Genomic DNA, 288,358 nt, shown 5'->3' on the forward strand with positions numbered 1-288,358 from the left:
GTTTCAAGCTACTGTTGTCTGAAGCTGGATATGAGATAAATGACCTTATACTTCCCTTCTCAGGTTTTTCTGGCATTTGCTTCTTGTTTACTTACTCAATACAGCAAATACTTTACAAATGTTCACGGTGTACCAGCCTCTGCTCTACAGACCGGGGAAACAAACCAAGATTAATTCCCTGTTCTCATAGACCCCAAATTTTAGGAGGTTGATGGGTAAGGGGAGAAGTAGAGACTAACATATAAATGAACAAAGGTCAGTTTGCACAGTGGTAAGTTCTATTAAAAAATAAAACAAGATGTTGAGGAGGAGGAATTCTACTCTGCCCTTCAAGATTTTTCTAGCTATACTAAGAATTAAATTGACATGAGAAAATCAAACAAAAGTTTAGTAACATGTATACCTCCAAGTACACATGAGAAAGACTCAGGAAAACTAAGTAACTCACCAGAATGACCAAAGCCATCATGTTAAATACCATCTCCAGTTAAAGACAGAAGGGGTAGAGTGGAGGAGCATTTTTGGAAGGTTACCAGGAAAAGCCCAGTAAAGAAGGATTAGGTTTAAAGCCATTGCTTCTCCATTCAAAACAGTTTCTAGAGATTTAGGGTCATCTCTCTTTTATGAATGGAGATTTCCCTTCTACATATAAATATCTCTTACAAAAGGGTAATTTCTACTCAGTTTTCAGAACTTCTCCTGAGTCTGCAGTTTCTTAAAAATAATCAGTTTAGAATAATTGAATATGCCAAAGAGGCATACCTTGGAGTTTAATTCATTTAAGCTAGACATCGACACCATTTTACACATAAGGAAACTGATGTACAGGGAGGTTATGACAGAGTGAAAAGCTAGCTGGATACAATCAGGGAATGGGACTTTCCATCCATTAAAAAGATAATAATCTGAGAAACTGCCAATCACCCCCAGACCACAAAGAGCCAGAAAAGACCCCAGGGGATGAACATGCGTTCTTCCCTATAACCTGCTGCCCTACAGTAGCCTATAGCTTCATTATAATACATTTACATTGCAGTTTTCACCTCTCCTGTGGAGGATGGCTGCCCTGATGGTTCTGACTAGGGCCCCGTAGGGCCCAAACTCCCCCTCTCAACAGGAAGGCAGAGTCCCCTGGATGATGGGAAGCACCCTTGGTTGGAGGCACTATGACCCATAAGCCATGCGAGGATAAAAAGAAAAGACCCCCATACTCCCAGTACAGTTGCCATCTTGAGGATGTACTTTCAGTTTTGGATTTTATAATAAACTCTTGCTTACTTAAAGGTTTCACTCTGAATTCCTTCTTGGCTGAACTCAAGAAATAAGGTCAGCACGGAGGCAAGGAAGGGACCTGCTGCTAACAGTTAAATTGAACAAAGTCACAAAGCTGGCAATGTCATGAAGAAGTTTGCCTACAGATTTCATATTTTTAACCACTGTACCATACTGTCATCCTAATGTGATAGAGAGCAACAAGTAAGGGAGAAGACAGGAGAGGAAAGGGAGTTACTTTAGATGGACCTCACATGACAGCATGCCCCAAAGGTGATCGACCTGTGACTCTCATATTTGCCTCATTCTACCTTTTCAAAAAATTGTATTTTAATGCCTTCTTTCTCTACTATAAGTTCCACAAGGAAAATAATCTCTGCTTTGTTCACTGATGGATCCTAGGTGCCTAGAACAATGCCTGGCACAGGAGCTCAACAAGTATTGATAAATGAATTGTTAAAAAAGAAAACCACAGGCCCAAAATGGTGTTGCTTAGGCCCAAACCGGGGCTTTACTTAATCTAGCTGTAGTTTCAGCCTTCCCCCAGAAGGTCTTAAGGAGTCAGAAATTCCCCAGTGGGCACCAATGAATCTGCCGCAAGGGCCCTCCAACCTCACAGGAAGATGAGATCTTATGCATGATAAGACCACCCTACCATTCCCCCTAAAGGAAAGTGACTTTGTCTGGAACAATCCTTTCTTTTCGTTTTTATTTTTAATAATAACTTTCTTGCCCCACCCTCCTTCCTATGAAAACCTTCCACTTTGTACAGCTGTTCAGATCTCCTCTCTACTTGCTAGCTGGGATGCTTGCCCAATTCTTGAATTGTTTCACAAAATCAGTTAGGTCTCCAAATTTACTTGAATTTTGTTTTTTGACGGAATGAATGGAAGTATCAAAAGATACACACTACTGTTAACAGTCCCTATCTGGGATAGGGAGAGGGGATTACTTCTTTTGCATTATGTATCTGCATATAGTTTTATGTGTTACAGTTAGCATATGTTACTTCTGTAATTTTGAAGTCAATTTAATAAAGGAATAAGGAGCTGAAATGTAAACTTAGATTGGAAGCTCTTGCATTCTTAACTGAGTCACCCAGATGCCCCTAGAAGCTCTTGCATTCTTGTATCTATAACATTGCTCATGATTCTTATGTGGTAACGATGTTGCAGGGCAGGCATATCATAGTGACTATGAAGAACTTGTTCACATTTCCTGATAAGGTTAGATGGCAATTGAGCTAATGTCACACACTTAAGCCAAGAAATAGTAACACGTGATTTCTCTCCTATTTTCTCAGTTACCTGTCAAAACTGCACTTTTAGCTCAGGAGAAGTTAAACATTATTTGCCCTGTTTCCTTAAAAAATGGAAGTCCCTGTTTCTTGCCACTCCCATGAGTTGTCCTAAGTGATTCACAGGCTACCTCATCTGCTGAGGGTGGAAGGGTGTGGAGTTTCTTTTTGGGGTGCTGAAAATATTCTGGAATTAAATAGTTGTGATGGTTGCACCACCTTGTGTGCATTTTTATTTATTTTTATTTATTTATTTTTATTTATTTTATTTGTGTGTGTGTGTGTGCATTTTTAAATGGTGACTTTTACAGTACATGCATTACTTCTCAAAAAACAAAAACAACAACAACAACAAAAAAACAACCCTAATGTGTGTGAGCAGGCACCCTTGTGTATGGATATCATTGTCATCTTCATTGTGCAACAGTTGTAACAAAAGCGAACTCTACATCAATAGCAAGTGCTTTATGTCATATTCTGTTACTGTAACCAAAGTAACATGAGTTCACACCTTGGTAGGATAGAAACTACATTAGGTGGAGTTGTTACAGTAAATTTGCAGCAAATAGAACATGGGAATGGCTTCCAAAGCTGTGACCCCCAGAGCAAGGGTGGATGGGCTTCTTTTTTTAGGGTTAGAATGAATATTGAGATAGGAAACCCTTGTCAGGGATGTAGAGGTGGGCATAAGGCACATGCACCTAAAGGAAACATGCCTATACACACATTGTATGTTACGTGAATGAAGCTTGTGATCCTCCCTGGATGGCGATTTTAGTATTATATTGAGGTAAAGGTAGTTTTGTCAGTCATTGTAGAAGTCACTCCATGGTCCATCTGCATAGATGTGAGTCAAAGCTTACACTCACACTGGTCTGGGAGTCTGGACAAGCTGGAGTCCTCATCAGGGCAATCATTATCATTGGAGGGGCAGTTTTGGTTTCCATTTGCTTAAGAGGTAAGCTGTAAAGAAGAGCTTAAGGAAAAATGTGGGACCAAAGGTTGGTGAGTATAAACAGGTGGAGTCTACTGGTGACATTATTAAAAGTCAAATGTCAGAAAAATGGAAAACTGTGAATAGTCTTAAAGATAGCATTAGAAATATTTAAAAACAAAACAAGCAGCTATACTAATTTCAATGAGAAATGATTGGTAAGTTCGGCTTCTCTTTCCAAAGTATTCCATTGCATTTCTGGAGTTTGTAGATGCTTGGAGCTCCCCAAATTTGTGTGGGTCTCCTTTTCAAAATCACTGAATTAAAACTGATTCCTTCATACCCAGCTTTGGAAATAAATGAGCTCTGAAAGTTAGGCTAGTTGAAAAGCAATGCTTCCTTAACTTGCCCTTCTGGGTCTAAGCTTTGATGGGCAGCTCCACATCCCACCTGGTGCAAGCTGTAATATTTATGCTCTGTGGGGTTCAACTTCTAGCTGAGTGCTCATTACACAGCAGACTTGAGACATTGGTAAATTGTAGGCATGGAGGAAGAAAAGCTGACTCGTAAGAGATATTTATTCTGCCTTTAAATAGCGGTTACCATCATCCAGATTCCAGAATGACTTCAGTTCCTCAAACTGCCAACCTAGCAAGATTAGAAGGCTTGGAAGAGAAAAGGAGTAGAGGAGGTGATGTGCATGTTAAACAATTCTTCTCATGGTTACTTAACTGCAGGGTTTCTGTATTAAGTGGTCATGTGGATCAAATAAAAGTATTTTTTTTGACACTTCAAAATCCTGTATGCTGGACCTCTGGTAATCAAAATACTTCAAATGCCTTGAGATCATGATTTGTAGTAACTGATAATTTTGCTAAGAGATGAACCTAAATTAATTCACACTCTAGAGTGGGATGTTGTTCTCCATTGCTCTTATTTTAGGTTATAACTCTCATGAATTCATAATCTTTGTGCCTATGGAAAACACCTGTGGTGGTGATAGATGTGAAGAAAAAGCGAGGAGGCTAAGGAAGTCATACTACTTGTGATTTGGAGGACTTGTATAGGCCTTTTGATATATCCCTCTCTGATATAATTTATATCAGTTATCGATTGCTGTATCACAAACCATCACAAACTTAGTAGCTTAAAACAGTATGACATATTTTTGCTCACGAATTTGCAGGGGTTTGGGCAGGGTGTGGCAAGGCAGCTTGTCTTGGCTCATGGGCCTCAGCTGGGGTAGTTTGAGAGCTGGGGGCTGGAGTCTTCTGAAGGCTCATTCACCTCTAGCAGTTGACTGCTTGTCTGCTGGGACCTCAGCTGTGATCACCTACTGCAGCCCCTACACGTGGCCTCTCCATGTTGCTTGGCCCTCTCACATCATGGAGGCTGGTTTCAAGAATGAGCAACCCAAGAGAACAAGGCAGAATTGAAAGTACTGTCTTTGACTTAGCCTTAGTCTTTATAACTTCTACTTAACTCTATTGGTTGAAACAGTTAAAAAAAAAAAAAGTTCTAGGGGAAGGGACATAGATGCCATTAATGGCTGGAGGAGTATCCATATCATTTTGTAAGATGAGCATGTGAAATGGAATAGGTGGGGGTGGCCATCTTTTGAAAATACAATCTGGCACTCGGCCTAGAACTCAGAAACTTTAAACAGCACTTTATCATTTTCCACAAAAGGTCAACTCTCTAAGGTTGACCAGGTGGTCCTACTTCTGGTCTTTCTTGAACTCACTGACAAGACTGTATTTTGGTGATATGTCAGCTGAAGGAGGGGGTGTGCCCCAATGAGACAGCTGAGATGGCTGGGCTTCTCTTCCCAGTTCTCCACAGCATATCAGTCTCAGGGAGCAATCCACACGGCCAAATGCAGAAGCTGCAAGTCTTCTTGAGGTGCAGGCCCTAGACTCATACATTGTTTCTGCCACATTCTGTTGGTCGAAGCAAAGTACAATGTGAGCCCACATTTAAGACACGATAAAACAGAGTATCTCATGATGCGAAGACTGAAGAATACTATGGCCACCTTTTTCAATCAATATATTTTGCTTCCTGGCCACAATTATTGACATTCTGTTCACATCAAAATATACTCACCTCCTCTCTCAAAAGTCTCATATCATTATGGCATTAGGCTCTAGCTTGAATGGGCTTTCTTGGGTGTGGTTTTCATGGTTCCTCTTGATTCAGAGAGTTATGAACTGCGAGAAGTTATTTGCCACCTACCCTGCCCACTCCCACCCAACATACAATGATTGAAGCAGGGACAGGATAATCACAAAGGATACTTGCATTCCAAAAGGAGAGTGGTGGGAGATATGCAGAAGTTATTGGTTCATCACAAATCTCAAATCCTGTCAGGCGCACTTACAACCTGTTAAGTTCCCTTTACTCTGGGGTCAGGGAATGTTCTTTAGTTAGGGCCACTTAATGTCAGAATCCTGCGGACAGTCTGTTTCTTGGAAGGCATTTTATATTTCTTTTCAATATTCTTATGGAGATTTTAATTCATTTTTCTCAAGAATTTTTCTAACTGGAGGGTATTATGCTGAGTGAAGTAAGTCAATCGGAGAAGGACAGTGTATGTTCTCATTCATTTGGGGAATATAAATAATAGTGAAAGGGAATATAAGGGAAGGGAGAAGAAATGTGTGGGAAATATCAGGAAGGGAGACAGAACATGAGAGACTCCTAACTCTGGGAAACGAACTAGGGGTGGTGGAAGGGGAGGAGGGCGGGGGGTGGGGGGGAATGGGTGACAGGCACTGAGGGGGACACTTGACGGGATGAGCACTGGGTGTTTTTCTGTATGTTGGTAAATTGAACACCAATAAAAATTAATTTATTAAAAAAAAGAATTTTTCTAGACAAGTCAAGATAGATGTCACACCAATTTTTAAAAATGATTCCTGTATCGTAGGGAGAAATCCTTTTTAGCTCAGAGATGTTTTCTTCTATCTTGGCTATTGTTCCTGTACCTTTAAAAATTTATTTATTTATTATCTATCATCTATCTATCTATCTATCTATCTATCTATCTCTATAATCTATTTAGAGAGGTAGGGCTAAAGGAGAGAGAATCTTTTTTTTTTTTTTTAACTGGAGTTCAATTTGCCAACTTAGAGCAGACCCAATGCTCATCCCGCCAAGTGCCCCCATTCCATGCCCGTCACCCAGTCACCCCAGCCCCCCGCCCACCTCCCTTTCCACTACCCCTTGTTCATTTCCCAGAGTTGGGTGTCTCTCATGTTTTGTCACCCTCACTGATATTTTCACTCACTTTCTCTCCTTTCCCTTTATTCCCTTTCATTAATTTTTATATTCCCTAAATGAATGAGACCATATAATGTTTGTCCTTCTCCGACTAACTTACTTCACTCAGCATAATACCCTCATGTTCCATCCACGTTGAAGCAAATGGTGGGTATTCATCATTTCTAATGGCTGAGTAATATTCCATTGTATACATAAACCACTTCTTCTTTATCCATTCATCTTTCGATGGACACTGAGGCTCCCTCCACAGTTTGGCTATCGTGGACATTGCTGCTATAAACATCGAGGTGCAGGTGTCCCGGCATTTCACTGCATCTGTATCTTTGGGGTAAATCCCCAGCAGTGCAATTGCTGGGTCGTAGGGCAGGTCTATTTTTAACTCTTTGAGGAAACTCCACACAGTTTTCCAGAGTGGCTGTACCAGTTCCCATTCCCACCAACAGTGCAAGAGTGTTCCCCTTTCTCCATATCCTCTCCAACATTTGTTATTTCCTGTCTTAATTTTCCCCATTCTCACTGGTGTGAGGTGGTATCTCATTGTGGTTTTGATTTGTATTTCAAGGGGAGAGAATCTTAAGCAGGTTCCACACCCAGTGCAGAGCCAATGCTTGATGCAGGGCTCCGTCTCATAAGCCTGACATCATGATCTGAACCAATGACCTTTCACCTCATTGAAAACCTCAGTGTATCCCCAATGATAGAATTTGGGAAGACTTGCCAATAATCAAGACAATTGGATGGATTTAGAAAAAAACACTCCAGTTAACAGTTGGAAAAAGGTAGAAAGATCACTTTATATTTCTCCCTATTCTGTTTCATGACTGAAGACCAGACAGCTGGTAAAAACTAATCTTGTTATAAGAAATAAAGACTCTAAAAGCAGGCCTTCAACTGGGTTGAAGAAAAACCATTCTTTTCTGTGGGACCTTCTGACAATCTGGCTGAAGCTTGTCCTAAAGATTCTTAGCATACTTCTGGTGGCATGGAGCCAGCACTACCATGCAAGGCCAAATGAGAGCCTTCTGACTGCCAGCTCTGATCACAGCTACAACTAGTAATAATAGCAAGTTATTTTGTGTGATATACCTCATGTGTCATTTCTGGAGCTTCTGGAGTCGTGGTAAAATGTATAGCTTCGGTTCTCCTGTGCTGTGCAGAATAGGTACTGCTCTTACATATGGAAGGGGATCAGAAAGGGTAGAGTGTCTTCTTCCCCAAGTCCTGACTGGACACAGCAGTGGCTCTGCCATGTCGGGATGGGGGGGCAGCGCTAACCTTATGAAGATGACCAACAGAGATGCAGCAGTGTGAAGACAAGGGGAGGAAACAGAACATGAGGAAGCTATTCCCAGCCCTGTGTGAGAAAGCACCTTAGGGAACTCTCTCGGAAAGAGCAGAAACCTCATGAGGAGAAATAATTTCCAGCTATATATCATGGCCTACGGCCATGGCAATTTAGTTATTGAAGTAAATGTGACTTTAATTTGCAGTCAAAATCTAGTGAGGCCAAGATATCTGACTTACATATCAATTGTATTTCTAAAAGTGCCCAAGGCCAAAACTTTCTGTTCTCTGAAGTATGTAAGAATTTTAGATATTCTTCCTTATTCCTTTAGTAAAATTTTCCTTCATAAATAATGTAAAAAGATAAGCCAGCTCATGACTGAGTGGAAAGTTCACAATTTCTAAATTTGTGAAGTCCTAAAATAATGAGAAAATTATACAGGGAGACGGAGTGTGTGCGTTGAACTTCAGTGAGCACAGCCCCAGAAACGTTCTGAATTTGGGTGGTGTTCTTCCCAAATCAGCTCACAATGTTTTACAATGTTGGCTTTGTCTTCCTATTAATTGATGAGGGAAACAAACGCAGAAGAAAAATTATGAAATTTCCTTACTGCCTGAAAAGTCCTTGAAACAGGCAGAGTGACCTTCCTCTAGGGACTCAACTGCCTTGATGTTACTATGTTGCTAAGGGCAAAAGGCAGTCTTAGCCTGACCTCTAGGATCCTGTAAGTCTACTTTAACACATAAAAATTCCTTTAGAGGGATCCCTGGGTGGCTCAGTGGTTGAGTGTCTGCCTTCGGCTCAGGGCGTGATTCCGGAGTCCCGGGATCTAGTCCCACATCGGGCTCCCTGTATGGAGCCTGCTTCTCCCTCTTTGTCTCTGCCTCTCTGCCTCTCTCTGTCTCTCATGAATAAATAAATTATTAAAAAATAAAATAAAATAAAAAAATTCCTTTAGAAATTTCCTTTATCTCTAAGCCCCGCGAGATTCATGTTGGCAATCAGCCCCCAAGCATATGACCGACCAATGTACATTTGAAGGGTCTCGTGACTCAGGTTGTATTAGATGGTAGTAAATGACCCTTTCCCAACAATAGCTAGCACCCTCAAGATCCTGTGAACCTTGCTTCCAAAATTCCTCAGAGACGCTATCCCAAACTCCCTCCCAACTTGAAGGTACATAATGGGCCACTCCTCATGACCCTGGTGCAGCTTTCTGCCCTCGGGTCCTGTCCTCGTGCTCTAATAAAATCATCTTTTTGTACCAAAGATGCCTCAAGAATTCTTTCCTGGCCATCGGCTTCGAAACCTAAAGTCTTTTCCTACATCATTAATGTCACTTATTACATGTATTTTACTTGGTATGTATTATAAATAATAAGGCAAGATATTTAGTATTGAGGTTACTGCATTGGAAACATGGAGATAGGTCAGAGTCAGACCAAATCTATAAGCTTGGGCAAGTCTTTTCATCTCTTCTAGCCAACAGCTTTTTCAACCAAAAGAAAGAGTGTGTGACAGGGTTTGGCATCAAAGGCCCTTTCTAGCTTTAATATTCTGTAGTTAAAATGGAAACGAAGATAAAATAAATGTATACTTTCATAAAGATCAATTACGTTGTGAGTTCAGACACAAATCATATCTTAGATTCACATATTCCCTAGGAGCATATATACTTCCTGATACGTAGCAGGTAGTTAAGAAAATCTGTTTATGATATTTCAAATTTTTATGTTTGGTTTCTCAAATACATAGAGTTATTTAAAAGGCCCTTTCTAGCTCTACTATTCTATGCTTAAAATATAAATTAAGCCAAATAAATAGTGTAGTAGATCACAGAGGTTTTAAAATTTAAGGACAGAAGTCTTATTTTTGATTTATATATTTCCTTCAAAGCGTCATATAATTCTCTCTCTAAATAGCAGGTGCTCAAGGAAATATCTCTAGATTATAGTTATTTATTTTGCTTTGTATGTCAAGTAAATTCTAACATTGTAACATTAATGAGTTGCTTTCAAAACTCATTATTAATTATAAAGTCTATTTCTTAGCACCTAAATCTTATAAACACAAGTAAATGAATGGGAAACAGTTAAGAAAAAGTGCTGTTCCTTAGTTTTCCTCACTTAGACAGCTTTCCACACTTTAGGTTTCATGAATGATAAAATTTAAGAGCTCAATATGAATCTAGTTTCATGTGCACTAACAGATGTCAGGTTTTCTACCTTAAAATCAGAAAGAAAAGACTTCAAATTGCTGAAGAGAGTCTACCTATATGTAACAATCTATGGCATATATTCCATTGTTAATTGAAAACACATAGTTAACTTGGGGAAGCAACCCTGAAAATGCAGATGGCATAGCGGAAAAAGGTGACATTCTTTTTATAAATTTTAAAGTAGCACACATTACATGAAAAACTCAAGAGTTTACAGGGGGGAAAATGGGCAGGGAAAAAGAAAATTCATATGCACTGTATAGAAGCATGAAACTCTTAATGAAACATATTAAACAGAAACACATGACTTTTGCTAATTCATTTGTACTTTATCCTTCTTTTTAATAGAAATTAAATTAGTCACTTAATGTACATAATGTAGTGTTTGTTTTCCAGTCTGATTGCCTTTCAGCATTTAATTCTGCATCTCTCTTTATAACATGGGAAATGTTATTCAGCATTAATATGTAGTTTCATGAGTGAACAGTGTCAAACATCAACTGTACCTAACAGAGGACAAAGGTATCAGAATTAATTTGTAGCTAACAACATGGAAAAAAAAAAAAACCCCACAGACCCGCAATAATATCAACATGCATTATTAGCCAAGATTCAAAGTTAACCCAACCCATACAGATTTCTTCTAAGCTGAGAGTACACAAGGATGACTTTATCGAGATCCATAGCCATAGTAGTAAGGTTCATCAGGGCGGAATCCATAAGCTGTGGCAGGACGTCCAAGAATGCCAACTGACTGGCCAAAGCCATCCATTCCAAGGCTGAAAAGAGAAAAAGGAATGATAAGTTGTACTGTTCCTCACACAATGTAGGCCAAGAGAAGGCCAGGAATTTTACACCTCCAAGATTCTCTTCCTAGCAGCAAAAGTGTGGCTGTCATTAGGCCTTTTTCTTGTTCTGTGTGTGAGTATGTATGTGTGTATATACACACACACATATATATATACACACACACACATATGAAATATACACAAATATATATGTTGTATATAATATATATTAAATATAGTCATAAAACTGTGTATAATATTTACTTCTAATAATGTCTTAAAAATGTTGGAAACCTCTGTCATCAGGTACTATTCAAGACAAAGAGGAGGACAGATCAGAAAATTCTTAATAAATTAAATTACATTCACATATGGCTTTTATGCCAGAATATGAAAAGATTTTATGTGCTAGCAAGTATCAGTGGTAGGGAATGATAAAACTAAAACTGTAGTAAAATGATTTTTGTTTTTATAATAAGACCATTTTTTTCATATGAAGATATAGTATTGTTAAAAAGGACATGCATTTTGAATTTTAGCTGTAAATTCTCACTCAGGGCCAAATTATACTATAAACCTACAACTGAAAGAATAAGAAGGAATTTTACAACATTTGAGTTAGCAAGATTTGATCTGCAAATTCTTCTGACTCCTCAATTAGAAAAAAACAAATAAATCGTACATGTTTCTTTTGATTGACAGCAAGATAATTATAAATTTTGTTTCAGTTTATTCCTTGGAAATAACAGAAGCCTAAAGATAACTTTCAGAGTTATAAAGATATTTGAAGCATGGGTAAACTTTATTACTTTGAAAATTATTCTTTCATCTACTACTAATTTAAAAGAAAATCTGTTCTCCAAAACACTAAGGATCAGAGAATTATTCAACACTTAGCAAAATGACAAGATATTTATTTTGCCAGGCAAAGATGGCAGCTATAACATGCTCATGCATAGCTCATGCAGTGAATGCTAGTGAGCTTATTTCCAATCAAAGGAAACAATTGATAATGTAGAAACATAGACTTTGAGAAAATACATATATTTAAGTGTTTTAAGATTTGAGAGTATACTAGATGGAAAAATATTTTTTCTGGGCATCCTGGGTGGCTCAGCGGTTTAGTGCTGCCTTCAGCCCAGGGCATGATCCTGGAGACCAGGGATCGAGTCCCACGTTGGGCTCTCTGTATGGAGCCTGCTTCTTCCTCTGCCTGTGTGTCTCTGCCTCTACCTCTCTCTCTCTCTGTGTCGCTCATGAATAAATAAATAAAATCTTTAAGAAAAAAAAAACAAAAATATTTTTTCTGTATCAGAAAAATCACAATATGATTAAAAATTGTATTTACATAGGCACTAACTCTTAACTCAAAATGAGATTAAGTTAAAGCACAAAAGAAGTAATGATTAAAATGTTAAGGTTTTAAATAATTTGTGTATGTATGTGCATGCATGCGTGTGCATGTGTATATTGAGACAGGACTAATTACTAAATGTAAGGAAATATAATGCCTATGGAGTATATTATTCACAGGAATCCACTGCTCAGGAAATGGATCTTCTGAGATATAAGTTTTACGTTAACATTTGGTAGTGAGTCATCCTGAAGAAAAGAAAGTTTTTGGGCTCCTTCTAAAAAAGAAAACAAAAACAAAACCTGCCTATAATTCCTAAAAGTTGGTTGAAATTTTTAAGTCTGAATTTATTTTGAAATGGCAAAATATAAATATTTCCTTTCTACCTTGGTCTCATGGGAAGAAATTTTAATTTTATGATGAAGGGAAACATTGTTCTAGAGGTAGCTTTAAAGAGGTTTTAGAAAGTAATGCAGTCCACAAACTCAGTTTAAAATTAGAGGGAGAGTTGGCAGGTGACATTTTTCTCCTAAAGCACTAAGGTTAACAAATACCCACATATCCAAACTACTTTCAATTATGTAAAGGTTGATTGTACAGTTTATAGGTTTCAACTCCTTTCCTTTTCATCTACTTACTGCCTGCCTTCGGATACTGCTTATACTTTTTAGCATCTCTTCTGAGATGCAGGAGACTTAGGTTAAACTCATGTTAATTTTATCTTCTTTTTCTCAATCTAGAGGCTTTCAGGAACTTGGAAACAAGCAGCACAGAGTAGAAACAAGAAGCGCAAACAAATATGCAAAGGCACCTTAAAAACAGAACATCTCACAAAGGGACCTCACAGCAACAGTACCATAGTTCTAAAAGAAGAAGAGAATCCTCAGAAGGGAAACTGTTAGCCATGTTGGCACAGAACAAGATGTTCCTCAGAGGCAAAGCTAGCAACTAACCCAAGCAATTCCTTGGGGTGATTATCAGGATACTATCAGGAACATCTGACCTTTTTGGCAGGCTTGTCCTCATTGAGGAACAGGCCTTAAAAAAGGTTCTGAGAGTCTGAGGTCATTATACATTCTAACTGCAAAGCTGTATTTTATTTCTATGACCAAAAAGCAAACTTCCGATTATTGTATTCCCATGTGATTTGACAAAAGGTTACGTAAAGGATAAACTTAGACATTATTCAATCTGCCTGATGTACACTGACAGATAGATACTCAGATGTTTTAAAAAAGATTTGTCAGTCACATTGTTGGTAAGAATTTGCACTCCCAAGTCAGTTAAAGTAAGATCGAACCTTGAACTCAAACTGATGAGTTTGAGTTTCTGAGCCTGCAAGTTTACTGTAATGAAGTTCTATTTACTCAGTCGACAGTTCACCCAGAGACATCTGTGTGTTTAGGCCAAATTTTTTGAACTTCCATAGATATCCCTTGGGAAAAAATTTTAAGGGGAAAAATTAGAAACTATTAAAAATCAGTTTTTCTGTAATTATCCATCATGTATCACAGATGAACTTGCTGTTTAAAGAAAAGAATGTCTGAAACATTATAACCAGTTTGCATGGTACTCTGATGTAAGTTGTAGGTCCTTTTGTTTTATGAAAAATCAGCTATATTCACACAGTTAATATCTTTTAAATAAAGTTCACTCTGAAACACAAAAGCTTGATTCTTTAAACTCTCATTTGATTCTAATATAGAGGAGAACTTGGACTTTTCAGGATGCTGAAAGCTGAAGATAGATATTCTTTTGGGATATGTGGACACTTTGGACACTTGCTGTACTTTCACCCTTGGAATCAAGATATAGCCTTATTAATGTTGAATCTAGTTCAAAATGAGGAGAGCCTAACAGTAAGTTTTCCTTTAAACACAAGCAGATAGATTCTTTACATAAGTTCTACAAGAAGGGGATCAAAACTGTGAATATAAAAGGGAATTGTGACAGCAAAAATTGTGCTTTCCTGATCCACTAAGGACTTTGAGGACACAGTAACAAAGGCACTGGCATGCCCTCACTAGGAAACACAAGTACTCAAACAGCTGTGATACACTACTCCTGTCCTTTCCCTGTGTGACCATTCTCCTTCAGATGAAAGTTTGTATATCTGGCTATTTTTATTGGAATTTAACACTGCATGTGTGTCTCCATATGTACATATTTTCTTCCTGGTATTCCTAACCTACATAAAAAGTGGTGTGTACCTCTAGATCAGAATATGCTACTACTAAACCACTTTTTAAAAGAGGACTATGTAGTGTCATTTAACCATCATCCTCAATGTCTAGATATCATTTTTTAGATCTTTAAGTTAGAAAAGCAACAAAATGCAATCTCTTCTTAAAAATGTATATTTCTAGTTAAAAGAAAATGGTTCGGGTTTGTGATGAAAAGACAACCAGGTAAGGCCCCCAAATCTGTCTGCTACTAAATTTTATGTCCCAAGAACAGTGATTTGGGGTACCTAGAAAGGAAAATGACAAATTCTTCATAAGAAAAATAATATATTTAAAATTTAACAACAAACGTAAAACCACATCTAGATTTTATCTTTACCCAAACATTTAGAAATCTAATTAGCATTCAGCAAGCAAGAGACAGGATTTTCTGTAATACTAACAAGGTGTCAAACAAATATTTAATAGCATTCATTGTATTTCTAAACTTGCAATAATTCAGAGGGGGAAAATGAGAAATCCAGGCATGACAAGTGATACTTCACATGCAGCACGTTACAAGGGGAATAGCAGCCAGTAAAGAATCCTCGGCACTCTGAGGCTCCTACTGGCCTTCTATGCCAGGGTTGACATTCCTGTAGAGAGGGAAGAAAATCACCTACCTCTAGCTGTTTGTGAGCCTTAATTAGTGCATATTTGTAAAGCACTTTGAAATCCTTGGATGAAAAGTGCTGCATAAGTGAAAAGTATTATCATTATTTTATTAAAATTTGGTAAAAAGCAACACAAGTCTTTATCTTCTTTGAAATTCCCAAGTCAGCAAAAGGTATGCAGAGTAAATAATGTATATATTAGAGAATGTTACAAAAAAATAAATTATAAATAAATAAATTCAAGCCAAGTTCTCTTATCATAGGTTCACAGAATCTTTGACTTAGAAACATTTTTAGAAATACTCGAGACTACACTTCCATTCATAACATCCTTGACCAGGTCTATTGAATTCTTTACAGAACATCTCCAGAAGTGGGAATTCTCACAAGGCAGTTTGTTCCATTTAAAGGCCTGTTAAACTATTAGAAAGTTCTTTATCTTGATCTGAAATCTATTGGTTCTAGAATTACCCTCTGGAACCACAAAATAAATCAAATCTTCCCTAATATGGCTATTTCACAACTCTCATTTAATCAATCCTCATGATTGATATACTACTCATATATTAGTCTCTAGAATGTTTACCATCTCTTTTGCTCTCTAAAATAACTGATATTTTTCATTGTTTACCTTAAAATGAAGAAGTGAAAATAATGTGTATCTGTACTTATTATGTAGTCTGAAACCAGCATAGAATATAATGAAATCCTGTTTCTGACTCTAATAATGAAGGCTAAAAATGCATTGATCTTAAATTTTTTTAAGGAGTCCTTACCACAAAATGGCTCACATTGAATGTGTATGTGTGTGTGTAGTTGTGTCCAGGTGTATACACAGAGACATACACGAAATTTTCACATTGAATTTCACCTTTTTGGTTTGAGTCTTTCTTTAGGAATTCTATTCACCCTAAGATAACATACTTTATGACAATATATTTATAGAGGGTAGTGATTCTTATTACTACTTATTACCTATCTTTGTGATCCATGGAATAATTCTTTTGGACTTAACATAGGCTAATTTTCTTCAGAGGAAGATTTCCAGAGTGTTATAGAGATGTATGAAATGATCTGATAATAGCTTCCTAGAACAGTTTGTTCTTTTTATCCATTATTCCAATATATTGATCATAGAATCAAAATGAGTTTTATCTTCCTTTCTGAGATTATAAATTGATCAGAGTAATTTCAGCCTAACTATAATTTGTCATGAGAAATTTAGTAATATGAAATTGTAGTAGTGCAATGTAATAGTGATCCTTTTTATCCATCCACCCATCCATTAATCCAAATGGTATATGAGTTCCTACAATGTGTTAAGTAGTTTTGACAGTCAATGTTAAAAAAATGTGGTACTGAGAAGGCAATAAGATATTGTCCTTGACCAGGACTGGAGGCAACTAAACATGGGAAAAAATTCCAATAATAATATGGTGTTGTATTACCCTGGTACATTTATAAATTAATCCAGAAGACTAGAAGAGGGACAGATATTTATTTTTTTTAAATTTTTTTGTTTTTTTTTGGGGGGGGAAAGATATTTAATATAAGGTGAGAGTATATTAGAGGTATACATAAATTGTTACAAAAGAATCTAGGGGGCTAGAAAGTCTTCAAATAAAATATGTTGTGTGTGGTTTTTTTTTTTTTTAAAGATTTATTTATTTATTTATTTGAGAGTGAGTGAGTGAGTGGCACGGAGGGGCAAAGGGAGAGGGAGAGAGAGCCCCAAGCAGACTCTGCGCTGAGCACAGAGCCCGATGTGGGGTTCCATCGCAAGATCCTGCGATCATGATCCCAGTCAAAACCAAGAGTTGGATGCTTAACTGACTATGCCACTCAGGCACATTTAAAAGTAAAAATACTTTTAATGCATCTGTCACTTCCTAACTATACCTACATTTATCTGTATATCCTTTTGCTTTATTTCATAAAGGAGTAAAGACTGTCACTGTCTTATTAATTGCTATATCACTAGCAGCATTGTATCTGACACAGAGTGGGCATTCAAAAAATATTTTATTTTATGAATGGATGAATCTAGAAAGACAAGTAGGACTTCACAAGTGAAGAGAGAGAATTCCTAATGTGGCAGCTTCAGCAAGAGAGAGAGAAGTCGCTGAAGAATAGCAACTGGTTTGTTATGCTTAAATTCTTAGGTTTACGATGAAAGCAAATGGCAAGAGATAAGGCTAGAAGGGGAGGTTAAGATTGGATTTTGAAAGCTCTTCATGTGCTATGCTAACTATATACTTCTGGAGAGTTCTCTGTGGTTTTTAGAAAGGGGACAACTTACTTCTGTGTTTTAGAAAGATAACTATGGTAACTATGGGTGTAAAGAGACAAAAGCATGGAGAACATTTAAGAGAATATCACAGCTGTCCATGTGTGAAGTATTGAGAGCCTGTAGAGGCAATGGAAGAAATAACAATCAAACATGCTATATTTCCTGACAAAAATGGTATTTCTTCTCTTTTGAAATGGTTCTTGTAGTTATACTTTTACCACTTGGGAAATGAGAATGAAGGGAAAGTGTTTCAAAACTGGCTGAAATTTTAGAGGTTAGAATTAATAGGAATGAAACAATTTTGTCCCTTTACTGTGGGAATATGCTTCATCAAATAACTAAGTGGCTGTGGTATTCCATGCAGATGAAATCAGACTGTAGAAGTAGTTTGTCTTTGAATTCAATAGGTAGGGCTGGACTATTCTGGCAGAAGAGAACATTTTTTTTCTTGAAATACTTTTACACAGTAATAAAAGAAGTATAGATAGAATGAGACAATACCGATGAGATAATACCTACCAATACATGTATTATTTTATTTTATTTTATTATTTTTTTAAAATTTACAATACATGTATTATTAGAGATCTAAATGCTTGTAATTTATAAACCAACCACTAGATGGAGAGCTTGTCTTATCACTGAGTGTCATTTACTTTTATAAAGTTTTAAAGCAAGTCTTATCATTTAAACTCTCAGCATATTTAAGTGATAGAATGTGGTTTTCAATGGTTTCTCATTTGGTCAATCTAATCATTTTATAAATTGTGAAATAATTTAGTGAGAGTTAAATAGGAGTATTCACATGCAAAAAAAAATTTTGATTGTGGGGGCCCATGAAAATGACAGAAGATGCTGATCGGCTTGGACACAGAAATATGTAATGCATGTGCATGTTAAGGTACTACTACTACTATATGACAGCTTCTGAAGTTTTCATTGAACTTGTCAGAAGCACCTTTTCTATAAACTTATATGTAATAAATATTTATTTTAGGTTGCTCAAGGTGTTACTTATTGAACTTGAGCCTTTGTATTACTGAGATGAGCACAATTAAGCAGTCTTTTGATAAGCTTTACCAATATATATCAAGTTTAGCTGTTTTTATTCTTAACCTTTTAGTTTAAGTTTTTATTCTTAACCTTTTATATGCATGAGTATCAATTTCCCTTTTATTATGATAAAACTTAATGGCTAATCAATCTTAAAGAATCACATTTTAGTGAAATAAAACCAAGTAATATTTTTCCAAAAATCAAGGGCAAATGATATGAGTAGTAGGAAGTTTTACTTAAAGTATTCATCTAGAATTTATTTAAAAAATATTTTTAAAGACATCTTATTAGTTTTAAGAAGAAATATACCAACTTGGGGATAGAGCCTGTCAATTTAGTTACTATACTAAGATGCTTCAGATAAAAACTAACTTGTAGTAATTATGGAAGAAGCATGCGTAAAATAGTCACTGATTTATTCCAAATGGTAAAGAAATTCCATTTCACTGATGCTCCTCTAATTTCACTTAATTCACACTTCTCTTATAATGCATCTTAATCTGTTTAACCGATCTCCAGGGGCTATTTTAATTATATTTTTTATGTGGAGATGTTATAGTTGGCCCTTTTCATATTATACCATTGCATTAATTTTCTAAATTCCTTTTTATTTTTAAAAATTTTATAGTGTAATTGAGATTCTTCTATTAATTCCAGTTCTTGGGCATCCTAACTCTTAAATGTTTTAACTGACAGTTCAACTTCATGAGTCCTTTCTCTTCATGAGCTTTACAATTTTTATTATGTTCAACTTCTAGTTTCTTTTATTTATTTTTGCCTGTCTTTTGGCCCTTGAACTTGGAAATATTTCTACAGAGAGGTTCTGTATATGCTTATATCAAGGCCCTGGGGATTCCACTATCCTGAAACAATTTTAATAATTTCTTGATTTGGGGTTCCCTGAGTTAGACGAATAACATAAATTCTGAACCTACTCATGCACATGGGAAAGCTTGTGATTTCTCCTTCCCTTGGATGGCTATCCTCCTAACCTAGGACCTTGGGGCAGAAGATAAATTTTAGTCACTTATCTAGTCTGGTGAATTGAGATCATTTAGTCCTTTTTTCAAATATGAAAAAGGCAGCCCACTGAAATTCTAGGCTTTATAGAGGGAACTCAGTTTCATTTTCCTATGCTATATAACCTATACCTAGTTGAATATATTCTTGTGGGTGGTTATTTTGTGTGTGTATGTGTATCACCTGGGGTGTTTATTTTCTTTGTGAATTTGGCCATGAATTATAAATTTTTGTTACATTTTATCAACCTTTTCCATATGTGTATATGGGGAGGGGGGCTTCTAAGTCAACTCAATCTAGCCGGAAGTCCCTTTCATTTTGCTTCTATTATTCTGCTCTGCGAATTCAAGAAAAGGATCTATCAACCTTGTATTCCTGTGACTCAGAACTGGCTTGCTTGAAGAGAACAATGACTTGAGGGAAAAAACTGGACCCATGAGAACATATTTTCTTTTTCCTTATTTGTAGCAAGTAACAGGATAAATACTCTCAAAGGTGCCTAATGAAAGCTGTCAGATGCGATTATCAGGCTAAAGTGAATATTTACTCAAACCTATAATGGTCTCAAACTTTTTATAATAATCTTTTAATGAAAGTATACCATCTAGTCATCCTTAACTTATATTTCTTCAATTAAGTGCAAGGACTTCTTGAAATTGGCAGTTCTATAATATCAAGCAATGCCTCATTTCATACCACCAAATGTTAAGAGAACTTACTGAGCTGCTTAAGTAACCCCTAGGTCAATAAACTGAGTCATTAGCACCTCCTTTGAATAATTGTTTGTCTGTTACTGGTTCAACATTTATATAATCTGTCATAATACCTTGGTTTTTTAAGGTACGAAAATTACTGCTGTAGGCTTAAAGTAGAGAATATAACATAAGTAGCAATGTTTTCACAGTGATAGTTTAACCATACTGTCTGGTACTGAGTGAGTTAAAGCCTGAACACCACAGCTAATTACTATGTAATGCTAACCTTAGTTGCTGGTTCATTTTGAGACTCTTTAAAATATGAACTGTGTATTTTACCCCTATGCACTCTCTTAATGATTTGTTTTTTTAGACTGAAATCACTTCCAGCCATCAGTTATACTCTTGGTCTCTACATATGCACTTCTCCAAGCACAAATATTTCTTTTTCCTATTGGTCTGCCAGCCCTGTCAGAGCAAATTTCACTTTAAACTAAATGCTATGATACTTAAAACCTCTTGGATTACTCAGGCTGCTAGTGTGATCTATGACCTTCCAAGAATGACAGCTGAACTTTCCAATTTGCTTATACTGCTTGGGGAACTAGAAAGCACATGCCAAATAGGAAAATGTTTCTGATGTTGAACAGAGAGAAGTTCTTGTTGGAGGTGGGAGCAGGAGACTATTAAGTACTGAAAAATACTAATAAGAAATGAAAAGAAACTAAACATGCTGCAAAGTCTAAGACCTTGAGCATAATTCAAAAGTTAATATTAGTACTAAAAACTTTTCAGTTCAGTAAAAAATATATATAATGACCCTCAGTTACTGTAATTTAAGCACCATCCAGAATCTTAAAGTGACAATGTATTATCAAAGTGAACAAGATCAAAAGATGGAAGAGAATCTAAAATTATCATGAGTGCTATGCTAAATGGGCTATATCAATTCATCTTTCTTTATGAGACAAAAATCTGACATGCAAACACAATCAGAGTAAATATGGCTACCTAACATGCATGCTACATACCACTCTTTCATAAATGAAAAATTAACATTAAGCTTCTGTTAAAATCTTGTCTTCAAGGTCTTTAAATAAATAGTACAGTTTGGGGATATTTTGATATATTTAAAAAATTTTCACTTTTGTTTAGTACCTAAGAGGTAGATAAGTGTTATTAAAAAAAACAATCTCAAAAAATTCTATTAAATATAAGAAGCTTAATGTAAAGTTTCCATTTATGTCATAGTCTACTTACTCATTTGTCTCAATAATTTTTAGGCTAAAAAATACCAAATGATGGTTGATAATAAGTAAAGACTTATTTTGGTACCTAAAATCAAACCAAGTGATATTTTTCTAAAATTGAGGGCACAAGTAAAGATAATAGAAACTATATTGAAATAAATTAAAATGCATATTTTTAAATGGCTAAGCATGACAGTGTGAAAATTTGATCCAAAATAATATTTATAATATTAAATATAAAACTAAAAGGCACTGCCTTACATTATTATGATATTTTAAACATCTATTTTGGGTAGTGTTATATAAAATACTTCCAGCTGCTAATTCAGCAATTTCAATAATCACTACAGGTCAGATAAATGTTTTGTAGTATATTTGGTGTCCTCTAGAGCATTTGAAATCTCAGTATATTGTAGAATATGATAGCAATTGCATTTGTCACTAGATGAACAGGTACTAAGAAAATTTCTACTCTTAAATTTCATAAGCTCTCTTGTCCTTGAGAATATATTTATTATATTATAGGGCTGCAAAACAAAAACAAAAATAGTTCAATTTCTACTTATGTCTAAGGCTAATTTTATTTATTTTTATTATTTTTATTATTTTTTATAAATTCCCATCAAGTGCCCCCCTCAATGCCTGTCACCCAGTCACCCCCACCCCCACCCACCTTCCTTTCCACCACCCCTCATTGGTTTCCCAGAATTAGGAGTCTCTCACGTTCTGTCTCCCTTTCTGATATTTTCCACTCATTGTTTTCTCCTTTCCCCTTTATTCCCTTTCACTATTTTTTATATTCCCCAAAGGAATGAGACCATATAATGTTTGTCCTTTTCCGAATGACTTATTTAAGGCTAATTTTAGATTGTCAAGATATGGACTGATTGAAGTCATTCTGTTCAACCAAATTGTAGTCTTATGATGAAACAAGGTATTTCTAGATCATCTCCACAGAATAAGGCCAAGCACCCTTTGGAAACACGCTGCATTGATACCAAGCAAATTCAATGTAGATTGGAATGTATATGATACTAACAATTACCTTTCTGACTTTATACCCTATTACCATATTTTTTTTTCCTATTACCATATTTTAAAGTTATTTTCAAAGCAACATAAGAAAACAGGATACTTTTTTTTCCCTTTATCACTGACATGCATGGATATTTCTTCTCCCTTAAGAACTGGAAATTATACTTATTAGCAAAACTAACTTAAGTATGAATTATCAAGAACTCCTGAATTTTATTAAAGTTAGTGGGGTGCAATGACCTGAAAACCAGAATATCTGGATATGATTTCTGTTTCTAATGATATAACTTGTTATAGTCTATATCTGTAACTGTCATAATTTTTTTTGTAAGAATAAAAATAATCACTATCCCTTTTAACAAATGCCTTGAGATTATTATACTTCCAAGTCTCTTACAAGAACAGCACAGACTCATATATTTGGCGTTGTTATTGTTATGACATATGAAAATGATAGACCCTTCCCTAAAAATACTTATGAAATTCTGGCTCCTGTTGTAAAATCTAGACAGTTAAGACATACTCTATCATATTTGGCATGCTTCTTACACATGCTTTCTGTTTGCTTTTATAGGGCTATTACATAATTCATAGAGATTTATGCTTACACATAGGCAACTAATTGTTATTGCACTAAAATAACGCCATGGCCAATCATATCTTCCTTTTACCATACTGAGAGTAGACTGCTTGTACAAATAAGGTTATTCAATCAAAACCCTTCAGATTCTATATCATGATTGATGCAAATGATGCGACACATGTTGGGATGAAAAATACTGGGAATGTCTTTTTACATGCTTCTTTACCTTATTTTATATTCAGTCAGTTTATTTTGAGAGTAGTAAATCAAGGGTAAGGTTTTTGGTTATTCCACACAAATCATCACTTCCCAAACTGCACACATTTCTGTACTCAGGTTTACTGCTGTTTGAAAAGGGCACAGGTCATGCATGTGTGTAGGATAGAGTATTTCATTCTGTGATGTTCATTATCTTGGGGTTGTGCCAACCTGACAACCTGGGACTTATAAGCAAAGCTGGGCAACTATGAGGAGAAATCTTCGGGGAGATGGGAATCCACCAACCATACATTTTTGAGATTATAGACAGTATAGGATTTTAGGCAATATTTCAAACTATCATATAGGTGTATCTGTATTAGTTTTTTTCAAGTATGCAGGACAAGGAAAGATTACAAATTGATTTATTTAAAATGACTACAGTGCCCATTTGAGATGCCAAATAGTACCCTCACCTCAAGACTTCAGGGGAAAAAGTCAAGATGCAACTGTAAGGAATTGTAATAGTTTTCTTTTTCCCCTTAGTGTATACAGAGAACAAATTAAATTACAATAGTCCAATATTTATAAAGTCCTTAAAACCCAGAAAACTTTTTATAAAAACTTTTTGAGACTTTTAAGAATTTCTGGATTTTTACCACCTCAAAAAAGATCTTAGTATGATGTTTGAATGGGGTTTCTTGTATCAATTTGAAAAGATGTAATTTTTATGTTACAGTTGCAATTTAAAGATTAACTTGCCTAACTATGTTCATAGAAGCCTCCTCTCATCCTTTCACATTTGAGGGGCTCTTAATTAGCCACATGATACTGTTCACACAAAGGTGTGGATTCCTTTTTAAGATTATATTGCCTTTTAATTTCTGATAGGCCAATATGAAGGTACTTTGTTTTTGTCTGGAAAAACCTGAAATGGAAAGAGTTTCTGAAAAACTGGGAAGTATTAACTTTTGATCAAGCTAAACAAAGAAAATAGGCTTAATTTATATGATATTACCTGAGATACAATGCAGACTTATGACCACATAAGAGAAGATATTCAGGAAATCATTAATTGTGGTCCTGTTTGAGTCTTTTCAAAAGACTATTTTATAATCTTTAACTCAATCAAAAGGCATAAGAAAGCATTTGTTGATTGTGCCTCTCTAGTCTGAAATGAGACTAGAAATATGTATCTTTTACATAAAAACCAACACTGACATATATAGATTTTACATTCACCAATAATTGACTGTTAACAATTAAATAGAAGTATACAGTTTAGAAAATTACTAATCACTCTCTTGAGATATAAAAACAAAGTAATATTTGAAAATTGATTCTACTACAGACTGTCCCACTTGTCTCTCTGAAGTAGGTCTGAGTTCTATTTAATTGGTAGAGGCACTAAGCAGTTATGAGATTACCAAGTGGTTTGGGTCACTACTGAAAGACAGCATACTGGCCTAAAATTCTTAAAGGATTATAATCTACAGGATTATAGTTCATAATTAATTCCCTTAACTCCAAACATCTCCATTTCCAAATAACCACCAATGGAGGTTTACCGCCATTTTTTTTGTTGTTGTTGTTCATTTTTTTTTTAAATGAGAACCTGATACAAATCCTTTGCAATCGAAACCTCTTTCAATTAAAAGTTTTGAGAATTCATCAATAATTATGTCAGTGTTAAAAGAAGTTCAAAGACTAAAATGTAGTGTCATGTGTTCCCTTGGTAATATCTATCAGCCTATCCACATACCTACCATGTAAAATAAAGTTTCTACTCAGTAAACCTTTGCTCATGAGATCGGAGGCATCAGAAATCAACATTCACATCAAAATCTTTGATATAACGGCTCTCCTCAAATATTACAATTATTCAAATCATGCTTTGTAGGACACTGATGTGTCTATAAAGAGCATTGGCTCTATCACAAAGCCATAACAAGTTTCTGTCTAGACTAATCCTCCCAAAGTGCTTATCATTCTAATGAATTAACTAAATTTTAGGAATTACCAGACTATCAAAGCATGATGTTTTATTAAACAGCCTATATAATTCAAGAGGTTATATATTTCAATAATAATGTGATTTGTCAAGTATTGCACTGCTTAGCTTAAAATGCAAAAAAATCTGAATCTTTCACTCTATTTTCTTTGTTATCTAAGAAATTCATCACAATCTTTAAATTTTTTTAATTTTTTTTCCAGCTTTGAGATACAACTGACATGTAATATTATCAGATTATCTGATTTTTAAAAAAATATTGAAGGTATAATATACTGTAATGGAAGTTAAGAAATAGCAATATTTCAAATAGCATACTCTTAAGATACTGTTTATTAAGATAAAGTGGCATTCTTTTCTAAAGACTAATTCTGTGTCTGCTAAAGATTACAGACAATTCAGAAATGTGTAATACAGGGACGTCTGGGTGGCTCAGCAGTTGAGTGTCTGCCTTTGACTCAGGGTGTGATCCCGGAGTCTCAGGATGGAGTCCCGCATTGGGTGGGCTTTCTGCGTAGAGCCTGCTTATCCCTCTGCCTAAGTCTCTGCCTCTCTCTCTCTCTTTGTGTCTCTCACAAATGAATAAATAAAATCTTAAAAAAAAAAAAAAAAAAGAGAAATGTATAATACACTTATTTATTCATTTATTTAATCAAGGTTTGGAAATAACATAAAAATGGGCCAGAACATGTATTAGACCATTCATGTCCAAATACTGGCAATGTACTTAGTATTAATTCCTTAATTCCCTTCCTAAGCCTGCTAATATATTACCCTGAAATGTTTTCAAAGAAAGTTGATACAAAGAATAATAAATAGGATACTGTAAATCATCTCAAAAAATTATATTTTAACCTGAACTATAAGCTTCTCAAAGGGAAAATGATTATTTCTTATTGATCTGTATATCCCTAGAGCCCATCCAAGTGCTTGTCAATTAAAAAGGTTACTTAGTAAAGGAAAATTTAAGTGTTAAAACATTTAATGCACATCCTTACCTTGACAATATCTTTATTTTACACTCTATAAAGGTAATTTCATTTGTCATTTCTCTATACTTTCATTAAATTTCTTTAAGTAAAAGTTTAGGGTATCTTTTGGAGATAACAAAATAACCTCCAACAGCATATGTGCTAAACTTCTGATGTACTGATTACCAACAGGTGATTATTTAAGACCCATTATTAGGAAATAAACAATATCAGAAACCCCTTATTCACTTTAAGTATGATATAGAATTTTTTTCTAACAGAACTAAGCTATTTGGTAATGAAAACTAATGTAAAGCTTGTAATATTGGGACATTACAAGTTTCTCTTGGCAATACATTTTTTTACGGTAGAGAATGCTTACATTCAATACAGATGAGTACTTCTTAGTAGATTCAAATAGATATGTAGTAATATAATACATGGGTACTAAGAATTTAATTCAATCCTAACTACAAAGGCAAGTATCTTTATCTGTATAAAGTATTGCAATACAAAAGACAGTTTTTTTTAAATCTTATATAGGTTATTCAAAATTTTCCCATATAGCATAAGTTCCTATCCTAAATTTTAAAATACAAGCATATTATATATATCAATTACATATTAATAAATACTATGCATTGTACCTTTGAAAGAATATTGAAATAGTAAAGATTAAATCTAAAATTAAGACATTATAACAAAAAAGTTAACATTGAAAACAAAATACAGCATGGGAAATGAAGTAAGACATACGATATATTTGAGTAACAGCTCTGACCCTTATAACTCATTTATAAAATGAACATGTACCCAGAGGCTAGTGTATGCCAGGCACTGTAGATATAACTTTGAATAAGAAAGTCTAAGTTCCTGGTCTTCTGGAGACTACATTCTTGTGGAAGGAGGTAAATAAACAAGTGAGCCACAAAACAGATGATTAGGGTGCTAAAGCAGTAACTACAGGATGGGGGAAAAAGAGCTGCTTTGATGGTTTTGTCAGAAAAAGATTCTCTGAAGTAGTAGTATTTGAAGAAAAGGAACAAACCAATAGATACTCCAAAGTCTATGGCTTGACTTACGGAATGATGATGACATTCACTGAGATGGGAGATTAGGGGAAGGACTTATTTGCATGTAGGAAATCAAAGTTACACTTGATGATTTTATGAAACATGCAATTGGATCTGCTAAATAGTGACAGGAATGGTTGGTGCTCAGAGAAGAGGTCTCAGATAAAAACGTAAGCTTATAGTTAGTATTTAAGGCCATGGAATCTAGATGAAATCCTTTAAGTAGTGGGTGTTGTAGAGAACAGAGCTGAAACCCTAAAGCAAGCAGTGTAAAGGTGAAAAGGAAGTGGAATATCCAGTACAGAACATTGGAAAGGAATGGAGAAGAGCTTAGAGGAAAATCAGAGAAGTGGGGTATCTTGAGGGATGAGAGATTCAAAAAGCAGGGCTTTGACATCTGTGTCAAACACTGCTGAGTTAAAGATGAGAAAGGTGGATTTGGCAGTATGAAAATGGTGATTTCAGACTAGAGAACCTGAAGGGTAGATGGGAGTCTTTTGAGGAGTATTACATGAAGGGAAGTGAGAAACAAAAAGTGGGTAAAATGTGATGTGGGGGATTCCAGACTATGATTATATGTTGGCAAGAATGACCCAAGAGGGGAAAAGAAGGGTGGCATGAGAGAAGTCTTTGGGAAAGCAAGAAGGACTGACTGAACAAAATGAATGGATTGGACTTTGAAAAAAAGGACACTTTCTTCATCATAACAGAAGGGAGAAAGAAAGATGGGTAAAAATAAGATATTAAGTGGTAGAATGATAACTGTGAGCAAGGTGCTTTACTTCATAAACTTTGGTTTTCTTAATGTCTTCTTCCCTTAGCTGTTGTTAAAATTAAATTAGATAAAGAATGTGATAAGCAACAATCAGCATACTGCCTGGCACTCATTAAATGTATTTCTATAAATACCATCATTATTAATCAACATATCTGATTGTAGTCACATGCAACCACTTTAGAGAGTAACTTTTCAAATAATACAATTCAAATAAAGATTAAATTTGTATGGTATTTGAAGCCTGTGTTGTTTCTATTCCTTTCCAGTAATTTCATTTAAAACTGGACTGGACTGTGCATGTTTCAGAAACAAACTTTTTCGAGGAGATTCACTTATTTAAGATTTTTCTTTAAAGAACAACAAAAATTTAAAAAAATTAATGTTTATTTTGTGCAGAAATTTCTATGGGCTTTCAAATACAGAATTCTGGGTGGGTTATGGACTAAAGGTCTGACACAGAAAAACAAAGAAACAGACTATAGAACAACCTTCCATACTAGATACAGAGGCTAAAATTTTATTTCAGCCTCAATAATTTTTTTAACCTGAAACTACGATGTTGCAGTTTAAGTACACGTAGACAGGCTTATTGAAAAACACAATAATTCTAAGAGAACAAACTAAAATTTTAAAGCTCAACATTTCTACATTATATGTTAACACCTGCTGGAAAGGCCTAGGGCCTTTTAAAATTTTCAAGCCACTCCTTTCCTACCCTCTTTTCTTCTTGTGGTAATTAGCAACTGACACTTTTCCCAAAGAAGGTCCTCCCTCTGTTTTATTAGGAGATGTGACTTTACTGCCTCCCATTTAGAAATATTCTCTTCAATACATTTTTAGTCACTGTTTTTATGACAGTGCTCTAAATCAATGAATGGGTATTATGCAGTGTTGATTTATATACCAACAGTTTGATTCTTATGAGAGTAGAAATGCCTTACTCTGAAAGCAGATGGCTGTAACAGAACTGTGAATTTAATAGTGAGAAACTAAAAGCAGATTTCTTTCTTTTATATCTAATTTATTTTATAATATATCATATTTATATGTGTACACATGATCTATATAAACATATAATATCAGTTAAGTATATTTATCAATGGCTATCATCTAAAATGGCCTCTAAGTGTGAATTTCTTGAGAGGGAAGTTACGTTCCAGTTGCCAACTACAAAACAAGACAGAAGAAAAGATTAAAGGTGTAAGTGAAATAAAGTTAACAATATACACTAACTGAATCAAATAATGCCTCAACTGAGAGATTTCACTGTAGCCACAAAAGAAAAAAATATAAAATTTTATTGTACTTCAGTATGAAGATGTATACATTTGATAATGTACAAAATCAGCTTGCTCAATGTTGATTCTGAATTTCCATCAGTTTATTCAATGGATATTTATAATATTACCAAGTATGACCCATTTGTTTAAGATGGTTCAGTAGATACTTATAAAAAATGTTATTTTTACTAAAAAAAGTTATTTTTACTTTAAGAACAGCTCTTAAAATGTAGAGATCAACTTTTTTGAAATCCTTTAAATTCCATTAAAAACTACAGAATCTTCCTTATAATCAAAAGTGAAAAGTAATGTTCTGACTTATTAAATAAACTCATTAAATATTTATGTTGAAATGGAACATAAAACATAATCAAAATAATCAAAATAATAACAAATCAGCTTATTTTATTTGAAGAGAAAGGAAGGCTTCATCTTTCAAAAGTATTAAATAGGACCCAATCTGAAACTCAATGATGGTATATACACATGAGCACCCACTTCTTCACCCCTCCTCCCCAACACATGCACACCTTTCTCCTCTCAGTTTATTAACATTCTAAATCTTTCTCCCAGCTTTGGCTTTGCAACCACTTACTTGATAAAGTAGGTCACTTAAAAAGGAAGAAAGCCCAATAAAATGAATTACAAAGACAACAAGATTAAATTGATTGCACTGTTTTCATACACTGTAGCTAAAATTTTGCAAATATGCAGTTGGCTGTGGTTTGGCATTTAACAGCATGCGATCAGTAAGGAGGAGGAAATTTTATTCTCATTAACTGTTGCAGATTTACTGCAGTGAAAAAGGGCTATGTAACCCGAGATGTGACAGTACAGAAAGATCAAAGCCATGGACTGGAAACTAAATAAACCCTCTGGCTACTTCCTGCAAGGAAAATTCACTTTGGCAATGTAAAACAGAGCCCAGTTAAAAACTACTCTCAGTTTTATGAGCTGTCATAGCAGCTCAAGTGGTTTGGATCGGCTGAGTTTAGAACATTATATTTCCTTGTTTTTGTCTTAGATACTTCTGTAAGCAGTTTTATAGACCCCCTCCCCCTTTTTAAAACACAATAACCAAAAAACTTAAAAAAAAGGCAACTCTTTTCTTTTGGTTGAAACTGAGAAGGTAACCACTAAACTTATTAAAGCATGCAGGTCTTCATTTGCACATTCTTTTCTCATTTACTACAGTTTAATATTTTGCTCTTAGATTTATTTGGCAATTATACATATACTTTAATAATTCATCTGCAATCTATACAATTCCTATTCAAAATAAGTGCAAATCAGTTTACAGAACCCATATGGCTCATATCTGAAGGGTGAGCTATTTGTAATAGCACATCTGGAAGGACTATGGGCAATATGGGAAATATGGGAATTAATTAATATTATATTTAAAAAACTATTTGCTCTAGGCTTCATGTTTTTTTAAAAAAAACAAAAATATCTGGTTGAACATTTCTAATATAAGGAATTTTTAACAATTGTTCTTGAATACTTAAATCACGTTAAATCAAGACACAGATGAGCTACAATAAATCAACCTTAAATGAGAAAATATCTCTGAGTTTAGGAGTAAGCTCAATATCAACAAGTCCCGATTTACAGGAAATAAGAGATGACATGCTGTGTTTTCCTCTGCCTTATTTTTCTGGAGGGGATGGTGGTGTTTATCAAATAAATAACTTATAATTTTGTTATTTTCATTAGAATGTCAGTAAGCAAGTCTTTATAATAGTGATTTATATTCCATTTCCTTAAAAAAAAAAACCCAAATCCTTTTTTTTAAAACTAAGAGCATGTCATAAAAGCAGTCATCTTTGCTGACAGACTTTCTACTTTCTTTCCATTTAAATTTACAACTAATTTTTATATATTGGTAGAGTCAACAAAAATGTGATTAATAGATATAAAAAATGTATAAACTTTAACACTAGACAATCACTCTTAAAAGGTGGTGATATAATTAACTTCCCAGTCATGACTGGATTAACTCCCATGTCATTTCTTCTAGTACAAAGCTACACCATAATTGATGTGTTAACATTTTTATAGGATCTAGTCATAGATTACTTTTTTTTTATTTATAGACTCAGTTATGCTGACTTCCATCTAAATAAAAGTTCTAATAAAGTGACAATAAATTTGGTTTTCTTTGGGAGCATCTTTGGACTTTATATACAGCTAACATGTATGCCTCCCAAAACTCTGCTCAGATCGCCACACTGAAAATTACCACAAACTTAATGAGGATAGTTTTGTTGCCAATTTCTTCTCTTGCTTCTAAATTTCCAAAGGAAAGTTAATCACTTAAAATATTTTTCCAAGTCAGGAGTGTAACTTCTCTAGGATAAAACATCTTCCCAAGTTTCCAGGATTCTAAGCCTTGAATTTTGGCGTGTATTTCTAGATTTCAGTAAAGTTTACAATTTGCTAATGCTGATGTGTGATAATCTAATAAAATCTGGCCTTAAAAGTTATGGGCCCAATTTACTAATAAAACCTAATTCAATTCTCCTTGGGAAATGCAAATCATTAGTGTCCAAGCAGCAGAACCAAATTTCCTTGCCTTTGTTCAAGGCCAGAAAGAAGCTGTCTATAAAATGTCTAAACAAATAAGATAATTAAGACCAATATATGAGGATTCGTCTACAGGCTTAAAACAACAGCATCATATATATAAACATTTATATCAGTTAATTAGTTAAATAAATGATTTGCATGAGACATTGACCCTTATAGACTGAGATTATTTTACTCATTTCATCCTCATTTTTTATGACTAGATTATTCTGTGGAGAACTTAATGAACTAGTAAATACCTAAAAGAATTTAACAGAAGTGAACTAATTAATGTGTTACTATATTTTTAGCAACTTGTCTCCAAGAATCTGAAGCACCAATCTGCAATAGACAATGTCAAATGTATTAAAGCAAAGTAGGTAAACAATATTGTGCTGCATAACAAAAGCTACATATCTTACTCTGAATTTTAATAACATTTACTCCAAGACACTCTAACATACAGTTCAGTGTTAGAGTAATAAATTTGCTTGCCTTTTGGAGGCCATAATGGTATAATAGTAAAGGCTTCACTTTTTATTAACTATCTGGTTTTGGACTAGTCCCTTAAAAATCTATAAGCCTTCATTTCTACATTCATTAAAATAGGGACAATACTATTCTTTCCCTTATGTACTTCACACACTATTGATGATCAACTGAAATGCATGATGATATAAATGCTAACTAAATACACATTATTGGTTTTTGTATACTTTTAGACCAAAAAAAAACGTAAACATTTTATTCCTTAAAACTTTTAGAAGGCTCCTAAGACATTTCATCTTCTGAAATAAACAAACAAAAAACCTGACAGAATTGCCCTTGGGAGTATTTAGAAAGAAAAATGCAATTTAATGTATGAATTACAGCAAGGGTCTCAGAGTGTAAAAACCATTTATTTTCATTGGTTTAATTTTCAGAACTGTGTTACATAAATATTGCCACTCTTGTTATCCTGTTTTCACCATCCCACAAGTTTAAAAGTAAAATTTCATCAACTTAGATATAATTTCACTTGTCACAGTATTATTTCTTATAAATGGTTTTATTCATTTTAAGAAATTTCACCATACATTTGATTGGTTACTATTGATGAAAGGAGGAAGAACTTAAAATTATTATTATATAGCACTAATTACTAAGCTTGAAATACATGTCTACATATATTAAGAACAATACTATTTGGATAATCAAATACAATTGTAATAAATATTTGCACAGATCTAGTTATTTTTAGACTAAATCATATAACCTGAAACAGAGCAACTTTTAAGTAAATAGAATACAGTCTGTTACCCAACCCTATCAGTTTCTTCTATACAGAGATTCTACTCTAAGTGCCTTAATCATGATTTAACACAATTGCATTTAAACTAAGAAGTAACTCTTGCAAATACCCTAAATTAGATACAGCTAAGAACAAATATTAGAGACCTATGCAAATGTGTATGCCAAGAAGAGAGTCAATAAAATATATACTAATGCCTTGTGTATCAAACCATTCAGTAAGTTTTTATTTTTTAATACTATACATTCTTTAGTAATAGGCTTATCTTAAAATGAAAATGTTTATATATTAAGATTAGATCAATGAATCTCATCATAATGTTTCAATACATGTAAGTGAATATAAATGGAATGACCAAATACTCCAAGCATACTGTGAACTTTCATTACTAGAAATCAAAGATGTGGCAGTGGTATGTATACTCACTTTTACGCTATCAAAACATTATAGGTGAATAACATTTTTTTAAAAAGAATTTTCAACAAGAAAAAAAATCAAATTAAAAGATCTCTGTAGGCAATTCTTTAAAAAAGTGGAGAATTTAATGTTAAATGATTACCTGCTAAATATACCTATTTTTACCTATTTCGATCTTCATATTTATGTTCTTAAATCAGAACACTGGTGTAACATAATTTGTGAATAAAATCATGTGGCACAAAAGCAGGTGCTAAAAACAACATATACTCCACAATTAGATAGGTGTACACTACACTCCCTACATTCAGTGACATACACTTTGACACAGGATCACTTATTTTTTTAACAACTTATTTATATGATGCTTATTCCTGATTATTTCATAAGGATAAATCATTAGGAATGAAATTACAGGGCTATAGGAAGTGAACAATGTAAGGATCTTGTTTTCTATTACCAAATACATTTCACAAAGGTTTTATCCATTTAAATTCCCACAGGGGTGTATCAGAGTACTTCTTTGCTCCTATGTGTGGGTATTAGTATTAAAAAAATTTTTGGCAATTGATAGGTGAAAATGGAATCTGGTTGCTTTATTTTGTAACCACCATGTCTGGAAAAAATTACTAAAGTAAGCCAGAGTTTTTTTTTAAAAGGCTTCTAATGAATGTTCTCTGAGAAAAATCAATAGGAAATTAGTAAATAATAAGCTATAATAATTTTTGATAAAAATTTAATAACACTAAATAAAGCAGCATTTTAGTTAATTATTATCTTTTAAAAGATTTCATAAATGTATACCAATTCATTTAGATCTTAAAATGCTGCTGAACAAATGGCTGGTCTCAATGTCTATCAAAAGAATTATTTTTAGGAGGTTCTTTTGCTTTTCTTTTGATCCTTCTATATAATTTCTATACTACTTACTCATTAATGAAGGTCATTAAACTTTTTTAGAATAGAAGAGTTTGGGTTATCAATTAAAATTGATATAGGACTTATCAAAAAGAAGGTATTTTATGGCATATTTACGTTCCTCTCAATATAAAAGAACTTCTTGACTAGCCAAATAAAGACAGTAATTTGATTTCTTTTGAATAACTGCTTTGAAGTAATCTCATATAGTTCTAAAAATAACATGTAGTTCTATAAATACTACACAATGGCATTTAGACTAAGAATATGTAATGTTGAGGTTACTTTTTTTCAAGTGAAAAAACTAAGTAGCTGAGTATAATTAAAGTGGCCTGAAAGCTAAAGAAATAAGTCTAATATTGACATGTAGAGTCTTAGGAAAAATTGTACATTTAAAGATTTGGGTAAAAGATTATTTTTTATGTATTAAGAAAATAATTTGTTCTATTTGGGATGATTTTTAAAAGCGCAACTACCACTTCAACTGTGATTTAATGTTTGAAAAAAATAAATTAGAATGGAATAAAAAGTGTGTATGTATGTAATACATATAATGGACAGAACAATTAATGCCCAAGTATTCTCAGAAGGGAAAAAAAGAGGCAGGCTATCTAAAACATACAGAAAATGAAAGTGTAAGAATCAGATGGCTCAGATAATGCACACATCTAATTCATCTTTGACTGCAGTGAAATGGTCAGTCAATGACATCACTGTGCCAACCACAAAAAACTCCAGGCCCTCCGAAAAATAGTTTTCAAAGCCCCAAGGAAACCTAAGCAGTCTCTGCAATTTTTTTTCCAGTTTATGAAAATTGGATTCCTATAAAAGAAAAATGGACCATTTTTACTGCAACAAAAACTGATTTGTAAAAGCTGGAAGCAGTTTAAAAATACTCAACATGAGGTTCTTGTTAGTCTTGAAAAGTAAGAGTTATAATAAAAAAACGGTCCAAAAATATGGTACGGATATATTGTATATAAGGGGAAAAAAAGCTAGTCCTACTCCTATTATTTTTAATTAGCTTCAATAGCAAGTTCCACTTTACTTTCTAACACCAGTTCAAATTTTTTTGGGTGGGGGAAGATTTACATCTAACCCTCTGGGACTGGCAACTCTATAGCTAATGCCTTGGAGCCCTAATGTATTTTGCATCACCTCTAAATGTTGGGAAATTCTGGCGCCAAGAGGCTCAAACTGATAGTGACACATGTCTAAAACCCAGGATTTGCTGTCCAACTGCCAGTATCTATTTTATCAAACATTCAGTCTCTCCTGCAGAATAGGATAGAGGAGTTTAACAATTTTCGCTGTTTCCAATTAAACTGCCTTGCTATATTACAAAAATGTAGGCATTCAGATTAAGAAGGATCCCCTGACCTGGATTTTAAGAAAAATACCAATTTAAATGGTTTAAACAATTCTTTAAATCTGGCTTAGTGTCCTCATTTTAACAGATTTGTCCTATTTCTAAACTTTGTCATTTTAGGAATACAGTGAAGATTTTTTTCTTTGAACAATTAAGAAAAAACCCTCTTATCATACAAATGAGAAATTTATTCCTTACCTTTCAGGAACTTGGGATCATCTACTTTACCTGAACCCACTAAAACTAATATGTTAAAAACAAAAACAAAAACACAAGGACTGAGAAGTTGTGAGTACTGCCTGAAGTGTATGCCATTTGGCACTGTCATACCATTTCATGTTCTCGAATCATTAAAAACAATGGCAAAGATAAAAGTTCACATTTTATACATTAATTTTTAAAAAATTCTTCTTCCAGATAACTTGATGGTGCTTATTTATCAAAAACATATGATAAAGAACAGGGAAAAAATTGTAAGTCATCTGGACAATTTCCCTGATTTAAAGAAAAAAAAACCCCTCAAAATAGGTGACATTTCCTCTTTTTACAAGTATTTAAAGAACAACTTTTTCCATATTCAGAATTCAATCAAGACATTATACTTTCATATTTCAGAGTTAACTCAAATTCTTCATGTTGCCCATTGAAGCTGCATATTCTCATCTTTCCAGTGGAGATAAAGAATAAGAGTCCAATACCCTCTGTTCACATTTCTCAAAAAATATTCCTATTTTGTTAAAGTAAAAAGTTTCAAAAGCAGTATTTTAAGTTAATGTTATTTGATCTAATAGCTTTAAATTTACCTACTGGATATCAGAAGCCAAAAGGTAGCCATTAGTTTAAAATTTCACATCTGGGACATTATGCAGCAAAATAATCATGATAAATATGTGAATAATCATATAGCAATTTAAAATGCTTAAATCTTTGCAGAATTAAGAAGTAAGCCAGAGTTAAGGTCCATGGTTTGTTACTATCAAAGAAGAGCACAGAAATCCTACTAAAAAAGAATCCTAATCAACCAAAAATGACTGAATAAAAGAGTAAATGATGCCAGAGTAGGTTAATAAAACAAAATGTAGCAAAAAGCAAAGATGAGGATTTGGCTATGCTGTATACCTTCTCTGTATCTTTGCTGATACAATTTTGAGTCCTTTTTTATTTGATCTATTACCTACAAAAATGCTGAGGAAGTTCATTGTAAATTATTTCTTCTGGAAATAAAAAGAGAAAATGATATAGTTATGTGATTTAAGGCCTGAAAAATTACAAAAGACAAGAGATGAAAGACTTAGCTTTCTCAGGGGAAGTTCTTTTTACAGGTCAAACAATTCTCAAATCAAAGTGATTATAATAAGTATTTCACTCCTTTGATTTGAAAAAATAGTCTAGTACGTTTTATTAGCTAATCTTTTAAGCTACCATTACTGTGATGTGTCTTTTATGATGTAGAAGAAGCTACTGAAATATTTTTACCCTTAAGAAGGAACTGACGGTACAAAGGTAAGATTTCCCAAAGTCATTTTATAAAAAATAACTTTTTTAAAAAAGTTATTAATAGAGCTGAGGAATAAAATCCTGAAATCTTTGGACACAGTATATAATTTATTCATTGGGCACCACCATCTCTTACAACATTTCTATTGTTTATAAAATGACCACTTTTGAAAACCAGAATTGAGAGATTTTGCTGACTTAAGTTCGTATGTTCACTGTTTTGAATCATCAATTTTAATGAAAGTGTTCAGGTTCTTAATTATAAAATTATATAAAAAATGAAAGCAACTCTTTATGAAAAAAATAATGCATTATTATATAATCAGTAATAAGTATTATAATCAGATATAAGACTGATATTAGTATCAGTCTACTTTTAGATCAGTAAATATCTGCAGGAGATACCAAAATAATGTTGTTGTTCATAGTGAAACATAAATGGCACAATAATTAATCTTATAATGATATCAGCAAAAATCTTCATATAAATAATCAGGATTATACATCCAAATCACTTCTTCCTTTACCAATTTTATTTCAGAAAACACTTTTACAGTGAATTGTCATATGATGGAATATAGTAGTTACAATGATTAAACAGATCCTATATTTACATAATTACAGCTAATATAGACAAAAACATCAGAAGCAATCAAAAGCCATATGCTTTCTGATATTTAACCATGTTTAACTTTTATGTCCTAAGGCAAGGAGCTTCTTACCATGACAATCCAGTATACCAATGAAACTATTTCTGAAGTGTTATTATTTATTTAAAGTCTGCTTACAGAATACTGAACTATATATAAGGTTATACTGCATGTCATATAATACTCCTAAGTTTTCAGCATGTTTTTAAACTTTGGGTCACAAATATCAATGAATTGTGAAATCACATAGAAGGTTGCAATCTGTACTTCAAAAATGAAGTGGAATAGGTTAAAACAATATATAATTGTGCATTGCAAGGGGTAAGATTAATTACCATGTACATTTTTTTTGTTTTACTTCTATGTATAGGTATATATGTATTAACAAATATATAATCATATCTGGGTGTGTGCACTAGGTTGCAATATGAAATGTATTTCTTAATGTGAGTTGTGGTAAAAAAAAAAAAAGACAAAAAAACCACTAAAACTCATGATGGTATACCATGTCTCCTTCCAAATTAGGTATCATGTTATACTAGAAAGAACCTGTGCTTTGGAGTTCAAATTTTTTTCTCTACCACCCTATTTATGTGAGTTGGCTATTTAAACTTAAATTATTAGAGCCTTTATTTCTTCATTTGTAAAATGGCCATAATAATACTTGCTTTAAAACATTGCTGTGCAGGTTAAAATAAATGATGAATGTTCATAAAATAGATTATATACGATAGGTGATTCATATTGGTTGCAATAATTATTAGATTAAAATGGCTTATTAGAAGTGACCATTTAAGAATTACAACATATTGGTCACAACTGCATTCTTTCATGCAAAAAATACATTAATACACCCTTCAAAGAGAAAATAATTTATATTAATGAAAAGTAGAAGAAATTTTAGAAGGGGATATTAAATGAGTAATTAAAAAAAAAGTCTTAAGGGCAGATAAGACTCCACCTATATATTAAATAAGTGTAATGCAAAATTTCAACAGTCAGACTAAATTAAAATATTGACCTCTAAGAATGATATGAACGGGGAAATATTGTGCATACTTTCTGATAAAATTTTAAAAATCTATGCTACCAGTAATGAAGCGGGAAATCTGTTGGGAGAAACTTTATTATAATTGTAGAACAATGCTGGCATGCCATATTTTTTTTCTTTAAACATTTTATTTGAATGCCATACAGGGAAGGATAAATAGTCTTTAATTTAACCAAAGTATCAACTTTTTTTTTTTTTGTATACAGATTTTTTAATTGATATTTTTAGTTGTTTTCCAAAAAAGATAGTAACCATTTATATTTCCACCACATCCATGGCATCAATAGACATTATCACTTATTTTCTATTTTTATAGGCACATAAGAGCTATTGAGAACTGTCATAAGACTTTTTAAAATAGTGATGCTGAATACTTATTAAAATACATGTACTGTGTTCTTATATTTTACTAGCTTTAGAAAGCACTCAGGAAACAATCTGAGTTAATTAATTTGGCAAAAGTACTGTCTACTTCAATGGACAGCCTGTATTTTTCAAACGATGAAGCATTTCTTTTTCAGATCTGCGATCTCCATTTTTTAAATATAGAAAAATGTGACTTCATAGGTTAATTTAAAATCAAACTTGCATGTTCTTGAAAATATTGAGGGTTTTTTTTCCCTCTTTAATGAAAATAGAGAAATGGGGAGTTAAAATAATTCTAGTTTTTCGAAAACAAGGGAAACATCAATATATTAGATTTTTCTTGAAAGACTATTATTTACCTGCCAGGAAATGAATGCTGCCCAACTATATCTCCATTTTGAAGGTGATAATCATTGAAGAAATCTGGACTTATAGCTCCTTCAGAGGCAATTAATCCATCTAGAAAGAAGGAAAATTGGTAACTAGTGAAACATACTGGTAGGGAATAAAAAGGAAACTATTCTATCAAGCAACACAATAGAAAATTATATATTTAATCTGGAAAGAGAAATGTTAGCATGACATGCTACTCTCTCTGGTAATATAGAAGACCATACATAAGTATTCACAATGATGAAGCAAAAGAACTGAACATTTATTGAACAGCTACTATGTGGTGGTAATACACTAACACAGAGACAAGACAATCTCTGCCTTCAAGGGATGTATAGCCTTGTGTAAAAAACAAAAAAAGGGGTGAGGTGAGGTAATGTGGGATAGTCAGGATGGTCCAGGCTAAGGAAACAGAATGAGTAAGGAAACATTAAACAGCATGGAATCAGTAAAGAGCAACATTTTATACCCAGACAGCTTCATTTGTGTAGTATAATTAAGAAATTAGAGATTTCAAGTAAGTAAATTTCTAAATAAGCAATGCCTGACACTTGCAGTGCCAACCTTAAAAAACACACACAAACGTGGGTTAGAAATATTTGTAAATATATTTTACATTCTCTGTGTTTTTAGAAAATACATTGAACTTATTTTATATTACTTCTTGATAATTTAATCTTTAATATCCATTACTGTATAATTGTGCTCCAGGCTATTAGCTACATTTGACTGCCTATGCTAATTGGTACTACACCACTATGCTTTCAAGTTCTTTTTCTTTGTTTATAGAGTGCTCCTTTTCCATTATCTAAGTCTTTATTATTAATTCCTGCTGATTTTAGAATGATACTACTTTCTTATTTATGCTAAGAAACCAGATAGCCTATTATTGCTAGAATTATGAATAAGTTATGAATAAGGAAAGAATTCTAGGGAAAAAGCTCTAAGTGATGGCTTCAGGGCTAACCTATGCATTGGAAGAAATGTATTTCAGTCTATGGCTTTTGTAGTAATTATTTAGAAAGCTCTCAGGCCTAAGTTTCCTTTTCTGAAAAGTGTTCTGGGTTGTTAAGTGATCTATAGATAAATGTTGGCTAGGTCATACTCACAACATTGTTTATAAAGTTGGCACAAGGTAAGCAGATTATTTAGTCACCAGATAACCATTTTAGACCTACTGTTTGCATAATAATACTTTGCTAGGTTCTGTGGGAAATACAAAAAGTTGTTACATATAATTTCTGTTTTCAAGAATTTTTAGATTAAGTGAAATATAAGACAAACACTTAGGATGCAATTAAATAATACACTTCATTAATAAACGTTCTACAACAGGAATGAATGCATGTACTGAATGAGTGTTGGAGGCAGAGGAGGGTATAAAGTGATACTGTGTTTTGTAGGGGTTAGAAAAATCTAACTGGGGAGGAATGAGGCAGAGGTGTAACTGATTTGAGTCTTGAAAGACAGGCAGCAATTAAATGACAAAATCTATTTGAGGAGTACAGTTATTACAAATCAAGTGGTAATGTTAAGTAATAAGTGTTGGTAAGTGAGTAAGTAGGTGATTTGTCTTTCCATATGACTCCTGTACCACTTATTTGTTACACGTCATCTACTAAATATTTGCATTATTATATAATTGTTGAATTGCTAACGAATGTCTTTGTTACTTTAGCGAATTTTAAATATTTAAGAGTAAAAGTCCATTATCCATGTCCTTGAAAAGTTAATAAATCAAAAGACCAGTTAAATCCAAAAAAGTTACAAAAAATGAAATTATGGAAAAAACCAAGACCCAATAGATTGAGAGCTAAGCATTTAGAATATATTTTACATATATTAGGAGTTTGGCTAAAATTAACAAGGTTAAGAACACAGAAATTAATTAAGTTCCTCTGTTAAATGAAAACCAAATAATTGAAGATCAAGGTTTAAGAAATCTGCCAATATCAGAGGCACACAACTAAGTAGAATGCCAAAATAAAATATTTATCACACTTTGAAAATGAATACGAAGATATTCAGCATGCCAGTAGAACAAAGATTCTAACACTCAGAAAATAAATATAACCAAATAAAAAGATACCTGAATTATATTTTAAAAGTTTATACATGAAACATGACCTAATGAAGTAAGCCAGATTAAGAAGAAATTAAACGAAAAATTGTCAATTTTTCAAGACCTTCATTTTGATCTGGAGCTCCCACTGTCTTCAAAGGGAATACAAGGAACTACAAACTAGGAGCTCATTAAATAGATATCAAATTAAAAATGTCTGAGTTTAAAGATTCAGTCAGCAATTTTATAAATCTAGAATACAATTAGAATAATATAATAAATCGGACATTATGTAAGTAGGACATTTATACTTCTGAAATTTTTAATAATTGGAGAGCACAGCCATTCATTCAGTAAGCTATGGCCTCTACTGTGTCCTTTAAAATGTCTTGACAAAATTTAGGCAGCTCTGCTATATGGGCAATCTTTCTTTACTAGAATGAGGAATAAAAATTAAATTATACATTAACCAAAATCCTCAACTCAAACACCTCAACTTCTTTGGAATTATTTGTTTTTTAGCATTCTGCATCCAAAATTAATTCTTTTATAGAAGTAATAAAAAGGAATTGTATATTCTTGACAATCAAGTCCAGATAAATCTAAGAGTGTCCTAAAGCTCCTACTCTAACCTTGATTCAAAGATAGCAACAAGGAACCAAAAAATTTATGGAACTTTTAAACTACCAGAGAACAAACAGAAGACAGAGATGATATATACCAGAGCACTTTTTAAACTGTGGAGCATTATAAACATTTAGGTTATTAAATTATATGAAACCTTTTAAACCACAGTTATACAATACACCTTTTTGAGGTGCTCCCAGTAATGAAGATAAATATGGCTATAAGTAAAATGGGGTATGTTCTGAAACAAGGATGAAATCAAAGCAAATTTATTGTTAGCACAGGTAATTTATCAACCTTCTGATTTTTGCAAGTCAGTTGTCAAAAACTGGTTTATAGATATCATGAATAAATGTAAAAAATAAAAGAACTCAGTATCTTCTTATGTATTGTTACTGAAATAAACTTTATTTTTTAAAGTCAAACGAAAACATAATATTGGGCTCTTTAGTGAACTAGCCAAAAGTAAGGTTGTGACTGTATGGGAGAAAAAAGATATTAGTAATAAAGAAAATGAGAAAAACAAATTACTAAAATAGAAAAATTATAATTCATTGTGTTATAGCTAGTAAGAGATATCACAGAAACATATAAGTAAATGAAACTATGATTTTATAATAATTGAGACAGAAACAAAGCATTGTAAGCTTTATATATGCCAGAAATATATTCACATATTAAATGCTAAGAATAAGATTCAGCAAGTTGGTGAACAAACAACAGAAAAGTAAAAAGTCATTTAATTATATAATTATACTTCCTTTATGGATAACGTGCTTAAAGCAAATAGGATCATTTTTATGATGGAAGAGTAAATTACTCAGTGACTACAATCACAATAACTGTAGACTCTAAGGAAAAAGGATGCTAGCTTCCTATTTTCAGATGACAATACTAAGATCCTTTTTTAAAAATAAAAGCAAGAGGGAAACATACATTCTGACATATTTAACAGTTTGAAAATATAGAGGGCAATATTAATGACTAGGAAGCAGCAAATGCTATTTCCTTTTTTTACTCTTTTATTTTTTTATTTTATTTTTTATTTTTTTTAAGATTTTATTTATTTATTCATGAGACACACACACACACACACACACACACACACACAGAGACAGAGAGAGAGAGAGAAAGAGGCAAAGACACAGGCAGAAGGAGAAGCAGGCTCCATGCAGGGAGCCTGACGTGGGACTCGATCCTGGGTCTTCAGGATCACGCCCTGGGCTGAAGGCAGCGCTAAACCGCTGAGCCACCCAGGCTGCTCTATTTTTTATTTTAAATTCAATGAACATATAATGCATTATTTGTTTCAGAGGTAGAGGTCAGTGATTCATTAGTCTTATATAACACCCAGTGCTCATTACATCACGTGTTCTCCTTAATGTCCATCACTCAGTTACCACATCCCCCTACCTTTTCCCCTCTAGTGACTCTCAGTTTGTTTCCTATGATTCAGAGTCTCTTATGGTTTGTCTCCCTCTCTGATTTTGTCTTATTTTATTTTAAAGTAAAAGATAAGACCCAGGAAATCACAGACCCTTTAGCTTAACCTCTATGGCTGAAAAGCTACTAAGGTTGTTTTTATCAGAAGCAGCCTAAAGGGGAACCAGGGATTTAAATAAGATGGCTCAAGTGTTCAAACATATCTGCAGTTTTACAAATCTATCTGGTGTTTCTGAAGATACAACTGCACACAATGAAAGACATATTATCTGATTTCCATGACACATATTAAGAGATCCCACAATACCACAAGCTGAACAATTCATGCAAAACAAACTAGGTAAAATAATTAATCAACTAAAATTATACAGATGGCTTGATATGAGGCCTTTATCTTTATTAAACTCATAGCAGCAATGTAACCTCCACTGTCAAATGTCTACTGTAACATCAGTCTACAGGGATTAAACAAAACAACTATGAGGATACCTAATATTCCACTTCCCAAATACTTAAAATTATTTATTTATTTGTTCATCAGCTGTGGCTGCTTCTAAATTTTGATATATAAAATATATATATAATTCCGATATCTCAAAAAAGCATAAGTTGTACATTTTAATTATAAGATATCTCAGAAAAATGTTTATGATTTTCATTTTAAGAGGTTAATTTAAGTGGATTAATTTTGGGAATGTGGTATCATTTTTTAGAAATTTATTCTGAAGTTCTAATCATATTAAAACAACAAAGTTGAACACTGAGGTGGTTAAAAGTTTTATTCAGTTTTGGAAACTAGTGATTGATTCACACTGAAAAGTAGCTATCAATCTTCAAAGCAAGAAACCTGATTCCACAGAATTCTGATTCCGGTTAACAAAAAAAATCGTATCATATATATTTTACATCACTTTACTACATGAATATCTGAATATGTAAGGAACAGCTGCTTGCCATTACTGAACTAAGACATTCTGGTTGGCTGAAATTAATGATACTCCATCTGGTTTGAAACACAAGGCAGTATTTCATAACTACCGTAAAGTTCAGTTAGGAAGAAATCCATTTAATTTTTAAAGTATCAATTTTCCAAGATTCTAGTATCTGTACCAAAAATAAAAATAAGACAGTTGATGGGCAATGTGCACAAAACGAAATGATAAAAACAAAGTGTGAATGAATACATAGTAGGGGGAAAAAGTAAGCCATTAATTCAGACATAATATCTTAATACTTTTTATATCCAACTTGCTACAGACCTTAATTAGAAATTCTTTTCTTTTTCTACTCACCTAAATGAGTTCAATGAAGTAATATTATTATTGGCAACAGTACAACACTTTAAAAGCCAGAATATGCAGGAACTTACCAATCTTTGTGCCAAACTCATCCTTGGAAAAAGGAAGTATGGCAGAATCAACAAAGTTATAATATATGTATGATTAATGTAAAAATTAAACTTTACACTGAAAACACTAGCAGAGTTGGAAGGAAAAAACTATTGCTGTAAAGTGTCTAAATCTTCCCAACCAAGTACAGTTTACTGGTTCAAAATTAGAGCAAAACCATGGCAAAATGAAATAGATTGGAAAACAAAAGTTATTTATACATTTATATAAATCTAGAATGATGAAAAATGAGTATTATATTTTCAAAGAGAAGTCTAGAAACCTTGAGGATTTTTTTTAAGTTACACATTCTAGAAAGTAATAAACTAAGAGTAATTAATTTTCCTGGGTACAACCTTTTTTATGGAGATCACATCAAAGACTAACTTGGAAAAAAATGGTGAGTTAATAGGTTTGCATGGTGTGTATGGATAGTACTTCTGAAATCACTTGCAGAAGTCCATTTATATACTACAAGAAAGTAGTATATAAATATATATATTATAAATATGATAAATATATATATATATATATATATATAGGAATATAAATTCCAAAGCTTGGGAATGAGCAAGGTTGGTCAACCCAAATCTCTATAGCACACAAACTGTTTAATTTTGCTTTGGTTATCATCTTACCTGAGTTATAGAAAAGGTCAGGTCTTTCAAGAATATCTCCTTCATGGATGTATGGCTCAATTCGATCATCGCCATACAAGAACTGCTCGCTCTCATCCATCTGACGGCTCTCTACCATCTCTAGCCACTGAGAGTTATGCCAGCGAAATTTTTCACTCTGAATTTTCTTAGCCCATTCTTCATCATATTCCTGTTGAAAACAAATAGTTAAGTATTATTATGTAAGCTTATAAAGGAACTCCTTTGGACCTCAGATAATAGTACTAATTTGGAGGTTCTTTGGGTCAGTGGAAACATTAAAAATATCTGTTCAGAATTATTTTATATAATAATCAATACAGCCAATTAAATACATATATTAAAGACACCTGTTTGAATTACTAATTAATTGCTAATGGCAAAGACTGGAAAAGTCTGAACTTCATAAGAATCTCTATTATTAGAATTTAGGTAAGCAATCAGACTTCAGCTCTCAAATGTGTGGCTATAATTGTTTGTGACACTAATGATGGGTGGTTAAGCATTAATATGACATCTTTCACTACATCTTTTTTTAAGATTAACACTTTTCATTTTTTTAAAAAAGATTTTATTTTTTATTTATTCATGAGAGACACAGAGAGAGAGAGAGAGAGAGGCAGAGACACAGGCAGAGGGAGAAGCAGGCCCAAATACAGGGAGCCTGACGTGGGACTCGATCCCCAGTCTCCAGGTTTACGCCCTGGGCTGCAGGCGGCGCTAAACCGCTGCGCCACCAGGGCTGCCCAACACTTTTCAATAGGAAAAAAAGGTATGTCTCGTAAGTACTGAAATAGTTTACCATGGAAAACAAATAGAATTTAATTTTACATTAAATTAAATTAATTCTATTTGTTATTAATATTATTAAATAGAACAATTACTTCTATTTGTTTAGAATTTAATTTCATATTAAAACCTAAAAGAACAAAGTAACATTATCTTATTTAGTCATAATTACTTCTTTAAATATCTATTTCTTCCTCTAATCCTGAACTCCTGAGGAGCAAGACTGACTTCTTGGCTGCTTATCTATAATATCTGTTCACAGAGAATGCCCTTGGTGAACATTTGTGAAGGACTTATCAGCAAATTACTCTTAGCTACAGCTGAACATATCTAGCTCTCAACTTCTGCCACAAATTGTGGTTACTTCTGACTGGTGTATTCACTTAACAATTAATGGACAGTACCACTGATAACATAGATTAAAAAAAGATTCAAGATTTCAAGATCTTTCTTGTCATTCTAACTCTAGGATCTTAGTTTTTTTTTTTTTTTTTTTTTTTTTTTTAGGGTCTTAGTTTTAAGACTAATGATCAATTTTCATCCAAAGCTGAGGCTCAAAGTAAAAAACTATCATCACAGCAGAAATTTCTGGGATGTAAGAATAAATCTAAAATTTTATAAGAATGTAACTATTATTATTTTGTTAAAATTTTACCTGTTAAATTTTAAAAGTTTTACATCATCAATAAATCTCTCAACAGCAGCAGCTGTCAGATTGTGTGTTCTATATGGACATCTTTGAAATAATAGATGCCCCTTCTTGACTGAGGAGGTAAGTAGAAAGTATTTTGGCAATGATACTGCTAATGGCAGTTTTGCAACCAAATTAAGTTTTCTTTTTTCAAATAGTTAAATTTTAACCTTCTGATTAGTTCTATGATTTAAAATTTAATTGCATAAAAGATCAGTTACAAACATTGCATTTTACTTTAAAAATAACAAACATTTACTAATCCAACTATTACAATTTCAATATTTAAATCACTGAAGTAGTTTTTAAAGAGATTTATTTATTTTAGAAAGAGAGAGAGTACACACCAGTGAGAGTGGAGGGAGAGAATTTTCAAGCAGGCTACCCCACCCCCACACCGCCAGGCACTCTGAGCCCAAGGCCCCCGAGATGAGGACCAATGAGATCACTACCCCTAGCTGGAATCAAGAGTTGGATGCTTAACCAACTGACCACCCAGGTGCCCCGAAGGAGGGTTTTTTTTCCATTCCATTTTACATCTACAATTTTAATCTATATTTGAAATTGACAATTTAGATATAAATAAATGCTAAATCTCAATGCCATCTTATTGGTATGCTTACAGTGAGTAGATATGACCATAATTTATTCAATCATTCATTTATTGATTATATATAAGTTGTTTTGATAAAATGAGATAATACATATAAAGCATTTAGAAAATCTATATTGAAAACACTTAATGTTAGCCATTATTATTAATTAAGTGAAGTGACAGCTCTCTGAATTAATACTATAATCATTGTCATTTTATGAGAAAACGAGGCCCAGAACACTGAACTAACTTAAGTATGCACAGCTAGTTGTGGCTATTATAGCATTGTAAACCTTGGGCTAGCAATGTGGAAAAGGCAATTAAACAGAGGATAAATGAGTATTGTCAGAGTCACAAAGAATGGATTCTTTAGTAATGAGAATATAATAAAGAACTCCAGGGTCAACTTCCAGCTCTAAGGGTCTACAAATGTGTTGAATTGTTGACAGAGCAGTGATATGAGAGAAAGTAGCTTCTGGTATGGTAAGTTTATTTTATAACACATGGTATTTTCAATCATGTTTTCTCTAACCTGGCCACACATGGGAGGGTATAGGGAAAGAGGAGTTAAAAAAATAGTAGCAGAGATGTTGTTACAAGTAGTTTCACTGACTACAGATTTTAGTGGTTCACTCTGGGTTTCCCAAACTAGATGTAATACTAAGTGATGCTAATAATGCAATATGAGCACTGTGATCAGCTTTAAAATAATTTAGCCCAAATGCTAAATATAATTTTGAACTTCTTCAAAATTCATGCTTTTGCAGGTATACTTTTTGGTTCCATATATGGCACAGTATGTGTGTTAGCTGCAAAGCTGGCTGCACAAATATATTACTGTTATATTAGAAGTGGCTAGATAATTTAAGAATGGTCATATACACTTATAGAAGAAATGGATGAACTTATACATTAAGATAAAAAATTAATGCCTAAACAAGAAGTAAATTGGTATTTGGGGCAAGAAATTCTCCATAATAATTGGCTTTTTTCCTAAAAGATAAAGTTAGTTACAGGTCACCAAAACTCCCAGAATATGCCTCATATTACCAGAAATCCTATTAAATCTACATTAAATGCTAGAACTAATTTGATAGGTGTTTGTTTCTTTTGTGAATACTAGCTTATTTCACTTGGAAAGAGGTATGAACTTTTTAATTTTGACAGAAAAATTTTAAATCTGATTATCTGAATGAAGAAGTATTCAAGAAAGGTGATAGACATATGACTTATTATTATAATTTAGGTTCAAGTGTATGGATTCCTAGGGTAAAGACAAGAGATAAACCCCAGTCAAGTGTTCAAAACATACAAAATATTGGGTTTGCTACTCCACTGACAGTAAAACTTGCTGCTTACTAATATCTGTGAAATGTTACAGAAATAGGTATAATATTAAAAGTAAATCGGGGTGCCTGGGTGGCTCAGTCAGTTAAGCATCCGACTTCTTCCTTTCAGCTCAGGTTATAGTCTCAGAGTTGTGAGACCAAGTCCCCATGATTGGCTAGTGTTCTGTGTGCAGAGTCTGCTTGGGATTCTCTCTCTTTCCCTTTCTCTACCTCTCTGCACCCTCCCTGCTTGTACAGGGTACGCTGATATGCTCTTAAATAAATAAAATCTTAAAAAAGTATTTAAGCACTGGGTGTTATTCTGTATGTTGGCAAATTGAACACCAATAAAAAATAAATTTATTATTAAAAAAGTATTTAAAAAGTAAATCCTTAAATTACATAGCCATAAAATGTATTTAGCTGAGTAGGTAATGCTCTGCACAAGGAAAAAAAATCATGCTTGTTCTAGGCATTACTATCTTACATGCTTCTCATAAGTTTTCACTATTCTAATAATAAAAGTACAGTGATAAATGTAGAAATGTGTAACGAAGTTGCTATTTTCTTCACAGATGCCCTTCAAACTTAAGCCTTCTTATCACCCTTTAAGCTTACAGCAATGTTATTAATGAACCTAAACACACAAGGCTTAGTTTTTAAAAAGAGACTCTCTATCCACAGACTATCTATCCATTTGACAGAAGTCCAAACACACAAACCAAAAATATCCATGAGCATCCATCGCTAACTTTTGACACTAAAGCTTGTTTTGTGAGTGTCTTAGGGAAGCTGATTTTCCAAAGCAGTGAGTTAACACAGACCTAGAACTAAATGTAATTAGACTACCTTTATGCAATCTGAATTCCTTTAAGGTTTTTACCACATTTTTTTTTATCAGTTTATAACCAAATAAACTTATAGAACCAAGGCAAATCTTAACATTGTAAGTCCAAAAATAGTAACAATGATGGCAGACTGTAATATCATTTTACTAAAAACAATTTTATTCTAATTTTTAAGTTTTTGTACTATAAAACGATAGGTTTTTCTATGACTAAAATAATGATTAATGTGTGCATTACTGTTTACAGGATAACAATGAAAACACTATGACTGTTTGCTTAGCTCTTCAAAAAACAAGTTTCTTCCTCAGAAAACAGTAGACAAAATGTTATTCTATATCAAACTGTGTGATCATTTAGGATATAAAAAATTATGTTTTGCAGATGATATAAAGATTACAGATTCCTACTATAATGAATCTAATAATAATAATCTAATAATCTAAATAATAATAAATCTAATAATCTAAATAATAATAAATCTAATAATATAATGAATCTACTACAATGACAAGAGGAGTTTTCATGAGAGGTAGTCTTATGAAGAATTATTTAATAAGTATGTGTGGTTTTTTGTTATAAATCATAGCAAACAAAATGGCTAAAAACCTTGACCAACCAGTATCAAAGCCTTAAAGTTTCAAGCAGTTATATATAATGTGACTTTTTGAAAATATTTATAATCATAAAACTATTTCAGTATTGAAAGCTGAAAATTATAGAAAAAATATCCATACCTTTACCTAGCTAGAATAATAATAAGTATTGTATATATCCTATTTGCAATGACTTTCTTAATTCTAATAGCAAATACTAACTTTAGAAAATATTTTAAAATACATATTTTTAAAATTTAGAACCTAAGTATGAAACAATTTTAATATATTGTACTTGTGCCATAAAAGTTTGCTCTAAGTTGTGATAATACAGCTTCAAGTATATGAATGTTTCCCAAATACAGCATTTTGGAATGAAGCATGTTATGAGGAATACAATACTGGTTTAAATAATTGGCTTCTCCTTTTCCTTAATAGTAAACATTAGCGAAAATCAAATGAGATAGTACTGGTTCACTATGCAATGCTGGCTTTTGATCTTTATGTTTTTGAAAATCAAATATTTTAGCTTATGGCTTGTTGAGAGTCTATTCAGTGTTAAACTGAAAGGCTAGGATAGTAGTCCTAAGAGTTTTAGATTTTGGGAAAGTTTCAAAGACAAATTTTGGGAACTGATGTTAAATTGAATCAACTGCTACTTACTATTTACTGTCTTAGAAAAGAAAGACTATTTTAATACTAAAAATGTTGAGAGATAATCTCAAAATGAAGATCTACTCTCCCAATATAAAACATGTTAATAATTTTAACATCTGCAACTCTTCCCCAGCCCTGGTCTCTCCCTATGTGTGCTCCTTTCCATTGACCTTCTCCCACTTTATTCTTTTTTCCCTTTCTCTTCCATTTTAGTGAAGACCACTAAAAGCTTTATCATGCTCCAATGGATCAGCACTCCAGAAGACATAGCTTCAACAATCTCCTGTATTTATCCTAAATGAGCATAGTTTATCAGCCATGGCAGAGGCAGTTCTGTTGTATCTCAGAGTCTGAATTTATAGGTTTTAATGATATTATGGTAAGGTATAATTCAAAGAACCTTAAATTTGGAGTTAGGAGGCTTGGGTTCTGTGTCTAGCTCTGACATTAATAGAAGTAAGCAACCTTCTACAGGTATTTTAATATCTTTTGGTCTCAGATTCTTCCTTTCTAAAATGAAACAAATCTAAGATTTACTGAAGTTCTAACATTCTATAAACAAAAATCTATGATTAATACCATTATTTCATGAAACTGTTGAAACAATTATCCTCCAAAATTGAAGAATATTGTCTGAGGAGTTTATTTTAAAAAATTAAATAGCAACTCCAAAATGAATATCCAGTATCAAAAATTTACTAAACTCAACATATACCAGTTAAAATCTGTTCTCTCTAAAATCCCTCTCCCATAAATTTCTCCTTATCTCTTAACACCCTCTCCCTCCATTGTCAGGAAATTCAGGGATGGTATAGCTCAATCACAGCCAAGATACATCATAAGAATTTATCAAGCCATTATGGAAATACTCCAGGAATATAGTTGTTTTTTCTTCATTTTTGAGATGCTTCTTTTTACAAAAAGGGTACCCTGATATCCTTGCTTTGAGACTCGAGTTTGACTTGTATTTAAAAGTACACATGCTTTTTTACTTTCGTCTCTTCTCAGCTCCTGACATGATCTTAGGCACTCAGTTTCCATAAAAACTAAAGTGTCATGAAAGACTTATGGTTTGATTTTAAATGGAATGTACCATCCTTTTTGAAGTCCGACATCATTTTGTTTACTACTTAACCACAGAAACATTGTGAAGCCTTAACCAGCCTATTATCAGAGCCTGTTCACTATCAGAAAAACTCTTTGTAACTGGCTTCCGTCACACCTTGTATCTGATTAACACACTATAGGATAACATAGAGCTACATAGATCTGCTTTGTGTTCTAACATAACTGATGGAAAACAGATTTTCCTTTCTCCTTTAATGTGACAGCCCCTAATTGAGAATGTAATATGGTTTATTTAATACACTTCTTCATACTAAATTAAAGCAGAACCAGAGTAATTTAGTTGCTCATTAAGGTTAAGGTAATAGCTGCTAAAAAGATGCCTTTTTATGTCTTAGAGAACATTTATTCTGATGATAGGTACAGGATAAGTAGATATAGATATGTACACATAATTAAACACACACACATAACGGAGTTGTTGACTTTTATGGGATAGTACTATTTCTCAATAGTACTATCCCAAGTTTTGTTCTGTAGTCATGACTATGACATTTTCTAACCAGATCTCAAATATAATCATCTCTTTAACCCCTGTTTAAAGTGCTGAGGAAGCTCATCTGTGCAATATCATTTCAAGTATCATGTCCAATAGGGACAAAGTTAGATAGAACTAAGTGAAATTTATTTAAGAAATCATGATTTTTATCTTTCGTACTATGCTTGAGTTCTTTTGAATCCAACTATTGTCAATTAAAAAAAAAGCAACATGCATAGAACTATCAAGGAATACATATACTTTCACATACATATGATCACATTCATATCATATATATATATATATATATATATATATATATTCTATATTTTAACAAGCTAGAAGAATATCCTAAATTTCTGCCTTTCAGGTTTATATATCAAAAGGAACTCCAGAAGATGGCTAACCAAATTCATCTCACTAAACCCAATTTGATTGTATACAATTGAGAAAAATCTAACTTATAAGTCTGAGCAATGAAAATTGGTACAAAGACTATAAAACAAGCAAGAACCAACACCACCTGCTCTGGAAAGAACACCTAAGTAGTTTTCTGTCAACAACTCATTTGTCTCTGCTCTGTACCTGTGCCCAACCTGTAAGCCAATTAAAACTGACTGCCATCTATCCATTTTACCCAATCCCCACCCATTTCCTGCTTTTGAGAGCCTGTCCTGAAATAATCTGAGTTCTAATGTTAACCCTAATCTAATCTTATGAAAGTTTCTCTATAACTTCCCTTTCCAAGATGTTATAACACGTATTTTTTTTTTTTTTCTTAATAAGACATCTTTTTAAAGTGCTTTCCCTTGCAGGCAATATTAATGCACTTCTGTAGGACATAGGCTTGCCTGGTAATTTTTGTGGGGACCATACCAGTTGATGTCTTAGAGGTTACAGTGAACTTACTTTGGTTTATCTCTTTTCAAAATATCAGTCTTATTAAATATAATTTTGACTATCCAGGAATAAAGATAGCACCTTGTTTTCCAAGTTTAAAATATTAAACCTAGGTAATAATTCCAAGTTACTAAAATATACACAATCTTCCCATGATCACAATTAGACTTAACTTAAAAAAAAAAAAAAGGCCACCATTCACAATCTCAGTGACACAAACCTGTGTTAGTATCAAATCACATGGGCCTGTGGCTGGTTAGAAAGATGACAGACATCACTCTTTTACCAGAGAACCTAGATACATCCCTCTTCCCATAGATACCTTACAGACACAATGTGCCATTAGTATATAACATCTATTGATAGGGCCATATAATAGTACTGTTCCTGGAAGGTAAGTTGGTGTCTAGATGACAGTATCCTGGTGTTCTCTAGAGTTTAGAATGTAAACTTTTGTATTCTAGGGACATTGTGTTTTGTTATTCCCAGTGTCTTACTGTTTTGACACTATATCTTTAATAAACATGTATTAAATGTTTTACAACTAAGAAAGGTCAGGGGAGGAATTTATTTAACCAACTGGGGAAGAATTTATGAGGTTATCAAATATTTCATATAAAGCTGAAGAAGTACTGAGGATAAAAATCTAATTGGGTTTTTAGAAGCTCTCTATGATTAAAGGATTCTGTTCTTCCCTTCAGGATTCCCCAGGCTTGAAAAATAGATAATGATCAACTGCCATATATACATACATATATATCTATATATAAGATATGTAGATATATATATCCCCTTAGAAGACTAAGAAGATAAGCTCCTCTCTCCTTGTCTCCCCACTTCTCTCTGCATCTACTTCAATCTCTGCCTCCAAAAGCTACATGGAAGGCCTAGTCAGACAGATGACAACTTGCTGATAAGCCCACAGAGACATCACCAAACATAATCCTCCTAGGGTACAAAAAGTACCGCCACCACACATACTAAGGGCTTGGGCCCAAATACATTAAACAAATCACCACTAATGTATCATTTCCATAATTTGGGGGACAAATTCTTTACTGCAGAAGGCATATTTCCCTAAGGCTTGTATTGAATAAATATAGCATGGAATAATACGAAATTTTTATTCAAATTCATTTGCTTTCTTTAATTGCCTTAAACTACAAATATTCTCCTTAGCTCTTTTTAAAAAATCTAAAAATTATTATAGTATATACTCATGCTGAGAATAGTAGGATATCAAAGCCCAAAGGTAAAAAGAATCTTAAGAGATCATCCACTCCCACTCTAGGCAGGTTTCTAACTATTTCAGAAAGTTGGTTATTTAGTTATTACTAATGCTAACTGGACAGAGGCTTCACATTCTCCCTTGACAGCTTATTTCTAGTGTTTCATCATCTTTGCTGTGTCTAATCAAAATTTCTCCTGTTTCGAATTAAGTCAATTTCCTCCTGTTTTACTCTTGAAAAAGATTTGGGACAAGCAAATAGCACCCTGAGTCATGATCAGTAATAGAGTCTGAGCTCAAAGAACCAGACTGGCAGCTATGTCCCAAGTGAATCTGAGAGGCTGTCATTTTACTGATGCATTAAAAAGGCCCACTCCTCAAATTTCTCCCAAATAAGGAGGCCTAGCAAGGAGTATAACTCTGTTCTGAGGTTAGCTGATAAATTGAGTCCAAATTAAAATAAGTCACCACAGATTCAGAATATGGGTAATTTAACAGATGAGGCACTTCTATACTAGAAAAGGCAGATTCCTGTTTACATTGTCCTAATTAAGGCCTTTCAGTTAATTACCCTACTTAGAATTGCCCTGATCTAGAGTTTTAAAATGCTAAATTCAGTCATTTTGCAGAAAAATATTAAGGTAAACTCTGAATAGTAATATGTCTGGCCAAAATAATACTCTAAATAACTTTCCATAGTTAAAATCCAAACAGTGAACAGATTATCTTCCAATACCATTTAAAACATTTAAATGAACAGGAAATAAAGTAGATAATTAACTGTACCAAGTAAAGAAAATGTTGGTCCAGATATGGAATCAACCATCATGTGGTAGATGCTTCATATTTTCTCTAACCTTAATAACTCTCTAATGCTCAGATACATCATTGTAAACCAAATCTTCAAAAAGTTATAAGTGGTCTGTGGTTATTTAGCAGGTGAGAGAACTAGAATCAGTGATATTTTAGATGCAATACTCCGTTAAACCAAGTTGCCACATCAGAGAGACCAAAGTTGAATATAAGATTAGAACCTCTACCCAAGTGAGAAAGGGAGAAAAAGCTTTGGGAAGAAGCTGCTTCCAGTGGTGCAGCTCCTTACTATCAATCTAAAACTGAACCAGGGCCTGACTCCCATAAGTGTATAACAGCAAAAAGGTAAAGAAACATTCTTCCAGCAGAATATGGGATGTTTCTAGCCCTTCTATCAGCTGTAGTAGACCACTTCTTTCCTCTAAAAAACTGAGCTATGAATATGACTCAGTTGAGTAGCACAACAGGACTTTTAAATTACATAATTCACACAGTAATATCTTTATATTTTCTATTTAGTAAGTTTATTATTTCTAAATATCTTTTCAGATTAAAGTTTTCTAACGTGTGAAATGAAACAATCCAAAATTACTTGGCATCATATCAAGTACTTACTTTAAGTCTCATGTAGAGAGTCAGAGAGAGATTAGGTGAACCTTCAGATTACTTGTTTAGATTTCTTTTTATACTAAGTCAAGTGATCAGATAGCATCTTAGGGAGACATATAGAGCTAGCTGATATATCACCAGTTTCATTTTGCCGATTACTCTTCTTTGAAGACCATATCAACAAGATTCTTTGTAAAAATAACCTAAATAATTTTCCTTATTTACATTTTAACTGATCAGGATTTATAAATTCCTTTAAGGACGGTAAAATCAACAAAGTAAAATGAGTATTAAAAATGCTCATTGGATTTAGAAAAACGAAGGTCAGGGTGACTTTAGTGAGCACCGTATCAGTGTAATAATGGAGGCAGAAGCCAGAATTAGTATAGGTTGAAAGGAGGGTGAGGTGAAGTGCAGAAATGAAGAAAGTAATATGTAGACAATTTTTTCAAAACACTGGTTCTAGAGAGAAAGAGAGAACTAGGACAGCCATCTAGAAAAAAAAGGTAGACACACGGGGAAAATTCCTGTTTAAAATGAGACTGTAGCCCAGATTTTAAAAATAATTGGGAATAACATTTTTTGTACCTTATATTCATATTGTGTACTAAATATTTTTATAATAATAAGCTGGCATTTTAGAACTAGTACTAATTTACATTCTAAACCCAACATGCCTAATGTGTAAATCTAAACATTACTGCCTTCCACCTACCTTTTCTCAAACAAGAAGGTAATTTTAAAAGTATGCTAAAGGCAATCCATAACAAACTGACATCTTTTTTCCTTTCCTCATTGCTTAAGGTAAGATAATCATAAATAGAACTTTAATAAGTTTTTAATTCTTATACTATATATACTTTATATACAAAATGACATTAATCATCTACTAGGAAATAGGATTTGAGGGGCACCCGGGTGGCTCAGCTGGTTAAGCATCAGACTCTTCATTCAGCTCAGGTTGCGAACTCAAGGTCCTGGGATCCAGCCCTGTGTCAGGCTCTATGCTCAGCAGGGAGTCTGCTTGGGATTCTCTCTCCTTCTGCCCCTCACCCCTATACTCTCTCAAAAATAAATAAATCTTAAAAAAATAGAATATGAGACATGAAATTATTCTCTACAAGATATAAACATTCTCTATTTACAAACCCCGTGACCAGAGGCCTACATGTATGAAACATCTTACTGGAGCAAGAATTTAATACGTAAAATTTCCTTGTTTTAATTTAGAGATCAAAGCTAAAATGACAATGTACTCATTTACTTTAAAACCTGTAATGATAGGGGTACCTGGGTGGTTCAGGGGGTTGAGTGTCAGACTCTTGATTTCTGCTCAGGTCATGGTCTCAGGGTTGTGGGATCAAGACCTGAATTAGAGCCTGCTTAGGATTCTCACTCCCCCTCTCCCACCTCACGTGCATGCTAAGGTAAAAAAAAAAAAAAAAAAAAAAAGTTTAAACTAGTATGATATGCTCAGATCCAAAGAAGATCATATCAATTAAGATCAATTTCTGAAATAAAATGCAGGAAATTGATAGGAAGGTACCTAATACTGATTGTCAGATTTCATAATGAAATCACTAGCACAAATGCCAACTTAGAGAATTTGTAATAAAGTTGTTAACTGATTCTTTAAAATGTTATTATGATCCTCTAAAAAGCAGGCTAAAATCTGAAAACTACTGAATAGGCCATATTCAAGAAGCATTTTACAGAATGAGCCAAAATAAGAAGTATAAATCCAGTTCAAAGAAGGAAGCAAGCAAGTTGTGTGCAACACTATATGCCATAGGTGAAAAAGACATTTAAAGTAACCTAGTATATGGGATGGCACCATATGCCTGATGCATGGTCCAAGTCTAGGCAGAAGATTGTGGTGGGCAGCATGAGCATAACTTCTGAAAAAACTATACACAGAAAGCAAGTTTCTATTTCAGGACTCAGATTACCCTTCTGATTATATTCCTTCAGTTATATATTCTTTAAAAAGTTCTACAGTCATGAATAACATGATTTTTGTATGTTTCATCATTTCAAAGCAACTTACAAAACAAGTGCATGGATATGACAAAAATCAAATTGAAAAAATAATTGCTATAACATGACTTATTAAAAAAGCTTAATAGCCAAATTGCAAAATTGAGTGTATCAAGTTTTGGTAGAAATTCTCATCAAACTCCAGTCCCTATGCAATAATTTCTCTGAAAAACAAGTGATTCTGAGATTACATGCAGACCAAACCTAAAACTCCGAATATGTATAAAACCGCTTTAAGGAGCCTAAAGTTAAAAAGTTGAAAGTCAAAGATCTTAGTGTTTAAAGAATTAATGAATTTAGTATTACTGTATTTTCAGAGATTTATCAAAATATAAGTTTGCATTTACATGAATTGCAGAGTTCTAAACAGATGTATCAAGTCTTCTTTTTTCCCAAATGAAGACCACTATTATACTTTGCATAAGAAGCAAAATTACTTACCGCTATAATATCTAATGTATTATCACAGACTTTTCGGATTTCATTATTTTTATCATGCATCAGATCTATGAGATATGCTGGGGCCTCTGAACAAAAGTGGTTAAAGATACAAACTACATTTGAGATTGAGGCTATTCAAGCATATTAGAAAATCCCACATTTCTCCAAATTAAAATTCTGCCTTGAAATCTAACTTCAAATTTTAAAGTAGAATCATTAATAAAAGATGACCAGAAACATTTAACATTTAACTTGTTTAAAAGGGAAAACAGAAATAAGAAAGAAAGAAAAATAAATAAAAATGGGTAAGGAAAGGGAGACCGAACATGAGAGACTCCTAACCCTGGGGAACGAACAAGGGGTGGTGGAAAGGGAGGTAGGCAGGGGGTGGGGGTGACTGGGTGATGGGCACTGAGGGGGGAACTTGATGGGATGAGCACTGGGTGTTATTCTATATATTGGCAAATTGAACACCAATAAAAAATAAATTTATAAAAAAAAATGGGTAAGGAAAACAGCCAGTAAATCTCAGTACAAGGCCCTAATTTTTGAAAACATGAAAATAACTGAAGAGGGAGCTCTAGAGCTGCACAGCTATAAAGCTTTTTTGATCAAGCTGGCCCACCAAGTTCAGGAAAATTAATTTCACATAAAAATAGCAACAGAAAAGAATCACAAATGCTATGTACAGTTATTATGAGAAAGATATTTTCATATATATAATGGACGCTGTACCCTTCCAAGTTGTATTTCTTTTTGAAATACAAGAACTTAAGAAAACAATAGAATATGTGTAAAAGAACAATATAATAAATTAGTAATCTCAAAGAAATAAAATAATTCATGAAAGAACCAAAAATAAAAGTAAAAATTATTTCAAATATATAAGAACTAAATTTATAGTAATACATGAGTAAACAAAAACAACAGATAAAACTCTAAGAGAAATGAAAGGCAAAAGGAAGAAACTTTGTAAAATTTTAAAATAGAGAAAATATTAGAAAATGGCAAATATTAAAGATAGGCAAAGAAGATCCAACATAATAGAGATTCCAAAGAAGATTAAAAAAAAAAAGCAATAAAACAGAACAAATACTAAAAACTGTAATTTAAGAGAACTTCCCTGAAATTAGGTGGGAAAAAAGAGAACTACATATTGAAAGATCACATTTGATACTTGGAAAAATCAAGCAAGTATTGTCAACATCTAATAAAACAACTTGGCTTAAAAAAAAAAAGACATTCCTCTGATCTTACTGGCAAAAAGATCAAGTCATTCATTTTTAAAGGAAAAAAAAGTAAATTGTCATCAGACTTTATGACAGATACCTATAATTAGCAGACTACAGACTTCACAGTGGCATCAACTCAGGCAAGAACACAGTGGAAAAATATCTTTCAATTGCTGAGAAAATAGCAATCTAAAATTCTATATTCTGCTAACTTATTATTAAAGAAAAGGTGCTAGTTATTTTCAGATAGATATATATTTTATTATTCATAGATATCCAATTAGCAGTATAAGAATATAATTATGAAAGAAAATCAACACAGAGAAATAGAGAAATGGAATTCAAGAAAAAATAGTAAACAAGGGAGTAGGTCAATATATTATAATCTTAAATAAGCACTGGTTCTTAAAAGGCAATAACTGAAATAATTCATTTTCAAATGTCAGAAAAATGTTCTAGAAATGAGGTTAAATTATTATACTGGATAGCAAGTGACTGGAAGATTAGACTTACAAGTAGAAGGACACAGTCCTTTAAAATCAGAGAGTACTTGTATTGAAATTTGGGTTTAACTCCGGAAAAGAAATGGAATAGATAAATACGTAGGGGAAAGGGAAGAATAAAGAAAAGTCTTAAGAAACCTCAATGAATCTACTAAAACAGGCAGTGAAGAAAAATTTATCTCCAATACAGTCTTGGTTAAAATTGTATTTGAAACAGAAGTCACAGGTTTCTACCAAGAAACTTTAGCACATGTGTACAAGCAAATGACATTCTTTGTAGCACTGATTGTAATGACAAAATAATTTTTACAAGTTTTTTTTTTTTTTTACCAAGTTTTAAAGCAGTAGCAAAGACAGAGCTTAGCCCACATCTTCTATGCACATCTTCTACTTACTATTTTTAATGGGGGAAGAAAAGGATATATTTAAAATATAGAAAAAAATACAGAATGATATATTCTCAGGGAGGGTCCTAAAACGACCAAGTCAAATTTAGCTTCTTTTTCATTTTGCAATTTTGGGGGTTGTATGAAAATTAATTAATTTCATTCTGTTTAAAATTGTATCAAATAGGGATCCCTGGGTGGCGCAGCGGTTTGGCGCCTGCCTTTGGCCCAGGGCGCGATCCAGGAGACCCTGGATCGAATCCCACGTCAGGCTCCCGGTGCATGGAGCCTGCTTCTCCCTCTGCCTGTGTCTCTGCCTCTCTCTCTCTCTCTCTCTGTAACTATCATAAATAAATAAAAAAAATTTAAAAAAAAATAAATAAAATTGTATCAAATAATGATCAAATTCCCTAAATTTAAAAAATGGAAAAAAGAAATAGCTTATTGCCTAATAAATCTCTATTTAAAAATTTTAAGTATATCAGTCACATCAAGAATCAAAAAAATGCTTAAAATTATGGCAAAATATTTTAATAATCATTTATAATTATGTGACAAAAAATAACAAGATATACTTAAATGTCATTGACATCAACAAAAATCTTGGATTTTGAACACCAAACACTGGGCAAAAACACTTTAGCAATCTTTATCCAATCTTTTTTTTTTATATAATTTTTTTTATTTTTATTTATTTATGATAGTCACAGAGAGAGAGAGAGAGAGAGGCAGAGACACAGGCAGAGGGAGAAGCAGGCTCCATGCCCTGGGAGCCCGACGTGGGATTCGATCTGGAGTCTCCAGGATTGCGCCCTGGGCCAAAGGCAGGCGCCAAACCGCTGCGCCACCCAGGGATCCCTCTTTATCCAATCTTAAGGCATGGATGGAAGCATCAGGTCTAAGTGGAATTCCTTGATGCTTTTGTAAAAATTTTAAATCAGCAGATTTTTTAAATCTCCCAACCCCTCCATTATCAACGTTATATTATTCTAAATAACTATTTAAAAAGTACTCACTTCAGATCCAATAGCTTAACAAAAATTGAACTTGGAAGAAAATAAAGTTACACTGAGAAGAAAAATCAAATGGAAGTTGTCTTAATACTGTGAACTTTGGGATCCCTGGGTGGCGCAGCGGTTTGGCGCCTGCCTTTGGCCCAGGGCGCGATCCTGGAGACCCGGGATCGAATCCCACGTCAGGCTCCCGGTGCATGGAGCCTGCTTCTCCCTCTGCCTGTATCTCTGCCTCTCTCTCTCTCTCTGTGTGACTATCATAAATAAATAAAAATTAAAAAAAAATTAAAAAAAATACTGTGAACTTTGATATTAAATGTACTGACAGTACATTTTAAACAGACCAGGGTAGAGATACTTAATCACTTATGCACACTTTCTCTATATACTACCACCTGATTGGTACTAAAAATATTTCATTCTTCTTTAGTCCTCAGAAAAACACCTATGAGATGACAATGTAAACAAAAGTTGTCTTTCAAAGAAGTCACCTAGGGAAGCTACGCTTTCACATTAATGTTTTCTAACATGTGTTTCTTACAGAGACACTCAACTCAGAAAAGCATATTAAAGTTTCTGAGAAGACCCCATAGCAAGAAAACCTGTTTAATTCAATGTTTTCCCAATTCATTTATCACAGAATCTTTTTAAATTAAACAATGATTAATAAAAAGCTCCATGGAACACCCTGGGGAAAATTAATTCATTCCAATGACATTAACACTGCTCAAAAGAATGTATTGAAATTTATTTTCCTGAGAGAGTCAGTTTATAAGCCACATTTAAAAAATATTGCTTTGTCATAAAAGAAGCTCTCTCTAATGTAGCTGTTAAGGCAAACAGTATTTGCATTTTGACAGCCCATATCAAAATAAGTATTTCTCAGACTTGTTATTCTTCAGACTTGAATCATGGGAGATTTTATATGGCCTCAGAATTTAATCTTGTCCTCAAAAAGCAAGGCAATTTCCTCCAAAGATGATACTTAAAGCATGTGTCATTGGGTTTGAATGTAACATTGAAGGATTTGCAAAATGTTTTGAACTATGGCCCAGATCATTTAAAACAAAAACAAGGGCAGTCCAGGTGGCTCAGCGGTTTACCGCCGCCTTTGGCCCAGGGTGTGATCCTGGAGACCTGGGATCGAGTCCCACATTGAGGTCCCTGCAGGGAGCCTGCTTCTCCCTCTGCCTGTGTGTCTCTGCCTTTCTCTCTCTCTGTGTGTGTCTCTCATGAGTAAATAAATAAAATCTTAAAAACAAAACAAAAAAAACGTTTTCCAAGGTATTAATTTAAAAGGGCATTAACCATTAGACACATGTGTTCACTGACCAAACAAGTACTAACCACATGCCATGTACTGTGTTAAGTTTTGATGATAAAGGTGAGGAAGACAAAGCTGGTCCTTGGGCTTGAAGAGCCCAAAATCTTTTGGTAAAAACAGGCATACAAATACACAATTTAAAAGTCTTTATTGAAGGTGAAAATAAATTACTTCTACTGGGAAGGAGGGAGGCTTAACTGCATTAGAAAGGCTTAACTGAGAAGATAGGTTATAAATCTGCCTTTGATGAGCTGGAGGTTATTAGGGAAAGAGACAAATGTATTTGAGGCTGCTAAGGCACACAAAGAGGCAATAAGATGCATCCTGTCTGATATGATGAAAAATTTTGGTATGCTAAGAAAAAATTGTGTATTGCAGAATTAAAGGGGGAATTTTGGCTGTTTCCTTTTTTTTTTTATAAATTTATTTTTTATTGGTGTTAAATTTGCCAACATATAGAATAATACCCAGTGCTCATCCCGTCAAATGCCCACCTCAGTGCCCGTTACCCAGTCACCCCCACCCCCTGCCCACCTCCCCTTCCACCATCTCTAGTTCATTTCAAAGGGGGAATTTTGGGAAAAAACGGTCAAATTAAATTTAGATTTTTCACATGGGTAATGAACAATTTTACCAGTGGAGTTCAAAAGTAGATTTTTTTTTTTTTTTGCACACAAACAAGCAGGCCACCACAATAAGACACACACACACACACACACACACATGCACACACATTCAGCTTAGATATCACTTCCACTGTCAGCATTTCATGACATCCCCAGATTTGGTTATATATTCTCTCCTATGCCCAATGCACATACCTTCATGACGTTAATACACTGAATTATAATTTTATATTTCTTATTCACTTGTCTCTCTCTCCAATTAGATTATAAACTCATTGAGTACAGGGATTGACTTTTTATATATATAGTACTCAAAAGAGTATCTGTTAGATGATTAGAACTTGCCAAATGTTTGTATTACGAATGACTGATTAGGCGTAGTACAAGAGACAGGCACAAAATGTTCAGTTATGAGACTGGGGAGATGGTACTTTTATTATCCACTATGAATATAGAAGATAGACTGTTCAAGGTAGGGTATTGACATTACCGAGTATCCCTTCGAATGTAATAATGATAAACTATCACTTACTAAGTATCTCTGTTTGCTGGAAACAACTATAGGCACTGCAAATCCATTAGTACTCACAACAATCATATAAGGCAAGAAGTATTCTTTTCATTAATATTATGGCCATTTTATAGATGCAAGATTTTTATGCTCAAGGGAGGTTAGATAACTTATCCAAAGTCCTGCAGCTTTTAAATGACAAAAGGTAAGTTACAATTCAGACTATATGATTATAATGCTCTATGGATAGGTAGAAGACATCCAGATGGCAGATAGCAACAAATGCCTGGGACACAAGAGAGAAATTTTGAAGATATTAAGTACCTAGCATATAGTTGGTAGCTGAGGTCTTGGGAACAGATATATTTTCCCATGTAGAGTGAATAATGGTAAGACTGAAATAGTACTAAGGATGGTCCTAAGAACATCTGATATTTAAGTTAATAGAGAAGAAAGTTCTTACATGTTTGTTAAGTTCTTAGGAATCACAGCCTGACAAGTTAATAGAATTGTTTGCAAGATTTTACCTAGATACTCATTTGGGGTCAACAACTTCCATGAAAAATACATTGCCTTCTAAAATTATTTTGAAGTTTGATATTTCCTACATTATTTGAATATATGCTAGGAAAAATATCTAAAATGCATCTTTTCTGAGAATGTGAAATATCATTATCTATTGTAAACATTAAAAGGATACGTGTTTCCTTGATTATGACATCTCTTGTGGCTTGGTGGAAAACCATCTGGTAGAAGACATAAATTATCTGACACACAAATTCATCATCTTCTTGTTGAGCTGAAAGGAAGCAGAAAACTTCAAATGAAAGAATACTATAGTTATATATAAAACTGAAAAACATTGACTGGAATAGTGGAGAATGAAAAAACCAAAAGTGACAGGAGACAGGTAAAGACAACCAGTTTACATTATTTACAGTACATGGGTGGCATATACCATTTTTATCTTTATTCAGTTATTTTTTAAAAATTCCATGATGATGACCATTGAGGAAACTTCTAACATATTTTCAAAAGCTTTAGTAATTTTGGTTACTGTTCAATTAAGTAGGTTGTTACTCTGAAATATAAATATAAAAAATAATATTTTGAAAAAGAGAAATTATATCAGCTCTGAGTTTAAACCAGACTACTTGACATTGTCTCAAAAGATCAGGTTGTATTTAGGAAGAAGAACTGAAGGAGGAGACTGGTTTAAGAACATTGTAACAGTGCTTTTCTGTAACTCTCACTCTGTTTTGCCAACAGACACAAAGAAATGATTAAATTAACTTCCATGTCCCTAATGTGAAATGGTAACACTTACTAACACTTGTTTTTTGGGTTTTGTCAATCATAGGATATTTAAAACTATTTTAATTTGTGAAATAAACCTGGTTCTATATTTTGTATAATACTGACTTCAAATGAGAAAAACAGTTCCTAAAAAAAATTGCACCTTCTAAATCCTAAGTTTTTGGTAGGAAAACTATTATGAAGAGGTATTATTCTTGAATAATGTTAACAAAATTAAATTTTACCTATTGTCATGAAATAATAAATTATTTGATCAAATTTTGATCAAATTTTTTATAACAGTAAGAATAATGTTACATAATCACAAGGCTAATTAATAAATGTTTAATATCATACAAAGAATAGTTTAACAGAGGGACGCCCAGGTGGCTCAGCAGTTGAGCATCTGCCTTCGGCCCAGGGAATGATCCTGGAGTCTCAGGATCGAGTCCCACATCGGGCTCCCTGCATGGAGTCTGCTTCTCTCTCTACCTATGCCTCTGCTCTCTCTGTGTGTATCTCTCATGAATAAATAAATAGAATCTTAAAAAAAAAAGTTTAACCGAATAACTTATGTCCACTGATTAATATGTAATGAAAAAGCAAATACTTATAGAAATCTAATTTTTAGGTACTGGTCATGAAATTTGATTTACTAACAGTTTTTTGTCAACCTTTGGAAATAGTTCAATGATACCTGTTGATACAGATTTACAGGTCAACAGAGCATCTAACTAGCATGTAGAATAAATTGTGGGCTCCTGAAAGTCCAAAGGATTTCCTCCACCCACTTGCTAATGTACCACTCTCCCAGACTACTTGGGCTAAAATTCTATTACTCTCATGGTATACAGTGTTCCCTCACTTAACCCTAAGGATTTTAATCTTGAAATATATTTCTTTATTTTATCATTGAAGTATAGTTGGTATATGCTCTATTTATTTCAGGTGTATAGCAGTGACTCAACAATTCTATCTGTAACTCAATGCTCACCACAATAAGTGTAGTCCCCATGTATCTCTATACATTATTACAATATTATTGACTATATTCCCAGAAATCCATGCATTTCTTAAAAAGAGAAGTATACAGCCTCTGCTTATGATAACCTCATGGCAGAGAACATAAAAACATAGTAAAACATTGTGAACTGGCTCTGTCAACTTGCTTTATACATATGTTAGCTCTGTGGAACAGCAATTCAGGAAGACAAGCCATTTGTTTCAACTTTCTCCAACTCATCATAAAATCCTCATTCTCAATCTGCCAACTACATTGTTATCCCTTATACCTCCCAACTACCTCTCCTTTAATTATTTTTAATCTGAAAACTCCTGGCTATGAGAAGGGTAGACCAAGGTAAATATCTTATACTATATGTAGGAACACTTCCAATATGGAGGTATTATCTCTAGATGACTTATTAAAATGCATTATGTTAAAGAATTTACAAATCAAATTTTTAAAATTCAAAACAGAGAAATGGGCAAAATACTTAAAGGAGTACTTAACTTTATTAGCCCTAACTAACTGGCCAATAAATACAAACAGGTACTCAATTATTAGTCATTAGGGAAATGCAAATTAAAAACACTACTCTGTAGGCTACAATTAAAGAGACCAATAATGTCCAGATACAGTGGTGATGTAGAAGGACTGGAACTTTTTGCACATTGCTGGTGGGACTGAAAATTGGCACAACTACCTTGAAAAACATATTGGCACTATTCACTAAAGGCAAACATCTGCAGACTCTACAACCCAACAATTCCAATCCTAGGCATATGTTTAATAGGAATGAATACATACATATATTCACCAAATGAAAGGTTTAAGAATGTTCAAGGAGCATTATTTATAATAGCTCTTTGCCTATCAAAAAAACAAAAAAACCCAGGGTGCCTGGGTGGCTCAGTGGTTAAGCGTCTGCCTTTGGCTCAGGTTGTGATCCCAGGGTCCTGGGATCGAGTTCCTCATCGGGCTTCCTGCAGGAAGCCTGCTTCTCCCTCTGTCTTAAGTCTGTGCCTCTCTCCCTCTGTGTCTCTCATGAATAAATAATAAAATCTTTAACAATAAAATCAATCAATCAATCAATCAATCAATCAATCAATCCCTAACCCAAATGTGAGACTAATCTGGAGACAGGTCTATACGGAAGTAATTAAGGTCAAATGAGGTCATAAGGGTGGAGTCCTGACCTAATAGGATAAGTATCCCTGTAAGAAGAGATACCAGAGTGTTGTGCTCGTGCTTAAGTTCACTTGTTTGTACTCTCTGCCCTGTGGGGATGTGATGACACATTAAGAAAGTGGCCTTCTGGAAGCCAGGAAAAAAGGCCCCATGAGAAACCAAACTGGCTGACACTTTGATCTTGAACTTCTCAGCCTCCAGAACTATGAGAAAATATACATTTTTTGGTTTAGGCCACACAACCTATGGTATTTTGTTATGGTAGCCTAAGTACACTAACACAAAGTTCTAGAGAACTTGATGCTAATAGAGTAACATTAGATCCAGATAGTTTTGTATGCAATGTGGAAAATAATGAATCCTGGCCCCTCAATAACAATATAAAAGTCAGAGAAAAACTCTATCCAGGCCTGTAACTGTACTGTAACTATAGCCACTAAGGCTAATTAAATTAAAATTAAATACAAAATTCAGATTCTCATTCCCAATAGTCCCATTTCAAGTACTCAACAGCCACATGCATGGACAGAGAAAACAGAGAACATTTTCTTCATTACAGAAAGTTTAGAGGACAGTACTTAGGAAGTACTTAGAACTTCCTTAGAAGTTAGGAAGTTCCTTAGACTTAGGAAGGAATAGGATGCTTAGGATGAGCTTCCAAATGAAGCTTGAAATCAAGATATCAAAAAAAGCGTTTGCACAAGATAGGCAATCTGATTCAATCAACACAAAGCTCAACGGAAGAAAAGCTAGAATATTAGTATTTCATGATTACAGATCTTTTACATTTAAAACTGTAAACTAATATTCTGTTTATATGTTACATAAAAATAAAGATAAATTATAATTTACCATTTAGCAATTCAATAAGTGCAGGGATTATTCCAGATTTGGCTAGCAATGCAGCACAAGAGTCATCCATAGATACTGTTCCAATCATTATAACCACTTCTAAAACAAGGTCATCTTCTGCAGCACCTAGTAAAGTCAAAACCACAGAAAGTTTTCTTTGAATTTTCCTGATCCAAATCCATTTATATTACCAAAACTCTAATGCACAGAAAAGATGCTGTAAGCTATTAAATCAGTTCTTCATTCTTACTTAACATGCTTATAAATCTGTCCTTTTTTCCACATTTCTAAGCTCAGTGAAGACAGTTCATAGTGGTGGGGGAGTACAGAAGAGAAGTGAAAATATGTCTCTGAAAATATAAATGAATGACAATGTAAACACAGAAAACAGAAGTCTCATTTGAATGGCTCAAAGAACTTTTGGTGTGCATGTGTATGCATTTTTATAGAGAAATGGTATTCAGTAATTTTAATAAGACAGAATAAAAATAAGCAGGATAGGGAAGGGAAACTAATATTAAGAAAACATATTGCTGGAATAAGAGTACAGACACATAAGAGGAGACCTAGTGACCATCTTTCTAGAAAGAAACTAGAACTAGAGCTGAAACTCAAGGTGTGGGAAGAAAATGTGTTACCCAATATTAGTCACAAAATACTGCTCTGACAACCTTATTCACAACAGAAAGGAATAACTTAATGATTATGCAAAAAGGGGAATACTTTGCACAGACCTGGTTTTAGTTTATCCTTGAGGTATGGAACTAACTTGTACTCCTTAAGAACCAATTCCCAGTCTAAGTCTGGAATGGTCAAATTTGCAAGGGTTCCCAAACATTCAATCACAAATTCCTCTTCCTCATCATTAGAGATCTGGGCTGCAAGGTCTCCAACATAATCCTAAATAAAACAGAAATTTGATACAAATTTAAAATATGATTTCTGAAGAACCAATCTGATAATGTAAACCATAAGAAGAAAAAAATAAGTATCAAATATGATTCTCTTTGTTTTAATAATCTTAAACCAAATTGCTATAGGAGCCATTGATTTAAAGTTTATTTTTTAGTAACCTCTATACCCAACATGGGGTTCTAACTCACAGCTCTGAGATCAAGAGTCACATGCTTTTCCAACTGAGCCAGCCAGGTACCCCAGAAGCCACTGGTTTAAAAGGCAATAAAATTGGCATGAGGATGGAAGGGTTAGGGGTAGGGATCATTGAACAAAAACAACTTTAAAACTTAGGTTGGGATGTCTAGAAGCTAAACTTACAAGGAAGTTAATAACAAAAGAACCAACTTGGATCATGAGTTAATATTTGGTAAGAGATCAGTTATAGTTTTATTTCCAAATGTAGCACTTTAAAGCTTGAATTCTCAGGCTACTATTAGACAAAAAGAAATAAACTACTTACAATAAATAAATTTTTAGTTGGTCCATCATGCTGGGAAATGTTCCTAATCATTTTCATCAGCAATGGATCCTTGAACTTCAGAGCTCTTTTCATGAGCATTTTCAGACCATTTCCTAAAAAAAAAAAAAAAAAAAAAAAAAACAGAAAACTCTTCCAATAGAATTAAAGTTCATTTAAGTTTAATGATTTTTTGTTGTTGTTTATAGTTCTCAAAAAAAAAAAACATTTACACTTGGTAAAATGGATGAATATGAAGTGTACAAAGATTAATTTTGATAAATTTAAGCCTGTGGGTAATTCATACCCATGTATAACAGGTTAATTTCAAGAAATCTATGCCCCTGTATAATTCATACCCATATTAAGGTATAGAATATTTCCATCCACTCCAGAAAATGCCCCTTTCTCAGTCAATTCTCTTCCCCAAATGTGAACGCTTTTCCTTTTTCTCTTCCTCCTCTTGTTTTCCTTTTCTTTCTTCTTTTCAAACATAGACTAGTTTTACCTGTCCTAGAATTTCACATAAATAGAATTACATAGTATGTGCTCTTCTGTGTATGGAATAGGCACGACAAATTTTAAAAATGTAAATACTTTTTGACCCAGAAAAGTTGTACTTCTAGGAATTTATCCTAAGAAAATAAAAATTGAAATTTGAAAAGTTTCAGAGAAAGGAAAATTACTGCAGCATGGTTTATTATAGAAAAGAAGTGGCAACAAATTAAATATCCAAAATAGCTGATTAAATTCTAGAAAATCCCTTCATGGATTATTTTGCAGCTATTAGCAATTATGTCTTATAAAAGTATTTAATCACATGGAATGAGATTCAAGGTATTACTAACTTAAAAAAAAAAAGGTCACCATATATAGATAGAAAAATTGCAATTTAGTTTAAAAATATACAGAAGCATAGCACCAAAATTTTACCTATTATAACTCTGGATAGCATGAGTAAAGATTTTAATTTTTTTCTATTGCTCATTTGTCCTTTTTTTAAGACAAAAATGTATATACTTTTCAAATAAAAAACTATGGAGCAGACTCTGAAATATCATAATGCATGAAAAGCTATATGTAGGTATTATAGAAACAAATACCTAATATATTTCTATTGTATTATCTTATGCTGTAGCAGATTGTTTTGCAAATAGAAAGTTTTGTTTCATCTAGAAATGTTTTTAAAAATCAAATATCAATTAAGGACAACTAAACTCTGGTTTATAAAATGTTACTAAAGGGTGTTTCTACTCACGATATAAGAGTATTTATTCTGAATCTATTTGACCTTTAAGGATTAGAGCTATAATTTTAAAACTACTTAAAAATAGGATCTACGTAGCTACTATAATTCTTACTTCCTAATCATTTATTTTCTATCATTTGCCAGTTGCTGTATGATAAAAGCTATCTCTGGAGCTCAAAGGCACTAACCTTCACAGATAAGCTGTACATTCCTTTTGTTAGCAGCAAGATTAATGCAGAAAGAAATGAGTTCCAAGTCAATTCGTTCATCTGAACACTCAAATAGCATCTTCATTAACTAGCAAAAAGCAGAGGAAATGTTTTATTCAAAAAAACAAAAACACCAGGAGTATTTTATTACAATGTATTATAACACAATTATATTTCAACACACAGAAGTGGTAGGCTGTCACTACTGCCTAACTAAATGAATAAATGGTTAATGAACTACGAGATGCTCGGTATTAAATACAAACTACCAAGTACAGTAGAGAATACAAAAGGAATATTAGATACAGCCTTAGCATTTAAGGAATTTAAAATATTGTGTAGAAATAGAGCATTCTGAGTAAAGAAAATAGCTTGTACACAGGTTACAAGGTAAGGAAAAACAGAAGGCAAGCATGCTTGCAGTGAGTGAAACTTCAGAGATAAGAAAATAAAAGCCAGATCATGCAGGATTTTGAAGTACATGTTAAAGATGTGGAGCTTCATTATAAGGATAATGGAAAGCCATTAAAGGCTTCTAAATAAGTAAAAAGTCAGGATAAGATTTGTATTTCAAAATGATCTGGCTCATGTGGAAAACAGACTAAAACAGAATATGTGGAAAAACCATCTAAGAGGCAAGAAGAAAATCCAGGTAAGATGATGACTACTTGTGCTAGGTGGGGCTGTAGGGATAGAGATAAAAGGCTGGATTAGAGAAATATTAGGAACAAAAATCAAAATGGGATTTAATAACTGACTAGATGTTGGGGTTACGGGAAAGGGAGGATCAAAGATGACTACCTGGTTTCTGCACTGAGCAACAACATGGATGGTGGTGCTAACACTTACCAAACAAGAGACACTAGTAAAACCTTAAAGGGAAGATAGTTTTAGATATGTTGAGTTTAATAGGCTGCCTATGTGACAGTCTGCTGCAGATAGTAAAAGTAATAAATGCAACCCTGAATTTAAAAGAAATGTTTGCATTGGATATTTAGGAATTGTCATATATGGTTGATGCCTGAAGCTGTAGGCTGGATCCAATCATTTGGGCATTGGTATAAAATGAGAAAAGAACTCTATTAAGAAGAGAAAGAAAAGGTGGGTCTGAAAAGCAGCAAACAGAAAAGTAGACATCTAAGAAAAGGCAGGCTACTGAAGCCATCCATCAGTAATCTAGATTTGTCATAAGGAGAAATGAACAAACTTTATGCTGTAGTTTTGAGAAGCTAGTCTTCTATTATTGGTAAATCAGATTAACTAGTGTACATTATGGAAAGACATTTTTCTCTAAGTCAAATTGCTAATACATAGGGAAGTCAATCCTACAACTTATCACCTAAGCATTTCTTAGGTCTTGTCTCAGAGCAATACCTTTTTAGATTAACTTGACTTTATGAATCCAGCACAATGCCTTATATATAGTAAGTGAATAATAACTATTTGTTGACTGGTAAGACCCTATTCTGTTAAATCTTGTTTAACTATTCTCTATGTTAGTTTCAGATAACTTTTAAGTTTCAAAAAGGATGTATATAACACACAATAATCAATTGTATTTCTATGTGCTAGCAATGAACTGGAAACCAAAATTAAAAACACAGATCCAGAGGGCCTGGGTGGTACAGTCGGTTAAAGTCTGACTCTTGTTCTCAGCTGAGGCACTGATCTCAGGGTCATGATATTGGGCCCTACCTCAAGCTCTGTGCTCAGCTCAGAGTCTTCTAGAGTTTCTCTCTCCTTCCCTCCTTATTTCTTAAAAAAATAAAAACATTGATCTACCTACAATTGCTCAAAAAAATTATACTTAGGTAGGTATAATCCTAACAAAATTATACTTTTTATATATACTATATGCTGAAAATTATAAAATACTATAGCAGGTGAATAGTTGGCAATGTATTATACCTTTTTCCAGAGAGCAACTCTTTAACCACAAACGTTGCTACAAATGGAATTTTACATAAAAAATCATTAACCCTCAATAATATTACAGAATAAATATATTCTATGGCAAAATTAAAATAATCTTAATCTATTAGATACACATTTAACTAATTTTGCTAACTATTTATTAACTATCGATTAAAAGTAAATTATTAAGTAATAAAAATGTAGGTGACAATCCTCTAATTAATGTTATTAATTTCTATAGATTTCTTCCAGACTTGTATTTATGCAAGAAATTTCTTTACAATAACAAAAATCTCTTATTTCATCAAAGCAAAATATCTGTTGTTATTGACTTGAAATCAGTCTTGTAGCTATGAAAATTGCCCTTACAGATGGGGTTAGAGGTGATCTGTTTAGAAGCTGAGGGGTTTTGTTTTTGGTAATTTTCATGTTAAATCTTGCTGTAAAGTAATCAGGAGCTAGATTTTTAAAAAATAATGCAGTTTGAAATCTTATCCAAATATCACCCCCCCCCCCGCCACCACCACCATATCAAGAGAAATTAGGACTAAATGTGACTGAAATGTATCATGATATAGAATTAGTTTTTCATAATAGGAAAGGGAAACACTTCAATTTTAATTAAAGCATTCACATTTTAAATAGTTTTGTTCAAACTCCATGCACAACATTATGTCTCTAATTTGGTTGCTACCCATGGCACTTCAAAAGTAAGTGTAATTGCTGACAACTAGGAAATATTAAAACTAGATTTGTTCTGTTTTAACTATGTCCATTGTCATCTTTTACTAATCTAACAGGAAAGCACTAAAAGGGCTTCAGCCTGTGCAATGAAGAGGCAATAGTGTTCAATCAGACAAGTCCCATATTGAGTATCAGATACCAAAGACCCATGACTGAAATCACTGTGTCTAGACTCTCTGGCACCTGACTTCACTTATTTACCAGTGACCAGAGGCCAACCCCCACAGCTCTCTGTATTCACATACACCTCTACTGCCCCCATCCCCCTACCCAAACATCTTTGAATGATTATGGCAGAACTTTGCATGCCTCAGGAATCTCTTCTGACTGGCTACTCCCTAACTCTGCTGTTTGAAGTGATGCTCTGGTTTCTGAACTTCAGCAGATAATGGCAGGCAGGAGCAAAGGGGGCTGTCAGAAAGGACGTTTACCAGCATTCAGCTAAAAAGAAGCATGTAGATCAAAGAGGGGCCAAATAGGACAACCGTGGTGGAAAACATGTGGATCACTATGATTCTTACATACTGTTCTGGGGTAAAATATTAAATAACACCATGACATCATTACCTAAACATGTACTTTGATTGGCCATTCTAATACCAATAAATATTTTTAAAAGCATCTGGATGGCATTTACACCTATTTAAACAAAACGTGCATCTTAGAGGTCTAAATAACAATGAACTGTTAATGTGTGCTTTTAACTATTATTACAATACAACTATTAACTCCTGGTTATCCCCAAGTTTGCTTACCTGTAACAATTCACCCACTGAGACCATTAAGATCAAATATAAAGTCAGACTTGCCCTGGACCCCAAATTTTGCAGAATGGTGATGGGGAAAACATTAGAATATAATGGATAATTAGAGGCACTAAAGTACAAAAGAAGAAAAGCAATATAATACTGGGAGAGATTATGAGGCATATTGAACATATAATCACCTACTCAGAGTTTTAAATAATTTATAGATATATCTTATAAAACACATATAAGAAAGGTAGTATTTAAACTGGACTATGAGTGGATCCAAAATAAAGTGAATCATTTGATATTTTACTAATATTTTACCTTGCTTTTGTATGGTGTTTTATGGTTTATAAAGCTCCTTTACATAAATACCTAATGTAATTAAAGAATATGACCATACTCCACATTTTTTGTCATTGAAATGAATATGGATAACTACTGAACCATAACTTTCAAAGTTATTTTATTGATTTGACAGTCTTTACTAAACAAAAATTAAGGTGCATAATTTCAAAGATAACCAAGTACTAAATTAACTCTAAGATCCCAAACATCAGATACAGCTTTATTTAGGAAGTAGGTTCATCAATTGCTGTCACAAAGAGTTTGGGTTATTTTTTAAGATCTTTTATTTTTATTTTTTTTAAAGGTTTATTTATTTATTTTAAAGAAAGACCAAGAGAGAACGAGAAAGCATAAGCAGGGAGAAAGGCAGAGAGAGGGAAAGAGGAAGAGGGAGAGTGGGAGAGGAAGAGAAGAGAGAGAGAGAAAGAGAAAGAGAGAGAGAGAGAGAATCCTCAAGTATATTCACTGCTGAGTCTGGTAGCCTGAGGTGGGGCTCAATCCTAGGACCCTGAGATCATGACCTGAGTTGAAACCAACAGTTGGACACTTAACCAAGCTACCCAGGAGTCCCAAGATTTCATTTTTAAGTTATCTCCACACCCATTGTGGGGCTTGAACTCACAACCCTGAGATCAAGAGTCACACACCTACTGATTGAGCCAGCTGGTGTCTCAACAAATAATTTGAAGCTTTACTACTTTTAAAAACATTAATTTGAGTAGGAAAGGAGTATCTTTTTAACTTGAGAAGGAAGCTTGGAAATTGCAATTTAATCCCAGATTTCCTTTCTGCAATTCTGTTATTTTATAATGAATTTGGCACTGGGTGGCAATCAAGTCATGTCAAGTTTTCCCTAAATATGTCAAAACTGAGCCCTAGCAAGTACAAGTTATAGGATGGATAGCACTTTAGGACCAAATATATTAAAAAATATCATTTGGTTTCTCAAAATATGGCCTCATACTAAAAAGCTTCAGGATGTTTATGATGTAATTTGATAACATCACCTCACTATTCCTATAAGGGTTTAATTTTTATAAAAAAATAAGAGAATGTTGACTACTGAGTTTTGGAAGATTTTATTCATAAAATGTAGTTCATAAATGTTCTGAAATCCCCCATTGCAGAAATGTTTGACGTTAGAAAATCATCAAGAAAACATGCACAAATATTGTTCTTGAAAAGGTATGGGAGAATTTTCTACATACAGTTTTCAACTGCAATAATAATGTAGTAGAAATGACCTAAACATTAGGCTCTTATTTCCACTTCCTTTTTTATTTTTTTAAAAAGATTTTATTTATTTATTTATTCATGAGAGACAGAGAGAGAGAGAGAGAGAGAGAGAGAGAGAGGCAGAGACACAGGCAGAGGGAGAAGCAGGCTCTCAGTAGGGAGCCCAATATAGGACTCGATCCCATGAGCCAAAGGCAGATGCTCAACCACTGAGCCACCCAGCTGTCCCTCCACTTCTTTATTTAAAATAAAGTTTTATGCCTCACATTTGGGATTATACATTTTAAAAGAGGACAACTCCAAATGGAAGATTCAACAAAATAAGTTTTCTGTCCCTTTTTATTTTACATTTATTTCTTTTTTTTATTTACTGTTATTTTCTTTAAAATCTAATCTGGATAAAAATAGTCAATCTAGACAAGAATATTATTCTTTTTTGGCTGCTTTCCAATTCATATCCTGTAGTCAATGAAGTTCTGACACTAAATGGGATTGGAAAAGGAACACCCTTTGAAACTGCAAAGCAGAAACCCTTGGAACATATGGAGTGAGACTGTAGTAAATCACCTGTAATCTCCCTTTGACATGGCTACTCTTTTATTGAAAACTTGTTTGACAAAGAGTTTGATTACACTTTGCATTGGCTAGAGTCTGACATGTGTTATCTCTATAAGAAGTCTTGCCTTGTTAGATAAGATATGCTATATATTCTTTGAAGAATGTCTATTTCCTATAAACATAATTAGTTTACCCTATTGATATAAAAGGATAAGAAATTACCCTTGAGAGTTTATCAGTTTTCCAATTGCATGTAGATAAAGTATAAAATTCTGGAATAGTAAACTTAATTTTAGAACCATCTCACTAATTTATCTTAATTATCTTCCAAGTAATATACATTCAGTAACATACTTTAGTGAGGAATTGTCTAGTCAGAGTCTTAAGAGGAATTACTTTAGTAAGTGTGACTTACTATTTATTGTTTTTTTAAAGTGGCATTTTTATTGTTTACATCTTGCAATTTTGCTTTATTTTAGAAAACCATTTTATTAAAAATAATATAATATTAAAAACCAGACCAACCAGGGTTCCAATCATCACATATTCAAGTTAATGGAGCTCAGTTTAATAAAAATTGATGGCACAATAGTGATTCTGTGACTGTAAATTCCCTAAGAGTAAAATGTATATATGTATAGAATCTCTACCCTTACAACATAATCCATGTAAAAAAAAATCACTAAACTCCTCCAAGACAAAGAGGTCTAACATATGAAATATATCAAGCAACTCAGTCATAACAAAATCTTTTTTAAGAATGGTACTATAAAGGTAAAAGAATTTTGATAAAGCATTTTCCCATCAGAGAATGCAAAGCATTTAAAATAATTGAGCATAAATAAGATGAAAAGTTAAAGTTAGGAACTATTTATTATATCACAAAGAAATATTTCATATATAGATCTCATTTATTAATCCTAAAAACCAACATGTCAATGGAAAAATTGGTAAAGTACATGAATAAATAATTTATAAGTGATGTGGATAATAAACATACAAATAAATGTTTGACCTCACCAATATGCATGGGAATACAAATAAAAAGAAATAAAGACACTCCATTTTTAGAGAAATGGTACTAGCCAGTGTTGTTAAAAATATTGTTAAAAGTGACATGCTTGGAAACAGCTCAAGTGTCCATCAACAGATGAATGGATAAAAAAGATATGGTGTGTAGATGTGTGTAATATATATATATGTGTGTGTGTGTATATTTATGTATACATCATATATAAATGATGGAGTATTAGTCAAAAAGAATGAAATCTTGCCATTTGCAATGACATGGATAGAGCTTGAGAGTATAAATGCTAGGTAAAATAATTCAGTCAAAAAAAGACAAATACCATATAATTTCACTCATATGTGGAATTTAAGAAACAAATGAGCAAAAGAAAAAAAAAGAGAGAAATAAGCCAATCAATAGACAATTATAGAGAACTGATAGTTACCAGAGGATGTGTGTGTGTGTGTATGTGCGTGTGTGTGTGTGGGGGGGGTGGGGAGTGGTGAAATAGATGATGGGGATTAAGGAGTGCACTTGTGATGAGCACTGGGTGATGTATGAAATGCTGAATTACTATTCTACATCTGATATAGCACTTTATATTAACTATACTGGAATTAAAATGAAATAAATGAAAAAAGTGAAATCCTAAATACAAACATACCTTCCTAGAAGGTAATATGTCAAATGCACAAATATTCATACCTTTTGACTTAGTAATTCTACTTTTAGGAATTTAAAGAATAATCAGAGATGTGGATAAACATTTACATACTATGATATTTATTCCACATTATTTCATTTGTTTATATATATTGCTTACACCTATTTTTATGTGATAAGCTGGAAAAATTACATATACAATTTAACAATGTTAAAATCATGATACATTTATGCAATAGAGTATTATACAACTATCAGAAATAATTTATTTTATTTATTTTTTAAAAGATTTATTTATCCATTCATGAGAGAGAGAAGAGAGGCAGAGACATGGGCAGAGAGAGAAGCAGGCTCCTCCCAGGGAGCCCATGTGGGACTTGATCCCCGCACCTGGGATCATGCCCTGAGTCAAAGGCAGATGCTCAACCACTGAGCCACCCAGGCATCCCTCAGAAACAGCTTTTGAAGGCTGTTCAATGACATGGGAGAATATATTATGACCTAAAGTAAATAAATATATAATAATATATAGCATACAATCTCAATATACTATTTTTTTAACTATCCAGAAGGAAATATACTAAAGTATTAAATGTTTATCTTTGGGTCTGGGATAACAGACAGTTATTTTCATTTTTATACTGTTCTGTACTTTCCAATTTTCTATCACAAATTCATATTACTTTTAAGGGGGAATTTTTAAAGGAAAAATGTATCTGGAAAATCAAGAGAACAAAGTGAAAAATAACCTAATTTTTTAATGCTTAAAAAAAACACTGAAACCACTTACCTGGGGTATACAGTCAGTGTATGCAAACATTGATTTAAAGCGGTCATCCATGCTTATGTGGTAAAGAACACACATTGCTATTTGTTTGTAGTTTTCATTACCTGGGCATAAGAAATCAAAGATATGATTAAATCATGGATACAATGAATTTTCTTGGTATAACCACTCAAATGAATACATTAAAAACTCCTGAATCAAATCGTTACAAACTCCTGATTTAGAAAATATTTTGAGTTCCCCATTTCAATCCTAATGTTTGGAATATACTGTCTGTGATATATCACTAATATCCAAGAGATAATATGTATTTTGCAAGGCATGTTTGTAAAAATAATTAACCACAAACCAATGAATTTATCATTTTTATTGCCTACCATAAAATAGATTGGGTTACTGGCCTCCCCACCCTTACTCTTCCATCAAAATATGTGATTAACACAGTTCTTAAGAGTAATAATATATGAAAAATAGTAAGCCAAAAAAGTGTATTTAATTCCTGTGAATCAGAAGCTGGAAAAGTAATCTAAATGATAAAAAAGTGCAATAGGTATTTGTAACATTAAAAAATACATGACTATAAAATGTTAAGGGCTATGAACTGAGCATAGTCTAAGGGCTGCCTCAGAACTGCAGAGGTCAGGTGATTCTTGCCATATACACCTTGAAACTGAGAGAAAAGAAGCAAATTATATATTATATACTGAAAAATAAAATGAGATTCTTATATATCATGCAATTCTTCTACTTGTTTTTAGGTAGGTCATATTTTAAGGAACTATTTATGAACTCCAAGTCAGAAATAGAATTAGAGAAGTGGTTTAGCTAAAAAGGTTTTTTAAAGATTTTATTTATTTATTCATGAGAGACAGAGAGAGGCAGAGATATAAGCAGAGGGAGAAGCAGGCTCCCCGCAGGAGCCCAATGTGGGACTCGATCCCAGGACCCCAGGATCACGACCTGAGCCAAAAGCAGATGCTCAACTGCTGAGGTGGCCCTAACAAAATAAAGTTTTATTCAAAAAACAGTATCCTGAGAAATCTTTGAAGATATCCAGAGTTTAAAAAAATCAAGCAGGTAAGTGAATTTAATTGATAAATAGTGTATAAAGATTTTAAATATGTTTTAACATGGAGGATACATTTTCTAACTTTATCTTTGTGTCTGTCCATCATACCATAAAATTACTAAAATACTTAAATGTTTTTTTAAAATCGTTTTGGGGATCCCTGGGTGGCTTGGCGGTTTGGCACCTGCCTTGGCCCAGGGCATGATCCTGGGGTCCTGTGATCGAGTCCTACATCGGGCTCCCTGCATGGAGCCTGCTTCTCCCTCTGCCTGTGTCTCTGCCTCTCTCTCTCTCTCTCTTTCTCTCTCTCTCTCTCTCATGAATAAGTAAATAAAATATTTTAAAAAAGATTTAAAAAATAAAAATATATAAAATTGTTTTGGATTCTGATTGAAGTTTTCATATATTAGGCATCTTTTTTTTAATTTTTTTTTTTATTTATTTATGATAGTCACACAGAGAGAGAGAGAGAGAGAGAGGCAGAGACACAGGCAGAGGGAGAAGCAGGCTCCATGCACCGGGAGCCCGACGTGGGATTCGATCCCGGGTCTCCAGGATCGCGCCCTGGGCCAAAGGCAGGCGCCAAACCCTGCGCCACCCAGGGATCCCTAGGCGTCTTTTTTTAATAAAGATTTTATTTGTTTGGGAGAGAGAGAGAGAGAAAGAGAGAGCATGCATGAGCTGCAGGGAGAGGGGAAGGGGTAGAGAGAGGGAGAAGCAGACTCCTTGCAGAGCAGAGAGCCCAACATGGTGCTGGATTCCAGCACCCCAGGGATCATAACCTGAGCCAAGGGCAGACTCTTAACCAACTGAGTCACCCAGGTGCCCCTAATAGGCATATCTTTAAGATGGTTAGAAATTCTTAGAGGACATGAACTTTGGTATTCTCTCAAGGCTTAGTAGGCTATATAGAAGTTTCCTAATAAATATCTGCTGACTGATTTTACTTTTAGTATTTAAACAGCATAATGACTTAACAATCCTGTATTGTAAATTTGAAAGTTATTAAGAGTAAATCTTAAAGATTCTTACCCCCCCCCCCCCACACGGAGTAACAATGGAAGGTGATGGATGTGTTAACTAATCTTATTGTGGTAATTATTTTGGAATGTATACATACATCAAATCCTTATATCCTAATGTTTTATGTTAATTAATCTCAGTAAAGCTGGGGGGAAAAAAAAGAGTAATGTTACATTAAAAAATCAGAGGCTGGGCAGCCCAGGTGGCTCAGCGGCTTAGCGCCACCTTCAGCCCAGGGTGTGACTCTGGAGACCCGGAATCGAGTCCCACGTCCAGCTCCTTGCATGGAGCCTGCTGCTCTCTCTGCCTGTGTCTCTGCCTCTCTCTCTCTCTCTCTGTGTCTCTCATGAATAAATAAATAAAATCTTAAAAAAAAATCAGAGGCTAAAACAGAATAAGCTAATGATGATGTATATATAATGATAATATAATTTATATAATGATAATATATGTATCACCTTATATACATACATATATATATGCACATATATATAGCTTCCAAAGGATATGCAATAGAATATGAAGTCTGGAGAAGAGTCTTAAAATTATAGTTCTAAAACCCAGATGAATAACATGAAAAAAACAGATCTCAGCTGTAACAATAACTTACATTACCTTTTAACACACCAAAACTAAATATCTAGTTTGACCAAGTAGAATGAATCATTCTGCAGCCAGTCCTGAGTCTGTACTTGGGTGCTTTCTCTTTCTCCTCCCTTTGTACTCATGGCCAAAGGTAAAAGCTCCTTGCAGTTCTCCATACCTTCCTAATTCTTCTCAATCTGTGATCCTCCATTAAAAAAAGAATCTCTCTGAACATCTCCCAAGTTTCCCATAATCATTTGTTTCCTCATAATCTTTACCTAAAATGATTATCATGCCCCACAGCATGTCAAAAACTAAAGGGCTGAGGAAACAGAAGTCATAGGCAAACCATGCTGTCCTGAGAGACTGTGGACAGATGATCTTTTTATAATCATAGTTCTTTGAGAAAAGAAGAAAGAAAAAGGGTTAAACAAACAGCGATATTGTTCCTATTGTATGGTAAGCATACATTTTCTTACATATTCTTCTAGCAACTGAAGAGATAGGTATTCTCTTCAATTTGGAGATGAGGCAATGATATTCATCAAGCAATGATATTCCTTCAAAAGGAAAAACTGCTGTGGATTTCAGATTCAAATCCGGGTGTGACTACATAGCCTGTTTGTGGACTTTCTATTAAGTCTTCCAAGAGGCAGCAGAAGAGTACAAAATCATTCCTTAGTGACACAGTACAGAAAGGAGATAACATTAGACGGGACTGGAAGTCCTGGGAAGTCCTGGGAAGATCTGGGAGTCTTGGGAAAGGGAGGAAGGTGGCAGAAGAGGGGAAGAAAGAAGACAAAATGCAGAACAATCAGTTATTTATTGGCGGACCTGTGCCCAGATACAGTAAGTTCTAAAGGATGAAAGAAGTTCTTGACAGGGACAAATTGCATTATCCCCCCAGCAGTTTTGGGAACTATATTTTTAGCAATTCTGAAACTCACTTTCACTAAATTGGACAAGAACTGTTAGCAAGCAGTGTTTGATTTTATGAGAAAAACAATGTGCTTTAGAAGCTTAAAAGATGAGTGGAGTGGTTATTAGGTAGTATAACATTGTAGTTAAGAGCTCAGGGTCAGTTAAGAGGCAGACTGCTGGGGTTCAATTTGTGATTCTTTCACTTGCTATACAGCCTGTGAGTGTTATTTAAACTCTGTGCTTCAGTTTCTTTCTTTGTATGCGTACACTTCAGTTTCTTAATCAATGAAATTGATAGAACAACTGTACCTAACTCAAAGAGTTGTTATGTAGGATTAGTTAAGAGAATCCTGGTAAAGCAATTAATACTGAATCTTACTGACACAATAATAAACCTATTCAGTAAATATCATTCCTTACTATAATTATGTGAATAAGAATGTTTTTTGATTTGACCAACAGGACACTACTATCATGTGCCCCTACTACATATAGTGGGTTTTTCCAGTCTCAAAATTAGATCACAGTTAGAGGAAAAGCAGTTTTGAAAAGCAGCTGAGATTTCTCTAAGATAAGCTAGACAGGGTTCAGGTACATTCTGAGCCTGTGGCTGAGCCACTTGTCCTACTCAGTCACTTTCTAAAAAGCTCTACTATTTCCTAAATATAGGCTTAGGAGAGTTACCCTATACTACAAGACTCCGTCAGTGACCCATATCTCATAAGAACCCTTCACCATTCTCTCATTCTTACAGGGTTATTATAAATTCCTTAACAAAAATAAAACTTGAGAAAATAAAATAACCAAAGTATAGATTCAGTACATGTTCCCGCTCCACCACTACCACAAATGCACTGTGAATCTCTTGTCTGTCTTCCATGTTTCTGTATCTGTAATGGAACTTAATTTCACTCTTAAAATAGGAAATTTTAGAGGTGATCGGCTACCAAGAAGGTGAAAGGATACAGAGAGAAGTCTGAGGACACTGAAGACAAATCTCACAGTCAGGTACATTACTTATTTAAGTAGCATGTCCCATATTTCCCCCACACCCCTGCCCCCTTGCTTGGGCTAACTAAGAACAACTGAACAAAAGAAACTGGAATATGACTGACATTACACCAGAGATCTTTTTTTGTTTGTTTGTTTGTTTGTTTTTTTGGTCTTGAGGAATGTGTGAAGGGAAAGGATGACAGATCTAAGGAACTACAATATTGTACTCAGAGGTCAACATTAACACAAGTTGCTGATACGTCTTCTGGATTTTGTCCGGTTAAAGATTCCCTAGAATCCAATCAATTGATTTACAAATACCTATAGAATTGATTTTCTTCCCTTTTTTTTTTTTGCATTTATTGAGGGAATTTAAAAAGACAGAAAATGATATTTGCCCTTTTGTTCAGAAAAAAGATGTATTCTATAAATGATCTTGTTACCCACATAGAATCTTTATGATTCTAATTCATATCTTATTGTTACAAATCACATATTTCCCTTCTACTTTAAAGAACTGCAATATATAAATGAAGATTATAGTATATATCATCGGTATCTTATTCATTAAATTATTAATAATTATATAAATGATTAGTTGCTTCATGAAAATACAGTATATAACAACTTTATGGCATCTAGCAGATATCTGAGAGCTATAACAAAAGGACAAAGTATTTTAGGACAAAAGTGCCTACTTAGAGTGGGAAGATGTCTGGAAACCTAAATTCATCTCTTTAAACACAGCTGCACACAAAAAGTAATGGCTTTCTGGCAGTCAACATTTATTATTACTTAAAGGCTAATTTGCAGATCACATAGCAATAAACAGCCATTAAGAGAGATTAAATGGTCCAAGTAAAATTAAGAGCTTATCCTTCATTATAAACTAATCATCTTCTTCATTCATTGGAAGAAAGGATATCTGAGTTCTTAAAAAATAAACTTCAAAAAAAGTCTTGTATATCCCAAATGAATTTGAGGCTTGGGGGTATGATTTTCCCATAAGAATTCATGACTAAGAACCATAAACTGCAGCTAACCAGCTATGATTCCTCTACATCCTACAAATGGCAGGCATTTCAAAACGGCTCCTTTAAGACTTATAGACATCAATTATTCCCAAGTAAAAACAGGCTGCCAATAGTCTGTATGCTGGCATAGCACCAAAGGCCCTGTGACTTTTGAGCAGCATAGTGAAAAGACTGAATATTTTGAGAACTAGGTCCTTAATGACTGGAGGTGGATTAGTCAAATCTGTTCAAGTAATAAGGCCAGGGTGGAAAAAAATGGCCTAGTCATTATGATTCCTTTGGTATTTACGGTAATAAACATGAATCATGATGAACTCACTGGCTATTAAATGCAGGGGTCATAAGTACTTCGATAGGATTTCCACAGGAATTCACCGTTAATTAGCTGGATCATTATTTGAAAGTGTTACTGAATTATCTTAGCAGTTGTGCAGCCATTCCCCCCAAATTGGTCATTCCCAGCTGAGGGCAGTTAATGCCTTAACAAACTGGTCATTAACTCCAGTAACTGATTTTGTGGGAATTATTGCACTTATAAAGTACATTCAAGTTTTTTTTTTTCCCCCTCTTTTTTAAAAAAAAAAATTGCAGCTGTAGTTCAGCTGGAGCAGCTGAAGGAGAAAAAAGAAACAGTTCTCTGGACTGCTCTCATGATCGATTTTCTGCCAATTAAAGGGCAAACGTATGCTGATGGGTTTTGAATTTTAAAATGTCTTCAGTTTTTCATCTCTGAAGTGATTAGTAAAAACACCAGTTAGTTACTAATTTTGTAAGACGCTTGGGATTTTCCGTTCACAGTTCAGTCAAGCAGAAATATGAGTTTGAACACCAGAACTCAAAGCCAAATTTCCGCTTCTGCAGTAGACCCAGCCCAACACTTTGTAAAAACAGAGTGAGAACACAAGTTATGGGCAACATTATTAGCCAGATTCTCGTTCTCTTCTGCACTCCATGTCTTCATTCAAAGTAAAAAACTCTCTTTGAAGTCACAAAGGCCCCATGAAAAGATAAGATATATGCCCAGTATGATGAGAGCCTTAGTTTAAATGAATTTGGAGAGATCAATTTTTAAGATTGCAACTATGCTGGATAGTCTCCTGTATTAGAATAGATTTGTTCATAGTCAAATGTAGGAAAGATTTGAGATGAACAGACAAAAACCAAGAGTTTTTAATCATGAGCTGAAGGGTGAAAATTACAGAACTTATAGGTTACAATGATCAGTATGAAAACAAGTGTAACAACAATTTTGTGATACAGTGTTTCATGGATGATTTATGTGTCCAGTTACTTTAAAAACTATAAAAAACTGAAATTGCAAATTATACCATTAAGCTCAATAGTTCACTTTTATTAGGAGGTATTCAGTAAGTACTCTAAAATCCAACACCTATTATGCATTTTCATCCATTTTCAGTATGTATAACTGTACATTTAGCCATGTAATTTATTTTTCAATTATTACCTTGTCTGTAGTAGTCTTTTATTACATCCAGGGCATACAACAACTTATTTACAATACACCCTGCAAAATGTGCACATTTATGGTACAAATGATAGGGACCGAAATAAAGCCCTTAATAATGACTGCTTTCTAGCCTACAGGTCCACACCACTGACTTAATGTGCTTTGGTCAGTTTTTACCACGTAGAAATGGAGACACCCCAGGCAATATTCACACACAGAGTATTGGAACCAGCTGGTGATAGAAGAATCCTAAGAAAAAAGGCTTCTTGATTTAATTGGGAAAACAGGAGGAAGCATAAATTTTACTGCCATTAATAACTTCAAGCAATCTTGATATGACTCTACCTCACCCTGACGGCTAAACATGTGCTTTTTGTTAAATCGTTTGCCACATCTGACCCCTATTGTTTGCTCACTTGATCAGGTAAGAAAACGTAGGTTTATTTATAGGATAAATGAGGCCTATTAAAATTGAGAAACAGTGCAGTAGTCTATGAGGAGCTGCTTACTGAAACAGATGTGTGAAATTCCATAACAGTTTTGTAATAAACAGGCCAAATGAAAAATTTTTTTAAAAGTCTACTTTAAGTTTCTTAAATCATCATAAAGACAACCTAACCTAGCTTTTTAAAAATGGAAAACACCTCCTAATATGAGAAAATTTTATGTTGACAATTTCCAAACAGTTTTTAATAAACAAGTCAAAAAGGCATTTACTAAATACTATACCCTTTACAAAATAAAGAAATTTTATTTCTTATTTTAGGATGCTTTTGATAAAATAAAAATTAAGATATTAATTATAATGAAAAATAACAGGTAGGAATTTAAAAGGTGTTCAGAATTTAACTTTTTAAATTTTCTTTTAAGGACATATGACAGAATGGTCAAAGTAAATAACCCTTAATTTTTAAGTGATCAAAGTTTAGAGTCCAACAGTATCTGTGCTGGTGATCTCCCACAATACGGGAAATCAGACTTGTCTTAACCGGAAGAAATCAAACATTTATCACTTAACTCTTGACCTGGTCTGACTCACTACATGCTGATAAAATCTTTCTACAGCCTTGGAAAATGCCCTGAAACCTAGATTACCTAATGTAATCTAGATCAAGATGAATCAGGTGTCATTTTTACTCTCAAAACTATTCTGGGTCTACTCACAGAACGGAGAAGCATTTATATCCATTTAGAACACCTCAGAAACCCTAATTTATCTTCCAATGAGGAGAATATCATCTAACAATACTCTGACTAAAATTCAGGTCTTTTGGAAATGATTCATGTGGAATTACAAGGCATGACAATATGCTACTGAACCTCTGGAATCCTAATATTCTGGCCATAACCAATAAAATTAGCTTTAGAACAAACTAGCCATGCAAATTACCATGCTTCACAACTTTCAAATTTAGAAGAATCAAAATTTATACAGAGAGAAATCTGAATCAAGATTTAAATTATGGACCAAACTCTCATACTAGTTGCAATCCGCTGTATCTGTATCAATGAGCTGGTGCCTCTGATGAGTAAAGGGCAACCTGAACAAAGATGTCTGGTCTAGTTAACTTTTTTAGTTAACTTGCAGACAGATTCATAAATTACATGTGAAAGTACCTAATGTAAGTTAAGCATCTGATGAATATTTATTGAGTATGAGTTTGATCTTTATCTATTATTATTACAAATACTGAAAAGCTAGCAACTTCTCTAGGTAACACTCCTAATTCCTCAGTTTTTTAAGGAAATATTCTCTTCTCTGCTCATAAATGAACTAAAGAAGTATCCCTAGGTAGGGTAATTTGTGATGCTGGATTCAACATTTCAGTATTTTGTCTGTTTTTTTTTTTTTTTTTTGTGTGTGTGTGTGTGTGTGTGTGTGTGTGTGTGTGTGGCTTTTTTTGTTGGTTTGGTTTTTCAGAATTTTTCAAGTTTTTAATTCCACTTAATATGCAGTGTTATATTAGTTTCAGGTGTACAATATAGTGGCAATTCAACAATTCCATCTATCACCTGTGCTCATCACAACATATGCCTCCTTAATCCCCATCACCTATTTAACCCTCCACCCACCCCTCCCCCCAGTAACCATCAGTTTGTTTCCTTGAGTTAAGAATCTGTTTCTTGGTGTATCTCTTTCTTATTTTTTTCCTTTTGCTTGTTTTGTTTCTTAAATTCCACATATAAGTGACATCATATAGTATTTGTCTTTCTCTGACTAAATTATTTTGCTTAGGATTATATTCTAGAGCCATATCCATTTTGTTGCAAATGGTTAAGATTTCATTTTTTATGGCTGAATAATACTCCATTATGTGTGTCTGTGTGTATACATATATACACATCATTTTTATCCACTCATCAATCGATGGATACCTGGACTTCTTCCATATCATGGCTATTGTAAATAACGCTGCTATAAACATAAGGGTACATATATGGGTTTTTGAATACCTTAAAAGAACAGTATGCTAATCTAAAATCAAATCTATCTTTTCACATGAACAGAAATTTCACCAAAGAGGACAAACACATGGCCCACAAGCACATGAGAAAATGCTCCGCATCACTTGCCATCAGGGAAATACAAATCAAAACCACAATGAGATACCACCTCACACCAGTGAGAATGGGGAAAATTAACAAGGCAGGAAATAACAAATGTTGGAGAGGATGTGGAGAAAGGGGAAGTCTCTTGCACTGTTGGTGGGAATGGGAACTGGTACAGCCACTCTGGAAAACTATGTGGAGGTTCCTCAAAGAGTTAAAAATAGAACTGCCCTAGGACCCAGCAATTGCACTGCTGGGGATTTACCCCAAAGATACAGATGCAGTGAAATGGCAGGACACCTGCACCCCAATGTTTATTTTTTATTTTTTAAAAGATTTTATCTATCTATCTATCTATCTATCTATCTATCTATCTATCTATCATCTATCTATCTATGATACAGAAAGAGAGAGAAAGAGAGAGACAGACACAGGCAGAGGGAGAAGCAGGCTCCATGCAGGGGGCCCGACGTGGGACTTGATCCCAGGTCTCCAGGATCATGCCCTGGGCTGAAGGTGGTGCTAAACCACTAAGCCACCGGGGCTGCCCCACCCCAATGTTTATAGCAGCAATGTCCACAAGGAGTCTTGGGGTCCACTGAAAGATGAATGGATAAAGAAGATATATATATATATATATATATATATACATATATATATATATATACACACACACACAATGGAAAATTACTCAGCCATTAGAAACGATGAACACCCACCATTTGCTTCAACGTGGATGAAACTGGAGGGTATTATGCTGACTGAAGTAAGTCAATCGGAGAAGGACAAACATATGGTTTCATTCATACGGGGAATATAAAAAGTAGTGAATGGGATTACAGGGGAAAGGAGAGAAAATGAATGGGAAATATCAGTGAGGGTAACAGAACATGAGAGACTCCTAACTCTGGTAAACAAACAAGGAGTAGTGGAAGGGGATGTGGGCGGGGATGGGGTGACTGGGTGATGGGCACTGAGGAGGGCACTTGATGGGATGAGTGCTGGGTGTTATACTATATGTTGGCAAATCGAACTCCAATAAAAAATATACAAAAAAAAATCTATCTTTTCACCTATTTGAATAGTGTTTATCAAATTATCTGTGGTGGAGGGCCAAGTTTTTATTTTTCATCCCATGTGTCAAAGATGATACTTTTATAAAGTATACTAAAAATAAAATTAAGCAAAATATACACAAAATAGAAGTTTATAAAGTATTATATTCAACAGACATAATTATTTGAGTAAGTTGCCATAAGTTGTCTAAACTCTTATCCTTGATTTCTAGATTTACTTGTTACAGATGAGTAAAAAAGTTTATGAATGTGCATTGGTCGCTGGAACACACTTTTGAGCTATTACTGAATTAGAAGACTCCCGCCTTGAATTACACAATTCAGTAAAGAAATATGTATCACGTAATTGAAATTAAAGTGCTATTTCAAGGTTTAAAACAAATTCCTATAAGCAGGCGTAGAAATAGTAAAAAATGTGAAGTAACAAGACTTTCTGTGCTCTTCATTTTTTTCATTTAGCAACCATTAGCCCCTCAAACTTTCCCTTTTTCTTTCTTTTTCAAAGGATTTTATTTATTTGAGTGAGGGGGCGGGTAGAGAAAGAGCCGGAGGGGAGCCAGAGGGAGAAGCTGACTCCCCAATGAGCAGGAGCTAGTCCTGGGATTGAGTCCCAGGACTCCAAGATCATGACTTGAGCCAATGGCAGATGCTTAACCACCTGAGCCACCCAGGCATCCCCTTCACTCTTTTTTAAAGATTTTATTTATTTATGAGAGAGAGAGAGAGGCAGAGACACAGGCAGAAGGAGAAGCAGGCTCCATGCAGGGAGCCTTATGTGGGACTCGATCCCGTGTCTCCAGGATCTCGCCCTGGGCTGAAGGTGGCGCTAAACCGCTGAGCCACTTGGGCTGCCCCAGATAGAGAAAAATTCTAAGGACTAAGCCCTGGGAGGTATTCTAATGCTTACAGACTGGGGAGAAAAGGTGGCAACAAAAAAGGCAACTGGGAAGGACTGGGTACTTAGGAGGAAATCCAGAAGAGTATTGTGTCCTGGAAAATCAATGGAAAGAGATGAAGAGAGAAACTATAACAAATGCTGTTCACAGGTTGAATACTATGAGTGCTGAGAACTGACCACTGGATTTAGCAATGTAGTGGTCATTGGAACTTGACCAAAGTAGTGTGATGGGGCATATATGTGAAAGCCTAACTGGAAAAGATTAAAAAGAGTGTAGAATGCAGGGGGGCGGGGGGGGGGCATGGAGAGAGGCAAGACAGGAAAGAGGAGAGAGGAAACAAGAAAGGATATGAATGTATGCAAAAAGGAAGAGAAAAACTGGGAGGCAGGAAATGACCATAGTTCTTGAGGCATTTTACAATCGGAAGAAAAGAAATATAATAGTTGAAAGGTAAAAGAATGAAGTGGGAGTCAAGAAGAGTCTTCATTAAGATGATAGAAATAATAGCATATTGGTGTGTTGATTGAATGATCTTCTAGAAAGGAAAAAAATAATGCAGAGAGGAGAACTGCGAGAGCAAAAATATTGAGTAGGTGACAGGGAATGGGATGGGGAGGGAATGTTGGCCTATGGGAAGAGAAGCAAGTCCATCCACAGTAATGGGAGGGAAGCAAACTACAGACAAAGGGGAGGTTAAGTGTGTGGCAATAGGAACTCCCAGAAGTTGTTTTGACTGCTTCTACTTTCTCAGTGAAATAGGAAGCAAAACAAGATAATGAGCTGAGGATGAAGTGTTAGATTTATGAGAAGGTATAGGAATGAAATTCTCACTTAGGAGAATGGGAGTTACCAGATAAAGAAGATGCAGTATGGCTGCTGGGCAGCATTAAAAGTCTAGTACTGGTTAATTATCCAGAATTTGCTGTATACTGTTGTCCCTCTGTGCTCAGGATCTTCAATCTCCATACCCCTATACCATGTCATAGATTCCCCACCCTCCTTCACAAAGCATCAAACAAATTGATAAAAATGATTCTAAGATGTGAATGGTTGAACACTCAAAATGTCTAAAGGGCAAGACAAGAAATATAATTAAATGTCTAAGGATAAGAGAAAGTAATGTTTATCTTATAGGAATGGGACAGTTTGGGTCATACCGAGAAGTCCAAATATAAAATTAAGAAACTAACTTTGGTAAACCCAGGCACATCTAGCTGGATTTAAGCTGCTAATTTGAGACTCCTAGTGTATTATTACAATCAGGAGTGTTTGCATTTAATAGGAATTAAAATCTTCAAAGGAATGCCTTAACTCACTGGTTTCCTGAGGACCCATTAAGGGGATCCACAAAGTCACAACATTTTTATAACAATACTAATATATTACTTTTCTTTTTAAAATTCCCATTCTCTCTTAAGAGGCTACATAAGACATACACAAAATATGATGTCACAACAGATTGTTGAGGGAGCTTGGAGAGCCAAATGTTGTCTATTAAGCCTGACTCTAAAGAAATTTGCAAAAGGTAAAACTATGCCACTCTTGTCACCAATTTTTTGTTTTGGAAAGTTATTTTTCATAAAATATTTATGTTAACATGTAGCAGGTTTGTTATTTTTAAATGAATATTTAAAATTTTCTCAATTATAAATAGAATAAATAACCATAGATATAACACCTCATAAACAAAAAGCTCTTTGAGGGTCCTTGATAATTTTTAAGTGTTAGAGTCCTGAGACCAAAAATTTGAAAACTGATGAACTAGTGAATTCCTACAGTCTCTCCTAATAAAGAAGGGAAACTTACAAAAGAGTGGAAAAATTGTGGAAAGTGGTGATTGCCTATAATTTACAGGTAGCAGCTACCTAATCTGTTTAAACATCAGGCTGGCTGTGCCTATTCCATTTTTGTTTTAACAAACACAAAAATTCATATATGTAGGATGAGACCTGCACATTTTATAAGGTTTACTCTCTTGAGTTTAGATTCCTTTGGAAATCAAGCTAAAAACTGAAAAGCTGACATGAAAACTCGGAATATTACTCTATTTAAAATACATATCAATATCATTTACACAGGAAAAAGAATACTGTAAATAAACTCAAAATTGTTCAAAAGAGTTCAATAGTGAAATGTAGTATTTTTTAAATTATTGATTATAAATTCTGCAATACACTGTCTCTACCACTATGTGATATTTAAGCTATATGCATGAACTATGTCATGATGATCTAGGTTTGTCCAAAGAATACACTTCAGTTGTGAATTTATGCTTGCATCTTTATAACATCATCCTTAAGCACATCAAACAATATTTAGCTTGTGAAACATCCAAGCCAAAGTGACTGAAGGGTACAAAAACATTTGCCTGGTGCATCAGACAAAAACCTAAGAAAACTTAGTTTTCAAGTTACTTTTGAAACACTATCAGTGCCTTTTCCAGGAAACTGAAGAATACACCATGACAAAGAATTTCCTTGCCATCTCCCAACCTAGGATATTCTGACATAAGAAAGCACTCTTGAGACACATCTAGGCTTAAGGATTTATGACAGGGAATTCTTTTTAATGATTTGATTCTTAGATAAGCCAAAAAGTCTTTAAATACTTAAAAAAATTAATTCAATATCCTAAAAAACCTGACTAAACTAACAATTGGATAAATAAAGCCAAACTTTCTAGGTCCAATTCAACTCGCATTTAATCACATTTGCTGAAACCACTGGTTGTGATAGGTCTCCCAGATAAGAACATACAATTACTAGGCACAAGAAATTATCTGTCAAGTATGGGGATGAATAGAACCGAAAAGATTTATAACTGATACTAATAAGCAGAGGTAAGTTTAGGATCCTTATGAAACCTTAGGAAAGTAACATATCAAAAATGAAGTAAGAATTGAATCATTTTGGTAGTGTTTAAGTAAAGCAAAACAAAGGAATATTTAGATATGAGGTTACTCATGGATACAAATAAAATTTCTGAAACATTTTGGAACATACGTCTTCCTTCTCAGTGTTTAGGAAAATATTGAAACTATTCAAACAATTCAATTTCAGGGTAAGTGGAGAAGGAAAGTTTTAAGTAATGACTTCAAAAATTCCTTATTAATCCCTTTATATGTCCCTGATGTCAAAGAAACAGCTAAATTCAAAATTTCTAAATGAAATGCTTTATATGACAAAATTTTGAAATAATTTTTAGTTCTACTGAATTGCGTTTCACTCAGAGCCTCACATGGCAAAAAAGCTGAACCATAAGAAAACTTCTCCTTGCCTTTAGTAATAATTCAAATCACACAATCATCCTCAATTACATATTTTTTTTCCAGTTATGTGGCAAGTCTCACAACAGCAGGGGTCGCAATATACTAGTTAAATGTTTCAGGATACAAGAAAAGAGGATTAAATGTTCATATTGCACAGCTTTATTAGAACCTGAAAGATTCATGATTCATTGTACTCTAGTTAAAATAATCTCTCATTAAGTATAAAAAGAGTTTTCAGTTATGGGATCCCCAAATAATAATAAAGAAAACCTACTTAAAATCTGATAGCACTTTCAGTTGAAACAGCATCCCTTAAAAATCACTTCCGAAAAGTTCTAGCACATGTATAGCCTTACTAAAGTGGTTTTACATTTTTTGCAACTTTTAAAAAATAAGCAATTTCTACATATAAAATAGGTAATTCTTTAATTCAGTCATTAACTTGAACATATGTTAAGCTGATTTTCTTTCTAAAAAAACCCCCAAACTATTCATATTCTTCTCTATGCTCAATTCCTTCTCCATGACTACAATGAAGAAAATGTACCCCAAATTCTTCAAATTTTTGATTTGCAAAAGGTTTTTTCCATTTAAAAAAAAAATTCAATTCCATGGAATCACTCCAATCACTACTTGCCAAGAATAACCTAGAAAAATTTAGATTATCTACTGTTCAACACATAAAAATTCCAGTGGAGACAATAACTGATATTTCTAAAGATTTGATGGGAAAGAAGTCTAATTACATTCTCCTAGTTCAATTTTTTCCAAATGAACGAATCAAATCAGAGAACATAAAATCAATGAGTAAATCATAAATAGAAAAGAGAATAGAAAATACAGTTCATTGCACATAGAAATGGTAAATACTGCTTTCTGAATATTAAAAAGTTAAAATAATAATATATAATAAATAAAATATAATGTATATTAATATGCACATATGGATATATACACATGCATATATAAAGCATGTCACACACATGAGTACTAGATTGCAAACTGTACTTTCCTATAGATAGTGATAAAAGATGTTTGAATGTCACTGCTCTATACTAATTATATCTTATCCCTTTAAAATCTATGCTCTCTGTCTGTAATGCTTCCTTACTACAACTTCTATATAATAATAGTGTCCAGGGCAGCCTGGGTGGCTCAGCGGTTTAGCGCCGCCTTCAGCCCAGGGTGTGATCCTGGAGACCTGGGATCAGGTCCCATGTCAGGCTCCCTGCATGGAGCCAGCTTCTCCCTCTGCCTGTGTCTGTGCCTCTCTCTCTCTTTCTCTCTCTCTCTCTCTCTGTGTCTCTCATGAATAAATAAAATCTTTAAAAGATAATAATAATAGTGGCCAAAGACCAGAGATATTAAATATATCATTTAATTACTTAATTGAGAAGTTCAGTTTATCGTGTTAAGAGATAATGATATAATTTTCCACATAAGTAACATACAAATTAACAAGTATAAAAATGACTCTTCTATTATTAATCATTTATCAGGAAATCATTTATACACTAAGTACAATTTCCTTGGACACAGCAGAGAGAACAATCAAACAAAATAGGTTTCTTTACAGTTAAAAGAAATGTTACAAAGTCCATGCAATAAACTTTACTAGGAGCAGTATGTAATTGGGAAGAAAACCTTTTGGGCATTTATTTGGAATTCGTTTTTAACAAAATATACTTCAAATAAGCTCAGTTGTCAGTTTCCAGGACCACAGGAGATTAGAAATATATCATTAGAGGAAAGGAAAATTGCTGCTATAGAACTGCTGCTGGTACAGAAATGAGAAGCGGCAGCTAAAAATAAGAGGAGAAAACAGAAAACCTGTGTATAAAAATTAAAAATACATGGAATTTTGGAACCATTTAGCAAGGAGAAATACTTCAGCACAGTCATATTTACACTCCTATATAATAAACTATCTTCAAAATTACAACTTGAATCAGCGATTTTAAAAAACAGTCACAGCTAATACTCATAAAGCACTTGAACCCAGGTACTCTGGCTCCAAAGCCCAAGGTATTCACCTACACTATACTTTTCAATAAAAATTTAAATTATGTTTATTGTATTAAAGTACATTTAAGAAAATGTTTATAAAAGAAAGATATAATCAACTTTAAAAGTCTTTATATAAAATGATTAAACACCCTTAATAGTATAAGCTGAGAAAACTTACCTATCAAAAAGATCTATTTCTGGATATCTATAGTTTGTATTCTATATAATATCATATATTTATAATTTTGTAACACTGTACTCTCATTTAATCCTTCCCTATTAATATGAACTATTTTCTATACACTGAAGATGAGAAAACTGACATACAGGTTAAATAATTTGCACAATAGCTAATAACTAAAGCCAATATTCAAAGTCATATAGTCTGGCTCCAGAATTCTAGGTTTAATCAATGTGCCCTGTGCTACTACAGTTGCTAGATACACTAGATATGGTAGTATAGCTATAATGTCTCAGGATGTATTTTTTAAGGGATTCTAGTAATCCTGGAAACCCAGGCACCTGGCCGGCTTAGGCAGTAGAGCGTTTGACTCGATCTTGAGAGTTGTGAGTTCAAACCTCACAATGGGTGTAGAGGTTACTTAAAAATAAAAATCTTTAGGGGCACCTGGGTCACTCAGTCAGCTAAGCATCTGCCTTCAGCTCAGGTCATGATCCCAGGGTCCTGGGATCGAGCCCCACGTCAGGCTCTCTGCTCGGTGGGAGGCTTGCTTCTCTTTCCCCCTCTGCCTGTAGCCCCCCCTGCTTGTGCTCTCTATTTCATCAAATAAATAAATAATACCTTAAAAATAAATAAATAAATAAATAAATAAATAAATAAATAAATAAATAAATAAATATCTTCTTAAAAATTTCAGAAAAACTAGAAAATACCTTTCAGGATCATTAGGCTGCTTGCTCACCAGCATTCCAGTTCTAATCCTTCCAAGCATTTGCCCACCCCCTTAAATTTGACCTAGCCATATGACTTCCTATTATCAATAGAAATATAAACAAAAATTATATTTATCACTTCAGAGTGGAAGCCTTCAAGAGAAGTTTGCCAATCTCCATATTTTTCTTTCTTCCTTCTCTGGAGCCATGTGGCTTGGAGGTTCTGGTAGTCTTGGTCTCTGACTGATGCTAACATAGACCAACACTTTTACTTACTCATTATGGATATATAATATGAGCAAGAAGTAAACCTTTGATGTGTTTTAAGCTACTGAGATCTCAAGGTTGTTTATTAACAATTATAGCCTTCTCTTCCACTAATAAAATTTGATAGATAGGTTTTTCCTGGGAGGTAATAAAGGGACCGTTTTTGGGCCATGATAAATACAAACAATTTTAAGTTTACAAAATGGTTAAGTTCTAAAAATTCATATTGAAATCAGTTACTTGGAATTTGGAACATTTTTTTTTCCACAGGCTCACCTTCTAAAAGGCCTACAGAAGCTTATTTAATAATTTAAATGAAAAAGAGGTAGAAAATAATAGTACCTTTAAAATAATTAAACTAAAAGAATGTGAGAGAAGCAAATAAATGTAAACCTGTAGATATTCTAAATACTGATAGACATTTAAAATTTTTTTTAATTTAAATTCAATTTGCCAACATATAGTATGACACCCAGTGCTCATCCCATCATTGATAGACATTTTGAAGTATTTTAAAGAAGTTGAAGGCACTGTTCTGTAGTATATTTTAATTCCTCTTCAATATGTACATCTTCTCCCTTATCTTGGAATATCAGTAGATTTCTCTTTTGTTTATTATGTATGACTGCCATTGCTTCCATGGCTTGCAAGTGGAATGAAAAGGTGGAACTAAAGAAAGTTATTAAGCAAAGCATACATGAACATTTGAAAAAAAATTGCTTAAGTTAAAATTCAATGACTTGTGAGCTGAATAAAAGTCACTGAATAAAATTTAATAAAATTAAATAAAATTCAATGACTTTTATTCTGTGTGACAAGTTTTTCTTTTTTAACCTTTCTCACTCCTGAGCTATAGACCTATGTTTCTATCTGCTCACTGAACATCTTTGTCTGTGTCTCCAAAATGTCTCAAACTGAATCTACTGCTGTCTCCCTCCAACTACTTCCTTCACACTTCTTCCTGTTCCTGGCACTAGCATTCTAACCATCATCTCTCTATCATTACCCACATTTGAAAAGTAGCATGTCATACTAAGTCTTGCTTTAATATGTATCTCTTTAGCTCTTTACATTAGCCTTATGCCTGACATACTACCTCTTCCCTACTCCATGTTTTCTGTACTTTTGGTCTTGCTGTTACAACAGATTATGATTCTCATCTTTCGACTCTAATTCTAGTCCCTCCAGTAGAATAATGTCAGATTAATTTTTCTAGAGCAGCACTCTGATTGTGATATAAATAGCTCAAAAACCTGCAATGATTCTCACCATCAACCAAATTAAGCAGACCTTCTTAGCATAGCCTTAACCTTCATAATACCCTATAAGAGCATAAACCCCATTTATTTTCAGGATTATCTCCTGCTATCTTCTTAGTTGTTTTTCCTCATACTGACCTAGCACCATCTGTGCCTTAGATAATGTTGATCACTTTATCAGAAATACTTCCTATGGCTTCCATTCTTCTTAATTTTATAAAGATCACCTTGTTAAAAGGACAAATCTGTCAATGTCATCTCAAATGACATTCTGCCTATGAAGTACTAATAAGGGAACAGTCTCTCTTTTGAATCTCAATATACCCACAGATTGAAACGTATTTCCCTATAATGCTTAGCATTTGTGCTTTGCCATAGATTTTCAACATTTTCCTGAATTAAAATTGAATCAAACTGCACATACATCACAGGAAAGTAAAAATAAATAATCTACTTAGTTTGTCAATAAATATTTAATATCTATGAGGAGGGTATTTGCACTCAGAGAATAGGAGGTCAGCAACATTTATAGAATGTCCACTTTGATCAAGTGATGATGATGATGGTGGTGGTAAAAAATGATTATAACTAATATTTATTAAGAAAATACTGTGTCAGGTACTATTCTAAGCACTCTGTATGCAATACTTTATTTAATCTTCCAAAGAACTTTAAGTAGGTTATAATTATTATCACCATTTTAGAGATGAAAAAACTGAATCAAAGTTTCGGTAACTTGCCCAACATAACACAGTTAGAAGTAAAGGCAGTCATAATTCTAATAGGACAGTCTGACTCCAGAAATTGAGCTCTAGAAGAGATGAAATATTTTGTGTACTAAATATTATATCTTATTTATAATATTATAATCACAATATAATATCACAAAACTTATTATTTGTTAACAAAATATAGACTGGGTATCTTTAAGTAATTTCCCCAAAATCTCTTTTAAACCATTTGTTTTATAAAAGTAGGTCACTAGATACTGTATAAACCAAATAGTCTCTGAAGTCCTGCAGGACAAGAAGTATAACTTATTCATCTGCATACACTGAAACCTGACCTAATGTTTTTTACATAATTCTGCTAGATTTATGAGAAATAAAGGATCACATGAATTAAATTCAAAGCCCCATCAATTTTGCTTTTAAAGTTTTCTGTTTCCTTGTTAAATGTATTTCTTTGTTTCACAAAAGCAATTTTTGAAAGTGCTTTTCAATAGTTTCTTCTACAATGTAAAATAAAAGTCCTGTGCAATATTTGTGGACTGGCCAATGGGCCACATGTTCTTGGACTAAGTGACAAAGGGTTTTCCTATTCTGAGAAAAGGAGTAAGAAATAAATTTCCTTAAAACTTACTTTAAGGGGAGTTGGAGAATTAAAATTTTAAATTATAGCTCTGCATACTCTACTGACATGGTCTACTTAATATAACTATACAGTATAGTTTATTATAGTAGATAATAAATCCAACTGTGGCAGCAGATGTAACTGAGTTTCAATATGAGCTTTGCCTTTTATCACTTACCACTATTGGTAACTTAAAAAATATTTGAAAACAGAAAACTACAAAAAAAAAAAAAAAAAGAATGAAACAGTACTGAAACAAAGGAACAGAGTCTTAAAAGATGAGTAAGAATTTGCTTTCTGACTGAAAAAACACAGTGGCATTCCATGTAGAGCAAAAAGAAGGTGGACAGACACCTAGGCATAAAAGAGCTTGTTTAAGGAACTGTATACAGTGTAATGTATGTTCAGTATATGTTCAGTCTAAATCTAAGTATAAAGTATATGTTGGGGAATAGTAGGTGCCTGTAAGGACAGACATTGAATGGATCATAAAGGATTTGTTAATACTCTTCCAAGAAGCATTAAGTATGAATTCAAGAGTGAATTCTTGAATCCATCCTTGCTAGATATCTTGCTAACAGCTAAAGGAAATAATGTATTACTAACCAAATCTGCCAATACAGTATTTTCTATCTCATGCTACAAAAATTGTCCTTTTGTATTCAATGACAAAAAGGCTGTGGCAATTTGTGTACTCAAAAGCATTGTTTAAAAGTATAGCAGAATATAAGGACTTAAATGATATCCACTTTTTAAAAAACTGAAGAGAATATAATCTTCCCTTCTTGCTTCTTTGGTAGTATGTTCATATTTTCACTTTGGTTTCCCTTTCATACGGATAAATGAAGTCAAGAGTTAAAAGTTTCTATTCCATTTCATTCTATAGCACCATGGAAATCCTGGCACATGTTATTTTTCATTCATTCAGCTTATTTTAGTATTAAGTCACAATCAAAAAACATATACAGAATAATCTTTGCTCAGCAGACTTCAACACAGGCTCAATTTTCCAGTGGTGTTGGAAATTTGAAGCAACACTGTCATTAATTTCTAGAAGGCATACCTAGGAGTGCAGTGAGCTTGGGGAGCAGTCCAACTTGTACCATCTTATTCCTCAGTCCTGTGTCAAAGGATAAGTTTAGTAAAAGCCGGAGGGTGATATTCAGCAGATCTTCATGTTCACAAGGTATCATTTTTACCAGTTTTTCAACGATGTCCATTTCCACCTATGTAATATAATATAATTGCAGTGAGGTTCTGTTGTACAATACGGCAAAAAAACAAAAAAAAACCCCAAATAATTACTTTTCATTGTTTTTCTACCCTCATGTGTATCTATTTTATAATTATGTGTTAATCTATTTATTCTCATTTTAAACTATAAACTTCTCTAAAATAAAACTTTTGAGGAAAGAAATGTATTATTTCTACATCATCCCTTCCTTCCTCTACTTAACAGTATCAACTGGAGGACAAATTACACTGGGTTCTTGAAAACACATTATTGAATGCCATCTAAGTGCCAGACCCTGTGCTAGCTCAAACAAGATCTTGTCTTGGCTTTCAAGGATTCTCCAGTCTAAAAAGAGAGCAGACAGGGGATCCCTGGGTGGCGCAGCGGTTTGGCGCCTGCCTTTGGCCCAGGGCGCGATCCTGGAGACCTGGGATCGAATCCCACATCAGGCTCCCGGTGCATGGAGCCTGCTTCTCCCTCTGCCTATGTCTCTGCCTCTCTCTCTCTCTGTGACTATCATAAATAAATAAAAAAAAATTAAAAAAATAAAATAAAATAAAAAGAGAGCAGACAAATACAACAAATAATTAAAATGTAATGTAATAAGAATGGAATGCACAAAGTCCTCTGGAAGCAATATGGAAAAACTACTAAGCTACCTAGAACAGAAAAGACTTCAAATGATGAACAAATTTTTTTAAATGTGTGATAATTTGATCTCTGGTTAAGAAAGGCAAGGACAATCGACAAAAAAAAGCCAGTGGATAGGCATTTGGCCTGAAAGAGCTTATCTGGGGGGGCACTGCAAATGCTTTGGTATGGCAGGGCATAAGTATAAATTGGAAAATGGCAGGAGCCTGTTAAACACATAGTGGACAAATCACAAAAAGATTTAAATGCTCTGCTAAGAAGAATGCCTAAATGATTTTAAGTCCAGAGGGTAATGTGGTCAGAACAGTAGCATAAAGATAAGCATATCACTACATACAGACATATATAAATATATGCATGCAAAGAATAGGACACAAACAAATTAATTGGGGGCATTGTATAAGGATGGACTGAAATAGGCAGAGATCAAAAGTAGGTACACTTAGTATCTTGCATTAGGCACTATATGTGATTAGGTTCTGAATCAAAGAAAGAAAAAGATGATGAAGAGGAAATAATCTGAGAGATGTTAAGGAGATATGGTCAGAGCATCTGAAGGAGAAGTGAAGAGAAAGCACTGAAGATGACTTTCAGGTTTCTGGCTTGGTCAATGTGTTGGGGGGCCCGAAGACTACCCCAAGGTTCAGTAATTTGCTAGAAGGACTCACAAGACTCAGCACGTAGTCATCTTTATAACTGATTTATTACAATGAAAGGATGCAAAGCAAAATCAGAAAAGGGAAAAGAGCTTGATCTCACGACCCTGAGATGATGACCTGTGGGTGCTTATCTGAGTTGTGCTACCTAGGCATACCCACCCTTGCCATTTCTTAATTGCAGTCTTTCATTGACTACAAAAAAATCACATTGCTAATTGAATACTCAATAAAACTTTTTCCTCTCATTCCATGCTAAGGAGTGAACATTGATTTTTTTGAAAAAAAAAAAAAAACAAACTAAATTGACAATCCAACAATGATTTTTCCTTTAGATCTCTATCTTCACAGTTACACTGTAATTAAAAAGTACAAATCCGTCTTCAAAGACTCTTTAACTTTGGCTCTCCCTTTCTCTGAGTTCAGTATTCTAAGCAAGCTGGGACAATCATTCATTTGTTAACTTCCTACAATTTTCACAGAGGCCAGTTACAAAGATTTGTCAAATTTATACAAAACCATAATTCTATCAATAGCATGAATAACACCTTTTCTAGCTCTGTTCATTCATTCAACAAATATTTTTACCTTAAACCATTGGAACACATTAGTGAACAAGGAAGAAATAATTCATGCCTTCATAGAGCTTATATTCTAAAAGGAGTAATACATAGTAAAGAAATAGTACCATGAAAAATGAGTGGATCTGATATAATCTCAGTGTGAAGAGTTGTCAAAGCTTCTCTGAGGAAGAATAATCTCCTAGATGAACAGAAGTTATCTAATGTTAATTGAGGAGGCAAAGAGCAGCCTAGATGGAAACAATAATAGCATGTGCAAAGGCCCTGAGGTGACATGGAAAATTTAGCATTCAAGGAACTCTAAAAATTATCCTTCTGACTACAAAGTAGAAAACGTATTGGAAGGAGGCCAAAATAGAAACAGTGAGATTAATTAACATGCTACAGAAGTAGTCAAGTAGAGGCATTAGTGATTTAAAAAAAAAAAAAAAGCAGAACTATGTGCCTAGTCCTATGCTGGACAGGGTGGGAGATATAAAGATGAATAAAAAATACTTCTGAAAAAGGAAAAAAAAAAAAGAAAAGTAGGCAGAACCTCAAATTTACTCTTAGGATATAAAAATCTGAACAGGATATGTGGTTCCTACTCTTAACTACAAGAAAATTCCAAATATAAAATCATAACTTAAAAAATAACCATCAGAGAGCTGAGGTTGCAAGGAAATCAACTGGCCTGAAATATAAGGAAAATAGGCACCCTTAAAGAGATAAGAGTCATGAGCACTGGTTTATATATGGCAAATCCCTGGAGAAAAAAGAGTTGTACTGGGAAAGAAGACTGAAAGAAAAATTTTAAACAAATTGTTAAAGGTCAAGTGTGAAGTAGCCTGACTACTGTGAAGCTGCAGATTTTCAGGGAGTTTGAAACCATTTGCAAGGTCTTTTCCAAGCACCTTATCAGAAGATCACAGAAAATACTGGGGACAGGACCAGAGATCAAAGGAAACTTCCCTCTCAGTAGAGGGAATCTTAGGGAGGTAATTGCTGCCACTGGGGAAAAGGCATAAAATTCTGTCCAGATCTTTGTCTCCTTTTTCCTCTTAAAAAAAAAAAAAAGACTTAAAATAAGCTCAAACCCTATCACATCCAAAATACAGGTGAAGACCCACTGCAGCTGAGAAAAAGAGAAAAAAATTCCTGAGGAGAGGTGTTGACAGGATGACTTAGGAAGCCCCACTGCTGAGAACTATGGACACAACACCCAGCTAAGACTTACCTAAAGCTCAATTAGAACAAAAAAACGTCTCCTTTCTTCCCTCCTCTTCCTTGACCCTGGTACCAAATTAGCAAAAGCCAAGTAACAAGTAATATAGCGCTATATTGTTGGGAGGGGTTAAAATGAAGTGAGAGGTCCTCTTTGAAACACAGACACATTGGGAAAGTCTGAAGAGAAGGATGGAACATCAACACTGAGAAAAACTCTCTGGCAACCAATACCCCACACTGAAGACATAGTAACGCTACGTGGGTGTGAGCTCATGATGAAGGAGAGTAACCAAATACAGCTAAACTCCTGACAAGATTGACTTAATCTCACACACTAAAGGCTGAGAAAATAAGGTCTGCCCATTTTTTAAAAAGATTTTATTTATTTATTCATGAGAGACAGAGAGACAGGCAGAGACACAAGCAGAGGGAGAAGCAGGCCCCACGCAGGGAGCCTGACGTGGGACTCGATCCCAGGTCTCCAGAATCATGCCCTGGGCTGAAGGACGGCACTAAACCACTGAGCCACCCAGGTTGCCCCAGGTCTGCCCATTTTTAGATATAGATAGTATTTATCTCAATCTCAACTAATCTACATCTGGTGTCTAGCTTTCAATCAGAAATTATGATACATGAAAACCAAGAGAATACCTACTGAAGGCAGCTAACAGAACCAGACTTAAATATGACACGTATAATTATCAGAGAATTTAAAATAACATCCAAGAATTACTATTAATAATAGTGATTGATATGTTAAAGGCTCTACTGGAAAAAATGGATAACATAAATGAACAGAGAATTTGAAGAGAAAAAGATACTGAAGGAATTAAATGGAAACATTAAGTACACACACACATACACTACAGAGAAAGAAAACCTTCATGGGCTTACTAGCAGACTCAATATAGCTAATGACAGAGTAAGTAAGCCTGGAGGCAGGTCAATAGAAATTTTCTAAACTGAACCGCCCCCCAAAAAAAAGAAAGAAAAAGAAAAAAAACTGAAAAGAATAAAATAGCAACACAGTACCTAAGAGCCATGAAACAGTAACAAATGGATTAACATGCATAACTGAAATCCAGTAGAAGAGGTACAGAATGGGACAGAAGTAGTACTTGAAGAGATAATGGCTAAGGATTTTCCAAAAATAATGAAATAATCAAACCACATACGTAAGTTCAAGGAACTCTAAGTAGAACACAACACACACAAACATGCCTAGAAAGACATATGTTCAAACTGCTGAAAAGCAAAGATAAAATCTTGCAGGCAGGTAGAAAATAAAAGACTCATTACATATAGAAGACAAAATATAAGTATTAAATTATGCTTTTTGTCAAAAACTATGAAAGCCAGAAAATGGAGTGATATTTATAAAGTATGTCAACTTAGAATTCTGAATACAGTGAAAATATATTCCAATAATCAATAATGAAACCAAAAGCTGGTTCTTTGAAAATATTGATAAATGACTAACCTATAAAAGAGAGAGAAAGAAGAAACAAAGTACCAATATCAGTAATGAAATGAGGAATAATCACCGTAGTCCTTTGGACTCTAAGAACATAAGAAGGAAAAAGTATAAAAAAATTTTATGCCTATACATTTGACAACATAGATGAACTGGATATATTCCTTGAAAGATAAAAACTACAAAGCTACCACTCAAATAGTAACAGATAACATGATAGTCCACTGCTATGAAAGAAATTAGAAAACTCCAGGCCCAGATGACTTTCTTACTGGTGAATATTATTAAATATTTAAACTGAAATAATACCACACACGAACTGTTCCAGAAAAACTGAAAAGGGAATGTTCCCCAACTCATTCTATAAGGACACAGTCATTCTAATAGGAAAACCAGACCAAGACATCATAAGAAAACTATAAATTAGTAATCCCTCATGAACACAGACACAAAAATCCATAACAATATATACCTAATCAAATCTAGCAATATATAAAAAGGCAGTATATCATGAAGAAGTGATATTTATCCTCTGAATGTAAGATTGGCTCAATATCTAAAGTCAATCAATGCAATTCACTATGTCTACAGTCAAAAGAAGAAAAACCATGTGATCATCTCAACTGATGCAGAAAAGGCCTTTAACAAAAATCTAACATCTATTTATGATAAAAAGTCTCAGCAAACTAGACCTAGAACTTATATAAACTGACACAGTGTTTACAAAAAAATCTACATAACATTCTATTTGATAGTAAAACACATTGTTTTCCTCCTAAGATTGGTAACAAGACAGAAGTATCCATTTGTAGCATTCCTTTTTTTTTAATAATTTTTTTAAAATTTATTTATGATAGTCACAGAGAGAGAGAGAGAGAGAGGGGCAGAGACATAGGCAGAGGGAGAAGCAGGCTCCATGCACCGGGAGCCTGACGTGAGATTCGATCCCGGGTCTCCGGGATCGCGCCCTGGGCCAAAGGCAGGCGCTAAACCGCTGCGCCACCCAGGGATCCCTGTAGCATTCCTTAACATCATACTAGAGGGCTTCGCCAGTACAGTAAGGGAAAATAAAGGAGAGAAGGAAAGAAAGAAAAAAAGAAAACAACGAGCTGAGAAAGAGCAAACATACAGATTTAAATGAAAGAAATACAACTTTCTATTTATAGATAACATAATAGTCTACTTAGAAAATCTCTAAGAATCTATAAAAAGCCATTACAATGACAAAACTGAATTCAGTAAGGTCATAGGACACAAAGTAAATATACAAAAATCAATTGTAACTTCTATATGCCATTATTCAACAACAGGAAACTGATCATTTATTTTTTAAGAACTATTTCTAATAGTAAAACAGGTATAAATCTAACAAAATATGTGTAAAATATTTATGCTAAAAAACATAAAATGATGGAAAGATCTATATAAATGGAGCACTATACTATGTTCATGGGGGAAAATCTGGTGTAGTTAATATATTGAATCTTGCCAATAATTTTAATGCAATCCCAGTCAAGATTCCTGTTTTTTTTTTTTTTAAAGAAATAGATTAGTTGATTCTAATGTATACAGAAAGGTAAAGAATATTAAATAGTCAGAAAAATTTGAAAAAGAATAAACATTTGAGCCCTTATACCACCTGATTTCAAGACTTACTATAAAGCTACAGTAATCAAGGCAAATATTTATCAATGAGAGCACAGACAGGTAGATAAATGAAATAGGAAGGTCTAAAAACAAAACCACACATATATAGCCAATTGGTTTCCAAAAAAGGTACAAAAGCAATTGCAAAGGCAATTTAGTAGAGAAAGGACTTTTTTTTCCAACAAATGGTGCTGGAAAAATTGGACATCTTTATTCAAAATTTGAATCTTGATCCATACTTCGTACCATATAAAATTAACTAAAAATGAATATCCTAGATTAAAACATAAACAATAACACATGTCTTACAAAACTTATTAGAGAAAATAGAAGAACTTTTTGTGACCTTGAGTTAGGCAAATATTTCTTAGATACAACACCAAAATGCAATCTACTAAAAAAAATTACTTTTGATATACTGGACTTCATAACAATTAAAATATTCTGCTTTATGGAAAGTCACAGAAAAGGAGAAAATGCCTGCACAACATATAACTGATAAAAGACCTATCCAAATTAAAAAAAAATACCTCTTAAAACTTAATAGGAAAATAAGCAATCTAAGGAATACATATCCTTTCTCTTGTTCCTCTTAAAATCATATTCTATTATGACCTATTCCCTTTCTGTTATTATATTTACTTAGTAAATATGCAAACTCAATTTAAATCATTAATTGAAAGACTTTTTAAAGTGAACTAAATTTCCTTTAAAATACATTAACTATAAAAAGCGAGGTCAGTATCAGTTCATATCAACAGTAAAATGAACATTTTATTTAGACAAATAACACAACCTCACAAATAGAACAACCATTTCTCCTGTCCACCCTTTTTAAATAAAATTGCCACAGGCCTCATCTGTTACTAATCAAATCAAGTTAATATTTTTCTTTTGAAATAGCAACAGTACACACTGGTTGTTATAGCAAACTTAATAATAAAATAACTGGAGAGTTTTTTTTTAAATTAATTTGTATTTCCATTGCAGAAAATGGAATGTGAAATATGTACCATGTAGTCCAATCAGATGGCTAAACACTAGACATAGCTTTCTAATCATCTGTTTCTGATTGATAAAAGCCCAATCCCAAAAACTAAATTTAGTAATTGTCTCAGCATGCAATGCCTTTTCAATTCTATGTCTATAAAATGGAATTTATAGTTAATTAGTACTTTTATTAAATGTTTTATATAAAGTGACAGCTTATCAACAATCTATCAGCAATTTTATTTCAGCCTTTAAGTAATTCTTTTTCAGTGTCTCTGGAAGCCAACATTTAAAAGTTGCTTATCACTAATCTTGCTAAAAATGTTTTTTTAAATATAAAATCATTTTTTTTTTCTCTTGGAACAGAGAGAGGAGTAGGAAGCCAAATACCTGCAGATGTTTCTTTGAGTAATTTATTTAACCTCTCTGATTTTCTGTGACTTCATTTGCAAAATTAGCTAAATCTACACATGGATGTAAGATCTAGTCAAGCTCTGAAGATTTTGATTCTACACAATGCCTTAAAAATGCATTTCTTCCACAATAAAAGATGAAATGCATGCCATCTATAGTAAAAATGTGGCTAATCACATCATTTTTATGACCTTGGATCAATGACCCTTCCTGAACCTCTGCTTTTCCTACTTAATAAAACGTTAGATTTGATGAGAAAATTTATATAGTATCTCCCCAAATCTTACCAGAAAATGATTTCTAATAATGATTTTGAGATGATTTTTGATAGAATTAATACATAAGTTTATTTCCGAAACACAAATCTAACCAAAACATAGTAGACACGTGCTGATGGCAAATCAATTTGAATTCTACAAACTTACTAAAGTGAACTTAATCTAAACATGTAAATGGAAAAAAATATACTTCAATTTATAGCAAGGAGAAGCAATTATTTAGCTACACTCTAATCAGGAATATATATATCACTGGCTCATTATAGTCTTCTTTAATACAAGATCAATGAAAACAAGAAATGTTTTTTATTACTAAGTAAATTCAATCTTAAAACAATATCAGGCATACATAAGATCACCAATAATTATACACTAATGATGAAAATGACAGATATTAAACATCTGTGGTCAAAATAAAATTTCATTTATTTCTAGTATCAGATTCAAAGCACTTATTAAATCTGATATAGGAGTCTCAGGTTTTATGCTGTGTCATTCACCGAGCATAAGGTACTTCCTAGTCCATTTAACTTCAAAAGAAGAAAAAAGAGCAGGTAGAAATACTATATATTATGATTATCTGAAGGAGAATCCAGTTACACCAATAATACACAGTGATACAATGACTTGTATTAGCATATACTTCTAAAATGGTCCTCAATGTGGTTAAGGCCAATGATCTAACAATTTCATTTCTAGGAATCTAAGCAATTAATCAGAACTATAGACAGTGAGGCATGTACAAATGTATTCACTCAAGTGTTATTTATAATAGCTATAATTATAAACAACCTAAATATCTGAAAACAAGGTATGATTAATATATGATCTATGTAATGTAACACTGTGTTTACAAAGACTTTTTTTTTTAAATTAATTTTTATTGGTGTTCAATTTACCAACATACAGAAAAACACCCAGTGCTCATCCCGTCAAGTGTCCGCCTCACTAGTTCGTTTCCCAGAGTTAGGAGTCTTTATGTTCTGTCTCCCTTCCTGATATTTACCAACATTTCTTTTCCCTTCCTTTATATTCCCTACAAAGACTTTTTAATGTGAAAAAAAGCAGATAACTTTTATTCCGTCTTTACATTATTTCTGAATTGTGTTATATTTTTCAGAAGTACTATATATAATCAACTTGTATTTCTTAAAGACCGCTGCATCACCACAATATAAGATGGCAAACAGGAACTTACTATAATACTTCAAACAAGAAAATGCAAAGGGTATAAATAAAGAGGGCATGAACTAATAAAACAGAGAAAGAAAGAAGGTATAGCTTTACGAGATCTTAAGAAGCCAAATAAACAGGTTGAAGCAACCAACTAGAATGGCAGGTTAATAAGGAGGAATCGGGCTAGACTGTAATTCTACACACTAATATCAGAAATGTAGGAGAGAAGATAATGTAAGGGGAAAATAATAAGCCAGGTGATTCTGAAGCACAATCTTAGAATATAAATTACTTTCTACATATTATGGAAATATACATCCTATGCAATATATTAGGAAAAAATTTTATCCAAATAGTCTCAATTAAGTGGGATATGAACTAATAAGGAATATATTTCCTAATGAAGCCATTTAAGTGAATTACTGCTATTGTAAAATTTTCATTCAGAATTATCTCAGTAGGGATATAATGTATTTACTTTTTATCAACACATTCAAACCTGAAAATAGTGGACATGGACTATTTAAATATATTACCATATCATTTTTATTCTCCATAAAGATGCTGAGTTTCTTCAAGAATGACACAACTAGGATAAGTAGCTCAAAATTGTCCCGATCAAGAGCCTTCACCAGCATGTGAACTATGTTCTTGTTCCTCATCTTCAGTTCTGTACGTGTATCTTCAGCAAGATTCAGAAGCAAATAAAGAGCAACTAGAAGAGTAAAATAGATGAGTGTTAAGTGACTGGCATATTGAATCAACAAGTTAATCATTTCTACTCAGTATAGTAACACGTAGTTCTAAGAAGAGAATACATTATTTTGAAAATATTATTAATTGGCTCATTAGAAAACATTTGTTATTATTGAGAAATACATGTATGTTATACAAAATAAACAAAAAGTATACATACATAAAATAATTTTCTTATGATGCTGAGGACACTAACCAAAATAAGATAATGATTCTTTAAAGCTTAATAGTAAGCAAATGGTATTAAAGGTACATGTTACTATATAATAAAACAGGGGGAAAGAATTGTATATGTGTAGAAAACAAGGTAAAACTTCAATAACAAGCAGCCGCAATGTTAAAAAGAACTATACTCTAAGAAAAAACTGATGATTACCAGAGGAGAGGTGGGAAGAGGAATGACTGAAATAGGTGATGGAGATTAAGAAGTGCACTTGTGATAAGCATAGGGTGATGTATGGAAGTGTTGAATCACTACAATGTACACCTGAAACTAATATAACACTAGATGTTAAAAACAACAAAAAGAACTATAATCCAAAACATGTAAAATAGCTATACCTAAATATGAGGATAGTAAAATCTATTTTAAATATCCAAACTGATTTTCTGATAGTTACTACAGAAAATGCCATATTAAGTTCAGTAATACAATTGTTATACTAGACAAAGTTAAGGCATTTTCTACTAGTTCTAAGTAAAATTTCTTTTAGACACCTCTAATAAAAATGCTTAGGTTCTTCCAATAAACTCATATGATTCTTCCCTTTTGACAGAATTTGTAACATATGTTGTTTTCCATTTTGCCTTGACTGATGGGAAGCTTCAGAGTTAAGACTTAAAAGATTTCTATCAGAATTTGTAGGCTATTATGATCAACGCAATCCTATAATCTTGGTTGCATTACTTTAGCATTTCACTTCATGCATTCTTATAAGCTATTTCTATACCTTTATGAAAATAAGAAATATATGCAATAGTTGTAAATATTTAATTTATTTAGCAAATATTTGAGCTGTAAAGGCAGTAATTAGGGCTACTGTATGACAGGCACTGTACTAGTTGATATATAAACAGTAAACCATTTTATCTTTAAGATAATTTATGGTGAAAGAAGTATTTATTATAAATTTTACAGATGGGCAACTTCAGATTCAGAGAAGTTAAATAACTTACCCTATCCACACAGCAAAAAAGTGATGGAGCTAAATTAAAATCAAGCCTATCAGAACCCAAAGCTCACATATTTATACTACTGCATCATACTGACTTTTCATGGAAGGCACTATTTATTTTTTTTTAATTTTTTTTTATTTTATTATTTATGATAGTCACAGAGAGAGAGAGAGAGAGAGAGAGGCAGAGACACAGGCAGAGGGAGAAGCAGGCTCCATGCACCGGGAGCCCGATGTGGGATTCGATCCCGGGTCTCCAGGATCGCGCCCTGGGCCAAAGGCAGGCGCTAAACCGCTGCGCCACCCAGGGATCCCCATGGAAGGCACTATTAAAAGGTTTTACAGTTGTGTGAAATCTAAAGTCTCTTTCAGATGGGAGGGAGGGGAGTGTCCTCAAAACTTAGACCTGCTCCAGGGACGGTGGGCTTTTTCAGCCCCATATGTTTTTTGGCTACACACATGCATTGCCCAGGATCTTTGGATGGGGTTCTGTGGTAGCCATGCTCAACCTTAAGAGCAGGTGACTGGGGTGTTTTCATTTAGGAAGTTTCTGCAAGATCATTCTGATGCCATTTTCCATGCTGTCTTTGCATGGACAGAAGGTGTGGGATGTTTGTGTGACTATTTTTGATGTATTTTAGATCTGTTCCCCTAATATTCATGTCAAGAAAAGGCTTGATTCTCTGTCTGAAACCAAGCAATACAGTTAAAAAACTGGGAATTAGGGCAGCCTGGGTGGCTCAGCGGTTTAGAGCCACCTTTGGCCCAGGGTGTGATCATGGAGAACCAGGATCGAGTCCCACGTCCAGCTCCCTGCATGGAGCCTGCTTCTCCCTCTGCCTGTGTCTCTGCCTCTCTCTCTCTCTCTCTCATTCTCTCATGAATAAATAAAAACAAAACAAAACAAACACCCTGGGAATTAAAAAATTGTGTTGAATGCTCTCTGATTTAAACAGTGTTTTTGCACTCAATGAATCAATTTCTCTAAAAAAATTTTTTCTAAATGAAGTTGCATTGAAAAGCATATAGTAGACTTCTGCTTATAATCAAGAGAAATATAATGGGTTGAACAGTGATCTCCCAAAATTCATGCTCCATTGAAACTTAGAATCTGACCCTATTTATAAATGGGTCTTTGCAGAGGTAATTAGTTAAGATAAGGTCGTAATGGGCCAGGGTGGACCTCAAATTCAATGACTTGTGTCCTTATAAGAAGAGGAGAGGACACGGATACAGGGGGAGGGTGGCCACGTGAGGATGGAGGCAGAGAATAGAGTGATAGGGCTATGAGCCAAGAAATATTGAGGATTAGTGGAAGCCACCAAAACCTAGGAAGAGAAAAGGAAGGATTCTGGAGCCTTCGGGGGGAATATGGTCCTGCTAACATTGTGATTTTGGCTTTCTAATTTTCAGAAACGGTGAGAAAATAAATTTCTGTTGTTTTATTAAATGAGCCAGTTTGTGGTACTTTGTTTTGGCAGCTCTAGGAAGTTAACACAACAGAGTAATGGGTACCAGATTTAAATTCTTACCTGAAATAACAACAATGACAACAACCAGATGAAAATATACAAAATAAAGATTTTCACAACAATGGACATCAGATAATGAAGGACAGTGACCCAACAGATAAGAAGTGAGATGGCCCTATGATTGCCCCAGAATAATGCCTTGAGAGTTTCCAGGTCATGACACAGAGAGGGAAAATCTTGGCAGAACTCAAAAGAACTCTAGAGTTCAAGAGATGGAACCAAGAGACCAGGAAAGCCAAACAAGAAAAATATCAAATAAACAACCTAACTTTATACCTAAGGGAGCTAGAAAAAGAACAACAAATGAAGCCTAAAGACAGCAGAAGAAGGAAATAATAATGTTTAGAACAGAAATAAATGATATAAAAACTAAAACAATGACTACAAAAAACCACAACAACAACCCAACAACAATAGAACAGATGAAAAACCAGGACTAGTCCTCTGAAAATATTAATAAAACTGATAAACTTCTAGCCAGCCTTCTCAAAAAGAAGAGAAAGGACCTAAAGAAGAAAGAGAAAGGACCAAAGGACCTTGGGTTGCAAGGGTGGTTCAATATTCACAAATCAATCAAGAGGATATACCACATTAATAAGCGAAAGGACAAGAACCATATGTTCCTTTCAATAGAAGCAAAAAAAGCATTTGACAAAGTACTACATCCATTCATGATAAAAACCCTCAACAAAGTAGGTTTAGAGCAAACATACTTCAACTTAATAAATGCCATCTATAAAAATCTACAGCTAATATCATCCTCAATGGGGAAAAACTGAGAGTGTCTCCTTGATGGTCAGGAACAAGACAAGGATATCCACTGTCACCTATGTTATTTAACATAGTACTGAAAGTCCTGGCCACAGCAATCAGACAACAAAAATAAATAAAATGCATCCAACTTGGCAAGGAAGAAGTGAAACTTTCACTACTTGCAGATGACATAATACTCTATATAGAAATTGAAAACAACACAAAGAAATTAAAAGACATTCCATGCTCATGGACTGAGAAAACAAACATTGTTAAAATATTTGAATAGTCCAAAGCAATCTACACATTTAAATGCAATCCTTATCAAAATACTAATAGCATTTTTCACAGAGCTAGAACAATCCTATAATTTGTATAAAACCACAAAATACCCCAAGTAGCCAAAGCAACCTTGAGAAAGAAAAGCAAAGCTGGAGGCATCACAATTCTGGACTTCAAGTTATATTACAAAGCATATAATGTATGTAATACAAATATTACAAGTTATATTTGTAGTGTTCAAAACAGTATGGTACTGGCACAAAAATAGACACATAGATCAAGAGAACAAACAGAAAACCCAGAAGTGAACCTACAATTATATGCTCAATTAATCTTTGACAAAGCAGGAAAGAATATCCAATGAGAAAAATGTCTCTTTAACAAATAGTGTTGCAAAAACTGAACAGCAACATGCAAAAGAATGAAACTGTACCACTTTGCTACATCCTATACAAAAATACATTTAAAATGTATCAAATACCTAAATGTGAGACCTGAAACCATAAAAATCCTAAGGAACACAGCAGTAACTTCCTAGACATTGACTGTAACAAGTTCTTTCTAGATATGTCTCTTGAGGCAAGGGAAACAAAAGCAAAAATAAACTATTGGGACTCCATCAAAATAAAAAGCTTCTGCACAGCAAAGGAAACAATCAACAAAATTAAAAGGAACCTATGGAATGGGAGAGGATACTTGGAAATAACATTATCTGATAAAGGGTTAGTGTCCAAAATATATAAAGAACTTATACAACTCAATACACAGAAAATAATAATAATCTAATTAAAAAGTGGGCAGAAGACATGAAGAGGCATTTTTTTTCAAAGACGTAGAGATGGCCTGAAAGATACATGAAAAGATGCTCGAAATCACTCATCATCAGGAAAATTCAGATCAAAATTACAAGTCATACCACACCTGTCAGAATGGCTAAAATCAAAATCACAAGAAACAACAGGTGTTGGCAAGGATGTCAAGAAAGGAGAACCCTCTTGTACTATGTGGGAATGCAAACTGGTGCAGCTACTCTGGAAAACTATATGCAGGTTCTATAAAAAGTTAAAAATAAACTGCCCTATGATCCAGCAATTGCACTATCTAAAGAATACAAAAATACAATTCAAGGGGATACATGCCCCCTGATGTTCCTAAGAGCATTATCTACAATAGCCAAATTACAGAAACAGCTCAAGCCTCTATTGACTGATGAATGGTTAAGGAAAATGTAGGAGATACATACATATAGAACATTACTCAGCCAAGAGAAAAAATGAAATCTTGCCATTTGCAACAACATGGATGGGGCTAGAGACTATAATGCTATGCAAAATAAGTCAGAGAAAGATGAATACTATATGATTTCATTCACATAAAATTTAAGAAACAAAACAAATGCGCAAAGGAAAAAGAAAGGGAGACAAACCAAGAAACACTCTTAACTATAGAGAACAAACTGATGGGTTACCAAAGGGGAGGCAGATGTGGGGCGGGGGAGGGATGAGTTAAATAGGTGAAGGCGATTAAGAAGTGCATTTTGTGTGATGAGCACCAAGCCAATATAGAAATATTGAAACACCTGACACTAATATTATACTGCATGGTAACTGGAATTTAAATAAAAAGTATCTTCTCTAACAGTAATGGGATCACATTAAAAATTAGTAACACATAGGTCTCTCAGAAATTCCCAAATATTCAGAAACAAACTAACTCCTTTCTAAATAACTTATGTGTCAAAGAAGTAGTAAAAGGGGAATTGAAAAGTGTTTTGAATGGAATAAAAATAAAAATAAAAATAGGATATATCAAAATCTATGGTATATCCCTAAAGCAGTGCTTAAAGAGAAATTTACAGTTCTATATACTTTTAGTATAGAAGAAGAAAGGTCTTAAATAAATGATCCTACTTCCACCTTAAGAAGCTACAAAAGGAGCAAACTGAACCCGAAGTTAGCTCAGAAACAGAAATAATAAAGAACTGAACAGAAATTAATTAAATATATAATATAAATGTACAGAAAATCAATGAAACCAAAAGTTGGTTCTTTGAGATTAAAAAAAATATGATACCCTCAAACAACTATGATCGTGAGAAAAAAAAAAAAGACATAATTTACCAATCTCTGGATTGAGAGAGGTTGTATATCACTACCGATTCTGTTGGTATTAATGAAATAATAAGGAAATATTAATACAGAACAACCTGAAATTTAGAAATTCCTTAATGATTCAAGCTACTTGAGCTCACTCAAGAAGAAATAAAGAATGTGAACAGTACCTATTAAAGAAATTGAATTTGCAGTTTAAAATCTTCCCATAAAGGGACGCCTGGGTGGCTCAGTGGTTAAGCGTCTGCCTTTGGCTCAGGGTGTGATCCTAGGGTCCTGGGATCGAGTTCCTCACCAGGCTCCCTATAGGGAGCCTGCTTCTCCCTCTCCCTATGTCTCTGCTTCTCTCTCTGTGTCTCTCATGAATAAATAAATAAAAATAAATAAATAAACAAAATCTTCCCATAAAGAAAACAAGGGTTCAGGTGGCTTTACTGGAGTATCTTATCCAATATTTAAAGGAATAACACCATTCTGCACATGGTCTCCCAGGAAGTTAAATAGAATGGAATATATTCCAAATCAACCCATGAAGCCAGCATTATCATAAAAATTTTACAACACAAGAAAACTACACACAAATACCTTATGAACATAGAAGCAAAACAAAGTTAGCAAATTTAATCCACTGATACATAAAAAGGATACATGAGTGGATTTAATACAGAAGCCTAAGGCTGAATTAACATTTGAAAAATCAATGTAATTCACCATATAAACAAACTAAAAAATAATTAAAAGGTTTCCTGATCTGAAAACATGAAGTTATCTTTATTTATATATAATACATTCACCTATGTGGACAATGTGATGGAATCTTTAAAGGAAAGTTATTAAAAATAAGTAATAAATAAACTTACCAAGATTGCAGAATTCAGAACCAATATTAAAAAATATTTCTATATACAAACAACAAATAATCAGTTGAAAATTTTTTAAAAGAGTGTTCAGAATAGCAACAGAAATATGAAATCCTTAGGGATAAATCTGACACAAGATATGAAAAACCTGAAAACAATAAAACACCACTATGAGATATTCAAGAAAATCTAAATAAATGGAAAGAGAGATCCTTTCCTTGGGTCAAAGACAATATTGTTAAGAAACCAATTCTTCCAAAATTAACATATATATTCAATGCATCCTGAATCAATACCCCAGAATTTTAAGGAAACGAATACACTGATTATAAAATAATATGAAAATGCATAATATCTAGAATAGCCAAAATTCCTTTGGAAAAAAAGTTGAAGGAATACTACTTCATTTAAAAATTTTCTATAAAGCCACTATACTGAAGACACTGTGCTATTGGTATCAAGAGCTACAAAAGTGATGGACAGCACAAATTACAGTACAGAAATGAAATGCACATACATGGATAAAGGATTTTTCACAAATAACAATCCAATAGATAAAAGGATAGTGTATTCAACAAATAATGCTTGAATAATTGGACATGCATAGAACTTTGATCCATTCTTCATACCATATACAAAAATTAACTCAAAACATATTATAGACTTAACTGTAAAACCTAAGACTGTAACATTTGTAGAAGAAAACAAAGGAGAAAAATCTTTGCAAAAAAATTTCTTAGATACAATATCAAAATTGTAATTCAGGAAATACGAAATCAATTGTGATACATAAATATATAAAATTCTGCACTCTAAAAGACACTCTTAGGAGAATAAAAAGGTAAGCCAAAGACTAGGAGAAAATGTCTACAAATCCTATGTCTGATAAAGTCTTGTATACAATATACAAAAGAACTCTTGGGATGTCTGGGTGGCTCAATCAGTTAAGTTCACAGACTTTATTTGTAATTGAGAAAAACTGGCAACATCCCAGATAACCCTTAATAGATGAATCCAATGACATATCATTCAATAATGAAAAGAAATTAATTATTAATATGAGATGAATCTCTAATTATGCTCTCCATGTACATTCCTGAGACCGTATGGTATCATCACAGACAATGGAAGTGCACATGGCAGTGGAAATGCAGGTGCACAGCAGGAAAGGCTAACTTCAAGCTTGTGCATTAAGAAAACAATCTACATATCACTGGAGTCCCAGAATGAGAAGAGAAAGAAAGGGGCAGAAAATTTACTTAGGAAATAATGGTGAGGGAAAAAAAAAGAAGAAAGAATGGTTGCAAATGTCCCAAGTCTCGGGAAAGATACGAGTATCACAATATTAATAATTCACCACAAAATTTCAATCTACATGTAAAACAATGTTCTATAAGACACATAAAATCATGTAAAATCAAAGAGAGAATTTTATCTATTTTTTTAAAGATATTATTTATTGATTTGAGAGAGAGAGTGAGTGAGCATATGCAAGCATGGAAAGGAGCACAGGGAGAGGGAGAGAATCTCAAGCAGACTCCCTGCTTGAGAGCCCCAAACCAAGAGTCATATGCTCAACTGACTGAGCCACCCAGGTGTCCCAGGAAATAATTTTATTTATTTTATTTTTATTTTTTTAAAGAATTTTCAAAGTAAGAAGAGAGAGAGAGAGAGAGAGAGAAAGAGAGAGAGAGAGAGAGAGAGAGAAAAGATCTCCTACAAGGGAAGACCATAAGGAGATTCCTCAGCAGAAAACTTACAGGCCAGAAATAAGTGGAATGGTAAATTCAAAGTGCTGAAAAGAAAAAAAAAATGCCAACCAAATATACTTTACAAAAAGTTGTCCTTCAAAAATGAAAGCAAAATACTTCAGCCAAAGGAATACTGAAAAAGAAAACCAAAGTTGGAGGCATCACAATGCCGGACTTCAAGCTGTATTACAAAGCTGTGATCATTAAGACAGCAATATTACTGGCACAAAAACAGACACACAGATCAATGGAACAGAATAGAGAACCCAGGAATAGACCAACTCCATGGCCAACTAATCTTTGACAAAGCAGGAAAGAATAGCCAATAGAAAAAAGACAGTGTTGGGAATGGTGTTGGGAAAACTGGAGAGCCACATTCAGAAGAATGACTAGATCATTCTCTTATACCATACACAAAGATAAACTCAAAATGAATGAAAGACCTAATTGTGAGACAGGAATCCTCCAAAATCCTAGAGGAGAACACAGGAGCAAACTTTTTGACCTTAGCCACAGCAACTTCTTGCAAGACACATCTCTAAAGGCAAGGGAAACAAAAGCAAAAATGAACTGCTAGAACTTCATCAAAATAAAAAACTTCTGCAGAGCAAAGCAAGCAGTCAACAAAACTAAAATGCAACCTACAGAATGGGAGAAGATATTTGTAAATGACCTATTAGATAAAGGGCTAATATCCAAGATCTATAAAGAACTTATCAAACTTAACACCAAAAAAAACAAACAATCCAGTCAAGAAATGGGCAAAAGACATGAACAGACATTTCTCCAAAGAAGACCTACACATGGCCAATAGGCACATGAAAAAAAAATGCTCCATATCATTTGTCATCAGGAAAATACAAATCAAGACCATAATGATTTGTTACCACGTTATACCACTAAGAATGGCTAAAATTAACAGGACAGGAAACAACAAATATTGGTCTGGGTATGGAGAAAGGGGAACCTACTTTACACTGTTGGTGAGAATGCAAGCTGGTACACCCACTCTGGAAAACAGTATGGAGGTTCCTCAAGAAGTTAAAAATAGAGATGTCCTATGACCTAGCAATTGCACTAATGGGTATTTACCGCAAAAATACAGACGTAGAGAAAGAAAGGGGCACCTGCACCCCAATGTTCATAGCAGCAATGTCCACTCTTCAACAGATAAATGGATAAAGAAGATGTGGTATACTTATACAATGTAATATTATTCAGCCATCAGAAAGGATGAATACCTACCATTTAAATTGATGTGGATGGAACTGGAGGGTATAATGTTAAGTGAAATAAGTCAGTCGAAGAAAGACAATTATCATATGGTTTCACTCATATGTGGAATATAAGAAATAGCAGGAGGAGAATAAAGGGGAATAATAAAATAAAGGAAGGAGGGGAAACTGAATGGGTAAAAGTCAGAAAGGAAGACAAACCATGAGAGACTCTTAACTCTGGGAAACTGAGGGTTGCTGAATGGGAAGTGTGTGGGGGGATAGGGTACTAGGTGACAGGCATTAAAGGAGGGCATGTGATATGATGAGCACTGGGTGTTATACTCTATATTGGCAAATTGATGTTAAATTTTAAAAATAAAAATTATTTGTGATCTCAAAAAAAAAGGCTGAATCATGAAGTGGAAAATATGAACAGACTAATAAAGAGTCAGCTTGAATCAATTACCAAAAACCTTGCAAAAAAGAAAAGCCTAAGACCAGATGGCTTCACAGGGTACTCCTAGAAAACATTTAAAGAAGAATCCATGTCAATCCTTCTCAAACTCCTCCAAAAAATTGAAGAGTTACCCCTGATACAAAGCCAGATAAGGACACTACAAGGAAAAACATAAAACAAAACACTATAGATCAATATCCCTGATGATCAGGGATATAAAAATTCTCAATAAAATACTAGCAAACTGAATGCAAAGCACATACCATCACCAAATAGGATTTATCCCTGGGATATACAGATGATTTAGCATACACAAATAAAAAAAAAAACACGATATATCACATTAATAGAATAAAAGATAAAAATCATATGGTCATCTCAATAGATGCAGAAATGGTATCTGACACAATTCAACATTCTTTCTTGATAAAACTCCTAAGAATAGAAAGTAAGCATAAAAAGGCCATATATGAAAATCCAATTACCAATATCATAATCAACAGTGGAAAACTGAAAGCTTTTATTCTAAAATTAGCAAAAAGGCTTACTCTTGACACTTTTATTCAATATAATATTAGAAGAACTAGCTAGATCACTTAGGCAAGAAAAAGATATAAAGGTATACAAATTGGAAAGGAAGACATGAAATTGTGTCTGTTTACTGAAGACTTAATTCTTATATAGAAAATCCTTAAGAGTACCAAAACACTATTAGAATTGATAAATGAATTCAATAAAGTTTCAGGATTAAAAAATCAATACATAAAAATCATTTGCACTCCTATACACTAACAACTATATAAAAGGAAATAAAACAATCTCATTTACAATAGCATCAAAAACAATAAAATTCTTAGGAATAAATTTAAGCAAAGAAGTGAAGAATATATATACTGAAACTATAAGATACGATGAAAGAAATCTGAAGACACAAATAAATGTAAAGATATGCTGTGTTCAATGATGGGACAAGTTATTATAATTAAAATATCCATAGTACCCAAAGACATCTATGGAACCATATCCTCTCTATCAAAATTCCAATGTCATTTTCACAAAAATAGAACAAAATACAAAAAATTGTATAGAACCATAAATGACTCAAAATAGCCAAAGCAATCTTGAAAAAGTATAAAGATGGAGGCATTATACTTTCTGGTTTAAAAATATGTCACAAAGCTATGGTAATCAAACAGTATGGTATTAGCATAAAAACAGATATTAGATCAATGAAACAATTTAGAGCTCAAAATAAACCCACATATAAAGGTCAACTAATATTTATTTGACAAGAGAGCCACAAATACTCAAGAGGGTAAAGGATAGTTTCTTCAAAAAAATGGTACTGGGAAAACTAAATATTCATATAGAAACAAATGAAATTGGGCCCCTAACACCAGTCATGAAAATTAATTTGACTTACAAAAGAAAAAAGGACTGAGATAGGATTAGGATTAATACCCACCATTTGCTTCAACGTGGATGGAACTGGAGGGTATTATGCTGAGTGAAATAAGTCAGTCGGAGAAGGACAAACAGTGTATGTTCTCATTCATTTGGGGAATATGAATAATAGTGAAAGGGAATATAAAGGAAGGGAGAAGAAATGTTGGGAAATATCAGGAAGGGAGACAGAACATAAAGACTCCTAACTCGGGGAAACGAACTAGGGGTGGTGGAGGGGGAGGAGGGCGGGTGTTGGAGGGGAATGGGTGACGGGCACTGAGGTGGACACTTGACGGGATGAGCACTGGGTGTTTTTCTGTATGTTGGTAAATTGAACACCAATAAAAATTAATTAAAAAAAAAAAAAAAAAAAAAAAGGACTTGAAAATGTAAAACTCCTAGAAGAAAACAGAGGGGAAAAGTTCCTTGACATCAGTCTCGGCAATGATTTTTGGGAAATGACACCAAAGTACAAGCAACAAAAGTAGGCATCAAGAAGTGGGGCTACATCAAACTAAAAAAGCTCTGCACAGCAAAAGAAACAATCAACAAAATGAAAAGGCAATGTACAGAATGGGAGGAAATATGGGGTTAACACCCAAAAGATGTAAGAAACCCATACAACTCAGTAGGAAAAAATCAAAACAAATCAAATCTGATTTAACAATGGACAAATGCTCTGAACAGACATTTTCCCAAAGAAGATATACAAATTACCAACGGATAAATGAAAAGGTGTTCAACATCACTAATCATCAGGGAAATGCAAATCAATATCATGACAGATCACCTCATACCTGTCAGAATGGCTATTATTAAAAAGACAAGCGATAAATGCTGCCAAGGATGTGGAGAAAAAAGAATTTAAATTGGGAGGAATGTAAACTGCAATTTATATTCCTGTTAAATATAAATTCTTGTTAAAGGAATATAAACTGGCGTAGCCACTATGGAAAATGGATGCTTCTCAAAAATTTAAAAATAAAACTACCATATGATCCAGCAATACCACTTCTGGTTATGTATCCAAAGGAAATAAAATCATGATCTCAAAGAGATATCTGTATCCCTGTGTTCACTGAGGCATTGTTAATAGCCAAGACACAGCAGCAGCCTAAGTGTCCATCAATGGATGAATGGATAAAGGAGATGTGGCATACATATGCACACACACACACCCCAAAATATTATTCATTCATAAAAAAGGAAGATATTCTGCCATTTGTGATAACACAGATAGACCTTAAGGGTATTATTTTAAGTGAAATCAGACAGAGGAAGACAAATATTGTATGTTCTCACTGAGTATGTGGAATCTAAAAACACTGGACTCATAAAAACAGAGTAGATCATGCTTACCAGAAGCTGGGTTGTGGGGGAAATGGGAAGACCTTGGTCAACAGATATAAACTTTCAGTCATAAGATGAATAAGTTCCAGGGATCTAATGCACACCATGGCAAATACAATTAACAATACTGTATTGTGTATTTTAATACTGCCATGAGAACAGATCTTAAGTGTTCTCACCGTAACAACAACAACAAAATGGTAATTACGTGAGGTGAAGGACATGTTTACCAACCTTACTGTGGTAAACATTTTGCAATATATGCGTACACCAAATCAGCACATTGTATACCTTAAACCTAACACAATTATATGTCAATTATACCTCAATAAAACTGGAAAAAATCAATAGTCAACTCCAAAGCAGGAGTGGAATGTACACTTAAAATCCCTACATTACTCTCACTAACCTTCATAAAATTTTGTATCTTATCAATGGCTGTGAAACTTTATTCAATTGTTAGAGCTCTCAACAAACCTCAGAGACTATTTTTTATTAATCAAGAGAAATACTATGAGAATTTTTATATTGATTTCCTAGGAAAGCACAAAATAAATAAGACATTAGTACTATTATGTTATAATTAATATTAGTTAGTGTTTGAGAGATCAGATTGTCATTATCAAAAAGGACAAACACTGGATTAAAAGATCCTCTCTGAGTAAACAAATTACAAGTATATACACATTTAAGAGCTGAATAGAAAAAAATAAAATAATAAAATAAATTTAAAAAAAAAGAGCTGAATAGGCCTCTTGGTGGAAAAATAATGGAATGAAACTTAAAACATTATTACCCATGCTAAAGACAAAAGAATTTACAGCTTCTTAAAACTTAGAGACTTTTAAATTATTCTAATATTAGCTTTACCAATCTGAAAAAAAAAATTGAACAAAATCAATGTAGTGTAAACACTTTGTTGTGTTTCTCATTGCTTAGGAAATCATACCTCGTAAGAGCTGTTCCTGTTTTACCACAAGTCCCTGGTATTTTTTAAAGGTTTTTTCATAATCTTTTCTCAAGGTTTGGTTTTCAGGGTCTTCATCAAGTAAGCAACTTAAGTTAAGGATCATCCATACTCATTGAAACAAAGAAAATCTACTGAAATATACTATGAAGAACAGTACTATTTCATGTGCAGTGTTACCCAGTTATTTTCTATAACCAATAGTTTAAAATATTCATCTCTACACAATAATTTTAGAACTTCTTAAACAAGGGTTCGTGGTTATGCTTGGAGACTTTGGGTAAATGCATGTTTAGGTTTTACCAAACACCTGAATCCCCAGAAATTTTATGCAAATATCTTATGTATGTATACCAGTGGATCCATGAATCAAAAGGATTGCTGCCTCAGAGAGTGTTTTAGTTAATAAGAATACTTAATTCCACCTTGGACAGATGCCCAGAACATTCAAAGGATGTTGATTAGATCTAAAATGCTTTAGTATCCTCTTCAGACTCCCCATCAAAGAGAACTATCCTGAAGTTAGAGGTCAACAAGATTTTTAAATTATACCTTATGGCCCCAAGTAACCCTCTGGACAACTGCAAAAATAACTAGTTATTTCGGTCTGACTTCAGGATCAGTGCTTGGGGAAGCACTTCAAAACTTCCCTCTCATTGACTGCTGCTTGTATCAAAACACAAGGAATCTCCTGCATTTCAGTATGCCTTGTAATCCATGATATGTCATAGTTAATTGAAGCATTTTTTTCCATTCTTACTAGCTCATGAATAATGGTACATCTTTCAATCAATGATATCTGATACTTAACAGAATTATGATATATCCTAAAATATCAATTCCCGTCACCCAACAATCACAAAATATTAATTAATAATTACTAAAAGTTCCATTAGTGGTTCTCTCCATACACCTCCTATTAAATGAATTTCAGGTGTATTTAGGAGACTTGTAACTCTAGAAATGATCTAAAGTCTCCAGGATCACTGAGCTGCCCATAGGATTTAAATCTACACCATTTAGATGTCAGAAGCTCATAGCACAAACAGAAAACCCCTAAACCTGCAAAGATCTTAATTAAGAAAAGTCAAACTTGTGTGTACATTAGGGTGAATTTTTAGACTATCTTGGGGATTTCATGATGGAGAGGTAAGAAATATATGATACTCTGCACAACAGGAACAATATTTTTACTTTTTTTTTTGTAAAGATCTTATTTATTTATTCATGAGAGACACGGTGCGGGGGTTGGGCAGAGACACAGGCAGAGGGAGAAGCAGGCTCCATGCAGGGAGCCCGACGTGAAACTCGATCCCGGGTCTCTAGGATCACACCCTGGGCTGAAGGCGGGGCTAAACTGCTGAGCCACCCAGGGTGCCCATATTTTTACTTCTTAAAAGAGATCAATAAATATTGGGTTCAAAGGAAAATTACCAGTATGGTTGCTAAATAAGCCATATGAATAAGCTAGGACCTATAATCTAGAAAAATTAAGCTACAGAGGCAGTATGATAAATATTTTCAAATACAAGAAAAGTGATGTTTAAGAGACTACCCTATTCTATTTTGATTTAGCATGCAAGATTAGATTCAAGGGACAGAAGTTACTGACAAGTGGATTTTAGTACACTAAGCAAAAGAACATTATAATAAATAGGATGTCAAACCACAGAATGAACTAAATAAATAAGAAACACTGTTGAAGAAAAGAGTAAATATCCAATTTGTAAAGGAAGCTGCAGAAAAGATTTCTACATTGAAAGATAGTTTAAAATACATCATTTACAAAAATTTTTAATAATAAATTTATTTTTTATTGGTGTTCAATTTGCCAACATACAGAATAACACCCAGTGCTCATCCCGTCAAGTGCTCCCCTCAGTGCCCGCCACCCATGCACTTTAAGATTCTTTTCATAGGTTCTATCATTCTGCAGCCTCTTAGATTTGAATATATTAAGAATTTTTGGACATAATTAGTAAAACAGAATTTAATTCCAATCAAAGTCAACTTATGACAGACAGAACTACATAAACCATGGTGAGACAGGGCTTCAGTTAACCAAAGGATCTTAGGGGATATAATGATAAGGTCACTTAAGAGAATCACCAGCTCAATTATCCAGGACCACTATTATCTGCTCCTTCTAATAAACTAATCAAAGAGACAAAAAGCATATATCAAACTATATTCATTCTGATAGTTTCAATCTTCATCTTAACTGTCACCACTCTTTTATTTTTCCAAATAACGTAAATGGCAAAAAACAAAACAAAAAAAAAAAACAAAAAAAACTATCCCACCTATCTACATCTCATAGCAACAACCATGGGGTGAAATGCCACTCTGAAAGGATATCAGCTTTCTTCTTCTTAGAGAGTTCTTCTTGCCACAGTTCATGTCTTTTTAACTCATGATCAATGATATTCATACATAGAGCTCCAATTTTATAGTGAGTGATAAGTCCATGAAACTGAGAAAAGCTTTAAAGAAGAGATTTTAGTATATATTTGAAGCAATATGTTTTGTAGATTCAGGAAATTTATTTTGAGTAAACACTTGTACGTTGGTATAATGGATGTAGAAAATAAAATTTGATATATATTTCAATAAATGACTACATCCATGGTATACTAGGCAGAGACCCGAAGTTGTAAGATTACTTTAAATATATTTTCCCATACTATCCTTACCTGAAATAAAATTACTTTTAAATTAGAAATGAAAGAAAACACATTTTTTGTAATCAACCACCATTTTAACTATTCAGATACTCTCAAAATAAACTTTCAGACTGCTGTAAAACAAAACTAATAATATAACAATACTAATATTAAATAAAATAGATACCAGAAGATATAGATCAGTAAAATATTAGTAATCAGGTTTTTGCATGTGTTTTCTATACAATTCATTCATCCAAGTATTTATTTAATAAATATCTATTTGCTAATGCTGGCACAGTTTTAAAACAGAGGCAATTCTCTGGGAATTAACTCGAAATTTTTCACAGAATCTCAATGAACAACTTTCCAGAGAATACATGTATACAAATAAACACATATGGATACCTAAAAGTTATCATATATATATATATATATATATATATATACACACACACACATACATACATACACAGTGATACATCACTGGCACTTACTCTTGAGTCAGGCTTTATTCTAAAAACTATCCAAAAATGGTGTTACTATTATTATCCAGTTTACAGATGAGGAAATTGAAGCACAGAGAAATAATGTAATCAACACGGGTTGTAAATAGCAGTACTGCTATTATGTGGATTCAAATCCAGTCTATTTTCAGAGTCCATACTCTTAAATTCTAAACCACTTTACTATTCTACTCTGCACATGCATGGGTCAGTACAGACTGAATGAAGGACAGAACAACAGAAAGGACAGAGAATGGGAAAGAGAGCATGAGTTTAGAGACAGAACATGGGCAGACATATAGGAAGACTGAGCAAACCAGTAATCCACAATCCAAATCATTAGCAAAATGAAAGAAACAGAGAGAGATTTCTACTTTTATTTCTTAATTTTTATACTTACCTAGAAAAGCAAAAAAAGATGTAAATTATGTTTGTAGCTAACTCAACACTTTGTTTCCAGTCTTCTCTTAGGACTCTTGCTAATGCACCAAGGGCAGTTTCTAATGACATAAGAAACATATAAAAATGATCATTTGCCTTGCCTGTAGTATAAAGGGTGATTGGTTTTAAATGTCTACTTATTAATAAATAACAAAGCTAAGCTAGAACTGGAATAAAAAAGGAAGGTGTTTCTTTCCAACACAGAAAGCTGTTTTTAAAATTGAAATACAGCTTTTACTTAAAAACTCATAACATGTAACTTTAAGTCTCTAACTATAAACAGAAAAGTAAAATATGATTTAGATAAAGTAACATGGTAAGTACATTGAGTGACAAAAAAATAAAAAGACAATTTATTTTTTAATTTGTATTTCCACTTATAATCTTGCTACTACAGTGCCATTTTTTTGTTTGTTTTTTAACATCTGATTTAATGTGTTTGTGAAGAAGGAAAAAACTAGAATCAGTCTAAAAAATAATGAGCAGTTTAGCAGGCTAACACTAGCTCCATTGAAGCAAATTAATAAGCAAATAAAACTTACACACATAAAAATAAATCTATTTTAATATTATGTTAAATTAATGCCAACAGACATAAAACAAAAAATCTTTCATAAAATTAGCTTCAGGGTAGAATAAACATCTCTGCTAGATTTTTATCTTGAGAAAGGGAAAAACTTAATGAACTGATTAATGAGAATTACCAAATGCTAAGTAAACATAAAATAATGAGACCAGTTTCAAATTAGAATTGTTACACAGCTTACCGATGCTTAAAATATTAAAGCATTAAAAAATATCTGTGTTATACAGAGATCATAATTCAACTTTCTATAATAGGCATTCAGAATCTACTGTACTTTATGGACTGCATTACTAGTATTAGTTATGGTAATGAAAGTGTTCAACTTATTTTTGCTCTTTGGTCATTCAGAATATGAAACTATTATTAATCTACTTAGGAACTTTTCAAGCTAAAAAACATCCTACAATATCATTTCATAATGTTATTAATACTCACAATGCAGAGCACTGGTATACCATATGCTTTGAACAAAACTGTCTGGAGTCAAGTAAATAGATAGGCAACATACATTAATATGTAAAAGCTCCACAAAGTTCTACCTAAAGAACCAGGTAAGTTTTTTATTCAGTATTAATGAAAAGTATTTCACCACTATAATCCAGAGGAACCAGTATTTCTTAGAATATACAGCTGACCCTTGAACACACTGGTATGAATTCTGTGGATTATTATTGGAAAGAAACATAGAAGTTGACAAATGACTAGGAGGGAAGGCAAATGAAAGATGCAGAGAAGTCTGAGACAGCAGGGCTCTTGCCTGCTCCTGGCATGCCTCACATCACTCACTATCTGTTGGAAGGTAGGTTCATCGAGGTCTTGAACTGAGAGGTACATATGAACCAGCTCTGGGAAGAGATTGTTACTGAGGTGGTGAGGCATGGTCAGTCACAGGCCAGAATCGGCCAAGGACCACAGAATAACTTGCCATCCTCCCTCAGCCCTCCACTATCCCCCACCCAGGAGTAACAAGTCCAGAACAATGGGGCCAAGAGCACCAAGCAGGAACCTGGGATGCAGAGTGGACAGCAGGGAGGTTGCTGTCCGTGGTGCTGAAATCTCTCCTAAGTGGGGAACTAACTCCTCCAGGGAACTGGCAGCTCACTACTTGCCAGCATCTCCTATAACCAGAAACTGCATTAGAACTTCATAAAGGGGGTCTCGTCTGATGGAGCAAGCAACCTAGATAGACAGGTGAAAGTGTTCTGCCTTCACTCAGATTCCATGTATACAAATACTTCCCACATTCTTGGGTATGGAAGCAAGGAACGGGTGCCACTCCATGATCCAGCTTAACTTTGGTTGGGGACAAGGAGAGGTGTGGTGCCTTGTTCTATTACTGTACCGTATGCAGTTAAGTTTCTTAAAAGTCAAAAATTACATATGTATTTTTGACTGGAGGGGGGAGCTACACCCCTAAACCATCCTCTCCATTGTTCAAGAGTCAACTGTGCTTTGGAAAATAATGTACTATAATGTCATGAATTTAGGTATATGGCTAATAACCTATTTTCCAAATTTCATTTCATTTTTCTCCATTAGTATAGAATAGAAAAGTGTCTCAATAAAAATATAGCTATGGGAATTGTACATAGATCATCAAGAAATAGCCAAAATAAAATTATGAAGTTTACTGAAGGCCAAAATATAACCCAAAATCAATTTATCAGTGAAATGCAATCATAATTAAAATTCCATTATAATTTTTTAGAGCATATGATAAAACAATCTCAAAATAATTTATTAAGAAAATGTATAAGACCAGCAACACCTATTTAAAAAAAATCAACAAATTGGAACATTTCTCCTACCTACTCTAAAACTCTAGTCAAAATACAAAACAAAACATAACAAAACAAACAGTATAATAGTGGTATGCAAATTATCAAATAGATCAATGGAAAAGAAAAAAAAAGCATTAAAATATACCTATGAATATACCAGAACAGTACATGGCAAGAATAGGTTTTTAAGAAGTATCTATTGAATAACTGAATGCCAGGCATTTAACAGAAAAGACATTTCAAATCTTTGGGGAAAGGAGTATTCACTAACTAGGTTGGAATAACTGGCTATTAAATATGCAAAAAAATTTACATCTCTACTTTCTACTTTCAATAAAAATGAATTTCAGGGCCAAGCATTTCTGTAACCAAAGTAAGGACCTCTGAAGATCCATTTCTCTATTAGTGTATTAAAACACTGGTAGAGTTTTTACCAGTTTAACTGGTAATAAAAGTCCTTCAGAAGAGAATAGTACCATTAATGCTTTATTTTTATTGTTTAAATTAAATGATATGTGAATTCTTCACAGTAGTTAAGTGTTATGGTCTTAAGTTAAAAAATTTTCATAAGAAGGTAACAAAGATCTGGGAAACAAATGCATTCCTAACTTTGGTATAATGTTAGCTTTCTCTTTTGTAATAAACTTAAAAACCATATAATACAACAAATTTTCTATTTTTAATATTTATAGATATAAATCACCATTCAATAGCAGTTCTTCCAAGTTATCAGGATTTCGAGCAAGCTGCAGGATCAAAGCAGAACCACGAACTTTGTCAGGAATATCTTCATATAGTAACTCAATGTATTCATCCATGTCATTAATGTTAGCAACTTCATCAATCTGAAAGAAAGGAAGAGGAAGTACTCTAAAAGAACAACAATGTTCAACAAAGCTACTGTCAAAAGAAGGATATTTTATGGTCAATATATTGCCCTTTTAATAACAGACAAGTTTTCAAAGTACTCATAGTCCTTTCATAGAGGGGAAAATTAGACCTCTGGGTGCTAGGAATCCAATACAAAAGTAGTTATATATTATATAAAAATAAGATATATACTCTAAAATTGGCCTATTAATATAAAGTATCTTAAATGTAATACAAAATAATTTAGTTCTACTTCAATAGGTTAATTGGTATTTCAAAATATAACGCAATAAGAATATTTAAAACACTTCAAAACTTACTTGTCAAAGTAAATATATCTAAAAAACATGTCACTAACTTTTGCCTGTATGTAATACTGAATATCTATCTTTCCAGGTTCTAAGTTCAATAATTTTTAAAATTTCCATATCTATTTAATGTTATTATATGAATTATTGATGGGAAAATGGAACAACCTTACAATCAATCAGTTATCTATTAGATCAGAATACAGTCTTACCTCCATTCCTTCAAAAGGAGGTGGATCTTTAGGCTTGCTTGATTTTTCTTTTTTTTCTGTAAAAAGATTTTTTTTTTTAATGAGAAGAACTAAGTTTTTAGAGTTACTGGGCAATTTTTATTTTTAGCAGCTGACTTCAATTATGGCTGAGTTGAGGATCTTAAAACTGAATAGTTTATAAAATCATCTTTTTCCCAATAAATTAAAAATTCAAAACTGTTCACCTATAATCCATCTGTTCTAATGAGGATATCAAGGAGAGTATAAATGATCCCAAAGTCATAATTTCATTTCCTCCTTTGTTACTACCTTTTTGGGTATGTAAACAGCCAGACTCGCCAACAAGAAGCAAAATAGTCCCTTCTTAACTCACATTTAAGATGGGAGGAGGAAAATCAATAAGGCAACAATACATTAATAAGTTGAGTAATATAAAAACTAAAATGGAAAAAAAATCACTGAAGGTAAGGAATCACATAAATTAAGTATTACTATTTTGTTTCAATCACTTTTAGGGTGCAAGATTCTGGCTTTGAAATAGTGAATATCAAGTAAAAAAGTTAAAAAAGAAAAATGGAATAGTTTTTAAAAAATAAGTGTGTATTTAACATAGCAACAGTATTTCATTTATGTCTTCAAAACATTAATATCTACATAAGCAGATTGATTTGAACAGATTTACCCATGTTGACATGAAAATTTCCTTATATTCATTTAATTTGGGGGGAAGAAGGTGAGAAAACTAATTTACCTTGAAAACACAGTTCAAGGGTTTTAGTAGTAAAGATACTCTAATGTAAATGCACTTGGGATTAAATTAATTAGGCATGAGGAAAGATCAATTTTAAGGACACTGTAACTCAAAATAAGTACACACACTTCTTGCTAGAATACAGGATTTACTTTGCTCACTTTGAACTTATTTATCAAAGGAGTTATCGCCCTCATTTATAGAGATCTTAAGTAGAATATTCTATCATGAAACAATAAAAATTCTTCTTAATATTTTCCTTATAGCAGTTATTATGAATAATTAACATACATTGAATGCCAGTTATGTAGTTGGATGGAATCAAATTCAAACTGCTTATTTTTGCTTTTAAATAAATTTATCATCACTTAATTCATCCAAAAATACATACTGATCACATTAGATATTATATTCAGGGCTAACTAATAAAAGTGTATGTTAGACACAAGGCATTTCATTTGCTGTAAATAGAAAAGACAGAATAATTTGAAAAAAGCCCAAGCAAATTTTCTTTTACTTCTTTCTACTTAGTATAATCAACACTTAAGCATTTATGAATTATTTCAAAGGCACCACATTTTAACTCACCAATGGTGAAAGACATGTAAACTTAATCAGTACTATGAAGTAGAATATGTATTCAATAATCTGAGATGACTTTCTATTCAAATGTCTGTATTTTTACTTTGTTTCATTTTTGGTTTAGAATATTTGATGATGTCTTCTAAAAATAATTGCTTAGCTTTAATTTTTTTTAATTTTTAATTTTTTTATTTTTATTATTATTTTTTTAAGCTTTAATATTTTAATGGCTTGGTTATTTATGAAGAAATTGAAGACAGAAGAATGGCAACAAGGAAGACATTATGAATGAAAAAGCAATATTTTCCTAAGAAAGATTCATAAAACTTGTATCTTTAGGATAGTTGAAAACATATGACATATATTTTAACATTTAAATGCTTGAGTAACCCATTCAAATTATAAATTAAATCTCTATAAGAAATTTAGAAAATATAAATCTAATTGTGTAGAGAAAATAGATTTTGCCGCCCCAAATTCTCTCCTTTCATTATTCTAGAGTCAATATGACAGACATTTGCTTTTTCACTCCTTACCTCAGCATATATGTACACAAACATACACACACACAATATGAAATATACACAACACACACACACAAACATACAGACACAAACACAAACATACACACCTACCACAATATGAAACAGAAACAGATCATTTTGCATAGAAGTATCTAATACAGAGCCTTCCTGCAGGAAACTAATAGGTTTATTCTTTCATTCATTACTTACTTATAGCACTGGAAAAATAAAATAAAACAATAACAAAACAAACCCCATGATTGAAATATCAAAAGCAAAAACTATAGTTAAAGAACTCTGGTTATGCATTAAAAAGTAAGGAATTATACTTACCTTTTCCTGACAATGAATCCCGGCGGTTCTGTAGATAGTACAACAGCTGTTCTACCTCATTTAATTTTGAGGGATGAATAAGTTTACATTCTTCAACCACCTTCCGTGCCAGGGAAGTTATATCTGTGTTGGCATTGAGACTCTTAAGACGAATGCTGTAAGCATATCAAAAATTTCCAACTCAGGTAATACCAAAGTAAGTGATAAAAATACTACTTCCAAATAAATAGTTATAAAGTATTTAAAGGTACCTGACACAGACTCTTTTAGTAAAATAAAATAAAGTATTAGATGTAATTAGGCTTAGAAAAATGCAAACAAATGATTTCTTTGAACTGGACAGGCAAGATCACAAAAGGAACATAAAATCTACATCTTACTCTTCTAGACAAGATAGCATATCTTGTCTAAGACAGGTATCTTGTTTTAAAACAGTCTTTCTGACAATATATATGAAGTCTTAATCATTATTGGATATGAGAATCCATATTGCCAAAAATAAGTAATTTTCTTGACCAAACTCACAATTATTTAACTTGGGACACACACATAATATCAGTATTTTCAGATTCAATTGTTCTGGTGGAAACAATTGACAATGTACATGGATTTGTGGTACCAGGGAGAGCCATGAAGACACAAAATTAGGTTCAGGTGAAAACTCAATTGGTGGCAAAAGACTCAAGCAGATGTACCCATGTATGGCTTACATTCAAAAAGAGAAACATTAACAAAGTAGCCACTGTGTGGAATTATTTTTTGGTGAAGACAGCCGATGTTGGAAGAGACATCAAGATATTAGATGCAGTTGGGACAGAGATCTCTGAAAAATGCTTTGTCCTCAGCATCTGTGAAATCATTATTCAAATACTGATGATCTGAAATAAGTGCAGCATAGTGATTTATATATTATTCCCAGCTAAACAGTCTTCCCTCGATCTGGTCCTCCCAGGATTCTACAAATTACCTAATAGTCTTTAACAAATTCCTTTTATGCTTAAATTCCCTAGAGTGGTGGGGTACCTGGGTGGCTCAGTGGTTGAGCATCTGCCTTCAGCTCAGGTTGTGATTCCAGGATCCTGGGATTAAGTCCCACATCAGGCTCCCTGCGGGAAGCCTGCTTCTCCCTCTGCCTATGTCTCTCTCTCTCTCTCTCTCTGTTTCTCTCATGAACAAATAAAATCTTTTAAAAAAATGTGCAGAAATGGCTTCTAATGTATGCGACAACCAGCAATACTTAGTCCATTTAAGTTTTCTTTAATCTATTTATCTTCCTACAGTTTTAAATCTTTTAAACTATTTATTTTTGTATAATTTTAGCTGCATATCCAGAAGGCATCACGTGGTGCCTTTACAACAACTGATGAAACAAAACTGATACATTATCACTGAATGAAGTTCACAGTTTACATTAGGGTTCACTCTTTGTGTCCTATAGTTCTCTAGGTCTTGAATGTATAATGCCATGGATACACCATTACAGTATCATACAAAATGGTTTTACTGGCCTAAAAATGCCCTGTGCTTCACCTATTCTCCCCTCCCTCATCCCTTGAACTCCTGACAGCCTCTAATCTTTCTACTTTCGTTTTTTCTTTTCTAGAATGTCACATATTAGAATCTTTCCAGTCTGGCATCTTTCACTTATATGCATTAATATAGTAAGGTACCTCAAATGTGTTTTCACATCTTGATAGTTGATTTCTTTTTAGCCCCGAATTGTACTTGGTTATATGAATGCACCACAGTTTGTTTACCCGCTTGCCTGTTGAAGGATACCTGGCGTGCTTCCAATTTTTGACAATTATAAATTTTCTACAAACATTAATTCTCCTGTTTTTGTGTGGACATGTGTTTTCAACTCATTAGAGTTCATATCTAGAAACACAACTGCTGGATTATATGGTAAGCCTATGTCTAACTTTGTAAGAAATTGCCAAACTGTCTTCCAAAGTAGTTATAATACCATTTTATATTCCCACTAATAATGAATGAGTTCCTGTTGCTCTATATCCTCACCAGCATTTGGTGCTGTCAATGTTTTGGATTTTACCTATTCCAATAGGTATGTAGTGGTATATTGATTTGATAAAGTAGATTTTTCTATCCTTTTTTAGATCTATTTTCTACCAAGATATATATTAACAATCTGACTCATCTTCTTTCTATCCAAGGTAATAGATTTTCTTCTTTCAGTGTGTATGCCTCTCCCCTAACTCCTTCCCTCATTATAAAAGACAAAGAAAAAACAGGTAGGGCTAGAATTTTTAGAAAATGTCAACCAGGGATCCCTGGGTGGCGCAGCGGTTTGGCGCCTGCCTTTGGCCCAGGGCGCGATCCTGGAGACCCGGGATCGAATCCCACGTCGGGCTCCTGGTGCATGGAGCCTGCTTCTCCCTCTGCCTGTGTCTCTGCCTCTCTCTCTATCTCTCTGTGACTATCATAAATAAATAAAAATTTAAAAAAAAAAATGTCAACCATATGTTTACTGATTATACTCATAGTAAGAAATCAGAACCTCATTAGGCAGTCCATACCTACTAAGAACATCAAAAACCTACAAGAAAAATACCCAAATTATTTTTGGTCCATAATCATCAGTATCTTATAAAGAAATCTTGAGAAAACTGGGACTCCGTTGAAGATGGGGCTTAAATATTCCTTTACCTAATAAGGGAAAATGAAATATAGTACAAGTCTTTTAGACCTGGGCCATAGCACTGACTACCCCAATTTAATGACAATTTCACTTTGTATTTGTCTCAGCCTATATGAGTGTCCCTCTCAAAATCCTTATCCCCTCAAAATCCTTATCCCCACTTGCTGCCATTGCTAAAACTTCTTGAAGTATCAACAAACTACATTCTCCTTTTGGTCCTACAGTGATTTCTCTCCAAACCTTGCGCAGCCACAGTTGAGTATCACAAGGTTGAATTACTTAGGTTTTCCCTTACTGAAGTTTAAATCCACGTACTATCTAGCCATAGTTGGTAGTAACTCCTGCCAAGTGGTTGACACTTGGGTGAATGTATCCTTTGTCTAAAAAGTCCATGGATTTCCAAGCAATAACAACATTCTCATTTAATTCTAGCTGAAGGAGGCTACTTACTGCATTCTTAAGAACTAAAAATGAAATCTCTCTCACCTGAAATGTGGATATCTGAAGTTCTAAAGGCAAAGACTAATCTGCTACCTTCTTTGGAAGTCAAATTAATAAGATCTCAAGAGATTTTTACATGTTCTCAAAATGCACAAAATTCAGGCAGCAATAAGAAACACATTAATGGAAGAGAAAGTGTAAGAGGACACAGTCTAAGTACTGTGTGTGTGTATATATGTGTATTTTCTTCAGTTTAGCGGATTATCCAAGGACTCAGTTATTTTAATGAAGTATCTGTGTAATTTAGTCTCCTAACACAAAAAAGGAAGATGGATTAGGGATCTTACTAAGATATTAGGCAGTTTCTCTTTGCAGGCTGCTACACACATGGAATTTCTTAATTGCAGCACTATTAAAATTTGGAGCCAAATCATTCTTTGTTTGTAGGTGGCTATCTTGCACATTGTAGGATGGTTAGCAGTATCCTGTCCTCTATCCACTAGATTTCCAATAGGATTCCTCCAGTTACAACAATCAAAAATGTCCCCAGGTATTACCAAATGTTCCCTGGGGGAAAAAAATCACAGCCAATTGAGAACCACTGCTATATATTTAAAATACAGTATTTTTCAGTGTGCTACACCACCAGAACATACTAGTACTTTTTTTTTAATTTTTATTTATTTATGATAGTCACAGAGAGAGAGAGAGGCAGAGACACAGGCAGAGGGAGGAGCAAGCTCCATGCACAGGGAGCCCGACGTGGGATTTGATCCTGGGTCTCCAGGATCGCGCCCTGAGCCAAAGGCAGGCGCCAAACTGCTGCGCCACCCAGGGATCCCCATACTAGTACTTTTTAACTAGTTAAAACTCTTTTAACTTTGTTCCCAAATCAAAAATTTTTTTTAAAGGGAGGGAGAGATGTTGGAGAGAATACTAGGTAACCTCAAACCTTCTTTACTTCCACAACACTATGGAAGAAGGGCAAGACAATTAGCAGCACAACTAATAGATTAATGAAAAAGGCCAGTTTCCAATGGGCTCCTGAAAATATTATAAAAGAAGGAAGGAAAGTATGTAGGATGTCAGGAGATATAAGCTCAACTCATTGAGTCAGAAATGCTCATTTTATTACTAACATCTTTCATAGGGCTAGACTTTTAAGGGATGAATTAAAAGTACATGCCCCATTTGGGAATTCTAGAATTCATAGTATTTTCTACAGTTCCAGGGAAAAAAGAATACAGACAGGATCCCCTAAAATAGACATTTCCTAAATTAAGCAAAAAAGTCTCACATAATCATATCTTTTATTATTGATTTCACAAGTTGTAGTAGTTTATATTCTATTATATGCATTTACTAAATGGGATAAATTAGAAATGATATTTTTCAAGAAGCCCCATCATGCTTATGTAAACCTGATCTTCTCTGGAATAAATATACTCTGATTTTTTAGTTTAATATAGTCTCTGCTTCACTAAGATGAAGTATGTCTAGAAGAATGCTATAACCATCTATCATCTATAGATGATACAAATACCATCAGATTTCTACACAATTTGTATAAGGTTCACTACTTTCAAAACATACACAAATGAAAAAAACTTACATCTTTTGGCATTCCTTTCGTTCTCCCAACATGGGATCACCCATTTCTCCAAGAATAGTAGCTTCCACTTCATACTGAACAATGAGTGCTTTTTCTGATGGATGTACATCAATATTTCCTCCTTTAACTTTCCTATATGATAAAAAGAGACAGATTAAAAACTCACAAAATGTTCATGGTTTTTACCGAGTTTCTAGTTCCAAAAGCATGTGGGTTGGATTAACATATGCATTTAAATTATATTTTCTCTTGACTTGGACCAAGAAACAAGTCTTTTTCTCCAAGTCTGTAAACTCTGTACTATACTTATTATGCTTAGTCTTGCAGAAAGCACCTTAATAAATAGCTATACCTGAGGAAGAAATACATTTACACAAAGAACCATGCATAAAAGCAAGTCAATAAAATAAATAAAATGTTCTGGAGAGAATAACCTCAAACAAAAATTAGCAATTCAAAAACAAAGAAGCTGCCCAAAAACTTATATTTTATTTTCTATTTCATTTTTTTGTTTTATTTCTTCTCTTTTCTTTTTACATGGGTTCATGCATGGAGCCAAGTGCAGGGCTTGAACTCATGATCCTGAGATCAAGACCGGAGCCAAGATCAAGACTCAGAGGCTTAACCAACTGAGCCACCCAAGCACACCGCAAAATTTATATTTAAAAAATCAATCTGCCTAACAATTAGCCCATTAACTGTAATACAAAATGACATGAAGAAATTATGTAAACTTCAATATTTATTATGTATCATCTTATATGACTCTGTAAATTGTGGCATTAGTACCTAATCATTTTTCAAATCATACATTTTTTATAGTTATACATCTCAAATTATAGTGTCACTAGTAGTTCCCATGGAAAGTTCCTATATATATCATCCTTCCGAGCTTCTAGAGTTTATACAATGAATGTTTAATTATTGAAAACCAATGACAAATTAATTCCTTGTCACTTGGCCGCATTTGAAGGTGACAAGTTGTACTCAAAGAGATTAAGCAATAGGAACAGATAAATTTCTCCCTGTGGTCACAGTGGGCTAGGGGGCATTTTAGCCTGATGAGAAGAAACACAAATATGACAATGTCTTAAATTGATTCCAATAATTAGAAACCCAAAGCTTTTCCTTCTGTTAGAAATAAATGGCTTCTTATGTATATTTTCAGTGTAATTTTTAAAATGATCTTTTCATCAGAATTCTTCAAGTAAAAAAAAAAAAAGCTAAGACCATGGAGATGGAGTCTGTATTGGGACCATGACTAAGACTCAAGTAGAGAGACAGAGTGGGAAATCAAATATAACAGTGCTAGAGTGTAGGTACATCAGCAACTAAACTGACAGTAAGGTGTTCAGAACAAAGCTGGTAAAGAATGGAAGCAACTAGGAACCAGGCAGGCCAGTAAAAACAGGAAATCAGATAAACACACATATACTAAACAGGATGGTACAGAGTCCAAAAGGTAAGATAAATGGATACAAGTCGACGTTAGCAATTAAAAGCTAAAGAAATCACAGGAATCAAAAGAACTAAGAAGAGCTTAAAAAAAAAAAAAGATGTACTAAATAAGAAGCACTACACAAACTAGCTTAATTATAAAGCAAACTAGTTATTTGTTTCCTGATGAGATGGAGAGCAAACCCAGTCATGAATTTCCTATACAGAAAGGGGCAAATTCAATGAAGAGAATCATAAGGATAAAAAATGGAGATCTTATGAGAAGTCTCCTACCACCACTTTCACAGTAGGTCTTCCACGTACCAAGAGGTGAGATAGAAGCTTAACTGCTGTCTTCTGGTCTGATATCTTGCCTTTCTCAAAGAAATTAAATAGATCAAAGAATCTTCCCACTTCTTGCTAGTGTGTGTGTGTGTGTGTGTGTGTGTTTTAAAGAGTAATAAATTCATTCAATTTTTAAAAGTTTATCACTAAAGCAGGTTATGTTTTTATAGGAAAAGTAGAACACCGAAATTGCAAAGAAAAAAATAAACTCAAAAACCTAGAAGAAAAAAAAAAAAACTAGAAGAAACCAATTTTAAAAATTTAGCACATGTACATTCAGATATTTTTCTACCAAATATACATAATAGAGTGGCAGCTCTAGACTTTCTTTATAGGAGAGGCCTAAGGGTAACAATCTGGTAGAGTTGAAACTACATTGAATGGTACTTTACATTAGAGTAACACAAGTTATTGTTTATATCAATGTGGGACCTGATGGAAATTATGGATGGATAAACCCCTCCCATTCTCCCTGGCATTGTAACTGAATATATAAAATACATATAGGGACGCCTGGGTGGCTCAGCAGTTGGGTGCCTGCTTTTGGCCCAGGTTGTGATCCCAGCATCGGGGATCAAGTCCCACGGTGGGCTCCCTGTGAGGAGCCTGCTTCTCCCTCTGCCTATGTCTCTGCCTCTCTGCCTCTCTCTCTCTCTCAAATAAATAAATCAATCTCAAATAAATAAAATAAAATACATATATTACAACTAAGCTCATATTATACTAATAGTAACATACATTTAAAACTTACTATGTAGTCACTTTATGACAATGCTTTGCCTTTAGAAATTCATACACTCAGATTACAGATTCTCCATTTGTTGAACACCTTGATTCCTTATTTCTAACTGATGCTGAACAAAATTTACACATTTACAAAACATTCAAAATCATTATAGGGCACTTGATTGCTTTACAAAGTAGTTCTGTAAAGGCTAAAAACATTTTGTAATTCAGTTACTCTACGTATGATACAAATATTTCAACACTGACAACCATGGCTTCAAATTCTAGTTCAGTTGGTAAAATATTCCAGCTTATTTGGATACTGTTATGAATTATGTCTGCATGCAACCTATAACACGTACATATCTGCTGATGATAATTTAGTATGAAAAATTTTCCAAACCAATGTGCCTCACCAAACTTATATTTGAATTATCGCCACAAAATGAATAATTTTATCTTAAAGCTGAACTTTCAAACTGAATTTAACATGGTAATCATAATGATGTCAGATGTTTACGTATCAAGAGAATGAACTTTCAAATGCTTTACCTGGAACCCATGTATTAGATTTTAAAAAATTTAACTAATTATTGGAATTAACTGATTTTTCTATTTGAAGCATCATATGACACATATCAAAACTGCTATCTTTTAACTGTAAATTTTTTCAACAAATGGAGCCTTCTCAATAACAGCTCTATTTTTTTATATACATAAGAAAACCAGAACCTAAAATATGCGAAGTTAATTTAGAAAAATCATTTTTCAATACCAATGTGAAGTCTATGCTTCACAGAGTGATATAAAAATATATCTTCTAGCACTCTATGTAATAGTTGTCATTCTGGGGGTACAATGTTCTTAATAATTTCTGAAGTACATCCTAATGTTTCCAGACTTTATGTGGTTGATGATATCATTATGATCCTTAAAGAGAAAATAAATGCTGACATTACATTACACATTCATCAATTTTCTAGAACAACAAAAATTCATTATCTTTCATTAAACAGGTACTCAAAAACAAAACAAAACAAAAAAAACTATTGCTGTTGAAAGAATTTACTCCAAGCTTCCATTCAAGATGGTAGCATGGGAGGATTCTGAACTCCCATAGATACATCACATCTGCAGCTACATACGAAAAACTTTCCTCTGGATGTAGAAAAGGGGGAACCCTCTTGCACTGTTGGTGGGAATGCAAACTGGTGCAGCTACTCTGGAAAACAGTGTGGAGGTTCCTCAAAAAGTTAAAAATAGAGCTACCCTATGACCCAGCATTTGCACTACTAGGGATTTACCCCAAATATATGGATGTAGTGAAATGCTGGGACACCTGAACCCCAATGTTCATAGCAGCAATGTCCACAATAGCCAAACTGTGGAAGGAGCCATGATGTTGTTGAAGGCAACAAATGAATGGATAAAGAAGATATGGTGTGTGTGTGGTGTGTGTGTGTGTGTATATATGTATATATATATAATGGAATATTACTCAGCCATCAGAAAGGACGAATACCCACCATTGGCACCATTGGTCTTGATGTGGATGGAACTAGAGGATATTATACTGAGTGAAGTAAGTCAATCAGAGAAGGACGATCATCATATGGTTTCACTCATACAGGGAATATAAGAAATAGTAAAATGATTATAAGGGAAAGAAGGGAAACTGAGTGAGAGAAATTAGAAAGGGAGACAAATAATGAGAGACACCTAACTCTGGGAAACAAAGGGTGGTGGAAGGGGAGGTGGGTATGGGGTTGGGGTAACTGGGTGACAGGCACTGAGGAGGGCACTTGATGGGATGAACACTGGGTGTTATACTATATATTGGCAAATTGAACTAAAATTAAAAATAAATAAATAAATAAATAAATAAAGCCATTCAAGTGTTAAAGACATAAAACACATACACACAATGAAAAATAAATAAAAACTTAAGAAGAAGAAGAAGAAGAAGAAGAAGAAGAAGAAGAAGAAGAAGAACACCACCACCACCACCACCACCTTCCTTCTGGGGGTAAAAAACACCTAAAAACTAGCTGAGTGACTCCTACACATTAAGTGAATGAGAAAAAAATCCACATTGAAGTGGGTAGGAGAAACCAAGATACAATCTCACCACAAACCCCACCCCTGCCAATGTGTAGTGACTTATAATCAGGAGGGAACTCACAAACCTGAGCTTCAGCCTGAGGAGCAAAGGGTTTGAACCCTATATCTGATACCTCAACTTTTAAAGACCTACACCTGGAAGATGAGCCCTAAAATGCCTAGCACTGAAAACCAAGAAGGCTTGTGTTCATGAGACCCACAAGGCTAGAGTGAACAGAGAACAGTTCATCTGAGGCAGAAGAAAGGATGAGTGAATTCAAAGACAGGGCAGTGGAACTCACCCAATCAGGAACAAAAAGAAAAAAATAATAAAGGAGTGCCTGAGTGGCTTAGTCAGTTAAGTGCCTGATTCTTGATTTCAGCTCAGCTCCTGATCTCAGGGATCCTGGGACTGAGACACATGTTGGGCTCCTTACTCAGCAGGGAGTTTGCTTCTCCCTTTCCCTCTGCCTCTGCCCCATACTTGTGCACATTCTCTCTCAAATAAATAAAATCTTCATAAAAAAGACTACAATAAGAGAAAAAGGAGATTATATAATAACAAAGGAGTCAATCCAACAAAGGGGTATAAAATCTGTAAATATTTATGCATCTAACATAGGATCACATAAACATATAAAGAAAATATTAGCAGACCTAAACAGAGAAATAAACAGCAATACAATAGTACTAGGGGACTTTAATGCCCCACTTTCATAAATGGGTAGATCATCCAGACTGAAAGTCAATAAGGAAACATTGGTTTTTAAATAATACATTAGACCAGATAGTCTTAACAGACATAAATAGAACATTCTATCCAAAAGGAACAGAATACATATTCTTTTCAAGCATACATGGAACATTCTCCAAGACAGATCATATGTTAGGCCACAAGACAAGTTTTAATATTTAAAGATTGAAATATATCAAGCATCTTTTCTGACCACAATAATATAACACTAGAATCAATTACAAGAAGAAAACCAAAAAATTCACAAATATGTGGAGATTAAATAACATATCACTGAACAATCAACGGGTCAAAGAAATCAAAAGAGAGCTCAATACCTTGAGACAAATGAAAATGGAATTACAACATACCAAATCAAAGTATGCAGCAAACACAGTTCTAAAAGGGAAGTTCATAAGGATAAACATCTGCATCAAGGAAGAAAGATCTCAAATAAACAAGGTTCCTTTATACGTCAAGGAACTAGAAAAAAGAACAAACCCCAGAAGCACCTGGGTAATGTAATTGGTTAAGTGTCCGACTCAGTTTTGGCTCAGGTTGTGATCTCAGAATCATGAGATTGATCCATATCAGGCTATACACTCGGCCTGGAGTCTGCTTGAGATTTTCTCTCCCTCTCCTCCTGCCCCTCCCTCCAGCTCTTTCTCCAAAACAAATAAATCTTAAAAAAAAAAAAAAAAAAAAAAAAAGAAGAAGAAGAACAAAGCCCAAAGTTAGTAGAAGAAAGGAAATAACAAAGAGCAAAGTGAAAATAAATTAAATAGACCCTAAAGGGACAAGAGAAAAGATCAAACTACAAGATGACTGGCAAGACTTTAGCTAGATCCACCAAGAAAAAAAGAGATAGGACTCAAAAAAATAAAGTCAGAAACAAAAGAGGAAACATTACAACTGATAACACAAAAATACAAAAGGATCCTGAGTTTTAACAATTAATTATACACCAACAAATTTAACAACAAGGAAGAAATGGGCAAAATTCTAAAAAACATTCAACGTAGCAAGACTGAATCATAAATAGAAAATATGAACAGACCAATTATTAGTAAGGGATTGAATTAGTAATCAAAACTGTCCCAACAAACAAAAGTCCAGACCTAACAGCTTCACTGGTTAATGTTACCAAATATTCAAAGAATTAATACCAACCATCCTCAAACTCTTCCAAAAAATAGAACAGGAGAGAATACTTATAAACTCCTTTAACAAGGCAAGCATTACCTTGATACCAAAACCAGACAAAGACACAAGAAAATTATAGGCTAGTATCTCTAAAGAATACAAATGCAAAATTCTTCAACAAAATACTAGCAAATCAAATTCAAGTTTACATTAAAAGCATCATACATCATGATCAAGTGTGATTTGAGGGATACAAGGAGGGTTCAATAAATGCAAACCAATCATTATGATATACTATACAACAAAGTGCAGTATAAAAGTCATATGATTATCTTAATAGATGCATAAAACATTTGACAACATTCAACATCCATTTACCATAAAATCTGTCACCAAAATGAATATACAAAATGTACCACAACATAATAATAAAGGCCGTATATGATAAACACACAGCTAATATCATACTTTTAATGACAGAAGTCCAAGCAAGAGTAATCTGTCAAGAAAAAGAAATAATGGGCATCCAAGTCAGAAAGCAAGAAGTAAAACTGTCACTATTTGCAGATGACATGATATTATTATAAAGGAAATCCTAAAGACTCAAAAACTGTTAGAACTAATAAACTCAAGAAAGTTGCAGTTTACAAAAACCAGTATTAAATATCAGTTGCATTTCTATACAGTAATGATGAACCTCTTACAAGCAATTAAGAAAATACTCTCAATTACAATTATATCAAAAGGAATAATAATATATCTAGGAATAAATTTAACCAAGAAGGTAAAAGACATATCTACTGAAAACTAGAAGATATTGATGAAAGGGATCCCTGGGTGGTGCAGCGGTTTGGCGCCTGCCTTTGGCCCAGGGCACGATCCTGGAGACCCGGGATCGAGTCCCACGTCGGGCTCCCGGTGCATGGAGCCTGCTTCTCCCTCTGCCTATTTCTCTGCCTCTGTGTGTGTGTGTGTGTGTGTGTGTGTGTGACTATCATAAATAAATAAAAGTTAAAAAAAAATAAAAAAAAAGATATTGATGAAAGAAATCAAACATAATATAAATAATGAAAAGATATTCTGTGCTTATGGATTGGAAGAATTAATACTGATAAGGTGTCCATACCACCCAAAGAAACCTAAAAATTCAATGCAATCCCAATCAAAATCCCAATGGCATTTTTTCATAAAAATTGAATAAACAATCCTAAAATTTATATGGAATCACAAATGACCCTGAATAGCCAGAGCAATTTTGGGAAACAACAAAGCTAGGGGCATCACATTCCCTGGTTTCAAACTATATTACAAACTTAAAGTAATCAAAATAATATGGTATTTGCATAAAAACAGACACATACATCAAAATTCAGAGCCCAGAAATAAACCCACACATATATAGCTAAATGATTTACAACAACAGAGGAAGAATAAATGGTGTTTGAAAAACTGGACAGTTACATGCAAAAGAATGAAACTGGACCATTATCTTATACCATATATAAAGATTAATTCAAAATGGATTTAAGAGTGGAACATAAGACCTAAAACCATAAAACTCCCAGAAGAACATATAGGCAGTAAGCTTCTCACCATAGGTCTTGGTTTATTTCCTTTTTTTTTTTTATTTGACAGCAAAAGCAAAGGCAACAAAAACAAAAATAAATTAATTGGGACCAAATCAAACTAAAAGTCTTCTGCCCAGTAAAAGAAACAAAAAATGAAAAGGCAACTTATTAAATGGGAGAATATATTTGCCAATAATATATCTGATAATGAGTTAATATCTGAAGTATACAAAGACCTCATAGAGCTCAACAGAAAAAAATTCCAATCTGATTAAAAAATTAGCAGAGGCTCTAAATAGGCATTTTTCCAAATAAGTCATACAGATGGCCAACAGGTACATGAAAAGATGCTCAAAATCTCTAGGCATCAGTGAAATGCAAATCAAAACCACAATGAGATATCACCTCATACCTGTTAGAATGGCTATTACCTAAAAGACAAGAAATAGCAAGTGTTGGTAAAGATACGGAGAAAAGGGAACCATTGTGCACTGTTGGTGGGAATGTAAATCAACGCAGCCACTATGGAAAATCATATAGAGGTTTCTCAAGAAACTGACCATCATACTATCATATAATCCAGCAAATTCACTTCTGAGTACTTATTGGAAAGAAACAAAAACATTAACTAAAAAGATATACACACACACACAAAGATATACAAGTGGATAAAGAAAATATGGTGTATGTATATGTGTGAATCTTGCCAGTTGTAACAATATAGATGGACCTTGAGGGCATTTTGCTACGTGAAATAAGTTAGAGAAATACAAATACTGACTGATCTCACTTTTATGGGGAATCTAAGAACAAAACAAACTCAGACTCACAGATATACAGAACAGATTGGTAGTTGCCAAAGGTAGGTAGTGGCAGGTGGGCAAAACAGGTAAAGGTGCTCAAAAGGTACAAATTTCCAATTATAAAATAAAAAAGTCCTGGGGATATAATGTATAGCATAGTGATTATAGTTAATAATACTGTTTTGTATACTTGAAAATTGCTAAGAGAGTAAATCTTAAAAGTTCCCATCACAAGAAAAAACATTACTGTACAATAATGGATGTTAACTAGGCTTAATATGATGATCATTTCATAATATATACAAATACATACAAATCATTATGATGTGCACCTGAAACTTATCTGTATGTCAATTATAGTTCAATAAAAAGATTTCAAATCAATAACCTGATTTTACACCTCAAGGAACCAGAAAAAGAATAAACTAAATCCCAAGCTTGTAGAAGGCTCCTGCCTCTACAAGAAGGCTCCTGCTTCTTTCTAATAAAGATAGAGAGATACAATAGAGAATAGAGGAATGCCTGGGTGGCTAGTCAGTTAACCGTCCAACTCTTGGTTTTGGTTCAGGTCCCAATTTCAAGGTCATAAGATTGAGTTCCTCTCTCCCTCTTCCATTGCCCCTTCCAACATGCTCTCTCTCTCTCTCCCCCTAATTAATAAATCTTAAAAAAAAGAAATAGAAAATAAGCAAAAGAGAAAACAAAATCAAAAGTTGCTTCTTTGAAAAATCCACCAAAATTAGCCAACTTTTAGCTAGATTAAAAAAAAGAGAGAGACAGAAGACTCAAATTACTAGACTTGGAAATTAAAGTGGGACATTACTACTGACAGTAAATACATAAAAAGAGTACTATAAACAACTGTAAGCCAACAAATTAGATAACCTAGATAAAATGGACAAATTCCTAGAAACACATAAGCTACATAATTAACTCATAATTTCAGAAATTCTGAATAGATCCATAGTAAGTAATGAGATTAAATCAATGGTCAAAAACTTCCCAACAAAGAAAAGTCCAGGATGGCTTCACTGGTGAATTCTACCAAATATGCAAAGAAAAATCAACACCAATCCTTTTCAAACTCAAAAACTAGATAACTCATTCTATAAGATCAGCATTACTAATACCAAAGTGAGACAAAGATACCACAAAATAGAATATCTTTTATAAATACCCTTTATAAAGGGATAGTTTTATCTTTTATGAATATAGATGTAGAAGTCCTCAAAAGTACTAGCAAACAGTATCCAACAGCATATTAAAAGGATTACAAGCTATGACCAAATAGGTTCTATCCATGTATGCAAGGAAGTTCTACATATGAAAATCAATTAATGTAATATACCACATTAATAGAATAAAGAAAAAATACATGATTATTCCAATTGATGCAGAAAAAGCATTTGACAAAACCTAACACTCTTTCAAATAAAAGCATTCAATAAATTAGGAATACAGGAAAATTCCCTCAATATGATAAAGGGCATATATGAAAAAGCTACAGCTAATATTATACTCAGTGGTAAAAGAATAAAAGCTTTCCCTAAAGAACAGGAATAAGACAAGTACGCCCACTTTCACCCACTTCTATTCAATACAGTATTGGAAGTTCAAGCCACAGAATTGAGGTATAGAAAAAAAATAAAAGCATTTTCTATTGGAAAAGAATACTATATCTGCAGATGATAGGATCTCACATATTGAGAACTTTTAAAGCGAATAAATTCAGCAGTTGCAGAATACACTATGAACACAGAGAAAATCAGTTGTGTATCTATGTATTAGTAATGAAAATTCCAAAAAAGAAGTCAAGAAAACAATTCCACTTACAATCAAAAAGAATAAAATACTAAGGGGTACCTGGGTGGCACAGCCAATTAAGTGTCCACCTCTTGGTTTTGGTTTTGGTAGCAATCTCATGGTCATGAAGTAGAGCCCCACATCTGGGGAAATTCTCTCTCCCTCTCCCTTTAACGCTCCCACTCGTGCTCTATCTCTCTCGCAAATAAATAAATATTTTTTAAAAAAAGAATAAAAGTACTAATAAATTTAAGCAGAGAAGTGCAGCACTTACATAGTGAAGACTATGAAATGTTGCTGGAGAAATTTGGTGATAATTAAATAAATGGACAGATACACCTTGTTCATAGAATGAGTGACAATAGTGTTAAGATGGCAATATTCCCCAAAGTGACCTACAGATTCAATATAATCCCTATAAAAACCCCAAAGGCCTCTTTTATAGAATGGAAAAGGGATCCTAAAATTCATATGGAAACACAAGGGACCCTCAGTAACCAAAACAATCTTGAAAAAGAACAAAGCTGGAAGACACACTTTCCAATTTCAAAATATACTACAAAGTTACAGTAATCAGAACAGTGAAATACTAGCATAAAAAGAGACATATAGGGAATCCCTGGGTGGCTCAGCAGTTTAGTGCCTGCCTTTGGTCCAGGACGTGGTCCTGGAGTCCCGGGATCGAGTGCCGTGTCGGGCTCCCGGCATGGGGCCTGCTTCTCCCTCTGCCTGTGTCTGACTCTCTCTCTCTCTCTCTCTCATGAATAAATAAATAAATAAATAAATAAATTTTTTATTTAAAAAAAGAGACATATAGATCAATGGAATAGAACTGAGTCCAAAAATAAACCCCTATATCTACCATCAATTGATTTTCAACAAAAGTAGCAAGTCCTCTCACTGGGGGAAAGAATGATCCCTTTAACAGATGGTGCCCAGACAACCAGGTATCCACATCCAAAGAATAGTTTATAGGGATATTAGTTTCACATGTACAATATAATGATTCAACAATTCTATATATCACCCAGTGCTCAGAAGTATACTCTTTAATCCCCATCAGCTATTCCACTCATCCCTTCATCCACCTCTCCTCTGATAACCACCCATTTGTTCTCTATATTTAAATTTTTGTTTCTTGATTTGTCTATTTTCCATTTGTTCATTTGTTGTTTCTTAAATTTCACATGAGAGAAATCATATGGTATTTATCTTTCTCTAATTGACTTAATTTACTTAGCCTAAGTCTTTCCAAATCTACCCATGTTGTTGCAAATGGCAAGACTTCATTCTTTCTGGTGGCTGAATAATATTGCATGTGTATATATACCACCTCTTCTTTATCTATTCATCTGCTGATGGACACTAGGGCTGCTTCCACAATGTGGTTATTATAAATAATGCTGCAGTAAATATGGGGTGCACCTATTCCTTTGAATTAGTGGCTTTTGTTTTGTTTTGTTTTTTTATAAATATATAGTAGTGCAATTACTGGATCATAAGATGTGTTCTATTTTTAACTTTTTGAGGAACCTCCATACTGCCTTCCAGTGAATGTAGCAGTTTGCCTTCCCAACAATAGTGCATGAAAGTTCATTCCTTTTTCTCCACATCCCAACCAACACTTGCTTCTTGTGATTTTGATTTTAGGCATTCTGACAAGTGTGAAGTGATATCTCATTGTAGTTTTGATTTGCATTACACTGATGATAAGTGATGTTGAGCATCTCTTCAGGTGTCTTTCGGCCATCTGTATATCTTCTTTGGAGATATGTCTGTTCGTGTCTTCCGTCCATTTTTTAAAATTGGATTATTTGGGTTTTTTATGTTGATTTGTAGAATTTCTTTATATATTTTGGGTACTAACCTTTTTTCAGATATATTATTTGCAAATATGTTCTGATTCAGTAGGTTGTCTTTCAGTTTTGTTGATTGTTTGCTTTAAGAAGCTTTTTATTTTGCTATATGCAAAAGAATTAAACTAGACTACTCTCTTACTCTATACACAAAAATAAACTCAAATGGATTAAGGGCCTAAAAATGAGATACAAAACCATAAAAATCCTAGAGTTAATTATGTGGTATAAAGTAAGGGTCCAATTTAATTCTTTTAATGTGTGCACATCCAATAATTTCTCTGACATCAGCTTTAGCAAAATCTTTCTAGATATGTCTCCTGAGGCAAGGGAAAACAAAAGAAATTAACTACTTGGCAATGGTTTCTTAAACAATGGCATCAAAAGCAAAAGCAACTAAAGAAAAAATTAAATTGGACTTCATCAAAATTTAAAGCTTTTGCATAAGGAAGGATATTATGAAGAGAATGGAAAAAAATAACAAACACAGAGTGGGACAAAATATTTGCAACCATTTTTCCGATAAGAGTCTAGTATCTAGACCACATAAAGAACTCTTTTCTCCAAAGCAGATAGGACAAAGGCCAAGAAGCATATGAAAAGATGCTCAATGTCACTAGTAACTAGGGAAATGTAAATCAAAACCACAATAAGACACTAATTCACATCCACTGAATGGCCATTAATTAAAAAAAGTAATAAGTAACAACCGTTGGTGATTCGAAAAACTGGAGCTCTCATACCCTGCTGTTGGGAATGTAAAATGGTATACTCACTGTGAAAAACAGTTTGGTGGTTCCTCAATAAGTTAAAACATACAGAATTAGTACATGACCCTGCAACAACTAGGGATATACCAGAGAGTGAAAAAAAAAAGTATTCAAACAAAAACTAAAAACTAGTACAGGAATGTTCAAAGAGGCTTTACTCACAATAGTCAATGGATAGAAACAATCTAAATCTCCATCAATAGATGAACGGATAATCAAAATATGCTATATCCACACAATGAATTATCAATCAGCTATTAAATGGAATGAAGCACTGATGAATGCTAAAACATAGATGAATGTTGAAACATTTTATTGTATATAAAAAAAGAAGCTTTACACAAAGGCCATATACTGATTTTGCTTATCATATATTCATAGCACTTATAAATAATTACTTCTGATTATATATTAAAGTCTGTATTCCTTGCTATGTTATAAGCACCACATAGGCAGAGAAAGTATGTATCATTTATCCGATACTTTTAATCACTCAGCCCAGTGACTTTTACATGGTAGAATTTCAAATAACCATTGACTGACTGACTGACTGACTGAATGAATGAATGTCATTTACTCTTAAAATCTTTCAGTGGTTCCCCACTGCTATTACATTTCTCAACTCTTTACGAAAGCTCCTGAGACCAATATGATTCGGACTGTTTTTCTTTGTAGCCTTATTTTCATTTCATTTAATAACTATTTAGTGAATACTTATGTTCTAGGCACTGTGCTGTATGGTGAGGCTACAATGAGAAGTAAAATATATAGTTCCTTAGCTTTTTGAAGCGTATAGACCAGCAGGAAAGACAAACTATAACAATTTACTTGTAAGAGTGGGTAAAGACAAAGTATTAGGCATCATGAGAACCTAGCTGGTATATCTGACCTGGTTTGTGGCTTGTAGGATGAGAAAATGGCGGCTCAGGAAAGACTTTTTAGAAAAAAGACTTTTTTCCTACTTAAGCAAAAATAGGAAAAATGAAGAGCTAGCTAGGTGAATAACAGGGCAAGATCCAGACAAAGGGAAGGGCATTTGGAACCTAATACTGAGACACAGAGATCTAAAAGAAGTTATTTCTGTAAGAGTCAAGTATGAAATTATTGGGGGTAAGAAGGAAGCTGAGAGAGAAAGCTGAGAGTTGCTTCTAACTCTAAAAGCAATAAAAAGCCGTCGAACAGTTTTAAGAGGAGGCTAAAAAACCCATCACAAATAATTATGTATTTTTGTGTATATCTGATTGAGGACATGACTATGTCTACTTAATCATTTCCTCAATGAGCAGAACAATGGTAGACATATAATAGGTATTTTGCAAGTATTCATTAAGCGCCCCTGAATCAAAACTAACTTTTAGCAGAACAAAAAATGAAACTGGATTTGATTCTATAATCTTCTACACATTTCAACATAAAGAGACTAGAGATTCCTCAGTAATAACTGCAATGAAACCACTGAAATCAACTAATTAAAATTAATCAATTAGATTGAAAACATGTTGCTGTCCTGTTAAAAACAAAATATAAAGGTAAAAATTTTACAAAAGGAATAGAATATATGTAATCATTATCAAAGAACCAATAATTAAAATGGAAGTTTCTGCCAGACATCAGAAACCGTCAGGCCTGTATTATCCATCAGCTGCATATTTCTAATCTGAAAGCAAGCAATGCAACCTGTTCATTACTTATATTGTCAAAATTAGACAAAACTGGAGAGTGTATTTCAACCTTCCAAATTCTGACCTTATTTTACTTCAAACATTACAGTGACTTGTTTGGTTTTATTTATTTTTTTTAACTCTAGATAACTTGGCTTTAAAAATAAGCACTAGGTTGAGAAATATGTCTAAAGGCCCGTACAGGTTCAAGAATCCTAATAAAACTCTCTTTTGGCACACTTATATTACATGAAAATAAGCTGATGGTATGTATAATAGTGGCTCTTTGTCTAGAATAATCTTGAATCCAAAGTTGAAAGAGAAATAATTTACTATTTTCTTCTGCCATACAATTTTCAATCAAGATATTTTAAAAGACCAATGTAAGCAAATTTGAGTGAGGAAACAAATACCATACACTAGTCACGACCACATAATGCCATAAAAATTTTACTGATAAACTCTGGTTATTCTATAGTTTCAGATATATTCACCTACAATGAGGAAGGCAAGCCATATATGTCTCAGCCTCAAAAACAATGCAGTTGGTTGACTGAAAGATCGTATATTTGTTTAAATCCTTTTTAAGACTCGATTAAAGGTTGGAAGATCTTTCTGTGACGATCAAGGCCATATCAAGCCGGGATGAACACATTCAGCAAAAGCATATTATGACTTGAAATAATGTCACCACATTATGTGCATGTTTTTATCTTTTAAAAGCATTTTCATATTTGGTCCACAGATCTCCCATAAGGTGGTATTTGCCCCATATTTAAATAAGGAAACTGTGTATAATAAAAAAAAAAAAAGTACATGTGACTTTCCTTGTGTACTCCCCTTATCCCTAACAGTGACTTAACTAAAAATGGAGAGTCCTAATTAGGATTGCTTTCTATTGGATCACTGCTAACTCTTGGTCCAGTGACAGGCATCCTTTCCATCAGGGATCATCAGGGATGATCTTATCTTTGACAGGAAGTCAAATAAATAATCCCAACAGACACAATTTCTTTAAAGAGGAAGGGATACTGCAAATATTTTTAAACTAAATACATTATGGCCCGTCCCACGACAAGCTCCTGAACAAACCTCTTCGTAATCATGAACCTCCTACAAATACTACACTGTACACATGGTAGTCCAGTGGATGAAATGGATGAGGACAGCAGAAACAGGCTGGAAGGAAGGAGCCCGCTCAGCCCAGCCTGTCCCATAAATAAAGCGTCACCATTTCTCTCTTCGTGTATCCTGTCAAAACCCCATGGCGGGGAACCCCAAACAGGAGACAGACAGCAGAGGCACCAAGAGCCTTCATTCCCAGGCTCCTAGGGATTTATTCCACTAGGGAGAAAGGGAGAGTTCAAGCAGGCGCTTGGAGGGGGGAGGAAGACGCGGTTTACTGGGCCCTTCGCCCTCCTCCCGTGCACAATGTGATGTATGCAGCGAGGATACCGTCTTCGATGCCGTCAGGGTCCTGCCAGGTAACAGGGGGAGCCTCGCCCCCCGCCCCCAAGGGCCCTTTTATCTTTTCCCCAGTGCACCTTTCCCCTTTCCCTTCCGTGACTTCTCCCCCGGTCTTCCACCCCTACTCTAAGGTTCTAGCTTGGCCCAGTGACACCTCAAAGCCAACCCAAGGCCCTCTAGGAATATCTTCAGGGCCCGGCGGGGCAGCAGGACCGAGTCTTGGGGAGTGGTCACCTTTTGAGGTATCTGGCGTCCTCCCCTTGCATGGCGGCGGCGACGGCAGCGTGGGGAGGATGGGGATATCTGAGAAAGCCGGCGGAGCAATTTCCGGGGACGGTGGCCAAAGTATCCCCACACCCAAAGGCGATGACAGTCCCGAGGCCTGCAAGGCCGGGCGGCGGCGGCGGCGCTGCGGTTACCACGGTGAGACCGCCGGCTCCTCCCACAGCTCCCAGGCCCCAAAACACTGGAGGGACCCAGCCCCGCCCAGCCCAGCCCCGCCCCGCCTCCCCCAACCCGCCCCAAAGGCGCATGCGCCCGCTCCGCCGCGCCTTGTGCGCAGGCTCAGTGTGAGATGCTGGTCCCTGGGATTAATCTGACGCACCCTGGAGCAGAGCGTGAAGGACTTTGCGGCAGGTTTCGGCGTGTGCGGTCGCGGAATGACTCTTCTGATCACCGCCCCCTTGAGGATGGAAATTGCAAGAGTCATCCAGGTCAACTGGGTTGAAATTTCAGGTCTTACATAAAAAAAAAAAAAAAAAAACGGAAAGTAAAAGGGAATCCATTAGCCTTTTAATTAGTGAATGCTGTAGAACAGTTCAGCCCTGGGCTGTAACCTGTAAAGTGAGGTTTGTGTTTGGAGGCATCGTGGAAAAGGAAGTGCTCTGATTGCACTGAGCAGCTCTTCTTTTGTGGAGATAGTTTGATCCTCGTTCAAAATGAGTACCGTTAACCACTTTTGATTCAGTGCACCGAATTGATTCCAGTTTGGTATTCTGCATCTGGAGTGGACTCCCCCATCCCCACCCCTCCATCCCCCACGCACATACAAACAAACGAACTCCTGAAATGCCAACTCTTACACTAATAAGAAAGCCTCTTACTTTCCTCTGAGTCATGCCCTCTTATTAAACTATTACAAAATTCTATCGTTTCTTCCTTCACGATACTCTTGTAATCCAGCTTTTCTTCTCCATTCTTACTTCTGTTCATCTAGCCACGTCATACCTGGAATATAGCAATTCTTTCCCAACAGGACTTCCTATTTTCTGTTTTTCCTAAATATTCATTCTGAACAATGATATGGAATTTTACAAGCTATCTATCATTCATGGCTAGATTACCTTAAAACCCTCACAATATCTAAAACTGCCAGATCACAATATCCATTACAATGCATAGATAATATAATAAGCGTTCTTGCAAAGTAAGCTTCTTGAGATCAGAGATTATTTTGCTGTGTTAACCACTGTACCCTTGGAACAGCATCTGGCCCATAACTGGCACTAAATAAATACTTAGAGCTGAAAAAGAAATGCATACCCGAGCTTGAAAAAAAACAACAAAAATCTAGAGGAAATGCCCCAAGGACAGAAAGGAAGATAGAGCTGAAAATTAGAGCAATGAGAAGATAAACTGAAACTGGGACTGAGCTGGAAGACTTGTCAGTCTATAACAGGAAAAGTACAAGATGAGCCTGGGCATTTTATGCTTGAAAGTAAAGAAATATTCAAAGACTATGAGATTGTGTCCAAAAGACACTGGTCAATTTTGAGATAATTTACATCAAAAGGAATAATTACTGGGGCAGTTGGGTGGCTCAGTCAGTTAAGCATCCAACTCTTGATTTCAGATCAGGTCATGATCTCAGAGTCATGAGATCAAGCCCTGTGTTGGGCTCCTTGCTGAGCAAGGAGTCTGCTTGAGATTCTCTCACCCTCTGCCCCTCCCCCCACACACCTACTCTCTCTCAAATGATTAAATATATTTTTTTTAAAAAAGGGAATTATTACTGTGGTTGATTTAACACATTAATAAAATCCAGGGGTCTATGATGTTATGAAACAATGGATAGAAAAACCCTCACTAAAACAAAACAAAACAAAACAAAACCCTCACTTTCATTGAAGGCAACAGCTACCTTATAACCTTACTCTGAAAATCAGTAACTAAGGGGAAGAAATAAGCATTTGATCCAGGTCTTTCCTAATCCAGGGAAAAGAATTATGGTAAGAAATGGTAACACTCTGTATCTTTAAAAGTTTTTTTTTAATCTGACTGTAGATGACACACAATGTTGCATTAGCTTCAGGTGTACAACAGTGTCGAACACCTGAGAGTATGCTAGGCTCACCACAAGTATAGCTACTATTTATCACCATACAATATACCATTGACTATATTTCCTTTGCTGTACCATTTATCCTCATGACTTCACTCCATAACTGGGAGCTTGTATCTCCTATTTCCCTTCACCTTTTTTTTTCCATTCCCCCAAACCTCTGGCAACCATCAATCAGTTTGCTCTCAGTATCTGATTCTGATTTTTGTTTGTCCATCAATATATGAATGAATAAAGAAGGTGTGGTGTGTATATGATGTGTAATGGAATATCATTCAGCCATTAAAAAGAATGAGATCTTGCCACTTGTGACAACATAGATGAACTTAGAAAGTATTATGATAAGTGAAATAAGTCAGACTGAGAAAGACAAATACCATGCGATTTTACTCATATGTAAAACCTAAAAAAAAAAAACAAATGAATAAACAAACTTTCAAAGAAATCAAATGACTAATTGAAGTTTTTCTCACAAAGAATATTCTAGACACAGCATCACTGATGAATTCTACCTAGGAAATGATGTCAAATTACATATTTACACAGAAAATAGAGACTGAAGGAATATTTACCAACTAATTTAATTATATTAACATTATCAAAGATATAAAACAAAAGTCACAAATATCCTTATGAACATATATGCAACAATAATTAATAAAATATTAGCAAATTAAACCTGCAGTACATAAAGAAATAGTACATCATGACCAGATAGGCTTCATCCCAGGAATGCAATATTGGCTTAACATACAAAAATCCAATAATATAATTTGACATATTAACAACATAAAGATGAAAAACAATATGTTCACAGCAATAGTGGCAGAAAATGAATTTGGCAAAATTCATTTTTAAAAGAGCTACCAGCAACTAAGAGTAGAAGATTACTTCCTCATTCAAATAAAGACATCTGTGTCAGTTTATTTCTAGGCTTTCTATTATGGTCTATTGGTCTATATATCAGGAAGTATGATCCCTCCCATTATGTTCTTCTTAAGATTGCTCTGGCTACTTTAGGTTCATTGTGGTTCCACATAAATTTTAGGATTTTTTTTCCTGTTTCTGTAAAAAATACCATTGGAGTTTTGATATGGTTGTGTTGAATCTGTTAAATCACTTTAGATAGTATGAACATTTTGACAATATTCTTCCAATCCATGAACACAGAATGTCTCTCCATTTACTTATGTCTTCTTCATTCCTATTTATCAACACGGTGTAATGTTCAGAGTAGAAGTCTTTTATCTTCTTAGTTTATTTATTTTTTAAGATTTATTTATTTATTTCAGAAAAGGAGAGCAAGCGAGAACATATGAGTGGGGGAAGGGGCAGAGGGAGAGAGTCTTAAACAGATGCCCACCTGGGGCTCCATCCATGATCCATGATCATGACCTGAGCCTAAACCAAGAGTTAGACACTCAACTGACTGAGCCACCCATGTGCTCCTAGTTAAATTTATTTCTAAGCATTTTATTCTTTTGATTATATTGTAAATGGGATTCTTCATTTCTTTTTCAGATAATTAATTGTTAGTGTATTGAAATGTAATTAATTTTTATGTTGATTTTGTATTCTACAACTTTATTGAATTTGTTCTAACAGATTTTGTATGTTTTTAGGGCTTTCTATATATCGATTATGTCATGTGCAAACAGAGATGATTTTCTCTCTTTCTTTATGATTTGAATGCCTTTTCTTTTTCTTGCCTAATTGATCTGGTTGGTGCTTCCAGTAGTATATTGATTAAAAGTGACAAGAATGGGGATCCTTGCCTTTTTCCTGATTTTTTTTAAAGATTTTATTTATTTATTCATGAGAGACACAGAGAGAGAGGCAGAGACACAGGCAGAAGGAGAAGCAGGCTCCACACAGGGAGCCCAATGTGGGACTTGATCCTGGAATCCCAAGATCATGCCCTGGGCCAAAGGCAGGCGCTTAACTACTGAGCCACCCAGGTATCCCTCCTTTTTCCTGATCTTAAAGTACAAGCTTTAATTTTTTCAATGTTAAGTATGATGTTAGCAGTGGTTTTCCTTCCAATAATTTCCTTCCATTCCTAGTTTATTGAAGATTTTTTTTACCATGAAGGGATGTTGAATTTTGTGAGATGATTTTTCTGCATCTATTGAGATGATCGTGAGATTTTTATCTTTAACTCTATGAATATGATTCATCATATTTATCAATTTGGGTATGTTGAACCATCCTTGCATCACAATATTCACTTGATTGTGGTTCTTTGATCCGGTTCAAATATGCATTTGAATTCAGTTTGCTAGTTTTTTTTTTTCTGAGAATTTTTGTGTTTATATGCATTAGGTGTATTGGCTAGTAGTTTTCTTGAACTGTACTCATCTGGCTTTAGCATCGGTACAATACTAGTTTCATCAAATGAGTCTGGGAGTTTTCCCTCCTCAACTCTTTTTGGAATAGTTTGAGGGGGACTGGTGCTAATTCTTCTTTAAATATCTGGTGGAATTCACCATGAAACCATCTGGTCTTAGGCTTGACTTGTTTTGGGAAGTGTTTGATTACTGTTTCAATTCTAGTGTATTTCAAAAAATCAACTCTTAGTTTTGTTTATTTTTTCCATTGTTTTTCTAGTCTTTATTTTTGCTCTGATCTTTGTCATTTTTTCTTTCTCTTCTCCTATTGTTACTTGGGGTATAAAATTAGGTTGTTTAAGATCTTCTTTCTTAATGCAGGCATTTATGACTATGAATTTCATTCTTAGTACTGCTTTTGCTGTATCCCATATATTTTGGTATATTGTGTCTCCACTTTCATTTGTTTCAAGAAATTTTTTGATTTTATTTTTGACTTCTTATTTGACCCATTGGTTGTTCAGGACTATGTTAATTTCCACATATTTGTGAATTTTCCAGTTTTCCTTCTGCTACTGATTTCTAGTTTCATTAATACTGTGAAGATACTAGATATGATTTCAGTCTTATTAAGTTTATTAAGACTTTTTTTTTGTGATCTAACACGTGATCTGTCCTGGAGAATGTTTCATGTGCACATGAGAAGAATGTTTTCTCTGTTGTTGTCAGATTGAGTGTTCTGTATATATCTGTTAGGCCCATTTGGTCTATGGTCTATGGTGTTGTTCAAGTCTACTGTTTCCCTATTGATTTGTCTGTATTTTCCATCCGTTATTGAAAGTAGGGTATTGGAGCACCTAGGTGGCTCAGCCAGTTAAGCATCTGACTCTTGATTTCAGCTCAGTTCATGATCTCAGGGTCGTTATCAAGCCCTGTGTTGGGCTCTGTGCCAGGCATAGATCCTGCTTGAGATTTTTCTCTCTCCTTCTCCCTATGCCCTTCACTTCCCCATCTCTCCCCCCGCCTCTCTAAAAAAAAAAAAAAAGGAAAGAACGTGGGATACTGATATTTCCTACTATTATTGTATTTCTGTCAATTTCTCCTTCCAATTCTGTTAATATTTGCTTGCTTTCTATTTAGGTGCATATATATTTATAACTATATATTTTCTTGGCTGTCAGTAGGGCTTTATTCCTTTCTGGAGGGTCTAGAGTAGAATCAGTGTCCTTTTTAATCTTCTAGAGGCCATTCACATTATTTACTCGTGGCTTCTATTATCCATATTCAAAGCAAGCAAGAGTGGCCAAATTCTCATACTGCCATTTTGGTAGTCCTCCTTCCATCATCACTCTTCCTAAGACCACTGCCAGGAAAGGTTTTCCATAAGAATTTTAATAAGTCATGTGGGCCCACCTGGATAATCCAAGATAGTTTCTCTATGTTAAAATAAGTTCTTACCCTTAGTTGTATCCGTTAAGTCCCTTTTTGCATTTAAGGTGATATATTTACAGATTCCAGGGATTAGGATATAGGCATTTGGCCAGGTGGGGGAAGGGGGAGAGTATTATTTTGCCTACAAAAACACCCACTATAATGGTTAATAATGGCCCCTCAACTCTATGGTCAATTAATATTCAACAAAGGAGGAAAGACTGTCCATTGGAAGAAGGACAGTCTCTTCAACAAATGGTGCTGGGAAAAGTGGACAGCCACATGCAGAAGAATGAAACTAGACCATTCTCTTACACCATATGCAAATATAAACTCAAAATGGATAAAAAGTCTAAATGTGAGACAAGAATCCATCAAAATCCTAGAGGAGAACATAGGCAACACCCTTTTTGAACTTGGCCACAGCAACTTCTTGCAAGATACATCTATGAAGGCAAGAGAAACAAAAGCAAAAATGAACTATTGGGACTTAAGATAAAAAAACTTCTGCACAGCAAAAGAAACAGTCAACAAAACTAAAAGACAACCTCCAGAATGGGAGAAGATATTTGTAAATGATATATCAGATAAAGGGCTAGTATCCAAGATCTATAAAGAACTTATTAAACAACACCACCCAAGAAACAAGCAATCCAGCCATGAAATGGGCAAAATACATAAACAAAAGTTTCACCAAAGAAGACATACATATGGCCAACAAGCACATGAGAAAATGCTCCGCATCACTTGTCATCAGGGAAATACAAATCAAAACCACAATGAGATACCACCTCACACCAGTGAGAACGGTGAAAATTAACAAGACAGGAAATAACAAATGTTGAAGAGGATGTGGAGAAAGGGGAGCCCTCTTGCACTGTTGGTGGGAATGTGAACTGGTACAGCCACTCTGGAAAACTGTGTGGAGGTTCCTCAAGTAGTTAAAAATAGAGCTACCCTACGACCCAAAAATTGCACTGCTTGGGATTTACCCCAAAGATACAGATGCAAAAGACCGAGACACCTGTACCCCAATGTTCATAACAGCAATGTCCACAATAGCCAAACTGTGGAAGGAGCCTCGGTGTCCATTGGAAGATGAATGGATAAAGACAATGTGATAGCAACGGAATATCACTCAGCCATTAGGAACGACAAACACCCACCATTTGCTTCAACGTGGGTGGAACAGGAGGGTATTATGCTGAGTGTAGTAAGTCAATCGGGGGACAAACATTATATGGTTTCATTCATTCAGGGAATTAAAAAATAGTGAAAATGATTAAAGAGGAAAGGAGAGAAAGTGAGTGGGAAATATCAGAGAGGGTGACAGAACATGAGAGACTCCTAACTCTGGGAAATGAACAAGGGGTAGTGGAAGGGGAGGTGGGCAGGGGATGGGGTGACTGGGTGACAGGCACTGAGGGGGGCACTTAGCATGAGCTCTGGGTATTATACTATATGTTGGCAAATCGAACTCCAATAAAAATAATATAAATATAATTATAACAAATATAACAAAACAAATATCAAGCAAAAAAAAAACCATTATGCTCCTAAAATAAATTCATTTATAGTAAAATGTATGTGTATGAGGCAGGATTTAAAAATTCATTATGAATCTAACATGGACTTCATAGAATATAGACTATTTTTCTATGCCATTTAGACGAATGAAAATAGAAGTGAAAAGCAATCTCAGCTCCAATATCTTTCTTTCTGTGCCTTTTTCCCTTTCTGTTTTTCTCACTTGTCCTTCATATGAATACTATGCAGTGCTAGAAAGAGGTAGTATAAATGAGTGGAGGGATTTACTTATCCTTTGTTCCAACTCCGATAAAATATTGTCAGTTGAAGTAGAAAAAAAATAAATAAAGCATCAGAAAATATCAAATGTTGACAAGAATGTGGAGCAACTAGAGTTCTACATTCCTTGCAAGAATGCAAAATGGCACAACCATTTTGAAAAACAATTTGGTAGTTTCTACAACAGCTAAGAACATTTACCACATGACCCAGTAATTCCACTTCTAGATAATTACCCAAGAGAAATTAAAACATATGTCTACAAATATTGGTATCTACAAATGTTCACAGCTGCTTTCATAATAATACAAAACTGGAAATAACCCAAATGTCCATTAATATGTCAACTGATACAAATGGTGGGAGGGTCAGCATTAAAAAAAAATAAACTGCTAGTATATACAGCAACATAAATAAATCTAAAAACATTATGATCAAAGAAACATATGGTTTGATTCCATGCATAAACATTCTTAAATTAAAATAAAAAGACTATTATGATAGAAGACCAACAAGTGGTTGCTTATGCCTGGCAGAGAGGACACACAGAGTGTAGTCAGATTGGGAAGAATTTGGGGTATTGGTTATTTATATATGTGAACACACTTGTCAAAATTCATCAAACTGTATACTTTAAATGACTTCATTTTATTGTATATAAATTATTTCTCAATTTGGTTGTTTTAAAAGGTATAAAAAACAAGGAAATGAGAAATTCATATTTAGATATAATTAAATTAAATAATTCCAAAGATAAAGAGATTTCAGAAGTTTTAAAATATTTTTATATGTATTAATAATTTAAAATTTCCCTCTTATTCCAACCTCCTGTCAAATTGATTATAAAATTTTTGAATGAAGAAACCAATCCCATTCAGCATATGGAACCGGCTGTGATAGGTAAGAGCCTGAATTCTGTGATGGTTAAAAACCTGAAATCTGAATTCTCAGAACTATGTGTAGAGTATCTGATTCAGCATTTATTTACTCTTTGACCTTGGGCAAGCTAAACATTATAAGCTTTGATTTTCTCATCTATAAAATAAGAATGATAATAGTTTATGTATCTTAGAGTTATTGCTGTTAAATGAGGTAGCATAGGTAAATTTACACCAGGGTAATTATGACATAAATGTTAGTAGCTCTTATTAGATAAACTAAGTATTTGAAAACCATATATTAATCATGTGACTCTGAAGAAATCACTCAAGCTATATCTTCTTAATTTAGAAAAAATGGGATTAATACCCAAAATATAAAAGATTTAGATGAGTAGAAAGCGAGTTAATATTTTGTGAAAGTCTTGTAGACTGTAAAGTACATGAAACTTGTTATGATTTCAACTTTACCCTTAGATTTGTTCAAATGCATTTTGAATACTGTACTAGCTACAGTGAGGAGTTTAAAAGTATAGAGAATAGTTAATGCTACTTCTTGGTCTTATAATTTAACACCCTGTTAAATACAAATACAATTAAATATAATTTAACACCCTGTTAAATACAAATACAAATAACCCCAGTGATACATTGACATTCCAAGAATGGTTCCTGGAGGGCTTTGGAGCTATTAACAGTCAGGCTGCACTGCTTTGGAAAGCCTTCTTAATATCACAGTTTGGCTCTATAAGCAAAACTCTTCCTCTTGGTAGCTTTTTCTAAACTCCAGACTCAGTAAAGTGCCTTCTCTTTTCTCCTACTGCATTTACTGTACATTATGGACACAATTTGTTTATACTTCTATCTTTTCGAATAAGACTGATTAAAAAGGTACAAAATCATGGATTTCCAACTACATTTCTAATCATAGTGCTTCGCACATAGTCATAATTAATGTATGGTAACTGCTGCTATATCAGATACAATTACAACCTTCAAGGAGCTCATAAAGTAGTCACCAGGTCTGTAAACAAATACCTTTTGAACATATTAGTGCATGTAATAATGGTAACATGAAACAGGTAGAGTGTTTTCATATAGGAGGGAGTAATCCACTCGTTCTGGTGGATAGAGTTCAGGGTAGGGGTCACAAAGGATGAATAAAATTTTTCTTAGCAGAGAGCATAAAACAGGGATATTCTAGAAAAAGGCAATAGGACATAAAAAGACACAAAAGCTTGAAGCATCATGGTGTGTTTAAGTAACTGCAAACAGTTTGAGATATTTAGAGAATTAGGTTTGCATAAGAGCAGTAAAAATAATTTCAGAAGAGCCAGCAAGAGCAAGACCATGGAAAGTCTAGTATAAGAAAATATGATATTTGGATATTTTCTTTGGGCATGGGGAGCCATGGGACTGTTTTAATATAGGAAAGTCATGTTGAAATTTATTACTTTTGGCAATATTAATTGTTCTATACTTTACCACACAGCAACATAGAACAGATGTGTAAGAATTACATTTTTATTTTCCAAATATGTTGCTTTTACATTCCTTCATATGCTTTAAGAATCTATAGAAAATCCTTTCTTGGGCGTCTTGGTGGCTCAGCGGATGAGTGTCTGCCTTCGGCCCAGGGTGTGATCCCAGAGTCCTGGGATCAAGTCCCACATCAGGCTCCCTGCATGGAGCCTGCTTCTCTCTCTGCCTGTGTCTCTACCTCTGTGTGTGTGTGTGTCTCTCATGAAGAAATAAATAAAATCTTAAAAAAAAAAGAAAGAAAGAAAATCCTTTCTTACCTTGTGACTGCCTTTGGGATATCATTAAATGGCCATTGTAGTCCAAAGAGTCCACATCCACTGGCTATTAATGCAGTCATCTTCTCTCTTTTCAAATTAACTTGAGCTCACAATGCACATCTTAAAGTAAAGGAGATTTCAGTTAAAAGGACCCTTTAAAATACATCCTCCTCTTGACAGTAGTAACCTCTGTTTTCAACTAGTATGACATCAGACAACAATTATGACATCATTGGGTTGCTCCAATGGTCAGAACAAGAGGTAGGTGACCCACAAGGACAATAAATAATGAATCTCTGTGCTTTTCTCTTTCCTCAGGTTCTCTTATAGCCTGAATCATACTTTTAGAAAATACTTGTGTTGTGTGTCAACCTGGTGATTCTCAAAGACATGCAGTTAAATGAGTACTCCATAAAATATAAGTAGAAAATGTGCACCTTTAGACATACATATATCCGTAAACATTCATTCACACACAAACCCCTGATTTTGAATTTATATATGTGAATATATACATACATGTTCAATTGGAAGTTCTCTGCAAGAGAGCATAGTTATTGTTATGAGTTTGGAGAGATGCTCATGACATGATGAGAAGGAAGAGGTTCTGAATATATTCACCCAGATTAGCTATATTTATTAATTTAGCCAAAATTTATGAGCAGGTATTGCTTTAGACCTGAGTATGCAAAAAGTGAATAGACATAGTGCCTGACTTGAAGAAGTGTATCTAAATCTAGTAGGGATACACAGAAGGTGAATAAATAAATTCAAAGTAAAACGTTCTATGGTAGAATTACACTGTATCTCTGTAGAAATCAAGATGACTATGGAATCATTAGTAAGACATTTAATGCCTATCCAACACAGGGCATTCATCTAAGAATTGAGGCTGCAATGAGAGTGAAATACAGACCTACCCTGAAGGAGTTCAAAGTCTATAAAGAGGCAATCCAATCAAAGAACAAGTAATTGGGGTCTCAGCCATATTTCCCACACACCTACATCACAACTCATGTTTTTCTTTTTTTATGGATCCTATTATTTTAAACTGTCTTACCTATTAATATTGTTCTTGTAAGAGGATGCCACACTATATCTTCAATTTATTACTTCAATTCATAATCTCTCACAATGCTAGAAATGTCATTTGAGTTGGAGATATTAAGTGAATCCAATCTCTCATTCAAGTACACGTTAGTTTAGTACATATTATATGTTCCAGGCACAATTCAGAGCTAATGTAGTAGTCCAGGCAGGGTAAATTCAGGCATCTGAATTTGTATCATCTGTATTAGCAACCAGATGTTTCCTTTGAAATCTTAGTAGCAGAATTGGAAAACTTTTAGAGCTGGAGAGCATATGACAACTACTACCAAATGTCTCTGCTGAAATGAGTTGAAAACTGTTGGGTCACCAAGGAGTGCTTCTTCTCCACCTCTTAAAGAAAGGTATTGCCATAACATAAGTGTGACATACCTTCCATGTCATTAAGAACAGAACTAGAACCATCAGTTCATTCCAAATACGTTCCTAGCAACAACCAGTTAGCAACAATAACTTTGAAGTTGGTTGTGAAATGAATTTGTGCTTCTAGGGTTGAAATATATTACGATCTAATGGGTGACATAATCCCCTAAGTAGGGGCTAAAATTAAATCACATGTTGTTTGACTTTAAAATTTGAACTTTGATATTTCCTTTCTTTCATTTCCTTTCCCTTCTCTTCCCACCCACCCCTTCCTTCCATTTTTTCTCTCTTCTTTCCTCCCTTTTTTTTCTTTGCATGTGTAGACAGCACATGTGTCATAGAAATAACTGCACATTAGAAACAGAGTTGTAGGGATGCCTGAGTGAATCAGTGGTTGAGTTTCTGCCTTAGGCTCAGGGCATGATCCTGGGTTCTGGGATAGAGTCCCACACTGGGCTTCCTGCAGAGAGCCTGCTTCTCTGTTGGCTTATATCTCTGCCTCTTTGTCTCTCATGAATGAATAGATAAAATCTTAAAAAAAAAAAAAAAGAAACAGAATTGTATCTGATTTTAAGCATTTCCTACCAAATCTATCTCTCTTCAAAGAGGGAGAGCTGAAAAGTAAGATGCTTCTATTCCAAACTTGGCAAAATGTAAAATATTTCTCTCAAATCAGTCTTGCTGCATTCCCTTTCATTGGTATGTGAACTTCTTTTTCTTTCCAAATAAGTCAGTTAAGGATGCCAACATTCTCTTAATAAAAGGTGCTAGTAAGCCATCAGAAAAACAAAACAAAGTAAAAACAAAGTTAACTTCTCTAAATTTTTCTCTCTGGCATGGTGATAAGATTTCTCCTTCAATCACTTCCTTGGTACTGAACCAGGCCCTTGATACCCAACCAGGCCCTTGGGCCTTGGGTGTGATATTTAGTATTATAATGAAGGAAAAAGTTGATGAGAGTTCAGCACTGGGTCCACCTTGGTGCAGACTAGTTTGGTCTGGTCTTCGCCAATCTCTGTAGTAAACATTCTCCTTTTGGTAGGCATATCTGCAAGATATGCTACTCAAGGACACAGAGTTTTAGGTTGTTGTTGCTGTTGTTTTGTCCTTGTGGAGGCAGCCAAAGAATACTTGGTTTTGTGGTCAGTGTTGAAGGGACCTGAGTCTAGTTCCTGCTCTGTCTTATCCTCACTGAACTCTATGAAATAATCTCCACCATAACCAAGTGGACATACTGATGGAAATTCCTCCATCTGAACTAAGGAAACATGAACAACTTAAACATTTTTTAAAAGCAAGATTGGTTTTATTTTACTTTAGTAAAATATTTTCCTGGATACCAGAATACCTTTTTATTACTGACCTTGAGATTTGGGGCCAGGATTGATTCTAAGGTTATTCTGTTGTCTATACATATGAGTTTATAATATTAAAATGGAACAAATATGAAAAAACTGAAGTGGAAAGTCAAGTATCACCTAAGGAACACTTATTCTACTTTTTCATTTGCTGGTCAATTTATTCAGAGGAAAGAAACAAACAAACTAAACAGGCTATAGGAAGTGCTCAGTAAATGAGTTTTGAATGACTCCTTATAGAGGAGACAAATCACCAAATAAATTGAAACTTAGTGGTACCTTGTCATAAAGTAGTAGGTTGCATTTAATTTTTTGCGTGTAGGCCATTAGGGTGCAGACTATATAGAAATTGGGGCTTCTTGGGCGGGGTGGGGGGAGGTCTGAGAGGCTCAGTCAGTTAAGTGTGTGCCTTTAGCCCAGGTCATGATCCCAAGATCTTGGGATTGAGCCCCACCTTAGGCTCCCTGCTGAGCCTGCTTCCTGAGGGAGCCTGCCTCTCCCTCTCCCCCTGTGCTTGCGGTCTTGCACTTTCTCTCTCTCTCTAAAATAAGTAAATAAAATCTTAAAAAAAAAAAAAGAAATTTGGGCTTCGACATTTGTTATCATAAATAATGCTATCCTGTCATGGAGAGGGTAGTCAAGAAGAGGAAGTTTGGGTGGTTGTCTTTTATTTACTTCTACCTTGGTATACATTTATTTGGTTTCTGTTCTATCGGTTTCTGTTCTATTGGTTTCCTGTGGCTGAAAGATAAATTTGTTTTATTGCATAAAAAACTCTATGTAGTCATATGGAGGAAAGGGGGATGAGTATTTTATTTTTTAAAAGATTTTGTTTATTTATTTGAGAGCCATTGTAGAGGGGGAACGGACAGAGGGAGAAGGAAAAGCAGATTTCCTACTGAGCAGGATCCCAATGTGGGGCTTGATCCCAGGGGATCATAACCTGAGCCAATGGCAGACACTTAACCCACTAAGCCCCCTAGGCACCTCACACCACAGAGGGATGAATATTTATTGAGGGCATACTATGGGCTAGGTACCAACAGAAACAAAATTATAAGAGGGAAAATTATGTTTTATAGATGAAGAAATGCAGAGAATCAGTACAAGTTAGCAGAAAACAGATTATTTTTGTAAAATCTTCCTGTTTTATCTTTATCTTCTTATCTTCTTATTATAAAGTGACACGAATATAGATAACCATACAAGTTAGATGCAAAGCCCAGTGAATTATTATATGGCAAATGCCTATGTAATCAGATCAACATGTAGAACTTTTCCAGCCTCCAGAAGCTTCTCCCAATATCAGCCCCTTTCTGCCTCCAAAAGTCATCATTATCCTGTGATTGCAATCACAACTTTGCTTGCGTAACTCTAGATGTTATAATTTGGTTTTGCCCATTCTTAAAAACTTAATGTTTTTTAAGTCTCTATTAATTTACAGATTTCTATTATCCCCTTCTTTTCCTTACATTATACTTGTTGAAGAGCCAGCAGAATTTTACCTATAAATTTTCCATGTTCTGGATTTGCTGAGTGCATACTTGCAATGGAGTTTATTATCTTCTTCCTGAAAAAAATATATTTTGTCCTAATTGGCAGCAACATCCAGAGGCTTGATCAGGCTCCTGTCTGACTCCTTTGGCAAGATAATAGATGGTATTATACTATTTACTCAAGGAACACAGAACCTGCATTCATTTCTTTCTGATGTCAGTATCCACCGGTGCTCAATGCTTCTACGTAAGTCATTCTGCTGTCTGAAACTTATTCGTGAGTATATTTCTTAGGAAGTGCTCATAGGAACAATATTCCTTGAGGCTTTGCCTGTTGATAACAGTTGTCTGTGTTTTTTACTTGAAGTTCAGTATTACTGGATATAAAATCCTTGGTTCGTATTTTTTGTCCTTCAATATCTTCAATATGTTCTATTTTCTTCTGGCATGAAGGGTTATGAAAACGTGTTAATCTAATTTTCCTCGCTTCATGAGTCACATTTTTTTTTGCATAATAGGCCAAAGATATTTTTCCTTTTTTTTTTTTTTTACAAAGTTCAATGATTTTACTTAAATATATTTTTTGATGTTAGATATTCTGTATGATAGAGTCAGTTATATGGTGTCCTCTTTCAATATGTAGTTTCACATCCTTTAAGAAAATATCAGGAACATTGTCTTTAATTATAGTTTTTTAAAATGTGTTTTATTCTCCTGCTTGGGTTTTTATTTTCAGGGACTTCTAGCACTCATCTCTTCTTTATCTTCAATATTTGTTATTTTTTTCTTAAATTCTTTTATCTCTTTTTCATCTTGTAATTTAATGATTTCCTTTTATTAATCTATTATTTCTCATATTTATTACTCATGTGTTCTCAAATAGGTTACATCTGTAAAGGGTTTTAAATTTCTAATTATTTTTCTGAATTGTATCAGCTTATCTCTGACTTTTCTAATCTTGATTTGTGTTATTTCATGTTCTATGTCATTAATATAGTTTGGGTTCTTTTGAAATAATAGTTACAGGGTTTTTTTTAAAAAGATTTTATTTATTTGAGAGACAGAGAGAACACAGGCAGGGAGGAGAGGAAGAAGGAGAAGCCGACTCCCTGACGAGCAGGGAGTCCGATGCTGGAATTGATCCCAGAACTCTGGGATCAGGACCTGAGCCAATAGCAGACACTTAACTGACTGAGCCACCCAGGGGCCTAATAAGTCGCAGTTTTGATCTCTCTATTTTTCATGTTTTTCTTTCATGTTTTTCCTGTGATTATTTGAGATTTCCTAGCTCTGTTTGCCTTCCTCATTTTTATGTATATCTTCTTTCCTTTACCTCTCATATCTTTCTTGCTAAGTGTTGCCAATCCCAGTAGTTTTTCCTCAGTGAGTAGCCCTGTGCCCTAATGGGTCAGATTTGAGAGTTCCCAGACAGTAAACTGCTTCACCTTTATAGAACTTACAGCAGGTGCTCACATGCTACCGAAGTAAATGATACTTTTCTCAATTTCTGCCATTCTTAAATTGATCTGTTGTACTTTTCAGATAGTGTCTGTTGGATGTTTTTTGATTCTCTTATTCTGAGCATCATCAAATGGCTTGCTATTTCCCCCTTGCTTTTTCTCCACACAAGTGACAGATGCCAACAACACACAAATCTGGTGGTTCTCGATCATATGTCTCAACCTGCTTGTATTTTGAGGCTTGTGTTGTACCTAGTTACCCAGTTTTGTTGGATTTTGGCCTTTGCCCAAATGTGATATAATGTGATTTGGGAGGAGCCCCTCAAAATTATGCTGCCACAACCATCTTTCTAGAATTTACTATAGGTGCTTTTTTAATATATAATGAATCTGAGGCCCAAGGAAGTAAAGTTATTTGCCCAAGATCACACAGCAAACAGCAGAAGATAAATGTACATGTAAAGAACTTTGATAATACTAGGGATTGGGAAACTGCCTAAGGCATGCTTTTTCCTTCCTTCTTCGCTTTCTCCCTCTCTTCTTCCCTTCCTTCCTTTCTCCAATTTTTCTTCATTCCCTCCACAGCCTAGATTTAAAGTTTATTTCTGACTTCAAAGCCCCTGAAAGCTCATTTAATATGTTATGCTTCTATCCCATACTATGATGTCACTAGAGCTTTTAAACAAATTTAAACAAAACGAGGTTCAGTAAGACCTAAGAACATTTTCCTCTACGTTTTTATGCTCACACGCTTTTAAACGGAATCTACAAATGTTGGATTCTTTGACACATGCCTCATTAAAATATGGTTTGTTAGAAGTGAAGTGGTGCCCTTATTTTAATGAATCCATTTATAGGCATTTTATAGAATCTTTTATAAGCCTTCTTGTCTTCTACTACCACCCAGGAAACTACATTTGATATGGAGTCAATGAGATCTGGATCTGAAAACTTTTATTTCACTTTCAAATTTAAAATTCATGGTGCTCAAAGAGATTTTAAACTTGGCCAAAGTTGAATGTTCTACTTTTGAAAAAATCTTATAAAAGCACTATTTTGATTAGAAAACTATGTAGCTCTTGGACACAAGTCCATAAAATTGTAAGCTCCATTTGGTTAGGGTGTTTGGCTATTGATGATACTTGACATGGATTCATTCAAAGAATTGAATGCACCTTGAAGGCTTCCCAGGAATTTATATGTATACTCTGTCATATAAAAATTCCAATTTGCTAATTCTCCATAATCCTCTATGTAAAGTCAATCAGTAATTAGATCGTGGGGACCAGAGTTTTGCTTAAGGTATGAAGTCACCATACAAGTCCTAAGGGACTTATAGCTCTATTTTAAGCCAGTGCTTTTATAAAATCCTGTTCCAATTTTTGGCTCTATAATGGATTTCCCAGGTTGGTGATACACCACACAGAAAACACCATTTCCTTATTTTTCTTTCCTTGAACTTCCTGCTCATACTGTGCAGGCTTAGTTCATACTGTTTGAATTTACTTATTGTGGTTTGCATAAAATTATCATTCACTCATCTACACATAGTAGATAATGGTTATTTGCCTATAAATCTAACAGGTACTGAGTTTTATTTACCCTTCTGCTCTGTGGGCACTCTCTGAACAAATCGGTAGTTGTTCTTGAAACATTTTCTAGTTTTATGAGATTTGGAACTGCTTTTCCTTGTTGCTTTGTGTGCTTTTTAGCAGCTTGAGGCTCCTTCTTTCATGGTGTTTACTCTGGATCTGGTGTGAACAGAGGCTCTTGGAAATGGTAGAGTGTTAATATCCTGGAGTGTGTCCTGCTACATGTAAAAGATTGCTTCTCTAGGCTGCTAGAAGCTGCAGCAGAGGTGGGTCTTTCACAACACATACAGATACACTTACAGTCATGAATAGTCAGTCACACACCTACACTCAACCTCTCACGCTCTCCGATTTTGCATGTGCAGAAACAGGCCAGGAAACCTGACCTCATGTTGATAGGAACATTGCTTTGCATTCATTTTCAGAATATTTGGAGCCTCACATATGTTTCTTGTTAAGGTTTATGCTTGATTGTTCTAAGTAGTTTTTTTAATTAAATAAACCTGTATCAAAAATTGTCACTTTGCTTTTAAAGAAGTACAATTAGCTTACTGTTGGAGCAACTAGCAAAGAAAAAATGAAATATTTCTGCTCCTATTCTTGTTTCCATAAATGAGAGTGGCATTAAGACATAGTAATACACTTGAGGTTCAAGGGATTTTAAATTGCTTTTGAACAAATTAAGCACAAAGTAGCATAACTTATACAAAGAAACTCATTTAAAATAGAGCTTGTTAATAGAATATCGTTTAAACTCTTGTCTGTTGTAAATATATTTTCAGGATTGAAAGTTACTGGGCCAGAGACTGAAAGACAAGTAAGCTGATTGACAAATACAACAACTGTAAATTTGAACGTGTATTAATTGTTTCACCCTACAAAGGCATGATTTGGTAAAGCCTCATAACCAACATAACATACGTACACCCGAATGACTTCATAAATTTCTGGAAGTGCAGTTATTTGAATCTATTTCTATTTTACTTAATTACCTAGGATCTCTTCCCAAATTCAACTTAGTAATGCTGTGGCCCCTTTAAGGCAAAACGGGAGAGGAGAAGGTGTGCTCTCTCTCTCTGTGTCTCTTATCAATCATCTGTCTACATATCTGAATCCAAGTGGCTAAATCAGGTGTTTTAAGATCCAGGTATCAGGTTCATGTTGCCTCCTGACTACTTATTATCTTTCAGTTCACTCTCTCATCCTACATATTTTAAATAGTGTTTTGTATATTGATCACATCTTCTGTTTTCTATATTTGACATCTTGGGAAGCTTGGGTACCCAAGGAGGGACTGCCCCTCCCATGGTTATTATCTAGTTCCATAGAGATAGGAAACATCTTACCTGTGAGCACACCTATGATATGCAAACCAACTAATCAGAGCTCATATCTCCAATCCCCTTCTTTTTCAAATTTGACACACCAAGCCAGTAAGTAGTCTCCTTGCACTAAATCACCCCACAGGCAGGTACCAGATAACCAGGGGCAACCCCTATATTCCAGAGTCCATGGAAATTATTCAGACTATTCAATCGTAAACCTATGCAGTGTACTTACCTGTCTCACTCATTCCTTTCCTCAAAAACCCAAATAAATGGTCTGGCCTATAATTTTCGTAATGTTTCTTCATGTGGCTCTGTAAGCCATGGATTGCCCTTTTTCTCGAGAATTATAGATAATTAAATCTTTTCAATGGCAGTCATCGTATCTATGGGTCTCACCATACCTGATCTAAACAAATTCTGGTAATGTTTTCATACTCTTTGGGATCCATTCCTATTGTAGAATCCAGGCTTCTCTCTGGCCCCTTTTGTTTCCTTTTTTTTTTTTTTTAAGATTTTATTTATTTATTCATGAGAGACACAGAGAGGCAGAGACATAGGCAGAGGGAGAAGTAGGCTCCCCACAGGGAGCCTGATGTGGGACTCAATCCTAGGACCCTGGGATCATGACCTGAGCCAAAGGCATATGCTCAACCACTGAGCCACTCAGGTGTCCCTTGTTTCCTATTCTTAAAGAACTTTCTGACTCTAGACCATGGCTATTGCTTTTTGGTGTGGGCTACTACATTTTTTTTTCATGACATACACTCTTGTAAAACTCCTGTCCCAGAGGAGTTCCCTGAATTAAGTGCAGTTAGGCATCAGCTTGCCCTTGGCTTTTGAAATAACGATTCTCAATCCTGCCAGGCATAACCCTATCTTCACTTCTGACTCAGGAGTGGAGTTGAGTTCAATTGTGATGTGCTTTCCTGCTGTAACTGCCTTAGGCTCTGCCATCATCTCTAACCACAGCTAGCTTTACTTTACTAATCCCAACCTCAAATTCCAGTTCTCCCATGAAATAGCCTTCTGCCTAATTGCCTAAGCTGCTTTCTGCTCTTTCTTTTATATTGTCTCCATCATCCCCACCCAACCATCTTTTGATTACCTACTCAAAGTTGTACCAGTCCTTCAATCTTCTGTGAAATCTCCAATACTACCCTCTTCTTTGCATTCATTTATATTTAGTTGAACATTCTATCATTTGTTGTCTTTTTCTCTCTCATGTGCATTTTTTCTTATCTAGGTGGATTACTAGATTTTAAAGTACTTGGTACTGTACGAAAAGCTTGAAATTTGGACAGAGGACTTGAGGCATACGTGCTGATTCTGTTATTTACAAGCTGTGTTATTCTGCCTGGACACACATAGCAAAATACCACAGGCTGGGTGACTTAAACAATAGACATTTATTTTCTCACAGTTCTACAGGCTAGAAATCCCAGATTAAGGTCAGGTAGTGTTGGTTCTTAATGAGGATTCTTCCTGGCTGGTAAACAGCCACCTCTCAACCCTCATCTGGCCTTTCCAACATGCATTCATGTGGAAAGAGAAAAAGAGGATGAGTTCTCTGGCATCTGTTCTTATGAGGAGACGAATCTCACCAGATCAGAGCCCCCCACTCACTCATGAGCTCACTTAATCTAATTACTTTCCTAGAGGTCCCATCCCTAAATACAGGACGTACTGGGGGCTTCAACATATGAATACTAAGGGGACACAAACCAAATGACTAGGACAATCTCTTTATATTTGAAAAGGAGGATAATACTACTCAGAATTTCTTTCCAAAGGCTACCAGGTGCTGAACCATGTTAAGTGTTCAGAATTTAAATTTTAAGTAAACAATTTTATTCTGTGTGTTTATTAAATTGAGATAGCAGAACAAGAAGCAAATTTATGTCATCTGAGATTTGGGGGTTAAATTTTCTGGGTTTTAGAGTTGGATATTGTCTGCGAGAAAGACTGCATTTTTGCGGCTGACTCTTTCTATTGCCACTATACACGGGATGAAATAGTGTATGGTGTCAAATTCTCTTTCTCTCTAAAGTGGAATTTTTAAAAAGATTTTATTTATTTACTCATAAGAGACACGAGAGGGAGGCAGAGACATAGGCAGAGGGAGAAGCAGGCTTCCTGCAGGTAGCTCACCAGGAGCCTGATGTGGTATTCCATTCTGGACGCGGGGATCACACCCTTGGTGGAAGGCAGATGCTTAACTGCTGAGCCACCCAGGCATCCCTCTAAAATGAAATTTTAAAGAATATTTTAGGGGTAATCATATTGTCAATCTAGCTTCACACTCCAACATGAAAATCCCAGAATTCTAGCTGACTATGAACAGACCATTTACAATTACACATTCTGATTATAGAGGCCGGTTTTGTTCCATTTGGAATTTGGGAGTCTTTTTAGTAAGCTTCACCCTGTCCCTTCCAGGTCCATTAGACTTTTTGTCTTAGACTCTTTCCCCATGGAAATGCCAACCCCTTTTGGTTGAGTATTGGGTAAAAAATTCAATTCAAGGTAGAATTGCCTGTTCAGGACATCCCCTAGCACTTCAAGTCACTCATTCAATCCATCCTGGTTTCTAAATCATGGATCCTTTGAAAAAAAAATTCCTAAGTGCTGCCTCCAGTTATTACATGCACTGTGTTTGGTTTACCCCTAAATTTCTCTTTGTTCTCACTTTCCACTTTATTCCTAGTTGTTATCATGCCTCAAACAACTTTTCATGTATTTGTATTCTTTACAAATAAACATGTATTTTCTTCTTCAAAAATTCTCTCATCTTGGGGATCCCTGGGTGGCTCAGCGGTTTAGTGCCTGCCCCTTCAGCCCAGGGCCTGATCCCGGAGACCTGGGATCGAGTCCCACATCAGGCTGCATGGAGCCTGCTTCTCCCTCTGCCTGTGTCTCTGCCTCTCTCTCTCTCTCTCTCTCTCTCTCTCTCTGTGTCTCTCATGAATAAATAAATAAAATCTTAAAAAAAATAATTCTCTCATCTGAATTACTTTTCACAATTAATGGAATCGCTTTTTATTCCTTCTACTTTCACATTTCTCATAGGTAATTGATCACTGAATCATGATGATTCACTCTTAAACACTTCTGAATTCATCCATCCAATGAACAAACATTTATTGAGAACTTATAATGTACCAGGCTATAGGAATTTGAAGGTGAATGAGATTGGCCCAGTCCCCACCCTCATTGGTTTTATAGTCTAGTGGTGATGAATTTTCACTGCCTCAGAAAGTATTGGGCTGAACTCACCATAGATGGGATGTCAGGCACAGAGACTACCAAGGGAATAGAAAGCGCAAAGTCCTAGGGGCAAAAGAAACAATGTCTCTTAGTGAAATGGAACCAACTTCAGCAAGTAGAACTGCCTTCTAAGTGGTTCCCTCATCTCTCACTAATCTTCTATTTGCTGATAAACCTTCCTTCTAAACACAGACTTATTACAACCTTGTTTAGAAAACTACTGATGAATTTCTGTTACCTACAGAAGAGCTAAACTCAGCATAACTTTTTAAAAAAATTTTATTTATTTATGATAGTCACACACACACACACAGAGAGGCAGAGACATAGGCAGAGGGAGAAGCAGGCTCCATGCACCGGGAGCCCGATGTGAGATTCGATCCCGTGTCTCCAGGATCGTGCCCTGGGGCAAAGGCAGGCGCTAAACCGCTGCGCCACCCAGGGATCCCTCAGCATATCTTATATAACCCTGTGTGAGATACCTCTAGCCATCCCACATTACTCGGGAAATGGCCAAATAAAAATAGCACTTTAAACTTCCATGAATTTCCTCTTCCTTCCATATTTGTTCAACTGATGAACTCATTTTAGACTCAGCTTTAATGTCATCACTATGAAAACTTTTCTAACCCTTCAACTTCTCAAAGTTAATGGGTTTTGTTTGCTTTTGTAGCTTGTCACAAGCACCTATGACTGCCTTTTTGGCTAGACTATATGTTTTTCAAACCATTGGACTATTTTAGTTTTATTGCTTTTCTAGCTTTGACAATGGTGCCTAACATATCAGAGGTGTTTGTTCTTAAAGAGTGAATTCAACTCTCTTCTCTCCTCAATGGGATCAATGCACTTGACTCCTTTCTCTAATTTTTCTCCTTCCCATTTTTAGAGATCATTTATCTATTGAATGCATAACTTGCATTTAACCAAAAACCTGGCAACAAAGTTTCAACTACTTGTGGAATGCACTGTTCAACTAATAGGAGAATGATCAAACTTTAATAAAGTTGGATTTAAAATGATATATGTTTCCCTATGCAGATAATGACATCCTGATATTGCTTCTCAAAATATAAAATAATATTGTCATTTGACTTTCCAATGCTGCTTTTTTTGGATTTTTCCCCTACTAACTAGCTTAATACTTATTTAAATAAATAAGTCTAATGTTTAGTTTGATTCAGTAAAAGTGTTGACCAACAAATTTGAAGCTCAAAAAGTAAAGGTCACTATAACAAAACATTTGTTTTTGGCAAACAAAGAATAATCTGAAGTTTTCCATGTTTCAGGATCTCCTGCATTCAAAATACCTATCTAGGCATTTGTAATACAGAAAAAAAAACAACACTGTATATTATTCTCTATACAAAGAATGCTGTTTACAGAGGTGAATTTGTTTATGCTGTTTTCTCTATCTAGAATATCCTTCCCACTCTCATTCTCTTAGAGAGCCCCTCTTCAAGAACCAGCTTTACTATTGCCTCCTCCATGAACAGTTGACCAAGCCTCCTGACAGAGTTAGAGTAAGTATCTACAGAACCCTGTTTCTATCTTTATTGGAGCACATTCCACACTATATTGGGATTATCTTTTTATCATCTATTTTCCCCAATTGAGTGTAAACTCTTCAAATAAAGGTTTATTAATTTATTTTATTCAAGTTTTTTGACACACAGTAGGTACTAAGTTAATGTTTCCTAACTTTATTGAAACTTGATGCTTAATATATTTATATACCAAGTATATTTTCAGGGCTGGCAATAAGCAGAAATGTGATGTTTGTCTCTGGTATTCTTCTGCTATAACCTCCTTTCCTAACTTTCAATACATAGTTCTTTGTGTTCATGCCTTTCCAGCAGGCTTCTTTCTTGATTAAGAGTATGTCTTACAGTAGAGCACATGAAGTTATTAATGAGGAATATAACAAAAGAATGACTTATGTAATTTTAGGAACCAAGACACCTGAACAGGGGAAATCTACCTGGCAGGCATGAGACTTTCTAGTTCTGGTTAAATTATACTAAGTAAACCACTACTTCCTATTGCTTTTTGCTAAGTAATTTTGGAACTCCATAGATCAATCCACTGTGAGTTCTTCCCACATGACCAAATTTCCCAAATTATCAAATTCAATTCGGAGAAATTCTGGCTAAAAATAATCACAGGCTTCCTTTTAGTTGAGCTAACTAAAATTCCTTTGATGTGTGTGTCTCAGGAACTTGACATTTTGATTTCTTGACCTATTCAATGTTTATTCTTTAGGATTTTGGTTAATTACCACACAGATTTCTGCCCCAGCTCTATAAACTAAACTCCCAGCATAATAATTGGGTTTGTGTACATTAGCATGCTGTTTGAAGCCTTTTCCAATCTGGCTTCTCATTACCTTCTCAGTCTACCCACCACATCTTCTCTTTTCAAGTCATATAGGTCTGCTTATAAAACACCAAACTGCTCTGTATTTTCACACTCTATAACTTAGCTTATGTAGTTTGCTTCCCTGAATTTTCTTCTTTTGTTTATCTCTCTTTAAAATTTGGACTCATCTTTGAGTGCCATTCTCCTAGGAAAATAGTTATTGATTCTCAAAATAAAATGAATTGCTTCCTCCTCTCTCCCAGTGTTTTTAACTAGATTATAGAATTTATTACAATGTTACAGATTGCTATATCCTTGTCTATATCACCCATTAGAGTATGAATTCTTTGAGATAAAGGATTGTATCTTCTACACACTTGTTTTTTTTTTCTTCTTAACCCATATCAGTTCTTAGAAACCTATAGCAGTTTAACTCAATGGAGGCTTGTAATAATAAGTAAAGTCAGTTAATCAATGAACCAGCATATGCTGGACACTAAAATCATTTATATATTATAATAAATATTTCTTTTTGAGCTATAGAATTGCATTAGTCTTGGTTTTTGTTTATGTTGATGGCATTAACAAAGTGAATTGTATATATTATTATAACCATAGAATGATGCTGATCATCCAAGCCAGAGTCTCAATAGCAATAAAAAAAATTGAAGGATTAAATGGATGATTGATTTTTTTCACATTTCTGATTTTTATTTGAACATTTAAAATATTCACAGATGGAATACTATATTCATTGACATCTCCATGGAAGATGCACCGAACAAAGCACACAGGTTATTCCACGATTACAGAATTACATATTTGTGACTAAGCCAATGTTTATACCCTTAGACTTTATCTGGAAAATACCACTTAAAAAAAATTAAGTGTTTCACTGGATTACTTTCTATAAAAAGTAAATAGCAAAGAATTTTAGGAGATACCTAAAGATTAGCGAGCACTTTTTAAAAATTTCAAACTTTATAGTGCTCTCCTGACATCCCTAATCAGAAACACATAAGTAACACTCAGTTCTCTCTCCCCTCAATAGCCAAGCCAGGATGTACATACTTTTTTTTTCCCTAAGTCTTTTTTTCCTATGTAGAAATACGTACATCATCACAGTAACTTGACGAGCTAATGAGGTAGGAGTAGTCTTCAAAAGCAGTTATGAAGCAAAGCAAAAGAGAATAATCAAATTATAGTTTTTCTTTTTTAGTGGTTGTTCTTTAAATAAAATGCCAACAGCACTGGAAATTGCTCAAAAGCTACTCATACTTTAAAAGATAAAGAAGATAACCCCATTAGGAAAACTCTTCTACAAGTACACTCAGGGCTGGCATTAATTAAATTCATTCTGGCATTATACAAAGTAAGAAACTGCTGCCTTAAAATGCCAAGTTTTCTTCCTGGAAGAAATCTTACCAAGAAGGGAAGTTTAAACAGGAAACCTCAGTCCTCTAACTTCTCAGTACAATTAACCAGTCTCTTCTTTTAAACCTTTTCATTTCCTATACCCCCAAAAAGACAAAAATTTCTGTATATTACATATCCAGTAATAGATTCAAATGAATTTAGCAGTCAGCTTATCAAAATATGTCAGGGAAGCACTCCTTACATGAAGGTTTTAATGACATAATGCTATACAGCTAAGAAAATGCCTAGGTAAGAGATTTCAGCACCATCCCTGTATTAGCAGATTGCTTCAAAATGTGCATACACCCTGAATTCATATATACCTAGGAAATTTACCCATCCTCTCCTCTTCAACTACACCAAAATCAAAGTTCTCAGTTCTAATATCCTTTCTGTATATGTAGTAAAGGAATACTTTAAAAATCCATCCAATTAAGTTAATAGAACATATATGTTCCCAAATAAGGGGAAAGTTTTCAATCAAGTATAGTTTGTCTAAAATACCATTTTGAACATTTTTGATACCTACTATTTGAAGGAGGCTAAAATACTAGGAGAGATTCCCCCAATTATGCACCTATTAGGGTTACTGCTAAAAACACTAGAAAAATTATCTAAAAACTGTAAAAACATACTCAAAACAGAACAGCTGCCAGAAAAAAAATGTAGTAAGTATGTGTATCCTGGCAACTAATTTTGAAATCAAGTCCTCGACAATTCTACTATAAAATGTTTTAGACGCAGTAATCAAACTTGTTATAATAGTGCAACTCTCTGATATGGCAATAAACCATTTAAGATTAGCTACCAAAAACAATGTTACCAAGAATTTTTTTTTTACAGGTCTTTAAACCTTTCAACTATTCCATCTAGAATTGTGTTCTATGAATGTGATCAAAATATCATGTGTTTCATTTAGTTTGAAGAGAATTCCTTCTTCTTCACTGCCACTTTCTTTCATTTCAGTTGTAGTTCCCTTAAGTTCTCCTAAGGCACACTATGCCATGTTTATTGCTGCAAAGCCCCTGAAATCTGTGCCTCAATCTGGATCTGCTTATCACTATGCTTCAATGAAAATTATTTCAGAGTGCCTGCTAAAACTTCGTAACATTAAGTCTAGAATACTACTGTTCAGTAGACTAACTGCAAAGGAATCAAGTCTACTAAGAAAAGGCCAAAAAACAGAAGTATATGTTCCATATACTCTTTCTTCCAAAAACTAACCACATGACCTACTATGACAGTAAAGCTCAGCGATATTCCTGGCTATATATAATCCATACTCAATGTTACAAAATAAAATGTTAGGCCAGTAAGCTTTCACAATTTTTATTAAATCCTAATCTAATATAACAGTATCTGATTTTTTTATAGACATCATCCCATGGTGAACAAGTTTAATAAGTGAAAGCAAATCAGACATCTAAGTCATTATTCTCTGCAGACTAAGCAATAAGGTAACTACACAGAACACTACAGGTAACGACATACACTTACTTGCTCAGTTTTCATACAAGCCATGTTTATCAAACTATATCTCCTAATATTTAATACAGTAGAATTAGTGATTGTAGTTCTCATATATTTTAATTACAAGTACCTTATTGAGATAACTAACATTTTGACAGTTTCACTGACTTTCCAAAATTAGTATAATATATTCAAGAAAAAGAGCAAAAAGTGAAATGAAAATGGAACATGACAAGTTACTAAAGGAAAACAATGTAAAGAAAAAGGGGGGGAAGGGAAATATCACTGGAAATACCAACAAGTCTAGACATTGGGCTGGAAGAAAATAGATCAACTATGGTTTTCACAAGTCAGAGTTTATAAATTCAATGCAATACAAATCCTTTTGAATGTAAAAGCCAAGGTGAAACTAACAGGTCTATAAACTGTTACTTTTGGCCTTAAACAGTACCAATTCTTTTGAAAAAAGGCCACAACAGTTAAGATTGTATTACTTGATTTTATTTTACACTAGGTGGCGGGCACAAAGCAATCCTCCTTAATCAAGTTGACAATTAGCTTCACTCAGAACACTTTTAATAATGCACATAAAAAAAAAGTATTCAATCTTACAAATTGTTCTGCAATCCAAATATACAATAGCTTGGAAAACAACGTTTAGAAAACAAAAGCCAATGTAAAAAGACAGATTAAAACAACTAGAACAGTACAGGTTTTATATGGCTCTGATTTTACAGTTTTCTTACTGCATCATCAATGTCAGAAATCTGTTCCTTCAGCTGGCTCCATTGCTCAGGATTTAAAGAAATACCTTTTCTTCCAGGTTTCATTTCACCTTCTGGATCCATCCAATATTCTCTAATATCAATTAGGACTTTCCCTTTAAAGTCCCGAACACTGACGTACCTCATTTTCCCAATCTGAAACATGTTATCATCTCTGCTGCTGCTGCTCTGCTTAGAGGATGACAGGGCTCTTGAAGTTTCGCCAGTCTTTTGCTTCTTCACAGGTTTCTCTGGCGTAACTTGCTTTTTCCTCTTTAACTTTTTGTCAACCTCACTGTCAGAATCGCTGCCAGAAGAGCTTGAAGAAACAAGTTCCTTTGATTTAGGCATTGCTCCACTCTCGCGGCCGAACTGCCTTCTGCTCGCTCGCTTGCCTGGATAGTTGATTGATTGACCTAAAGGTTCCTTAACCTCTGAAAGTAAATGATACCTATGATATTCATTGCAAGCCTATGCAGAAGCTCAGAGGCAATGTGGATGCTGGCCATGGTGCTGAAGATTTAAATTGCAAGTGATGATCTCAGTCATATGGTCTTACACAACATCATAAAAATTAAATCATTGTCAGCCTAGCACAAGTTTAATTTATTTCATAGGTTATATTTTAACATGTGCCTATATGTAATGCTGTCAATGCTCACAACACATCATTTCTAAATAGTATTTCTCAATACAAAATAGATTGAAGTAAATCATTCCTGAATATTTTCATTTTTCTTCAGGGACTTAAAATGTGAGTGTAGTTATACATCATAATCTTATCACAATTCCTTATGGAAGTACGGTAGATAACTTCATAAAATTAAGACTTTGTCAAGCAAATCCTGATACAACTACTAATAAGCATTCATGAGAAGCAGGGAACTTCATTGAAGAAAATTAGATTTATTGTATAGGTTGATATTCATCCTCAAATTTACCTTTGGATAACTTTTTCCTTTTTTTCTTTTTAGAAAAGATTTTATGTATTTATTTAATTGACAAAGAGAGAGAAAGAGAGCACTTCTTTCTACTGTTCCACCTGTGTGGGAATAGAATTTATTACAATGTTACAGCTTGCTATATCCTTGTCTATATCACCCATTGGAGTATGAATTCTTTGAGATAAAGGATTGTTTCCCCCCATGTGGGGGAACAGTAGAAAGAAGGAGAGGGAGAAGCAGGCTCCCTGACAAGCAGGGAGCTTGGCATGCACACTATCCTGGGAGTCTAGGAGCATAACCTGAGCTGAAGGCAAATGCTTAACCGACTGAGCCACCAAGGCACCCCAACTTTTTACTTTCATACATAGTTTTTTAACACTTATAGAAAAAAGTGAGGAAAACTGCGTAGAGTAAGAAAATTCTGAGTTAAGTATACCTGATGACATTAATCTTGAGATCTATTTTTCCCAATATGTTAACTTCACTTGTGGATGAATATTTTTATATGTGCTTAGGCATACATGGAACTGCAATGCGGAAAAAGGAAAGTCACTACACATATTTCTTACTAAGTCTATCTATGTGAGAGTCATTGGATAATAGTATCTGAATATAGAGGAGAAGAAACAAATGAACAACTTTTTAAAGCACTGTCGCTAAAACGTTAACATTTTTAAAAGATTTTATCTATCTATTTGAGAGAGAGAGAGAGAGAGCGCACACGCGCGCGAGCATGAGTGGGGGAAGGGTGAGGGAGAGGGAGAAGCAGACTCCCCACTGAGCAGGGATCCCAACCTGGGGTCAGTTCTAGGACCCCAAGATCATGACCTGAGCCAAAGGCAGACACTTAACCAACTGAGCCACCCAGGTGCCCCTGCTAAAACTTTTTAAAAGAGAATATATAAAGCCACATTTTAAAGGTTTTTTTTTGTTCTGTATTTTATCTTCCTTATCTCATGTTATTGCTGAAAGGATGAATTGAAACAATGAATATAAACACATGTTATAAACAAAAACTTAATATGCAAATGCAAGATTTTGTTAGTATTTCAAATTGGGTTGAGATTCAGCTTTTTCACCTGTTACACTACTCTTCAAGTTAGAATACATAAACCCTGGATGGTATGCAAAGACCTTCTTAGGAATAAAGTATCCGAAAAAAAATTAAGAGAATAAATGTTCACATCCTTGACTTTGATTGATCCTGCCTGACAAAACACCTTTCCCACCTTCCTTTTTGCAGCTGTCCTGTCTTCATTTTCTAATCTAGGTATCCTATTTAGGATAGTAGTATGATTTAGTTTTCTGGAGGGTAAAAAATCTCTATGGCTCCAATCAATAAGGCAATTTGAAATATAAATGTGATATTGAGTAAATGATTGCTTCTGGGTTACAGCTGCATCTGCAAATAAAATTTCTACTCTTTGTTTTCAACAAAATAATATTTTATTATTATTTTATATTAATAATATTTATATTTACACTTATTATATATTTGTATATTTATATTTATTGTACATTATATTTATATTAATTTATATTATAAATTATATTATTTATATTTATAATGTATTTATATATAATTTATAATATATTTATATAAACATATTCATATATAATTATAAATATATAAATATAATATATTTATATAATTATTTATTTATATTTATAATATAAAATATATGTTATGTTATAATTTATAATTACATTAATTTATATTAATAATATTTTGATAATATGTCATATAGGATTTTTGACATAAACAATAAGTAAAAATAAATATATAGATATAATGTAAGGAAATTTCCATTCCCATACCATGAGAACCATTTCTCAGTGTCTAAACCCTTTAGAATTTATAATCAGCCCTGTTTCATTTTAGTAATAAATTGTTTATATATGGATACATTAAGTAATTGAAAAATAAAGTCCAGTCTATCTAATATTAAAGATGGTTTTCCAATATAAATTTCATTTTATTTAAAAATTGTTTATTGAATCTGAATGATACTTATGTTAATTTTGGAGTGGCCAGGGTTTTTAGTATGTTTATCCATAAACAGTTCTTTTTCATTTCTTCTAGTCTCAGAGCTTTACATTCTATTTGTATACTGATAACTCCCAAATTTATATCTCTAGTGTCCCTCAGGAACTCCAGAATTATGAAGCCAACTACTTCCTTAACATCTCTACTTATGTATATGACTCTTAAAGTCCTGAGGTTTTCTCAAAACTTGCTCTACCCACAGCCTTTTCCATTAGTTGTAGGATATTTCATCCTCCCAGCAGTTTGGACTCCAAACCTTTAACTTATTCTTCATTCTTTTCTTTATTTCACATCCCACATCCACTCTGTTGAGAAACTATTAGCTTTACCTTCAAACTATATCTGGAATCTGGTTACTTCAAAAGTACTCATTACTTCATTACTCATTACTTCATTACTCACTGCTAACAACTTGACTTGAACCTCCAAATGCAATAGTTTCCTACCTAGTAGCCTGAGTTCACACTTATCACCTTATAGTCTATTCTCAATAGTTTCTTACTTGATAACCTGAGTTCACACTTAACACCTTATAGTAGATTCTCAATCAGAAGTCAGATCATCTTGTGAAAACACGTCATATTATGTTATTCCTCTCATAATTCTGAAAAGGTAACTGTGATTGTTAATTTTATGTGTCATTTTGGCTGTGCAACAGTACCCAAATATTTGGCCAAACATTTTAGATGTCTCTGTGAAAGGGTTTTTCAATGAGAGTAACGTTTAAACCAAGGAACTTTGGGTAAAGCAGATTGTTCTCCATAATGTAGGTGGGCCTCATTCAATCAGTTGAAGGCTTAAAGAGTACCAAAAAACTGACTTCTGCCAGCAAATGGCCTTTGGGTTGGAACTGCAACATTGACTTTTCCTTGTGTCTCCAGCCTGCTGGCCAACCCTGCAGATTTTGGACTTAACCAGTTTCCATAACTGAATGAGACAATTGCCTAAAATCAATCTCTGTCTCTCTCTGTCTCTCTCTCATCTATTATCTATCTATCTATCTATCTATCTATCTATCATCATCATCATCATCATCATCATCTATTTATAATCTACATCCTATTGGTTTTGTTTCTCTGGGGCATCCTAATAAACAAAGTAACATTCTACAGGATTTTCATTTTTTACCACATGGATATCCAGTTATTCCAGAACCATTTGTTGAAGAGATTTCCATTCACAATTGAATTGTTTTGAAGCACTTGTGAAAATCACTAGTCTCTACATGTGTGAGTCTATTTTAGGACTTCATTCTGTTTCATTCTCTATTCTTTTGCCAATAACACACTGCCTTGGTTACTGTAGCTTAAGAAAAGTTGGTAAATTATATATATATATATATATATATATATATATATATACACACATATTTATATTTATATATTATATTTTCTTTATTATTATTTTATTTTAATTCCAGTATAGTTAACATACAGTGTTATATTAATTTCAAGTGTGCAATACAGTGATTCAGCAATTCCATACATCACCCAGTGCTCAGCATAAGTGCACTCCATAATTCCTGATGCCTATTTTCTAAATGCAATACCTGACACCATAAAAATCCTAGAAGAGAGCACAGGTAGTGATGTCTCTGATACTCGTTGTAGCAACATTTTTTTCAGATATGTCTCCTGAGACAAGGGAAATAAAAGCAAAAATAAATGACTGGGACTACATCAAAATAAAAAGCTTCTGCACAGTGAAGGAAACAATCAACAAAACTAAAAGGCAACCTGCTGAATGGGAGAAGATATTTGCAAAGGACATATCTGATACAGGATTAGTATCCAAAATATAAAGAAATTACAAATTCAATATATCCCCCCCAAATTCTAATCCAATTTAAAAATGGGCAGAAGAAACGAACAGACATTTCTCCAAAGAAGAATCCAGATGGCCAACAGACACATGAAAATATGCTTACGTTCGTTACTCATCATCAGGTAAATGCAAATCAAAACTACAATGAGATATCACCTTACATTTGTCAGAAAGGCTAAAATAAAAAACACAGGAAACAATACATGCTGATGAGGATATGGAGTAAAGGAACTGTTGCACTACCGGTGCAAAAAAAAAGTTTTGAAATTGAGTAGTATGAGTTATCCGATTTTGTTCTTTGTTTAGATTGTTTTAACAATTCTAATGTCCTTGATTTTCATATACATGTTATAAACAGCTTATCAATTTATATATGAAAACGTTGCTGGGATTTTGATTGAAATTGCACTGAACCTCAACCAACATGGTGATGCTGAGGGGAATGGATTGACAGCTTCCCTCTATTTAGTATCTCTTCATTTAGGACTCCTTTAATTTCTTTCAGCAATGTTTTATACTTTTTCAAAGAGGTTTACATACCTTCCATTACATTTATCCCTAACATTTTAATGTTTCTTGGTGCTATTGTGAATGATACTCTTTAAAATATTTTTCTAATTATTCAATGTTACCACATAGAAATGCAGTTGATTTTTGCATATTGAGTTCATATCATGCAAAATTGCTAAAATCGCCTATTAATTCTAGTAGTTTTCTTATAGATAACTTAGGAATTTTTTTAAATAATAAATTTATTTTTATTGGTGTTCAATTTGCCAACATACAGAATAACACCCAGTGCTCATCCCGTCAAGTGCCCCCCTCAGTGCCCGTCACCCATTCACCCCCACTCCCCACCCTCCTCCCCTTCCACCACCCCTAGTTCATTTCCCAGAGTTAGGAGTCTTCATGTTCTGTCTCCCTTTCTGATATTTCCTACCCATTTCTTCTCCCTTCCCTTCTACTCTTAGGAATTTTTTATGCACATAATCATGTCATCTGCTAAGACAGACAATTTTTCCATTTTAATGATTTTTTTCTTTTGTCTACATCTTTAAAGCTACATTTCCAGTATAGAATTCAATAGAAGTAATTAGAGTGAACATATTTGGTTTGTTCCCAGTCTCAGGGGAAATGCATTTGTTATTTCACTATTAGGTGTAATATTAACTGTGAGGTTTTGGTAGATGTCTTTTATAAGGCTGCAGATGCTTTATTCTGTTATTATGTTGGTGTAAGTTTTTTATCCTGAATGTGTGAAATGCCTTTTCTATATTGACTGAGACGATCATAAAACCTTTCTTCTTAACTTCTTGGTGTGGTGAGTTATATTGAGTATTTTTCAAATGTTAAAGAAACTTTGTATTCTGGTGCTAAATCCAATTTGTTATGGTGTGTTGTCCTTTTTATCTATTGCTGGATTTAATTTGTTAATTTTTGCTAAGGAGTTTTGCATCTATGTTTATATTGTTCTGCAGTTTTCATTTCTTTTTTGTTTTTCTTTTCTTTGGTTTTAGTAACAGGGTAATACTAGCCTAATAAAACCAGCTGCTAACTCTCCCCTCCTCCTTTTTTTGGGGGAACTGTTTGTACAATATTCCTAATATTTCTTTTTATTTTTAAAGTTTAGGTGGGTTTTTATTTTACAGTACAATACTATCATGAGGTTTAATTTTATTATTTTTTATTTTATTTAAAATCAACTAATTAACACACAGTGTATTGTTAGTATCAGAGGTAGAGTTTAGTGATTCATCAATGGCATACAACACCCAGTGCTCATTAATCATGCCCTCCTTAATGCTCATCACCCAGTAACCCCATCCCCCCACCTACCTCTCCTACAGTGATCCTCAGTTTGTTCCCTATAATTAAGAGTCTTTTATGGTTTGTCTCCCTCTCTTATTTTATCTTATTTTTCCCTCCCTTCTATGTTCATCTGTTTTGTCTCTTAAATTCTACATATGAATGAAAACGTATGATAATGATTGACTTTCTCTGATTGACTTATTTCACTTAACATAACACTTTCTAATTTCATCCACATCATTGGGAATGGTAAGATTTCATTTTTTTTAATTAATTTTTATTGGTGTTCAATTTACCAACATACAGAAAAACACCCAGTGCTCATCCCGTCAAGTGTCCACCTCAGTGCCCGTCACCCATTCCCCTCCAATACCCGCCCTCTTCCCCCCTTCCACCACCCCTAGTTCGTTTCCCCGAGTTAGGAGTCTTTATGTTCTGTCTCCCTTCCTGATATTTCCCAACATTTCTTCTCCCTTCCTTTATATTCCCTTTCACTATTATTTATATTCCCCAAATGAATGAGAACATACACTGCTTGTCCTTCTCCGATTGACTTATTTCACTCAGCATAATACCCTCCAGTTCCATCCACGTTGAAGCAAATGGTGGGTAAGAAGCTTTTGCACAGCAAAGGATACAGTCAAAAAAACTAAAAGACAACCTACAGAATGGGAGAGGATATTTGCAAACGACATATCAGATAAAGGGCTAGTTTCCAAAATCTATAAAGATTTCATTTTTTGATGGCTGAGTAATAAATATTCCATTCTCTCTATATATACCATTTCTTCTTTATCTACTCATCTGTCGATGGATCTCTGGGCTCTTTAGATATTTTGGCTATTGTGAACATTGCTGCTATAAACATGGGAGTGCAAGTGCCCCTTTGAATCACTGTGTTTATAACCTTTGCATAAATATCTAGTAGTGCAATTGCTGGGTCATAGCATAGCTCTATTTTTAACTTCTTGAGGAACCTCCACTGTTTTCCAGAGTGGCTGCACCAGTTTGCATTCCCACTAACAGTGTAAGAGTATTCCCCTTTCCCTGCATCCTTACCAACATCTGTTGTTACCTGACTTATTTATTTTAGCCATCCTGACTGATGTGAAGTGGTATCTCATTGTGGTTTTGAGTTGTATTTCTCTGGTGTCAAGCGATGTTGAGCATGTTTTCATGTGTCTGTTGGCCATGTGTAGGCCTTCTTTAGAGAAATGTCTGTTCATTTCTTCTGCCCATTTCTTGACTGGATTGTTTGTCTTTTGTGTGTTGAGTTAGATAACTTCTTTATAGATCTTGAATATTAGCTCTTTATTTGATAGGTCATTGCAAATATCTTCTCCCATTCTGTAGGTTGCCTTTTAGTTATATTGACTGTTTCCTTTGCTATGCAGAAGCTTTTTAATCTTGATGAAATTCCAATAGTTCATCTTTGCTTTTGTTTTCCTTGCCTTTAGGATGTGTCTAGTAAGAAGTTGCTGTGGCTGAGGTCACAGAGGTTGCTACCTGTGTTCTTCTCTAGGATTTCAATGCATTCTTGTCTCACTTGTAGGTCTCCCAGCCATTTTGAGTTTATTTTTGTGTATGGTGTAAGAAAATGGTCCAGTTTCATTCTTCTGCATGTGGATGTCCAATTTTCCCAACACCATTTGTTGAAGAGACTATCTTTTTTCCATGGGTTATTCTTTCCTGCTTTGTTGAAGATTAGTTGACCATAAAGTCGAGGCTCCATTTCTGAGTTCTCTCTTCTATTCTATTGATTTATGCATCTGCTTTTGTGGCAGGACCATACTGCTTGATGATTACAACTTTGTAATACAGCTTGAAATTCAGAATTGTGATGCCACCAGATTTGGTTCAGTTTTTCAATATTCCTTTGGTTTGTCAGGGTATTTTCTGTTTTCATACAAATTTTAGGATTATTTGTTCCAGCTTTGTGAAAATGTTGATGGTATTTTGATAGACATTGCATTGAATGTATAGATTGCTCTGGGTAGAATAGACATTTTAACAATATTTGTTCTTCCAATCCATAAGCATGGGATGTTTTTCCATTTCTTTATGTCTTCCTCAATATTTTTCATAAGTGTTCTACAGTTTTCAGAGTATAGCTCTTTTGGTCAGGTTTATTCCTAGTTATCTTATGGGTTTTGGTACAATTTGAGACTTTTCTTATTTCTTGGGAAAGGCTGTATTGCTATATATTTCCCTCTTAGGGTCACCTTAGCTGCAGCACTGGTTCCGAGGTACAGCTGGTTCCCTTAGCTGCATCCCAAAGGTTCTGAACCGTTGTGCTTTCATTTTCATTTGTTTCCATGCATTTTTAAAATTCTTTAATTTCCTAGTTAACCCATTCATTCTTTAATAAGCTGGTCTTTAATCTCTATGTATTTGTGTTCCTTCCAAACTTTCTCTTGTGATTGAGTTCAAGTTTTAAAATATTGTGGTCAGGGGAAGTGGGCGGGGGTTGGGGTGACTGGGTGATGGGCACTGAGGGGGGCACTTGGCGGGATGAGCACTGGGTGTTATGCTATATGTTGGCAAACTGAACTTCAATAAAAACAATTTTTAAAATAAAATATTGTGATCTGAGATTATTCATGGTACCAACTGAAACCTGATTTGTGACCCAGTATGTGATCTATTCTGGAAAGTGTTCCATTTGCATTCCAGAAGAATATTCTGTTGCTTTATGATGAAATGCTAGAATATATTTATTAAGTTCATTTGGTCCAATGTGTCACTCAAAGCCCTTGTTTCCTTGTTGATCTTCTGCTAAGATGATCTGCCTATTGTTGTGAGTGGGTGTTAAAGTCCCCTACTATTATTTTATTATTATCAATGCATTTACTTAAATTTGTTGTTAATTGGTTTATATTAATTGGCTGCTCCCAAGGTCGGCACACAAATATTTATAATTGTTAGATCTTCTTGTTGGGTAGAACTTTTATAATGATATAGTGTCCTTTTTCATCTCTTATTAAAGTCTTTGCTTAAAAATCTAGTTTGTCTGATATAAGGATTGCTATCCCAGCTTTATTTTGATGTCCATTAGCATGATAAATGATTCTTCACCCCCTCACTTTCAATCTGGAGGTGTCTGTGGGTCTAAAATGTCTCTTGTAGATAGCATATTGATGGGTCTTGTTTTTTTAGTCCAATCTGATACCCTGTGACTTTTGATTGGAGGATTTAGTCTATTTATATTCAGAGTAATTATTGAAAGATATGAATTTAGTGCCATTGTATTACCTGTAAAATCTCTGTCTCTGTTCCTTTTTGATCTTTGTTACTTTTGGACTCTGTCTTCACTCAAAGGATCCCCTTTAATATTTCTTGCAAGGCTGGTTTAGTGATCACAAATTCTTTTAGTTTTTGTTTGTCCTGGAAATTTTTATCTCCCTTTCTATTCTGAATGACAAAGTTGCTGGATAAAGTATTCTTGGCTGCATATTTTTCTCATTTAGTACTCAGAATATATCACGCCAGTCCTTTCTGGCTTGCCAGGTCTCTGTGGACAAGTCTGCTGCCAGCCTTATGTTTCTATACTTGCAGGTTAAGAACCTTTTCCCTTGAGCTGCTTTCAGGATTTTCTCTTTTTCTATGAAATTTGCAAGCTTTACTGTCATATATATTTTTTTATTGATTGTGAAGGGGGTTCTCTGTGCCTCCTTCCCCAGATTATTCTCAGCTATAATTTATTGAAATAGACCTCCTGCCCCCCCCCTTTTCCTCTGGATCCCTATTATTCTAATATTATTTTGCTTTATGGTGTCACTAATCTGAATCCTCCCTTTTGATCCAGTAGGGGTTTTTTTCTCTTTTTTTTTTTCAGCTTCCTTATTCTTCATCATTTTGCATTCTATATAATTGACTCACTTCTTCCGCCTCATTTATCCTAGCAGTTAGAGCCTCTATTTTTGACTGCATCTCAGTCTGCCTTTTTGTTTTCCACTGGATTAGATTTTAGTTCTTTTATTTCTCCAGTAAGGGATTCTCTAGTGTCTTCCATGCTTTTTTTCAAGCCCAGGTAGTATTTTTGTAATCATTGTTTTTAATATTTGTTCTGATACCTTATTTATATCCATATTTATTAAATTAAGTACTCACTGTGGCAGCGAGTACTGCCTCCTGTTCTTTCTTTTTGGGTGAGTTTCTCCATCTCGTCATTATATCCAGAAAATAATAGATGAAAGACAGAGAAAATACAAAAATAGCAACAAAAACACCAGAAATATACAAACAAATCAGAAGAAAACAGAAACCAAAAAAGAAAAAAAAAAAAACCAAGAAGTAAAACAGAACACAAGAATAAACTAGATCCTGGGTATGTTTTATTCTGTTTGTTAGAAGAAACTAGATCCCAAAATAGGAAAGAAGGAAATTTTTATCAAAAATAAAATTGAATACAATGAAAGGAAATCAAAAATGAAAAAAATACACATATAAATGTAAAAATAAAAATTATAAAAGACTTAAAAAAAGAATTGGTAAAATAAAATAGCTGAAGAGGGGGAAAAACAAAACCCCTGAAAGACTAAAGAATAAAAAAAACAAAAAACAAAAAACACCCATGTATGCTATATACTGTCCCCACCCCATCACCCCAGAGCAGTGGTTTTCCCATTCTCTATGATCGGTAAACTTAGTTTTAGTGGGATGTTCCTGCTGATCTTCTGGGAGAGGGGCCTGTTGCGCTGATTCTCTGGTGTCTTTGCCCAAGGTAAATTACAGGGCCCTTACCACTGGGCCGGTTCTGGATTGTTCTACGTGGCTGTTTTGTTCCCTGAAGGCTTTCAGCATGGACGGGGGGCAGGGTAGAGGGTGATGAAAATGGTAGCTCCCTGATCTCTAGCCCTGGCGCTGAAAGTTCATGCCCCCAGTCTTCAGTGAGCCCTCACAGATCAGCAATCACTCTGGTCTCCCTGGTTTCAGTCAGAACTCTGTGTTCACTCAGCCTGTGACTGAGCATTTTTATATCAGTTACACAATCCCATTTCCAGTCTCCAAACTTTATGGACTGCTGCAGTGTGGATCGCACAGGTCCTCCTAGCGAAGGGAGAGAGATCTTGCACTGGTTCTGCCTCTTGCTGGGCCCCTCGTTGTAGAGCAGTTTGTGGTTTATGGCAACCCCCAGCTGAGAGCCTGCTCCTGGGCGCTGATTGTGGCCGTTTCCCTGCTCTGATACCTGAGAACTCTGCTGCACTTAGGCCCCCAGCCCTTCCACCCCATTTCCCTAGTCTTCCTGTGACTCTGAGGATCCGGAGACCACATTTTTCTACCTAGGATTCCACCCCTGCTTCACCATCTGAGCACCTTTCAGGCCTGGATGTCCCCCTGCCATTTATCTTCCCATATATCCCCAGGTTCACTTCTCCACACCTCCTACCTTGCAAAAAGTAATCAATCTTCTATTTGTAGAATTGCAGCAATTCTTTTCTCAGATTTCTGGTTGATATCACAGGTGTTCAGAATGATTTGATAGCTATCTAGCTTAATTCCAGGGACCAAACAAAACTAGGGTCCCCTACTCCTCTGCCATCTCAACTCCTCCCTCCCATAGTATTTCTCTTTAAAATGTTTTACAGAATTCACTAATACATCCTTTTGGGTTTGTTCAATGATTCTGTTCTCTGCTGTTCCTAATTTGCTGAACTTATTGAAAGTATTATCTATTCCCAGTATTATGTTTCTTCATTTCTAGGTTTTCCATTTGAGTATTTTATATCTTTGCTATAATTCCCCATTTATCATGTAGGTTGTCTCTTTTTCCATTAGATTTTTTAAAAACATTTTTATCATAATTATTTTAAAGTCTGTCTGGTAATCACAACTCCTGGGCTATCCCTGGATTTGTTCCATTTGATCATTTCATGATGGGTCATATTTTCTTGTTTTTGACTGTATCTCATAACTTTCGAATGAATGCAGATATGGAGTAGAAATATATAATGTGGTAAACAACATTTGTCCCCTGAAAAGGGCATTTCTCTTCTTCTACGAGTTCATTAATTACAGAATTCATTTAAAGTAGTCTGTAATTGAATGGGTCTGGTCTTGTGGTTGCTTTAATTATGTTCGGGGCACCATGGACCTCACATTTTCCTCATGGTGGGCTGTTGCTCTCTGGTACTTAGAATAAAACCTAGAGTGCCAGACATATATCTCAGTTCCCCTACTCTGGCCTCAGAATTTAGCAGGTCATGTACCTGTGCCAAAAGGTGGTCTTATTGCAACGCTCCTTCTTCTGCTCCAGAATTAAACTGCTATTGCCTCATATTTGGCAGTGCCCAGAATGCAGGAGGATTTTATTGGTTCTGCTACTCCTCCCTTAGATTTGGGGAGACATGTTCTTGTATCTTCACGTGAGATCTCTCTCAATGATCCTTTGCTTCCCTTAGCATTAGGCTGCCTTTGCCTGGCGCTTGGTACAAGGTGTGTGGGGGTTCTGGGAGTAGATAGAGGGTATTCCACTGGGTTTTCTCTCTCTTTCCTTGGATTTAAGCAGCCCTTGCTTGTAAGAACCTCAGAGGGAATCTCTTTCAAGTCTCATTTTCCTTCTCCAGTGGTAGACAGTTGCTATCTTATATTCAGTGCAGGGTCCAGAGCACAGAGAGGCTTCACTCACATTTCCCACACTGTCCTCAGGCTTGTGCATGCTCTTAATACCCATGACTTAGCAGATGACTTTCTATTCTCCTGCCCTGTTCTCAATCTTTTCATGAACTCTCAGTTAAAGACAATGAAGAGTAGATGAACACTGCAGCCTTTCCTTGTGTCCAGAACTCTCAGGATTCTATAATGGTATGCCAGCCCACATGCAGCCTCTTGACTTTTTTTTATTTTTAAAATTTATTCATTTGAGAGAGAGAGAGAGAGAGAGAGAGCGTGAACAGGGGAGAGAGGAAGAAACAGACTCCCCACTGATCCAGGAGCCTGATGCGGGATTCAGTCACAGGACCCTGGGATCATGACTTGAGCTGAAGGCAGATGCTTAACCATCTGAGCCACCTGGGAACCCTGTTAGTAAGCCTTCTAACCCTAAAGTAAACTCAAGGAATTCCTCTGGGAGCTGAAGTTTCTATATGACATTTCCAGCCCTTTCTTTGGACTCTTTTCCTTCTCTGGGAGAAGGGTCGAAGTTTGTCTGTATTCAAGGTCTCCTATTTGATTTATTTGTCCCAGGAGCGCATTTTAATATCTTCATTGACAGTATCTGATCTAACCTATCCAATCTTCTGGTTTAACTGTATAAACATGGTTTGACCATTACCATTTTAAAGCAGAAGCCAACCAATACTGGCACAGTAACAATGCTGTCAAGAGAAAAGGTTTGGACCATATGGTAGCATTAACCAGAAATAGTGTCATGAGTATTACTAAACCAAATCCTTAATCAACTCAGGCAATCAAAGATCAAGATTAGACTACCCAGGTTTACTTGAGAAACAGATTCACATGAAGGACATAACAGATGGCAGCATATTGGAAGAAAATAAAGAATACAGAGAATTAGATCAGATTTCCAGGCCATATTTAGGAACATTAGTGATAAGAGTCAAGTTGTTAAGGCAAGAAGAAGACCACAGAAGAATCAGAAAACAGGACAACTGTGGTGGATTGCTAAACCCAGGTCAGGAACTCCATAGGTCAACATGAGAGAGGACAAAAAGTCTATTGATCCAGGTTTCCCATCAAGGACTGCATAGTATCAAAGAGGGAGGTCACCAGTAAGACCAAGAATGTCTCAGAGCCTTATGCTTTGTCTTCATCTGGAAGTAGTGGTATAAATATCATTTACTTTTATATTTTGTCTATTACGTAAACTCTAGGAGGGCAGTGCGCTTTGTCTCTCTGCCTGGTACCATAGTTGGTGCATCATAAATGTCATTTGAATGAATAAATGGGAAAGGGATTATTATATCCTTCCATGTAATATGATGGAAGCCTTTTATTTTAGTAATATTTCAGAGGCAAAGGTTGTGTATACAATCAAACTATTTACAACTTTACTACTTTTGCTTCTTTTCCATATTGTAGATTGAATAATCTTTCCAAAATGAGAAACTGGTCATGTCAGCCCCATCTCTACATTTCTTCCTCTTTGCATAAAGTGTCCCCAAAAGCTTTCCATGCTTTTAGAATTAAGACAGAGTGCTTTGACGCGGTCTATAAAGCTCTGCATAGATTGCTTCTTGCCTGAGCTAGATGGCTTTTCATAAGCTGTTGCCTCTCCTTGGAATGCCCTTCCCTCCTTTCTTTGCTAAATTTGCTCCTGGATCAAAGCCACATTCTAACCAACAGGGGAGAGATCCTGCAAACAGAACCAGACAAGAAACTTAAGCTCCTTTGATTCATTGGGTAGTGAGCATATATAAAGTTTTAATGTTTCAGAAATTTGGTATGAATAAATTCTGAAGATCTAATGTATATAGCAAGGTAACAATAATTAACAACACTGTATTGTATACTCAAGATTTGCTAAGGCTAGATCTTAACTAATCTCACCAAAGAAATAAACAAATAAATAAGTTAACTGTGAGGTGATAGATAAACATTTCACGATGTAGATATACCTCAAAACATCATTTTGAAAAAAAAAAAACAAAAAAACCCATCATTTTGCATACCTTAAATATATACATTTTTTTATTTGTCAATTGTACCTTAATAAGCTTGGTGAGGAAAAGGAACTACCCATCCATATTGCTGCTTTTAATATCTCTTAATCCTAGTCTTAAGAGTATTAAGTAGATGAGTTATATTTAAAAAGAAACAACTAGAAACATTGTCAATTTCACTTCTTTTTTTTTTTGAAATTTATTTTTAAGTAATCTGTATATACAGTGTGGGACTTGAACTCACAACTCTAAGATCAAGAGTGACATGATCCACTGACTGAGCCAGCCAAGGACCCTCAATTTCACTGCAGTGGAGTGCAGCCATCTTTCTCTCTAATTATACATCTAGTTAAGTTCTGCTTATTTCTCAGATTCAGCTTAAGGGTAACTTTCTCAGGGCAATGTTCCCTGCCTAGAACATATCCACCTTTGATGGTCTCTCATGGCATGTGTGCCTCTCCTTCTTGGCACTCATTGTGCTTTCATGTGTCTGTGATTATCTGGGTAATTCTTATTGTCCCCACTAGGCTCTAAACTTCATGAGAATAATGGATTGAGATTAAGCTTGTTCACTAGTTTACCCTTAGTGCCATGTACAGTGTCAGGATCACAGTAGGTAATCAAAAAACTTTTTAAATGCATACATAGGTATAGAATAGTGTGTTTAGACACCAACTTTCATTCTATGTTAGATCTTTTTTTTTTAAAGATTTTACTTATTTAGTCATGAGAGACACAGAGAGAGAGGCAGAGTCATAGGCAGAGGGAGAAGCAGGCTTTCTGCAGGGGGCCCAATGCAGGACTCGATCTCAGGACTCTAGGATCATGATCTGAGCAAAGGCAGATGCTCAATCACTGACCCAGGTGCCCTTCTATGTTAGATTTTATCCAACCACCAATATACCACGATTCCCCAAATTATATAGGTATTTTAAATTTTAGGATTTGCTCCCTCTCCTTCAGGTGATACGTGGTAAAGTCTACAAAAACCTGGCTGATCTGCACATCTGCTCTTCTGTTGGTCCTTATTTTGTTAATAGCTGCTTCGTGTGGCTCTTCAAATCTGGAATTTGATTTCAATCATTGTATTGAATATTGCCATTAATTAATATTAAAATTGCCAGCAGTTTTATATTCTTCTGGTCTTACTTTGGTTGACACTGATTTTATTTATTTATTTATTTATTTATTTATTTATTTATTTAGTATATTTTTTTATTGGAGTTCGATTTGCCAACATATAGCATAACACTCAGTGCTCATGCTGTCAAGTGCCCACCTCAGTGCCAGTCACCTAGTCACCCCATCCCCCTGCCCATCTCCCCTTCCACTACCCTTCGTGCGTTTCCCAGAAGTTAGGTGTCTCTCATGTCCTGTCACCCTCACTGATATTTCCCACTCATTTTCTCTCCTTTCCCCTTTATTCCCTTTCACTATTTTTTATATTCCCCAAATGAATAAGACCATGTAATGTTTATCCTTCTCTGATTGACTTACTTCACTCCGCATAATGCTGATTTTAAATGTGGTTCTAGAGTTGCCTAACTTTAAGAACCACCAATCTTCATGGTTTCCTAAAAACGGGTATATCCTAATTTTTTAAACATTTGGGAAAACGGCTCTGAGTATGTACAGAACTTTCACATACCTCAAAAACCTACAATGACTTTCAGGCCTCTATAAAACCTCCAGAGTCCAGATAAAAGAAGTGCAGGAGATGAGGAGAGGACTAGGGAATGAGCAATGGATAAAAGAAAAAACAAGGAGAGGACAGCGTGGATAAGTGAATTGCCGTCAGGAATTTTTCTGCACCAGGTTTCTAAACCTTATTCTATAGAATATGTGGAAGTGTAAAAAAATCTTCTGATGGTTGGCTTATGACATTTGGTTTTAAGATTCATTTTCATTTTGACAGGGAGGAATTCTTTGTATAATGATTATTTTACTGGCCTTGTCAGTAAATCTAGGAGATGTTTTTCTACCAGAGGTGATGGATTTGCTGTGATGTAGCCATAATTTGTTATTCAGTCCCAGCACTGGCAGGTTTTACAGATTTATAAAAGAGATGAGTCAATTAGGAATCCAGCCTGCAGTTATGAAGTGGAACAAAAGTTAGGAGGTTTAATTTGGCTTCAAATGCAAGTCTGCCTTGCTTATTCTCTAGATACCCTGAATGTATTCATACAAATGCTAATAGAGAGACACACTATTTTAAATGACATCCCTGGACTCGTCAATGTTCCCAACTGCACAAAATATACTTGCTGGCCAAAGCACTATTAATATGGGCTCAGAAAAATGACCCAAGGGAGCCAAGTAGTTTATGACTTTGGTTGTCAGTAGACGTTTAATTCATCCAAAATACCTTTATAATTGGAATGATAGGAGATTTCACAGTGATCCCAGAGATCTTGATAGATGCACCAGAAGCAAAGGAGGGACAGCTTTTCAGAGTCACTCCATTTTTGTCTGGCTTTCATCAGAGAGCCAGAGTAGTTGGAGAGTGGTCTACTGAGTCTGTGCAGAGAAAGGCCAGTGAGTGAGGCTGCAGGGCTTACCCTGGCCTAATGTTGGTATTTCATGCTAATGTTTCTGTGCTAGGTGTACAAATGAACTGCTGATATCACCTGTAACCAGGATTTATACAATCATTCTTTTGGACATGGTGGAACTGCAAAAATAGAAACACACTAGAACAAATATATTCTATCCTTAATATCAATCAAAAGACAACTTTAGTTAAAAACAAAAGGAAAAGCAAAACATAACTTGGTCTAGTAAGTTACCCTGTGTGAAAAAGGAAGACTGTCCAATGCTTATAAATCATGGCGACTTCTCTCTACAGTAAGCACTTTTCCCCCCTCAGAATTATCATTTTGTAATCAGAAAAGCCCTAGAGTTTAAACTCTGCCTCGTACAAATGTCACTTCCAAGCTTCAGTGCTAATCCAGAGGAAATATTATCCTAGTGGTCTCCAAGGCCCAATGTCTAGGTGTTGGATACATGATAAACTTACACGGAGCTTTCTTAGTGAGATATAGTCCTCCAGAGGATTGAATTTTTCAAGGCTTAGTACAACCCAACCCCTTAAATAAGATTTAAGCTTCCCTTGTCAGGTTCTTTTAAGAGCTTTTTAAATTTTTTTTATTTGCTGCTTTGACCAGGTTCTAATCCCTAGTCCCCAGTGACAACCTTTGGCCATCTCAACTATTTCGTGTTTGCTTTCCCAGGGCCGGATTCAGCTTGCACAACTGGAGATATTTTTTCCTCTTCCACAGCAGAGCCTCATTAAAATATTCTGAAATGGAAAATTGTAACAATAAGACTTGCTACTTTACTGTTCATATGACAGCTTTCTTTCTTTCTTTCTTTCTTTCTTTCTTTCTTTCTTTCTTTCTTTCCTTCTTTCTTTCTTTCCTTCTTTCTTTCTTTCTTTCTTTCTTTCTTTCTTCTTTCTTGTCTTTCTTTTTTTTTTTTTTTTACCATTTTGTAGGATTTGAATGGATTAAATCAGGACAGAATACTAATATTGGAAATGAAAAATGGGTCTACCATTTTGCATCTGAATATTGGACTTCCCAGCCTCCAGAACTATGAGAAATAAATGTCTATGTTTAAGCTACTCAGTCTATGGTATTTTGTCACACCAGCCTGACAACAATTAAAATTTTTAAATACTTTCTTGTGCTTAAAAATAATGGGGAAATTTCAAAGCCCCAGAAACAAAAAAAGAACTCAAAATTACAATGAAAAGTTGGAGCTGCTACCATTACATCCCATGGAATTAGTTGATTAATACATATTTTTATTAATATAAACATTTTAATTATTTAATCATATTAATATACACATTTTCCAAGGAAGGCAGCAGAGCAATGAGGGTAGGGAAGAGTTCCTGATTATATTTGTATAACTGTCTAATTCTTAAAAAGAAAAAATAATCTGAAGCTTACACAATATATTACATTTGACAACATTAGATGGTAACATGAATGCTTGTTTTAGTCCAGGGAGAGAGAAAGAGGAGAGAGAATATTTTATTTTGTATTATATATTGTGTATGGAGCAGCCTATTACTTTCAGTACTTAGGGCTCCTAAAAATTTATATCTGGTCTACATATGTTCAGTTTCACAATGTCAGAGTCTGGTTTAAATAGAATGCTTCACCCCAAACCTAGTCTGCTAAATGCACAATGGGATAAGCATGGAGGCTCATATGCTTATGAAAACACTGTCAAATAGAAAGCCAGGGGTAAATTAAATAGGAGCCAGGATATCAGGTACAAAGGATGTATGATGAAGGGAAGTGATGGGAGCACAGCACTGTTTTCAAAGGTAAGTCTACACAGAATTCTCATATATAAAAATTAAAGTCTGCTCCTCTGGTCCATGGGAGGGTGGGGAGGCCAGAGACCACCTGCTTGTCCACCTCACCGTGCTCAATGCCTAAACTATAAAGAAGACCTATTAGTATAGAGAAAACAGATTCTCTTTACATTCCAATCCACATTTCAACTTCTTTTCTCAACTTGCCTTCCTACTGACAGGGGAAATAAGAGTTGAAAATTGAAATATGAGGATGCCAACTTGAGACTTCATCATATTTATTAACTTTATAAGTAAGATGAAGAAAAGAAGTACAATTTTATTTCCTTATATTAATCATTACCTAATATTTTTTAGTTGAGGAAAACATGCGAAGATTAATTTGTCTGGATAGTGTTCTATGAACTTTTACCTATCCAAAGTCCTATTGAAATATTAAATTATGGGAATTATGTGAAATCAAGCTTCATTATATTTTAAAGGAGAGTTTGATAAGAAGTTGAATGTTCTATAATTTATATTATCTATATGTGATACAATAATATATATATAATGTTTTATAATTTTATAGTTTATACTTTCTTCCACTAACATTAAGTGATGGAAAGGAGAAAAGTACACACACACACCAAACAAATGCTTTAGACAGGGACATTATTTCCTTTATTAGAAATGTGAATGTATTTTTTAAAAATCTAAATGCTTGGGGAATCAAACCCCTTAATGAAAACTAGGCAGCCCAGTTGAATTCTCCTCAGTACGACAGGAAGGAGTCCTTCAGGGGCCACTCCAACCTTTCCATCTGTTAAATTGAATGACTTGACCTGTAAACTATGGGCTTAACTATTTCTTCAGCTGCAAAGGGTCACTTACCTCCAACCCCATATTCATTTAATAAGGAAGGTGAAGTTAAAACCTGACTGCTAACCTTGAATTTAATTGGTTTATATACCGAACAGACAGCATTTCTGTACTCTATGTAGTTCAATGGTGGATGAAAATAGTCATCTAAACTTCTTCTTGTACTATATATTCCAATCACATATCAGGTAATGGGTTTTATGAATGATTTCCAAATTATTATCAGGGTAACCTTGATTGAATGCCTCTTCCTTAAACAAAACAGGATAAAGAAAGAGGCAAATACTCTATATGAAGTTGGACCAGTACAGGGTGGAGTAATGCCTGGTGGTCGGTTTGAGTTGCTTCTTTTTTGAACAATTTTTTATACTTTTGTCTCATTCTAACTTGAAGTCTACTTCCATACCCACCTTAGCAGAAAGACACGTTGAATTCATCAGCCAGAATTATTCATTCTGTATTCTCATTAATTTTCACTAAAACCTGTATATGAGAATATACATTGATGATTTTATCCTAAATTGAATTTCATTGATTTGCGGTTATTATTTTAGCCTTCTAAATCTACCTCCCTGGGTTGCATTTGGGAATCCTCATTTAGGTACTTTTTATTTTAGTCTTGTTTTAGCCACCAATCTATATATATTATTCTTCATCTTTTTTTTCTATAGGATTGTTTATACTGTTTTTATTTTTTTGTAGGAACTATTAATTTAGTACACAAATTTTTATTGATCATTGATGCTCTAAATATTTATTATCTTTTTGTTAGCTGACTTTTCACTTTCTTTATGGTTTCTTTTGATGACTAGAAGTTCATTATTCAAATATTAATTTAATCAAATTATTTAACTCCATTTTTAAAAAGATTTTATTTGTTTATTTGAGAGAGAGATTGAGAGTGAGCGAGCACTAGCAGGAGAGAGGCAGAGGGAGAAGCACACTTCTCACTGAGCAGGGAGCCAGCCCAATATGGGGCTATCTGGATCCCAGGACACTGGGATCATGACCTGAATGGAAGGCAGATGCTTAATTGACTAAGCCACCCAGGATCCTCCTATGGTTTTTGTTTTGTTTTTTTGCATCTTAAAAAAGATTATCTTTTTTACCCTGGTACCGTAAATGTGTTTTCCTATAACTTGTTCAAAAGTTTTAGAATTGTGCTTTCCACACCTAAGTCTTCAATCTATCTGGAATTAGTTTGTGCAGGAGGTGAGTAGGGATCCAATTGTACCAACATCAGCACTCTTATTGAAAATATTTTTTCTCTGTTGCAATACAATCTCTATCTTATATCAACTTATCACATATAAATAGATCTGTTTGGGAGCTCTATCCTGTTTTCACAATCTTTTTACTTATTCCTGTGCTAATAACACACTGTTTTCATTTTCTTTTCCTGCAGTAGACTTTTTTTCTGTTAATCTTTCTGTGAGTGCCTATGAATGTGAATTCAGTCTTGGCCTGAAGCTATCTTTATTTCATCCTCTTTGTTGAATTTTCAATTTCAAGGATTATGGAATTTTAATTTGATAAGTACTTTACATTTAGTGGAATTTCCCAAATATTTAGCTTAACATACTACTGAATGAATATGTTTTCTACATAATTTTTTTTTGTTTATCGTTTTTACTTCTGAGCCTCTCTTCATGATCCCTTGTGAGAAGGCAAACCAATCTGAATAAATTCAGAGTTACACCTTCTCTTGCTACTGTCATGTTTCTCTACATTCATTGCTTTCTTTTCCTGCCTGGAAATTAAATGCCTGTAGTAGACTGGAGATCTATGTCTTAACCTCACTCACTGTGTGAATACAGGTGAGTGGTGTGAGGTGGTAACAAATAAAGCATTTCATCTGCGAAGAAAAAATTATTTGCATAAGGAAACAAATGCAATAAGCCAGAATCTGGTGCAAGCTATATAAGTATGAGAAATAGGTACAGTATCTTATGTAACTCATAGAGATAAACAAAAGCTGTCAAAGGCATTTTGTATAAACCAATGAGTATTTCATCCCCACTCAGGAATTATGGGTCTGAAATATAGAGATCTTAGAGCATTTAATAATCCTTTTTCAAATATAAGTAATTAATGTCCAGTGACATTTTTATAGTGAAGAAAATTAGTTCTTTCTGTAAAAACTGATAAACTTGCCAATATCCATTGCCAAATAAAGAATAGTGGGTAGCTGAGGTTGGTGATTGCCAATCGCTCTCCTACGACCAAACATCCCAACCTTTTCACCATACGAAAGGTCATCAAAACATCACTGATGTCAAAGTTAAGAACCTGTTAATATATGTATTGACAAATGCAAATGAAACAAAGGAGGATCCCTTAGTTTTCTTCTGCTGCTACTTAGTTTTTCTTATAACAATAGAAAATTCTGAAGGATAGATGAATGAACTCTAATAGCACATTTAATTTGGATGTCTTTTCTTTTTAACTTTGGAATGTATCTAGTACAAATGATCTCCTGGGTAGATGGTGAAATTTCATGATAGGAGGAAGTATACATTGAAAATAATCCAAGAAGGCTGTATAGACAAAGTAATTTCAAAACCTGTAACTTATCATCAACTTTCTTCCAGAGATTATAATGGTGATACCTAGCATATCATATATATGAACATATACTGTATTCCAGGCACAGTAGTGTTTTACAGGGAGTATATTTGGTTCTCACAACAATTAGATGAAATATGTACTATTACCATTACCCTCATATTACAGAAGAGGGAAGTGAGGCTCAAAGACTAAGAATTCGTCAAGGTTGCCCAGTATGTAAGTGGTAGAAATGAGTTTCTAACTTAGCCAAATCTGTTTCAGTTAAGAGCCTTTCTTCTTAACATAAATGAAATGCTCAGTTTCCCTGTTCTGTTTGGTATCATCTACTTCATTTCCATTGTTATGAGAATTGAGTATAAATGAGGCAGGATGGGATTTGTGTTAGCTGAACTCCATGTTTCTAGCATAGAAAACTCAGCTTTGGATTCAACAGATTTCGATAATGTACCGCTTCCAATTGAAAATCAGACCTGAGAGAACACTGTATTGATTGGCTCAGGATGGGATTTTGTGCCCCTCCATGAACCATTCACTACAGCAAGGAGAAAATGGATAACTTGGATTGCAGTTTGGGCAATTCCTGAAGCCAGGGAAGGGGTCAATTTCATCAAAATGGGATAGCTGCCCCTTGAGGTGGAGTGAGAGCAAATGGGGAAATAGATAGGAAAATGAAGGAAAATAAGTCAGAGTCAAACAAATGGAATCTTTACTTCCTTGCCCAGTAAGATTAACATGGAAATTAAACATAAAGAAAGATCATGGTTAGATTCCACATCTTAGAAAACTTACACTGACGATGTGTGAATTAGCTATTTATTGCTATATTGAAACAAATTATTCCAAAATTTAGCTGCTTAAAAGAAGAGACATTTATTGCTGTAGGTCAGTAATTTGGGCATAGCTTAGCTGACTCAGGGACTTTTACCAAGTTGGCTGGAGGAAGATCTTCCAAGTTCACTCAGGATTGTTGGCATAATGTAGTCCCTCCGTTGCACTCCAGGCCTGTTGCACTGAGACAGTTTCCTTGCCATAGAGTAGCTCACTACAGGCACTGTCTTCTCTCAGAAAAAGCAAGCAACAGAGCAAAAGAAAATGTCCAAGATAGTCTTTTTATAACCTTATCTTGGAAGTGACATCCTGTCATGTCTGCCATATTTTATTCTTTAGAAGTGTGTCAGTCAGTCTACCCTACTTTAAGGAAAGAGGATTACACAAAAGTGTGAATATCAAGCAGTAGCAGGGGATCTGTAGGAGCCGTCTTAGATACTACCACAATGTGTGTGTTGGTGCATCTGTGTGTATGTGTCTATGTTTGGAGTTGGTGGGGAGTCTGGGGTTGCACATGATATGGTTGCATAGAGTTCTTATGGACTTTCCTGTTAGGGACATTAGAGGAATAAAATGGTAGTGGTATTTCCTATAGGAAACAGATGGCATTTGCAAGTTAAGAGTTTGAGCCAGTTTGATAAAGAGACTATTTACAAAGATGTAGGCAAGTATAGCAAAATTGTAAGGAATAGTGCATTACTCCAGGGCTCTTGACAGTCTGGCATGTCATTACCCAGAGGGCTGAAGCCGTATAGGAGGGAGCAGTTATCAGACATAGAATATGATAGCTGTATGGGAAGATGCCAGACAGGAGTTATGACTTTCCACCAAAGGAAGCAGTCAGCCTATGGCATCTCCACAGGGAAGGTGCCAGGGAAGTAAACACATCAGCTCACTCTTCTCCAGTCTTTTGCTGGCACTACCCATTGGCTGAATCCAACTAGAACTGAGAAGGCAAGGGAGTCCACTGACGTTGTCAACACAGGTCGGCCTCCAGGGTACACAGTATGTGGGAAGAGTGGAGAATGAACCCAGAGGGATGATCAGAAGTATAGAAATCAAGTGAGGACTTACGAGGAAATCATCCCCACAATATACAGAGAGGAAGAAACAGGCAAAGTAGGTGTTTTTTAGAGCAAGCTGGATTGGAAGGGTTTAGTTTGCTGGCAGAGATGGGTATATAACATCCAAACAGGCTTTCATCTAATTGTGTCTCTCATAGAATCCTTAAAAATGGGAAACACGTATCCACCCCTATGAAATGATTTGGGCAAAATTGCACTGATGAGAGGAGCCTGGTTGGCTAGGATGACTTTGAAGGGTCCTTGTAACTTGAGGATTCTATGTTCCAGGAGGAGTGATGGAAATCAGGAAACAGGATCTCCTGCAAAATATTTCCAACGCTTTGAAATGGAAATTAGGCTATTCCAATTTAGGAATCAAATTAAAGCAAATAGTCAGGGTGTTAGCGGGTTGAGCTCCTCCCTGTTTGAAGTGGCAGCTAAAGAAGGGACGCTGCTTTTTACTGGATGAAGCAGGATCTCACTCAGCCTGTTTTCATCTTTACTTAGCACCTGCTGGCTTGGAGTGGTGTCGCCCAAGCAATCGACGGGGGGGGGGGGGGGGGGGGGGGGGGGGGGGGGGGGGGGCTTGGAATGTGCCAGGAGCTTGACCTCCCGAGTCTGTGGCCCCTCCCCCACGCCCTATGAGAGCTTCTCCTGATATAGATGGACAGGGGCTGGTTTAAAATGACAGTCTCAAGTTCGTGTAGGAGGAGAAGGCTAATTCAAAGAAACAGCCAGGCAAGCTTCATTTCTCTGTAGGAATAATTATCATCCCCCTTCACCATGGCCCACCTGGGAGCCCATTTTGCCTTCAGATCCCGCTGGCAGAAGACCGACGATGAACTCTGTCGACATAGCATGTCCTTTATCCTTCACAAAGCCATTCGCAATGACTTCTTTCAGAGCTATCTCTACCTGCTGGAAAAAATTCCCCTGGGTAAGTGAGTCAGAGCTACTAGATAAGGGACAAGAAAGGGGCAGTGTGTGAAGTCGTGGGACCTCTGCCAGGAGTTAGGACAAGGACACTTTTCATGTAAAAAGAACCCATAACCACTGTCAGAGGGCTTAAACGGTTCAATGGCATTCTTTCTTGCAGGGTGCAAAGATCAAGTGCTGCCTGGCAAGTCAGTCCTCTATTTTGGGATTTCCATGCATTCTCAGGCACCATGATTTGTTTCCCTGGGTGTTGGTTTGCCCAAGTATCAGGCTTACAGAAATTCATTTCCTAAGTTTTGAAGGACATTTTTAATATTTGCCAAAATTGAGAGGGAGGCAGGGGAAATTAGGTAACTAAAAGATGAGAATATTAATGCAGTAATATGTCAACTAAGAGTTAAAAAGAAAGACTAAACAATAATAGATCAAGGACTCCTTGTTCTTTCTCTGTGTGTGTGTACATTAGCCCACACTCCACACGATCCTTTCTGGCTTTCCTGAGTCACAATCAATAATAGAGGGCCAAAAAGGAGCAGGTTTTAGTCAGGTCTTTGAATATTAAGAAAAAAACCCTGGGTTGGTGGTATGTCTCCCTTTTCCTTATTTCCTTTAGCTTTCCGGGAATTAGACAATAGGGCAATAAAAAGCTTATCGGGTTTGTCTACACTATTTTTCTCAGCCTTTGTGAAAAGTGTTACTTCAAGGAACTCTTAACAGCACTGAAGAGGAAATAACTTACGATTAAAGGTTGAAGTGTCCCCCTTTGATTTATATTTTCCCCCAATGAAAGCAGGACCCAGTATGTACAGCCCCAGTCTGTTTTCTTAAGGCTGCCTGAAAGCCCCATTGTGCACTTGATGTGGCCAGGGTTTCCAGACATCATAGGCATACTTAGTTCTGTGTATTGCATTCAAGAAACTAGATGCTAGCAGCCTACCAAATTTTCTTTTTATAAGTCCATTCTTGAAGGAATCTTTAACTCTAGACATACAAATGCTTTCATTTCATACTTATTCAATGTTCCTTACCAAATTTCCTTATTTATGATACTATTTGATCCTCACAGCTATACTATGGGATAGATAGGATAAGTATCATTATTTTCTCCTCCCGCCTTCACACCCCTGCCTCCATCTTATTTTTTCAAACTGGGAAAAGAAAATTCAGAGATAATGTGGTATAACCTAGACAGGTCTCTGTTGATGTCAAAGAAGAACCCAAGATGAGGGGCACTTGGGTGGCTCAGTGGTTGAGTGTCTGCCTTTGGCTCAGTGCGTGATCCCGGGGTCCTGTGATAGAGTCCCACATCGGGCTCCCTGCTTAGTGGGGAATCTGCTTCTCCTTCTGCCTATGTCTCTGCCTCTCTCTGTGTGTCTCTCATGAGTAAATAAAATCTTTAGAAAAGAAAAAGAACCCAAGACGAGGGCTCTTTCTGGTAGATCACACTGCCCCTAAGTAATTATTTTAGGAAATGTTATGCATCTCATTTGCATCCAAGTGGAAAAAGTAGAGCAATCCATTTGGAAGGTGAGGATGTTCTTCTGCTCCACACACTAGCACAGCACTGCTTTTCTAAAGATACTCTTGAGAGTCTTGTGCGTGTCACATTGCAAGAACAGTAGCTTAGTGGCCTTAGCTACAGTAGTCTGGGGAAATATATCAATTACAATTACTAAGATATTCAGGATGGGGCAAATGGCTGCCAAATTTTAAAAATAATTGCTATAGAGAAAAAGGAACTCAGCTCTGAAAGTAGTGAAGATATATTAAAAAGAAAGAATAAAACAGAATCTTCTGAAAATCAAGTGAAAATCAATTGGGGACAAGGAGTCTATAATTTATGTTTGGTCTCAATTCTATTTTTAATCCGTAAAGTCATTCTGATTTTACCTATTTTTCTCCTCTATTAATGTGCTGATGGTTTCCAAAAAGATTTCCAATTTTTAAAAAAAGTATTGACAAAAAAAACAAACCTTTTAACAAAGTCTTCCATGGAAGCCCAGTATAAAACAAGAAAAAGTGAAATTTTTCTGCTTAGGGTTGGGGACAGAATCTGTTTCTTGCTCTGTCCTCCTAGCCTCACCAGTGGCTTCTGTAACACCCATTGGGTTCCATAAACATTGTTTGAAAACCCTTAGTCCAATCCCAAGCCAAAGAGGACTCCATTTTACTTAGTTGGTTTTCCATAAATAGGCAATGCTTCTTTTCTCTGATTCCGATGACTTGTCCCAGGCATTAGTTTCCCCTGAGAGTAACAGAGGTAGCCCCATCCACAGTATTGCTTTGATTTTAGCAATTGGGGGCTATATTAGTAAGTATGGACTATGCTATCCTGCAATAACAAACTAACCCTAAAATCTCAATAGCAGAACGTATAAAAGTTAATTTTTTGTTTTTGCTATATCATTGCTTTAAAAAAATTTTTTTTTTATTGGAGTTCAATTTGCCAACACATAGCATAACACCCAGTGCTCATCCTGTCAAGTGCCCCCCTCAGTGCCCATCACCCAGTCACCCCAACCCCCTACCCACCGCCCCTTCCACTATCCCTTGTTCATTTCCCAGAGTTAGGGGTCTCTCATGTTCTGTCACCCTCACTGATATTTTCACTCATTTTCTCTCCTTTCCCCTTTATTCCCTTTCACTATTTTTTATATTCCCCAAATGAATGAGACCATATAATGTTTGTCCTTCTCCGACTGACTTATTTCACTCAGCATAATACCCTCCAGTTCCATCCACGTCGAAGCAAATGGTGGGTATTTGTCATTTCTAATGGCTGAGTGATATTCCATTGTATACATAAACCACATCTTCTTCATCGATTCATCTTTCGATGGACACCGAGGCTCCTTCCACAGTTTGGCTATTGTGGACATTGCTGTTATAAACATTGGGGTGCAGGTCCTGCCATTTCACTGCATCTGTATCTTTGGGGTAAATCCCCAGCTATATAATTTCAACATGCATTATGGGGGTTGGGTGGGGGGAGCTGTATTCCACAAAGGCATTTAGGAATCTAGGATGATAAAGGCTCCACCATCTGGAACACTGTTATGCACCATGGTAAAGGAAGATAGGAGCTAAAATTTTGCCTACTAACCCTTAAATATTTTGTCCCAGAAGGACATCCATTACATCTGTTTAGAAACCATTGCCCAGAACCAGTTACGTGACCCTGTCTAACTGCAAGGATGTTGAGCAATGTGAGGGAATATAGGTATATCCAGTCACTAGGAAATGTGTCTGCCAGGGAGGAACCCATTGCTTTTTAGAGATAGAAACACCAGACATTTCTGCTTTCTCATCAATCTAGTGGAAGAGACATTTATGGAACTCTGTCATCCAACGTCCTGTTCTGTGTACTGGAGAAAATTCAAACAGACACAGTCTCTATTCTTCAGGATTTTATAAACTGGTAATGGAGGCAAATCCACAAATAATTTTTTATTAATCCTTAAAAGGTTTAAATTAGGATTACAGGAGGCTGTCAGCTCTTTCATATACTCAGCTTTTTTGCAGTGTTTTCTTCTCATGGCAGAAGCTAAAGTCCCTCTAGGAGACTACCAGCTACTTGCAGGTGCAGGAAGAAACCAGCACATATGTCTCATCTGCCACTACAACTTTTATCCAATCACAAGTTTTCCCCAAAGCCTTGATTTTCTTGCTTAAACCTTGCTTTTTGCCCCCAGGAGATTGTAATTTCTATTTATGGAATACGTGTACCTATAGTTCCCTGATTGGACTCTAGTTTTCATGTCCTCTTCTATATCTGTATAATTTAGCACTTACCATGGTTCCCGGTGCATAGAAAGAACTTGGTGTCTGTTCACAGCACATTAAATGGCCCCTTAGTAATAATTAGTTGCAGGTCACAAAAGTCTTGAGTTTAAATTCTGACACTGCTATTGATAGAGAAAGTCACCTCTGCAAGTTCCTAAAGTCTCTGAGTATCATTATCCTCAGGGCAATTGGAAGAATTAAAAGTCATTACATATAGGCAATGCTCAATAAGGATTAGTTTTTTTCTTTCTTTCCTCAGAGCTAGGCCTCTTTTAATGTCACCATGTGGTCTTCCCTAGAACAGGCATTACCAAAAATGGTAGGCTCAGCTCCCTGTATGGGACTCTTCACGTGGCAGGAGATAGTAAGTTTTTCAGTTTGAAATGAAAACTTAGCCAGTAGATGTGCTCTCTCCCCAGCTCCACTCAAGTGTGTTGGAATCAACTTCCCCTCCTTTTGATGATTTCAAAACTTCATAGAAATGAAAATAAAGCCCTTCTTTGAAAAGGTTAGGGAATGGCTACTGTAGAGTCAGCACAGAGAGTGTGTTGTTTGGGGGTAATTCTGGAAAGAACAGTGGCTAACCAGACTCTTTGATTCTTTCTTTCCTGCCTTCCTCCCTGCAACTGCCTGCATTAGGTAGCCAGTCCCACACAGTACACTATGAAAGGACATTAAGTCCTGGGGACATTTGCTGGAATATCCTTGGCTCACTTCAGAAATTTGTGGAGAAGCAAGGGCACGCATACCACAAGTCTCCAATGAAAGCTTAGCTATGCCACTGATTACAACACCTCTTCAGGAAGGAATGGAAGCAAGCTTGGTACTGTTCTCAGTGCTTTGCATGTATCAGCTCAGTGACTCTTGACAGCATGCCTATTAGATGGTACTGTGCTTTTCCCCACCTTGTATCCAAGAGACTGATGTGCGGTGGAGTTAAGTAACCTGCTGAAGGTCACATGACTGTGAGTGGGGAAGCAGGATCAGAACTCAGGTAGTCTGAGCACAGAGTCTGCCCTTTTTGAACCTCAAAATCATGCTCCCTTCCAGTGAAAATGTTAACTTGAATTATGTAGGCAGCAATGTGAGTTTTACGATGGTTTTTGACTTGACAGGAACATAAAACCTAGTCTATGAAAAGCATCAGCTTTGTACTGAGATAATCAACAAGGTAGGCAGGCCAGTGAGTAGGTCCATTTAACCTATTTCTACCAGCACAAGGTGGGGCATGGAATGAATGATTTTTCCAAAGGTGGCTTTTTATGAACAAATAGGAAATAAATAGGAAAACAATTGTATACATCTCCAGTTTGTGTACCAGTGCTCAAGGGTGAAATGTTCCTAAAAATTAACCACTCAATAATCCTTCTAGCACTATGCTATCCAGTGTATTCCCTAGTACATAGACGTCAATGACTATTTGTTAATCATATACTAAGAGTCTATTATTCCTGCACGTCATTAAAAGCTTAGTCTGACTTCACATTTAGAACAATGGTTCCACAGAGTTCAGCAGAATATGGATGGGGTAGGACCTGGTTCTGACACTTTGTTTCTGTATATTAAGTTATTAATTCTGAGTATCTCATCACTTATCTGCAAAATGGTAATATAACACCAGTTTTGTGTTATCATCATGAAGATTAAAAGAAATAATGTGAAGAGATGATATGAAAATGCTTAATATAATATCTGGTGCATGGGAGATACCCACCAATTGTTAGTATCCACCCTTCACTTAGCTCTTTCTATAGGAATCAGTCTCTAAGGAGGAAATTGATAACAATGGTCACCTCTTTGCCATCACAATTAAAGACCAGAGTTAGTAAAAACACTTCCTGTAAGACACGTGGGACTGCCAAATAAAACTCAACATATAACCATTGGTATTTTTCAAATTGATTTCACCCCTGTGGCATCATGGCTGCACAACTCACTGAGCAGTGATAACATTGTTCAAATGTTTACTGTTACCTTTGTAATGCAGACACTGCAAGATGATTTTTCTCTTTGAAGAAATGGAGAACCATATGACTTCCTTTTTTATTTAGCAGACTTTCAGATATACACACACAGGATGAGAGGGATGAAATATGGGTTTTGGATTTAAATAGACCTCAGTTTAAATTCCAGAAATGTCCTCACCAGTTACTCGATCTTGGGCAATTCAGGTATCCTCTTGCAGCCTTGTGTTCTTCCATAAATAACAACATCCATTTTACCTATTCTGTTAGACATAAATGCTAAGCATAGGTTGTGCATACAACCATGTTTGATCAATGGTAATTACTATTTTTTATGATATGGGTATGCCTAATTAGGATAGATATAAACTCTGCGAAAAGTGTAACCTGTGTCACTTATGTCAGCGTTTTCCTATAACCACTCTCTACTTTGTTGAACCTGTGTTATTCAAAGAACAAAAAGTGTGACAATATTCATTTAGCCAATGAATATTCAAAAGAGTTCTGCTATGTGTTAAGCATAGTAGTAAGTGCTGGGGTTGCAAAGACAAGATACAGCCTTATCCTGAAGAATTCAGTGTAGGAGAGAGACCCACACAGTTTTTGTAAAATGTGGAAATAGAGCACTAGAGACTTTCACAGGATGCAGTGGAGGTGCACAGGACACCTGGTGACTGCTGAATCAGTGTCTGACTCCTTTGATGCAAATCCTACGATGAGAAACCTGTCCCTAATTCTTGGCCTGCCTTCTAGCCTTCTAAAATTTGATAGTAGGTGAGGTCGAAAGCTCAAGTAGGAATAGAGTGTTGGGAAGATGTTTGGCCAAGTGGGTATGGGTGTGATGTGGGGTGGTAGATCCTTGCCAAAGTGGGGAAAGTGTGTTGTCCCCTCTGCCCTCCCTTTGGTCATCTTATTCGTGTTAAAAATTAGGAACCACTGAACTAGCCCTCAGCTGAAAAGGAAGAAACCTTCTTAAATTATTATGGTAGGCAGTGCATTATTTTAGAGATGAGAAACACCAGACACCTAAAGCATTCAGGGAACAAATCAAACCTACAGCGTCCCTCAGGGCAATTCCGAGACTTGATGATGACAACGTTCTAGTATTCTTGGCACGCTAAACTTTTGGATTCCACCAGAGACCAGTGATAAAGTTTTACTTCTCGCTCTCCCCTGCTGGTGAAAAAAATAGTTATGAGTTCAGATTTTTTATGATTCCACATATAAATGAAGTCAGACGGTGTTAGTTTTTAGTTGTCTCACTTATTTCACTTAGCATAATATCCTCAGAGTCTATTCATGTTGTCACAAATGAAGGATTTCCTTCCTTTTTATGGTTGAATAATATATTCCATGGTACCTATGTCCTTCCTCCCTCCCTATCTCCTTCTTTCCTTCTTCCCATTTTTACCATTAATTCTTAAACAGCTAAATTAGGAAGTGCTCACCTGCAAATCTCTTTCATGTTAGGTCTTATCCTTCATAAAGGCATTCCCTAATTGGGCTTTTTTTTTTTTTTTGCTTATAAATAAAAGATTAACATGATCTATGATCCTATTTCAAATAATTTCAAACTAAATGTCTAAACTTAGTGTACCTATCCTTTCAGATCAATTTTCAGTTGACAAACAGTTCTAACATCTGGAATGAAGTCTAAAATAACTATAACCAACCATTTAGAAAAACAAAAAGGAAGAAAAAGGAAACAAAAAGACAAGAAGATACTCAGCATACATAAGCATTTAGCTATTAGCAAAAATCTTCCTTAGAGAGTTCACAAGATCCAAATTCTTCTTCAAGGCATATCAGCTTCTATTCTACTTTCCTTTTTGTAACAAGTAAACTATTGTAAGGGTCTTGAGAGTTCAGCCCATAATGTGGGTCCAGAAATAAGTACCATATTATATCAAGAACGAATAGAACTATATCAAGAACTCTTTCTTAGACTACCCCAAATTTCACAGAGACATTGCAATCCTACAAGAGTGAGCTGCTAGATGTATTTCTTTAATAAAAAGGCACAGGCTGGGGATCCCTGGGTGGCGCAGCGGTTTGGCGCTTGTCTTTGGCCCAGGGCACGATCCTGGAGACCCGGGATCGAATCCCACATCGGGCTCCCGGTGCATGGAGCCTGCTTCTCCCTCTGCCTGTGTCTCTGCCTCTCTCTCTCTCTGTGTGTGACTATCATAAATAAATAAAAATTTAAAAAAAATTAAAAAAAAAAAAAAAGGCACAGGCTGATGACTGATTACCTTATCTGAGTCAACTTGCACCATTGCGGGAGCTATCAAGAGGGGAGTACCTGGGGCTGGCCATGACACCTCATATATCGTTTTAGTGAAATGCTCCTGTCAATTAGGTGAAAATGAGAACTCAAGCCCATAACCGTAAAAACCTACCTATTGAGTCTGACCCCTGCTGGGCTTGGCATTCACTTGTGGTCTAAATGTTGCTGGCATAATGGACCATTCCCATTTCCAGATTAAGGGTTTTAATAGACTTCACCAACTAGTTGACTTAAGCAGGTGATGATGAGTGTGGCTGCTTTGCCACTTTGGTTGGATCAAGGAGAGCACTGGGCTGTGGCTTGCTTGTGATCCCAGGCAGCATGCCGGACTTGAGGAAGACTCTAAGCTGTGATTTTCTAGCCTGGTTTTCTGAGACATACAGAAGAGTTTGGAGCACTCACGTCATTGGGTTGGTTTTATGCTTTATTTTTGTCATCCTGTAGAATTTATTGAGCCACCTGCTATTTATACAACACTTTACTAAGGCTAGGGAAGAGGATTTGGTGTAGGTTAGTGGTTCCCAATATTTTAAACTTCAAGACTCTCCTTTTAATGTTGTGTTTTCTCAGTCAGTTTTTAATATGTGTATAAAATGGCAAAAAAGCATCTATATATTTAATATTTTTAAAAGATTTGTGTTTTAAAAAACTATGTATAACAGTTAATATATATGGGGGCTATCTCATATAATGTTAGTCTCTAGAAAATGTACATTGGAACTGATTCTTACATTGTTTTCAGTAAACCCATGACCATTCAAAAGTCCAAACATTGGCTCCAACATCTTCAAGTTGGAAAATACTGTAGTAACTCCATAGATGGAATGTTTTACAATGAAACATTATGAGTAGTGTTTTTTGGATTTTTACCTTTTAGATTCAAAATTTGGGACAATGTAATTGTTATTCAATTCAGAGCCAAGTAGTGCATTATTCCAATTTGTCAACCTTGGTGTTGCCTGAAGAAAAATTATTCTGGTTAAGCTTAAATAGATTCTCTTTTCTTATACTCTTTCTACTGAAAATTATGACTATTTTGATTTGCTGATCATAAAATTTTTGTACTGTTGATTTTGCTTGGAGCTTTCATTTGTCTTCTTGTGTGTGTGTGTGTGTGTGTGTGTGTGTGTGTGTGTGTGATGGTTGAGATAAAAAATATGTCTTCTTTAGAATATCACTAATGTCTCTTTGCTTCTTTCTTACTCTATTGCCCAGAATCCAATTCATTCTACTTCTGGATGAACTTCTGTTTCTGAAGCCTATAGTATCTGTTGTAATAAAGACTGATTTCTTTTTAGATCTGATAAATATCTGTCATTTTGGGATGTCTTTTTCATTGGATTCCTGGGCTAATTTCATTCTTTTGACGTATATCTTCTCTTGATTTTGACCATCATTGGATTGGAATATAGCTTCAAGAAACTTCTGAAGAATGAATCCATGGTAGGTAAATGTATTTCCACAGTTTGACTGGGTATTAAGTTTTAGGCTCAAAATAATTTTCTCTCAGAATATTAATGGCGTTACTTCTTTGTTTTCTAGTGTTTATTTTTTCTTAAGGCTTTTATTTTTAAGTAATATTTATACACAGTGTGGGGTTCAAACTCACAATTCTCAGATCAAGATTCACATGCTCTACTGAATGAGCCAGCCAGGTGCCCCTCTTTTCTAGTGTTTCTAATGAGATCTGTGCTATAAGCCTGATTCTAGTCCTTTGAATATAGAGTTGCCCGATAAAGTATAATATTCCAGATAAATTTCAACTTAAAAATGATCAAAAATAGTTTTTTATATAAGTATGTCCCATGCAATATACATTTCAAGCATACTTCTACTAAGCAATTATTTATTCTTTGTATGAAATTCAAAACTAATTGTGTGTCTCATATTTTTATTTGCTAAATCTGGCAACCCTCCTTGATAGTCAACCACCTTTCCCCTCTAAATAACTTTAGGATCTTCTACTTCTAGGATTATTATTCTTTGTGTTTTGGATTATTTATTTATTTATTTATTTAAGATTTTATTTATTTATTCATGAGAGACACACAGAGAAAGACAAAGACATAGACAGAGGGAGAAGCAGGCTCCATGCAGGAAACCTGATGTGGGACTCAATCCTAGGGCTCTGGGATCATGCCCTGGGTGAGAGGCAGATGCTCGACCACTGAGCCACCCAGGTATCCCTGTGTTTTGAAATATTAAAAAAAAATCCATGCTGCTCAGTACTTGTTGGAACCTACACTTTTAGCTCTGGAGAATTTCCTTCTATTATTTCTTTAGTAATTTTCTTCTTTCCATTTCTCTATTATTGAGAATCCCTATTGGCTTGATATTTAGACCTCCCGAATTAAGTCTTTATAGCTGTAATCTTTTACCTCAGTCTTTCATATCTGTCTTTTTGTTTATGTCATGACAAATTTACTCAATGTCTTTGATAATCAAAACTTTAATTTCTAAGAATTCTCTGTTATTTTTATCATTTTCTTGGCATCTTATCTTTGATTTATGGATGCACCAGTTCTCGTATCTTTCCAGGGATGTGTTTTTTCTGCTTAGTTTTGGTTCAAGTTCTCATCCATTTCCTGAATTATTTCTATTTCTTTTGGGGTCATTTCTAATTGTTTATTTTTATCTTTATCTTTTCTTTCAGACTGCTGTTTTACCCCCATGTGTTTGGAAATAATTTTTATCCATAGTTAGGAATAAAGGAGAGGGTCAATGATTCTAGGTAATGGAGAAGGTTTCCTCTGTTACATATGTCTCCCCTGAATAAAAAGAATGACAAGAAGCTCTACATGTACAGGTAGATCTTAAATCTTACGAAATTCTGATCTGTGTGAGCAGATGAGGTACTTGGAGTCATCTATATGCTAAAATGAGTTGTATTCCAGGATCCTAACACTAACTGCTTTAGGTTTACTTAAGCAATTCCTTTTTCTTTTCTTTTTCTTTTCTTTTCTTTTTTCTCTTCTTTCTTTTCTTTTCTCTTCTTTTCTTCTTTCTTTCTTTCTTTCTTTCTTTCTTTCTTTTTTCTTTCTTTCTTTCTTTCTTTCTTTCTTTCTTTCTTTCTTTCTTTCTTTCTTTCTTTCTTCTATCTTTTTCTTTTTTGAGAAGATACTTCCACCATCTATGATTATAGCTTTACTTCCTATTTTGGGGAGGAAGCATTCGTCCTCTCACTGGTTGGCTTGTAGACAGATTTTTTGATTAATTTTTATTTCCTTTTGCATCTATCCAAGACAAGATATTTTAGCTTTGTTCTATTTGCTTTTTGTCTCCCAGACATTTGGTGAAATCATGAGTCCATCGGTGGCCCCCCCCTCTCATTTTGTTCACTGTTATGTGTTGTTTATTAAAACAACTTAAGGGGGATATGGGGAAGGAGGAAAGACAAATGCGTGTATTCAACCTACAATAGAGGAACCAGAAATTCCTTCCTTTCATCCACTCTTTATCATTTCCTCGTGAATGTCTTCTAATGAGAATATTTTATATCTGAAGAAGTGCATTTTCATCCACCAAAAAAAAAAAAAACCCACTTACATACATTCACACTTACTCTTCAGAAAATGGAACTTATGTTTTTCTAATAGTGAGTGTCTTAAAATAATGCCTCATATGGTTTCTGAAATAATGAGGTTACATAGTGTATGTGAATGTGATTAAGATATTATCTTGTACAGAATAGTTGCTCAATAAATCTTTTTATCTTTTTATTTATTTATTTTCAGAAGAAAGACTTCAAGCAAATCTTCTGTAATATTAGTAGACAGAGATAGTTCAGTTGAGTTGCTTGAAAAAGCAGTGAAAAAAATAGCTACCCTGAACGTACCTTCTGATTAGAAGGATTAATGATTAAATTCTCATAAAACATTTGGAGCTCAAAGATACAATTCACTATGAAGCTTGTGAAATTGCTTATTTTACTATAGTGAATGCTGTTAAATTTTTAAAAAATACAGTATTAAGCTAAAGTTTCATTAAACTATAGGGTTAATAAGTCATGAAAATGCCACAATGCATGAAATACCTGAAAATCAGAGAGGTTAAGAAGTTTTTCCAAAGTTACATAGTAAGTCACTGAACCAGAACTGAAACCCATATCTTCTGACTGTGCCTTTCCTCCACAGCACAAATTCACAGGCTTCTAAGAAGCAATTAAATGTATGATAAGAGTGAACTTGTTTGCCATATAAATATTAATAAATATTCATAATATTTAATTTGCAGTGAAATTGTATGCTTTAACAAGTCAAGTCATCAATGGTGAGATGCAGTTCTATGCCAGAGCTAAACTTTTCTACCAAGAAGTACCTGCTACTGAAGAGGGTATGATGGGAAATTTCATTGAACTGTCCAACCCAGATATCCAGTCTTCTCGGAAATTTCTTAGGAAATTTGTTGGGGTGAGTTATCCAACTGCAGCTTGATGAGGAAGCAAAGTCACTGCAAACATTGAGCTCACATACCTCTTCTGTGTTGCCTTTTAAGTCATATTAAACCCATATGGCTCAGCTAGAAGTTTAGCCTGAAAGCCTATTTTAATATATTCAGAAAAGATGGGTTGCATCAAACCACTGGCTCAACCCACTTGGCATTTAACCATCCTAGTATCAGCTAATCTCTCATGCTTCAGGGGAAGGTGAACTAGCAGTGCTAATATTATAATTTAGGAATTAAGAAGACATCTCTTTTTGAGTTTTACAGATCAAACAGTTGACACCCAGATGATTGATGAGAGATTTTGCCACTTGGGATCATGGAGTGATTTATTGATTTCTGTAATACAAATTCAATATAGCAAGTAAATGCATGCCTATGTTTGGTTTTAAATGATACTAAGTACAGTAGAATCTCTTCATGTTATTTAATAAATAGTGCAGACTTTGCCTTGAAAAAATGTGATCTCTTTGAAGCTCTGGTGTTGGGTGAAACTGCTTCCTTACTTCCTTGTCACATGGAGATAGACAGTATTGTGTAGAGGCCAAAATCTTGCACTCCAGAGTCATTAGCTTCCTCTATTCAATGTATAAGCAATGTTGGAATTTTTTCTTAAGGGCTCTAAGTCTCTGTTTCCTGTGACTAGAGCATAACCATAGAACCTACCTCATAGGATAATGTGAAAAACAAATGAGATAATATGCATCAAGTACTTTCTTTGTTGTGAATAATTATTACCCAATAAATCTAATTTATTTCTACTACTAATAATAACAGGCTTTCACAAAATGCATTCATTACAGTTTAAGGAACTTCATGTAGTTGTTAGAATAGACTTAAGCTGCCAGCAGAACAAAGCTGCTGTTGTTCCTGCTGAAGACATAAAGTCCTAATTTGCAAACAGATTTTGCTCCAATTCATTTTGAAGTCATCTTTTGGAAATTTGGAGTCCATTTTATTTTGATAAAAGAAACATTATAAATATTATAAGTATCTGGGTAGGTGTCAACCTCCTTGGAAGCATGCTGTTAAGAATATCCCTAGTGTTGAGGTGAGGTTCACTTTACATCCAAACTCCTTGGAGCACCAAGTGCTGGAGCAGACAGAATTGGGTCAGGATGGAGCACCATTGGGGCTGACGTGTGTGAACATCAGCTACAGCCACGAAGGAGTGTGAGGCTAGAGATGATAGCCGTGGCTGTTTATAGGTCAGGGCAGCTTGGAATATTTCTAAATCAGTATTGCTGACATGGAGTGGTTTCTCTGAGATAGCCACTCTGCTAAGCACTTTAGAACTATTGTCTTATGTTTCACAAGAATTCTAAAACATAAGTACTATCATTATCTCTGTTTTTCCCAGTTGTGGAAACTGAGGTTTGGAGACGTTAAATAAGTTGTCAAGGTGATGCAGCTGGTAAGAGACAAGAGCTGGGACTTAAGCCCAGCCAGGTCTTCTGACACCAAACTCTCTACTCTTAACCATGACATATTTTTTCCATTTGTCTCACAAAGCAGAAAAATCCTCTCTCTCTCTCTCTCTCTCTCTCTCTCTTTGTGTGTGTGTGTGTGTGTGTGTGTGTACCACAGACCTCAATTCTTCTCCAGCCTAGCTGAAAGCAATCCCTCCTGTTTGCCTCGTGGTGAGGCCGGCTTTGATCCCAGTGCATTTCAGAAGCTTAGTTAGTAATCCAGCTGTCTTGTCACTCCATGTGGAATGCCAGGCTGACCACAGGGATGCTGGTCAGACAGAGCCCATATACACACCCATGGACCTGGGAAAGGAAACAGCCCTGTGCTTGCGTATTTATGTTGGAAAAGAGAAGCCTGCTCTTTTCAAACAAATATAAGGAGTCCTTCTTAGTAGACAAGGCTCATTGTGAAATCATGACCTCTAACTAAGTACAAACAGTCTTTTTAAAGAAATGATATTTTGGTTCTTTGACCTTAATAATCTGCTAAATTAGAATCCAGGTCAAGATACAAGGAGTCAGGGAATATGAGTATCTGACATGATTTATCCTTATGTCAACTGGGAAAAGACATTGTTTAATTTAAAGTTTTGCTTTCCTTTCAACACTTAGTGACATGGGACAGTGAGAAAAGGTGTTTAAACTCATTACAAATATGATTACTTTAGCAAATAAACAAATGATACCAAGATGATGTCAATGGCATGGCTGATAACTTTCCTTAGTTTTAGCTTTCTGATGTGGGGGGAGCAGCAATTTATAAAAAGTAATCAACATTTGACGGTATTTATCTTTTAACCTTACTCAGAGATTGGATGACTGAAGACCCTGGGTCTAACTTGTTCTACTTAGTAGTTTTTACACAGTGGCATTTTACACTTTCCTTTTAGTTTTAAACTTCCTGGGTGAGCTTAAAATTATGTTCTTCAAAACAAAATATATAGGCAGAATCAAAACTAAAATGAAATTCTTAAGAGCATTTTACTGTTTTATATGAATTCATAATATAGGAAGACAGCATCATAAGTGACAATGAAAATAACAAAACATCTTGTTCTGAAATCACATGTCATGCATAGGTCCAGTCACAGTCATGGAAAGACATCAGGTTTCAATAGGGACAGCCATCGTGTCCAAGTGGTGAGAGATGTCCCTAGGTCAGTCTTTAAATACTCCTTCCTAGAGGAACTTTGTGTGAATGAGAGAGAAATTTGGGATATCCGCCAGGATAGCGGATGCAGTGCCAGCACATGCAGTGGAATGGAATAAAGAGAAATAAGCAATAGAGTGGGAGGCTAGCAGCACATGGAATTAGGGTGAAAGGTACCTTTTTAAAATTTGTAAATAACTGTTGTTTCAAAAGTAACTATAGTCAAGGATCACACATCTAAATTGGAGAAAAATACAAACAAAAAGGTTGAGAATTCTTTTTTTTTTTAATGTTGAGAATTCTTAAGGGAATTTTATTTCAAACATTTTACCTCTCTGAGCCTTGCTTTCATTGTCTAAAAAAGTAGGGAAATTAGACATGAGTTCTTTAAAAACTCTAGGGTTTTACTGAGATCCTTCAAGGTTTTATTGAGAGAATGATAGGGAGGGTGAGTGAGTGAGACTCTGCTTCCCTTTAACCAGAGCAGCTTTGTGTTTATTTAGTTCATTGAAATAAAGGAGATCATTCTATGGTTCTAATTCTAAGACTACTTGCTACAATAATCTGAGAAACATGATCTATAGAGACTTTAAGGCCAAGTAATCATAAGAAAAATCTGTAGTTATAATCTCCAATTGAGCATATGAATTTCTACTAACATCATTTTCAGTAGCTTAAAATAATTTTCCTATACTTGTCCCATCTTGTTTATGTTATGGATTTACTTAAAAGATGTTTTCCTTATGGAGTTCACAACATAAACCTTTAGCCTAAGCCTTTTTTTCTGAATTATCTTAGTTTACTTTAAAATATCAGGATGAGAGAGGTGTCATAGTGTCAGTAGGAATGGCAAACCTATGGTACATGTACCACCACTTCCCTTTCCCATACTCTAGGCAGACATCACTAGTCAATCACAGAACTCTTTCCTGCTAAGTCTCAATGAAACCTTAGAATTTTTTTTTCAGCATAGCATTAGACAGATACTACCAAAGGAATCAGAGTTGTCACTTAAGGTGACAGCCCTAAGGTAGAACTGGCTTTGAATTCACACAGTTCCATGTTCAAGTCCATTAGCTGTGTGGTATTAGAAATCTTAATTTACTCAGCTTCAAATTGGGGAATAATCATTATCTTGTGGTATTGTTTTGATTATCATAGTTATTACAGACACAAAGAACTTCTATGTTTAAGCAGGTGATAAATCATGTTATTATGATTCCATTTGAAAAGAAGCTACAATTGTTTCCCTTCTTGTTCTTCATTTGGCCTTTTGGGTGGGCTGGAAAGCAGCATTTATGATGTTTCCTCCTGATCAAACTTCACCTCATGATCCTTAGCCAAATGTTTTTTTAAATGTTTAGTTCCTGTGAAACCAAGAGTAGGCTTTCTCTTTAAGATCCTGATTGGCAGCGTAAGTATCTTATTACTGTAATTTCTAACAAAACATATTTAGCAGTCATCCCAATTGTGACCAAATAATTTGGACAAGATAATATATAGAAATCAAATAGTATATATCTCAAAGTTTCAGCTGTCATATATACATACATATGTGTATATGTATATGTTACTTTAGAGAAGTGAGTGTGAAAAATTTTTCATTGGCTGATTTCCCCCTGTGCTACCTATCTACCTTTCACTTCCAGTTAATTTAGTGTACGGACATACTTTATAAAAGCAATTTTAGGGGGGAATTTGTGCCCAGTAAACCATATAGTTTTTCTTACAAAGGCAGAAAATTTCTAGCATGAAAAGAGACGAGGAGACTTTACTGCAAATACCCTCTATCCATGTGACTGTGTGCCATTGGGGCTGGATTTGAAGTAAAATCCTGGCCTGAAAGGCTCTCTCACTGCTTTGCTCTTTCACTCTTTCCCTTCCCTTCCCTTCCCTTCCCTTCCCTTCCCTTCCCTTCCCTTCCCTTCCGTTCCCTTCCCTTCCCTTCCCTATCTTAAAGAAAGCAATAAGCTACCATGCACATCCATTTAGCTGTTGACCTGACCCAAATTTATAGTTAATAAAATTCTACTTTTATTTATTTTTAAAATTTTTAAAAAGATTTTATTTATTTATTCATGAGAGACACACAGAGAGAGAGAGAGGTCCAGACACAGGCAGAGGGAGAAGCAGGCTCCATGCAGGGAGCCTGACACGGGACTTGATCCTGGGTCTCCAGGATCACACCCTGGGCCAAAGGCGGTGCCAAACCACAGAGCCACCCGAGCTGCCCAAAATTCTACTTTTAAAGGGCTTTCAGTGGCTCAGTTCTTAGAGAAAATTGCCAATTTTTTAGACCCAAGACATTATTTTCCAAAAGCTTACTTTGAAATTCTTTTGAAGACCTACATTTGGATAAAATAAAGAAAGTGAAAACTAGCAATGTTGGATATTTTTTTTTTTTGAAAAGGTAATTGGATGTTCTAGAACTTGATCATAGTAGAGGGTGCATGCACCCTCTGTATACTTTATCCAAACTCATTGAATGGTATATTTAAAATAGTGCATTTTATTACATGAAACTGACCAAAATAAAGTTGTTTAAAGTGGCAATTGGAGTGTCCTAGACTCAGAGGGGTTGTCTGTATTTGAAGTATCCCACAAAATACCTTTCTGCAGGGCCCCGGGAGAGCTGGAACAGACTGTGCTTTGGATTGTGGCTCTGGGATAGGAAGGGTCAGCAAGCACGTCTTGTTGCCGGTTTTCAACAGCGTGGAACTGGTGGACATGATGGAATCATTCCTCCTTGAAGCCCAGAACTACCTGCAGGTCAATGGGGAAAAGGTAGAAAGCTACCACTGCTACAGCCTACAGGAATTTACACCCCCACTGGGCAGATATGATGTCATCTGGATTCAGTGGGTCTCTGGTTAGTCCTGCATGGCATGACATCTGCCTTTCTCACCTTCCCACATAGACAAGTCAAGACCTGGGCTATTTGAGGATTTGTGGAGAGGGAGCATGGATATAAAGGGAGATATAGTTGTAGTTGTGCTTAGAGCAGTTAGCGAGCCTTAGGCATCATAGATACTCTCCCAAAGCTCTGGTCTTCCCAATCTCTCCCCTAAGATCCTCTGCTACAAGCCTGAAAATTCCCATCCTTAGGGATGGAGTGCCTTTGGACCAACCTAACTCACAGAAGAAAACCAAATATTTGAGAAACTTCAAAAAGTGGGGTCAAAATAAGTTTATCTCCACTTACTGGCAAAAGTAGATTTTTTAAGATACAAATTCCCAGGAAATGAGACAGCAATGAATTAGAGTCTGGTCTAAGTGAGTGTGTGTGTCTAGGAGACACAAAGAAGTGATGACAGAGTTGGGTTGTCTGGAGACAATGGCAGGGACTCATAGGATAGGCAATAGTTTATTTCATGGCTGTGAGGTAGATAGACCAGCTAGTATAATACCTATTTTATAGACAGGACACCAAGCCTCCTCAGAGAGGATACCTGTCTTCTTACCTAAATTCTCAAAGCCTCCTGAAACTAGAACAATTCAGGCTATTAAGTAATTCACGAATGAGTGAACAAATGGTCTCCTGATTCTTCACCTTGTGGTCTTTCCTGCCCTCCTACTCTCCTCCCTCCCACCCACCATTTCATCCTGTTCCCCCATCTACTTGGCCTCACCTGTAGGGTACCTGACTGATAAAGACCTTCTTGCATTTCTTTCCCGGTGCCGAGCGGGCCTGAAAGAAAATGGTGTCATCATACTGAAGGACAACGTGGCTCGGGAGGGCTGTATCTTCGATCTCTCTGACAGCAGTGTGACTCGGGACATGGACATCCTCCAGAGCCTCATTAGGAAGAGTGGGCTGGTGGTGCTGGGCCAGGAGAAGCAGGATGGCTTTCCAGAGCAGTGCATCCCAGTGTGGATGTTTGCACTGCACAGTGATGGACATTCCTGATGGGCAGTGGGAATGGACAGCTGGACTGCACAGTGGTGCTTTAGGACAGAAGTGCTCTCCTCATAATTCATGAGGGGATGGAGAGAAGGAATGCAATGCATGTCTGGAAATGGTTAATGTAGTATGTACAAATTTCCACTAATTTTATAAGGATATACACACATTCAGATTTTTCGGAAGATAATAGAGTGAAACATCAGGAAAAATGTTTTAAGAACGACTTGTGTACACCCAAACTATACAAGTGTACACAAAAACAGAAAAGGGATCAATGTTCACAAACTGCATTGTCTGTGAAGATTTGCATTATGGAGTATTCTGGAATGGGTGGGGTAAAAAGTTTAGACTCCCTTTCTCTGCCCTCATGCTAGATACATTCTATTTCCTTCCTCTTTGGGACTATCATTCTCTTGGACAAAAATCTCACCCTAATTAAGAAGGCACCAGTCAAAATAATCTCATGAAAACCAGTCCATTGCTTAATTGTGTCTCTAGCCTTTCTCTTCCCAGAAAAAGTATATGTGGTTTCACTTTCTATTTTGGGTCAAATTCACCACCCGATGATGTAATATGGATGTAATTTGATAACAGAAGTCTACATTTCAGTGATGAGGAAGTGTCTCCTTTCCGGAAAAAAAAATGTTGTGCATTGCAATTTCAGCTGCAAATATGTAAGTAAATGTCATTGATAATCTAATTTTAACCATTGGACTTCAATACTGTTTGCTTCATTGCAGCCACTCCTGTTTCTTTCATTGATATGAATGTACACTGGAAAGAGAAGGGAAATGATAAATCTGAAAACTAAGCTAAGTGGATTAATTTAAGGCATTGGTTTAATTAAAAATAATTTAGGGATGCCTGGATGGCTCAGTTGGTTAAGCATTCCACTCTTGATTCCTGCTCAGGTCATGATCTCAGGGTTGTGAGATTGAACCCTGTGTCAAATTCTGTGCTAGGCAGAGGATCTTCTTTCTCCTTCTCCCTTTGTCCCTCTCCACCTCAAAAAAAAAAATCTAAAATCATTCAAATACAAAATTTAATTTTTATTAGCAGAATGTTTAAATATAACTGCTTTAAGGCACTCCAATATCTTCATGTTGAAGCACCTATTTGTATATTGACATAATTTGTATTTTGATACATATTGAGTCTTGTATGGGATACAAAATATCAATTTAAGTAAAGAAGGTCTACTGCATGGATATGCTGTAACCATAAAAATTATACTTGTATGTCAGAGCTCTAATTTAGGAGTAAAACAATCTTCAGTAAAAACTGCATGGATATGCTGTAACCATAAAAATTATACTTGTATGTCAGAGCTCTAATTTAGGAGTAAAACAATTTAGGAGTGAAACATTTACTACTTTGTTATAGGACTACTGTGGTAATTTTAGTCATGTCCTAGAAAATTAAGTCACTTACTTTGCCTTTGGCACCTCTACCTGTTGTGTCACTTATCATGCTCTAGGGTAACACAACAGAATGTGAGTTGGAACCTTAGGAACAAGCCAAAGACCAGAACTAAATCAAATGGCTAGCCATTGTTAAAGACTGAATATGGCAAAAAAAGGGCATTCATAATTTAATCCTCTGCACCTCAGAGCAAATCAGCCAAAACATTTATTTAGGCCCATTCCAGAAATTTAATGTTTCTTTTATACTTGCACTTTTAATTCTTTTATCTCTTGATTTTCTGCTTTGCCAATACTCAAATGCTAGTTGACAAATTATCAGTGTTCTCTGCTCCTGGGTTCTTGAGCTTTGGAGGAAATAATATGGTTGTCCTAAAAATATGTTCTTTAATTCAGATGAATCTTGGAGGCTGACCAGCAGTCCCTTTATGTTCCTAAATCAAGTCACTTTCCAATGCTCCTCAGACAGTTTTCGGATCTCTACTGCTTTATACAATTTCCCATATCCATCCTTAATTGAGAAAGTAGAAGTTGGGGAGTAAATTGCATTAACATCCCCTCTTTGTACTGCTAATTACAAGTACAAGGTAAAGGGAAGAGTGGCTGGAGAGGAGATGGTCATGCTAAGTAGTGGACCTGTTATTCAAACAAAGGAAGGTTTTGGAGGATTTAAGTAAGGGGCTGATTTTCCTAGTCCTGGGATTAGAGGTGTAGATCATGTAGAAGGAAGACATTTCGATCGAGACCTCAGACATCTTCAATCTAATTCAACAAGCCAAACATGCTGCTGATGTTCATCAACACATCAGCATTGTGGTGCCAGTGACTGTCTATGTTAACCCCCCAATTCTGTCCACCATCCACCTGCCTCAGAATTATGTGGGAAGGTTTATAAAATAGAGATTGATAGGCTCTGTTCCCATGAGAACCTAGTTCTGTGATCTGGGCTCAGATAATCTGTATTTTTTATAAGGTCTCAAACTGATTTTGATCATTAGTTTTGTTTGAGAATACTAATGGGAAAAGAGGTGTGGAGCTGAGCTATTCAGAACCTCAGAAAGATAAAGCAGGGAAGGTGAGAGCATGGGCCTGTTTCAGGGTAATAGCTAGTGAAATTCATTCTCCACACTGATGCCGGTCCTTCTGAAATATAAATCTGACCATATCATGTATAAACTTTCAGTGACTCCCCATCACTGATAGGTTGAATTCCATCTTCTTAGAATGACATATTAAACTTTGTGATCTAGCCCTGCTTTCCCTCTGTAGCCTCAGATTTTCCACATCCCCTGCAGCCATACTTAACTACTTTAGTTCCCTAAAGGAGCTATGATTTATAGCTTTATCAGTTATAGATATGACTTCCTTAGCATAGAACATCTCTCATTCTGTTTTGTCTAGCACAGACTGCTTAGATGTTGTTGGCTCTAGGAAAGCTTCCCTCAGCCCCTAGTTGCTGGGTTAGGTGCCGTTACTCTGTGCTACCTTCATACCCCCTGCTTGACATCACAGCCCTCATCATGTGGTATTTTAATCAAGGCTACTTGCTATTTTCTCTGTTAAATTCTGAACTCTTTAATGGAGCATTCATGGTCAGAATCTCAGTCATAGGCATAGGTCCTAGTAAAGCAGAACTCAAGCTTTTGTTGAAAGTATAAAAAGTGGTATTTTAAGTAGAAAGACTTAGGAGCAGTCTAAGTTTCTGGCATCAAACATGAATCAGAGCAAAGCAGCAGGTAGAAAAACCAAGGGTTTCTGCAGTTGCATGAGCACTGGGATGTGCAAGACTGTCAAAACTGTGATAAGACAACACAAACTCATAAGAACTTGGAAATGCACAGAAACAAGAAGGCAGTGAGTTCAAGGATCAAGCATCTGGGAGGAGATTGTAGCAAGGAAATTAGTTTCTGAGGTGAAATGCTGCCTAATTAGGAAATCTCTTTCTAATAGAAGCCAACCCAAAGGCATGACCAACTCAAAGCCCATGGCTTCATAAGATGAGAGGGGAGATTTCATCAGATATATATATTAAAATTGTAGGTAGGTCTACAAAGCAACTCCTAATCCTCTTTCATTTTCTGCTAAGCAACAAATCCAAAGAAACAAACTAGGTTATAGATGAAGTTAATCCTTCTGTGAACATTGAATACAAGTAGAAAGTGCTCACCTGTACTTCACAGATGAATTAATTGCAAACATACTTGCAATTCTAGATGAACTTTGGAGGACCCCTTAGCTTATGTAGTAATTCATGAATGGGTGCAGTCTTCACCTACCTCCTCTTCTGAGAACCTGAGCCACCACTCCTAAACATCAGCAAAGGAGCATGCCAAGTCTTAAGGGGTCAGCAATTTTATAGATTTGGGGCCATCATAAAAATATTAGGCAAAATGAATAAGGTCATCGATGTGAAAGATGATCTGCTTTGTATTACGGACACATTTTGGCTCAATCCTGTTTTTTTTTCTTTCTACCATTTCCTGAAACTGGCCTGCTTTGAGTGATGTATTGGGGAGAAGACCTGTGTCAGATATATTCAGCTGCCTGTCATGAGTAATTAAAACCAGTTGTGTTATGCTTTCCTTAGTTCCAGCTGACTCTTTGATGCTTTGGTGTCCATGCCAGAAAACTACCTCTTACAATCATCAGAGGCCAGTGTTTTTGCAGAGGTCATTGCAAGCTAATTAAGCAAATATGTGAAAAATAGTTTTAAATTATCTCAATTAGTAGAGTGTGTGTATAGATGTATCTAGAGTGGGGGTTGAGGAGAGACTTTCAAAATAATAACTGACTTGCAGAGTTAGTGATTTGGTGACAGAGAACTATGCATATATGGTACTTTGTAGGTTCATGAAGTTGGCATGGTCTGACATTTTGATACATGACAGGCAAATAAACATATAGAAAATGTCCAAGGAGATCATGGCTTTGTAATGGGAAGGACAGATACATAAATAATAATGAATCAGGCCAAAAAGGACTATAAGAGAAGCATGCACAAAGAATTAAAGTAATATAGAGACCAGAATGACTCACCACATCTCTGGGATTGGAGGGATGCCATACAGATTCCATTCATCCAACATTTTTTGAATGTCTATTATGTGTCATCCATGGCTTGAAGGTCTCAGGATATATACCAGGGAATCAAATCCGAAGATTCCTGGCCTTGTGGAGCCTGTATTCTAGGAGAGTTGGGGATGCAGTAAATATAAATTAGTAAATTACTTTTTATGTTAGAAAGTAGTAAGTTTTGGAGAAAATGGGAAAAATAGAGAAGAGTAAGGGGGATTGAGAGTCATGAAGGAAGGCTATAATTTCAAACAGTGATCAGCACTGGCTTTCTTGATGAGGTGACATTTGAGCAAAGAAGTGAAGAGGGTAAGGGACATTGGCTGTGTGGATGTCTGAGGGAGGAAGGGACAGCCAGTGCAAATGCCCCATATCTTGAGTATGCCTGGCCTATTTGAGGAACAGCAATGAGGTCAGTGCAGCTGCAGCAGGGTGGGTGAAAGAGAAAGTGCAATAAAGCATGGGATTTAGGGATATGACTGGCCAGATCATGTATGGTCTCAAAGATCCTGGAAGGAGTTTTTACTCTGATCCAGAAGGGGAAAGATTACAGAATTTTGAGCAGAAAAGTGATGATCTGATTTGAGAAAAGAACACTGGATGGAAGCAAGGAGACCAGGTAGATCAGGAATTGGTAAACTGTGACTCATGCTCTGAATTCAGCTTGTTGCTTTCGAGTAAATACACTTTTATTCAAATACACCTGTGTCCATTTGCATTATAACAGCAGAGATGAGTAGTTGCCAAATGACTGTATGCCTGTAAAGCAGAAAATATTTACTATATGGCCCTTTACAAAAACACAAAACAAAACAAAACAAAACAAAAAAACCCAAACCTGTGCTGATTCTTGAATAAGGAGAAAAGTAATGGTGGCTCAGACCAGGGTGGTGGCATTGACAGTGGAAAGAACTGTTTGGATTCTAGATATATTTGAAATGAAAGCCAACTGTGTTTGCTGAATGGTTTGTGTGGGAATGTAATAAAGAAAGAAGTTAAAGATGAGTATAAAATTTTTGACCTGAACATAGTTGCTATCATTTGAGATATGGAAAATGGGTGGTGACTCAGTTTTCATGGTGAGAGATCAGGAATCAGAAGAGCTTAAACCCAACATTTCTGAGTTTTCAGATTACATCAAGTTAAGGATTTGAGAAGCTGAGTGAATGTGCAAGTCTGATGCTCAGGAGAGAATTCTGGGCTGGAGGTGGAATATCAGCATAGAGTCAGTTTACCAGAAGAATGAATGAGAATAGAGAGGAAAACAATGGGCAAGCCCTAAGCATGTCAACATTAAGAGCTTGGAAGGAAGGAAAAAGTTGTAGGAGAGACTAAGGAGTAAGCAATAAAGTAAAACAAGAATGGGATATTCTGGAAGCCACTTGAAGAAAGGATATCAAGGACAGGGATGGATTGTATCCTATCTGTCTGATAAGTCAAGTAAGAGGAAAACTGAGGGAAAACATTTTGGTAGAGCAGGTAGGAACAAAAACTGGCTTGCAGTCATTTTAAGTGACTATGGGAGGAAAGGAATTACAGAGGATGGATATAGACAGCCTATTCAAGGGGTTTTGCTAGTAATTTGCAAACAAGGCAATATCAGTCAAGGGAAGTGGGGCAAGTGAAGGGTTTTGGTTTTGTTTTTAAAATGGGAGAAATGAATTATGTGTTTGTACATTGATGGGAAAGATTTGGTAGGGAAGGAGGAAGTTGGGATTTAGGAAAGGAAATGGGAGAATTACTAGAGCAATGTCATTGAGTAACTAAGAAAGATGGGATCTAGTTTGCAAATGGGGAGATTGACTTTCAATAGGTGCATGTTTTTTTTTTTTTAAGATTTTATTTATTTATTCATGAGAGACAGATTGAGAGGGAGAGGCAGAGACACAGGCAGAGGGAGAAGCAGGCTCCATGCAGGGAGCCCGATATGGGACTCGATCCCTTGTCTCCAGGATCAGGCCCTGGGCTGAAGGCGGCGCTAAAATACCGCTAAGCCAGGGGATCCCTGGGTAGCTCAGCGGTTTGGCGCCTGCCTCTGGCCCAGGGCGCGATCCTGGAGTCCCAGTATTGAGTCCCGCGTCGGGCTCCCGTCATGGAGACTGCCTCTCCCTCTGCCTCTCTCTCTCTGTATCATAAATAAATAAATAAATCTTAACAACAACAACAACAACAACAAAAAAACGTTAAGCCACCTGGGCTGCCCTAGATGCATGGTTAAATCCCCTCCAGTTGCAGGTGGAAGTAAGGTTTTATGTGTATAGATTCTGGTGAGAAGGTGATGATGGTAATGGAAGTCTACAGAAGTCCCATTCTGTTTGCTTTAGTTTTTTCAGTGAAGTTGGTAAAAAGGTCATCATCTGAGAATGAAGTTTGAGGTGGTGTACTATGGGGTTTGAAGAGAGATGAGAATGAACAAAATAGTCATCACATATGTGGTAGAGTGAATGGACTAGAAGAGTATAATATGGTCATCAAGTAGCATTTAGGTTCACTCTCATGATCAACAGCGTTGGTCTTCAGCTCATTCTTTTGCATGGATGAAGGCACAAATTAGGTAAAAAGATGGATTTAGCCAGGGTTGTGGTTTTGCTAAGTAAGTACATCAAGAAATTAAGGGTATAAACAAAGAAGTGGATATACTGATTAATCAGGGACTTTAAGATTAGTAAAGAGGTGAGAGAGAATATCAAGAAGCTTAGAGATAGTCAAAAGATAGTTCAGTGGGTTGGAAATCCCAGTGAAATTTGAATTGGGTCACTAGAGGAAATGAAGGGATAGATAGATGAATGGACTTAATTAAATTGAGATTATGGAGAGATTATTGGTAATGAGAAGGTCTAGGATTATGAACATATAAATGAATTAATGAGGTAGTATGGAGGGTCAGATCACTGGAAGAGAGGAGTTTAAGAAATGGAGAGGCTAGAGTGTTGGACTGAATCATCTACTGTGTATATTGCAGTCATCCAGGAATGAAGATGTTAACAGAAGTGGAGGTAGTGAAAGTGAACCAGGAAGTAAAACCAGTGGGAAGTAAAGGGATATATCCTAGGGATTGGTTGGTGACATCACAATGAAGGATAACAGGCAATATGTTTTAATTATATGAGATTCAATCCCAAGAATGTCTAGGGAAGAGAGAGAATGAGAGAGAGAGGGAGAGAGAGAGAGAGAGAGAAAAGAGAAAAGAGAAGGGAAGAGAAAAGAGAAGAGAAGAGAAGAGAAGAGAAGAGAAGAGAAGAGAAGAAGAGAAGAGAAGAGAAGAGAATGGTTTGGAGATAGCAATGAGGAGCATGGAGGGTACCCATCTTATATATGATTTATATTGTATATTAGACTCTAAGAATAAGTGGTTGTCCTTAATGTGAGCAGGCTGGGAAAGAATATTTTAGACATAAATGAAATGGCTGGGCATTTAATAGCATGTACTAAGGCACAGAACTTAAGAAATGGTGAATATATGAATCTGGCTGGGGCATCCAATTAGACCACAGTGACTGTAGTGTAGAAATGCTGGGGTATGAGAGAGTATGATGGAAGAAAATGAAGTTGCTAAAATGTGTAGGTTGGGGCAGACTGTGGTATGTCATTCAGATTTGCCAGCTAAAGGGGCTACCTAAGGTTTGTAGTCAGGGCACTCATTCACCAGGTTTACTTCACAAAGGTAAGGCTCTCTACAATGTAGCAATGGTTGGGGACAGAGAAGATAACCAGCCAGTACAGCAGTAGTTCAAACTACAGATCAAAGGGTCTGAATTTAGGCAATGCCCATAGGAGCAGAGGAAACTCAGGAAAGTGAACTCAACAGGTATTGGTGTTTGATTGAGTGTGGTTAGTGAGAGAAAAAAAAGGAATCAAGGAAGACTTGACAGATTTTCAACTACAGTAACTGGGTGGGATATGTTAACTTCTATAGTTTAGGGAATAAATGAGAACAACTAAAATGCCTTAGCAGATGACCCACCTTTTAATAGGTAATCACTCAGCAGAAGCTTAATGAATAGACCTTATTCTGTAGTTATATATTTTTTTCTTTTGTAGAACTCAACATTCCTTAAAGTATCTTCAAGACTGGTGAGGATTGTGAGGGACCAATCATATTTTTTTCTTCTAAATAGTTTAGCTACTTTAAATATGGACTCAGGAATCAAGGATGAAATATTAATGTACTTAAGTATAAAGCAAGGAGTTTAAACAAGATTTTCTCTCATGCTATGTCTCCTCCTACCCCACAAATCTAGATCTTGGGGCTTGGATGCCCTCATCTGCCCACTGTGCCCCACTGCACCCCAACCAGGGTAAACTCAGGTCTGAAGGGTTTGTATTTGCCAAGACAGATACAAGGGTATCTGCCATCTCTCCTGACCCTGGGAGGATGGAAGACTGACAAGAAAGGCTTGTCAGACATCAGGATTCTATGCTTTATTTCCACAGTGAAACAAGAGCAAGAGGGAAGATGATGCTTGCTCTGTGAATCCAATCGCTTTCCCCAAACTCAACAAGAGAAGGTATTTTTGTGTGGGGAGGAGTAAGAGATGGAAAAGGGCCCAAAGTGTTCCATTCTCCTGTAAGTGGAATGGAACTGGAAATATCAACTCAGGTAAAGTAGTCTAATCATATGTGAGCCCTAAACAGGAAATGTGCCGCCTCATGGACAAAATGTAGGACTAGGGCACTCAGGGAGACAGAAGATAGGGAAATCAACTGGATAATTGGTTTAGCTGGGCAAAAAGGGGAACATTTATTACATGGATGCAAGGGTGCTTTATAAAACTCAAGGACAAGAGTAGAGCTGGGCCCTAGGATGGAACCAGAGACAAGAAAGCCACTGGGAACCCATGATATTAGACCCTCTCTATCTCAAGTCTTGGCTTCTCTCTGAGCACATGCTTCATTTTTCTTTTTCCCTGCAGGTGGCATTCTCTGTTCCCTCATCTCCATAACAGGAAACAGAAAACATGTGCCACCAGGGCTTCCTGGTTTGCCTGTTCTGGGTTCAGCCATACCGAGTGACTGACAGAGTGATTGACTCTTTCTCAGTCACCCTTGATCTTGCTCTCCATTCTCATTTCACTGGCTAGGATCATCAGGTCACTAGCTGGCCTGGCCTAGGTCACAGCCTCATTTCTTGTTCACTCAACTATTGCAGCATGGCTATGTGTATCCCACCGTCTCCACCCCCAGCTGTGGGCTATAGTTGACACAGCTAAGAGAGGTGAGCTGGGGTGATACCCCAAAACTATCTTCAGTGTCTGAGTGCCTTCAGTGACTAAGATCAGGAAATCAGAAAATTTAAAGTCATGTAACATGTTTATGTCATGCACTAAAATGCAATTAGGCAGTCTCTTGATAGAAACTCTTTACAAGAGTGTCTTGGAAAGGCAGCCAACACCTGCATTTGGGGCCTTAGCTAAAATAAGTAGACTGCCATTTTCCTGCACCACTGGATTAAACATATGTACAGAAGGGATTTGGGTTATTGTAAGAAGAACAAAAGGATGTCAAGGAAGACTGTCTGGTTGTCACCCCCTCTAGGAATATTTGTCAAGAAGGAACAAGGAATGTGGCAGACAAGCCCTCTATGTCTGCCAGATGTTTTCTGACAATACTTATTGTTAAAACTGAAATTTAACTGATGAAAGCCAGGCATGGCTTTCAAACAATGAAATAGCCAGTGGCATTTTGAGTCCCATTCATTAAGCCTTTCTGGGTGTGGCTCCCGGTCAAGCTACCATTTCTTGACCCAAAATGCCAGTCTATCTCTGGAATATTAGCCCTTTGGCCCTTTACAAGGCTCAGAAAGTACATAAGGAGTAGTTCTTTCTGTCTCCTCCTCACTTTGGCTTCTGGAATTTCCTTTCAAATGTGGGGAAATAGTAAATACTCAGCAAAGGCTGCCTGAGTTCTTTATATCTATGATTTTATTGTTCTACAGCCCTGTGAGATAGATATTTTACATATTTTATAGAAATTCTATATTTAATAAGTATGGAAACTGAACTTTAAAGAGTTAACTGAATAGCCCAAGATTAGTGGCTGATCAGAGGACTGAATGTAATTGGGAACCCAGGGCTGTTTGATAGCAAAGTCTATTCTCCTGAAAGAATCTGTAGGGATGATGGGGATATCTGGGAATACAAAAATATTATGGTTACAATAATTACACACTTACATTACATCATTACGTTCCCATACATAGATAGATTCAGCTAAGCGTTCTAGATGAGTAAAACTTGTAAGTCAGCAAGTAGAGCTTCCTAAACTTGGTTTAGTGGTTTTCCCACCTGTGTCTGGGTGAGAGTAATGGCTTTCTCTTTCTGCCCTCCAGAAAAATCCTTGTCCCACTCACATATAATATCAGAAGATTCTTAAGATTATTTTTAAGGGAGATGGCCACTCTAAGAAGACTGGCCCTGAAGCCTGTTCCTGAGATGATCCCACTGCCATTGACTCCTGGTTTGGAGAAGTAGATCTACAGTGAAAAGGATAATCCTGAGTGGCCAGGCCCCAGGCCTTCCACAAGAGGCCACAGGCAAACATTCACTATATAAGATGATGGTCCAAAAAGAACTGCTACCCCTCTTTTGGGAAAATCCTGGACTTGTCCTTGGTCTTTGGCTTTCTCTACTTGTTTTCCGTAGACTTATCATTGATTTTTATTTTATTTATTAGAGTGTATTATTAGATCATTCCTCCAAATCTGCAGGAAGGAGGTATTTAGCAAGCTTTTACTACAGTCTAACCGTTTACAATCCATTTAACTAATTTCAGGACATTTCAGAAATTTTATCAGTATAATTCCTTTATTATTTATTTATTTATATATAGAAAATTATATGGTAATTAACTGAACCACACAAGAAACTTGCACTTAAGATTGATTTTTGATTTGTACACTGTTGTTTCAGTAAACCCTGCAGAAAAGTTGTTTTTCCTTATCTTTGGAATTTGAAACTTGATGAAAGCTCTGAGCCCTTTTTCTGTATACACAAGGAATTTTACATGTCAATTCAAGAGAAATGCTAGAATAGAAATTATTATGGTGGTAAACTATCCTGATTTAGACTGAATTTCTTTTCTAGACTTGATTCATCTCAACAGATTCCTTCATTTTTTAAATACATATGTGTCTAAAGAAGGGACCTTTGTAAACTGGAATCTTAAAGGTGGAACTGACTTTGGAAAGATTCCAACCCAACATTTGATTTTCTGATGGTAAATAATAATGGCAAGTATTTATTGCTTTTTTCTAAGCATCCCTATAAATATTTCAGTATTTTAAGTATTAACTCACTTAGCCTCCTCATGTTCCTAGGAGTTCAGTACCATCCTTATTCCCATTTTACAGAACAGCAAACTGAGGCCTAAAGAGTATAAGAACTGAAGTTACACAGCTACAGTTGTGTCTCTGAGCTCTTCAGCAATAGTGCAGAATAACTGCACCAAAGATGATCTAGAAGGGCTCTGCCCTTACCAATCCCAAGGCCTTGTGTGATCTCTGGATCTTTTCTGATATTCCCATATTCTGCTCTGTGTAACCCTTTTCTCCTCTACCCTCAAACCCCACAGTATGACATTCTAGAAATAAACGAGCACAAACTATAAAATGGCAAATTGTTACAGAATAGATCCTGTCTAGAGCCTCCCTGCTCTTTTATTTTCACTCTGGGAAAAAGAGTCTCAACTCTGCTGTCCAGAACCCAAGTGATTCCCTTTCTCTACTCCAGAAGACTGTCCTCTGTGGATGCCAAATGTGGGTAGAGATGGCAGGCTGGGAAAGCAGGACTCCTTTATACTCCTTCTGGAATGATGGAAGACTGCTTGGCAGTGAGAACATGGTAATGGCTTCTCTCACTCAATGTTCTGTGCTTGGGAGAAGTGAGAAGTTGGAGACAACGGGTCTCAGGGAAGTGATGGTTCATTGGCTACACTTTACATGGGCCATGCTGTTTCTCCTCACAGGGATTGCATTTCACTGGTTGCTAATTTGAGGACAGGGTCTAGACAGAGATTGATGAGAAACCCTAACCCTCTCTGGAATGTGGGTAGATTCTGGGGCCTCAAGGCCTGGCTGCACAAGAAGCAGTTTAAGGATCCAGGAGCCCAGATTGTCTAGAGTAGAATATTAGAGTCTTGGCTAAGGACAGATGAGTGCTTTCTACATGGGCCCTTGCCTGGGGTCTGGTGTGTGATATTCAAGTCAGGTTTAACCCAGGATGATAAGGAAGAAAGGTGAGGCCAGACAGCTTGGTTTACAAAAAGGCATATTTAAATTTTCATTTCTGAGGGAAATGATGATGGATTGCTTTTTTAAAGATTTTATTTAGTTATTTGAGAGAGAGAGAGAAAGAGGGAGAGAGAGCATGAGTGGAGATGAGGGAGAGAGAGAAAGGGAGAAGCAGACTCAGCAGGGAGCTTAATGTGGGGCTTGATCTCAGGACCCTGAGGCCATGTTCTGAGTTGAAGGCAGATGCTTAACTGACTGAGCCACCCAGGTACCCCTGATGGGTTGTGTTTAATCTGGAAATGTGATGTCAGTGATCCCTCCTTCGGAGAGATATATAAAAAATATGTTCTAATCTTTATTATTAATTCCAAATTCTTCCAAAGAATAAGAAGGGCTTGACTCATTTGTCCAACTGTTTACCCATTCACTAAACTGGCAAGTATTTATTTGGTACCTATTACATGCTAAACACTGTGCTAGGCCCTGGGGGTACTATGGGGAACAAAACAGATTTAAATAACTTTCAGTTTGGTCAAGGGTAGACGTGAAATGAGCATGTATTCAAATAAACTGTAATCTTTATTGTGATGAATGCCATGAAGCAAACACATGAGAAAGAAAATAATGGGTGTGGGATGTCTAATATACGCTTGAGGATATAGAAAGATTTTTCCTGGTCAATAAATCTTGGATTCTTCAGGGTTCCACGTGGGGTGATTTATGAAATGAGAGTTGTGATGAGATTCTCTGAATGGGGTCCCTGTAAATGGGGTCTCATGGGAGAAAGGTGGACTTGGAAAGATAAGAAATTTCCATCTTTTCTGTACCTTCTCCTGCACTGTCCCTCAGTCAGATCAGTGTCATTCATTATTTCATTCCCAGCACCTGGCACAATGGCTAGCATGTAGTAGATGTCAAACAAATTTTGTTGAATAAATGAAATGCTTTAAAAGCTGACATTTCTCTGTTTCTCTGTTTCTGTTTGAGTGGGTCAGGACAAAGCTGGAAGTAAAGAGACAGATGGAACTTTGGGAGTTGGATTTAGCTCATAAATCCCATACTTTATACCCTGTAGAATATATGAACAACTTGTAAACAATACCAGAAAAAGGTCCTTTTTTTTTTTTTTTTTTTTTCCAGAAAAAGGTCCTGAAGGCAGAAGTCAAAGACCAGTAGGAAGGAAAGAGAATCATCTCATTAAAAGCCTAAAGTTTGGTATGAGGCAGTAAGTCCCTGCCAGTCCAGCCTCTTATTTCAGCCTCAGTAGCATTGGTCTAGGGGGCCACACCAAGGAGGTGAGACCCACCTCTCTGTCCTCCAGCACTCTTCAGTACTGCCTTTGAAAATGAAATGAGAACTCACCAGCTCTGGGAAAACAATGACTCAGGTTAGCTCAGGTGGAGGGAGAGGGGAAAGGGGGCCATGGAACAAAATACTTTTTCCCTTTTCCATCCTCAATAGCAAGCTTTTAGGATACAAATAGTTTATTTCAGTTAAACTTTTACCTCATTGCTAATGCCAAGTTTCATACTAAAGTCAACAGAATAATTGTACAGGTTCTGGAATGGCCACCTTCTGGGACAGGGCACCATGAAATTTGCCATGTCTTTAATTGAAAAATGGTTGCCTCTTTCACTTTAGTAGGCAAAACTGTCCCTTCATCTTCCTCACCCTCTAAGCCCCCACTAACCATATACCACTCTGTGGGACCACTTGCTCAGGGACACCGGAAATAGGTTGATTCTTGTCTTTGTACTTCAACTTCTATTTTCAGTAAAATAACAGCAACCCAAGCTCTATCCTATTCCACTTCTATCCCTTAATCTTTAACTTTAGGAAAGTTTTAATGAAGCTTACCTCTCAAGGACCTGCCATGTAGGCTTTTCTGTCTTTGCTGTTCCTGGAATCACCAAGCACATGCTTGCCTCAGGGCCTTTGCATTTGCCATTTCCTCTGCTTGATAGGCATGTGGCTAAACTTTTCACTTCCTTTATATCTCTGCTGTAACGTGACTTTATTAAACAGGACTTCCCCAATTCTCCTCTCTCCTCCCTTTTCTCCTCACTTTCTGAATTTTTCTTCAAAACATTATCAGATTCTGACATCATGTCAGTAACACATCATGTATATATCTGTTTATCTCTTTTCTCTAAAATATACATTCTGGAAGGCATTGCCTTTGCCTTTTTATTGTCATATTCCCAGCATTCAGTCAAGTGCTGTCCCATGGTAGATGCGCAATAAATGTTTATTGAATGAGTAATACAATACAAATACAACCAACCATCAGGGTGGTTAAAAAAAATCAAAAGAGAACAAAATAAAACCCAGAAATCTTACCTGTCATAAAAAAAAAGATATCAGCACCGAGATTGAACACATTTCTTATTTGTTTACTTATGTTTTATTTCCCGATGATCAGGCATCCTGGTAGATTCCTTTATTTTCACAGTTCTAAAGCTCAGTGAGTCTCCCTGTATTTCCACATATACTCCCAACCCCTGAAAGCCTTCTCTGTTTTTACAATGCCAGGAAGGGCTGACATAACAATACATCTGGTGACCCACTTACAATGGGCCACACTTAAAGCTATCCTGTGTTAAAGGGGACTGTTTTAAATGGACCACCCTGTATGTTACATTAGATTGTGCCTTTCTGCCAATAAGTTCAGAAGTGTTTCATAAATAAAAAGATGATGTTGGAGAAGAGTTCTCTCTCTCTCTTTTTCCTTCTAATTCACATGGAAAATTTTATCGTAGAAATCTCCTGCTCAGCTGTGCAATGACAAAGCAATTCAGCCCAGAGAGATGATTCTTTTGGTTCAGAATCTATTATGCTATGTTGATACGGAAGAGCAGGCTTCAGTTTGGGGGGGAAACTAAAGAAGACTAGATTCTATATGAACGATCCTTCTGGGTAACAGAACAGATCCCTGAAGCTTCATTTCTTGCTTCCTAATGGGTTTCTGCTGGGTCCCTGAAAGGAGCCTCAAGTTCAAGAGGGAAAAGCAAAGGCAAGCTAATTTATAGCTGTTCCAAGAATGCAGTTGCTGGATATATCCTGACAGGGGGTTCTGTTGTGCTTTGAAGAATAATGTGAAAATGCAAGCTCAGAGTGAGCTTCTGTAATATGAAAACTAAAACTCCACCCTAAACCTTCACCCGCATCTGAAGCCAAGTCTTTTTAGATGTGCAGGAGGGATTTGTTTACTTTGTATGGAAAATCACTTTCTTTTTATTAGCAAGCTCAAGGGTTTCCTGATGATCTGAAGGGCTGTTGCCTCTCAGAGGGCAGTCATGGGGCATTCTTGGCATAAGCAAGGACCAGAAAGACTGGAAATCTTATTTTGCAACATTTTCTGCCTGGTGTTTAAAGTCAAAGAAGACAAATGGTTCTGATAAGTTCAGCAATACCTTTGAATTTGAATTGACTTCTTGTCCTGAGCTGACTTGGAGAGGTTAAAAACCAAACCAAACTAAAATGAACAAAAAATAGAAAAACTAACCCAAACCATATCATGAGCAACTTTTCCTTTTCTCTGTGAGCACATCTGCCCCAGGAGACAGTAGCTCTCCTATTCCTATTATTATCAAGAAACAAAACACAAGAATCGATGGGGTGGACAATGGTGAGGGGCTCAGTAGTCTTTAGACACATTTTCAGTTTCTTCTTTTTCTTGCTGTTACTTTGCCCACTTTTGTCTTACTGAAATCATCCTGTTGCTCACCTCTAATGAGCAGGCCATCCAGATTTCTTCTAATCTCCTCAAATCCTACCAAGAGACCTTCCTTAGCAGATGTGCCTTAAACACTCCAATTTGCAATGATTTTCCAGGTTCCCAAATACTCTACTGCTCGAAATAGGTATCTGCCCCATTGCTTTACCTCTACAATTAAGTCCAATGAACTCTTCCAGCCACCTTCTAACTCTCCTGAGCTGCAAGATCACTTCTGGATTCCTTACCCAGGAGCCCAAATTCTTGAATTTCAGGAGCTTATAAGCTTCTTGGCGTAACCAAGGCTTCCCAGTGGCTCCTTTGCCAGCTTCCTCTGCCTTTCAATGCCTTCTAACCCAGGTGTCCTTTTCTTTCCTTACCATCCATTCACTGACATGAAATCCACTCTTTGCTTATGTTTCCTAGCCTCAAGCCCTCCCAGTGCCAATGTGGTCCACTTGTTGAGTGATCCTGTCAGTCAACTCTGGCTCATTACAAAATGTGTATGTCCTAACCTCACACTTCCATATGGCCTCATGATATTATAGTAATTGCATTTTCTGTCTACAGTAGGCAAAATGAAACACATGCTATGAAAGTGCTTATGTTTTAAGCTGCTTCCCAAGGCAGAATTTAAAAGGAGAGCAAGTTCTCCTTTAGGACCTTTTCTACCTATTTGTTCCTTCCTGGAATGGGATTTCCTGGTAGTTAATATTTCTCAATCAGATAACATGAAATACCTACTTTTGGATCTTGCTCTTAGGTCTTTAGACTGCATAGGTGAAAATTTTAAGTGGAGACTGTAAGAAAACCTCAGCAGTATACTTGACAATCCCAAGTGTACTATGAAGTTTGAGGGAAATTGATGATGAGTAGAGAATAGGTAGAGATGGTTTTATGTAATCATTAGAGCTATAATTTATTGAGGAACTACTTTGAACCAAGCACTAATTAGTTCCTCTATATATGTTGTCTTAATTAAATGTGGCTAGAGACTTTCAATTCAGAGCTATCACTAGATCCTATCTTTCAGGGATCCCTGGGTGGCGCAGTGGTTTGGCACCTGCCTTTGGCCCAGGGCGCGATCCTGGAGACCCAGGATCGAATCCCACATCGGGCTCCCGGTGCATGGAGCCTGCTTCTCCCTCTGCCTGTGTCTCTGCCTCTCTCTCTCTCTCTGTGACTATCATAAATAAATAAAAATTAAAAAAAAAAAAGATCCTATCTTTCAGAGTTTATTTCCTAGGCTGTTGTTTTGCTTGTGATATTTAGAGCATGAACCTAAGAAGCTGACAAATCTTCAAGTCTTTCCTCTTTTTATATGAGTACAAGTCTTAATGCCTTAAAATAAGATAATCAATTTCTCAATAAAGAAATGACAATACCTACTTAATAAGACTGATGTGACAAGTTGTAGGAGTGCTGATGATACTGACTCCATCTTTGGTCCTCCATCTTTTTCATGTCTGATCAATGGCCTCTTTTGGAGCTATATGTTCTGGGTCCCTTGGAGATTAATACACATACCTTAGAAATACCTGCCAAAGCTGGGTGGGGGTGGGGAGTGGAGGTGGACACGGCTTGCTTTGGCCTCCAATGAATCTGTTGGAAATAACTTAGTCTTTTCCCTTCCTAATTTATAGGTGGTGCCACAAGATCTAATTAAAGTTAGCTGTCAATTAGGTGCATGCAAACCCTTTGATCTCACTACAGTGCCCTTTTGCACGTCCCTTTGCTGCATCAAATCTGTGGACTAACATCCAGACTTGTGGAGAGTAACATTGCAGCTGCTGTGATCCTCATCTTATCAGTAAGTTACCCTGAATAAAACTCAGTGCAAACTGTAATGGAGTCACCTGCTTCATTTTCTAATCTCAAAGTGCTGTGTCAGTTTGGGGGATACTTCACTGTTCCTCCTTCACCTTCTAACATGAGTCAATCAGATATTATGATTAAGGTGTAATTATAGTGACTACTCTATAGTAGGTGCTCAAGAGATGAGAGCAGTGATTATCATTTTACCTAGGTATATGCTTCTGGCCTTTATTTGGGAGGTATATAACCAAGATGATGACATACATTGTTCCTGATTCACTCCTCACAAGAAAAACAACTAAAACCCACTCAAGAACAGGGGTCACTGAGGTCATCCTGGAACATGCAGGTGAGGCTGAATCACCTCCTTTGCACCACAAGGACCAAGACACACTGGATTAGTAGGTAGGAGAAGCGGCTATACATTGACTGCTCTGCCCCTCCCAATATAATACCAGCCTGTGGCCAAATAGCAACCCAATTACAAAATAGGCAAAGGATATGAATAGACATTTCTCCAAAGAAGATATATGAGGGGCTAAGAGGTACAGAAAAAGATGCTCAAAGTCACTGGCCATTAGGGAATGCAAATTAAAACCACAATGAGATACAACCTCATGCCTATTACATGATAGTCATCAAAAAGACAAAAAATAACAAATGCTGGCGAGGATATGGAGAAAAGGGAACCCTTGTATGCTGTTGGTGGGAATGTAAATTGGTGCGCCCACTATGGAAAATGGTATGGTGTTGCCTGTGTTCTCCTCTAGGATTTTGATTGATTCTTGTCTCACATTTAGATCTTTCATCCATTTTGAGTTCCTCTGTGAATATGGTGTAAGAGAATGGTCTAGTTTCATTTTTCTGTATCTAGCTGTCCAATTTTCCCAGCACCATTTGTTGAAAAGACTGTCCTTTTTTCAGTGGATAGTCTTTCCTCCTTTGTCAAAAATTAGTTGACCATAGATTTGAGGGCCCATTTCTGGGTTCTTTATCACAGGCAACACCCTTTTTTGAACTTGGCCACAGCAACCTCTTGCAAGATACCTCTATGAAGGCAAGGGAAATAAAAGCAAAAATGAACTATTGGGAATTAATCAAGATAAAAAGCTTCTGCACAGCAAAGAAACAGTCAGCAAAACTAAAAGACAGCCTACAGAATGGGAGAAGATATTTGCAAATGACATATAAGATAAAGGGCTAGTACCCAAGATCTATAAAGAACTTATTAAACTCAACACTCAAGAAACAAACAATCCAATCATGAAACGGGCAAAAGACATGAACAAAAGTTTCACCAAAGAAGACATACACATGGCCAACAAGCACACGAGAAAATGCTCTGCATCACTTGCCATCAGGGAAATACAAATCAAAACCACAATGAGATACCACCTCACACCAATGAGAATGGTGAAAACAAGACAGGAAATAGCAAATGTTGGAGAGGATGTAGAGAAAGGGGAACCCTCTTGCTCTGTTGGTGGGAATGTGAACTGGTACAGCCACTCTGGAAAACTGTGTGGAGGTTCCTCAAAGAGTTAAAAATAGAGCTACCCTATAACCCAGCAATTGTACTACTGGGGATTTACCTCAACGATACAGATGCAGTGAAAGACTGAGACACCTGTACCCCAATGTTCATAGCAGCAATGTCCACAATAGCCAAACTGTGGAAGGAGCCTTGGTGTCCTTCAAAAGATGAATGGATAAAGAAAATGTGGTCTATGTATACAATGGAATATTACTCAGCCATTAGAAATGATGAATACCCACCATTTGCTTCAACGTGGATGGAACATGAGGGTATTATGCTGAGTGAAGTAAGTCAATTGGAAGGACAATCATTACATGGTTTCACTCATACAGGGAATATAAAAAACAGTGAAAGGGATTATAGGGGAAAGAAAGAAAATGAGTGGGAAAAATTAGAGAGGGTGACAAAACATGAGAGACTCCTAACTCTGGGAAACGAACAAGGTAGTGGAAGGGGAGGTGGCGGGCGGATGGGGTGACTAGGTGATGGGCACTGAGGGGGGCACTTGACAGAATGAGCAATGAGTGTTATACTATATGTTGGTAAATCGAACTCCAATAACATATATATATATATATATATATATATATATATATATATATATATGGAAAATGGTATGGAGATCCTCAAACAGAGCTACTATATAATCCCGCAATTCCACTTTTAGGAATATATTCAAAGGAAACAAAAACACTGACTTGAAAACCCCATGTCCATCACCACATTATTCACGATAGCCAAGACATGGAAATAATCTAAGTATCCATCGATTAATAAATGGATAAAGAAGTTGTACCATATAATACAAAGGACTATTATGCAGCCATAAAAAATAAGGTAATCTGACCATTTGCAACAACATGGATGGAACTTGAGGGCATTGTGCTAAGTGAAATAAGTCAGAGGAAGAAATTATGTTACTTGTATGTGGAATGTAAAAACAAAGTCATAGGAAAAGAGATCAAATTTGTGGTTACCAGAGTGGAGAGTATGGAAATGGGTAACTGAATAGAGGTGGTCAAAAGGTTCAAACTTCCAGTTATGAGACAAATCAATACAGGATGTAAGGTACAACATGATGACTACAGCTATCACTGCTGTACCTTATATGGGAAAGTTGTTACAATGGGATCCTAAGAGTTCTCATCACAAGGAGAAATCTTTTCCTTTTTTCTCTTTTTCATTCTTTTCTTTTTATTGCATCTGTATGAGAAGATGAATGTTAGCTGGTTCCTATTGTGGTGATCATTTCACAATATATGTAAACCAAACCATGCTGAATGCCTTAAACTTATGCAGTGACGTATATCAATTATTTCTCAATGAAGGTGGAAAAAATAATAAAATTATTTAAGGTTTTGGGTATAAAAATTTATACCATGATTCATAAAGGTTCTGAACCCTTTAAAGCAATGGAGCCATGGGTGCTCACAGAGCTAGTGAGGAAAGCGGAAGGAAAACTCAGTAACACACAAACACACACCCATCAGCCCTTCAAACGGGGTCTTTAACAGTAAACTGAGGTTCAGTTACAGAGCTCCCATAACAAATGAGCATATGGTGAGCACTTGAGAGAGAAAACACATCTTTCGAGGAAGCTCTTAAGTTTTTGGGAATTTGGGAAGGATAAGGAAAGAATGTCTTAAAATGAGTAGGAATGAGGAAATTAGGGAAACTCACTGTGGTTTACTCTTTGTTAAAAAATTGCAACACAGGAGTTTATGTCTGCGTTTAGACCTCTGAACCAAGGTGTACTCCTCTGCAGTACAACCCAGAGAAAACGGGTCTGTATGCCCTTTAATCCATGACCTCTGGAGATCGAGTTACCTCTTTGAAAGAACTTTTCTTTCTCTGGCCAACTAAATGAATTGAAATTGATGTACTTAATTGTTTTCTAAATTGCAGTGTTTCTCCCCCAGATGTTTTTTATCAGTGTTGAGCCCAATGGGCTCTGTCAGTCACACTGGGGAGATGATGTCATGTGGTAATAAAAGAAAAGGGGCAGGGGGAGGAAGGGAAATGCCATACAGTATATTGTCTAATTGAAAAATGTGCCACATAAATGCTGAACTTGAAATCTCTGCCTCCCTGAGGGCTACTCACAACAAACAATGCACACATCTTCTGCACTGGAAAGATTAGACTTCTCCCCTTTCTCCATTATTAACTCAGGCCAACAGAAGAGTTTCCTTCCTTTGCCTTTCTTGGGTGAAGTCACTCTCCTGGAATTGTGATGTCAGGTAACAAGGTTCTCAAGTGAAAGCTTAAATGCAGAAGGGAAGGCATCAGGACCAGAGGGTGGAGGGTTAGGATGATGGTGATGAAGGGTAGCATTAGATCAAGCTGGAATCCTGTAGAGGGGAGAAGAGAGCTGGCAATACTAGCCATGGATGGTCTGAGAAATGGTTGCCAACGATGACACAGCCAGAAATGGGAGAGGGATCTTGTGGGCATATGGCACTCAGGAAGTCAGAAAGTCTCAGGCTCATAAGGCATACCAATGAAAGTTGGAAGTATAAATGGTGTGCAGTGAGAAGCACAGACAAAATGGGAACTTGCACATGTTTTTCATAGCAGGAAGAACAGAGTTGTAGATCCAGGACCCGTGCCAGCCTTTGTGGGAGATCAGAAGGCAAGGAGAGAACTGATACAAACAAACCTGAAGAAGTGACAGGAAGACCCGTCCCCAAATCCCCATTTTGAAAAACAGATAAGCACTGACTGCAGTGCAAAAACATAAGTCTACAAGGTCCTCTTAGAGACTTTTCTAGACCTTTACCTACCTTTATTTGTGCTGCACTTTACCCCGACTGCATGAAATCATTTTTAGGCTCTCTGTAGAAACTAACTTGTAACCTACAGGAATTTTACCAACCTTCACTGTTAAAAGAATTTCCCTCTTGTATCAGGAAAAAAAAAAAGTCTCTTTCCTCTTGTCTTGTCATCATTGAAGAAAGAGGACACCTGGCCATTACAGAAGAAACCCAATGAATCACTCATTTAATTTTTTGCTTGTTTAATTGAGGCATACTTCACATTGATGGAAACAAACTCCAGGGACTTCTCCAAGTTCTTTGATTGCACTGGAATCTTGATGAATCAACCACTTCTTTGAAATACTAGGACTATTGCCCAGGATTTATAATCCTTTGTAATTTTCTTTGTAGTGATATTTGGAGTAACTAGATTCAAACTGCATGAGAGTCAGCCATACAAAATACCAAAGCTCAAGGGGAAAAGCGTCACATCATTGTAAGGTATAGATGATCAGGGCTTTGTCTGGTCTCAAAACTTTAACATTAATCTGTTTCTCCAAGTTCTTCTCTGTGTTAAAACTGACATCATGTCATCAGCTTACCTCCTGTCTTTTTGCTCCTCGTCCTTGTCTTTCCCTCCCATTCCTCTCTTCTTCCTTTCTGTCTTCTAGCTCTCTTTCCCCTTCTTTTATTTTGTACTTTCTCCACTTCTTCTTTTTCCCTTTCTTCATCTGTTCCTCATCTTCATCTTTCCTTTTCCTTTTTTTTCTTTCTTCTCACCATATCTTACTTTTTCTCTTCTTTTTCCTTTATTTCTTTTCCTCCAAACTTTTTTGAGTTTTCAGTCTGTGCCAAGATTTAGGGAAGTGTTTTACTTCTGTCACCTTGTTTCACCTTGGTTACAGCCCTAGATATTTTTTTTTTTTTATGATAGTCACACACAGAGCGAGAGGCAGAGACACAGGCAGAGGGAGAAGCAGGCTCCATGCAGGGAGCCCAATGTGGGACTCGATCCCAGGTCTCCAGGATCGCGCCCTGGGCCAAAGGCAGGCGCTAAACCGCTGCGCCACCCAGGGATCCCTAGATATTATTTTTATATGAGGATGTTAAGTATCAGAAGAGATAAGTAATTCATTCATTCACATGACCACTACATGTGACTCTGGGTCTTTGATTCCAAATCCATGCTTTTAACGAAAGTTTCTTTAGGAAAAGATAATAAATATAGGGGGTAGAAAGAACAAAATAAGATTATAATTATTTAAATGTGTAATTTGAAGGGTGCCTAGGTGGCTCAGTTGGTTAAGTGTCTGCCTTTGGCTCAGGTCATGATCCCAGGGTCCTGGGATGAAGCCCTGCATTCAGAAGGGAGCCTGCTTCTCCCTCCCATCTGTCACTCCGCCTAGTTGTGCTCTCTTGCTGTCTCTGTCTCTCTCTCTTAAATAACTAAAGTCTTTTTTTAAAAAAGTGTGTAATTTGAAAGAAGAAAATGATTTTGTACTTGTAAGAATTTGGACTTAATTGGGATGAGATAATTATAATATTATGTGATAAGTAAATCATTTTTAACAGAAATATCTACGAATAAAAATCATAGAGCCAAGACAATGATTTGAAATGTAGAAAGGTCTTTATATGTATAAGTATTTATTAGTTCTCACAGAAGATTCTCAAGGAGGAATGAATGTGCTATTGCAAGGGACTCAACATTCCATGTGAAATGTGTATTTGTATTAGGATCAGCTATCTAGTAACAGAAGACCAAATTACAATTGCTTTACAGTTTACTAAAAGAAGTCTGGATATCACAGTGGTTCAATTCTTTGTCTTTTTTTACTCTCCTATTGTCAGCATGTTGGCTCTTGGTCCTTAGACTTGTACCTTATTATGTTAAGACAGCTGCCACAGCATCACATTCTCACCTCATTTAGAGATAAAGAAAACAAGCATTCTCCTTGTGACTTATTTTTCCCTTTTTATAGAAAGAAAATAGGAGTGCCTGGGTGGCTCAGTTAGTTGAGTGTCTGACTCTTGATTTCAGCTCAGGTCATGTTCTCAAGGTCTTGGGATTGAGCCTGGTGTTGGGCTCTAAGCTCAGTGCGGAGTCTGTTTGTCCCTTTCTCTCTGCTCCTCCCCCAGCTTATGCTCTCTTTAAAATAAATAAACAAAACTTAAAAAAATAAAGAGAAAATAGTTGCCAGAAGCTTCTCCCACCCTACCCCCCAGCAGACTTTCTCTTATATTTTATGAGCCAGATCTGAGTCATAGACCAACTCTCTTGGCAAAAGGGATGTTAATGGCAAAGGGGGCCAGAGAAGGGGCTAAACATCTTCCAAAGTGCAAAACCTCTGCTTGACACCTACATATATCTGGAGATTAATCAGTAAGTAAGAGAGGGAGATGGCTGTTGGGCAGATAATGAACAGTGTCTGCTACACCAGCTTATTCATTTCACAGGGGAAAATGCCCTCCTCTATCTCTTTCAAATGAAAGCAGATCCATATGGAATATTTTGCTTCAAGGAAAAAAGATGCTGAGGAAACCAGAATCCCATGAAAGATTGTAGTCAGTTTGACTATTCCTTTCAAACTTTTCAATATTCTGTTAGTATTCAAATCTAAATACTAGAACTTTGAACAGGAAAGTGGAGGAGAATGGTTCAAAATTAAAGAGCAAGACACACTTTATTTTCTGAGAGACTATGGACAAGTGACGGATAGGTATGTAAGTCAGTAAACATGTGTCAGTAAAGATGGATGAAGCTCTACGTGTGGCATGGCATGTGAAGAAACAGCCAACTATCGTTATGACAAAGGGCTCTGGAAGTGCCTGAAAGATTCAGAAATAGGAGTTTTACTTCTTTTGGTAAATCTGGCACAGTGTGTAAAGGTCCTAAAGGATATATAATATCCCCAACAATTCTAATAAAAATGATGATGATGATGATGATGATGATGATGATGATGATGATAAAGTGCTCTGTGTGTCAGGCACTGTTCTTAGCACTGTACCTACATTAAGTCATTTAACCATCACTTGTATTAAAGCAATAATTTATAAGTGGCTGAATGTTGTTTGTGTCCCATGGCTCCTTAATTAGGGTTTAAAGGGCTTTTTGACATTTAAGGCAGCTACCCCGAGAGTGGGAAAGCAAGTGACTAGATCCAATGGACATCAGTCCATTGGCTTGTTTCTTTTCTATCTCTCGTTTCTTTCTTTCTTTTTTTTTTTTTAACTTTTTATTTATTTATTCATGAGAGACACACAGAGAGAGAGAGGCAGAGACAGAGGCAGAGGTAGAGGGAGAAGTAGGCTTCCTGCAAGGAGCCAGATATGGGACTTCATCCTGGGACTCCAGGATCACGCCCTGGGCCAAAGGCAGATGCTCAACTGCTGAACCACCCAAATATCCCTCTATCTCTCATTTCTTTTCCAATTTACAGTTTACAGTTACCATGATTGTGTCTCCAGTGAGCATGGAGCAGTGCAGGCTTCATTGGGAGGAAGGCACAGTCCCTTGGCAATGCCCGTGCCTTTGATAGTCATGGCTTCTTCAACTGTTTTCCTTTAACTTATTCAATGGCTAATGAGCCTGGGTCAATTTCAGAACCACAGCCAAATATCTTAAAGCTTGGCAGCCAAAAGTTTTCCTTTCCCCTCCACTGGCATCTATGATTTCATTATGTTACTACCAGCTATAGCATTCACTAGTCTAGTTCAAACATTCTGGACATCTTTCCAAGAATCATTCATTGTTAGAATTCTCTAAAGGACCAGCAGACCTCTTGCAATGCAATAGGATCTGGTCCTCTATGAGCAGCAGGTCCAAAGTCACTGACGGTGTGCCTGGCTGCTGCCATGTTGTCAAGGAACAAGTTAGAATTTAAACTAGGTGTTCTAGCTCCAGAGTTCATGTTCTTAAGTTCTGTTCTCTGTTATTTTTTTAGAATCCATTTTTTACACTATGTTGGTGTACTGAAGTTGTGGCAAGGTTATAAACTCAAAAGCATAGCTAACAGGAAGATCCAATTAAGACTTGTTATAAGGTTGAGAATAGTTCACACATGGCACTGATGAACTGGAATATCTGAGGAAAGGAATGAGGAGCAATTAATTATATTTTGGATGAGAATGTGTTGGAGGAAGAGAAATTTGCAGAGAACGAATCAGACACATGTCAGTGTGGCTGGTAACTGAGTTCTTTAAATTTCCCATCTGAGGTTAGAGTAGAGTGGACAGATGAGGGCTGCCATCTTGGCAATTCTGTCATTCTTTCTTTCTCACCATCTCTCGGGCCTCTGTGGTTCATGTGAACCATGACAGTGGTACTAGGCTGCTCTACCAAAGTATCTTGTCCTGATGTGGAGAAAGTATTTTCTGACATCCCAGACCACCTGAAGTGGGATGGAGAATGGGAAGAGGGGCCTTCATCTGTGGGGCGTGGGGTGCGGGGGCATGTCTCGTCTACCCAGGGATGTAGCCTTCAGTGACAAGATATGCCTCTTGGATGATCAATGTGGCCAGCGGTGGGCCAGCCATCCAAAGTCCTGGCGGCAATACCAGGATACCTTTGAAGCTTACTTCACAGTGTAGTAGTTTCTTTTGTCTGTCATATGCCAAGGCAGAATATATTTCCAGAATCTTGTCTGGTGGTGGGCAACATCTTTGGGAAAACAATTCAATTACCTCTAGTTAAGGAAGAAACAAATCCGAAAGTACTTTCAGATATGCATTCACCTGAAGGTCAGATGGAACCACGGACATCTGTGACAGGCCTGCTATATGTCCCGGGCTCCATCTGTACACAGCCTGATGACTGTTATTTTCAAAGAATCAGAGACCTGTAGTGTTTAAGGCATTTTATGGTACTGCACCTCATTCAAATGTCTCTCTTCACAGATAAGAAAACTGAAGCCCAGAGAAATTATAAAAGATTTACCAAACTGCCCCCAAAACAGCTGGTGCTGTAACACTTGGTGTTCGACCTAGGAGCCAATGTTCTTTCCCATACACACACTTGCTTTGGATCAATGATATTCTGGAAACGCAAAGGATAATTATTACTGTGACAAGTAGTATAGAGAAAGAACTTCAGAAACCATGACAAGGGCAGAGTGGAGAGCAAACCAGTCTGACTCAGCATTTAGCTTGAAACTGAAGCTTACTGGATGTGAAATTACAGGAGGAAAAGTCCATGCATTGACTGAAGGCCTTTTTGGGGGATTAATCTCACCCACATGAAAGTAAAGAACTCTGCCATACACATTTAAGTACTACTATTCAGGGAACTCGAAGAGGTCATTTACCAAATAGCTCCTTTACCCTTCGCAACAAGAATTGAGTGCTCTAGTTTAGGGGAGTGGTTTTTTGCAGAAGTGGCTGGCCCAACATAAAGAAGCAATTTAAAGTTCAATCATTTGCTTTTCTTCTTCTATCTCCTTTCTCTTTGCCATTCTCTGGGTTTTTACTTTTTCTTTCTTCATGAAAATTGTTCTGTAAAGGTAATATGAGTTGTGGGTTAAAAAGTTTTTGTAAACACAAGAGGAGGTATAGTGAGAAGAACATCTCCACCTGAATTCTGACCCTGAGTCTTCTAGTTCTCTTTTCTGGAGACAAACCATAAAACAAGCCTCTTCTGTTTCCCTATAAGTATATATTTAATATATTTGGTAGCCTACTTATCCCACTGTATTGTACCTTTGTTTTTTCCACTTAATGTTTCTTAAAGATTATTAGCCATCAGCATGTAGAGATTTCTCTTGTTCCTTTTAGTTACATTTAAACTTTGATGAAATCTATTTTATTTTATCTGGTTACTGTTCCTGTCTTTCTAGAGCTTGCCATGTGGCCAAACCCTAGGAGATGAGTTTAACACAGCAGATCACATGGATTGGTATGGGAAGGCTTGTTGCTTCCAGACCCTTGAGTCCAGGCACCCCTCTCTACCTCATAAGCACCCTGGGTGACTTGTCCGTAATGCAATTATCTGTCCCATTCTGATTCTCAGATGACCTTTCCAGTCTGGCTCAGAGAAGGGGGGTGGTGGGGTCTTGTGAAGCTGGCTTGCCTTGTGTGTGTCTTCTTGGCTGCTCTGTCAGTAAGGGAGGCCTGTGCTCCTACTCTGAGATCTCTCGGCGGAGACATTGGGTTTTGTTGGCAGGCAGACCTTCAGGCTACTCAGCGGAATGTCTTTGGTTCTGTAGCTTCAGGAGGAGCCAGGAGGCTGTGCTTCCAGGCCAAGGGAAACACTGCTTCAGACTCGAGACCACGACTTGGCAGAGACTGTGAGGCCTGCTGAATTTAGGAGAGGGCTCTCTCATCCCTCATCCATGCCCGAACCACTCTTTCCCATTAAAACAGAGGAGGATGGAATGATGGGAGACATCTGGCTTATTCAATGGCACACAACAATTGCCCGGTTAAAATGGATTCCAATCTCATTTTGGTACAATAGGAAAGGCAAGTGTGTCCTTCCCTAGCTAGCTGGGGAGGAAGGAGAAGGAAGCCAGAGTCAAGTTAGACCTCTCAAGACTCAGCAGAGGCTTGGTCTCTGCTTAGACAAATAATCTTGAGAAGACTCAAATCCCCTGTTCATTGTGAAAACAGACAGTGCCAGAGTAAAACAGAATTAAATTGTTTCTCTTTCACGGCAGCTGAAGTGTAAAAACCGTTCTATTCTGACCTTGTGGCCAGAATATCCTGACACCTCATAAATTATCCCAAGGGCCCAGGGCCTGGGGGGCTTGGGAAGGCTGTAGGTCCACACCACAGTCAGCCCTAAGCGCAGGGTGGCTGGGCCACCCTTCCTGATATGCAGGCACCAGTGTTAGGATGTGGAGGAAAGGAGTTTTCTCAAAGTCAGCTTTTCTGAGTTAGGACAAGTATTTTCAATCTCCTTTTATGTTTTCAGAGTTTGCATGGCCATAGGGCCTCTTCCATGAGTTGTTTACTAAGGAGGCAAGAAAAACATGGTGATAGCTTCCAAGTCTGACAGAATCTTTGAGGTGGTTTTAGAAACCTCCCCTTTTTCTTAGAAAAAAGAGAAAGGAGAAAGAAGGAGGGTCGGAGTGAGAGACACAAAAGATGAAGAAATGAATTAAAGGGGAAGGAAAAAGAAGGAGGGCGGAGGAAGTGGGAGTGGGAGAAATGGTCTCCATTCAGAGAGGGCCTCCCCTTGCCCCAACACTCTGCGGTTACAGAAAGCAAGGCCACCTGCTCAGCAGGATGGGGCTCACGTCCAGTTTCCCACCTCCCAGTGAGCCTCCTCTAGCTCCTGAATCCATCTGTGCCCTACACACAGTAGGTGCTCTGTAAATGTTTGCAGAGTGGAAAGATCCACAGATCGGTCCTCAGAGAAGGAAACAGATTTATTTTGGGAAACTCCAAGAATGTAGAATGGAGTCACTTGGAGCAAACAATATTCCTGTAGCTTGAATCACCATAAGGCTTAAAGAATCTGGGTATTTGTGGGTGTGTCTGGACTTATTGTGTGTGGGAGCGTGGGTGGGTGGTCTGGACGGGTGGGTAATAAGTGACAGGAGGGCCCTTGAAAATATAAAAGGCTCCATAACTACTGTAAAAATAAAACTGGGAACAGCATGCCCAGACCTCCAGCCATGCAGTGACCAAACTTGACCTTGGCAGAGATGAATAATATTGTGGAGATGGATTCAAGAATTATTAGTCAATGTTTTCAGTCCCTATGGGCTTTTTTTTTCTTCCCAGAGAACTGCTGGGTGGGTTTTTGGCAAATGACTGCAACAGCCTGTAGGATTCCAGAGCCCTTCTAAGCTCTTTCTAGACTCTGCTATATTGATGTTTTTTTATTTCTGGTTCTTTTCTTCTCCAATGGGATGTCTTTTCTGGTTCCTCCTTTGGACAAAGAATATTCTTTGGTTTCTCACTTGTTTCTGCCTTTAATTCCTTCCTTTCTTAGAAATTATGCTTTCAGCATTCCTCACAAACAGGCAGATAGATCTTCCTGATTCCTCTAGCCTGGAGTAGAAGAATGGAAGATCCCAGGGAATGGCTAATTAGAGGCTGTTTATATCAGATTGCAGAATAGGTCATAGGATATTAGGCTCTGCAGCTGTCCCAGTGCACAGATAAATGCTCACTGGAATGTATATAGTGTTGGTGAAGGGAGACAGGGCCAAAGGAAGTGTTTTTTGGGTTGTGGCTACAGATAACCCACCGAGAAAATGAATATCCTCCACTATCCACACCACAGCTGTGGGTACCTGACAAGATTGAGGTTTCTTTTTTAAGACTTATTTATTTATTTATTTATTTATTTATTTATTTATTTATTCATGAGAGACAGAGAGAGAGAGGCAGAGACATAGGCAGAGGGAGAAGCAGGCTCCCTACAGGGAGCCTGATACTGGACTCAATCCCAGGACTCTGGGATCACAACCAGAATCAAAGGCAGACACTCAACCACTGAGCCACTCAAACGCCCCAGTTGAGTTAATGATACGCATCTTTATACATACGTCTGCCATCACACTAGAGCAAGCTTTCAGATTTAATTTCACGTTATTAGAGAAACAGCAATCTGTGATGATTAGTAACATCCTTAATCCATTATTTATTATTCTGGTTATTCTAGATATTAGGAAGTAAATAAGTCTTAGAAATAAAGTTTCTTAAATGCTGGGGATTGCATGCTACAGGTATAGATTTAAGGAATGTCATGAGACTAAATTTTGGGGTGGGGAAACTGCATTGATAGCAACCTTGACTACTGCAGCCCTTTTCTCTCTCTCTCTCTCTCTCTCTCTCTCTCTCTCTCTATATATATATATATATATATATATATGGTTTACCTAATCATTCCCTAACTAATCAGCCTAACTCTTGATTCCATATGACCACCTCACTCTTGTAATTGCTGTGCACATCTGTATGTATTTATGTTGATTTTATGTATTTTATTTCCCTCCCATTAAACCTTAATCTCCTTGAGGATAGGAATCAGCACAATCTTTATTCTATATACACAAGTGCCTGGGGTTGTTTTGTGACTCCTATGTGTAGTAAATAAATGAAGCACATATTCCACACTCTGAAGAGCATTTTAATGCTAGGTTGGATTGTTTTACTCACTTCTTCCATCTCTTTACTAGTCAGTGCACGCTCAAGAAATGCTGATGTCAGCCTTGGGATGACATAATTATGAAAAAAATAAAATTCTAAAATTACACGATGCACTTCAAAGTCAAGAGTAAATTACCTATGGGTTTTCCATGGCTTTATAGGTAGCAGGATGGCATTTAAATTGAAGGTATAAGTTTCTAACCATAAGCAATTATCATTTTTTTAATAAAATATAAACTTTCTATTCAGTTACTAAGTATTTTTACGTATGATTCTCTTAAGCTATTCTCTTTAGTTCTCCCTGGGGTATTCTATTGGATCCTTTACCATTAGTACCTCCTGAATTTTGAATCTGGTCCCATAATCAAGGGGACCACATACAGACAATCAACTAAATAAACTTGCTCTGTTTCTGAACAAGGTTCTATATCTCTGACACCATTTTACCAAAAGGACGGACTCTTGAAGTTCTAGTGCTCAGATAATGTAAAATCATTGTTCTAGCTTGTTCCTTCATGAGAGAAGGTTCTCTCCAAACCTTTTTACTGGATGGTAGACTGTTTTATGCTTCAGGTCTTTTTCTCCCATTGTGATACTGAGTCATGTTAATCCTGTACATATCATGATGCATTTCTACAACCTTCCTTCTCCTCTCTCTCTGCCTCATGGCCACATGTTGAGCCCTGAACTCTGAGTTCAGAGAAATACTCTTGATGTAGTGCTAGCTGTATCTCCATGTTCCTCTGCATTAACACCAATCTGTCCTGAGATTATTTCTCTCAGGAGCTTCCCCTTATTCAGCTGTCTTCATGAAAAATAAAAATCTATTGAATAAATTAAGAAATTGATTGTAAAGACATATTGCTTTGAAAATATGCACTCCTTACTTGACCTCTTAGAAGGTAGTTCTTTATCTCAGTGCTCCAAATGCACTCATCCATCCATTCACCTAGGGCAAGATTATGATTTGTTGCATAAGGAATTCAAGGAAGAAAGATAGGAAACAGTCAGCTTCTAAGATACAAAATAGATTTAGAACAACAGTCTGGAGAACCAAGCAGGCATTAAAAGGAAAGTGTGATTCCCCAAATCCCTTCATTGCTGCCTTTAGCATAAGAACTCAGCCTGAAGGGCTGTGCTCTGAGACTTCTCTTCCAGCATTAATAAGACAGCTTCTCCACCTTGAGGTGGAGACAGCTCCTTGGCAGCGGGGGTGGGGGGGTGGGGGGTGCGGAATAAATGAGCAGTAAACAAAAAAGCCAATCTTCCTTTGGCTCCAGAGATTGTAAGGAGATTAAGGTAAAGAGTAAGGCAGTGAAGTGGTCAGGTATTTTTCACTTCCTCTCTGCTTGGGTAAAGTGAAGAGAACTCAAAGAAACATGTTGGGACTGGAGCAGAGACCAGCTTAGTGACTGCCTTAAACCAAGCTGGTCACAGTCACACCCACCCGGTCACACAGCAAACTCAGGCAGAGAAAGGGTCTGAGGTTGACCTTTTCCTGAGCCATGTCTGCATACAGACTTCAGAAAGCTGAGCATCTGGCTTTGAAACTTGGCAGAGGTGTCACAGTATTGGGGGAGGGGGTTGTGGTGGTTCCATGGTGAAAGTTGCAAGGTACACTTGTCCAACCGGGGCCTAATGAATGGTAGCTATGGCCAGACCTCAGAGGGCTGTCTAACACCAGCAGGAGTGGAGGTGAGGCAGAGTCAGCCAAGGGTCACTATGGAGGCCAGAAAGCCCAAGCCAGGACCCACTGGATGGCAAGTTACAGTGACCGTAGACCTTAGTTGTTGAAAGCCAGCAGGGCATGTACCGGCTTGTGGACAGGGACAGTATCCCAGAGCTGGAAGGAGGGGGCATTGCTTCTGGAGACCCTGCTCTTCCCTATGGCCATTAGGGACCCACAAATCATCTTCCTCTTCTTTGACCTCCTCACTCATGACTGTCATTATGTAGGGGGAAGAAAGGCTTTTACAGATATTGGGAATTTTTAACAGCAACAAAAAGATGTTAAATACTTCTCAAATAGACTGTTTAAATTATTGGATTAAACTGAATTGTCAGTTTCACTGGATTGTTAGTATATTTTTCTCACTTACCTTTTGAGGAAGACCAGACAGTTTACCAGTGAAATACTAAACCTTATATTTCTCTGCTTTTTCTCATTTGCAGTGGGTGAGTTACATTTTGTGATTCCCTCCACATAAAGGCTGACAGTAGCTGAATAATTTGCCTTTTATGGATATGGATGTTTTAATAGGTGAGTCTATGAGCTCCAGTTTAAGAAATTGAGGACTTAATTTTAAAGATTAGAACAGGTCTACAGCCTGAAGACCAAATCTGGCCCACTGTTTGTTTTTGTAAATGAAGTTTTATCAGAACACAGCCATGTTCATTTGTTTATATATTGTCTGTGGCTGCTTTAGTGTTATGACAGCAGAGCTGAGTGGTTGCAACAGAGCCCACATGGCCTGCTCAGCCAAAAGTGTTTATTATCTGGCTTTTTATAGAAAAAGTTTGCTGACCCCTGGTGTAGAATAATATGGTTTTATTGAGCATCTTGTCCAGTCCCCTTTGTAGACAGATGAGGCCATCCTGCAAAGTTAACCGACATGTCCAAGATGACACAAGGCGGGGCAGGGGGGCCAAGATAACAAACCATGAAATTTTAAACATGAGGAAAGGCAATCAGGGAAATCCCTATAGAGCTGGGTTCCTTCAAATAGTTTTGTCTTAAGTCATACCCCTGAGGTTGCCTGATCATTATGAACCAAACTTACTAATAAACCCTAGAGGAAAGCAAAACTAATCAGTGAAAATTCCCTTCAGCCTGTGAAATTACCTGGGTTTTATAACAACAGGAAGACTCGGTTCAGACAGCATGCTTCTGGCACACCAAAACCCTGCATTCTGAGGCAGTCACACATGCCTATTAGGTAGTAGGTAACTGAGTCTCAAAGAAGGGCCCAGTGGATCATGTCATAGGGATTTAGGATTTGGAAAATAACCTTAAAAATTGATTGCTGGAATTCCACATGAAACTCCAACTGGGAAGGTGTCTGCAACCCTAATCTCTTCTAAGAGGCTGTCAGAGAGACAAGGGCTGTGTAGCCAGGTACCTCTTCTCAGCCTCTTGAAGAAACCGGGCCCCTGAGAAGCAAAAGGTGGAATGGCTGCCAAGTTGCTGCCTCTGCCTCTCCTTCCTCAGAAACCTCTCCACCTGTTGTCTCTTTTCATTTCCTAACCTCAAGGCCATTTTTCACCTCCTGCAGTTAGGAGCTGGCCCTGTCACTCCATTTAAATAGGAAGGGTTTTACAGCCCTCACCTCATTTGACCGCTCTGAGACATTTGACATTTTTGCCCACACCCTTTTCAATAATACTCTCTCTTTCCTTGGCAGGTGCCCTGCTCATGTAATTCCCCTGACTTGTTTCCTCTCCCCAGGCTCATTCTTCATCTGTCCACCACCCTCACATGTGAACCTCAGGGTCCCAATCTCTATCCTCTGTCATTTTGTGTATTTTTGCCTGGAAAATCTCATTTATCATGGCTTCAATTGCCAATTCACTGGTGTTGCCTCCCAAATCTGTCTCTTGCCCGTATCTCTCTTCTAAACTGTAGACTTCAGGTCCATATTTCCGCAGGACACTTCCACCGGATTTCCTCCAGTTTGGCTTTCTCCAGCTCAGAAAGTCCAAAGCTGAAACTATAATCTAACCCTAATACTTTCTCTGATATTCGAAACTTATCATCCATCTGCTCAAAACCCTTCAGTGGCTCCCTGGAGCTACACAGAATAAGGTTACTAAATTCCACGAAGCCCTGCATGACCTGGCTCCTGGCAGCCTCTTCTCATACTTGGCTTCTACTCTCCCCTGTCTTGCTATCCCTTGCTCTCTCCCTTCTGTGTTATTTCTTTTTTTGGTCCAGTTGAAATCACCAGCCCCCAACCCCTTTGTCAATTTGATGAGCATTATTTAACTTCCAAGATTCAGTTCAAGTATTGCCTTCTCTATCACCATCCCACGAAACAGTGGACATTAGAAAAGGCAGGCCTGAATCCTTACTTCCTTGTCCTTGCACATTGGTGGGCCTGGGAATTTGTCACATGGACATAGCAACTTTGTGACAGCAACCTGCTCCTTGCTGGGCAAGACTTTGACTGGCCGCAGTTCCTTGTTGAGTTTTCCAGCTCCTCCACCCATCTGGGATTATCTTACTAGCCTCACTTAAATAACTGTGGGGCCAAGTGGTAATTCTTGGAGTAATTTAGTCAGATGACTCTCAGTGAAAATTCTAGAGAAAATAATGCAATAACTAGAGTGAGGAGAACTTAAAAAAATTATTTATTTATTTATTGGTGGGTGAGAGAGAGAGAGAGAGTATGATGGGATGGGGTAGGGGAAGAGGGAGAGAGAGAAGCAGACTCCGGCTGAGCAGGGAGCCCGACTTGGGGCTTGATCCCAGGACTGCAGGATCACGACCTAAATTGAAGGCAGATGCTTAACCAACTGAGCCATCCAGGCACCCCTAAGAATGAGGATAATCCTAATAAAGGGCAGAATATAGCACTTTATCCAGCATTTAGGACATTACAGAGATGCAGCAACATGGGATTAAGGAGCATGGTCTCTGGAGTTGAGGAGCCAAAGTTCGAATTGTGGCCCAGCTATTCATTTGCTTTGTGACTCTGGACAAGTTTCTGAGGCTGTCAGTGCCTCAGTTTCCTCACTGCGAACTGCATATGGTGATAACAGTATCCTCTAGATAGGATTGTGGTGAGGGGCATAAGTCATAGTGATATATATGTGTGTGGTATGCACATTTCTACACATGTATTACTTAGAATGGTGCTTGGTTTTAATAAGTGTTACCTACTACTATTTTTTTTTTTTTTTGAGAAAGGGAGAGGGAGAGGGAAACGGAGAGGGAGGGGGAGAGAGAGAGAGAGAGAAAGAGAGAGAGAGAATCTTAAGCAGGCTCCACACTCAATGAGGAGCCCAACGTGGGGCTCAGTACCATGATCCTGAGATCACAACCTGAGGTGAAATCAAGAGTGGGACTTACTGAGCCACCCAGCTGCTCCTATCTACTATTTTCAGCTTATTAGATGACAAGGGAGAAACCAAAGTTTAGGAAGTAAGGAAGATCAGGTTTAGCAGTTCCCTCTTTCACACCAGTAAAATCAACCAACGAACTCTCAATTCTTCAATTAAATGGCACACCGAATAACATGCTTATATGTCTTGTGTTTGCTTAGCTCATTATACTAGGCAAATAACTTTCACTTGCTGTTATATTAGGTAGCAGTAAAACAAGGGAAGAATGAACAGGCTTTTGAACATGCAATTCTTTATTTTACATGTAAATACTTTGATGAATGTCTCCTTAAATAGTTTGAGCAAGTAATTACAGAACTTCAAACACCAGGGAGCCCTGTTCATATGAACCACTATACATCTCAGTGCAAGCGATTTCCACAGCACTCCATCCTCACAACATCCAAAACACAAGGGCTAGGATGTATAGATATCATTGCCCTCATTTTATGTATAAGAAAACAATCTAACAGTGACACAAGAGCCCTATTTTTCTCTGATTCCTGTCTTATACTTATTTCGGTGTTCTGTTTTTTAAAAAACATTTTTAGGGGCACCTGGGTGGCTCAGTTGGTTGTTTCTGCCTTTGGTTCAGGTCATGATCCTGGGGTCCTGGGATTAAGCCCCAAGTGGGTTCCCCGTTTAGTAGGGAGCCTGCTACTCCCTCTGTACCCCCACACCCCCTGGCTTGTGTGCACTCTCTCCCTCTCAAATAAATAAAATCTTTTAAAAAAAAGAAACATTTTTAACTTCATTTTACAGGCCTGGTATAAAAAAAAAAAAAAACCTGTGGGCTGTGCAGAACCAATTCACACCCTAGGGACTCTGTGTAGAGGTTCTTTAAAGCCCTTTTGATAGCTTTTTCCAAATTTGAGGAATTCTTTATGATAATTCTTATATCTTCATTGTTACTGATGCTGACTGAGGAGCCTTAGTGGTACAAAAGGATAGTGGGGCGGCGGGCGTGGGGGGATTACAGGAAGTAGAAAACAGTTTAACAAAGAAAATAGGCTTATTATATATTTGCCTGTCATTCTCTGGCCACTGCTTGGTCACTGGGTGCTAATGCATCCATCCACCATTCCCTATTTCCAGCACCAACAACGTATCTGTGTCATGCTGCTACGATTTCTGGCCTAGTGTGCTAGAATATCTTCCTCAAATATATGATTTCCTTACAACCATTCTGGTACTTTTCTAATCTGTTCTCCAATTTGTTGCCAGAGTCATCTCTTCAAAATATACATCAGATCACCTCACTCCCTTTTACTTACATCCCCCCCACACAGATTTTCACTGGTCCTGAGATAAAACTAAAATTCTGTGTCATCTGGCTCTACCTGCTTATGGGAGACACTGCAAGCTGTAAATAATACCCATTCCTCTTCCTCCTGTGACTTAGTTTGCAAATCCCGGACTCCCTTACTGTTGGGGGTGACCACGTGACTGAATTTAGCAATGGGATGTGAGCAAAGGTGATATTGTGCTGCTTTCAAGCCCAGGCCCTAAGAATCTCTGATAGGCATTTTCCTGACTCTCCAGGTGATTGGAATGGTGGTATTTATGTTGACTTTGAAAGCCGCCACATGTTGAAGATGACAGAAAGGTACCAGCATGAATTTCTGACAGTGGATTCCCCAGAATCTCCCATCACCACCTCTAATCTGGAATTGCCTTGGGATGTTAATGTGAGGGAGAAATAAATATTTTTCGTCTTGAGCCATGATGTGGTTGGGTCCATTTGTTGCTGAGGACTGGTCTACTGTAACCAATACGTTACATTTCCTGCCCCATCTATCCCCAACACTGCTCAGGCCTCACCTCTCCACATCAGCTGAAGACACAGTCTGTCAGTTCCTCATATTGGCCATGTTCCTGTCTTCTATGGCTCTTTGCATATGTTAGTAATCTTTCCCTTGACACTGTCTCGTCAAATCGTATTCATTCTTTCCACCTTAGCTCAGGGAATCAGGAAATCTTCCTATTTCGTGGAAAGCTTCTCTGAACTGCTGTGCCCCTCTTATGAACTCATCACCATGTACTTGTGTTTCATAGATCTTATGATGATTTCAGCTTTGTATTTGTTTTTGTGCTTTCTTTAATCACTTAAGTTCCCTTCATTAAAGTGTAAATTCTGTGAGAACAGGGGCAGCGTCTGTTTTTCTTCCTTCAGTATCTACATGGTAACTTGATGTAAAGATAATCAGTGAATTCATTGAAAGAGTTGAGTGAATCAGATTATTAATCCGTACCATTGTTGAAAGAGTAAATCAGATTATCTTGTTGAAAGAGTGAGATTTTTAATCCATACCATTAAGGAAAAATTAAGCATGGTAAGCTCAATTTATAGCTGTAAATTATGATGCAAATATATTTTTTCTCATCTAAAATGATATTTTGCCACACTGTTCTTAAGCGCTTTCAGTAATTGTGAATGTGCTTTAAGATCATAATCTCAAGGACATGGGGCTTGATGTACCAGTTCTATACTCAGTTGCCCTGGTTTAGTTTGTTCATCTTCAGCATTTCACTTTTCTTAATAGTTGGTAACCACATACTGTTCCTGGGCTGTTTCTTATCTAGGAACCTGCTGGTTGGGAAAAAATGCTAGAGAATAAAAAAATAAGTTATATTCCAGATATAACTTTGTGTATGAATTAAAAAAGAGCATGGGCTTGATAAAATAAATCCAGGGGCTTGATTTCTAGTTAGGGTTGCCAGATACATATGCACATCTCACGCAATATTTGGGACATGCTTAGTCTAAAAAAATTACTTCTTGTTTATCTGAATTCAAATTCAGCTAGGTACCCTATAGTTTTATTTGGTAAATCTGGCGGCTCTATGTCTAGTTCTGCCACTTACCAGAATCTTCACCTGAGATAGGAATTTTACCTTGAGAAGATTATACGAAATATCATATTCGAAATGCTTAGCATAGTGTCGGGCACTATGTGCCAATACTTAGTGCTCAAAAATATTTATTCGCATTATTAATATATCTAATAATAAAAACTACTGTTTATTGCAGTAAGGTTCTATTACTTCTAATAATAAGAGCTACTACTTATTGTGTGTCCCACCATATACAAGGTATTACTCTAAGCCGTTCACATGTATTATTCTATTCGTTTCTTCCAATGACCTCGTAAAAGGTATTACATGATCTCTACTCTATAGGTGAGACACAAAGAATATGGATCACCATTCAATAGTGGTGGAGACAGGATCAGATCCAGCTGACCCCAGGACCTGTTTTCTTTTTTTTTTTAATTAATTTTTATTGGTGTTCAATTTACCAACATACAGAAAAACACCCAGTGCTCATCCCGTCAAGTGTCCGCCTCAGTGCCCGTCACCCATTCCCCTCCAACACCCGCCCTCCCCCCCTTCCACCACCCCTAGTTCGTTTCCCAGAGTTAGGAGTCTTTATGTTCTGTCTCCCTTCCTGATATTTCCCAACATTTCTTTTCCCTTCCTTTATATTCCCCAAATGAATGAGAACATACATTGTTTGTCCTTCTCCGATTGACTTATTTCACTCAGCATAATACCCTCCAGTTCCATCCACGTTGAAGCAAATGGTGGGTATTTGTCGTTTCTAATTGCTGAGTAATATTCCATTGTATACATAAACCTGTTTTCTTAGCCTCTGCACAATCTCTGCACATTGCAAATGAGGCTGGGCCTCTTTACGAATGAATGCTCTTTCATATTTAACAGGACTGCTTTCCCTTAGCCCCTCTGTAACCCTGGGGAATTGATTCAGCTGCCCACCTGGTAACTCAAGCATCCATTTTGCATCCAGAGCTGATTTTATAGAAATCTAAATACAGTTTACTAGATTTACATGTTAACACTAAAAGGAAAAAGTTCCCTGCTTGCCTTTTAGTTGGGGCAACCCTTTGGTTTTATGGGCTTGTTTGAGTAAGTAATTATTCTGGTAATGCCAAGGCCTCCTTTATGGAGTCATAAATGCATCCTGGACAACTCAGAATAACTAGCAAGCCCATTCCTTTGAGCCTAGCAGGCAAACACGGTTTAGCTAGATGTGAGTTGGCTTGCCTGCCCCTGCAGGTTTCTCTTTTTCTCTGGAAACCTCCTATGAAACCATGTGAAGGGGGGAAAGAGGATCAGATAATTGGGATCTTTAAGATGGTTATTATGAAAAATGTTCTGGAACCAATTCAAATACCAATCAGAAACCACATTGTTCAACTAAATCACTTTCAGATGCCACATAAGATACAAAATACAATGATTTCCAGTTTAAAAATATAATGTTCCTTTTAAAAAAACACAGTATTTTATTTTATTATTTAAAAAAAAAAGGAAAAAACCTTGCCTTGGCTGGAATTCAGGCCCGTCACAGATGATGTACAGACAGGCTTTTGTGCAGTTCCCTTCGGATCCAGGGCCTATAGACCTCACTGTAATGTATTTAAAAGTTCCTTAAAATGGATGTGACGGCTGTTTTCTTTGTGTATTACAGAAATATACAGAGTTCAGAGGCTCCGTGGCTACACTTCAGGCATGTATGTCATTAAAGGAATGAAAAAAAGATGATGGCCAAATGCTGTATTAAAATCCCATTAGAAACGCTGGGAGGAATTTATGGCTTCAGTCTCTTTTATCTGACAGGCATCAGTTTGGTGAAACAGTTTTCCTTCTTGTCATTTTCTCCTTCCTTTGCTTCTTTCCTTCCTTTTTTCCTTTCTTCCTTCTCTCCTTCCTTCTTTCCTTCCTCCCTTCATTCTTTTCTTCCTCCCTTCCTTCCTTTCATCCATCCATCCTTCCTTCCTCTCCTCTCTCTCTCTCTCTCTCTCTCTCTCCTTCTCTTTCTCTCCCTCCCCTCCAGGAACCTCCCTTCCTTTCCTTTCCTCCTCCACTTCCCTCCTCTCCCTTGCTTTTTAAAAAATCTCTCCCATTTCCTTACTTGGTCACAGAATATCTGCATGTCATCTTTGCCACTGGAAAGGCAAATATTATCAGGTTTCTATCAATGTTTGCTCTTCTACACTTTGTCTTGTGTCAGGCAGCCTTGGGGGAGACCATTCATAGATAGACTTTTCCATCTAAGGATTCGTTAAATCCACTGTTGTTTATCTGAGCCGTCATCACTGTGATGAGGAGCAAGGGGGTTAGCGCACCGTGTGACCTTAGGAATGATTTCTGTTCCAGCAGCTCCCTTATGATCCATCAGACTCCAAGCATGAATTTTAATGGACTTAAAACCACTTCTCCAGCCTGTAGGCCAGAGGTCACTGGCTTTCAGAGCGAATCTTCCACAAACTGACATGGAACCTGAAGAATTTGTTTGTTCTGTCAAGAGAAGTGTGAATTTTTGTTCCTGTTCAGAGCTGCAGGCCATGCTGTCCCCTCTGTGGAGCAGGAGGGAAATACCAAACCATTATGTCACTGAGTATAAAGTTACTTATGGATTAACATGGAAAATTCAGCCCACAAAGAGCTGCTATAAGGCTTGACAGCAGGAGCAGTGGGAGCACGGACGTCTGGTTCTGGTCCAGCTTTGCTATGCACAAACCTTGTGGCCGTGGGCAAGTTGCTTCCTCTCTTCTATGTTCAGTTGACTTATCTATGAAAAGAGAGTTGGCTCTGAAATTCTCTGATTCTGTGAAAGCAACCCAACGGTCAGAGAGGGAGAGATAATTATTGCTATGAGATATTGTAACCACAGCTAGACAAGAACTCCTCCCTTTTTTTCTGAAGACTTTAGTTGTGAGAGAAAGATAAATAATTCCATACTTCAGGGAGCTCAGAGCCACCAGTAGCCTATTAGTCCACTTATCTTATGTCATGTTATCCCTGACTATAAGCCTAAAAGTCGCCTGAGAACAAGGATGGTGCCATTCATTTCTGTATCCTCTCCTCTGTGCCAGTTTGTTGAGTGTTTGAGTAAAGGTGCAAAAGTTAGTGAGTATGTATGATGAGGAAAGTGGAGGAGGAGAAATCCAAAAGAGAGGCAGAAAACTGAAAACTAGAATTGCAGCAAAATTAAGGCAGAAAAACATCTGAGGAAGAACAAGGGGCCACTAGTGTTAAATATCACAAGTAGGCAATAAGGCCAAATAAGAGGCCCTTCACCTGGGAGACATTGATAGTCACTTTTATGTAAAGAAGTTAAAGCTCTTCAGTTGCCTATGATGTCTACAAAAGAGGAGACTGTACTATCACTGAAAGTTGAATAAACTGAATTTTGAAGAAGTTTATCTTTTACTAAATGATACATAGTAATAGATAAGATTCAAATCTATGCTTAGCTCTTTTAGTTCCCATGCCCTCTAGTCTATTCTGTACATATTACCTCTTAATAATATGGAGCAGACTAGTTAGTGGAAAAGGACAGAATGGTCTAGAGCTGGGCCAGTGTACTTTGAGGATTGATGGACATACCTCCATAGGCTTGCTTCTCATTATCAAATGAAAAGAAGAATTTGAACAACAAAATAGTAAAGAATTATTTAAAAAACTAGCAGAAGATTAGAAGCAGTAGTAGGTAAGAAATGGCAAGTGTAGACATTTGATGATTATTATGTCCCCATGACTCTTAGCAGAGTAATTCTGGATCTACAAGAAATACTGGCTCTGTTTAAGGGGACTTAATACTAACTTCAGTTACAGACCCAGCCCCAAAATGGAGAAAGTGCTTGTAGTTAGGATCATTTGGATCATCTAATGTCAGTTTTAAAGAATCACAAGATGCATTCTAAGAAGAAAAATTGGCAATGAGTAGGGAAATCATGAACTAGAGAGAGTATGGATTTCTTGTAGGAAAAACTGTACCAAGAAGATTAGATTACTTCTTGGGAGAATAAATTTATATTAGTGAGAGAGGGAAAAGCGGATGTTATTTATTAGCGTTTTTATAGAATGTTTGGTTAGGAAATTGCAAAATTGTATTTTTAATTTATTTTGATAGTTTCAATTGGCATAGATTATGTTCCAAAGGCGGCTTGTAGAAGAATCAAGAAAGAAAAAAGTCAAGGTGTTGGAGTTTGGGAAGCAATATGGTTTACATCTCTTTCATATAAATATTTTTATTGCTTCTCTGGAAGAAAAAGAAAATAGGACATTAATGAAATTGGCACTCAAATCCTTAGTTTGAGAGTGTTAGTGAGCAGTAAAAAAAATGGTAAGATTAAGAGATAAATTATTTTTTTCCCTTCTCTGGGTCCATGAAAGGTCACAGGAGGAAATTTATTCATTCAAACATTCATTTCTCCATGATCACATTGACCCCACAATAAATGTAGCAGGACGTGGACAAAAAAGCTATTTTTTTATTATTTAAGTTTTCCAATTTTTTATTTCTTTACCTGTAAACTGAAGATTAAAACAGCTAATTTTGAGGGTTATTGTGGGCATGAAATATGATGATTTATTTAAATAGCACAATACTCAACATATGGTAATGATATTAATAACTAATATTATTGAGGACTTGCTCTGTGCTAGATATTGTTAATTTTTATTTAGAGATTTTATTTATTTATTCATGAGAGTGAGAGAGAAAGAGAGAGAGAGAGAGAGAGAGAGAGAGAGAGGCAGAGAAATAGGCAGAAAGAGAAACAGGCTCCATGCAGGGAGCCAGATGTGGGATTAGATCCTGGGACTCCAAGATCATGCCCTGGGCTGAAGGCAGGCGCCAAACGGCTGAGCCACCCAGACATCCCCTCTGTTAAGTTTTTTGTATACATTAATGTATTTGATGGTCACAACTGCCTTATGGTGGATGTAGACATCATAATCCCATTTTATGGATAAAAAGACTCTAGTTTCAAGAGTGTGAGTAATTTACCTGAGTTTATAAGTAGTGTAGCTGGGACTCAAACCCAGAGAGTCTGACTCCATTGCTCATCCCTGGCGGCTATTATGGTTATTACTACAACTACTATTCTCAGCTGAAGTTACATAAATAAGAATTTAAATTTAGACTTGAAGTTCTTGACTAGAGAGATTATATTTAAAAAATGGAACAAAAAGTTTTAAAGCATAAAAATCCTTGGAGAATTTTAGAAGTAGTCTGTCAGTCCTACTAACCAATGCAGACTTAGACCAACTTGGTTTAAGATTCCAATTTGATGCCTAGACAGGTTCAAAAATATCTATGTGGTTTTTTTGAATTCCTAATGGCTTCCTTTCTCTTGGTTTTCCCTACCTTGTTTTCCATTCATCTTGTGTCATCCAAACACAAAATCTGCTTTCCCCAAATATGTCATTAGTTTAGGGATTTTACTGAAGATCTGAGAGGTTATGGGAGAAGTCACATCACACACAGTATCACTAACTTCCTTGCTTCACCTCCAGCCCTCCTCATTTTACACAACAGTAAACATGTTTGGCAAGCATGCCATTTCTAACCATTTAGTAAATGGTGGAGCCATGACGCCACACAAAATTCTAAGCAAGCCAGTGCAAGTAATGAAAGAAACCTCTTTATTCATTGAGCTATTCCTCTTAAGCCCTGCATTTTCTCTCCACTAATAAAGGAAAAATAAGATAAGAATCTTCCAAGCTAATGTAAACTGATCCTCCAAGTAAATTTTTCTTAGAATTGCAAAGGGCCAAAATTAAAAACAGTAAGATTATACTAAAAGTTAGAAGTGTTTCTAAAACATTGATTTGTGTTGATTACTGAGAAAAGATTGACTCCTGGTTGGGTTGGGCTAACAGGAACCCTGATAGGAGATTGGAAAGGGGGTCCTTCTCTTCTGGGTCATCCACAGCTGCCAACATTGCCCAACCAAAGGTCATTGCTCTTCTTGAGGCAGCTTCTATATGCAACTTCCTCCTTCCTGTTCTAGTATCTGGGTCTTTCCTTCATTCTTTGAGGCCCAGAGGTAGAAAGAGTTCTGTCCTAACTACACTGCAAATACAATTGTACCACATCTCGTGTATTATGAGTTGAACTGTGTCCTCTCAAAACACATTGCAGTTCTAACTTTCAGTGTCTATAACTATGATCTTATTTGAAGACATGATCTTTGTAGATGATCAAGTTACCATAAAGTTGTTAGGATGGGCCCTAATCCAGTATCACTGTGTTTTTAGGGAAAAAAAGGAGGAACTTAGACACAGAGACATACACAGAGACATACACATACATACATTAAGAATGCCATTTAAAGTGAAGGTGGAGATTGAAGGTGATGCATCTACAAGTCAAGGGATGTCAAAGAGTACCAGAAACCATGAGAAGCAAGGAGAGAAGGCAGGAACAAATTCTCCTTCACAGGCCTCCAAAGGAGCCAACCCTGCTGAAATCTTGATCTTAGACATTTGGCCTTCTGAACTGTGAGGCAATAAATTTCTTCTGTTTAAGCCACCTAGTCTGTTGTACAGCAGCCCTAGGAAACTAATATCCCATGTAAAGAGTCCCTTAGTTAACATTCCTAGAGTTTTCTTAGCTTGAATATGTCCACTGGTACCTATTAGGAACCTGACTGGTTTAAATGCCACTGTAAAAGGAAATAAGTTATTGGGATAATGTCCAGCTAACAGAAGAATTTGACAAGGTATACCTAGTTAAAATCGAGTTGTGAGTTCTGTTTGAAAATCTTTCATGTAAGATAGATCCAGGCCTCAGATTAGAAACCAGCATTTATGTGACATGTTTGTAGAGCACAGGTAATTTCTCTGTTCCTTTTCAGCAAGGCTCTAATAAAGTTTCATCTCCAAATATTTATAAGCTTTTGAGGACACTTAGTGGGAGTGGAAAATCTGTGACATGCTCAGAAGAAAAATAAAATAGGGTAAGGAGGTAAAGAAGAATGTAGTAGAGGCTCTCAGAGAAAGTGAAATATCTAAATACAGTAAAGGAGGAAGCCATGTGGAATCTGGCAGAGAGTGTCCCAGGCAGTGGGAACAGTTAATTCAAAGACTTTGAGACTGGAGTGTGCAAGGTGTATTTCAAACATAGGGCAAAAGCCAGCACAGCTGGAACTGATTGAGGCAGAAACAGGTAAAAGATGACATCAGAAAAATAACCATAGTTGTATTTTCTATCCAATTAGGGAATTTTTGCTTTTTTCTACTGGATTGTTATGAGCACTTAACGTTTGAAATGAGTGTTTGCAAACTGACTAATAGGATATTTCTCACATATAAGGAGTACCGAAGGTACCAATGTGGGCCAAGAGCCATGAACTGTTTTCACATATTTTCCAGATTCCCCTTCCAAAGTGCAATAGTTCTAGCAAACATTCATATTATTCAAAAAAGACTAAGAAATATTTTATTTTTAATTACAACCTGATTTCCAATCAGGTGAATTTTCTTGGCTCTGTTAGAGGTGATTTTTTTCCCCCTGCAAATTACTTTCCAACCTCTCTTGTTTATTCCATTTTGATTTGTGTGGCCATACATCCTTTCCCTAAGCTTCCATTATTTCTCTGGATCCATGTTTTGGTTTGGGCAGTCCTAACCACTGTAACATAAAGAACTCTTAGAGATTTTTAAGGAAGTTTTTCACTTATAAAAAGTAATAAAAGTATTAATTTCCTTTTCAGATTATTTAAATGGATCATAAAACAGCCTCATTTACTGAGCTTACCTTTCCTTGTGTCTTGAATAATCAAGAGAAGGTGTATGGTCTGGGGCACTAAAGCAGTTATGCACACTGGTGGTCTGAAAGCTTTAATGTCTCTTCCTGGAGTGATTAATTTAAAGCAGGGCAAGACTGGCCCAACATTATTATTTCATTTTAAGTGCATCTGGAAATCCAGAGAGTGAGCCCTTGTTTAACTGTGTTGAAGAAAAAAAAATGCATGTTAATAACTCTTACCTATTCTTAGAGCAATCGCTTCTCATATGTAGGAGGCAAAGCTCATGATGTCACTTGGAACAGAGACCAGAGGTGACAGGATCACTTATGTCTATTGATGAGGCATGGATTCAGGGCAGAGCAAGTCGGGTTTAGTGAAGTGTGAAGATTCTACAATTTAGGGACTTAAACAGAAACTGAAGAGCTTAGAAAGAGAGAAGAGATTCCCAAAAATAACTTTAAAAAATTTGATTGACACTACAAATGTCACAAAATCCAGAAAAATAACATAATATTTTTTAATTGACTGCCTGACATATCAGTATGTTGTCTTCCTCTATTTTTGACTGCATACTATTTGATTACCTTTTCACATTAAAACAATTTTGTATTATTTTCTCTAGAGAGATTAGAAAGGTATCTCAGTCTGTCCGTTAGCACAATTGATTGAAATTTGTTTTTATTACTTTTGGGTTAGATGAATATTAACGTGATTTCATATGCAGACATGCTGTTTTTACTACCGCTTCCAGTTTGTGCTCTACAGACATAAGAATTATGATGATTCCAGTATTCTGTTTCTCACAGTTCCCATCAAAATGGAAATGATAATGTGCAATATGTTATAACTGTACATGCTACATTATATTTCTGTCAGGGAAGAAGGTGTGTCTTGATGAGGCATCTATGAAAAGCAAATCATCGATGAGAAACTGAAAGTTTACACCACTGAGAACTAGCAGAATATTCTGCAGATTGGTTTCCGGCTTCACAGGTTTTGCACTTCCATCTCTGCCATTTCTTATGTACTCCCAACACTGGGGCCATAGGACATGTTCCCATTTTAATATGTCCCCTGGCCCTGCACCTTTGTGCAGTGATAGTGGCCAGAAAGCACAGGTGGCCACAGGCGTTGGTCTGGATAATATTTCTACACCAGCATAGCTAGCAATCGCTTTGTACACATGGAAATGACAGCAAACCTTGCAATTATAGAATGTATGGAAATGTATGGACAGGAAAGTGAGCATGTAGAGAGACAGTGGTCTTGACTGATTGAGGCTAAAATATCTTACTTTTGAAAATTTACAAAAACATATGTGGCCTCTCAGGGCCTTGGATAGAGTCCATGTAGCTGAAGAGCCACCTAGAAGCTTAAGTGTCATTAACTTCGGTGTAAATCATCCTCTGGGGTAAAATCTAAGAATAGGGTTTTACTCTCTCCCCTTATCTTTACAAGAGCACTAGAAATAGCTAAGTCTGCTCAAAACTAGTTCTTCACTGAAATTTAGTTGGTAACCCTTCCAATTAGCTAATGCAATCAGACATGATCCATAACTGTTCTGGTGGTTTATTCAGAAAACTCAATAGATGGTAATCCCAATGTGATTTTTTAGGGGGTATTGAATGACTGAGTTAAAATAATGACAAGGCAGATGAAATGAATTTGCTTTATATCTCTCCAACGAAGGATAGAATTGCTTTCCATCGAGACTGGATAATATGCTCTCACAGTTTTATTTTATTTTATTTTTTATTTTTTTCTCACAGTTTTAATTTTGATTTTTCCCACTGTTCCCCAGGTTCCATCATTTTATTCTTTGCATCCTTTTCTTCTTAGATTCTTTTCTTTCATCTTCATTGGTCTCTATGTTCTCTTGAGTACCGAGACCTGGGGAGATTAAAGTTTTAGTCAGTCCAGGCTGCTGTAACAAAATACCATAGGCTGAGTGACTTAAACAACAAACATTTATTTCTCACAGATCTGGAGGGTGGAAGTCCAAGATCAGGGTGCCAACATGTTTGGGTTCTGGTGAGAGTTTTCTTCCTGGTATGTGAATGGTTGGTTGCCTTCTTGCTGTATCCTTGCATGGGGAGCAGAGAGAGAGAGAGGGAAGGAAGGAGAGAGAGAGAGAGAGAGAGAGAGACAGCATCTTTCTTGTCTCTCTTCTAAGGGCACTAATCTCATGGTGAGGCTCCAGCCTCCTGACCGAGTTACTTTCCAAAGGCCCTCCTCCACATGACAGCACACTGGGAATTAAAGCTTCAACATACGAATTTTGGGAGACTCAACCATTTATTTTAATCCATAGCAAACAGAGTGCAGGGAACAAAGCATTCCCAACACCAACACTCACACCTACCTTGAGGTAATAATACACATCCTATCAGTTCCTGGATCTTTTTTTGTTTTGTTTTGTTTTTTGTTTTTATATTCTATTTGTTTATTCATGAGACACACACACACACACACACACATACACACACACACAGATATAGAGGTAGAGACACAGGCAGAAGGAGAAGCAGGCTCTATGTGGGGAGCCCGATGTAGGATTCGATCCCAGGACCCTGGGATCATGACCTGAACCAAAGGCAGATGCTCAACCTCTGAGCCACCCAGGCGCCCCAGCTCCTGGATCTTTGTACTGTCATAGTATGGTCTTGTTTTCTTCCTTCCCTGAGTCTCCTTTCAAATACTTTCTATATGTTTTCCTTTCTCATTCAAATCTCTCTGTGATGCACATTTTAAACCAATTTCTTTTAGATAAGATGTTAGTGCCCTGCTGCTATATGTAGTTTTTTGTTGGCTGCTGGCATTTGGTTGAACATACAGTAAACACAAGGTTAATCCAGTCACTTGGACATACTGGGAGGTCTTGACATAGATTATCCAGCCAAAATCTGTTTGTATTTTCTTGTCATTTTATAAAGTAAACTCAACTTAGACCAGAAGGGAAATAGTCTACCTTGATTTTTTTCTTTTTTTTTCTCCTCCAGATGGGAAGAGAAAGGACAAGACATATTTCCTGTAAGAACAAAAAATGCCACCAAGTGCATACCCTCCCTGTCTGACTTCTTTCAGTTAGGAATGCAAATTTCACAAGGCAGAGCATATTCTCCTTATCAGGGAACTTTTTTTGTTTCTTATGCTTCTTAAGATAATTTTCACTATGGTTCCCCTATGCACATTTTAAAGTTTAAAACTAAAATGTTTCTGGCACATTTAAATTGAATTTTAAGGTAAAACTGTTACTCTACTTTTAAATATATCTATAGAAATAATATGTACACTATCATCTATTTTTAAAGGAATACAAATCTCTTTAATAATTAGATATTTTTATCATTCTCTTTTCTCCTTAAACTGAGCAGGGAGCTGTATGTGAGCCTTGATCCCAGGAACCTGAGATCATGACCTGAGCTGCAGGTAGACGCTTAGCTGACTGAGCCACCCAGGTATCCCTCTACAGTTATTTTTCATATGTAAATGATCAAAACTAATATACATAAGTTATCATTTTTGTAGTTAGTGTGTATAAAAATTGTATTGGAAAAAATGAAAATTGCATTTCTTAGTGTGATGGGTGGTGGAAGTTTATGGTGTTTTGATCAATGAGGTGACACAAATATTTAAAATTGTTTCTTTGACACTGCAGAGATTATTATACCTGGGAACAATGCATGGCACTGACAGGGGTGGGAGACAGCTATACCCTTCTTTTGTCAAGTGGGAGATAGTCTATGGACAAAGGGAAGTCAGAAAGAGAAGGCCTATGAAGATCTCTTTGAAGACACCTATGTAGGCAGATTGCTTTTAGGGAAGAGTAGATATGGAAGTTGAGTATCTGGAAATTGGTTTCCTTAAAACTGTGTTTGTAAAGAGTGAGTATAGCTATTTGAAAAAGCTGATTTATATAGTTCTTAAAGTAGTTCATGGTTCTTCTCCCCCCAGAGTAGTAAGAGATGGTGCATTAGGAAGCAATAGAACAATTATAGACATCTCTTTGGAGTGGGGGGGAAGCACAGTGGGAGAGCTTGTTTTTAGATAAATTTTAATCTTTAGGAATTTTGATCCAATTTTATTTTGATTGTAATAAAAACTTCACTTGATTTCTGTTGCTGAACATTCTCTGATTTTTGAAAAGTAAACACCTTTTAAATTGCTCTATTTAAGTTTGGTGAGCTAACTGAAGCTAGTAATCTCAGCCCCAGTAGCTGCTCCTCATTTATGCTCATGCAGGAGGTCCCGCTAATTATGAAATATCACAGACTATCACTTACAAATGAGAGAAGAAAATATACAGGGACCTCCCAAACAAAATGTACTAGGTTAATTTATATTGATATTATATAGTGATATTTATCACTGGCTTAAGAATATTCCTTGAGAGGGCACATGAGGTGATAAGCACTGGGTGTCATACACAACTGATGAATTACTGAACACTACATCTGAAACTGATGTAGCCAAATGTACTATATTTGGCTAGCTGAATTTAAATAAAAAATAAAACAAAATAATTTAATGGAAACATTATTATCCAGGAGAAAAAAAAATGTTCCTTGAAATCAGTTTATGACTTACTTCCAAAGTCTTTAGTAGGGATCCCTGGGTGGCGCAGCGGTTTGGCACCTGCCTTTGGCCCAGGGCGCGATCCTGGAGACCCGGGATCGAATCCCACATCAGGCTCCCGGTGCATGGAGCCTGCTTTTCCCTCTGCCTGTGTCTCTGCCTCTCTCTCTCTCTCTGTGACTATCATAAATAAAAATTAAAAAAAAAAATCAAAGTCTTTAGTAGATGAAAAGTCTCAATAATCCCAAATTATCTTTTTTTTTTAAGATTTTATTTATTTATTCATGAGAGACAGACATTTATTATTTATTCATGAGAGATAGGCAGAGAGAAAAGCAGGCTCCATGCAGGGAGCCCGATGTGGGAATGATCCCGGGACTCCAGGATCATGCCCTGGGCCGAAGGCAGGCGCCAAACTGCTGAGCCACCCAGGTGTATCTCAAATTATCTCGATTTGTACCTCAATCTATTTCTTCATTTCCTAAATTTATAATTGTTTATTTATATTTTTTATTAGTTTCATATTTAAGAAGTAAAATACTTGAAAAGTCAGTTTTATGTACCTCATCATTGTATATAAAACTGGTAAGCTTTATAACATATAAAATACAGAATAGCATGCATAGTTTTATTTAAGTCCTTTCATATTAAATTAAAAGGGAGTCTACATCAAAGTAAATTATAAATTTAAAATAAAGTTAAATTGATAATTTATTATACATTATTCAATTTATTTTCAATTTATATTTATTCCATTTATATTTATTTTAGCAAATAAACCCTGCTTTCAAAACAAAGGAATCTGATTTTTTTCTCTATAATTCAGAAAAGTGAAAACCAGTGAGGTTTATAAACCAACTATTTGTTTTCAATTATCTGGCATGACATATTACATATTTTTAACTCAATTTTTAGCTCTTCCTTGAAGCCCTGTACCAAAAGTTCAGATATATTGGGGAAAACATTGTCCTTGGAGCACTTGGCAATCAGAACTCCAGTCCAGATGTGGTGTGTGGTGTCCCACCTGGGTTTTAGTTGAATGGGGAAACATCTTCCATCCATAGGTCAAGCAGCAGACCTGCCTAAGCAAAGCCGGTGATGTCAGAGCCCAGCCCAAAGCCTGGAAGTGTTGTGGGGGAAGGAACAAAGGAGAGAATAGGAGAGGGAAATACAGAAAGAAGGGTAGTAGGAGGGAAAAAAAGAGATGATGAGAGAAAGAAAAAAGCCAGTAGTGTGCTAGGAAAGGACAGGGTGGCACCACTCCCCCTTCTCTGTGATAGTGCCATCGTTACCTAGGTCTATTTAGGGAACTTTCCAAAACACAGAGAAGCTTTGTGGGTCTGGCTCTCAGAACTTATGCAACCAATTGTTATGGGAACAGCCTGGAAATTTCACAAAAAAGCAGAGTTCTCAAGAGATTGACAGTTTGACCAAAGGATCAAAGGTTTGGTGCAGTGGGGCTAATTTTCAGAAAGCCTTCTCAACTGTAAAGATTTTCCTTCTTGTTATGGCAGTTAAGACATGTGAAAATAGTAATTCGAGGCACTTATAAGCAGCTTTCTTCTTTGTTCACAATGTTCTATGAATGTCAGTCCTCTTCGAACCCATGAAAACAAAGTAGGCGGTCAGGATGATTACCCCCCGACCACTGATAAAAGGAGAGGGAAGTACAGAAATATGCAGTGATTTGTTTGGCTTGCCAGAAAGGGAAAGTCACATGGTTGTATTACAAGTATTATTGCCTTCTGATCGACAAAGTACATATGCAGCATTGCTGTGTGGGGGAGGAAGGAGGAACTGCATGATTAAGAGTGAGATGAGCAATAGTCAGATGGGTGGGGAATGAAATCCTAACAGTTATTTGAGATTCTGAGGGCTCCAAATATATTTATCAGACCAATAAGATCTAAAAACCATATAACAAGATTAGGGAAGTCTATAATAAACAGAAACTAACATAGTCTGTTGCTACTGAAAATGCACGTGATGGGGCACCTGGGTAGCTCAGTGGCTGAGCATCTGCCTTCGGCCCAGGGCATGATCCCAGGGTCCTGGGATGGAGTCCCACATCAGGTTCCCTGTAGGGAGCCTGCTTCTCCCTCTGCCTATGTCTCTGCCTCCCTTTCTTTGTTTCTAATGAATTTTTAAAAAATGTATGGATAACTAATAGCAGCTCTCTTAACCTTTTTTTTGTTTCATTAACAGGATGTAAGGTAGATAAACCAAGTATTGGCCAGCAATCCCTAATAACCAAAAGATGTCTATTATCTATTTGGAAGCTAAAGAATGGAATAAAAAAACCTATTTCCCCCAACATTTTATAAATCAGTTTTGGCTGCTGAGACTAACTCAGAAATAGAGGACCTATGAAAACTTTGCCATTGCACCAAGTCGTTCTGGTTCATTGGTCCTGTAGTTTGGATCAGTCTTTACAACCATATTCTGGCATATCAGGTCAGGAAGTCAAGGAATTGGCATGTGTTTTTATTATGCTTAAATTACCTGGATCTAAAATGCATTAAATATCTTCTGATTTCTTTTCTTTGGTTGTACAAGAACGCTTGAACTGGATCTTGTGACTGGAAACATTAACGCTCTGTGTTGATCACCTGGAGACCTGTTTTCAACCTCTGAAGATCGCCAAGTGAAGGGCTACCCCTTGAAAGTCTTAAAAGTAGAGTCTTTCAGGCTGTAAAGATTCAAGAGCCCAGGATGTCCTGCGTGGAGTACTTCTGGCCTCAGCCACCCAGGTCAGTTCATCTATTTGATTCTGTATACAACAGCCAGACCCCAATTTCCTCTTGGGACTTGCGGATAAAGCCATCTCTTCCCAAATTAATGAAAGTGAAAGAATTAAATTATTGACAAAGAACTCCTTCTGGTGCTACATATCTCCCTTCCATCATAATTTAAGAAGGTTAAACTTGATGCACAAAGCATATCCCGAGGATGACTGGCTATTGTTGAAAGGGCTTAGATACCAAAAGAGCAGAATGGGATAAGCTGGGTTATAGTCATCTAAATGTCTCTCGAAGGAACATTAGCACTAATATCAGTTCCCACTGCAACTAAATTAAGATGGCTTTTCCAGAAGGAGTTAGCATTCGGCCACAGTAAATTTATGATGGAGGCTTCCAAAAGTGACATGTGTTTCTCCTCACTTACTCCACTCATAATTTCAATTAGGAACACACTGATTAACCCCAGAACACAGTTTCTGGGAGAATCTTACTTCTATTATACTAATTTCATGAACTCAGAGAAAAATGGAGTAGCTTATGATTTATTATGGCAAATTATGCAAAGCTAAACCTCTGACAGGCTGTATCTATAAAAAGATATGACTGGCCATTATTTATTTTATTTTTTTTTTTGGAAGGGTGAGGGAGCTCTGAATTCAGAGGCTAAATGAACTAACTGCCCCAGGACTGCCTTATAGGTACAGTTCATTCAAGTAGGAGAAAATGCTAAATATCAGGTTGAATTTTGTCAGCATGGTAAGACATTTATTTTATTTTATTTTATTTATTTATTTTTAAATATTGACTTAGACTTTTATTTTTTTAAGATTTTTTAAAATAAATTAATGTTTATTGGTGTTCAATTTACCAACATACAGAAAAACACCCAGTGCTCATCCTGTCAAGTGTCCCCCTCAGTGCCCGTCACCCATTCCCCCCCACCCCCTGCCCTCCTCCCCTTCCACCACCCCTAGTTCATTTCCCAGAGTTAGGAGTCTTTATGTTCTGTCTCCCAAAAGCATTTAAGAGAAAAATGTAGCCACAATTCATTAGAGTTTATACATAAGAAGGTGATGAAATGCAACAGTATTGCAAAGCCAGGTAAAATAGAATAAATGAACAAATTCCTTACAGGTAAGTTCTGTAACAGTATTTGTCTATCTTGAACTATTCACCTTTACCCCATCTCTGCCAGCACTGCTCTGGCCAAGCCACCTTGCTGAAATCTTCACTTCCTCTGAGGCACCTTGTATAACCGCTTTCTCATAGCTACCACGGTGATTTAAAAAAATGAGGTGGTGTTATCCCTGCTTATTTAAAACCTGTCAAAATTCTCATTACACTTTGAAAAAAATGTAGATTCTTTCAAACCAGATTTCTTATCAAGTCTTTCTCCAATCATTATTCTCCAACTTTCTGTACCATAAAACATTTCCGTCTCAGAGCCTTTGCACATCACAGGTCCACTGCCTGATGTTCTCTTTCCCCTACATTTGATCAGACTATCCTCTCCTAGCAGTCAGGGTTCAATTCTAGCCATCACATCAAAAGTAGCCTGCAGATATATTTACCATCCCATTTATCTTGTTTCATTTTCTTCACAAGTCTCTCATTATCTGGAATTATCTTCATTTGCATGTTTAGTGCCTTTCTTCCCTACCAGAGTGGAATCTCAAAGATCAAGAACAGTTTGCTCTATTCACTGTTGTATTTCCAACATTTTGACATATAGAAAGAAAATGTGCAGTCTTCTAAATCAAGATTCCAGATGACTTGGTAGTAGGTAGGCTTGTGATCAAGACAGCACGAAGTTAAGGGTATATGTTGTAGCCAGATAGTATTAGGGATGGCCAAGGAACAGATGGTAAAATTATGGGCAGTATGACATTGTGGAAAGTACGTGAACTTGGAATCAGACCTGAGCTCAAATTCCAGCCTGCTACTTACTAGCTGTTCGACCTTGGGTGAGATACTTAGAACTTCAGTGAGGCCCTATCTACAAGAAACAGAGAACCAGCATTTACAAATGACTATGTTACAATGTTGTGAAGATTAGATGACATAATGCATGTAAAGTGGCTATGTCTGTGCCTTCTACATATAGGATCTCAATAAGTCCTAAGTTGACAGACATTGTTGGTTACCTGCCTAATAGCTCTATTTTCCTTTTCCTTGGTAACACAGCCCTAATTTTCTTTTCTCTTTAAAGATTTATTTATTTATTTTAGAGAGGAAGAGAGAGAGAGAGAGAGAGAGAGAGCAAGCACAGGGTGAAGGGGGGAGCGGAGGGAGAGAGAGAATCTCAAGTAGACTCTGAGCTAGCCCAACTCAAGACTTGATCCCAGGACTCTGAGATCGTGACCTGAGCTGAAACCAAGAGGCAGAGGCCTAACTGAAAGAGCCACCAGGGACCCCCAGCTCTAATTTTCTTTTGATCGTTAGATTTGTTTCACTTTTATTTCAAAGCCATATAATTGTATTATGTAACTGTCAGTATTGATTTTACATATAAATGTCAGTTACTTTGCCTTTTATAATCTTCTGACCACTTGAGTATCTTTGGAATCAAAGGCACTATTCTTATTCTTCTTGTTTTTCTGATCAATTTTTCCAAAATTTAAATTTTCTCTGGACATAGCCCTAATTTTATCCAGGGTTGTAATGCCTAGGCCCAGGTGTGAATCATGTTTGATCTAAGATGATCCTAAGTAACTTGTTCTTCTCATTTTCCCAGACTCTTTTGCAATTGTGGGTGATGAAACTAAGGGGAAGTTGGCTCTGTCCATGTGTGTGTGTGTGTGGGAGGGGTGGGTGTGTAGGCAAGTAGAGCATTTAAAGGTGATGGTAAGAAGATACATGTTACTGTACCCACAGTTAGCTGGTTCAGTGTCATCTGGATATTTTCAAAGTGAAAGCAGGGACAGGTTGTCAGTTTCTTTGAAGTCATACTTTAAACATGGGAGAGGTTAGAATCGAGATTTTAAATTTCATTAATTAAATCTGATACTCAGGATAGCATTCTTTCCAAGACATTGGCTATATTTTATTGTGGAAAACAATAGCTTGTGTATTTATCAGAAGCCAAGTTTAAAAAGAAATCTGCTTTTAATTTTCAATGTTAACCTCATTTTACTTCCTTTTATAAAAACAAAATATATTGTTTATATTTTTGGATATTTGAGTAAAGAACAAACAACATTCACAAAAAGCTGCATTTTAAAAAACCCTATTGTAGATTTTAAACATTTAAAATGTTTGTAAGAAAAATGACTTAAAATAAAACTGACAAATTAAAAATGTTCTATTATACCATGTGCTGTATAAAATAGACCATGCTATATTATTGGAGGCTAGAATTTTAAAATAGCACCATTACAGTTTTAGGTATTTGATTAATTGTTAATTTAAATAATAATGAGTAATATTTATCTAGTGTTACTATGTGCCAGGTACTGTTCCATGATCTTTGTCTATATTAACTCATTTAGTCTTCTCACTAACTCTGTGGATTTGGTACCATGGTCATCCCCAGACATTGGCTAATTTGCTCCAGCAAAGCAAATCTGAACCATAATCAGGCTCTAGATTATGCTCTTTTGCCCACTACACTCAGCTGCCTCCCAAGTAATATTCAGTATATTTCATATGAGAATAGTTATATTACTTGTTAACTTGTGCTGAGCCACATTTTTAATACATTTCCTATTCAGTCCTTTATCTGAGTAGGTAAAGATACTGTCCCTTTATCATCCCAAACACTTTGGGATAAATGGATTTGCCACCTTCCCTTACTCTATTCTCCCAGTAAGCTAACAAATTAGGAGGTAGATCACTACTACCCTTGTGCACTCAACCAAATAGAACAAAACTCTTCTGGGTAGCTCAGTCA

The 288,358-nt window shown here is 35.7% G+C and overlaps 3 protein-coding genes across 5 annotated transcripts; 1 reads left to right on the forward strand and 2 right to left on the reverse strand.

Annotated features, from left to right (window-relative positions):
- Positions 1–10,599: 10,599 nt before the first annotated feature.
- Positions 10,600–156,985, reverse strand: KIFAP3 (kinesin associated protein 3). Of its 2 annotated transcripts, XM_026003320.2 has the most exons (21): positions 156,697–156,985; positions 140,051–140,182; positions 135,339–135,493; positions 133,149–133,204; positions 132,462–132,603; positions 129,351–129,450; positions 128,140–128,264; positions 125,764–125,862; positions 111,661–111,839; positions 101,881–102,043; positions 80,155–80,255; positions 72,123–72,231; positions 70,689–70,801; positions 70,006–70,171; positions 69,272–69,397; positions 65,633–65,731; positions 59,338–59,423; positions 46,188–46,377; positions 39,996–40,095; positions 15,279–15,347; positions 10,600–11,070 (listed from the first exon to the last, which is right to left on the reverse strand). In XM_026003320.2, the coding sequence occupies exons 1-20, from the start codon at positions 156,726–156,728 to the stop codon at positions 15,302–15,304; spliced, it is 2,319 nt and encodes a 772-aa protein (XP_025859105.1). In that variant the 5' UTR covers positions 156,729–156,985; the 3' UTR covers positions 10,600–11,070; positions 15,279–15,301. The 2 variants fall into 2 exon arrangements, with proteins under 2 accessions (XP_025859105.1, XP_025859104.1); XM_026003319.2 differs by lacking the exon at positions 15,279–15,347 and having other exon boundaries at positions 156,697–156,946.
- Positions 156,986–184,096: 27,111 nt separating this feature from the next.
- LOC112923411 (activated RNA polymerase II transcriptional coactivator p15) lies at positions 184,097–185,408 on the reverse strand. The gene has a single exon (XM_072732978.1). It carries the CDS (start codon positions 185,366–185,368, stop codon positions 184,985–184,987), a length of 384 nt encoding a protein of 127 aa, XP_072589079.1. The 5' UTR covers positions 185,369–185,408; the 3' UTR covers positions 184,097–184,984.
- A 25,211-nt stretch (positions 185,409–210,619) lies between these two features.
- Positions 210,620–230,951, forward strand: NTMT2 (N-terminal Xaa-Pro-Lys N-methyltransferase 2). 2 transcript variants are annotated; one of them, XM_026003280.2, is made up of 4 exons: positions 210,620–210,847; positions 223,114–223,289; positions 228,562–228,811; positions 229,578–230,951. In XM_026003280.2, the coding sequence occupies exons 1-4, from the start codon at positions 210,694–210,696 to the stop codon at positions 229,847–229,849; spliced, it is 852 nt and encodes a 283-aa protein (XP_025859065.2). In that variant the 5' UTR covers positions 210,620–210,693; the 3' UTR covers positions 229,850–230,951. The 2 variants fall into 2 exon arrangements, with proteins under 2 accessions (XP_025859065.2, XP_072589771.1); XM_072733670.1 differs by lacking the exon at positions 210,620–210,847 and adding an exon at positions 221,595–221,686.
- The last annotated feature ends 57,407 nt before the right edge of the window (positions 230,952–288,358 follow it).

Source organism: Vulpes vulpes, chromosome 13 (genome assembly GCF_048418805.1).
Source record: "Vulpes vulpes isolate BD-2025 chromosome 13, VulVul3, whole genome shotgun sequence".
NCBI lineage: Eukaryota > Metazoa > Chordata > Mammalia > Carnivora > Canidae > Vulpes > Vulpes vulpes.

Bases quoted from the DNA above. Each gene is read 5' to 3' on its own strand.
- KIFAP3 (XM_026003319.2), bottom strand. From the start codon at position 156,728: ATGCAAGGGGAGGACGCCAGATACCTCAAAAG. The intron at 128,265-129,350 runs GTAAGTATAAAA...TCTTCTTTAAAG, and splicing joins ATCTTTTTTTGCTTTTCTAG to CTTTTCTCAGTTTCATGGAC. The intron at 80,256-101,880 runs GTATGCCTTCTA...TCTTATGCCCAG, and splicing joins CAAGCTCACTGCACTCCTAG to GTAATGAAAACTACAAACAA.
- LOC112923411 (XM_072732978.1), bottom strand. From the start codon at position 185,368: ATGCCTAAATCAAAGGAACTTGTTTCTTCAAGCTCTTCTGGCAGCGAT.
- NTMT2 (XM_026003280.2), top strand. From the start codon at position 210,694: ATGGCCCACCTGGGAGCCCATTTTGCCTTCAGATCCCGCTGGCAGAAG. The intron at 210,848-223,113 runs GTAAGTGAGTCA...TTTAATTTGCAG, and splicing joins GCTGGAAAAAATTCCCCTGG to TGAAATTGTATGCTTTAACA. The intron at 223,290-228,561 runs GTGAGTTATCCA...ACCTTTCTGCAG, and splicing joins TTCTTAGGAAATTTGTTGGG to GGCCCCGGGAGAGCTGGAAC.